The 288,358-nt window shown below is 45.7% G+C and overlaps 1 protein-coding gene and 1 long non-coding RNA gene across 3 annotated transcripts; one reads left to right on the top strand and one right to left on the bottom strand.

Moving 5' to 3' along the window:
* Positions 1 to 98,421: 98,421 nt before the first annotated feature.
* MTHFD1L (methylenetetrahydrofolate dehydrogenase (NADP+ dependent) 1 like) lies at positions 98,422 to 284,156 on the bottom strand. Of its 2 annotated transcripts, none has more exons than XM_042987318.1 (28): positions 283,930 to 284,156; positions 277,562 to 277,646; positions 276,134 to 276,184; positions 275,990 to 276,043; positions 272,924 to 273,048; positions 270,969 to 271,069; positions 268,870 to 269,006; positions 254,599 to 254,710; positions 246,857 to 246,948; positions 244,994 to 245,091; positions 242,216 to 242,389; positions 233,915 to 234,051; positions 232,175 to 232,221; positions 229,040 to 229,147; positions 228,097 to 228,171; positions 227,187 to 227,289; positions 223,812 to 223,888; positions 218,936 to 219,076; positions 215,524 to 215,592; positions 208,930 to 209,041; positions 176,944 to 177,083; positions 170,005 to 170,046; positions 169,103 to 169,203; positions 168,376 to 168,553; positions 152,971 to 153,078; positions 150,385 to 150,537; positions 106,075 to 106,195; positions 98,422 to 98,719 (listed from the first exon to the last, which is right to left on the bottom strand). In XM_042987318.1, the coding sequence occupies exons 1-27, from the start codon at positions 284,154 to 284,156 to the stop codon at positions 106,106 to 106,108; spliced, it is 2,937 nt and encodes a 978-aa protein (XP_042843252.1). In that variant the 3' UTR covers positions 98,422 to 98,719; positions 106,075 to 106,105. The 2 variants fall into 2 exon arrangements, with proteins under 2 accessions (XP_042843252.1, XP_042843253.1); XM_042987319.1 differs by lacking the exon at positions 283,930 to 284,156 and adding an exon at positions 280,941 to 280,948.
* LOC122238781 lies at positions 282,841 to 285,784 on the top strand. Its single transcript, XR_006217948.1, has 3 exons — positions 282,841 to 282,942; positions 285,240 to 285,361; positions 285,542 to 285,784. It is a non-coding gene; the product is annotated as an uncharacterized LOC122238781 (long non-coding RNA).
* The last annotated feature ends 2,574 nt before the right edge of the window (positions 285,785 to 288,358 follow it).

Genomic DNA, 288,358 nt, shown 5'->3' with positions numbered 1-288,358 from the left:
TTTTAATTTAAAAAAAAAAAAAAAAAATATATATATATATATATATATCTGTATTCTCAGATGGGCTAAAATTAAGATCCTAGATACCTGTTTTATTCAATTTCCAGTCTCCTCAACTTTCCAGCATGCTTGAAATAACCTTTAAAATGAAAACTAAACCAAATCAGATGTCAACAGTGTTAAGAGGTTGGTATTTTGTTTTGCTTCTAAGCTTTTTAACTCTGAAACAATCAGACTTGGTAAAATAGGGACACAATAGATTTCCTGACTCTGCCCTTCGTGTCAATACACCCTTTTAACTCCTTGGTTTCATTTTGCCAGTAAAGGAGTGGATCCACCTGTAATCATCTTGGCCAACATCATTTCCAAGTTCCCCTGCTTTTCAAGGGCCTCAGAGGAACCAGATCAAACAAGAAATGTAGCAAGAGGAGCAGTCACAGTGAAATCAGCTAAGAGGAACCATCTTTCACTCAAGAAGAGTTTCTGCAAAGGTCGATGCCTTTTCTGCTTCCCTCATCACTAATGTTTAGCAAAACACAAATTGGAAGCTAGCAAAATCACGTCAGATACCAGAAAAGAAAGATAAAAGAAATCAGATAAAGAATGGGAGGGGACACTAAGGTGTTTTAAAATGTTAATTTCCCAGAGTGGGGACACCTGGGTGGCTTAGTCGGTTAAGCGTCAGACTTTGGCTCAGGTCATGATCTCGCAGTTCATGAGTTTGAGCCCCATGTCAGGTTTTGTGCCGACAGCTCAAAGCTGGAGCCTGCTTTGGATTCTCTGTCTCCCTCTCTCTCTGCCCCTCCCCTGCTCAAGCTCTGTCTCTCTCTCAAAACATAAATAAACATTAAATGTTTTTTTAAAACCGTTAATTTTGCAGAGTAAATTTAACTTCAACAAAATTGAGCATGGTTTATATTTTCTGGACTAAAAAAAAAAATTCGTGTCCTCTTTGGCCTTTTTAAAATTTATTTACATTTATTTATTTTAAGAGACTGAAAGTGCAATGGGGGAGGGGCAGAGAGGGAGAGGGAGAGAGAGCATTCCAAGCAGGTTCCTCATGTCAGCACGAAGCCCAGTGTGGGGCTGTGAGATCATGACCTGAGCCGAAGTTGGACCCTTAACCAGCTAAGCCACCCAGGTGCCCCATGGCCCATTTTAATAACAAATGTTAAATATTTGCTTATCTATAAACATTTGCAACATCCAAGTCAATGTAGCAAGGCATTCTCCAAGATTAACAAATTGATAATCATTTATAATCATATTTTTTTAAAAAGCTTTGAAAATGATAAACCTCTCAGCTAGCACCTATTGGCCACCAGTATTAGAAGCTGACTTTCAAGGGGGCACCTGGCTGGCTCAGTCAGAAGAGCATGTGAGTCTTGATCTCAGGGGCCTGAGTTCAAGCCCCACAGTGGGTGTGGAAATTACTCAAATAAATAACAACTTAAAAAAATGAAAGGATTAAGAAGCTGATTTTTGAGCCGAGTAAGACATAGACAGTGGTGGCAGAACGAGACTTAACCTCAAAAATGCCCACATGCGATGAGTTTTTCATTTTCCACATTTCATTGTATTCAGATAAAACGGTTTCTAGACACTTTGGAGATATGCAGAGGGAAAAATCCATCTCGGCCTCTCCTCAAAATAACAGTGTGCCTAATTTTGGTGGCTGAGAAAAGGGGTAAGAAGATTTTTTAGAGATCTGAACTGTTTAAAATAGGTATTTTTTGCCAGTCTGTGAAGGACACTGAGCTTTCTCCATTCCTGAAAAGAAATGGCTCAGGGCACCAATACACTGTTTGTCTCTGGCTCCAGGGTTTCTCTGATGTCCATGAGACGGGCTTGGTGGGAAGAAACTAGCAATGGAGTGGAAGAATGATTGCATTTATTATTGAATAATTTTCTCTTCACCGACACAATTTCTATGAGCACAAGTTGCAAATGCAACTTCCTTTCGGGGCATCATCTTCATCCCCAAACTCAAAACTGCATAGATAATTAGATGGGAATCTCTTCTCTCCCACCCAAGCCACAGGTGGGATTCATGAAAGTGTTTGGAGCCGGTAAAACATGTTGGCCTTGGCCTTCGTTTGAGTTTTTCTTTCCTAAAGCTGCCCACCTCCAGTCTGTCTCCTGTCACTGCCTCTTTATAAATATAGTGCTCTGGTTCAAACATTTGCTGTGGAAACTGCTGCTCCGATTTGAAGTCCCTTATCCCCACCCATCCTTCCCATCCTACCCCACCCACCCACTTCTGGCTCCCCCTGTCTTATATTACCAGCCTTCTGCATGCCCAGCCCAGGGAATCCCAGCATAGAGGACAGGTTCTGCAGGGGACACTCCCCTAGGGCTTCCTTGCTCTTCTGGCACCTCATAGACTCTGGAGATTAGGCCATAAAAGACCTTGGCTTCCATCTTGGATGTACACGGAGAAAAGCAGGCCGCCATCTTGTAAGCCGACCGGTGCAGAGGTGTGTGTATTGAGGGACTGAAGCCATCTGCCAAGAGCCAGCTAGGAACTGGAGCCTCCCACCCACCCTGAGAGTAGGCTGAGAAGTGGATTCTTGAGCTCCAGATGAGTCTACGGATGACGCCAACCCTGCTGACAGCTTTGAAGGCAACCTTACCAGAGACCCTGAGCCAGAACCCCTCAGCTGAGCCATTTCCGGATTCCTGATCTTCAGAAAATGTGTGAAATAATAAACGTCTGTTGTTTTAAGGTATTTAAAAAGGCCCCGTGTTCGTGTTTCAAGGACAAAGAAACTACCTTGGAATTTGCAAGCCCAAGAATGTTCAGGAATTTATAAAAGAAGGTGGTAGGTAGATTCTTACAGCCAGGGGTCTTTAGACCTGAGTGGAGGCCTTGGTATCTGTCATGTCAGTTTAGTGACCGCTGTGCTCTGCAAGGCTGCTGCACTGTTTTGTTTCTGACAAGATCTGGATGGAGCTCTCAGAGGCAGATGTATGACGAGGAAATGAGCTCACTGCGTGGCAGGCAGAGCAGCAGGGCGGTTTCACAACAAAAATGTGGCTGCAGAGAGGACCTGACGGCAAGAGGCAGGATCAACTGTGATAATTCCACGTGCAAATAAAAACTCAGGAGGTGCTCAATTCAAACCAATTTAAATGGGGCTGTAGGTACAATGGCCTTTCCCTGACACTCAGGAGCTGTGTGAGAGGCTCCGGAATTTAGAAGACTTAGAAGACAGAAGCTAAAACAATACCTATTTTCAGACCTAAGAGTGGAGATGCAAATATATGTAAATTGAAATACTGAATTTTAATGCGGAAGTGTCTTAGGATCTGGAGGAGTTTCCCCGGAGGTGTCTGAGCCATTTGGAACAGCAACCAAGGAAAGTAAAAGGTGGGAGGGGTGCTGTCACCAGGGGCCCCCCAGCAGAAGTCTATTCCGTGGGAATGGAACTGCCCAGCACGAGAGGTGCGGTAACAAAAATCAATATTTGCAAAAGACACGATAGGTTGGCTTGAAGATGAGATGAGCAGGTCTGTCATATCTATATGGAAATTTCCAAACTTCTAATAATTTGAGGAGCCAAAGTTTTAGAACCTCAGGGGTCCCATCTTTGCACTGGAAGAAGTGCTTTACGATGTATCTGGCTTTTAAATGTGAGATTTCTATCATATTTCAGCTCTAATTTAACCAAACGAAGACTCAAGAATAAGACCATTTTGGGCACTATGAACTTTAATAAAAGGTGGCGCTCTCTTTTTATTGTCAGAACAAAATGAAATAGGAGATCTCTTATGTTTTGGTTTTTTTTTTTTTATTTAAAACTGAATTAAGTAACATATAGTGTGCTGATGATTTCAGGAGCAGAATTTAGTGATTCATCACTTACATGTAACACCCAGTACTCCTCTCAAGAAGTGTCCTCCTTAATACCCATCCCCCATTTAGCCCATCCTCCCACCCAACACCCCTCCAGCAACCCTCGGTTTGTTCTCTGTATTTAAGAGTCTCTTATGGGGTACCTGGGTGGCTCAGTCGGTTAAGCGTCCGGCTTCAGCTCAGGTCATGATCTTACGGTCCGTGAGTTCGAGCCCCGCGTCGGGCTCTGGGCAGATGGCTCAGAGCCTGGGGCCTGCTTCCGATTCTGTGTCTCCCTCTCTCTCTGCCCCTCCCCCGTTCATGCTCTGTCTCTCTCTGTCTCAAACATAAATAAAAAACGTTAAAAAAATAAATAAATAAACACTAAAAACACAAAATAAAATAAGAAATAACCAGAATAGCAGAATAATCTGCCTCCGTCCAGCCAGTTTGGTGTCATTGTACTGGCGACCTCCGCTGGCATCGTGGACCATGAAGCCAGACGCAAATACACAAGGAGGGAAAATGCTGGGATTCTTTCTCTAGGGATGGAATACATGTGTGCAAATAAAATGCCTCACTGCAAAAGAAATAAATACATAAAAGTAGAAATAAACAACCGGAGCTCAGTGCCCTCGGTGACGCCTTTCTTTCACAATCAAGTTTGTCGGGAGAATAGTCTCCACAGCGCGCTGATCTTCACCTTGCCCTCCATCATCCCTCAACACGCTACCATCTGGCATCTGTCACCCCCACTGTGGCAAGTTGCTATCTGCTCATACTGGTCACCACCAGCAGAGAGCACATGTCGGCCTCTGTCTTTGTGCCCATCTACACTTTGGCACTGGGGACCACGCCCCTCGGAAAATCTCTTCTTCTGAGGCTCCTCAACTTTAACTCTTTCTCCGGCCACTGCCCCTTCTATCCATCCATTTTTCACTGCTGTAGACCCTTATCATTTAGATCCTTCCTTCCATCCTTCCTTCCTTCCTTCCTTCCTTCCTCCCTCCCTCCCTTCCTTCCTTCTTTCCTTTCTGTTTTGAGAGAGAAAGACAGAGCTCAAACAGAGGAAGGACAGAGAAAGAGGGAGACACAGAATCGGAAGCAGGCTCCAGGCTCTGAGCCGTCAGCACAGGGCCGGATGCGGGGCTCGAATTCATGGACCTCGAGATCATGACCTGAGCTGAAGTTGGACACTCAACCGACTGAGCCACCCAGGTGGCCTTGGGTCCTTCTTATTCTTCCTTGGTTAATTATCCTGATATCTTCAGCACAGATATACACAGTAGGACCTGCGTATGCTTGTGCAAGTTAACTTTAATCTACTTTCTAGGAGTGTTTCATTGGCCTTAAAGAGACCCTGATTATAATATTATTCAGTCCTGAAAAAGAATGAAACTCATAATACCTGCTACAGGAAACTTGAAGACATTATGCTGGGTGAAATAAGCGAGACATAAAAAGACAGACTTATATGAGGTACCTCAAATAGTCACATTCATTGAGACAGGAAGTCGAATTGTGGTTGCCACAGGCTAGGGGAAGAAGGGATGGGGAGTTAGAGTTTAATGGGGACAGAGTTTCAGTTTGGGAAGGTGAAAAAAATTCTGAAAATAGCTAGTGCTGTTGGTTGCACAACGTTGTGAAGTTCTTAATGGTTTGCAATGGTTTTAAAATGGTTGAAATGTGTGTCTAGGTAGCATTTCTCCATGTGGGGACTGTTCATATGTAGTGTTTGTATATTCTGCACTAATTTCTTTTTGAGAGAGAGAGAGAACCAAAACCAAAAGCAGGCCCCATGCCCGGGGCAGAGCCGAAAGCAGGGCTCGATCTTACGATTGTGAGATCATGACCTGAGCCGCAATCGAGAGACAGACACTTAACAGACTGAGCCGACCAGGCGCCACAGCCGTAATTTATTAAAGTGAAAAAAAAAACAAAGACCCTAATCAGAAGGTCATCCCCAGAAGGCACTTCAAATACCTCATTTAATGTGCCCAGAAGATTTATTGATCAGAATAAGAGATATTAAAGATAATTTTTAACTGGTAAACAAGGTGAACGAGACAGGCAGCCAATAAAAGGGGCTGTTCACCGGCTTTGCCTGGATGAGTGGGTGTGAGAACTGGGTGACTCTATAGTCTAACACCTTCAGAGAGGCTCCTTAGGTCAAAAATTCTAGAAGTCTCGAAATGTGTTGTTACCTCACTAACGGCTGCCCTCCTGCAGAAGAACATTGTGGATTGGTTCCTTCCTGAGGGGTGTCTGGGTCCCCACGGGGCATGTCATAGGACTGCTTTCCTACTTGCTTGCTCCTAAGTGTTTGTGCCTCTTCTAGAACTCTGGTGAAGCTGCTTTCATTCAATATACAACCTGAAATGAACTTGGGGTGGGGGAGACCAATAGCCCTTGGCTGCCTCCAGTCCTTGGAAGCACTGAATTTCTCCAGTAATCTTCCTAAGATGCAATCTGGGCATGTCATTTTCTCACTCCAGATTCTTCAGGGGCCCCCTTCACTGACACCTCCCCCCATTCACTCGCAGAGTGAGCTCTCAATGCCTAATGTGGCACACAGACGTTCCCAGATGTGACCCGGCCTTCTTTTGCCTTCTCTTCCCCACCCTGCTCTCCACCCCATCTTGCCAAACTCTGACCCCAGCATACCAACCCTTGAACCTGCCCTTGTCTTTCCCACCTTCATACTTCTGCACATGTGCCTTTTATTCTGCCCCCAAAGCTCTTCCTTCCCGTACACTCTGGCCTTTGCTTCAGGGAACAGGGAACTGGCCTTTGCTTCAGGGAACAGCACCAAGTCCTGGCCTAGAATGATGCATCTGTGTCTGGAATTTGACCTTTTTTTTTTTAATGATTTTTTTTTAAGTTTATTTATTTATTTTGAGAGGGAGAATGATGTGGGGCGGGGCAGAGAGAGGGAAAGAGAGAGAATCCCAGGCCAGGCTCTGCACCGTCGGCAGAGAGCCCGATGCGGGGTTGAACTCCCCAACTGCAAGATCGTGACCTGAGCTGAAACGGAGTCAGAGGCTCAACCGACTGAGTCACGCACGCACTGCTGGAATTTGATCTTTTTTCACGATATTTTCAGCAGCTATGAAATCATTGCCTTTGCATAGAGAGGAGGATGAAGTAGACACAACAGGGAGAAACAGAGACTGCTCAGCCTTGGAGAGAAAGAGAGACCGAGGGGACAGGACTTTCTTCTTTAACTGGCCGAGTCCTGGCTCCCTTTGTTTCTGAGAAGCAACGCAGCAGTCTGTCCTTGGGATCTGGGAGTGAGTTTGCAATCTCCTTTGTAGCTAGTTGAGTCTTGAGCAGGCTACCCAGTCTGTAGAATGAACTCCTGGGGGAGGGGGTGATGGTGAGTACTCTGTGGCCTCCCAGGGGGGCTGCCTGGTCTCTGCTTTGGGAAGAACTGAGTTAGGAATCTGACGTTTTAAAGTAAAATTAGGTAATATGACTTTAAGTTTTGTTCAATTGATCAAGAAAGGATATATATATTTAATGTTCATTTATTTTGGGAGACAGAGAAAGCAAGCAAGGCAGGGGCAGAGAGAGAGAGAGAGAGAGAGAGAGAGAGAGAGAGAGAGACTGAGAATCCCAAGCAGGCTCCACACCGTCAGCTCAGAGCCCAGGGTGGGGCTCAAACTCGTAAACTGTGAGATCATGACTTGAGCCAAAATCAAGAGTCAGACAGTTAACCGACTGAGCCACCCGGGGGCCCCAAGAAAGGATTGTAAAAGCTGAAATAAACTGTTAACAATTTCTTCAAGAGGTGCACATGTAACCTCAAAAGGAAAGTCACCTAAAACAAGAACCGAAACGAGGGATTTTTTCCCAGGGACATATTAACCTGGAACGGCACACAAAAAGTCACGTTCATATGACATCTCCTTAGGCAAGTTCTGGAAAAGCGTTTTCTTCTAGATTCTTCATTTGCTGCTGCCCTGACTTGCTTTTCTTAGGACTTTGGCTAACACTGGAAATGTGAGTAAGCTACACTTCGGGTTTGTAATTCAATAACAGCAGAAAGATCCAGAATAGAATCTTGAAGAAGCCAATGCCGATATTCTTATAGGGCTTGTGTTTGTAGCCGATTTCCAATGAGAAACCAAGGACGTTGGCTATGAAGCTGCACATGAAAAAAAAAAAAAACACAACAAAAAACCTGCACATGGGAACAAGACGTGTCTTATCTGATGAGTATCTCCCAACTGTGCTGAGTCGGCACATCCTTACCTGATCTTCTGGAAACACTACCTGTGGCCTGCCAGCTGATTTGCCAACGATACAGAGAGGCACAGAGAGCGCAGAGCGTCGGCTCCGGTCTCTGGAGAGCCTGTGATCAGTTTGCAAGACTAGCTGGGATCCTTGGGAAAGGAGGGTGGGGTGGGCGCCAGGCCGGGAAAATCTCTTCGACAGGATACAGGGGATGGGCAAAAAAAATAAATAAATAAACCTGAACTCAGTCTCAATTACAGTGGAGCGTGGGCCACCAGGAAGCAGCTTCAAACAGAAAGCAACTACCTCCTGCGCCCAGGCCCCGAAGGCTTCTCTGACGGAGCCCCCGCGGTGCAGCTATACTTAGCCCTGGTTTTCCCCAGCCCAATCTGTAGTAGAAGTTCAAGGATTCTTCATCCTATAGTAAAGGACCGTGCCTTCCCCCTTTATTTCTGATTTCTACCTTTTGCTCTGCAGTCTGTTAGTGTATGCTCCGGACGTAATGAAATGTGGCTAATTCATGCCAGCAGAAGCTTTGCTAAGTTTGCAAGCGTTGCAATTAACGGGAAGACCTACCGGAGGTGAAGTAGAGGTCAGAGTGGGGTTTTTTTGTTGTTGCTGCTTTTGTTTTGTTTCAGGAAGTCCAAACTCCTTTTCTTACCGATTCTCCTGGTCAGCTGTAAGGGAGTTTTGTTTTGTTTTTGTTTTGCAAGCCTCTCGAATTCAAACCGGATAAAGCTTTACTTCTTTCAAGTGCATGCCATCGCCGGGACTCACGGTGTCGTTTCAATGACTATAAATAAATCCTTCCTTTAAATTAGTATAATTTCGAAACCAGAATGTTCTGAAACCGACAGGAATGTTTATCCTCAGGTAGATTATAGCTCTAACAACTTTGTTCGTGCTTTGATTTGCAGAAGGAATTCTCTCTTCATCGGTAACACCGGGGCTGGGTGTTGTCGTCATGAAATGGGTGATGTGACTTCGTGAGATTTTCCACGGCCCTCCCTCTCGGGTTTGGATAAAGTCTCTCTGGGACTGGTCGGGGGGCAAAGAGAGGAACTGTAAGTATGAGAGAGGGGAGAGCCGCAGGCCCCGGGGGTCAGTATGCAGTGGTGTAGACCTTGCGGGCAGAGAGATAAGGAGGGTCACACCGTGGCCAAGAGCTTGGGTCCGGCAAACCCAGCTCTCCCACCACGTGACCTTGGAGGAATTGCTACGTGCCTCTTGGTCTTTGTTTTCTGTTTTCTCACGTGGGAAGTGGGGATATAAAACCCAATGCACACAGCACTGTTAACAGGATTCCACGAGATAAAAGACACATGGGGCAATGCCCAAGAGATCAACATTAGCCGCTGGTACTGTGGCAACACTGGCTCCCGAGCTTGCTCCCTCTGGAAGGCTGGGCGAGGCTGCAAGCTGGGCTCCTCCTCTGGAAGAGGGGTTTCATACCTATTCCACAGGATCGGGGTAGGAAGCAAGGGACCGCAGGTCATACCTGGGCAGTGCTGGAAACACAGCAGGTGGCCACAGTCTATCTCAGTGCCGCCTTCCTACCTCTTTGCGAATTCAGAATGAGATGGAAGTCAGCCCGCCGCCTGTTTAGACTGATTCCACACAGGGAGCCATTGTATTTGGAACCCCATAGAGGGACTGACCACAGGATCATTTAGAACACCATTTTGTATTCTCTTTCAAGGTGTTTTTGGTCATGTTTGTGAGGTTAGAACATCGTGGATTCATTTACCCCTCCAACTGCAACAGCCTTACTCCCAGGCCCTGTGTTAAACCCCAGGAAGTATAGGGGCAGCCAGCTGGCTCAGTCGGGAGAGGGTGCAACTCTTGATCTCGGGGTTGTGAGTTCGAGCCCCAAGTGAGGTGTAGAGATTACTAAAATCAATCAATCAATCAATCAATCAATTAAAAAAAAAAACACTGAGGATCGCCTGGGTGGCTCAGTTGGTTGAGTGCCGGACCTCAGCTCAGGTCATGTTCTCACCGTTAGTGGGTTTAATCCCCGCGTCGGGCTCTGTGCTGACAGCTCAGAGCCTGGAGCCTGCTTCAGATTCTGTGTCTCCCTCTCTCTCTGCCTCTGCCCTGCTCTCTCTCTCTCTGTCTCAAAAATAAATAAATATTAAAAACAATAAAACATAAAAAGATCATGACCCGAGCCAAAGTCTGATGCTTAACCAACTGAGCCACCCAGGCGTCCCTGTATTTATTTTTAATTTTTAAATTATTGTCTCCCAAATTGACCTTTTTGGGTATGTGTAGTGCCATGAATTTCAACACATGTACAGTTCTGTGTAGCTATCAGGATACAGGACAGTTCTATCACACCCCTCAGAAATTCATTCTCTGCCCTTTCGTGGTCGCACCTTTCCCCCACGCAAGCCAGTGGCGACTCCTGGTCTGTTCTCCTGACTGCAGGTTTGTGGGGTTTTTTGAGAATGTCATATAAATGGAATCATAAGTTATGTAAGCTTTTGAGGCTGGCTTCTCTTATTGAGCCCAATTGCTGTGAGACTTCTCCAAGTGTTGTTTGTATCCGTACTTTTTCCTGTTTGTTACCGGGTCATCGTATGGGCATACCACAATTTCCTTGCCCGCCCCATTGAAGGACATTTTATTGAAGGGCTTTTTTAATTTTTTTTTTTTAACGTTTATTTATTTTTGAGACAGAGAGAGACAGAGCATGAACGGGGGAGGGTCAGAGAGAGAGGGAGACACAGAATCTGAAACAGGCTCCAGGCCCTGAGCGGTCAGCACAGAGCCCGATGCGGGGCTCGAACTCACGGACTGTGAGATCGTGACCTGAGCCGAAGTCGGCCGCCTAACCGACTGAGCCACCCAGGCGCCCCAATTGAAGGGCTTTTTTAGCTGCCAGAAGAAGAAATGGGAAGGGAGCTGACCGGGGAGGAGACCAGTTGGATATCTACTTCAGGAAACCTAAGACAGGGGTCATGAGGCCAGAATTAAAGGAGACAGGGAAATTTCCAGGAGGGAGAAATGGACACGATATGCATGCTTAGTTAGATATGAGCTGGAGGCAGAAAGAAGTCTGGGGTGAAGCCCGGGTTTCTGGTTTGGAAAACAAATGGGACTACAAAATACAGAATTCAGGAAGGAGAGCATGACCTCACTGTGGAAGGCCTTCGCGGAAGGATGACAGTCTGTGAGGCACCTGGTACTTAGCAGAGGCTCAAGAGAGGACCAGTGCCTGGGAACCGAGGTGTCCCACGCTCAGGGCGGATGCCACAAGCACAAAGACGAAAGACACAGTCGAAGGCTCTGAAGAGTCAGGTGTGTAAGCAGGTCATTTTAGCATCACCAGAAATGCCAAACTGAAGTGGAGGCATGGCATTTCCAGAGTTTGCAGGAAGGACCCTGAACTCAGCCTGCCAGCCAGAGATGGCTTCCTGGGGGAGGACATACTTTGATGTCAGATCTTTCCTTTATGGAAAACACTGTCCTCCAGATGGAACCACTTACAATGTGAATATTACCCAGGAGGATAAACAGTTTTGCTCTTTGGCATCAGTAGATGCTAGTCTGCATTAGATAACCGGTTCATCTAAAGCTACGAATGAGGCTGGAAAAGTCTGAGGGGAGGACAGCGTGAAAAGCCACTCTGTGGGAGTAGGCGTTGCTGAGTTATCTAACTCGGGAAAGCTGACTCAGCAACTAGAATCATCTGAGAGCTTTTAAAAATGTTTTTAATGTTTATTATTTATTTTTGGGGTGGGGGGAAGACAGAGTGCAAGTGGGGGAGGGAAAGAGAGAGAGAGGGAGACACAGAATCCAAAGCAGGCTCCAGACTCTGAGCTGTCAGCACAGAGCCGGACCTCGAACCCACGAACGGTGAGATCACGACCTGAGCCGCTTAACCGACTGAACGGTTAAAAAGCTTTTTAAACAATTCAGATAACTGAGCCTTACCACAGACCTAAAACCACAGAGTCTCTGGCTGTGACCAATGAAAACAAAACAGAAAAGAACTCCTGGACGATTCTAATGTGAAGTCAGGTAAGACCCTAGAGTATCCAGATGGCTCGGCAATGGAGCCCAGGAACACTGAAAGAGACTTACCTTGATTTTTGCTACAGACACAGTGTAAATCGTCATCCTCAGAAATGCCAGCCATTGGTCGTAGGGAAATCAAGTCCAGTCATAGGAATGGCTCAGTTCAGCTCATCCTTATTCTGGAAAAAGCAACTCCAAGCACAGGCCACACTCACTAGATGTTAGTTTATAGTCAAATAACCCTACCATGTCCAATAAAAAACATAAATGCATGAGGCTGTTAAAACACCGATAATAGCTATACTGTTTTTGAGTTCTTACTATGTCCCAATTTTGCATATACTCAAAATTTTTTTCGTCTTTCTAACAACGCGGAGAGGTAATTGTGAAATAAGCCCATTGTTCCTTGTTCAAGGTTGTACATCTCCCAGGGGCTGACCAGTCAGATTTCAAATTTCATTCTTTCCATTATATCAAATAAACAACCTTGAAAGATCTGTAATGAGGACACGAGTGACCGTTCAGCAAAAGGCCAAGGGAACCCGCAAGAAAAAGCAACATGACAATGAAGTGTGTAACAAATCGGGCAAGGGAGATAATGAAAAATAAACAAAAGAAGGAAGAGCAGACGAATAGAATTTAGGGCAAAGCATCTATTAGCAAAAGACACTGAGGGACTCTTTTGTGAAAAATAACGAAATAGGCCCAGCATTTCCTGACCCGTGTTTTATGTGTGCTCAAGGCTGGTGTTTGTAGTTATTCCTGAACAGTCTTGACCCTACCCTACTTCCCGAGTTGGTTTTTGTTTTTACCTCAGGAAAACAGGTTTAAGGACCGTTTCGGTCGCATCCAGCTGTCCTACTTGTCCATCAAATCCAGGCTTTGTTGCTCTCACAGCCTCTCTGCCTGCGTGTGCAGCTTCGACTCTGTCTCGAATTGTTCTAGAGTCTGAGGGCTGACAGCTGAATCCGAGTCCCAGAGACACAGACCTTGACCTTAATAGCACACTGACCTAAAAAATACACCAATTAATACACATAGGAAGAGATGGACAAAAGTGAAGCACAAAAGAGAACAAAGGATCCGCAAAGGGGGAGTGGACGGACTGAGCTGAGCAGGCTGACCAGAGAAATCTGGATTCACGGTAACTTTGATACAGGCTGGGAAGTGTCATGGTAACAAAAGTTCACAGCCACTTCCTCGTCTTCCTCCTCTTCCTTCTTTCCTCCTCCTTCCCCCCCCCCACCACTTCCTCCCCTTCTTCCCCCTCCTCTGCTTCCTCCTCCTCCTCCTTCTCTTTCTTTTTCTTCTTCTCCTCCTCCTTCTCCTTCTTCTTTCCTCAACTAGGGCCAAAATAATCTGGAATTTATTTAGATACAAGAACTTTCAGGGGCTCCTGGGTGGCTCAGTCGGTTGAGCGTCCGACTTCGGCTCAGGTCAGGATCTTGCAGTTTGTGAGTTCGAGCCCCGCGTCGGGCTCTGTGCTGACAGCTGGGGGCCTGGAGCCTGCTTCGGGTTCTGTGTCTCCCTCTCTCTCTGCCCCTCCCCCACTCACACTCTGTCTCTCTCTCCTTCAAAAATAAGGAAACATTAAAAAAATTAGATACAAGAACTTTCAGGGAGTAAAGTGTATTTAATAAAGGAAAGGATTATAAACAAGGCTATACAAGTCGCGCTTCCTGGATAATGTTGAGACATAATTATTATTCTCAAGCACCAACTATATGCATGGGAGTATACTGGGCACTTCAAATAAATTCCTTACTTCATTTAATTTTTTTTTTGAAACTTCCTTTTTAAAAAAAAACCAAGAACAAAACATTTATTTTGAGAAAGAGAGTGAGCATGCATGAGCAGGGGAGAGGCAGAGAGAGAGAGAGAATCCCAAGCAAGATCCCCAGTCAGTGCAGAGTCCGATGTGGGGCTTGATCCCACGAACCGTGAGATCATGACCTGAGCTGAAACCAAGAGTTGTACGCTTAACTGACTGAGCCACTCAGACACTCTAGATCTTTTTAGAAACTTCCAAGGTGAATATTATTACCCACATTTTACGGGAAAGTAAACAGAGGCTTGGTGGTGTTTCCAGGGAGACAAGTAGTGAATGGCATGGCTGGGTTTAGACAGAGTTATCTTTGACCCTAAAATAGTCTTGCTTACCGTAACAGCAGGACCTATGGTCTTGAATTGGTTCACACTATGGGATGACCAAATCAGCAAACGGGGGCCCAACCCTGCCTTATCTTAGGGACAAGAGGGAGGAGAAGAGACAGGAGGAAAGAGAGGGACTGAGAGTGATCTCACAGGGAGCAATTCTCCAGGTCCTTCCCCCAGCACGAAGCTAAGGGAAACCTTCACCTTTTTCCTTCAGGATGAATCCTTTCAGATTTGAATAAGTGATGTTAGCACTGCAGTTGTGCTTTACGAGTACTGTCTGGGGCACTGTTTTCTGCATTTGCATCCTTTCTGAGAGAGAAAATAGTGAGGCTCAGAGAAAGAGGCCAGGGGCCTTGTTTTAGGTCCCGAGGAAAGCAGAGAGCAGGGGGAACAAAGCCCCCACCCAGTTTCCAAATGCAAGAGAAAACAGTATCAGCCCAGATAGCAAATGAGTATTCTTTCCTCCATAAAGATTGTGAGAAAACTGGCCTATGTTCTAATGTCTCCTTTCAATTCCCTAGGGTAATTCTTTTTTTTTTTTTTTTTAATGTTTATTTAGTTTTGAGAGAGAGAGAGAGCGAGAGAGAGCAGGGGAGGGGCAGAGAGAGAAGGAGACACAGAATCTGAAGCAGGCTCCAGGCTCTGAGCCGTCAGCACAGAGCCCTACACAGGCCTCAAGACCACAAACCGCGAGATCATGACCTGAGCCTAAATCACGGGTCAGATGCTCAACTGACTGAGCCGCCCAGGCGCCCCTCAATTCCTTAGGGTAATTCTAAAGGGTGTCTTTTAAGAAATTCTTGAATCCACATGGAGAACTAAAGGACACCGGTAAGTATAAAATACAGTATAACTTTATTTTTTGTTTGTAACACTTTTTTTCCCTCCTGTCTGATTTAAAGGAGAACTGTACCAGCAATAATTAGAAACGTCTGTTGATGGGTACACAATATATAAAAATATAAGTTTTAGGGGGGTATATACACAGGTTTTATTTCCCTTAATATGGAAACAAACTACAACAAAATGACAATGAAAATAATGCACTTACAATGGATCCTTGAATGCCTACTCTATGCCATTATGTTACATGCATTAATTTAAATGCTTTTCTTATTATTCCCAATTAGTTAAGAAAATGAGACTTAAAAATGTGAATTAAAGTTTCTCAAGATAACACAGCCTTATTTTTTCTTCACTTAGGATTCAAAGATCAATTTGATTTCCAAGACCGTTCATTTATTAAATAACACTACACAATATGGTAGAAAATTATTTTCGGCAAGAAAGTGGAAGTGTAAAATTTATCAAGAAAAAAATACAAGAGTACCCCTGTTAACCTAACAAATTAAAAAATCTATTGGAAATAGCATAATTTGTAATCTCATTTGATCATGCAGGGTAATCAAGAACGAAAGAAACATCACCTTTTCCTTCATTTGTGAGCAGCCCTATCCTTAGCGGAAAACCCCAGACCAAAGGCAAGGGAGGAATAGACTCGTACTAGGCTGAAGGAAGGAAAAGGGTGTAAAATTCCAAGCCCTCACTTACCCCAGCCTTCCTTTCATTTTTAAATTGATTAAAAAACAACAACAACATAAGGGGTACCTGGGTGGCTCAGTCAGTTGAGCATCTGACCCATGATTTAGGCTCAGGTCATGATCTCACGGTTCCTGGTCTTGAGCCCTGTGTCAGGCTCTGTGCTGACACTATGGAGCCCGCTTGGGATTCTCTCTCTCCCTCCCTCTCTGACCCTCTCTCTGCCTCTCTCACTCACTCTCTCTCTCTCAAAATAAATAAATAAACACTTAAAAATAAAAGAAAACAAAAATAAAATAAAATAAAATAAAGTTAAAAAACCCACAAGATAAAATTTAACATCTTGACCATTTTTAAGTGGGCAGTTCAGTAATATCAAGTATATTCACATTGTTGTAAAACAGAGCTCAACAAATTTTCTTTTTCCTTTTTCTTTTTTTTTTTAATGTTTTACTTTTTATTTTTTTGAGAGAGAGACAGACAGAGTGTGAGCAGGGGAGGGGCAGAGGGAGAGGGAGACACAGAATCCGAAGCAGGCTCCAGGCTCTGAGCTGTCAGCACAGAGCCCGATGTGCGGCTCGATCTCACGAATGGTGACATCGTGTCCCGAGCCAAAGTTGGCCACCTAACAGACTGAGCCACTTGCGCACCCCACCACAAATTTTTCACGTTGCAAATCTGGAACTCCATGCACATCAAATAAGAACCTCTTCCCCCTCTCCCCGCCGTTCCCCCAGCCCTTGCAAACCATTATTCTGCTTTTCTATTTCTATGAATTTGAGTACTTTGCATACCGCATAAACGGAATCATACATATTTGTCTTTTTGTGTGACTGGCTTCTTTCATTTAATACAATATCCTCAAGGGTCATCCACGTTGTAGCATGTGATGGGATTTCCTACATTTTGAGGGCTGAATAACATTTCACTGTATGTGTGAGGCACGGTCTGTTTGTCCATTTGTCCATCAGTGGATACTTGTGCTGCTTGTACTTCTTGGCCATTGTGCATAGTGCTGCTATGAACGTGTGTGTGCAAACATCTCTTCGAGATTCTGCTTTTAATTCTTTTGAATATATATCCAGAAGTGGGATTGCTGGAGCCTATGGTGCTTTTATTTTTAATTTATTGAGAAACTTCCATACCATTTACCATACCAGCTGTTATCATTTTATAATCCCGCCAACAGTGCGTAAAGTGTTCCAATTTCTCCACATCCTTGCCGACACTTGTTTTTTTGTTTTTGTTTTTGTTTTGTTTTGTTTTCCTGGATAGTAGCCATCCGAATAGTTGTGAGGTGATACTTCATTGTGATTTTGATTTGCATTTCTCTGATGATTTCTAATGATGAGCATCTTTTCATATACTTTTGGTTATTTGTATACACTGTCTTTGGAAAAATGTCTATTCAAGCCCTTCACCCATTTCTTTTTTAAATTAGGTTATTTGAGGGGCGCCTGGGTGGCTCAGTCGGTTGGGCATCCGACTTCAGCTCAGGTCACGATCTCGCGGTCAGTGAGTTCGAGCCCCGCATCGGGCTCTGGGCTGATGGCTCAGAGCCTGGAGCCTGCTTCCGATTCTGTGTATCCCTCTCTCTCTGCCCCTCCCCCGTTCATGCTCTGTCTCTCTGTCTCAAAAATAAACGTTAAAAAAAAATTAAAAAAAAAATTAGGTTATTTGATTTTTTATTGTTGAGTTGTCGGAATCCTTTTTTTTTTTTTTTTTAAAGTAAGCTCTTTGCCCAACATGGGGCTTGAACTCATGACCTGGAGATCAAGAGTCACATGCTCTACCAACTGACCCAGCCAGGCGCCCCCTAGGAATCCTTTATACATTCTGGATATTAATCTCTTATCAGATATACGTTTACAAGTACAGTCGTCCTTTGAACAACGCTAGGCTTGGGCCCACCACTCTCCCCATGCAGTTGAAAACCTGCATATAACTTTTGACTCCCTCGAAACTTAACTACTAATAGGGAGAACCGCGAGGGATCACTCGTTACTGTGGCATGCAATTCACTGAAGAGACAAACTGCTCTCAGCGAGATGATTAGCATCACACTGCATTTTAAGCAGATACTTGCAAGGCTCCAGCTCGGTGGCTACCAAATTATTACAAAACGATAGTCCAGGATGTACTAAGGTTCATGTTATGCGGTTATGATTTTTTTTTTTTAACGTTTATTTATTTTTGAGACAGAGAGACACAGAGCATGAACAGGGGAGGGTCAGAGAGAGAGGGAGACACAGAATCTGAAACAGGCTCCAGGCTCCGAGCAGTCAGCACAGAGCCCGACGCGGGGCTCGAACTCACGGACTGGGAGACCACGACCTGAGCCGAAGTCGGACGCTCAACCGACTGAGCCACCCAGGCGCCCCTAAGCGGTTATGATTTAATACTGCATCTTTATGCTTGTTTTCGTTTCTCTCGACTGCTGATGTACAGTCTGTAAATGCTTGTGTGCATACATCCTGATAAATTTTAACTTTTTGTAAGAGATTTGTGTACACTTTACGGTAGCAAATGATAAAATCCACATTATTTTATGCATTTATGACATGTCTAACTTCTAATTTTTTGTGATTTTTTTTTTTTTTAGTATTTCACAAGGTTTGTCTTCGAGTTTTTTCAAATTGTCCCCAATCTCCAAAAACTTTCCAATATATTTATCGAAAGGAACCTCACACGTACGTGAGCCTATGCAGTTCCTACCCGTTTAAGAGCCAACTGTGTCTTCTCCCATGCCGTAGATGGCTTTTTTGCTCTGTTAAATGTGGCCTTAGATGCACAAGTTTTTAACTTTGATGTAGTCCCACTTTTCCAGTCTTCCTTTGAAAGCTGATGTTCCAGCCCATGTACCCCCTGTGCCACATACCTTCATCCAGTGACTCCCAAACTTGAATATGCATTAGAGTCTCCTGGAGGGCTTGTTACACCATAGATTGCTGAGTCCCGCCACAGAGTTTTTGGTTCAGTAGATCTGGGAAGGGGCTCCACGACCGGCATGTCTAGAAAGTTCTCAGGTAATGCAGTGGCCGATGGTCTGGGCACCACACCTTGAGAACTGCTGCTGGGGTCACTCAGTCTCTCTGTGTCTTTAAAAATTATTTCCAGGGGCGCCTGGGTGGCGCAGTCGGTTAAGCGTCCGACTTCAGCCAGGTCACGATCTCGCGGTCCGTGAGTTCGAGCCCCGCGTCGGGCTCTGGGCTGATGGCTCGGAGCCTGGAGCCTGTTTCCGATTCTGTGTCTCCCTCTCTCTCTGCCCCTCCCCCGTTCATGCTCTGTCTCTCTCTGTCCCAAAAATAAATAAAAAATAAAAATAAAAATAAAAAAAAATAAAAATTATTTCCATGCCTCCATGCTTTTGCTGTTTGTTCCCTGCCTGGAATGGCCTTTATGCACACACCTCCTCAGTGAACTTTCACTGAACCCTCAAGTTGGAAGGAATCTTTCTCCTTCGGAGTTTCTACGTCACTTTGTATTTATTTTGTCCCTTCACACCTTTTACTTTCGGTGATATTTATACACCAGTCACATCCTCTACTGGGATAATAGACTTGTTGATGTGAGTTCTTCAGTTCAATGTCTCTTTACATGGCCCTACAGCATCTAGCACGATATTTCACCAGCACATGGCATGGATATTGGTTAAATGAGTGAAAAATTAAGGAAATGCCCATTGAATGAAAGGACAGCAGCATTAAGGAAAGAAAAACGACATGAAAGCTATGGGAGAGGAGACAACATAAATGGAGCGCAGTGGGGGTGGCGGAATTTTTTCCAAGAGGGAATTTTGTTTTGCCAACTACATGAAAAGCAAGAATAGATCAGGTCTATCCCAGCTGTTCTGTTTGTCTGTTTTCTTGCAGCTGTGCTAAATTTTTTTTTTTTTTAGGCTAAAATTGCTAATCACCATTGCCAGTAGGGCCTTTGTGATTAAAAGAACGAAAAGAAAGAAAAAGATTAATGACTTTAATTCCCAAACATTTAGGGAAATGAAAGTGTGGAGGGGGGCAATGTCCTGGCATCTTGACTGGAACTCTATAGACTGTTGTGTTTTCATCTCGTGAAAGATCAAGACACCTCTCCCCAGGGAGGATTAGACAGGGGCCGTAGAGTGTAAAACAGAAGTATTGAAGAAACCGTAATGAACTCTAGAATTAGCTCTCTGTGAACAAAATTCTAAACCAATGTTTATAAAACGAACCTGACATATCATTCTTTTTTTTGGTAAGATTTTATTTTTAAGTAATTTCTACACCCCGCGTGGGGCTCAAACCCACAACCCTGAGATCGAGAGTCTCATGCTCTATGGGCTGAACGAGCCAGAAACCCCATGACATCTCATTCTTTGTTTTTTTTTTTTAACTTTTTTTTTTTTAATGTTTATTCTATTTTTGAGAGAGAGAGAGACAGAGCACGAGCAGGGGAGGGGCAGAGAGAGAAGAAGACACAGAACCCAGAGCAGGTTCCAGGCTCCAAGCCATCAGCACAGAGCCCGACATGGGGCTTGAACCCACAGACTGTGAGATCATGACCTGAGCCAAAGTCGGACGCTTCACTGACTGAGCCACCCAGGCGCCCCAGCATATCATTCTTTATTACATTTATGACCCCACCTCTCTGGCAGGTTGGACCAGGCATGATTTCTAACTTTTGCTTCTTTGTTTATTAGGATAGCCTTCATTGCAAACTACCAGTGTGTAATAGGGTGTTTCTCTGCCATCCGCTGCCTGGGGTTGACAGAGCTTTGCCCGTGCACTTCTGAAAAGGCCCTTGAGCTTAGGAATGCAGTCCACTGCAAGCACCACAAGCCAAGGAAAAAAGCAAACCACAGAGAGCCCTGGGGTTTCGGCTGGAACACACGTCCTGAGCACCCTCTGGAAGTTTCTGTGATTTTTGTCCCCAGTGGCAGCATTTTATTTTGGGTCAGGGATACTACCCTGGGATCATTCTATGCAGCTGTTAACCGTTTTCATTTTTGTTTGCTTGCTGTTTGGACACTTCGGCAGATTCTATTGTGATCTCCAGTCATTCCTGTCCCAGGTGCACTACCAGAACATTCTAACCACAGGACGTGTGTTGCTCTTTAACAGTACATAGGAAATTAAGAGAACCTTGAGAGCTGGCCTGAAAAACTTATTAAGCTCTCCTAAATCTTCCTCTTTTAAAATCATTTCTCCATGGTGTGGTTGTGCCTAGGAGGACTAGAAATCAACGTCTCAGTCAGGAGCCCAAGATTCTGTGAAATTAAACATGCCCAGAAATTAATTTTTTTTTAACGTTTATTTATTTTTGAGACAGAGAGAGACAGAGCATGAACGGGGGAGGGGCAGTGAGAGAGGGAGACACAGAATCGGAAGCAGGCTCCAGGCTCTGAGCTGTCAGCACAGAGCCGGACGCGGGGCTCGAACTCACAAACTGCGCGATCATGACCTGAGACAAAGCCGGACGCTCAACCGACTGAGCCACCCAGGCGCCCCTAATACACTATTTTAAAAGCAAGCAAAATAAAAATGACACAAAATGTTGCTAGTTACAACTCTCTAAGAAATCATGCATACCTGTTAATACAATTGAAAGGCAATATGCAAGTAAGAATATAGTTGTTCGATATTGAACGAGTTAGGACTCTGTTACAGGGAAGGAAAACTGAAATTTTAAAGGAATCTTGGCCAAGACTGGAATTTATTTGCCCCAGATCCCAAGCAACTATTAAGCGATGGAGCTGTAGCAGAGCAAGAATCCAGCTGGCCCATTGGCACAACTACAACTGGGCGATTTAACATCTTCCTGAGTCTTGCCATCTCTAGACCTTGCCCTTGGCCCCAGTCCTATTCACTACAATTGGCTTTGTCTACACGAAGAACACATGGCCTTCCCAAATCACACTTTCCAACTTTTACTATGTTGCCTCTGTGTATCTCGTCTCCTCTTCTCAGGACATAGTCTTATTGGATTAGGGCCCAACATAATGGCCTCATCTTAACTTAATCGCCTCTTTAAAGGCCGCATCTCCAATAGCTGCATTCTGAGGGTTAGGGCTTCAACACAGGAGTTTTAGGGGGACGCAATTTGGCCCATAGCACATGATTTACGACAGTGCTTCCACCCTTGACTGATGTTTACCTTATTTCCTGGATTTTGGATTGGCTTAGATGTTTGGCATTTAACTCTTTGCTTCTGCTGACTTTGAAATTGCTGTTTTCATCCACAAAGAGCATTTAATCTAAAGATATGCACCTTGTGTCAGATTGTTGGACTCTATTTTATATGATCCTGTTGGGTCCCTTATTAATTTACTAAACAAATATTTATTGAACAGCCAGCAGGTACTAAATATTAATATCTAGTGTACATGTGAAGAAATATGATATCCTTGGGAATATCAAGGTGAATCAGCCATGGATCCTGTCTGAGGCTTTTATTCTAGTAGAGACAAAAAGTCGAAAAGCATCAGTAAATATAATAAAAGAAATAAAGGTTTAAGGCAAAGTGTACTTTAGGAGATGTATGGATAAATATTATAGAAATTCAGAGGAGGAAAAAATAGCTTAAGGCTGGAAAGACTGGAGAAAGCTTCCGGGAAGAGGTAGTGTTTGAGCTGAGATCTGAGCCGTGGGTGGTACTTGAACTTATGAAGGACAAGGCTTTTCAGGAACAGAGATTGGCATGGGTGCTGCACCTGTCAGAGAGACCTGGGAGGCCGGGATCTTCCAAGAGGAAGCGCTAAATGAGGGCCCAGACATCTCCACACAGGAGGAGGGGAAAAGAGGTCGGCCCCGTGATGTATCAACCTCAGGCGAATTATTCAGTCAGAAGGTAGAGTTTATTTTCCTTTCAGGTAATATTACCCTGATTCCTCAGTTCATGTTCATTCCTCCATCTATGGCAATCTGACTTCTAGAGTCAACAGAAACCTAATTAGCAAATCCAGTGGTCCCTGTTCCGTTTGCTGCCCACCTGCCTTTCTATGGCATTCTACTTTCCTGCTTGAAACTTTTTCCTCCCCTGGCTGTTTGACACCCCTTCCTCCCAGCCCTCCCCTCCCCTCCTCCCGGTCTCCTCCCAAATTTGCATTTCCTAGCTTTTTAACCATCATGTAAACATTGGCCTTTCCAAATGGCCACTTTTATTTTTTAACTATTGCTTTTTGGCTGATGTCTTTTTTTTTTTTTTTTTTAAGTTAAATTGCTCTTCTAGTATTTTCAGTCTCCACCTGGATGTTCCATGGGCTTCTTAAACTCAGGAAACCAGATTCATTTTCTTTTTTTAGATCTACACTCACTTCCTACAAGATTTCAACAGTCTTATGGCTTTCAATGTCCTTCATGTGCTGGAATCCCAAGTGGTTTCTTGAGTTTGGACTGCTTCCCTGAACTCCAGACTCATGCTTGTCTTCTCAGGCTTCATATGTCCCCAACTGTACTTTGTATTCTCCCTTAAGCCCGCTGCCTTCACTGTCCCCATGTCGCTGTCGCTCTTAATGACCGCTCTGTCTTTTCGATCGCTCAGATCAACAGCCTTTGGGCTGTTGCATTCTTCCCTCTTGGCATCCTGAATCTGGTCTGACCACAAGAACTGTCCACTCTACTTTCTGCATAGGGTCAGAACATGACTACACCTCCCCACCCCAGAGCTGCAAACCTAGTCCATACTATATGATCTCTTGCTTGAATGATTGCAGTAGATTCCAAACTGGTCTCTGGTTCCACCCTGGGCCCCTTTCGTCCTCTTCTCAACAAAGCAGCCATGCTGAAACTTCTGTTGGACGGAGTGAACTCCTCCACTTGAATGATCCTAATGCTCTCATATCACTCAGAGTACAACCAAGTCTTTCCTGTGGCCTCAGTATGACAGGATTTTGTTACCCCTGAAACCTTGATACTGCCCCTGGCCCCACCTTGCCCATCCTGCAGCCTCTGGCCCCACACTCTATCTCGAATACATTGGACATGCTTCTTCTGACTTGGGCCTTTGTACTTCCTCTTCCTATAGCCATCCCAAGGCTCACTTCCTTCAGGTTTTTGTGCAAGAGGGTCTTCAGTGGGACCTTCCAGAACCACACTATCTCAGATTCTAACTCAGCTCCCTACACTTTATATTTTCCTTCCATGCTTTATTTTTTCTTCTTAGTGCTTGTTAATGTCTAAACATAAGATACATTTTACTTATTTGTTTACTGTCTGTCTCCTCACTGAGACCCAATAGAATAGAGAATTTTGTCTCCCTTTTTAGAGTTGTATTTCAATGCCCAGAACAAAGCCTGGGACCCAATAGACACTTTCCAAACATTTGCTGAATGCCGACAACACTTACATATAGTATTTATTTGTTCCCTCAGTCAAGTACCAAATCATGTACTATTCTTGTATCATCACATTGGGGCTTCTTTCAACATATGAATTTTGGAGGAACACAAACATTCAGTCCATAACATGGGTTGAATTGTGTCCTGCTCCTCCCACCCCCAAAAGACATGTTGAGGTTCTAACCCCCAGTGCTTCAGAATGTGACCTTATTTGGAAGAAGGGCCATTGCAAATGTAATTAATTAAGAAGAGGTTACACTGAAGTAGAGTGGGGCTCTAATCCAACATGACTTGTGTCCTTGTGAGAAGACAGCCGTGTGAAGCTGAAGGCAGAGACTGTAGTGAGGTATCTACAAGCCAAGGAGTTGCCGGAAACCACCAGCAACTGGAAAAGGCAAGGAAGTATTTATTTTTAGAGCCTTTGGAGGAAGCATGACTCTGACAACACTCTGATTTTGGATTCCTAGCTTCTAGAACTATCAGAGGATAAATTCATGTTCTTTGAAGCCATGATGAAAACCAGAGGAAAGCCACAGAGCAAATGACAAAGAAAGGATGACCATTACAAAGTGGTCTGTAGAGTGCATTTTTTAACATTTCACGATTAAAGCAGACAAATCACTTCTTACGTGAATTTTTCAACTGAAGTATAACATGTATGCAGAAAAGGACACACCAGATCAAAATATAGGACCGACGGAACCCCCCTTGTAGCTTTTCCCTGTTCTTTCTCCCAACAAAGACAATCGCTGTTCTGACTGCTCTCAGTGGAACAGAGCTCTGGCTGGTTTTGAGCTTATAGACATAGATGAAACCACACAGTCTGTGTTCACCACACTGCATACCACGCCCATGCTGTGAGAAATGCCACCAGATGGCATATTGGGGCTGCCACCACCCTTTGTTCTCACCACCCCACAGTCCCATTGTATGCCCAGACCACTTTATTTACCTATCCTGTGAATGTCCACATGGGATATTTCCACCTGGGGCTCTTAACAGATAATACTGCCGTGAACATTACTGTATACGTTTTCTGGTGCACACACACACACACACACACACACATTTCTATTGGATGTCGTATTCGCTTTTGATCACCACTGCAACAAATTACCACACCGCCCTCACTTAACACACGTTTGTTATCTCTCAGCTCTGTAGGTCAGAAATTCGCAAAGGCTCTCAGCAGGCCTTACCTTGCCTGTTCGGGTTTTTAGCCAAGTTCAGTTGCTTGCTTCTGTAGGACTGAGGGCCCATATTCTTGCTGATTCAGCATTCCTTGGCTTATGATCTTGTCTCTATCTTCAAAATTGGCAAAGACAGTTTTCAGTCCTCCTGTCCCATGTCTCTGGCTGTCCTTTCACTGTTGTTTCTATCTCTGACCACATTGGGAAAGGTTCTGGGTTTTTAAGGATTGATGTGATGAGGTTGAGCCCACTGATAATTCAGGATAATTCTCCCCATCTCAAGGTCTGTAACTTTAATCACATCTGAAATTTACCTTTAACCATGTAAGGTAGGAAAGTCATAGGTTCCCCAAATTAGGAGGTAGACAGCTTTAGGGAAGGGGGATGGTCTTTATTCTGCCTACCGTATACCTGGTATATACCTGGGAGTGTTTACTCCCACAGAAGAGGTGCATAAATTCAACCATAGCAGATATTGTCAATAGTTTTTCAAAAGGTACCACTTTACACCCCCTCTGGCAGTCTGTGAGAATCTGCTTGCTCTACATCCTTGCTGGTTCTCCATATTGGTAGCTCTCATCAATGTTAGCCATCAATGTTAGCCAAATACTACCTATTTGGGCAGGTAGTAACAAATAAATGGGGGTTTAATCTGCATTTTCTTGGTGATTAATCATGAACATATTTTCATGTGCTTCCTGGTCATTTGTATAACCTCTTTTGTGAAATGCCTGTTCAAGTCTTTTGCCCATTTCAAAAACTGCGTTGAAAGCAAACCATTTTTTGAACTGTGAAAACATTCATCAGGGTGGGATTTGCCATCTGCACATGCTCAGATACCTAGAAAGTAAATAGATAACTCCAATGCATTTAGAATGCCAGCAAAGGAAGAAAATGAGCTCACCTTTGCAGTTCTTTTCTTATCTTTCTTCCTTTCAATAAAGCTTAACAACTAATGAAATCAAGAACAGTAGCTCACATTTGTATAGTGCTTTAGGATTTACAAAGTGCTTTCACATCCATTTTCTCATTCTCCTTTTGTTGGAAGGAGCAATAATATGTTGCTTGCTAGTCCTGTTTTCATACCGTATATTACTTTCCACAAATGCAAAAATCAAGGCAAGACGCATATATTCAAATCATTGTAGTTGGGCTAGTCAATAGCATGATATGTGAATTTTATAATTATCCTTCTTTGCTCACAATTATCTCAAATTTGCTAATGAATATAATCAATGCTTGTAGAATGCCTAGCAATCCCTCCATGCTGTTATGCTGAAAGGGCACTTCTGGGAGTTGCTGTTAAATCAGGAAGAGAGCATAAATCTACAGAAGCCTGGTGATTGGAAATGGATCTGTGGCAGAGAGGAGCCAACCTCCACTGCGGCGAGCGGCAGAAAGATACAAATCAAGCAGACATGTTTTCAAGAAGCAGACCACAAACAACCTTTGTACATTACGCACTTTTTTTCATTCCTTCCACACTAGACACTAATTACTTTAGCCTTCTTTGGTACTTTAATAAAGAATTGTGCTTCTTGCTTGATAGCACGTCTTCCCTTGACCTAAATGTGTGTGTCTGGGGATGGGAGTCAGGGAGGACTAGTATCTGTGTGTAGCTGTGAAATGAGAGAAACTGTTAAGAAAAGCAATAAACATGCATTAAAATTCTCAGGCTAAAACGTACCTTGCTTTTTTTTTTTTTTTCTTTTTTTTGCTTCTTGACATTTTTTTTTTTTTCAACGTTTTTTATTTATTTTTGGGACAGAGAGAGACAGAGCATGAACGGGGGAGGGGCAGAGAGAGAGGGAGACACAGAATCGGAAACAGGCTCCAGGCTCTGAGCCATCAGCCCAGAGCCCGACGCGGGGCTCAAACTCACGGACCGCGAGATCGTGACCTGGCTGAAGTCGGACGCTTAACCGACTGCGCCACCCAGGCGCCCCAGCTTCTTGACATTTTGAATACCACCATGCTATCAAAGTATATGACCTCTTTTCCCATCAAGGTTACAACCTTAAAAGATGAGACAGGCCAATGCAAGACAGAAATGAAAAACATAAAGGTAATGAGTTTTTTGTTTGTTTTTTTTTTTTAATACGGCCACCTAAACAGCAGGATCGTATCTCATGAGAAGTGACTTGTCCTCTTCTAGTTTAGTAAAAGCCAGCAACGATCGAGAGTTTGACCTGCAAACGTGATGCTACAGCCGCTGTGCGACGTTTATCCCTTCTTCCTCGGTCACCGCCTACCCCAACAGACCTTATTGCCTGTGTCACGTCTTTATTTTTCATACTCGTGTCACTATCATGTTACTGCATGCACGTCATGGTACCACTCCACGGTGCGCTTTCCTTTTCCTGTTCACTCACTGCGTGGAATGCATTTGGGTATCTGCACCTCACCCACGCGCTCCCCGGTGCAGCTTCCACGCTTCCTGCAGGCTGACTGCCCTCCTGATTCAAGGAAGGACGTGTGGCTGTGGCCAAAGCTCATCAACATAGTCCCGCTCCTGGCCAGGGAGGGGGACGTGCCTTAATGTTGCAAAGGGGTTTGCTGGAGCTCTTCACGACGAAGCGGCTCCATTCTCTTGAGACAAGGAAGCCTGTGGGCCGGGGAGTGGAGGCACGAGCCGACTTTGCAGAGGGCAGATGAGAGATTGGAAGACGCTTAGCCTTCCGCGACATCACGGGAAACTGCAATGAACCAACAGTCCTGACGCTTAACTTACAACATAGCTCCTTTATTATTTTTTAATGTTTACTTTTGAGACAGAGAGTTCACAAGTGCATGTGTGTGCAAGTGGGGGAGGGGCAGAGAGCACAGGAGGGAGAGACAGCCTCCACCTGTCAGCACAGAGCCCGATGCGGGTGAGATCACGACCTGAGCTGAAATCAAGAGTCGGATGTTTGACTGAGCCATCCAGGTGCCCCACAACACATCTCCTTTAGGGCATAAAGCTGTTTCAACTGGCTTTTCTGTTATTTACAACTGAGTGTATCAGAACAGGTATGTTGCTTTTAAAGTGTATTTATTTTGAGAGAAAGAGCGGGGCAGGGGCAGAGGGAGAGGGAGACAGACAGGGAGAGGGAGAATCCCAAGCAGGCTCTGCAGTGTCAGCGCAGGGCCCGATGCGGGGCTAGAACTCACAAACTGAGAGATCATGACCCGAGCAAAGTTGGATGCTTAACTGACTGAGCCACCCAGGTGCTCCTGATATGTTGTTTTAAAAATATTGTGTATTCATAGAAAATTTGAGGTGTCCTAAGCTCAGTAGATCAGGAGACAATCACCAATGAAAATATAGTTTGTTACAACTCCCAAGGGGGGGGGGGGGATGCCACACCAGGGGGTCCACATGCGGAAGCTCCTGGGTTGGTTAAGAGCGGCAGGGGAGGGAGAAACTTGGGGCAGGAGCTTTTATTGTGGTTTCTGTGGGAGGAACGGGGAGGCGCGGCACGAATGTTTAGGATTGACGTTTTATTATTCACGATCTTCATGGAATAAAGCATTCTGAATTGCCAAACTCTCCATAGAGTTATTGATTACTTGGGCATGGTTACCGTTATTTTACTAAAGAAGTCTCTGGGATCCTTTGCTTTCTCCTGTGTTCATTCAACAACGTGTTCTGAGCACTTAGTATGTCCTGGGTGCTGAAGACATAGCGAGGACCCTGAGAAAGTCCCTCTGTCTTAGAGTTTATATTCTGGAGGCAGTGAGGTAGACTATAAATAGAAATTAAACAATTACATAAGACAACTCGGCACCATAGGATGTGATCAGATCATCGGCACCATAGGATGAGGCCAGGGGAGGGTCTCGAGTTTTGATTGGGGATCCATTTCTTTCTCCTCCTCTCATTGCCCCTCCTCCTTGGATACATTCTGAAGGTATCTTATTTCATGCTTCGGGCTCTAAGGGCTTCTGCATCAAAGCGCAGGTGGCTTTCCCCCCTCCATTTTCATCCCACTGCCCCAGATGGTGACGGTCTTTCCACCTTATGTGTATTGTCAGAGCAAAGGCAACTCACCAACACCACAGAGGCTCGCTCTCCCTCTTTCTGCTTTCTTTTTTGAGAGAAACGTGAGATTTTGGGTCACGATCCCACGGTTCTTGAGTTCGAGCTCCACATCGGGCTCTGCGTTGCCCGTGCAGAGCTTGCTTGGGATTCCCTGTCTTGCCCTTCCTCTCTGCCCCTCCCCTGCTCACACTCACTCTCTCTCTCTCAAAGTAAAGAAATAAACTTAAAAAAAAAAAAGAAGAAGAAGAAGGAGGAAAGACACCGGGCATGCATGTAAACTAGAGGGCCGGCATGTGAAAAGGCAGCAGGAACACGGCCGGCTAAGGAGAGAGACTGTAGAGGAAGCCAATGTTGCCAGCACCTTAATCTTGGATTTCTAGCCTCCAGAACGGTGAGAAAATAAATTTCTGTTGTTCCATCGACGTTATTATGACAGCCCTAGCAAACTGATACAGTGAAGAAGAAGGGGCCCCCGCCAGCACATGTCTTGCTGATACGAATTTTCTCTCGCATCCAGCCTATTCTGTCCCACTCATTCCAGACTTTGTGTCTTTGCTTTGCCCCTTCTGTGCCCTGACATCCGAACCATATTCTTCCCAGCATCCGTTTCCTTTCTACCGCCAACAGCATCTTGCTTTTGCTTTAAGCAGCCAACATTCTTGCCACCTCAATCCATGCAGTTGGGAGGGAGTCATGCTATATAAGCTCTCCGCCCCTTCCCCGCCCCCCACCCCCCGAAGTCTGCAGAAGCTGAGTCAACAAGGAGTCAGGTAGATCCGGGACTTCTGTGCAGCCCTAAGGAAGGAGATATTCTCCATCTGAGCTGCTTGGCTGACAGCTTGTCAATCCACAGCTGCCAGATGCGACTACTTGCCTTCTGGAAATGCAGTGAATTCAGAAAACAGCACTGAGACCACATCCTAATGACATCATTTGGTCTCAGTCCAGCCTTCCCTGAGCTTAATCCTCACCTTCTTAATTACATGATCCAACCACTAATGCCTCCCTGCCCACTTTTTTTTTTTTTTTTTTTTTTTTTTTTTTAAAAGCAGGGTTAGATTGAGTTTTTATAACTTGTAGCTGAAAAAGTCACGACTAGGGGCGCCTCGGTGACTCAGTTGGTTAAGCGTCCGACTTCGGCTCGGGTCATGATCTCACGGTTCATGGGTTCAATCCCTGCTTGGGATTCTGTGTCCCCCTTTCTCTCTGCTCCTCCCCTGCTTGCACTCTGTCCCTCTCTCTCTTAAAAATAAACATTAAAAAAAAAAAAAAAAGAGTCACGACTATAAGTATTGCTACTCTGGCTTTCTTTTGACAGCCATTTGCTTGATAGACGCTTTCACTCTCAATCTGCAGGTGTCTTGAGGTCTAAAATGGGTCTCTTGGGGCACCTGGGTGGCTCAGTCGGTTAAGTGTCCGACTTCAGCTCAGGTCACGATCTCGAGGTCTGTGAGTTCGAGCCCTGAGTCGGGCTCTGGGCTGATGGCTCAGAGCCTGGAACCTGCTTCCGATTCTGTGTCTCCCTCTCTCTCTGCCCCTCCCCCGTTCATGCTCTGTCTCTCTCTGTCTCAAAAATAAATAAAACGTTAAAAAAAAATTAAAAAAAAATAAATAAAATGGGTCTCTTACAGGCAGCATATAGATGGGTCTTGCTTTTTATCTATTCTGTCATCCTGTGTCTTTTAACTGGAGCATTTAGTCCCATTTACCTTCCAAGTAACTATTGATAGGTACTTATCAATACCTATATTTATTTATTTATTTGCCATTTGATTTATTGCCATTTATTTACTTGTTTTATTGCCATTTGATTACTTGTTTTGTGAATGTTTCTCAAGATCTTCTCTGAACCTTTCCTTGACTTTCTTTCTGGTGTCGCTGATTTTCTTTAGTGATATATTTGGATTTCTACCTCTTTATTCTTTGCATATTTATTAGTGGTTTTGAAATGTGGTTACCAATAATTTTGTATATAACCTCTTCTGCATGTAGCAGTCCATATAAGGTTGACAGCCATTTAAGTTTGAACCCCCTCTTTATCCTTCTCCTTCTCACGTCTTAGATATATGTTATTACGTTTTATAGCCTTTTTTTTTTTTTTTTTTTTTTTGGTGAGTTCCTTGACTGACTTTTTACTACCTTATGATCCAGCAGTCCAACTACTGGGTATTTACCCAAAGAATGCAAGAACCCATTGTATTCCCAGTGGGTTCAATGTATCCCATGTATTCAAAGGGATACATGCACCCATGTGTTTATAGCGGGATTATTTACAGCAGCCAAACTAGGCAGCAGCCCAAATGTCCATTGATTGATGAATGGAGAGAGAAGTGATATTATATATATATATATATATATATATATATATATATATATATAATTCAGCCATAAAAAGGAATGAAATCTTGCCATTTGCAGTGACATGGATGGAGCTAGGGAGTATAAGGCTAAGTGAAATTAATCAGTGAAAGACAAATACTCGATGATTTCATTCATATGTGGCATTTAAGGAACAAAACAAATGAGCAAAGGGGAAAAAAATAAGAGAGAGAGAGAGAGAGAGAGAAATCAAGAAACAGACTCTTAATTATAGGGAACAAACTGATGGTTTCCAGAGGGGAGGGGGAGAGGGAGGGGGAGGGGTGAACGGGTGATGGGGATTAAGGAGGGCACTTGTGATAAGCACAAGGTGATGTATGGAGGGTTGAATCATTGTATTGTACACCTGAAACTAATATAACCCTGTATGTTAACTAACCGGAATTAAAATAAACACTTAAAAAAAAAAAGGGAGAATCCCAATTTACAGACTAAATTGAATTCATTCCTTAAGGCCCACCTCCTACTTCACCTCCTTCATCACTCTTTAATCATTTCCTCCAGCACACAGACTCTCTCTTCTCTGAATTTTCAAGGAATTTAAAGTCTGTGAGTTGACTAGCCTTGTTTATATTTCTCTTTTCTTTTCTTCACCCCTCAGACCCTCCCGGGCACCCCCACCCCCCCACCATACTGCATTACAATGGGCCAACTAAAATCTCTACGTGCTTTCTCTGGTTCTCTCGCTGGTTTATCTCATTGGGTTCCTCCAGGCACCTTGGGAGAGGTTAAGTGAAAGTCGCACAGTAGGGTTTGGGGGGAAAGAAGGGGTAAGAGGGCTGTGCCCTTCTGAGAGTTAAGATTAACTTTGCCTGCAACGACAAAACCCCAAAATAGCAATGGCTTAAATTAAACAGACATTCATTTCTCTTTCACATAAAAGAATGGCGGTCTAGAGCCCAGGCTGTGCCACAGAGTCAGAGCTCGGGGCTCCCTTCATGTTGTAGTCTCCCGGGAGTGACTTCAGCTCTTGATCCCGCCTCACGATTCCAGGAGTTTGCCAAGGTGGCAACAGGCAGGAGAGCGGAGGGGATGAAGTATGGCATTGTTCTTTTCCCTTAAGAATCCCCACCAGGAGTTGCGTTTGTCATTTCTGCTTTCATCCCGTTGGACAGAGTCTAGTCACACTAAGCTACAAGAGAGGCTGGGAAACGTAGTCTATATTCCAGGCTGTGGTCCCAGCAAAGAAGAGGTGGGGGAGGTGGGGGCAGGTTGTCTTACTAAGGATGGGGAAAGAGACAGGGAGGTTACTGAGAGTCTGTCACTGTCCTCTGAGTCCTTTTCTGCTCTCTGGTTGCTCAACCCAACATCATTCTTAGGTTGTCGCCTATTGTATCATATTTGGGTTCTCTCTCCCCAGACAGACTGCGAAGGCCTGGTGGGCAAAGGCTATATTCGGTTTTTCAGCTTTCTCAGCTCCTTGGATGGTGCTTTTTACATTCTATCTTCATGATTATAAATCTATATTTGGTGAGGAGAGGAGGACTTGTAGCAGGAAACCAAAAGCAAGGTGTCGTACAGTTTAATTATTCCCCAAAGATCACCCAGCATGAAGCCAGGCCCACACTCTTGCTCAGGCTTTGAAATCAGACAGTTCAGGGGCTCCCGGGTGGCTCAGTCGGTTACGCGCCTGACTCTTGGTCTCAGCTCAGGTCATGATCTCACAGTTTCAGAGTTTGAGCCCTGAGTCAGGCTCTGTGCTGATGATGCGAAGCCTGCCTGGGATTCTCTCTCCCGCCGTCTCACTCTCCCTCTCCCTCAAAAATAAAAAATAAATAAACTTAAAAAAAAAAAATCAGACAGTTCAGTTCTAGAATCCTGGCTTTACTTCCTTTGAGCTGATGGTCATGGGAAAGCAAGTAAAGGTCTCTGAGCCCTATTTTGCTTATTTATGAAAATAGGATTAATTACTTTCTTTCAGCGTTGTTTCCGCAGCCAATGTGTGTAAATGCCCAGCACATTATGGGATTCATTTATTGTTTCCTTTAATCTGCGGTAAGTGATAACGGACCGGGAGCTGGTCTGTAGTTGGATGCTATCCAGCTTTGCATGCATCTAAATCAGCAGACCAGGATTTTTCTAGGCCATGCGAACTGTGTCTTCTGTTTCCCTGCCTTCTGCATTTAAGACTTAATCTTTGTCCTTCAAGGGCAAAACAAAGGGTGATCCAACATATAATCACGACGTTAATATAAGAAGTATCTAGGTGTGCACACATGACTAAGTAGCATCTATTGGAAGATGTCTTCTGCCCTGACTTGCAAACAGCAACTGTAACTGAATTATGCAGAAAAGTTGCAGGCACAGTCCTTTCTCCTTTGTATCCCCCTCTACTGCAACAACAAATCATTGCCCCGGGCAACTTTCAGCAAATCATTTAGAAGGCTCCTGAAGCTTGAATATAGGATGCTCTTGGTCCCCAAACGTCAGAATTATAATAGGATTAACCCTCAGAAAATTTTCTGCTTCTCCTATGCACGTCTCTAAATGAGCCAACAGATTAACTTTGTGCTTAAATCATATCAAGTCCGATTTCTGAGGTTTGCACCGGCAAGAGTCTAACACACAGAGATTATAAAGGATCCCCCCCCCCCGCCCCGCTTCCCCTTGTCAAGAAAACAGACTGAGAGAGAACCCAGTGACCAACAGGTAGCTCATTGAAGACTGCCCTTTTCATAAACAGACTACAGACTTCTTTTGTGCTGAATTCATATGAGGGTGCTGATGCTTACACCGGGAAGAATCTACATCAAAGACTTAGAAATCATCTTTACCTTTTCTTCTCCTTTTGTCAAGCATTTCTCTTCTGTATCAAACACGATCCTGTACAATTTGGGGCACATACATATTAAATATTCATAGGCACTATTGTGCATCTTCAGTTCGATACAGACCAGGTCTACCTATTTGTTTAAAGGCTTATTGGAAAGGTTAAAGTGGTTTCTTATGCATCTATATTGCCATTTCAATTTTGCGAACTCATGGATATGCCTATTTCTATGTTTTTTGCTATGCCTGGACACTGCCCAGTATATGGCAGGTACTAAATCCCTTACCCAAAGCCCTGGGGTATTTCAGAATACTTTGGACTTTAAAACGGTGACACAGAGTATAAACCTCCCCAGTGGGGCCTCAGGAAGTTCCCTGTTGCCATGCGGTGATCTATTTGCATATGATATGAATATTAACACTAATTAAGACTGAATAGGCTCATGTCATTTTAGGTCAAGCTTTGTTACCAAATGAACTTTAAAAAAATTTTTTTTAATGTTTTATTTATTCCTGAGAGAGAGAGAGAGAGAGAAACAGAGCATGAGCGAGGGAGGGGCAGAGCGAGAGAGGGACACAGAATTCGAAGCAGGCTCCAGGCTCTGAGCTGTCAGTACAGAGCCCGACGTGGGGCTCGAACTCACAAGCCATGAGATCATGACCTGAGCCGAAGTGGGACGCTCAACTGACTGAACCACCTACTGACATAATGGAAGATATAAAGCGCCTTGTTAGTTTTTAACGATAGTTTTCTGCAGTTGGAGGGATTATGGATGAGCTTAGTTGTTTTCTCTGCGTTTTTCTGTGTTTTTAAAGTTTCTGCTTTAAACATCTCATTTTCTTTTTACGATAAAAGGCTTTTTGGGGTGGCTGCCTGGCTCAGTCGGTGGAAGATTCAACTCTTGATCTTGGGGTCGTGAGCTCAAGCCCCACGAGATGACTTAAAAATAAAATCTCTACAAAATAAAATAACATACAATACAAGGGTATTGGGTAATCCAAGGTCTCATCTTTCACTCACTGTCTTTTTCGTCCCTTCCTTTCTAGAAGTTATGTGTCTTTGTCTCCCTGGTCTGATTTTGTTTGCTGGGCTTACAAAAGAGTGTCGAGTAATAATATGGTAGGAACCATTCTTGTCTTATTCCTGACTTCAATAGGAAAGAATGCATTTATAGAATTAAAAATGATATGAATATTAGTTTTTAAAGCTTTCATAATTTTGATTTGATTTGATCTGATTCCATATAGGAATTTAAATGGGGTGGACAAAGGATCTTTCCACGTGAAAGGATCCAAACACAAGTATGAAACAAACTACTTTATGGTTATAATCTTCCCCGCTTCTTTTCCAGGGGATGGGCAACTGTACCTGGAGGCAGGAAATCAATAATCATCCAAACACTGATTGAAGTTTGATTTAACCCTACCTGGAAGAATTAGTTTTATAAAATAAGTTTAAGAAATTATAACCTGCTGGGTTACCTGGGTGGCTCAGTCGGGTGAGCATTATACTTCAGCTCAGGTCATGATCTCATGGTTTGTGAGTTCAAGTCTTGCATTGGGCTCTCTGCTGTCATCAGGGGAACCTGCTTCGGATCCTCTCTTTCCCTCTCTCTCTGGCCCTCCTCTGCTCACACTCTCTCTCTCAAAAATAAAATAAACATTAAAAAAATTATAACCTGAAGGTAACATGGAAATATTTATCAAGGAGGAATGGGAAATAAAAAGTAAGTTGACAAATATAGGTGCAATAAAATACTCCAGAATGATCATCGGGAAACTAAAAAACAAAACAAACAAACAAAACCCGATTTCAGAAAAAGTTCTAGATGGAGTCAAGGAAGAGTAAACAAACAACAATAAAAACAGGAAAACTTCACAAAACTCCAAGGCAAATATCTCCTGTGTTAATGATTAAGGAACAGAATATATCAAAACTGTGTTAGGAAAGTGTAAGGTATATTTACGATCGGGTCAAAGTTTGTAAGAACAGATTGCAAGGAAAGACAGAAAATGAGAAAGAAAAATGCACTTTGTTGTCCTCCCTCCACCCCCACCCCCCCCCAAAAAAAGAATGAACTCTGTCTCTGTGTGGACCATGCTTGTTGCCTGGCGGTGAGAAAGCTCTAGAACAGGAATGGCCTCCTGTGTTTCTGATTTGAGTCCTGGCTCCTGCCCTTCCTTCACCCCCCTCACTCACCACTGGGACTTATCCTGGGGTCCTCATAGCTTCTTGCAATCCAGAAGGAGCCAGAAATATTAACAAAGAATCCATTTCCCCCTCCCCCCACCCCCACCCCCAACAATGCGCCCTTGGGTCACTAGATTGCTTTTGATTCCAGGATGGTTTGTGTAAACAAAGCTAAATTCTGTAGAATTAGGCAGATCATAGCATTTTAAAAAGAAAGCAAAATTCTATTTTGAGGGCAACATTGCTGAAACAATGCTGAGATCAGCTCTTTTCGGATCACAAGATACTTTTATATGTTAAAGGAGAGACTGTCTTGTTTCCTGTATAGCAGTTTATAGGAAATTTCAGCTATTAAAAAGTTGTTGCGATCCTATTGTCTTACTCGTTTTCTGCAAATAATTTTTCTAGTTCTATTTCCATGCTGTCATGATAACTTCTCTTCTAGTGTTTAAAGTGTTAAGTTTTGGCGTATCCGAAATATACAAATGACCATGGTATTGTGACATGCTCTCAGATGACTTGTTTGACCTGGAAACTTCAGGATTCAGGTTTTAGCTCTTTCCAGAAGCAGCGCAATTTTAGGAGAGGAAGTGCTGCTCTGACTCCAAAAGATTGGGGACTAAGACCTACAAGCAAATGCGTGAAGCATTTACGCCCAACCACCCCTACGGCCAACTCAGTGCTTCACTGTCACTGCAGGGGGAGAGGAAGAGAAATGGCCTGCCTCCCTGGCTTCTCCCCTGCTCACCAGCACCTGTGAATGAATCTCCTTCTGCAGAAGCAGGAGCTGGAAGGCTGGGGGCTGAGGGCTGGGGGCTATTTTGGACGCTGAGCCTATCCTGGAAGCTGGAAGCGTGCCAGTCCCCACTGAGGGAAGAAGGAAGGATGCCAGGCCCCTCCTGAAGAATATCTATCTATGGATTGCTATGAGCATTAAGCCAAAAATAAATGGGACCACTTTTTAATGTTTATTTATTTTTGAGAGAGAGAGAGAGCCTGCAAGCAAGCAGGGAAGGGGCAGAGAGAAAGGGGGACACAGAATCCGAAGCAGGCTCCAGGCTCTGAGCCGTCAGCACAGAGCCCGACACGGGGCTCGAACTCACGAACCGCAAGATCATGACCTGAGCTGAAGTCAGACGCTCAACTGACTGAGCCACCCAGGCGCCCCTAGGGTTAATACTTGAATAGGGGAAACAGATATGTAAGTGCATGATTTTCTTACCTTATTTGAGTTACTAAACATCAATATAGTAGACTAACTTCCCAGTGAAAAGGTGGCAAAGGATATTAAGAGACAAGCCATACATACACACAGTGCACATGATCCTTAAGCACGAAACTATGCTTTACTTAATTCATAATATAACATACACAAAGAAGAACAAAAGTGACATTGCACTGCTTACCTATTTGATTGGCAAAGGTAAAAAATCTGGTAACTACTGTGTTGGCAAGGGGTTGGGGAAGAGACACTATCACATGCATAACTGGTGGGAATATGCATGAGTACAACATTTATGGAAAGCCATTTGATGGCACTCGTCAAAATCTACAATCAAAGGGACAGGGGTGCCTGGGTGGCTCAGTCAGTCAAACGTCCCACTTCGGCTCAAGTCATCATCTCGCAGTTCGTGAGTTCTAGCCCCGCGTCAGGCTCTGTGCTGACAGCTCAGAGCCTGGAACCTGCTCCAGGCTGTGTCTCCCTCTCTCTCTGCTCCTACCCAGCTCATGCTCTTGTCTCTCTCTCCCTCAAAAATAAGTAAACATTTAAAAAAGTTAAAAAAAAAAAAAAGAATCAAAGGGACAAAAAAGAGCCAATGGAAAGAGCTCCAAAGCTGGAACAATCTGAGCAACAAAGTAAATAAAATCGTGTTGGATTATAAGCTGGGGGATAAACTAAATATCCGTGAGTCCATTCTGATATAGTCTAATGGCCAGCATCTTAAGTGTGGGTTGCATACAATGACTCGATTCCAGAGAGTACGGAGAGGGGTGGGGGATAACTTCAGCGAGAAGAAACCTGCCACCTACTGTCACAGCTAGGTGATCATGGTCAGCACCAACAGTGATAAGTTATGCTGACAGTGTATTCACTTGACATGGGGTGCAAGACATGACATTCTAACCTCTTTTTCCCCCAGACACATCATCCCAGTGTAACCAGGAGAAAAACGGCAGACCAACCCCAATAGAGGGATTTCCTACAAAATACCTGAGCAGTACTCCGTATATTTGTAAGAAGGGGCTAACGAGAAAGGGTGGAAATTGCTGACGAGTGACAAGTGATAGGATCAAGGGATAACAATGAGTCCCGGCGCTGGGCCACTCTACATTTCCAGTGACAGTGATCCGCGTGCTTCTTTTTCTTCCAAGTAGCCTGTGGTAGGAGTAGAGACAACAGGACGGATTGATCCCGGATTTGGGCCGTGAGTGGGGTAGAAGGACCGAGGGGTCTGGGAGTAGAGGGCAAGGAGGGCCAAAGGGAAAGGGTAGCCGGGAAGGGAAGGCAACGAGCCCAGAAGGAGCCGCGTGCTGCGGGCAAGGGAGCGGCCACGGGGTTGGCCTGGATTTGGTGGAAGGGTGTGGGTAGGAAATTCCGGTTCTGGTCAAAGTGTGGGGCTCCTCAAGTGTGAGATTTGAGGGCCACGCCTTAAAAAACTTGGTACATTGGCACAATGATAAGGTCATGTGGCACCTGGGTGGCTCAGTCGGTTGAGCGTCCGACTTCGGCTCGGGTCATGATCTTGCGGTTCGTGAGTTCAAGCTCTGCGTTAGGCTCTGTGCTGCTGATGTAGAACCTGCCTGGGATTCTCTCTCTCTCTCTCTCTCTCTCTCTCTCTCTGTGCCCCTCCCCTGCTCTCTCTCTCTCAACACAGATAAATACAAGAAAAAGAAAAAAGTGAGAGGTGCTGCTATCCATGAAAAGGGTCGTCGGACCATTAACGACCAAACGAAATATGTGACTCTTTTTTTTACCAGTGACTCCAACCAACCAACTAAGAATGACCGTCTGGGGACACAGGGGAAAGCAGAAATGGACTGTGATTTGGATCACATTAAGGAATGACTTAAATTTTTTTAGGAGTGACACTGATATTCCAGGTATGTAGAAAATGCCGATGTTTTCAGAGATGCTCCCTGAAGCATGAGGGACTGGAATGACACGATGTCTGGGATTTGCTTAAGAGAGAGCAAGATACAGCAGATAGATGAACGCTTATCAATATAAATCTTGCTCAGGGTTGAGTCTCACCCGAGACTGTCACACGCTCTCTACTGCTGAGCATAGCATATTTTTGCAAACAGCTGAACCAAGGCTCGGGTCGAGAATACAGTTAGAGTCGTCCCACCTGCAATCCCGGGTGGGTGGGCAGGACCCCGGGTGCCGCCACCGCCGTGGGCAGGTGGGCTGGGTGGCCGGGGAGCTGGGTGGGCTGCCCTTCATTCCAAGGCATAGCCAGGGTGGTCTGCAGTCGCAGCCTGGAGCTGAGGAGGGGAGCCGACCCCCGTAGGACTCATTTTCTGCTCTTTATTCAATGGCTGGGAAACCTCGAGGCCCTTTCCTTTGGCGTCACACCCAGCTCTCCAGCCCGCGGAGGACGCCAGCCCACAGGGGACGGGCTGAGTGGCAGGAAATAGCAGCCCCCTCTCCACTGAGTATTTGTGGCTACTTAGCAGTCCCTGCTACTCCAGGATAGGAGGGTGATAAACAGTGATTACGGGTAAAGTTTGTGGTGTTTGTCTTTCCCGAGATCAAAACTCTATCTCCCCTCTGTGAACATAAGCCATCAAAAGTCGATCTGTCTTTAATTTTCCCTGGGTGGTCCCGGGCTGACGTCTTGCCCTTTCGTCTCACCCCGGGAACTAGGGACCCGATCTTGTGTTCCATCTGCTTCTAAGATAGCTCGCCTCCCCGCTGCCGGCCTGGCCTGGGATTCTGCGTCCTGAAATGTCGTCGTCTATCGTTACAAGGAACAAGAGATCCTTACATTTCGTTGTGAGCATCCCGGGCGATGAGTGTGCGTCCTGGCCACATTTGTGCACAACTGGTCTGCAGTCACGAGAAAGCTGCAGAGAGCGTGGGCCGGGCTAGCCTGTGACCCCGCTCTGCCCCCACTTCTAAAGTCTCCCCCAGATCGGAGACACTGTTCTGCCACTTGAAACAGAGTAAACCCCACCTTGATTTTGACGGCTGGTGAGCTGGCTGGGGTTCTCAGTGAGCATTTTGTGCCTGTCCCACGGAGGCTTTTCCCGGCGGTGGAATTGGGGGGCGCCGGGGGGGGGGGCAGGGGTCAACACAAAAAAATTGTGATAACAGCTCCCAGGAACCAGAGTTCACAGTGATTAGAAAGCACCCTTGCATGCTTGAATTCTTGGGGGCGGCCGCTCCCCTTTCTTCAGCAATGAGCACAGGTGACTGACCATTCCGACCCCTCTGGGGGACTGTGTTTCTCTTGGCATCTGCTAGGTGGGGCTACCCCAGAAATGCAGAAATTGCACAGGGCCGCGGGCGCACTGACCGGTCATGGGTCACAGGGCACAAGGGGGCCAGGGGAAGGAGCGCAGGAAGTTCAAGTGTCCCTCCTCCCTGCCTATCTCACCCTGCACCCATCCTCCCTCCTCCCCAGGAATGTATTTCTGCGTTTTACTTACCTTCTGGAACTCTGGAGCTCCGGGACCATGGTGTTTGAGACCAAGCACTCATCTGAAACCTCCTACCATTATCCTTCTCATTGCCCTGGAAGTCTGAAATCTGTTCCTATCAAAAATCCTGGGAGCGCCTGGCTGGGTAGAGAGTGGGACTCTTGATCTTGAGGTTGTGAGTTTGAGCCCCCCTGCTGGGTGTAGAGATTACTTGTAAAAATCAATAAATAAAATCCTAAAAAAAAAAAAAAAAATCCCAAGAAGGCTGGCTTCAAAGTAGAAAACACAGCTAGTAGGCAGAATCAGTAGGATGTGGGCATCTTGAATTCATTAAGCCTACGGCTTTAGAGAGTGCATTTAAAATGTATATACTAAAGTGAATATAAACTTCATGATTTATTTTGCCCAAGATGAAGAAAAGGATGAGAGGAAATTAAAGCTGTGCCCTGGCACATTCACGGTGGGGGAGCCTGAGTCAACACTGCGGACACACTGGGATCCCGGCAGTCTGCACAGTGCCCCCCACCTGGGGACAGCCCTTCCTGGAGAGCCTGCTGGTTTCTCCCTAGGCTGACAGTTGCATTTTACAAGGTTCCCACTCATTGTCCACTGAGAATCTGTTACCACGAAGCCACCTGATGGCTCGGAGCAACATGGTTTACATTTTTCAGGTCTATGGATGGATGAAATTATACATCAAAAGGTGGGACTGTGGCTCACCTTTCCCTGGGCATTTATCACTCCTGCCGGAGCCTTCCTGGAGATGGGTTCAGAGATAAACGCATTCAGACACGACCATGAAATTGGAGGCTGAGCCAGGGAGCTTGAAAAGCTCCTCGGAAGCAACCTGGCGTTTCAGGGGAGGCAGAAATCCGTGAACTTACCGACCGAGCTCTGATGAGATGCACGGCGATCCCAGGTCTCCCTGGTATATTCTCCCACTCTTCGAAGTCCTGAAAGTCGCCTGTGGTCCCTGAAAATGTCAGGAAAAACTGAATAAAATAACTTGTACCTGCTGCCTTTATGGATAAAAGAAATCAACACAGACAGCTACAACACTTACGATGGCTCCTGGCACATAAATAAATGTTATATACTATTTGTTTCAAAAATCCGGTTTCCTAAACAATGTGATCTCATCTATCCACCTATTGAACATCAGCTATCGAGAGACTTTGGGTTTGAATCTCGGCCTTGCAACTTGGTAGTGCCATGTCAGGCAAGTTTAACATCTTTCTTTGCCTCAGTTTCTTCCTCTGTACAATATAAATAAGAATGGTCCCTGGGGCGCCTGTGTGGCTCGGTCGGTTAAGCGTCCGACTTCGGCTCAGGTCACGATCTCACGGGCCGTGAGTTCGAGCCCCGCGTCAGGCTCTGTGCTGACAGCTCAGAGCCTGGAGCCTGTTTCAGATTCTGTGTCTCCCTCTCTCTCTGCCCCTCCCCTGTTCATGCTCTGTCTCTCTCCGTCTCAAAAATAAATAAACGTTTAAAAAAAAAATTAAAAAAAAAATAAGAATGGTCCCTTGTAAAACTCTTCTGAGGATTACTTGAGTGACATGCGAAACGTCGAGAGCAAAGTCAGCACACAGTAAGTGCTCCGTAAGTGTTAGCTGTTACAATTATCAGATCTGAAAAGACATCCACTAAAATTAACAGCGGCATTTCTGAGCGGTCGAGTCGCGGATGTGTCTATTTAATTTTATGTTATGAAAGTTTAAGCTTCCTCTAGGGCAGGGGCACGTCTTCCTGGTCATCATAATCTTTGCGTGCCTAATCCCGTGCCTGGCTGGTAGTGGCTGCTCAGTAAATATTAAACTCAGCTGTTAGGATTGCTCTCGGTGAGCACCTCTCCCAAATATCCATTGTTACTGTCTCATGTTTTCACAACTATTAAGTTTCTGGAACAGAACAGGTAAAGTGAGATGAAATCAACAAAGCTTCGTAAATACCAATCAACACAAATGTATGTCTTACAAAATGGCGTGCCTTTTTTGAGACTCCTCGAGGGCTTCGATGGTAGATTCTGGATTTGCCCTCTCAAGTGAGGCCCCTCTGTAAGCCGGCGCTATGTGGTTTGCCATAAAAATAACAAACTACTAGTTAATCATCTGCATATGTAGTCCATGTAGCGGTGGTCCCCTGGGAATGGCGAGTAAATGAGATTTTATGGAAGTCAGACCTCTGGATAGGCAGTGAAATTGGCAGTTAGAAAAAACAAAACAAAACAAAACACAAACCACAAAAAGCAGGATTACAGGAAAGCATATATAATATGATTCCGTGTGCATGTAAAATTACACTTATAAATCTGTATGTGCATGTATGTATATAATATCTTAAATAAAATGTAAGTGGTGGTTATCTCTGGGTAGTGGAATCTGGGGTGATTTTTTTTCTCCCTTTATACTTTTTCTACACAGAGAAATATGTGCACACACACATACCCTACGTGAGAAAACAAACACACAAAAATAACCACATACTTCCAATTAAGTACTCATCACAGGGAACTTCTCTGTTCAACAGACTTTAAAACGTGTCTATAAAGACATCAACTCTGATGTCTAGAGGGGCTGCCAGATTTAGCAAATAAAAATACAAGATACCTACCCCCCCCCCCCCCTTGGAAGATACCCAGTTAACTCAAAGTCTGATAAACAATGATAAGTATATATCATGAAACATTTGGGATCTTGCCTCTTATCTTCTATAGAAAAGTAGAAAAAAGTAGCAACACTCCTACCATTATTTATATTTCTTTTCATTCTTTTTTCTATAAGTAGGTTTCGTTTCACATGGTCAAAAATCATACTGTGTGTGTACAAGTTTCATTCATTGACCAAGTTTTTATTGTGTCTCTGCTATGGAACAGTCACTGGGCTAAGAATTGAGAATACCTCAGGGGTAACACACCGTCAACTTTGCCTCCATTAACATAAAATCATTTTTTTAATTATGTATTCTTTGTATAAAACAACGTCAATGCATAATCTGACATTGAGGTGGCCAATTCCACTTTACGTAGCCAATCTTCTGTTGTGGGTCAATTTATTCATTCATTTACATACTGACTCTTTATTATTGTAAATAATACTGCCCTGAATGTCTTTGTGTATCAAGCTTTTCCCAAATTTCAGCATTGTTTTATTTTTAAGATAGACATCGAAGAATACTATTTTAATTTTAGGATAGATGGAATCTCATATTTATTGGTCTAAATAGGTTAACTGGCTAGAGTGACAAAAATGTTTGTCTATAACACTTGACTAACACATTTGATCATCTTTCCATATATGAGCTTACTAATGTTATTTGCTGGATTATCCATTTTTAGGGGTGGGGTCTTAGTGATTTTTCTTATATACTTTATGATCTTATATAAAAAGCCTTTTGGGGCACCTGGGAGGTTTAGTCAGTTAAGTGTTGGACTCTTTTTTTTTTTAATTTAATGTTTATTTTTTTTTGAGAGAGAGAGAGAGAGACAGAATGTAAGCTGGGGAAGGAGCAGAGAGAGAGGAGACACAGAATCCGAAGCAGGATCTATGCCCTGAGCTGTCAGCACAGAGCCCGATGTGGGGCTTGAACCCACGAACCGTGAGATCATGACTCAAGCCAAAGTCAGATGCCTAACCGACTGAACCACCCAGGTGCCCCTAGAATATGTTTTTAAACGTTAGAGTTATTCCCCTAACTCTAAACTCTTCTTTCTGAAAAAAAAAAAAAAAAAAAAAAAAAATTCTGTAAAACTTGCATTGGGATTTGAGTGGAAATAGCATGAAAGCTATAAATTACTTTGTTAACAATGGACATTTCTCCACTTATCCAATTCTGCTGCTATATGTGTTAACAAAAGTCATATTTACCTCATTGTACATTTCTCATGAAGGCTATGCCTGGGTTTTCTCGTATCTTTCAAGACTGACTCCCACCAGATTCACCCTGATTCAGCCAGATTAGCTCCACTTTTTATATTTATTTTATTTACTGTCTTGAAGTAATCTTTCAGCTGAATAAGAGGTTGAAAAACGTGATTTGAAAAATCACTGGAGGGGCGCCTGGGGGGCTCAGTTGGTTGAGCGTCCAACTTCGGCTCAGGTCATGATCTCGAGGCTTGTGAGTTCGAGCCTCGCGTCGGGCTCTGTGCTGACGGCTCGGAGCCTGGAGCCTGCTTCGGTTTCTGTGTCTCCCTCTCTCTCTGCCCCTCCCCTGCTCATGCTCTGTCGCCTTCTCTGTCTCAAAAATAAACACTCAAAAGAAAAAGATCGCTTCCACTGCGGAAAGTCTGGATTCCATGATCTCTTAAACACCTGGTGCTTTCTTGCCTTTGCCTGTTGCTAGCACTGTGCTTTCCTACCTGCAGTGGCCTCCTCTCCAGATCTGAGCTGGGACATTCCTGACAACCCCAACCCACGTCTCCCATTCTCCTCCTTTGCACCCGGGGCGCTCTGGGACTGCTGGGCTCTGCTCCTTCGAACTTAGCTATGTATTCTCTGTCCACCCAAGTCTTGACGTTTCAATTAGATTATAAATACCTTAAGAACAAGAACCATAAGTTTCTAACTATTACAACAACACCATGTTTTTTTTTTTTTTAAGATTTAATTTTTTTAAGTAATCTCTACACCCAACATGGGGCTCGAACTCACAACCCTGAGATCAAAGGCCGCATGCTCTTCTGACTGAGCCAGTCAGACACCCCAACAACACAGTGTTTTATACATAGTATGTATTCTCTAAATACTTATTAAACAAATAAATGGCAAGCACAGAATTAGAACTGTGTTTGTTTCCTTGCTTATTTTGATCCTATGAAAATGCAATAAAAGCATTTGTTAGTTTCCTGGTGTAACTAAACTTTATATCTGAATACAAATGAAATGCTGAAGATCTGATTTGTTTCCTCATTCATTAGCATTCACTAGCCGTGTGGATAGAATGGGTGCCCGTGCATAATGAGCTCCCCATCACCGCTGGCATTCAAGTAGCACTGAGTGACTGCTTGTGACGGATGTGGTGGAGTCGATTCATGTCGGGATCCCTTCCAATCCTGAGATTCACTCATTCATCAGATACTCCGTGGCTGAGGATATAAAGACGTGGTCCCTGATCTCAAGAAACAGCCTAGATGGGAAATAGTCACATGTGGAAACAACAGAGACGTACTGCGATGTGCGGAAGATGTGTGAGAGGTATAGAGGGAACAAAGTATTTCAAAGGAGCTTGCAGTGGGGACAGAAGTCCAGAAAGGCCTCTGGAAGGGGGAAGCGGCTGAGTCTTGGAGCTTGAACGACTGTGGCCCGAGCAGATGTAGGTGGAGGGAACAGTGAGCTCGGGGAGTGAGCAGATTGAGCCGAGGCGTGGAGGTGTGGGGCCAACGAACTCGGAGAGGTTCACCATGGCTGGGGTGAGAGCCAGGTCCTGCGGGGCCTAGACTTCTGCGAAAGCAGTTGATTCAGAGCACAGGCCAGCGAGGCCGCAGTCCACATCCGTGGTTCAGAAGAAACCAGTCCCGCCGACACCTTGACCATGAACTTTTAGCCTCCAGAACGGTGAGGAAATAAATTCCTCTTGTTTAATTCATCCACTGTGTGGTGCTTTGTTATGCAGCCCTAGAAAATTAATGCCACCTCTAAAGGAAGCTCAAGGAAATCAACCAACATACCGGTTTTACTTTGGAAATAGGTAAACAAAATAAAAAAAATAAACTAAAGCTTTAAACACCTTCAATAATCTGCTCCCTGATTTTTTCCGAAGATCTCCTGTATTCCTGACAGGCCCATTTATGATTAGCATGAACCGTTTAAACCAGGGGCATCTGGGTGGATCAGTCGACGGAGCGTCTGACTTCGGCTCAGGTCATGATCCCACGGTCCGTGAGTTTGAGCCCCACGTCGGGCTCTGTGCTGACAGCTCAGAGCCCGGAGCCTGCTTCAGATTCTGTGTCTGCCTCTCTCTGCCCCTCCCCTACTCGCATTCTGTCTCTCTCTCAAAAAATAAATAAACATTAAAAAAATTAAAGTTTAGGGGTGCCTGGGTGGCTCAGTCGGTTGAGCGTCCAGCTTCAGCTCAGGTCACGATCTCACGGTCCGTGGGTTCGAGCCCCGCGTCGGGCTCTGTGCTGACCGCTCAGAGCCTGGAGCCTGTTTCAGATTCTGTGTCTCCCTCTCTCTCTGACCCTCCCCTGTTCATGCTCTGTCTGTCTCTGTCTCAAAAATAAATAAACATTAAAAAAAAATATTTTTTTTTTTTTAAATTAAAGTTTACCAAAATGTCCAGATTTATCTTGTGTAAATACAATTAACTGATTTTGAACTAAAAGGCATGGATTTCAAGATTTGCTCACAGGACAATAAAACAGTGTTCTCGCCTTAGATTTGTGTGAAAATCTACTTGTGATCACACTCACACAGTCTCTAAACACTAGAAAAGGAGTGAGAAATTGCCCCCTTGGTGTGAGGGCTGGCAGCGATGGAGGCCAAAGTGGATTTTTTTTTTTTTTTGGCCAAAAAATAGGTTTTTCTCTTGTTAAGACAACACAGCACAAACTAAGAAGGATTTGTGTTTGGGGGTAAAGCAAGACATTCTGAATAAACGTTTCCTAAAGAAGACCTTCATATTCCGGTGCTGGGGGCAACCGGGAGTCCTTGACATTCCTTGACTTGTACATGCCTGGCTCCACTCACTGCCCCCTCGTCACACAGCGTCTCCTCCCTCTGTCTTTGTGCGTCTTCTCCTCTTCTGGTGAAAACACCAGCTACATCTGATTAAGGGCTCTCTTATTTCAACATGACCTCATCTTAACTATTTACATCTACAGTGACCCTATTTGCAAAGAATGTCAAACGCTGACTTCGGACTTCAACGCATCTTTGGGAGAGACACGCGCGGTTCAACTCGTATCAGAGACCATCTCATCCCACCGATTCTTTTTCTAGCTGTTTGTTTCTAAGGAAAGTTAGGATCTCAGAGGTTGAGCTGGAGAGTCAGTGTGTATGAAATTGTACCTTATTACCCTTGGTTTCAAGGGAGTAGAAACCTATCTGCCTCTAGATTCGGCTGTGAGGAATTCTTGGATTATGGTGTCAAAAGAAGAATGAATCGATCAGACTGTGAGAGGGGTGCTCCAGCTTGGCCGCAGAAGCTACTGGAACAAGAGCAGGTCAAGGTTTCTCTGATTCTCTTCTTTGGGCTGTTGGAAGGAGGTCTCTGTTGAATGGATGGTAATGTGACTATTGTCTGTTCCCAAGTTTAACCCTTAAGCTTTCTGGTGGTAGGGCCAGACCCCCTGCAGGAGAGAGCTAGCAGTTCATGGGGATGGGGTGCTAGGCCATGGGCAATACCTTTTGGCAGTGGGGGGTGCCTGGGTGGCTCCGTCGATTAAGGGTCTGACTTCGACTCAGGTCATGATCTCACTGTTCGTGTGTTCGAGCCCTGCATCCGGCTCTGTGCTGATGGTTCAGAGCCTGGAAGCTGCTTCGGATTCTCTCTCTCTCTCTCTCTCTCTCTCTCTGCTCCTCCCCTGCTCACACTCTGTCTCTCTCACTCAAAAATAAACATTAAAAAAAATTTTTTTTTTTTAATTTTTTTTTTTTTTCCAACGTTTTTTATTTATTTTTGGGACAGAGAGAGACAGAGCATGAACGGGGGAGGGGCAGAGAGAGAGGGAGACACAGAGTCGGAAACAGGCTCCAGGCTCCGAGCCATCAGCCCAGAGCCTGACGCGGGGCTCGAACTCACGGACCGCGAGATCGTGACCTGGCTGAAGTCGGACGCTTAACCGACTGCGCCACCCAGGCGCCCCAAAAAAAAAAAAAAAATTTTTTTTAAAGTTTTGGCCAGTGGGATGGACTCCCGAAAAAACAAGGCAGATACTGTGGCACCACGTAGACGAAGACAGACAGTAGAGCAGGGAACCGAACTGACCATATTACAGATGCCCACCGTAAAAAGGTAATTCAAGAGAGGAAAATCCAATTTTTATGTAAATTACCCAGATGGATTCCAGTGCTTGTTCATGTTCGCCCGAGAAATTACTCCCTTCTCTATTTTATGTCATTTAGTACATCAGATTTATATCTGTGCTCCAGTGCAGGGATCCGTGACATTTACTAAATCCGAATTCAAACAATAGTTTCAGATTCATCTGAAAATTGATTAGGTCAGATATTTTGCATACATGGTTCTTGTCCTTTTGGGGTGTCCAGGATTTATTTGTAAAAACAGACTTTCAAGTCAATTAGTAAGATTCACTGGAGCTTAAAAGTGGTCATGTTCATATTTTAGCAAAGGTATCTTTCCCTTCATTTCTTTTAAGGCATTTGTGCAACTATTCAAACGTTGATTCACTCCCGGATGATAGGGTGCACATTCAATGTAGTTTGCTATTTCTACATTATCACTACTAATTACTTGCCTAAATCAATCATAGAAAGGAAATGAATGCGATTTTTGCCTCTCTGCTAAACTACAGAGGACAGAGTGATTGTGGAAGCTTGATTTTTTTGTGCCCAAACATTAAATTCTCAGGGTCATGAGGACCAGACTACTGAACGTCAGATCCAATCTCTGGCTGCCAAGTGACATTTTCGTCTGGATTCAAGTGGGCACCTCACACCCACTTCTGTGAAAGCAACTTAACCCCTGCCTTCTCCAGGACTCCCTCTCTGGATGGCGTTTCCATCTTCCTTGATGATCAGTTCTCAGGCCCAGACAGCTCCCTTTTTTCCCTCATCCCTGCCTTCTGTGAATTATCCAAGTATTATCCACGGTGCTACCTATACCGTGGTTCTCAAACTTTGCTGAGTGTGCGAATCACCTGAGGGAAGTGTCAGTGAACTCAGATTTGAGGTCCCATTCCTGGAGATTCTGAATCAGTAGGTCCAGCAGTGGCCCAGGGATGTGTATTTAAAGCAACCCCTATCCTTTCACCATGTGGATTGATGCCTCCCAGACTTCAGGAGCCACTGCCCTGAATACCGCCATTCCCACAGCCCCCACTGCCTCCAGCCCCACCCCTACATCCAGTATCTCCATTTGGCAAATCAGCTCCAACAACATATGCATTTAAATGCCTATTTTTCCCAGGCCCTGTGCCCATATCAGTGGAAGGACAAAGATGAATAAAGCATAGGCGTCCTCTCAGGACAACTCCTTAGCGAAGGAGGTCATCCGGGAACCTGAATTCTATTCCTGAGATCAGTGCTATGTTTAGGAGAAGAGGAAGAACCCTCAGGTCCTCAAAGAGGGAGAAGAAGGAGTGTTTAACTCAACCTTAGAGAGCTTCCTGGAGGAAGGGATGCTGAATTTATGATGAAGATGAGTTTGTCAGACAGTGAAGGGCTGGAGGGAGAGAACATTCCAGACAGCTTTAAGCAGGGGAAGAATATAACTAGATAGGAGCTTTAGATTCAGCTCTAGACTTATCTTTTAGCGTCACACATTGGACCCCCTGTTAGGTTGTTTGAAAGTTCTTGGGGGTTCCCCACTCTTCAACATCAACTTCTAGTAATTAACTCCTCTGTCTTGTATTCAAGGCCCTTCGTGACTCGGACCATCTCTCTTTTATCCTTACCTATCACCTCTCCTCCTTTATTTTTTCAAGTTTATTTATTTATTTTGAGAGAGCGCAGGGGAAGGGCAGAGAGGGAGGGAGGGACAAAGGATCACAAGCAGGCTTTATTTTTTATTTTATTTTATTTATTTTTATTTATTTATTTTTTTAAACGTTTATTCATCTTTGGGACAGAGAGAGACCGAGCATGAACGGGGGAGGGGCAGAGAGAGAGGGAGACACAGAATCGGAAGCAGGCTCCAGGCTCTGAGCCATCAGCCCAGAGCCTGACGCGGGGCTCGAACCCACGGACCACGAGATCGTGACCTGAGCTGAAGTCGGACGCTTAACCGACTGAGCCACCCAGGCGCCCCACAAGCAGGCTTTATATTGCCAGTGCAGAGCCTGATGTAGGACTCGAACTCGCAAACCGTGAGATTGTGACCTGAGCTGAAACCAAGAGTCAGACACTTAACTGACTGAGCCACCCAGGTGCCCCGATTGGCTCTTCTTTTAAAAATCTGTGTTCTCCCTTCTCTAAGAGCGTTCCCATCCACCATCCTGCAGTTCTCTCCCTGCCCTGCTTTTATTGCCTTGCCCACTCCCATTTTTCAACATTGATTTCCTCACCTGATTCATTTCAAGAGACGGGATGTACAGATGGGTGATGGCCAGAGTAGCTATAAGACTAGAACTCCGGTCCAAAACTTGTAGTAACCTGCCCAGAGAATCAGTCCTGGATCTACCATAAACAGCCAAGGAAACCGGCTGGCTGTAAGCCAGACTTGTAGGAAATCAAACCGCTATCTCTAGTAAAAATCGAGGAAGCTGGATAATACCTTCTGTCACAAAAAGCCCCAAATGGCCAGGACTTGATTAATATCTGAAAGCTTTCTTCATGGTTACCCTGCTTCCAACCTGGGACCCACCGCGAAAGGCCAATACGCGCGATTCCCGGACCACATAGGATGCCCCACTTTGGTCAGCTGCCCGCAGCTTCCCCATCCCAACAACAGCCTTCGCCAGCCCCCGGAAGCTTTGCCACCTCCCTGTCTGCCTTTGAGTCTTCGCCAAAGGCCAGCGACAGTAGTTGATTCCCTTGTTACAGCAACCTCTGAACAAACAGGCTTTGCCCATGCTCATGTGGTTGGTCTCTATTTATTCGCACAATTTGTAAGACTGTTGAAAATAAAACAGTTGTAGCCTTGGTCCCTCTTTTTGGGATCGTCCAAGAAACATTCACTTATTTCTTTCCTTTGTGAAAGCAATTCCCTAATCTGTATAGGAAGTGACTAATCTTGGGGGGGGTGACCGGGTGGCTCCGTCCGTTAAGCACGGGACTCTCTTTTTTTTTTTTTAATTTTTTTTCAACGTTTTTTTTTTTTTTTTTTTTTTTTTTATTTTTGGGACAGAGAGAGACAGAGCATGAACGGGGGAGGGTCAGAGAGAGAGGGAGACACAGAATCGGAAGCAGGTTCCAGGTTCTGAGCCATCAGCCCAGAGCCTGACGCGGGGCTCGAACTCACGGACCGCGAGATCGTGACCTGGCTGAAGTCGGACGCTTAACCGACTACGCCACCCAGGCGCCCCAAGCACGGGACTCTTGATCTCAGGGTCGTGAGGTCAAGCCCGGTGTTGGGCTACATGCTGCGCATGGAGCCTACTCGAAAAAAAATAGTAAAAAATTTTTTACTAGAGGGCCTGCTCGAAAAAAAGAATCACCACACTAACTTAAAAAGAAATGGTCAGATGCCCCGTGTCACTATGGGAATCTTCTAGCCCAGCTTGCTTGGTTTTATGCACACCCTGCTATAATAAATCTTGGTTGATTAGTGGATCACTCTATTGATATTACTTTGGAGTTACTTAGCTCAGGGTGACCATTTTACTTTACTCAAACCACTTTGCTCATTTACCTGAAAGGCTTGGACAACGTGGTGTTTCTGCAGCTAGTCCCTCTAGGTGGTCAGGCAGCCTCTTAGGCCAGCCTCCCACGGGCTTAGCCTGTCATTTCCTTCTGCCCCTTTTAACCCTTAAATATTTGACCCCCTGAAGTCCTGAATCTCAATTTTCTAAGACTTCCAGAAACCCTGAATAAGCAGTAGGAGTTTGAAAATTCTGTTAACCTGGTAGGACACTGTTGTTTACAGTGAATTATCTTATCCTAAAGCAATGTTCTCGAAAGCTTCAGGGGCATTGCCACTGATACGGAAGAGCGTGCAGATCTGTGAGCCTATCAACCACATCTGGCCTGGTTTCCCGCACTCTTCTCGTGCCGGGATCCCGTGCCCTAGGAACTCTGGACTACCCGCCCCCCCCATCCGTGCCACCCGCCTGCTTGCCTTCGTTCTCCTGGTTTGTCCTGCTCACGATGCCCTTCTACCCACCTCACCTGGGTAGTGGCCACATCTCTCATTTTTCAAGCCCAGCGTCAGCAGGTAGGAAGAGCACTTTGCAGGGAGTCATTCTGTGCGTTATTACTTCCCGGCTACGGGATGCTGGGCACATCACTTCCCTTTTCTGAGTCTATTTTATCATCTGTGAACCAGCTTTGAAAATAATTACCAAATAGGTCTGAGGACTTAAAAAGAAAAATGTTTATTAAAACATTCTCAGCTTAATGTTCTCTTTTTTGACATGGGTGGTTACACAGGCATTTGCCTGTGATCATTCATTGACCTGCCTATTTCCATATGTGCACTTCCCTGTGTGTTGACGTCAATGAAAAAGTTAGAAACAACTAACTAGTCCAACTTAGTAGGGTCTTAGAAATATTATAAACATTGGTTGTCTTTCCCCCTTTTCTTTTCTTCCTGCGGGGCGGATGACCAGAGTTAGGTTGAATGACCAAGGCATGCATGACGAATCAAGATTCACAAGAGCGTAGATGAGTTATGTTGAAGGACTGGGGGCAATAGATAAAATGTATTAGGGGCCAGCATGCAGAAGGTCCAGAAGGAAACAGTGCAGTAACGAGCGGGAGATGTGCACCCAGGGGATCATTACGAAGAAGAAGCTGAGATTTCAGCTGACCGCAAACTTGATTTTACTCAACAGTCTAGCTTGGCCGCGAAGCTCTGTGGCTGTCTGCAAAACAAACAAGCAAACAAAACCAAACCCAAACAGAACAAAACAGAAATCTCAACACAACTTTGGATTTCAATGCATGTGTAAGACTCAGATCTCAGCAGGTAAATGGACCCACCAGATTGCTGAGTCTGATAGGCCACACCCATATTGTATGCATTCGGTTACCTCTTCTTAGGATGGGCCTAGATCAGTGACCGGGTCCAGAGTTCAGTGGTTAGGATCTTAAGAAGGGCTTAAAGCCATGTCATAGGAAGATCTGAAGAATTGAACCTTAAGGAAATATTTGGAGGGTGACTGGGAGGGCTTCATATATAGCGAAGGATTTTATCAAAACTTAGAATTATTCTATGTAGTTAGTTTCACAAGGGAAAACGGGACTCAGTAGGTGAAAGTCTAGCTTTTGGATCATATTAAGGAAGGAGGTAGCTCATGACTGCCGTGACTTGAAAATAGAATGGATCACCTGTCCGTCATCGGCAGTATTTAAGCAGAGGCTCTATGGTTGTGCATTATAACCATTGTAGGTTATATTTCTATTTTGGGTGAGATGATAAATTATATACCTTCTGTTACGAGTTGAATTGTGTCCCCCCTAAAAGATATGTTGAAGTCCTAACTCTGGGTACTTGTGAATATGACCTTATTTAGAAATGGGGTCTATGGGGGCAATTGGATGGCTCAGTCAATTGAGTGTCCGACTCTTGGTTTCGGCTCAGGTCATGATCTCACAGTTTTGTGAGCTTCAGCCCAGTGTCCGGCTCTGCCCTGGCAGTGAGGAGCCTGCTTGGGATTCTCTCTCTCTCTCTCTCTCTCTGCCCCTCCCCTGCTCACGTTCTCTCTGTTTCTCTCAAAATAAGTAAATAAACTAAACTAAAAAAAAAAAGACATGAGGTCTGTTGAAGATGTAACCAAATTAGGATGGTCATTAGGGTGAAACATCATGCAGTGGTTGCAATGACTGTTGTCCTTGTAAGAAGAGACCAGAGACAAAACATGGAGAACGTCATCGGAAGACACAGATGATGGAGGGAAGCTGCTTGTGCACCACCAGAGGCAGAGATTGGAGGGAAGCGTCCCCAAGCCAAGGAATGCCAAGGATGGCAGGAGAGCAATGGCAGGAGACATCCAGAAGCTGGGGAGAGAGCATGGCTCTGGCAGTACCTTATTCTTAATCTTCTGGACTTCACAACAGGAAGATTAAAAAAAATTTTTTTTTTAATGTTTATTTATTCCTGAGAGAAACAGAGCATGAGCGGGCGAGGGGCAGAGAGCGAGAGGGAGACACAGAATCCGAAGCAGGCTCCAGGCTCCGAGCTGTCAGCACAGAGCCCGACGCGGGGCGCGAACTCACGGACCGCGAGATCATGACCTGAGCCCAAGCCGGACGCTTTACCGGCTGAGCCACCCAGGCGCCTCAATTCTGTGGTTTTAAGTCACCCAGTCTGTGGTCCCTGTGACAGCAGCCTTAGGGAGTTTAGTACACCTTGAAAATCCATTCAAAGCCTCTGAATCCTTGCTGATCAGATAGCGACAATCCAGGCAGGCTGGCCTTCCAGGCCTTATGTCTGCACGTACGGATATCCGTGGCTCTCCGTAACTCCTCTCCCCAACCCCCCCAGTGACAGCCTTATCCCCTGAGCCTCTTGTCCTCGGTGCTTCCCCCAGCAATGCCCATGGCTGCTGAAGCCCTGGGAGATCCTAGGCCACATTTTTCCTTCCCCCTCCAGCCCTGCTTTCAGGCCTGGGCGAGCCCAGGGCTCAGAATTTGGAAGCTCTGTGAGGCCAGGGTCACCATCAGGGCTCTTTCTTGCTGACAGTAGGAATCACTAGGCTTTGGGAGCTCCAGCCCAGAATAGATGGGAAAAGACACTAAGAGTTGCAAATAACTCACCTGCAAATGAACCTTTGGAAGACGGTCATTTGTGAGTTCACGGACAGCCTATGTTTGACACTCAGGCCCCGTTTATAGATAAGGTTGTAACGTTGCAGCAGATTGAAACATTCAGCAGTCCAGAAACACGCTGAAAGAGCTCATAAAGCAACTCATTTTTCCTCCCACTGAAACTCAGGAATGTCCTTTGAGGACTTTTGCTGAGACACGTGAATGATTTGCTTTTTAAAACCCTGTAAATCAGGAACCTCCATGTGATTCTCACACAAGTCCAGCTGGTCACGTGCAAAGCTTGTCTGGGTGCCTGATTCTCCTCGCGGTGGAGCGAACAGGGCTTGTGTAGGCTGAGACCCCGACCCACAAAGGGAGGGTATGTTGGAGTCCTCCCCCAGGACAGCACGTGCAACTTGGTCCTCCCTCTTATTTCAAGAGACAGCGAGGGCTGGAGTCCTTGAATCCATTCGAGCTCCTGTGTCCTTGATCTAAGTGTATGTTCCCCTGTGCTGGTCTCCCTGCCCCCCAGCCTTGGCCCAACTTACCACTTTGCATACTGGGCTTCCGCATCAGGCTGCATTTTAGTATTTTACTTATTGGTTTTTCAACATTTACGTATTTATTTTGACAGCGAGAGAGTGGGAGAGGAGCAGAGGGAGGCAAAGAGAGAATCCCAAGCAGGTTTCTAGCTGCCAGGGCAGAGCCCGATGCGGGGCTGGACCTCACGAGCCAGGAGATCGTGACTTGAGCCAAAATCAAAGAGTCAGATGCTTAACTGACTGAGCCACTCAGGTGCCCCCAAGATTGCATTTTAAAAGGAAGCCCATTGCTAACCTATGTATATGTGGGTGTACCAATTTGAAAATGACTCCTCATGGTCTGGAAGAACATTGCGATGGGTTGAATGGTGGTTCCCCAAAACTATGCTCTTGCCTTAAGCCCTGGAACTTGTAATGTGACCTTATTTGGAAAAAGGGTCTTGGCAGATGTAATTAACAATCTCCAGTTGAGGGGTGCCTGGGTGGCTCAGTCGGTTAAACCTCTGACTCTTGGTTGCAGCTCGGGTCCGGAGCTCACTCACGGTTCCGGAGTTCGAGCCCCACGTGGGGCTCTGCACTGACACAGCAAAGCCTGTTTGGGATTCTCTTTCTCTCCCTTTCTCTCTGCCTCTCCCGCATGCACACTCTCTCTCTCTCTCAAAATAAATGAAGAAAAACTTAAAAAGCATTTGAAAGAAGGAATCTTGAGCTGAAATCATCCTGGATTATTTATCCGGGTAGGCCCTAAATCCAATAACAAGTGTCCTTATAAGAGACAAAAGAGAAGACGCAGACACAGAGAGACAAGGAGAAAGCCACGTGAAGACAGAGGCAGAGATGTGTTATGCAGCCAGAAGCCAAAGAATGCCTGATCCCCAGAAGCTGGAAAAGACAAGGAATGGATTCTGTTCCAGAGCTTTCAGAGGGATCAGCCCTGCTGAGCCTGTGATTTCAGACTTCTGGCCTCCAGAACTGAGATAATAAACTTCTGCTTTAAGCCACCAAGTGTATGGTAATTTGTTACAGTGGCCACAGGAACCTAGTGGAACCATCATGAGGCATTTAGTGTAGCTGAGGGAAAGGACTGGTGAATCCTGTCCATTACCAAGCCTTGGACCTGTACATCTTCTGGGCACACGAATCTTTGCACCATGTTAAATAAATATTATAATTCAACTTCTGGGAGTCTATCCTGAAATACCTAAGAAAACATGGAAAAATTTAACTCTAAATATGTTCATCACAGTGCTATTTGGAGTAAAGTTGGAAACAATTTGAATGTCTCACCACAGGGGATCAATTAAATAAATTATGGGGCAGCCATTTAGAGAATCCTATACAGCCATTAAAATAACATTACAGAAATGTAACTATGCATGTGGAAGTATGTTGCCAGTTTACTTGTATAAAAATACATTTGGTACGTGATCTTGTTTAAAAAATACATAAGTATATAAATTATGTATAAATATGTAGAAAAATCTAGAATGGAATGTCAACAGTGGCTTTTTTAAGAGAGCAGGTGTTTTAGGTTCTTTTGGTTCTCTGGGTTGTCTGTAATTAACATGTAATTTATAATAATAATGCAAAGCATTTGTAATACTACTAATAATTATTATTATAATAAAAGCAATGAAAGGCATTTATTTCGTTTGGAGGAAGAAAAAATCCTGAAACTTGTCATCAGCTACACAGTGGGAGGTATTATCTTCCTGTGTGGAGGATTTAGGAAAATGGGCATGAGAAGGGGTCAATCCAGCACCAGGAGATCCCTCACTCCTGGGAGCTCAGAATGATGCTGGGTCAAGAGCAAGCGAGTAAGCAGGGGATGATAAACTAGACAACTGCAGGACTTGTCAGAACCTTCTGCATGTTAACACCATGGCAAACCTCCAAGACAAGCATGGGGTTACATGTTCCCACCCACCTTATTTGATCACGGAGCCAGGAACATGTGATAGTAATCCTGCCTCTGAGAGACACAGATGGGGAAATTTTGGAATACGCTTTGACAAAAAGCAGTTCAATTAAGTGAAGAGCAAAACTACCCAGATCCGAAACGGGGGAGAACGTTTCCAGTTTATATATTGCTGAGAAACACTAGCTGCTCCCCGTGAGCCATAAATCGAACACCAGCAGCATTGTCCTAAAACAGTATTAAAAGTCTGGCAAATGAGAACAAGGAGCACGGAGCAGGTTGGCTATTCTCCCGGCTATTTGGCTTCTGCATTAAAAAAAAAATTTTTTTTAATGCTTTATTTATTTTTGAGGGCAAGAGGGATGGAACACGAGCGGGGGAGGGGCAGAGAGCGAGAGAGGGAGACACAGAATCCGAAACAGGCTCCAGGCTCTGAGCTGTCACCACAGAGCCCTGCGCGGGGCTCGAACTCACAGATGGCGAGATCAGAACATGACCTGTGGGCTCTGCATTTGAGAAGCCACGCAGAAACGTGAGAGAGGGTCCTGAGAATTGCAGCAACCACCAAAATATAAGAGGCAATCATATTACATAAGAAGGAGAGCCAAAATGAATGCACATCATGTGTGCCCAAGAGTCAGGGTACAGAAAAGCAAGCTGTCAGCAAACATCTTCCCGGGGCCGATGGGCGGGGAGAAAGCCCGCGCTCGCCAGAGTCCGGGAGGCGAGGGCTCAGCTCAGCACCCAGGAGGTGCTGTTCCCAGAGTGCCCTTTCCAGACTCTGCCTTCACGTCAGGGGGACTTATCTGGCCTTCTTTCTCCTGCCCAACCTGACTACAGTACTAAACTGGACCCTTCTTTTTTCTTTCCTCTTTTCCCCCTTAATTCTTTTCTTCTGCCCTCAGAAGGCTCCCTTAGGACCGCAGAGGCCCCAGCTCTGATCGCAGCCCCGCCCAGGCGGGCAGGGGGCGGGGCCCCAGCTCTGATCGCAGCCCCGCCCAGGCGGCAGGGGCGGGGCCCCAGCTCTGTTCGCGGCTCCGCCCAGGCGGGCAGGGGGCGGGGTGTGGCTCCCCAGCCCGTGCAGGATGCAGTTTCCCCGTCTCCCCTCACCCCTCCCCGCCCCCGACAGAAAGGAATGTGAGAGGACATCCTGCGTTGGGACAACACTCCTGGATTTTCACTTCCTGCCCCTCGAGCGAACACCCTCTGTTCCCCGCGGAGTCCTGGCTGCCGTCGCCTTTCTCCTTCCTGTTGTTCTGTCCTCTGCTAGTTCTTTGCTTTCTCTCCGTGCAAGACATTTGGAAGGAGGGGCAGCCCCATGTGCCTTTGGGAAGCTGGTGTTTAGATTTTTGTGGCTCTTAGGTTATGCTCTCTCCCACCCGCAGGGAGCGGATGGCCTTCGGCAGCCCCAGTCCCAGAGCAAGGCTGCTCCCCCCACCCCCACCCTCCCGGGCGCTCGCTGGGCCTAAATTCTGTGTGCAGGGAAATTACCTGACAGCCTGTTAACCCTGCAGTTTTCCCCGCTCCTCACCCAGACACCGACCAAGAGGGTCTCATTGAGGGTGAATCTGCATCTCGCGCGCGCGCGCGCGCACACACACACACACACACACGGACACGCGCGCGCGCGCACACACACAAAACCCAAGTGATCTGTGATGCAGAACCACCACTGCCCGATGGCAGGTGGTCAGGCACCTGCAGGCACAGCTGGACACGCCCGCCCCCCCACCCCCCCACCTCCACTGCCCCCCTCATACCTGCTCACACCTAGATCTGTTTATTTGATCATCTCAGTACTTCTCAGTCGCGTCCTCTGCATTCCAATGCAACTGGGTGGATAAAGTCCACATCCTTAGTCTCTGGTATGTAACCAGGATGTCCCTGTAATGGATTATCCACGTTGGGACACTTTAGTGAGTGAAGGGGACACCTTTAATAATTATGTCGAGAAATAGGCATGACCCCGCCAGCTGGATGTACGCTCTCTCTGGATGTAGGTTCTCTTGGGCTGGCCTCTCCTTACCTCTGACTCCTTCTGAAGACGTTCCTTCTGGAACCCCAGCACCCACCCCAACTAGAGACCCCGGGCTCCCTGTAGGACTCGAAATTCCATAATGTGCTGTGCTCTCTTTCTCTTTTTTAAAGAAATGTTTATTTTGAGAGAGCCCGAGAGCATGTGCACACGTGGGTGTGGGCAGAGGAGGGGCAGAGAGAGAGGGAGAGAGAGAATCCTAAGCAGGCTCCATGCTGTCAGCGCAGAACCCGACTCGGGGACTCGATCTCATGAGTCACGAGATCATGACCATTCCTCTGCCATCTTCACACAGCTCACGCCCTTCCTTCTGGCGTCAACTTAGATATCACTTCCTGGTGAAAACTGCCTTGAGCACTCTCCCACCCCACATGGGGTTAGGTCATCCCACTAGGGCTCCACATACCCCACTGTGGCAGTATTTTTTTGGAATCATCTGTTGACTGGTGTATTTTTTTCCCCAGGAGCCTGAAAGAAGGGTCCCTGGGCAGGGACCATATTTTTTTTTCGACTACATTTAGAGCCTGACTTGTCTAGTAAGAGGCCGGCACAATCCCTCAACAAAAGTTTGTCTCAAAAACAATGTACGAAATACTGTTAACTGGTCCCCAGGGTTCATTCATCAAATCCTAACTGAGCATGCACGAGCTGGTGAGCGTTGGGCACGGAGATAAAGAGGAGCCTGTCCTCCCCCAGCTGCCTTTCTAGTGGGAACCATTCTTCTCAAAGAACCTGCACTTCAAGGAGCATGTTCCTGCAGCACTGGAGCGACTTTAGGTATTTAATTTATTATTATTATTTTTTAATGCTTTCATTTTTACTTTTGCGAGAGAGAGAGAGAGAGAGAGAGAAACAGAGTGTGAGCAGGAGAGGGGCAGAGAGAGAGGGAGACACCGAATCCGAAGCAGGATCCAGTCTCTGAGCTGTCAGCACAGAGCCCTACGGTGGGGTTCGAACCCATGAACCCCGAGGTCATGACCCAAGCCGAAGTAGGACGCTTACCTGACCGAGCCACCCAGCTGCCCCATGACTTCAGGCCTTTCGAGTGTTAAGCCTTTTTTCATGTTGGTGAAACAAAAAGAACACAACAAAAAAGACAAGACTTGGACAAGAGCCATATGACACAGCAGCTAATCGAGGCGCCTCTGCGGCCTGACTGCCAGTATGTCTCCTCCCTGCCTCATTCTGGACAAGTTACTTAAACTCTCTGTGCTTCAGTTTCTGCATCGGTGATATGGGGATGAATAACTGTGCCTGGTACATAGTAGGTGCTCACTAAATACGATTGCCAATAGATAGTTTGGTCCAAGGGCTGCATCCCTAACGGGAGACCCTCAGGGCAGGGTCACAAGCGTGTGGAGGAGACAGGCAGGTTCATCAGGAGCCCCTGCAGCACAGCGGGTATAGGCCAATCTCCCATCTCTGTTCAGCTGTTGTAGACAAACGTCTGGAGGGTTAGGGCCAGCTGGAAACAGCTTTAGGTTTGGACAACAGCCACTCCCAAGTTCTGTCCCAACCAGAGCAATCTTGGCAATCAGCTTGGGACAAAATAAAGAGAAATACAGCAAGAGAGCCTGGGCATCGCGGGGAGAATAATGTAGGCAACACAGAGCACCCTCTTCATTTGAGACTTTCCGGAGATTAAAGGGAGCTGGTTTAAAGTTTTCTTTTGGGGGCCCCTGAGGTTACTTGCCAATCACTGTCGATCAGTAGTTACTAGCTGAGTGGCAACGCTGCGTGCACGCTTTTTTCACGCTGAGAGCGAGAGTAATTTTGACAGTTGAAGCTCTGTTTAGTGGATAAGCAAAGTAGAGAATAGTCCGAGTTGAATCTGCCCCAGTACCCCGACACCCCAAATTGTTGACTGGATTTCATTCAAATGAAATCTCTTCTTTTGGGGAGCACTTTCCAGCTGGCGAGGCCCATTCACTGCGTGCCAAGGGCAGGGCTGCTGGTCAAAGCAGGTGGGGGACCCTGAGCATCTGCAGAGCGTGCGTCTCACTGAAAACAAGAAACTATTTCTTTATTTTGAGAGCGAGAGAGCGCGCACGAGCACGAGTGGGGGAGGGGCAGACAGAGAGAGAGGGAGGGAGGGAAAGAATCCCAAGCAGGCTCCGCGTTGTCAGCACAGAGCCTGACTTGGGGCTCCATCCCACCAACTGTGAGATCGAGATCTGAGCAGAAATTAAGAGTCGGATGTTTGACCGTCTGAACCACCCAGGCGTCCCTACCTGTCACTTTTAAAAGCCCTTTGGTGTGGGAGCGTCGCTTACCCCAGGCTCCTCTCGACTCTCCTCCCCAGGGCTGGACCAGACGGTCTTCAAGGGTGTGCATCAGTCGGATTCGTCTCCTCGGGTAATTTGTGTGCTGCCTCTGCCGGGCCCTTTCTGAGGCTTTGGGGGGACACCTCTGAACAAGGAGGAGGCTCTCCCAGCCCTCTTGTCGCTGCCGAATGGGGGCAGGGAGACATGAGACTTTAGTACAACCACACAGGTATTGCCCTGAGCCACTGGTCCTCCCGGTACCACCCTCCTCTGAGGGATGGCTGGCGGGGCCAGCGCCTAGGAGAGGAGCTGCCTGAGGAAGAGGCTGGTGAGAAAACCATGGGGATTCTGTCCTGGAGGTTCTGAGACCCTGAGGGCTGTGTGCGCACGCGCGCGCGTGTGTGTGTGTGTGTGTGTGTCCGGGGCTGTATAAACCTCTTCCTGCCCTTGGCTGGTGATACTCACTGTTTACCCTTCAGTCCAGAAGTTACTTGTGGAAGACTTTTGTGCCCATCCAGGTCTGGGTGGTCTGCACTGCCTGGTGGCCTCTTGATCCCCTGTGCTTGGCCCATCGCAGGCCTGAGCCCTTGGTGCACCGCTGCTTCCTGACTACCTGCTGGCATCCTGAGACCCACGCGGCAGGATAAGGAGCGCCTGCCATGTTCACCACTGTGTCCCTAGCTTAGCACAGGCTGGCAGATGACAGTCACTCATTAAATATCAGTTCCATGAGGGGCACCTGGGTGGCTTAGTCGGTTAAGGAGCCAACTTGGGCTCAGGTCATGATCTCAGGGTTCAAGAGTTTGAGTCCCGCATCGGGCTCTGTGCTGATGGCTCGGAGCCTGGATCCTGCTTTGGATTCTGTGTCTCTCTCTCTCTGCCCCTGCCCTGCTGGTGCTCGCTCACGCTCACTCTCTCTCTCTCTCTCAAAAATAAATAAAAACATTAAGAAAATATCAGTTCCATGAAAAGAAAAAGGAAAGGAGGGGAGAGGGAGCGAGAAGGGGGAAGGGAGTAGGGGCCTCGAGGACTAAAGACAAAGACTAATGAAACTTGGGACTCTTTTATTTTGCCCACAAGCACCAAGCTAGTGTTGACCAACCCTGGCTATCTAAAGAAAGTGTATTGGGTTGGAAGACTGAGGCTCTTATCCCAATTTCCCCATCAATCTTCCATTTGACTTTGGGCAATTTGAAATTAAAAAAATTTTTTTTAATGTTTATTTTTGAGAGAGACAGAGAGACAGAGAGAGACAAAGAATGAGTGGGGGAGGAGCAGAGAAAGAGAGAGACATAGAATTCAAAGCAGGCTCCAAGCTCTGAGCCATCAGCACAGAGCCCCATGCAGGGCTCAAACTCCCAAACCGCAAGATCATGACCTGAGCCGAAGTCGGACACTTACCCGACTGAGCCACCCAGGCACCCCTGACTTTGGGAAATTTAGTATAATTCCTGGAACTTCATATTTTTTAGCATTCAAGTGAGGACAATAGTGGGAATTCAAAGATGTGTGTTGAAGTTCAAGTAAGATGTGGGCGACATAGCTATAAAAATTCAGTGTGTGTTATAAACTGCAAAAAAATGCATATAAGTATGGAATAAAGGAGTTTAAAAGTTTTTTTTTAATGTTTATTTTTGAGAGAGAGGGAGAGAGAGATAGTGGGGGAGGGGCAGAGAGAGACACACATACACACACACACACACAGAATCAGAAGCAGGCTCCAGGCTGTGAGCCATCAGCACAGAGCCTGATGTAGGGCTCAAATCCACGAACCGTGAGATCATGACCTGAGCCAAAGTCGGACGCTTAACTGAGCCACCCAGGCGCCTCAGAATAAAGGAGTTTTATAAAAAACTTCACAAGTCAAACTGGTGGCTGAGGGGTAGAAGTTCCACCTGCCCTGTAAAGGGTCTGGCCAAATGCCCTTTTTCTTGCCTTTAGGATTTCCTGTATGGGTTACATACAGACCTAGTGTCTGATGTAACCAAGGCATTAAGACTCCAGCTTGCTCTGTGGGAAGGGAGTGTATGGAAAGGGGAGGCACCATGTTTCCCTTGAGGAGGTGCCATCTTTGCTTTGACCTCTCAGCCAAAGACATGGGAAAAGCCATCTTACTGGACTGCCCTGAAAGCCTCACTTTCAGCATCGTGATATAGGAACAATTTCACAAAACGAAAAATATAAACACAGATCATAGGCTATCAATGACACATACAAAATCGGAACCAGAAGACCTTGATACCAATGGTGAAATGATATTCGGTCCCCACCCTCCCGTCTTTTCCCCTAAACCTTTCCCTCTCTGCCAAATCTCATTCCCACCTCATCCCATTCCCTGTAGGTGACTAACCTCTCTTCCCACTTCATAGAAAAAAACAGAAGCCCCCAAAGCAGGGCCTTCACAGCTTGCTGTCTCCCACTACCTGCCCCACCATGTAGTGACCTGTCTCCACAGTCACCTCCCTCCGCCCCCACATCAAGGGAGAAGGAGTTGTCTTTCTCTGTACGATCCCAATTCTTCCACCTCTGTTTGGACTCTTATCCTGTTTCCTGCAGAATCCCATTCCATGAAAGAGAACCTTTCCTCGGTGTTGAACCTCTTCTCTACTTGATGTTTCCATTCAGACTACCAAGCGGATCCCCCCGAGCACTCTAAGTATTGCTCTGTTTTCCTCTTTCCCTTGGGAGCTACGCTTTTGGAAAAAGTAATTGACTCTCGTGTTTTCTGTTTCTTGGCCTTCCATGTCTTCTGTTTCCCAGGATTCTGTGTTTCCACTTGTTCTCACTCTACACACCCTACAGTGGGGATCTCTCCTTCCACATGATAGTTGCCACCCGTACTGGGTTGAGTAGTTGTGCCACCAAATTAATTCCTTCCCGGAATCTCAGAGAGTGACCTTATTTGGAAATAGGGTTACTGTTGCTATTAGTTAAGGTAAGATCATATTGGAGTAAGTGGCGTTCTAATTTTTAAAGAATGTTTATTTATTTATTTTAAGAGAGAGTGCGATCAGGGCAGGGGCAGAGGAGAGGGAAAGAGAATCCCAAGCAGGCTCCACGCTGTCAGCACAGAGCCTGATGGGGGACTTGATCCCATGAACCGTGAGATCACGACCTGAGCCGAAATCAAGAGTTGGATGCTTAACTGACCGAGCCACCCAGGTGCCCTGGTTGATGCTCTTATAAAAGGGGGGAAAAGACACCGACACAGACACAGGGAGGACACCATGTGCGAGTGCAGCGGCGATTGGAGTTACGTGGCCTTAAGCGTAGGACCACCATGGACACCATCAGAGGTTAGAGGACACAAGGGAGATTTCTCCCTTAGAGCCCTCAGAGACGGCATGGACTGCCACACCTTGATTTCAGACTTTTAGCCTCCAGAAATCAATGTATCAGTAGTTCTAGGATTTCTCTGAAGGTTCTAGGGGAGGCTCCTTCTTTGCCTCTTCCTAGCTCTGGTGGTTGCTGGCCATCCTCGGGGTTACAGGTGCATCATTCGAATCCAGTCTTTGCCTTCCTCATCACGTGATGTTTTCTCTGGGCGTCTGTATCTAAATGTTCTGCTTGTAAGAACACCAGTCAGATTGATTTAGAGACCACCCTAATGCAGCATGACCTCATCTTAACTCGATTGCATCTGCAAAGACCCTATTTCCAAATAAGGTCACATACATAGGTTCCAGGTGGACATGAATTTTTTTGGAGGAAACGATTTAACTCGGCTCGGTGACTTTGGCCGGCAAATTCCTTTGTATCTTTTGAATTTTGCATGCTGCATGTATTACTAACCACTCACGAGGTACCTGATGCCTATTTGATGAGTATATTTTGACCTTATTTAACTGTAGGAGATTCAAAATCCCTCAAGCAAAGCACAGCGTCGAGAACCAGCTGTTCAGCCCCAACGTTGCCTTCCCATCTCTTTGGGCCATGAGTGCAGTCATTCCTAAGGCCGTGAACTCCTAAGGGCCAGGCCAACTCTGTTTCTCCACCAGTGTATCTACAGTATCTGGTTCTCAGTCGATGTTTGTTAAAGAATGGGTACATGGATGGCAAGGGATGAATATTTTTCAAAGATTTTAATGCCCTTTGAAAATCATTTTGAGCACTGACATATTTAGGCATAAAGAATGGCGAATGAAAAAGGTAATAACTTGCAGGTACATATGATTCTAACATCCGTGAAGCTCTTTTGTACGTGATTTAATCTGATTCTCACGCACCCTTGAGAGAGAAGCCGAGCCCAAGTTTTTGGCTCAAGTTCATGGGGCTAGTGATTGGCTGGTTAGAACTCAGATGTCCTCACTCCTGTAGGGCTTTGAGTCCCTGTCTGCTTTCAGCAAACAGGTTTTGATGAAACCTAGTCCTTCGTCCAGTTTATTGTGAAAGAAATTTCAGTGAGGAAGAAAAGGCCATGTTTCTCTTTGAAAATGACAAAAGGTTATACTTGAAAGCAAGAAAGTAAAATTCTAGTTTGATATGAGGAAGCCAAATGAAAGGTTTTTTTCCCCTCTAAGCCAAAAGCTAAAATTGGAATATGTAAATATTAAACATTTAATATTTAAAGCACTTGCTTAAGAAAACTGGCCCTGAGATGCTCAGATGATTCCTAATTATTATTTAACAGATATTAAACGGTTCTATTTTTCTATTTCTTACTCGTGACTCACTACCATCATTGGTAACATTTTCTATGCATCTCTAGACACAAATAAACATTTTCATCTACAGCATCTGTGGACTGCTTTTGTGCAGCTTGAGTGCTAATGGTCATTTACATCGATAAGGGTTGTAACGAAAACAAAGAATATGCGACAGAGACAGTAGGTGGCTTATAAAACATACATTTACAGGAAAAGTTTGCCGAGCCCTGGTCAATATTTGTATTTGTATATGTGTATAAAATCATTGCACCAGACATTATAGCATTTGTATGTATGTATGTATGTATGTATTATGTATGTTTCTACATCTATCTATCTATCTATCCCCTTCCTTATCCCACAAAGGGTTCTATCAAAGCAAATAAACTCCCAAAGCCTCTGTGACTCTTCTGCAAAATTAGCCCCTTCCGTCATGCAATCATGGTATCCACGGCTTAAAGGTTGATAGAGCACAGAATTGAACGCTCTGCCGTGTTCAATGAAAGATGAGACATGATAAGAGGTACAGAGGATGAAAACCACTATGAAAGAGCAGCCTCGGCTAGAAAGATGATTTGCAATTTGCATTGAACTTGATATTTTCCAAGTGTATTTTAATTCCCTTCCGTCAATTTTCCAATACCTCTTTGATGATCTGTGTTAACTGTAGAAAAATCAATGAAGAAAAAATGATCTAAGTGGATGTTAAGCTGTGACGTCAGCCTGAAATTTGTTTTCTGGTGCCATATTGACACAGATTAAAAAAAATTTTTTTTTAAATGTTTATTTATTTTTGTGAGAGAGAGAGAGAGCGTGCCAGCAGGGAAGGGGCAGAGAGAGAGGGAGACACAGAATCCAAAGCGGGCTCCAGGCTCTGAGTTGTCAGCACAGAGCCCGAGGTGGGGCTGAAACGCATGAACTGTGAGATCATGACCCCAGCCGAGGTCGGACACTTAACCCGCGGAGCCACTCAGGCGCCCCGATTGCATTGTGCTCTAAAAGCTGTCACTGTCATGACGTCTTCCTCCGAGATTTGAAAGTGGTTTTGAGCTGCCGGCGTCCCTCGGTGAAAGTGGACATCCAAAGACCGGAACAGAGGTCAGGACTAGGGACAGGACAAAAATTTGCCAGGGATCTGGGCCTTCCACACTCCCCTTACCCAAAGACTCACACAGAGGATGGTTCATGTGAGGGGAGTGGGGGTGTGTGAAGGGGGGCGGGGTGGGAGAAAGGGGAGGGGCAAGAGCGTGGCAGCCGGGGTTAGGGGAATAAAAACACCAGCGGCGTTTTCCTAGACATCAGTACTCAGGGTGTTCATTAGCCAAATAGACAAATCCTCCCTCACTTATATATTCAACCCTCCCCAGTGACAACCGCAGGTCTTTCCTCCTCTGGCTCCCAGGGTCGGCGTGACTTATTGGACAGTGTGCGTTTTGCCCCTTTGATGTGTCTCCTCCCCACCCTCTTAATTATTGGACTGCTGGCTGGCTGCAAACAAGTTTTTCTTTGCCAGAAGGGAAAAATGGGAAAAGGTCGAAGGGTGAGAACCAAATCAATTACTCGCCTCAAGTCAATTCTTTTAACTAGGTAAGTAGTCCCCCCGCCCCCCGTCCTCCAGTTTCTGAAAGAATTCAAGGGATTCATAGAAAGAAGTTTGCTCTGAGGGTCCTTTTGTGTTACGTTGCTGGGGCTACCTTAATAAATTATCATAACCTGGGCAGCATCAGGAACAGAAATTTGTGGTCTCACAGTTATGGAGGCTAGAAGTTCAAGATCAAGATGGGGGCGGCCTTGATTCCTTCTTAGGGCTGAGGAAGAATCCGCTCCAGGCCTCTCTCCTTGGCTCGGACGCGGCCGTCTCCTCCCTGTGTCTCTTCACATAGTCATCCCTCTATGCATGTCTGTCTCCAAACAGCCCCTCTTGTAAGGACCCCAGTCATATCGGAGGAGAGCCCACCCTCATGTTCTCACTTGATGACCTCTGTAAAGGTTCTCTCTCTGAAAAAGGTCACATTCTGAGGTACTGGGGGTTAGCACTTCAACCCAGGAATGTGGGGGGACACGGATCTACCCATGACATGCTCCCACACCCCACTATTCACGCCCGGTGTTTACTCTTCCAGCCTTCTGCCAATGTCCCCTTTGCCCCCTGCATGTCCCTGGCTCTGCCTCTCTCTACCTCCGTCCCCAGGGAGGGACTGATACAAAGTGCCACGTGCACTCTGACAGTCGTTCTCAGATTTCCTCTCAGTCTCCGTTTTCACCACCATCTCCCCGGTGTGGACAGCCCATTTGGCACCCGAACCTATCACTTCTTTGACTTCCTCTTCACCAAGGTGATCTTCACCTTCGTTTCTCTTCAGCTCTGTAATCTGCTCCCTGGATACTGCGTAGGCCTTGGCAACCACATGAAGTTATTACTCGCCTCTGAAATCTTGAAGACCAACATCCCACTCTCCAACACCGCACTCAGCTCTCTCTCTCACACGCCCACTGAACCTGCTCTTGGGGCTGATGAGCCCCTCCCTCCACCCGTTTCCCAGCTCCGTTCTAGATCCTTCTTCTCCAGCATTCCATACATCTATGCTGTCCAACCCAGTCACCACTAGCCACATGTACTTATTTAAATTTAAAGAAAACTTAAAAATTCAGTTCCTTGGTCATCCTAACCACACTTCAAGGGCACAATAGGCTTGGGGAGGAGCCAAGATGGCCGAACAGCATGGAAGTTTTTTGTGTGTCTCGCGCCCATGAAAGACGGCCAGACCAACACTAAACCATCCTGCACACCAAGTGCACGATAGGCTCCTGTGGGCTACTGGCCACTGCATTCAACGGTGTAAATTACAAAGCGTTCCCATTATAGCAGAAATTTCTACGGACAGTACCACTCTAGACCTCTCGGTCATCCCTTGAACTAATTTTCCATGCACTGACATCCTGTTGAATAAATGAATAAACCCTCAGGATTTTCACGTCTTTGTCTTTCCCTTGCATCTCAACCAACAGATGCACCGCTGTGACTCAGTCCTACCAGCTACCTGTTCTTGTTCTGCACCTGCCCGATGTGCGTAGCTGGAAAATTTATTCAGCTATCACTTCATGCTCCTCGTCTATAAAATGGGGATAATAATCGTTCTCATAAGATTATTGGCAAGATTGAATGAGACAGTGCCAAAAGGTGATCATTCTACCAAAAGGTGCAGGTCGTAGCAGCTCAATACCTTTTAGTTTCATTATTATTTTTTAATTCCAAACGTCAGCTGGACTCTCACATTGTCACCCGCCTCCCTATCTCTCTCAATAAGTACATTCCCACCCCTTTCTACTCCTAAAGAGAAGAGGCATTCGATTGATTTTTCTTTCCAAGTTTCTATTTATTTGTTTGTTTATTTGCTTGTTTATTTATTTCCTGGGGGGAGAGTCAGAGGGAGAGAGAGAATCCCAAGCAGGCTCCACACTCAGCTCAGAGCCCAGTGCGGGGCTAGATCTCACGACCATGAGATCATGACCTGAGCCGAAATTAAGAGTTGGTCACTTGACTGAGCCACCCAGGTGCCCCAGGAAGAGGCATTTTCTTCCCCGACAAAAACATTTTATTATATTCTCCTACATCAGTGGGAGAGACTTTTCTCTGCAATAAGGAATTCTTTGTAGCATAAGGCAGATCTGCTTTAAGGTGGTGATGTTTAGTCTCTAAGACTGGTGATCAAGAAAAAGCAAGATATAATTTCTGTAAGCGTATCTTGGTAAGGTGCAGGATCAGTTTCCTGCAGTTCCTACAATACATCACCACAAATGTGGTAGCTTAAAACAACAGCTATTTATTCTTAGTTCTAGAGGTATTGGTAGGAAGGTATCCTTCCAAAGGTCCTGCTTCTGGTGGGTCCAGGCGTTCTTTGGCCGTGGCTTCTGTGTTCACGTGGCTCCTCCTCTGTGTGCGTCTCTGTGTCTTTTCCCCTTCTGTCTCTTAAAAGGACACTCATCGTTGGATTTGGGGTCTCTTGTCTAATTTGCACTGGGATTTTTATTTATGGAGACGGAGTGATGACATAGTTTGGTCAATGCCGTGGAAAGAATAACTTATTACTTACATTTCCCAAGAGAAAGGGCATCTCACGCCACTCAGGCCACATGGGGGAGATGGGTAGCACCAGGTTTGGCCAGAAGGCAGAAGCAGGAGGGGAAATCCTAGAGCTGAGCCTTTATTGGAGTTTCCGTGGGAAAGCCAAGGCAGGCAGAGTAAATGTTTTAGGATTGGCTAATTTGAAAATTTTTTTTTTTTTAACGTTTATTTATTTTTGAGACAGAGAGAGATAGAGCATGAACGGGGGAGGGTCACAGAGAGAGGGAGACACAGAATCTGAAACAGACTCCAGGCTCTGAGCTGTCGGCACAGAGCCTGACGCGGGGCTCGAACTCACGGACCGCGAGATTGTGACCTGAGCTGAAATCGGACGCTTAACCGACCAAGCCACCCAGGCGCCCCTAGGATTGGCTAATTTGAATGATTCTGGCAGGCTGTGGGCTCTAGGATGGTCTCTGGACACCTGGCACCTCGCCCAGGATGATTTAAAAAAATTTTTTTTATGTTTATTCACTTTTGAAAGACAGAGAGAGAGAGCACAAGCAGGGGTCAGGCAGAGAGAGAGAGGGGGCACAGAATCCAAAGCAGGCTTCAGGCTCTGAGCTGTCAGCACAGAGCCCGACGCGGGGCTCAAACTCACAAACCACAAGATCATGACCTGAGCCCAAGTCGGATGCTCAACCAACTGAGCCACCCAGGTGCCCGGGCCCAGGATGATTTAGGGCAGGGGAAAGGTGGGCTGGTGTGTGAGTTGGGGCTGGAGATTCAGGATTGGTTTGCATATGAAAGGTATAATCCTGGGCGAGTTGTGATTCTCTTGAGTTGGCTTGCCCTGGGGGTGGGGGTCTCTCCCCTGCTCCTTAAGGCCCCCAAAGGCCAGCACTTCAAGAATACAGCAGATAAGAAAACACAGTTAATATAATTGGCCCTGTGATGAATGGATGCCAAATAGACAAATACATCTGGTTAATCCAAGATGATCTCATGCCAAAATCCTTAACTTAATTACATTGCAAAGACCCCCCCCCCCTTTTCCAAATAAAGTCACATTCACAGGTTCTGGATGCACAGATCTTTTTAGTGAGTATGTGTTGGGGGGCATTCTTCTACCCCTGACCGCTGCCCTACTAACCAAATGCCTCTCAGAGACCCATTCCCATTTTCCTGGGTCACCTCCTTGTCATTTCTTGACTGGACTATCATCAAACTTGCCTTCTGGCCCCATCGGCTCTCCTTCAGTCCATCCCCTGGGCACCCGGGCAGCATCGAAATGATCTTTTTAAGATGTAAACCTGATCCCGTCACTCCCCTGCTTAAGAAGCCTGCTTCTAAAGAGTGGGGCTGTGTCAGCTGTAGCATTCTGAGCGTTGCAGAAAATATATTGTAAAGGAAACATTTCCAGGCTTTCAAACTCCAGAGAATTTGCTCCAATTTGTAGATCAGAGCAATTTAAACGCATTCATCTGTGTGATGGCTGTGCATAACTTCCCACTCCGACGCCTGAATGAATGAATTAATATCCCGCACTCCATCTTCTATCCAGCTGCTTTATCTAATTGGATGCAGATTAAACATGTATACTTAGTAAAGTGAGTTTGGAAACTCCGTAATCCCTCAGAGGAAACAAATTTCCAAATGTTCAGTGTGGCCAACCGGTTCCCTTAGACCCTAGCATGAGATAATTTGCTTAAGTTTTGCCACACTTCATCGTCAATTGAGAACACAGAACTCCCCTGGACACGAGCTAGCACAGGATGAAGACACGGACAGCCCAGGTCCAAACCCAATTCACTCGAGACCATGCAAACCTGCCTTACTTCAGCAAATGCAAAAAAATCAAGTTAAAGTGAGCGATGTTTTTTTTAGATAACTGTATCTCAGCCCTCCTTATAAAATGTTAATCCTCAAGGATGCACTTGGGGTCACCTGCTGGACCCCTTATAGTTCCAAAATCACTCCACAGACCAAACTTCCAATGATTCACGAGCCTTCCCTATTGGAGAGCAAATCATATTTTAAAAAATACAGTTGTGTCTCCAAAACCCAGACAGTAAGATCTCAGACGTAAATCAGAAGGTCTCAAAAGAAAACAAGAAAAAAGAAAAAAGACTCAGAGGTATCAGCAGGGTCTCACTGGACCTGTTGAAGGCAGCCCGGCCAGATACCCTGGCATGTGCCACTCTGGGGGACAGGATTGAGCTCTTCATAGTGTGTCACTGTAGCTCACTTTGGTTCTGATTTATGGAGTCTGTTGAGATGGCAAGTGATAGAAATTTAGCTCAAGTGGGTGTCATGTAAAAGAGTGTTTCTGTTGGGTCCAAGCTGAAGGAATGATTTCGTCAGTTGAATCCAGCGGCTTAAACAAACGTCATCAGGATGCGTCCCATTCTCCTTCTTCCGCTCTCCTTTCCGTTGGCTTCATTCTCCAGATGCCAATGTCTAGGAGGCACCCGGGGGCTCCAGGCTCACTTCCTACCAACTCAGCAACATCAGGGGAAACACTTGTACTTTTCCCCTCTACAATCTCCCTCCCCCTAAAGTCCTCGGAGCCTTAATTTAGGTCCTATTTCCAATCCCGGTGACTGGCACACACACCTGGGTCACTAGCTCGTATCTGGAGCCGGTGAGGAGATTCACTAGACGGGTATCACCCAAGATCTTCCCAAAGGAAAAGGAGAAATAGGGGACTGGATGCTGGACTGGCAAATGAAAATCTTTCTTCCACACGCCAGGAAGTGAGTTGGCGGTCTGTAGAGGAAGGTAATGGGAGCACGTTCCATCTCTGTAGCTTCATGCCCTGGAGCTTCCAGGGAAAGAACGCATTCATTCGTATGTACCAAGATATGTATACGTTGATCTCTTTATTAGAAGACATAGCTTCTGAACTTTGTCGCTCTTCACATGCTGATGCATAGGAGGTTCTGGAGAGACCACATAATGACGTCCAGGCTATTTGTGATGAGTCTGTACTCAAGCTTCAGGGACTGACTTGCTTCTCACGCACATTAGCGTGAGCCTGATGGTCAGTGTGCTATGAAGGTCAGTTGCTTCTGAAGACCAGTGAACTCCTCCTCTTGCCTCAGTGCTGTGGACCTGGGCTTGATTGGAATCCCCCTCCCGATAGTCTGGTCCATGACGGGTTGGCAAAGTAAATTGCCACTTCCAGATTTGTTCTCTCGGCCCTAGAAAAGAGAAGTCACTGAACACTGACTTATTGAGTACTATTTGTGTTTTGAAAGCTCGGAAATGTGTTCTCTGGGTTACATATTTGGCCTAAAACACCCCGTGAGCTACCACACACAGACCACTCCCCTCACCCCGCATGCTGCCCATGGTAGAGTCCCACTGTTTACAAAGATCTGTTCCCTGTTTACAAAGATCTGTTATTCAGAACTGAGTCATTTACACGGTCCTGTCTTCATCTTCATAGGCTCGTTGGAGAAAGCTTTTTTAATATAATTTTTTAATCTAATAATAATTTATTTTTAATAATTACATCCAAGTTAACACGTGTAACAATGACTTCAGGAGTAGATTCTTTAATGCCCCTTATCCATTTAGCCCATCTCCCCTCCCATGACCTCTCCAGAAACCTTCTGTTTTTCTCCATATTTAAGAGTCTCTTATGTTTTCTTCTCCTCCCTGTTTTTATATTATTTTTGCTTCTCTTCCCTTATGTTCATCTGCTTTGTATCTTAAAGTCCTCATATGAGGACTCATATGTAGGACTCATAAGTCATATGATATTTGTCTTTCTCTGACTAATTTTGCTTAGCATAATACCCTCTAGTTCCATCCACGTAGTTGCAAATGGCAAGACTTTATTCTTTTTGATTGCCAAGTAATACTCCATTGTATATATATATACCACATGTTCTTTGTCCATTCATCTACTGATGGGCATTTGGGCTCTTTCCATACCTTGGGTATTGTTAACAGTGCTGCTATAAACATTGGGGTGCATGTGCCCCTTCAAAACAGCACACCTGTATCTCTTGGATAAATGCCTAGTAGTGCAATTGCTGGGTCGTAGCGTAGTTCTATTTTTACTTTTTTGAGGAACCTCCATACTGTTTTCCAGAGTGGCTGCATCAGCTTGCATTCCCACCAGCGGTGCAAAAGAGATCCTTTTTCTCCACATCCTCGCCAACATCTGTTGTTGCCTGAGTTGTTAATGTTCGCCATTCTGACAGGTGTGAGGTAGTATCTCGCTGTGGTTTTGCTTTGTATTTCCCTGATGATGAGTGAGGTTGAGCATTTTTTCACGTGTCGGTTGGCCATCTGGATGTCTTCTTTGGAGAAGTGTCTATTCATGTCTTTTGCCCATTTCTCCACTGGATTATTTGTTATTTGGGTGTTGAGTTTGATAAGTTCTCTATAGATTTTGGATACTAACCCTTTATCATTCGCAAATATCTTCTCCCATTTCGTCGGTTGCCTTTTGGTTTTGCTGATTGTTTCCTTCTCTGTGCAGAAGCCTTTTATTTTAATGAGGTCCCAATAGTTCATTTTTGCTTTGTTTCCCTTGCCTCCGGAGACGTGTTGAGTAAGAAGCTGCTGCGGCCAAAGTTGGAGAAATCTAAGATAGGATATTTGAATTGAAAGTTAGTTACCTCCAGGAGATCCATCGTCTTTCCCATTAGTTGATTGACACCTTTCCTACAATTTCTTCTTCTTCTTCTTCTTCTTCTTCTTCTCCTTCTCCTTCTTCTTCCTCTTCTAATGTTTATTTGTTTTTGAGAGAGAGAGAGAGAGAGAATGAGTGGGGGAATGGAAGAGAGAGGGAGACACAGAATCCAAAGCAGGCTCCAGGCTCCAAGCTGTCAGCACAGAGCCCGACACGGGGCTTGAACTCACGAACTGCAAGATCATGACCTGAGCTGAAGTTGGACGCTTAACCAACTGAGTCACCCAGGCGCCCCACTTTTCCTATAATTTCTTAAAGATGGTCAACCAGCTCTGTTTCAGCACTTCTTGAGAGGAAAGTCACTATTCAGAGATTCTCCGGCCCTCTTCATTGGGAACACCTTGTATCATGACAAAGTTCTCTCCCATATTGATCTCAAGTTGATCCTTTCCTAACACCCGGCTCTTCTAACCTCAAATCCCGTTGTTAGGAACCTTTTGTTTCTCTTTTTAGTAATAGACCAGAGTTGGCACTTCAAATGGTTTCTTGGGTGTCTCTTTACTAGTTAAAGGCTCATCATCTTTCTTTCAGATCGGTAACAAGGCACGTTTCTGGAATGTGTATATGGTTTCCATATAAACAGTCCCCAAACTCATGGATCAACCTGACAAAGTCTAGACTCAGGAGTTTGTTTCAAAAAGAAAAACAGGTCAGCTATGATAGAAAGAATCGCAAGCCTATAAATTGTGCTGAGGTGTGTTTACATAACGACATAAGAGTTTAAATAACGCACTCTAAGAGTAAACTTAACTACAAGTTATAGCTGTAAAAGCAGCTTCAGCAGGGTCAGCTGAAAGGACAGGTTCCACTTGCCTCGAGCGAGCACACAATACAGATTTCTAAGCAGATGGCCAGCGCGTCAGGATCCTGCATCCAGGGGGTGAGTTTCATCATCCGTTCTCATCTGGAGAAACTGAAGTTCAAAGAGATGAGGCACTGCCTCAAGTCACACAGAGCCCTCATTTCGGGGGCCAAAAATCCCTGTGACCACTCTGACCTAATCCAGGTGACAATTTACAGCTGATTCATATGACCTTGTTGACTCGGGCCAGTACCCTAAAGCTATTTCCCATCTCAGGAGACAGCAAGCTCAAGCCTATACGGCTGTGAACTTTCATCAGATTTCTTAGAGATGTCTGCAACAGGCCCCCGTCCCCTCCCTACCCCACCAATCCCTAGAACTCCTAAATCACCGTTCAAGCATCAGTCAAGTTTCTTAGAGAACCAGGGATATAATTTGTTCAGTGATTTTGGCTTAGGCCAAGAGTTAAGCAAAGTCAGAAAAGAAGGACAGATGGACCAAAGTAATATATTCAAGTAACATGTTACAAACAAGACCAAGAGGCTATAGGAGGAACTTTGTGGGATTTGTAAACAAATATCAATGCTTTATACAATTTGATAGCCACGCGTTAAGTAAATGCAATTGTTTGAATTTTATTTATTTATTTTGAGAGAGAGAAAGAGAAACAGCACAAGGAGGGGGGGGGGTACAGAGAGAGAGAGAGACTCCCAAGCAGATCCCTCATTGTCAGCGTGGAGCTCGACGTGGGGCTCAAACTCATGAACCATGAGATCTTCACCTGAGCTGAAACCAAGAGTTGGACGCTTAACCGACCGAGCCGCCAGGCGCCCCAAGTAAAAGTAATTTTCAGGCAGATTACTCCATGCTGTATGTGCGTGATCACAGAAACAAAACCAGGTATTAAATATATATCTTTAGGATCTGTAATCTATTAATATTAGATGCTGGAACTATGTAGGGTTCTCGCTGAATTTATGATTAGACAGGAGCAAAAACGGACAGATGGTATAGGCTGGCAGCTCAGAGATGTGGATAAATATCGTTGTCACTTGACAGATTTCACCTGGAACACCTTAATTACCTCCCAGGGGTCCCCCTTCCTGTCTCTCCTTTCTGTAATCCATCCCCTCCAGGGCCGTGAGGGCTATTCTTCTTGAAAGTACTTTATGGGGCGGCTGGGTGGCTCAGTTGGTTAAGCATCGGACTTCGGCTCAGTTCGTGATCTCATGGCTTGTGAGTTGGAGCCCCACTTCGGGCTCGCTGCTTTCAGTGCAGAACCTGCCTCAGATCCTCTGTCTCCCTCTCTCTCTGCCCTTCTCCCCTCCCCCAAATAAATAAATAAATAAGATATATATATGAAAAAAAATATATATGAAAATACTTTTATGCCTCCTCAGTGCCCCTCAAATAAAGACCACATTTTTCTTTTTTTTTTTTTTTAATGTTTTATTTATTTTTGAGACAGACAGAAACAGAGCATGAGCAGGGGAGGGGCAGAGAGAGAAGGATCTGGACACAGAATCTGAAGCAGGCTCCAGGCTCTGAGCTGTCAGCACAGAGCTCGACATGGGGCTAGAACTCACAAACCACGAGATCGTGACTCGAGCCGAAGTCGGATGCTCAACCGACCGAGCCACCCAGGTGCTCCTAAAGACCACATTTTGAATATGTCATTTAACACTCTGAAATCTGGCCCTAATGCATCTTTCTAATCCTCCTTCCCACTAGGTGACCAGACACCAAATATTCCTGCTTTATTTGTTAGGATTCACCTTAGACTCTCGTGTTCATGAAGTCTTTGTATCATGGAGCACGTACCTACAGAAATCAGCTTTAAAGCGGAATTCTGGAAGGGCAAGGAAGTGGAGGTCTGGTGGAAATAAAGCCGGTGACCTCCAGGCTAGGTCATATCACAAGGACACGGCATCTGTCCAGCTCTCTCTCTTGGGAATGCTTGCCCTTGAATCCCAGCTACCATATTGTGAGGAAGCCCAGGTCTCATGGAGAGGCCACGGTGGGGGTCCCAACCAATAGTCCCAGTTAGGCCCTCATCAATTGTCACACATGTGAGACACATGTGATGACAGTCAGCATCAATTGTCACACATGTGAGTGAATAAGTCCTCAGATGATTCCAGCTCCTACCCTGCAAGCCTTCCAGTTGAGGCCCAGTCCTTATGGAGCAGAGATCAAAGGGTGCATCCTCTGTGACCTACATTTCTGACCCACAGAAATCAGGAGAGATAATAAATGATAATTGTTGCTTTAAGTCACTAGGATTGGGGGTAATTTGTTATGCGGCCATAGCTAACTGATATAGTGCTACTTACCTGATTTTACCCACACCAGGGAACAGATTTTGGTTGTTGGTTAGTTACTAGCCAGTGCAGAGGTCTGTATACAAAGATATCCCCAAAGGCTTTTAAATAATAACCTTTATAGGAAAAAAGAGGATATTTGAATACCAACTAAGAAATGAGGGCTGTGTGCGTGTGTGTGTATGTGTGTACTATCTTAAGCATTAATAAATCTAATAGGATAGAAATGCTCGTCACGGGAGGGGCGCCTCAGTGACTCAGTCTGACTCTTCTTTTTTCTTTTTTATTAAGTTTATGTATTTATCTGGAGAGAGAGAGTGGAGAAGGTGCAGAGAGAGAGGGAGAGAAAATCCCAAGCAGTGTCTACACTGTCAGTGCAGAGTCTGATGTGGGGCTTGAACTCACAAACCATGAGATCAAGACGTGAGCTGACATCAGACGCTTTAACCGAGCCACCCAGGCGACCCAAGCGTCTGACTGTTGATTTCGGCTCAGGTCATGATCCCAAGGTCGTGGGATCCAGTCCCGCGTTGGGGTCCGCCCTGAGCGTGGAGCCTGCTTAAGATTCTCTCTCCCTCCTTCTGTCCCTCTCCCCCGTTTGCACTGTCTCTCGCTCTCTTGAATTAAAAAAAAAAAAAAAAAAAAAAAAGACAAGAAAAAGAATGCTGGTCACTGGGGTCCTGGTCGCAGCCAACAGTTCCTCTGCACTGAGCCCTGGTGAGCATAGCCATCGAGGTATTGACGAGAAAGGCTCAATCGGGGGTAGATTCCTCTTATTGGCACTTGAGCTACCCCTCTGTTGTGTCCTGTGGGATTCTTTCTCCCGGCTATTTGGTGCAGCATTGCTTGCTTCTTAAGGATCTTGGTATTGTTTTCAGATCCGTTTCCATGTCTGCAAGGATGATTGCTCAACCTGGCCTCAAGTTGCCAAGCTTTGTTGATTTGAATGACGATCTGCTCCATCAGAGGCCTGACTTCTTCTTCACGTGGACACTGTGTCATTGCCCGGACGCTCCAACATTTGTTTTAGATTTTATTTCGGTCATCTAGTTCCCCGGTTGATTTTCAATGACTTGAGTCAACCAATTGAATGGTGCATGGTTTTCCACATCCCGCGGTCAGCCGATGGCTCGGTGTATTCTCGCTGCCTCTTCTTGCTTTTCTTCCTGCTTCTCTGGCGGGGGGTGGCCACTGGGCAATGCACGCGCCTGCCCACTGCGCTTCTTGCTAAGAGCCCTAATTATCGCTGTGGGTCAGGGTGACAGAAAAGATCATGGTTAAAACAGAACGTGTGAGGGGTCGGCGCATGGCTGGGAGTTAGCGAATGTCTGCTTTTAGAGCCTGGACGCTCAGATCAACTGTTGAATGCATTAGGGGTGGGACTAGGGGCTGACATAATCTAAAAATAACGCCTGTTTCCTCATACCTATGATAATCACGCCGAAATAGGGTTATGTCCAACTTGGGGGGATTCCGATTAGCTCTGGGCAAAATAATGAGACCTACTGTGAAGGCCTGACTTTGCAAGAGCCAGCAGGCTGACCGGCTTGTCCGCCCGTGCCCTGCAGCCTGACGTGCCCGATACATCATCACCGAGTGACAAAGCACCAGAGAAAGGGCTCCTGGCTGGACGTAGGTCTTATTTTCCAGGCTAATAGGTTTTCCAGGGAGAAAGCTCCCTGGACTGAGCCTGGGCTCGGGGGGTCTCACGGAACCGTGACCAAATCCTGCTCCTCCCCCTCATCGTTTGTTTCTGGACGAGTCACCCAACCTCCTAAGCCTCAGTTTGCTCCCTCTCAGATGAGGATAATCATACCTGCCTCGGAGGATTTAGTGAGGACGGAATGAGGTCATGCTGATAAAATGTGCCTGCTGCACACACGCCCTCAGTAAATGGTCTCTGGCATTAATCCTCGACTGCTAGAGCTGGAAGAGTCCATACCAGACAATTCTTTTCAACCTTCTCATTTTACAAGCGAGGCCACTGAAGACCAGAAAGAGGAGACGACGTGCTCAAGGTCACAGAACGAGTTACAGTAGAGTTTGGTAATCCCAACCGGAGCTTCCCGAAACCCCAGCGATAAAGTGGGGAAGAGTGAGGAGACAAAATTTGTATCAGGTGGGTGAAAAGTGTTGCAGGTGTCTCATAACAAACGTACTTTAAGAAACTGCTTTAAATGTGGCAAAACACACTCGGCATGAAATTTACCGTTTTTACAAAAAAAAAAAATTTTTTTTTTAACGTCCATTCATTTTTGAGAGAAACGGAGCATGAGCTGGGGAGGGGCAGAGAGAGAGAGAGAGGGAGACACAGAATCGGAAGCAGGTTCCAGGCTCTGAGCTGTTAGCCCAGAGCCTGACCTGAGACTCGAACCCACGAACTGTGAGAACATGACTTGAGGGGCGCCTGGGGGGCTCGGTCGGTTAAGCATCCGACTTCGGCTCAGGTCATGATCTCACTGTCCGTGAGTTCGAGCCCCACGTCCGGCTCTGTGCTGACTGCTCAGAGCCTGGAGCCTGTTTCAGATTCTGTGTCTCCCTCTCTCTCTGCCCCTCCTCCATTCATGCTCTGTCTCTCTCTGTCTCAAAAATAAATAAACGTTAAAAAAAATTAAAAAAAAAACAACAAACAAACAAACAAAAAAACATGACTTGAGCCAAAGCCGGACACTTAACCGACTGAGCCACCCAGGCCCCCCCTGATTAGTGTGCTTTTGAATCGGAAAAAAAGATTTTGAATGGGGAACACAAATTTCTAGGGTGTCCTCACCTATAGTTAGGACGTAAAGTCTCAAGCTGTCCTCCTTACCTTCGACTAGGAGTGGAGCATTGCATTATTCTTGGTAGACTTTAATCAGGAACACTGTTCGTTTCGGGGCGGGGGGTGCTGCTTTCTGCTCTCCATCCCTGGGTGTGCGCTTGCTCTGCCCTGGGCCGGCTGGACAGGATCCCCTCCCTCTCCCCCCAGGTCTCTAGGACTCATTTATGCAGTGTGAACTTGCACTTCCAGCCACTGGCCTCCCCTCTGTCCAGGACTTTCCAGTCCCCGGCGGTCCCTCACTGCTGTCACAGCAGCAAGGGAAGCAAGGAACGCGGTCCTCTTACAGGAGAGGGCTGAATCCTGTATCACATGCACAAAGAACAGCCTGGAACCGGGTCTGGTGATGAGGCAGCTACTGTGCCCCGACCCGAGCGCACGCTCTCTCCCTGTGCTGTTTTCACACCAGGCCAAGCACCTGATGTCAAGTCGGATGTGAATCCAGATGCACTCAGCGGCCACATCAAACGCCTCCCTGGGTGTCTGGGGTCTGGAGTGGCCTGGTTGTTGAGAGCCTGGAGAGTTAAGGGAATCAGAAGATTAAAGGGTCTAAACTGGTCACGCACCGCAGGACGTGACCCCAAATGCTGGTGACAAGAGTGACCAGAACAACACTAACGAGACACATCAGGCCCACTGCCCGCCGCTGCCGTGCTTCGCAGCTGCTGGGGACCAGAGGCTCCTCTGGACCAGGCCGAGGGACCTCTGAGAATGCCGCAGTCCCCACCCTACCCCCCACCCCTGACACACACACAGGGGCACATCCTGCTTCCCTAGGGAGCCACCAGCAGGCTTGGTCCTGCCATGGGCAATGTTCAGGAAAGCTTCATGCCCCTTCTCTACTCCCCGGTCTGAGCTTCCTCAGCCTGTGGACCATTCTCTACCGTTCTTTTCTCTGGGGTGGTTAGTGCTTCTTCGTCATTTCCCCTTTACATTTCGATTGTTCACTAGGGGCACCTGGGTGGCTCAGTCAGTCAAGCATCTGACGCGGGCTCGGGGCATGATCTCACAGTTCGTGAGTTCGAGCCCCGTGTCGGGCTCTGTGCTGACGGCTCAGAGTCCGGAGCCTGCTTCCGATTCTGTGTCTCCCTCTCTCTCTGCCCCTCCCCTGCTCACGCTCTGTCTCTCTCAAAAATAAATATTAAAAAAAAATTCAATTGCTCATTAAACACTACTGAATTCTGTCATGATAATATTAAGAACAATAGCTTTTAAAAAAATGTTTATGTACTTTTGAGAGAGAGAGAGAGAGAGACAGAGACAGAGACAGAGAGAGAACAAGCTGGGGAGGGGCAGAGAGAGAGGGAGACACAGAATCGGAAGCAGGCTCCAGGCTGTGAGCTGTCAGCACAGACCCCGATGCAGGACTCGAACCCACGAACCTTGAGATCATGACCCGAATCGAAGTCGGGCACCCAACCATCTGAGCCACCCAGATGCCCCAATAAGAACAGAAGCTTAATTGGGGGCATTCACATGTGCCAGCACTTACAACACAATTTATCTTCGCCGTAACTCCGTAAAATAATTGTTATCATCACATGATGTGGAAACTGAGGCATTTCGAGGGTCAGCGTCTTGCCCAGTCCACAGGCAGGGAGCAGAGAGCCAGATACGAGGCCGGGCAGCCATGCCTGGGCCGTACTCTGGACATAGAGAAGGGCGTTTCCAGGCAGTCTGCAGTCTGCTGGGCAGGTCGGCTAAGTTCTAAAGACATTCAGAATTGGAGCCGTGTGTTGAAATAACGTCTTTACGAGGACTTTATTATTTATTTCAATAAATTTTCTTTTTTTTTTTTCCATTATTTTTTTTAAAAGTTTATTTGAGAGAGAAAGAGCACGAGCGGGGCAGGGACAGAGAGAGAGAGAGAGAGAGAGAGAGAGAGAGAGAATCCCAAGCAGGCTCCATGCTGTCAGCGAGGAACCCCAGGCAGGGCTCGAACCCAGGAACCGTGGCATCGTGACCTGAGCCAAAACCTTAACAGACTGAGCCATCCAGGACGCCCACGATGACCTTAAATAAGAGCCAGTAAGAAGTCTAATTGCTCTAGTAGCTAAAAATTGCCATACTAATGAAAAGTATTTTTTACTTTTCGCTGATAAAAAACCGATTTCCTTTTTCAATTTGTGCTAAAATGCACATAACAATTGCTATTTTAACCATCTTGTTTTTATTTATTTTATTTTTAAATTTTGATTTATAAGGTTTGAAGCTATCTTAACCATTTAAAGGATAGAATTCAGTGGCATTAATGACAACCGTAACCTCGTGTAACCATCAGCACTATCTAATTCCGTGGGTTTTCATACCCAAACAGAAGCTCTGTACCCATTAAGCCACAGCCCCCAGCCTGTTCACCTCCAATTCACTTTTCGTCTCTAGGAATCTGCCTCATCTAGATATTTTCATAAAGGTGGGATCATAACAATGATCCTATTACGTAATATCCTGCCCTATCACGTCTGGCTTGTTTCCCTCCGCGAGATGTTTTCACAGGCCATCCACGTTGTCGCACGTGTCCCAACTGCGTCCATTGTGTGGATAGACCACATCTTGTTGTTCTAGCATCTGTTGATGGAGACACTTGGGTTGCTTCCCCCTTTTGGCTCTTGTGAGCGACACTGCTATGAACACGGGTGAACAAGTTTCTGTTTGAGTCTCTGTTTTCAATTCTTTGGGCATATGCCTCAGAGTAGAATCACTGGGTCATAGGGTAATTCTATACTTAACTTCTTGAGGAATTCCTTTTTGCTATGGAAATAAATAGGTTTGAAAAAGGGGGTGAAAGTGCAATTTCACGGAGTCAGTCTCGTTGCTATGACGAACAACCAAACTGGGGCACCTGGGTGGCTCTGTCGGTTAAGCGTCCAACTTTGGCTCAGGTCGTGCTCTCATGGTTTTGTTAGTTCGAGTCCCTCGTCAGGCTCTGTGCTGACAGTGTGGAGCCTGGTTGGAATTCTCTCTCTCTCTCTGCCCCTCTCCCCTCAAAACAAACAAACAAACAAACAAACAAAACCAAACAATCCCATGTGTGGTTTGGAATGGTGAGGATATTCTTGATGATGTGTTTTTTTGGTTTTTAAATTTTAAAAATTATTTTTATTATTGTTTTTAAAGTAGGTTTCACTCCCGATGTGGGGCTTGAACTTACGATCTTGAGATCAAGAATTGCAAGCTTTCCCGAATGAGCCACCCAGGGGCCCCTTGATGATGAATTTTTAATTTGATGATGCAAAGATAAGAAATAGTTGGATTGTTATGAGAACTGTGTTAAAAATTCAGCCTTATTAGACTGAACCTGTGGGGTTAAAAAAAATTTTTTTTTAAACATTTATTTATTATTGAGAGAGAGAGAGAGAGAGAGACAGAGCATGAGCAGGGGAGGGGCAGAGAGAGGGAGACACAGAATCTGAAGCAGGCTCCAGGCTCCGAGCTGTCAGCACAGAGCCCGATGTGGGGCTCGAACCCACAGACTGCAAAGTCATGACCTGAGCTGAAGTTGGACACTTAACCGACTGAGCCACCCAGGCGCCCCTGTGTGGTTTTATTCTAAGAATCAGAATCTCTCCATTCTTGAGGTGATATTTGAAACAGGGTGGGGAACACTGGCCCTGTCTGCCATCAGCAGTTCTGTACAAAGACCCTGGGCCCCAGGCAAGGGGTCTTTCAGCTTTTTTATTTTTATTTTGAGAGAGAGAGAGAATCCCAAACAGGCTCCACACCGTCAGTACAGGGCCTCGCACTGGGTCTCCATCTCATGAACCTGTGAGATCACGACCTGAGCTGAAATCAGGAGTCAGATGCTCAACTGACTGAGCCACCCAGGCACTCCAAGGGGGCCTTAAGATGGGGAGACCAGGGACCCGGGAGGGGAGGGCACAGGTCCAGGCAGGTGGAGTCTGAAGGAAAGGGCACCTCTAGGGCAGTCACTGGGATGGAGGGTGGTGGGGAACAGGGGCACCGGCCTCTTGGGTTACCACGAGGCTGCAAGGGAATCAGAGACAGTTCAGAGCGGCAAGTGACCTGGAGTTTGAGAAAGCAGAGATGTCATGAAAGCCCTAGGTCCCACTGCTGAAGGCACCTCACAGCAGTCTTGGCAAAACCAGGAGGGCTGACGGCTCCTCGAATTTCTGTTTCCTCTGAATTATCTGTCAAAACTTTGTTCTGGTTGTTCGGTTTCGAGCTCTTTTTCTGCCTGTGATGACTCAGTGTGTGGGTGGGTGGGGACAGGTCTCTGGGGGGCCAGGGAGGACGCAGCTGTAACTTTGGAAATGCCCTCCTGGGTGTTTTGATGACTATCTGCCCTGAATTTCCCGCAGCAGGTCATGTTAAAACTGAAATGTCCTCAGCAAAATGGTAAAAAAGCAACACTGGATTAAAATCACTCCTAGAGCACACTAGTGAGTACATTTTCTCTCCAGTCCGTTTCTACGGGTACCTTGAGAGGAAGAAGAAGAGATTGTTCTAGAGTGGCTGCCTCAGGGGAGGGCTCTGTGTCATCAGTTTGCCTCAGAGCCCAGGTCTGGCCCCCACAAGGTCCTCCACTGTGGGCATCACGTCTAAAAGGTGAGGCCTCTGTGGAGACAGATGGGATTCTTTCCTCAAGAGTTAGCTCCATGTTGGGAGTTTTCTGCCCACCGAGTCCCTGGCCTGTGTCTGCACTCATGGCACCTGTGGTGGGGATCCCAGAGCAGGTGGGCAATTTCCAGGGCTTTCTGGTCTTGGTTCCTCCCTCTAACTCCTTTTTCCCGCCATTCAGACTCTAGCACATTACTGGATTCTGCTTGTCAGACTTGCAAGCCTCAACCAGGATACGGTATTTAAGCAGATGAAGGATATTTTTAAGGAAAATATCTTCTTTCTTTAACTTCATAAGTTATTTACTTTACATGACTGTTGACCCCTGGCCCATGTGAGGTGAGCGTATCCATCCTTCACTGCCATTTTCCACCAGGGCAAGCCACTTTCCCAGTGGCCCCTGACTCAGAAGTTCTCTCTTTCTCCTGTGTCCCAGCCGCCATCTTGGGCAATTGTAACGTCACGTTGATAACGAATTGGTTACTTCATTCATTCCGTGATGAAATTATCGGGCAGCTACTTCTCTTGGCTACTAACCAGCGTTAAGATAAAATACAAAATGGAAACCAGACCCGGAAATTCCCTGACAAAACCAGTTAAGCCATGGAAGCGAAAGCTAATTTTGCTTCTCCTGCAACGCAGGTGACATTAGGTTGGGTCGCTTCTTGTAAACACCTCGAAAAATCACAAGTCAAACTTAAACTGTTTTCCAAAACTGGCACGAAAGAACCCTTTTCACCAGTACGCATCATTAGGGAAAACTCCAGTGCTATAACCATTGCAAAAACTCAACAGCCTCTGAATTTTCACTGTATAGACTGTCCTACGAACACACACCACTGAGATACATCCCACTGTTGGCTTGAAAGTTCCCAGTTCCCGAACTGTTTTTATACGCACAATACGCTCTCGCTAATTACTATGTTTTTTTGCTCTGGTGGTTTTCATTTTGCTATTTCTGGATTAGTGACAGCAGGAATAGGAATAATGTTACTATGAGTAATAAGGATAAGAAATCATCCATTCGTCGTGCGTTACATTCTGGCTGTGTCTGTCTAAAGCCGGGGGAACAGAGGATAAGTACTGTGCATAGGATAAGTACTCAACACTGGAAAATGTTTCTTAAGTTGAATCGAATACTCCATAAAATATGCCATTCACCTTTCAGATACGGTTATTCAGAGATGATTCCATCAGACCACAGACTTTTAAATAAGATTATCCTAGGGGGCGCCTGAATGGCTCAGTCGGTTAATTAGCCAAACTCTTGGTTTTGGCTCAGGTCATGATCTCAGGGTTCATGGGTTCGAGCCCCGCACCAGGCTCTGCGTTGACAGTGCTAAGCCTGCTTGGGATTCTCTCTCTCTCTCCCTCTGTGTCAAAATAAATAAATAAACTTGGGGCGCCTGGGTGGCTCAGTTGAGCATCCGACTTCGGCTCAGGTCATGATCTCACAGTTCGTGAGTTCAAGCCCCCCCATCGGGCTCTGTGCTGACAGCTCAGAGCCTGGAACCTGCTTCGGATTCTGTGTCTCCCTCTCTCTCTCTGCCCCTCCCCCCACTTGCACTCTCTCTCTCTCTCAAAAAGAAACAAACATTAAAAATAAATAAATAAATAAATAAACTTAAAAAACAAAGATTATCCTAAAATGATCTGGGTGGAAATATTACCCATTATAACACCGATTTCTGTTCGGATCCCATAACTCAGGTCCAGGATCAGTGTCAGATCAGGGCCTGCGTTTTCCAAGTGGAGTCTGTGCAGAACTGGTAGGTTTGCACAAACTATGACTCACTGTACAACCATCCTCCGTGTGGGGGCCTTGGTGACATGGCGGGAAGAGGGTTTGCCCCTCACAGGACGTTTGCCCGCTTTGGTCGCACTGACGTTACGGTCCCGGTGTGGGGAGGTTGTCGGCCTTGTAAGATAGGGTGCAAGCTCAGGGTTAAAGTTACTTCCTCTTTACACACGTTGGAGACGATCTCTCTGGTCGTTACATAAATAGACCCCTGCCTGGACGCACGCAGTCCCCGCTTCTGTTGTTATTTGGGTTGCCGTGCGGCTTCTTGTAGACGGTTCCTTATCCTTCCCGGTAGGGACTAGTTCACTCTTGGTCCTCACCCAGCCGCTGACCGCTTGGTCTGGGAGCTGCCCGCCGCCCTCAGGTGTCTGCACGGATGAGGGACATCTGCCCAAGTTTCTGCTCTCACATCACAGTCTGCTACGAACTGAACTTTCCGCGCTTAATTTTTCCTTAGAACTATCAATATCACCAGCCAATTTTGGGTATACATGTCGGGCTGTGTGCCAGCTTCATTAGGCTCGGATGGAGTCTCTTTCTGTTGATTACCTTTGTGTGTTTATTTGTATTTTACTTATTCTAATTTTTTTTTTAACATTGATTTATTTTTGAGAGAGAGAGAGACACGCACACAGAGTGCGAGCAGGGGAGGGGCAGAGAGGGGGGAGACACGGAATCTGAAGCAGGCTCCAGGCTCTGAGCTGTCAGCACAGAGCCCGACGCGGGGCTCGAACTCATGGACTGTGAGATCACGACCTAAGCCGAAGTCGGATGCTCAACTGAGCCACCCAGGCGCTCCTCACTTTTTTTTTGGTAAATGTTTATTTTTGACAGAGAGGGATAATGCAAGCGGGGGAGGGGCAGACAGAGAAGGGGACAGAGGATCTGAAGCGGGCTCTGTGCCGACAGCAGTGAGCCCGATGTGGGGCTTGAACTCGCGAACCGTGAGCTCATGACCTGAGCCGAAGTTGGACGTTCAACTCACTGAGCGCCCCTGGCGCCCCACCACATTCTTTCACTCTTAACATCTGTGTGTTCTCACCAGCTGCTTTGAACCCTCTCCATTTTTAAAAAATGGGGGAATTCCAAACCACTTAACAGCATATTCTTGCTCCCGACTTGCCACTGGCTACAGGAGAAAGTTCCTTAAGAACGTTTGCCCGCCGAGCTCACTCTGCAGCGGAGCGGGGCCGTCCTGGGGTGCATGGCAGCAGGCGGCGTGGTGTTTCCACGTGCGGCATCTCGTGGATCCAGGAGGACCTCGAGCATCTCTGACGCTGCACACTTTCTTCTTCTCATCTTGGCCACGGCTCCATTTATGGCTTTTGCCTCTCTGAGTTCAGATCTGTCAGAAACTGGAACCCACCGCACATCGGTCTTTCTCTGCCAGTGTAACTCCTCTCCACTCCCTCCTTCTCCTGCCAAATCCCATCCCTCCCCGGCTTCAGTCACCTCCCATCCCTGTGGCTGTTCCCCGTGAGGTCCCAACTCGCTCATCCCTTTAGAACTAGGGCCTCCCACCTTCCTTGGCTTCCCTCCGCCCTAATTACTCAGCCCTGCAGTGGATTTCTTTCTGTTCATCTGCGGTTTGTTGTAGAGGTTTCTCTTTCTGTCACTTCGTTTATGCATGTTTACAGTCGGTTCAATGATCTGTTCTAATGGTGAGGAGGGTGGCGTGAACAATTTCAAAATAATTTACGTTTGCCTTGGGAGTGCATTTCTGCACTCACCTGTGAGTCTGGGGGTGTCTGACATTCTGGGAATTCACATGTCACACTTGGTGATGAACCTAAGGTCTAAACTGCCTTGGGAGGAACGGGGGAGTTAGGCAGCATGTTTTTCCTCTGGCCCCTGAAATCGTCTTTGGCTCTCAAGTCCGTGGTGAAGTTGAAAAGCATCACTTCTCATATAGTTGGCTTGCTGTGGACCCAGGAGAGCCTTTCCAGTCCCTCCAGGGTGTCTGTCTCAGCTGTTTGTCTGGTACGCACTGTCTCTCTCAAGAGCGGGGGGAGGTAATCAAGAGGCTGACTTGGAGGAAAATTGTCAGGGCTCGTGTAATTATCTGGGGGAAGAAACATTCCTTGATTGTATGACTTTGCCAAATGAACATTAAGTATATCTGCTCATCAGTGCACACGCAAATTTAAGTGGTCTGATTGTTTTGAAAAATCGTCCTTGCTCTCCTTGTTGTAAAATACGTAAGCAACACGATACATGATTGAAAATATTAACTGGATTTAAAAAAAAAATTTTTTTAACATTTATTTTTGAGACAGAGAGAGAGCATGAACAGGGGAGGGTCAGAGAAAGAGGGAGACACAGAATCTGAAACAGGCTCCAGGCTCTGAGCTGTCAGCACAGAGCCGGACGCGGGGCTCGAACTCACGGAACGCGAGATCATGACCTGAGCCGAAGTCGGCCGCTTAACCGACTGAGCCACCCAGGCACCCCTAACTGGCTTTAAACTGGCAGGGTCCTTTCACGTAGAGGTGCCCACACAGGGCTGAGTGAACATTGGACGTTCAGGGTGGTGTGGTGGGCAAAGGTCTGAGGCCCTAACCACACCATGAGAAATATTTAAAGTTCGCTGATTTGTTATGTAAACACTGTAACCTCAAACTCGGTCTCGGCAATGACATCCCTGTCCTCGGTATCTGCCCTGCCCAAACGGAGGGGACGTGGGCTGTTTTCAGAACAAACCTACCAGCAGTCTCCTAATCTCGGGGTGAAATATGGTTTGATAAAGTTTCTGAAAGTTTTAATCTGCAAAGGATTTCAGGAGACTAAACTACAAACCTAGGGTGCTAAAGAGAAGGGGAGCCGACCACTAAGTGTCATTTCATGCAAATGAACTCAAAGCATGCGTAGACACCAGGGGCGCACGGGTAAAAAGCCGTCATTGCCCCAGGGCCAGCCCAAGCGTTTACAGGTGTTCCTGCCAGGCTGGCCTCTCCCTCTAGGATCCTTGCAATGGCTTCTGGGATCATTCCACCAGCTCCCCTCCCCCAGCTTGACCATCCTCTCCGACCTCCTGAGCTTAGCGTGAGCCTTGCCTGGGGTCAACCCATCCTGGACTATTAGACAAGATTCTGGGATGGTAGCACTGAACTTGACCGACCCCACGCAACTTCTTTGTTGTCCACTGAGCCATTCTCAGAGTCTGTGGTTGCCAAAATAGCATAAAGATTACATTTGGGAGCCTTGGGGGAGTAGAGAGGCCAGAGTAAGGCAGGGGAGAAATGCGTAAAAAAATATTTAATTCCTTGGCTCTGAAGAAGTATCAGGAATTGAGGGGGTCGGAATGGTGATGTCTCACACACAGCAGGGGCCACAGAGGGCCAGGGGATTGATGGCTATAAATGTTCACTCATTCTCTCAACAAGTATTTGTTTCGCACCGTCTAGTTGTTAAACATTGGCCTAGGCACCACTGTGATACAAAAGTGGATTTGGGGTTAAATTTTAAACTTTATTACGCGGGAGAATAACTTAGGGAACTTGTCAAAAATATGGATTCCCAGGATTCCAGAGAGCCCAATTTCTTAGGTGTACATGGAGATGGGAAGATGCATTTTTAACAAGCATCTCAGGTAATTCTGACGCAGATAGTCCTGGGATCGGTTCAAAAACAAAACAAAACAAAACAAATGTAAAACTAACCTAAATGCATGGGAGTCTGCTAATTGCCCAGAGAGGATTTCTATGTTCAACCAGCTCTTACGTAGTTAGCTTACCTTGAACACACCGGGTGTGGCCAGGCACAGTTCTACTCTGTGAAAAATTAAAGCCGAAACAGCACACCCATTGCCTCAGACTCTGGAAAGCAATGCTAGGTTGGGAGACCACACTTGGGACATGGGACAGGGTTTAGGCAGCACAAAGGAAGGAGCATTAGATTACCTAGGATGAGTTCCCACCATGGTAAGGCTGAGATCACAGGAAGAATTTCATTCTTTTTAATTTCTTTTTAAAAAAGTTTTTTTTAACATTTATTTATTTTTGAGACAGAGACAGAGCATGAACGGGGAAGGGTCAGAGAGAGAGGGAGACACAGAATCCGATGCAGGCTCCAGGCTCTGAGCTGTCAGCCCAGAGCCCGACACGGGGCTCGAACTCACGGACCGCGAGATCGTGACCTGAGCCGAAGTCGGACGCTTAACCCACTGAGCCACCCAGGCGCCCCTCATTCTTTTTAATTTCATGCTGATGGCTCAACCACATGGTCCCACTTTGTCAAGTTTTTTCCCCATTCTTTTTGGTTCACGACCTCCACCTTCTGTCCTAGAATCAACCATTTTCCTGAGGTCTGAAGGCAGGCCCAGGAGTAGTCATTAAGAATGGTTCTTTGGAGGGGATCCGGGGTGGCTCAGTCGGTTGGGCCTCTGACTCTTGATTTCGGTTCAGGTCATGATCTCACGGTCATAGGATCAAGCCCCGCATCGGGCTCTGTACTGGCTGTGGAGCCTGCTTGGGATTCTCTCTCTTCCTCTCCCTCTGTCCCTCCCTTGCTTGCTCTCTTTCTCTCTTTGGATACTCTCTTGAATCTATGGTTATTTTAATGCATGTTTAGAACATGATGCATCAGTAGGTAACATCACACAAATAGCTGCCAATTAGGGGGACGCTGGCTATTTAGCTCTGTCCCATCTCCAGTGACCAGTGGCATCTGCCCAGGCTTGTGGACACTGGCTTATGCTCGGGAAATTTATGGGCTTTAGCAGAAAGGTTGCCTGTCTCTTGATGGATAAGGGCTTGAAGTCAAATCAAATCTAACTGACCAATAGCTAAATCTGAAAATGAAGGCCACCCTTTAAGAGTGGTTCTAAGTGTGATGTAGGGTCTGAGGGCAACCCACCAGAGACATGATGTAGGCCATGAAGCCTACCCCGTGATTTCTGAAACTTTTCACCTTTTTGTATCTCAGTCTTGTCTCATGACATAGACCAAAACCTTTGCTTATGAAATCCTCGACTGGCAGTCTGACACCAATTCTCCTCTGCCACCCGGGTGGGTTTCCTATGACTCAGTTCAATTCAGTTTTGATGCTCACTACATGGAGTTAGTGGGGACCTACAGGTTAAAGGGCAGGGTCCCCAGCCAGGTGGGCTGACACATGCTCAGTGAGTGGATGGGTGAATTCACTCCAAAAATAGTTATTGACCAAGTGCACTATTCTGTGGAGAATGCTCCAACATGTTCCCTTCTGTCATGGAACTCGGATGTTGAGTTCCTTTCCTTTCCTTCCTTCCTTCCTTCCCCTTCCTTCCTTCCTTCCTTCCTTCCCTCCTTCCTTCCCCTTCCTTCCTTCCTTCCCTCCTTCCTTCCCCTTCCTTCCTTCCTTCCCTCCTTCCTTCCCCTTCCGTCCTTCCTTCCTTCCTTCCCTCCTTCCTTCCCCTTCCTTCCTTCCTTCCTTCCTTCCTTCCCTCCTTCCCCTTCCTTCCTTCCTTCCTTCCCTCCTTCCCCTTCCTTCCTTCCTTCCTTCCTTCCTTCCTTCCTTCCTTCCCTCCTTCACCTTCCTTCCTTCCTTCCTTCCTTCCCCTTCCTTCTTTCCTTCCTTCCTCTTCCTTCCTTCCTTCTCTCTTTCTTCTTTTTTTCTCTTTCTTTCTTTTCTTTTTTCTTCCTTCCTCCCTTCCTTTCATGTTTATTTATTTTGAGAGAGTGCAGGGGGCGGGGAGGGGCAGAGAGAAAGGGGGGAACAGAGAGTCTGAAGTATGCTCTGCACTGACAGCAGAGAGCCTGATGCAAGGCTCAAACTCATGACCTGTGAGATCATGCTCTGAAGTCGGACGCTTAACTGCCTGAGCCACCCAGGCACCACTATTTTTTTTTTTTAAGTACATTTTATTTATTTTGAAGGAGGGGAGCAGAGAGATAGAGAAGGAGAGAATTCCAAGCAGCCTCCATGCTGTCAGTGGGGAGCCTGACGTAGGGGTCGGTCTCACAAACTGGGAGATCATGACCTGAGCCAAAATCAAGAGTTGGAATGCTTAGCCGACTGAGCCACCCAGGCGCCCCAATTTCCTTTTCTTACATTGACGCAGCATTCTATGGTTTTCAGAGGTTTCTACATTGTCTGAGTTAGGCTTCTTGTATATTGCCTGCACCACTCCCCGAATAAGAGACTTAAGATTCAGACCAGGGGCCCTGGCTGGAGCAGGGACTCTTAGGAACGACCTGACATGTCAACACCTAAGAGCAGTGCAATGCTGCCTCAGAAGCCGGATTTAGGCTGTTAGAATTTCATCATGACCTTTTTCACGCCACGGATCCCTTTAACAGTGTGCAGTCTATATACCGCTTCTCAGAATAATGTTGTTAAATGCCTTGGGTTTAAGGCAAGCCAATGATAGTGAAATACAATTATTAAAATATTGAGGGGCGCCTGGGTGGCTCAGTCGGTTGAGCGTCCGACTTCGGCTCAGGTCACGATCTCGCGGTCCGTGAGTTCGAGCCCCGCATCGGGCTCTGTGCTGATGGCTCAGAGCCTGGAGCCTGTTTCGGATTCTGTGTCTCCCTCTCTCTGCCCCTCCCCTGTTCATGCTCTGTCTCTCCCTGTCTCAAAAATAAATAAAAACGTTACAAAAAAATTAAAATATTGAAAGGTAATCAAATTGGATGGTAGCAATATATGTGGCTCTTTCTTTACACATGAAATAACGAGGTAGTGGCTGATCTAATAGCTATTTCAGAGGTCGTGATGAGCAAAATGCTACTCTGAATATCTGCAGACACTGGAATGTAGTATTAAAATGTCCGTGATTTCTTTTTTTTTTTTTATATTTTTAAAGTCTTATTTATTTATTTTGAGAGACACAGAGACAGTGTGAGCGGGGGAGGGGCAGAGAGAGAGGGAGAGAGAGAATCTCAAGCAGGCTCCGGGCTGTCAGCGGAGCCCAATGCGGGGCTCGAACTCACGAAACCATGAGATCATGACCTGAGCCGCAACTGAGCGTCAGACGCTTAACCCACTAAGGCACCCAGGTGCCCCTAAAATATCCGTGATTTCTATTGGTGGCAGACACAGGCACTATTTTACTACTGTTAGTTTGTTGCCAACGTTCATAATTGAAGGAAATTCGACACTAAGTTTAGAGGTTAGTAAAAGCAAAAATGTAATTTTTCCCCCCATCCCAGTTCATGGGCTCTTGAATTCCATTCTCCTTTGTTTGAAATGTCGCTATAGAAGAGCGTTTTTGGGGGAAAGTTCTGTTTACTAACCAACTGTTCTACCACGGGAGTCAACATCTGCAATGGATATGTATTATAGGTTTGTAAAAAATGCTATAAAAATTATACTTATTAGTTAACTTGTATCCTCATGTATGTATACATTTATATAAAAGCAATGGACAAATATGTGTATGTGGATTTTTCTGGAATAAATAAGGTAAGCTTCAGACACCCTCTTATTTATGGGTATGTGTAAATTGTTTTATTTTTTAAAATATTTCTTAATGTTTATTTGTTTTGAAAGAGAGAGAGAGAGAGAGGGAGGGGTGGAGAGGGAGACAGAGGATCTGAAGCGGGCTCTGGGCCGATAGCAGAGAGCCCGATGTGGGGCTTGAACCCATGAACAGTGAGATTGTGAACTGAGCTGAAGTTGGATGCCTAACTGGCTGAGCCATCCAGATGCCCCAATCATCTTATTTTTAAAATGTCTATTTTTTGAAAGAGAGAGAGAGGGAGAGAGAGAATCCCACGCAGGCTCCATGGCGGTCAGCACAGAGCTCAACGTGGGGTTTGGACTCATGAACCGTGAGATCATGAGTTGACCCCGAAGCCAAGAGTAGGACGCTTAACTAGCTGAGCTACCCAGGGCGCCCCAGGTATGGGTAAATTATTCAAACAAAACAAAGCAAAACAAAACCCTGGCTAATGTCAGACCTGAGGATTCTTTTAAAATATCTACTGTGAAGAATACTCAAGTATTGTTTTAACGGGGTCGGCACATCCCAGTTAAACAAAATAACCCCAGAAAGAGAAGAATAAAAAGGACCCAAATGAATGGACTGGCTTACGGCTGCTTTCTGGAGGCCACGTTCATCTCTCCCTTGTCAGTTGATCCCGATGGTGCGTCTCCCCAGGAGCTTTCAGAAGCTTCTTCTCACCTGGGTCTTAACCTCTGCAGGTAATGCTACCACAGGACTGCGAGCAGAGAGGGAGCCCGGCCACTAGTCTGTGTGCCATGGCGGGTCACCGGGGCCCCCACCGATCTGTCAGTGGTTTCTGACATTTCACTTCCAGAGGCGGAGAGAAATCATCCGCACTTGAGAAGATTTTGCACTTGAACCGGCCAGGCCATGTGAAAGGCGGTATGCTCTTTTTCCTTGGGCCTTGGCCTCCCAAGAGATGGTAGATGAGTAGGTCTTCCCTGAAGGAACACCTTCTCCCGTCTGGGAACAGCCTCAAGTCATTACGAGTTGATAAGCCCATTAATTAACCAGCTGAAGCCCTTTCAAGTCGGTGGAGACGGCTTATCGCTCGGCAGGGGTGAGTGAGAGAAAACAAATCCACCAGAACTCGAGTGATGGTATCTAGAGGAGGTAAATGTGGCCACACGATGGTAAAAGTTTGGGGTGATTACAGGCCCTTCAACGATGAGCACTGAAAAGCTCTCCCATGTCTGTTTGGGATGCTTTTCTTTTTTTCTTTTTGGTGAACTGGCGAACTGCCTGGTGAAAGCAGGTAAAGAAAGAAGTCTAAAGCCCCTGGAATATAGGTTTCTAGAAATGTATTTTTTCTTTTGTTAATTTTTTAATGCTTATTTATTTTTGAGAGGGAGAGAGACAGAGTGCAAACAGGGGAGGGGCAGAGAGAGAGGGAGACACAGAATCCAAAGCGGGCTCCAGGCTCCGGGCTGTCAGCCCAGAGCCCGACGCGGGGCTTGGACCCACGAGTTGTGAGATCATGACCCGAGCTGAAGTTGGACGCTGAACTGACTGAGCCACCCAGGCGCCCCGAAATACTTTCAAAAACAGAAAATGAAACTAAATAGCAGAGGAAAATTATAAAGTCAAATAACAGAAGGCAACTGCTTAAAAATGAACTCCTGAGCCAGACCGATCATTGAGTGCATCGCAGAGAGAACAGGTTTCCTGTGAACCCTTAAGACCTTCAAAGGGCAGTATATGGAAAACACTGGTTCATTGTATATGTGGAGAGGTATACTTGCAAATAAAGGACGGGGGTGGGGGGAGAGGGACACACACCCTTCAGAAACACCAAGCAAAACCATTCTTGAGACAGTCTTTGTGTGGGGAGGCTTTTTGGTTGTTTCAGCCATGTTTTGGAACAAATTAAATTGTGCATAAAGACACATTATACGCAGGGCAACTAACGAGCAGGGTCACTGGAGGGTGCAGTACTAGAATGTGCAGGAAAGATCCGATGGCAAGGACTCTGCAGGATGCGCCGGGGGGACATTTAAGATATTTATGGTGACTCTTTTACTTAAACTGCTTAGAAGACAATCACTTCTTGTTTGTTCCTGAATCCTTGGTTTTGTCTTAACTTTTATATAACTTTATGTTATTGTAGGAGAAAATGGAAACAGAAAAGGGTCAGTAACTCCCGGGAAGGGGGTACAGCCCATACACCATTCTTTACTATGAATTATGGGTTGGACAAATGGAAAAACATCTGCCCAACACCTGACCTCAAGAGCCAACTTTGCTTTGCCCTATGGGCTTTCGCAAGCTTAGTGGCTGCTGAGATTGATTTGTGGGTGGACGGAACGAGCATGAACCCATTATTTTTTGGGTAAGTGATGTAAACTTCACTGGCACTGAAAAACAGTTCTGTGTATAAAATGCACTGCGGTCTAAAGGCTATTTATTTATTACAACCCTCCAACGGTCTGAAGATTTCACAATGGATCAGATATTTCTGTGCGCGCGTGCAATTTCTTTCTCATTCTGTTTCTAAAAGCCCTCGTTGTATTCACAGTTTTCCAGAAAATCTGTCAGGTCACAACCCCAATGTGAACAGTTACCTCTAGAGACCAGAGAGTTCTATCTAGCGTTGGAAACTTGCTGTTTGGTTTTCTAGATGCATGTTTATTTTCAGTTCAAAGACAAAATAGAAAACTCCAGAGTGGAAAATGGTACCTTTTAGTTCACACTCTTTTAATCCCTCAGTCCCCATAAAATAAACATTCTACAGTGTAAGCAGTGGGAAATAATGTAAACTCTGCAGAAACGGAAAATAAATTACTTTCTTTCGAACTTGGTGGAGGTCCTTTTACCGGACACCATACTCTGTTGCAAACAGAATTCTTGAACGGAGAATATGTCTTTGGTCTATTTCCCCATTTCTCCCGCATTGTGTAACCGGCATATTTCAAATTCACTTTCTTCTCCAACGGCAGCAAGAAGGCGAAAGACGGGTTTGTGTTTCGGGAGCCTGGAAAACAAAGCCATGTTTCAGTGATTTAAGAAGAGCTTTTTCCCCCCTGTGATGTCAAACTGTTAATATAGTTCTAAAAAGCCAGAGTCCAAAAGAAAATTCACCCGCAGATAAATGATTCCCTTCACAAGACAGGGCTGGGAATCACTGTTTGGAATCGTCTTACTTAAGAGCGGTGGAGAATCCGATTCCGCACCGCTCTGTGACCCAGTCAGCACGGTCACTGTAGGCAGCATTCTGAACCTCCTGAAAAGATTAGGCGGAAATTCTAAAATTCTGAATTTGGGCTTTACGGTCTCCGGGATCCTGCCGAGTGAGACCGCTCAGGATTTTAGATCAGGAATCCTGTCGCCTTGGATTTCAGTTTGTCTTTTATAGTAGGCACAGAAAGGAAGGTCTGAAAAATGCATTTAGGGCAAGAATGGAAGGGAGGAGATCTTATTGATGTTAAAGCTTTGTTGTTTCCTCTGAAAGGATATTAAGACTCCTGGACACTGTTGGAGCCTGAAATCTTTTAGAAGGAGCAGTCATCAAACTACATTTTAGAAAAGACAAACGAACCAAACCCCGAAGGTTCAGAAAGTCTCTGTTCATCATTGCGGAAGAAGTGTAAATGCAAGTATTTGGCCTTTAATCTGAATTTATACGTGGAAGAATTTGTCTGCTGGGCCAGAACATAGTGAGTTGGCCTCCCACAGATGGGTGGGGGCTCTAGAGCCAGAAAGGCTGCTTGCTTAGCCTCAGAACAGAAGACAGTGACGAAGGCAGGGGACCAGGAATGCAGACCACTCTCCTCGCATCGGATTCAAGTCAGGGAAGTAAACAGAAAACAGGAGCACCCCGAGCACAATAATCCTCAACCAAAAGAAAATATTTTCGAAGCTGGGAAGGGAGGTTTGCCCGGGGCAGGACCTCACCCCTCCATTCAGGGAGGCGGCCAGCCTCACTTTGGGGGCTCTCGTGATCCTGGACCTGAGCCTCAGTGACACACATGGCGGAAAGGAGGGTAAGGGGAATGACGGTGGGCTTGGTGCACTGGAAACGGCCCAAGGAGGGCAAGTCTGAAGACCTTCCAAACCCAGAGTGGGTGGTTGAAGACCAGCTGATTAGACACCTTAAATTTGTACGTAATGGTTTTGTGTTTATAGGGGCGTGGCGTATGTGGTTCCACATTAAAAAACAAAACAAAACAAACAAACAAAAAACACCTCTGCGTGTTGGCAGAAGTATAGAAAGTCTGAATACAGATTTTATAAATTGGAAATGCAACCACTCTAGTGAGGATTTAAAAAGAGGAGTCAGCTGTTTATTATTATCCAGTTATTCAGGAAAAAAAAAAATTCAGAATTTTATGAGGACAGAATATATGAAATAGTCTATCTTGGTATGGAATGGATAAGAAATCAAAGAGAGCCCAAAAAGTTCCTTCAAATTCTTTTTTAACATGTTTATTTATTTTTGAGAGACAGAGAGAGACCAAGTGTGAGCGGGAGAGGGGCAGAGAGAGAGGGAGACACAGAATCCGATGCAGGATCCGGGCTCTGAGCTGTCAGCACACAGCCGGACGCGAGGCTCGAACCCATGAACCGTGAGATCACGACCTGAGCCGAAGTTGGACATTTAACTGACTGAGCCACCCAGGCGCACCGCCCCCCCCCCCAAAGTTTCCTTAAAAGGGAGTTAAGAACTTCCCCAAAATTTTTAAAATGTTTATTTATTTTTCTTTCTTTTTTTTTAAATTTTTTTTTTTGACGTTTATTTTTGAGACAGAGAGAGACAGAGCATGAACAGGGGAGGGTCAGAGAGAGAGGGAGACACAGAATCTGAAACGGGCTCCAGGCTCTGAGCTGTCAGCACAGAGCCCGACGTGGGGCTCGAACTCATGGACCGTGAGATCATGACCTGAGCTGAAGTCAGATGCTAGCTGGCTGAGCCACCTTGGCGCCCCCGTCACCACCTTTCGATGTCAATGAGATGATACAGATGGCATCTTTAGATTCAGTCCCCTCCATCTTTTATTTAAGTGGCCTGAGCTTCCCATTGTGCCCTCCAAGGATGGCTCAGGGCGAGGTACTCGCTGACCTTCATCTTGGAGCATAAACGGTAATCAACAGTGTTTGAGTTGCTTCTTGAAAAGACAGTTTTAAGACCAAAATCACAGAGCCCAGGTGCTCCCCGAGGGAACCCTGAAGCCTCTGGTTTGCAAAACAGACCCTGACCACAGAAGGGCAGCAACCATACTCAAGACTATCGTATGACCATTAACTATCACTGAACATTTAAGCTCTACAGGCAGTTGGGGGAAGAACCGAGCACCTTTCTCTGCACGTGCAGTTCAAGAAAAAGCTTTCTGGGCAAATAACTAACATTTATAGCAGGACTAGAGTCGACCTGATTTCAGCTCAGGGTCATGATCTCGCAGTTCGTGCGTTCGAGCCCCGCATCAGGCTCTATGCTTATAGCACGGAGGCTGCTTCGGATCCTCTGTCTCCCTCTCTCTGCCCTTCCCCACTCCCTCTTTCTCAAAAATAGATAAATGTTAAAAAAACAAAACAAAACAAAACACCTGAAATCCAATCACCTTCAAACAAAAGACTGAGCAGTAATATGGCAGGATCGGTGTTCCTGGCACAAACAACTGATTTTCATTCTTTCTATTTGGTGCCACCCAGAAGAATGAATCATGCCCTTCTTCTGACAACAGTGAAAGCATCACAGGGGAGCCTTGGAAGGGAGCAAGAGCTCAGATTCTGGTGACTTCTTGGCTCTCTGTTCATATGAGATCTTACATGAGTTCCTCGACGGGGAGGTAAGCAGGAGAGGAGAGGAAGCGGAAGGACAGAAACAGTTGTTAACAGAGCACCATCTTCCGTGTGCTACACGACTACAACGCGTGCTGCAAAAACTCACGGGTGTGTTACTCCGAGGCTGACAGCACGGGGCTCTCTGGAGTCTGACCGCTCCAGGAGCAAAGCGACCATCAGACGTTCCCGCTTTTGGCGGGCAAATCTGTCTACGCCGACTGTCACCCAAACGTCAACATTTTGATTCCTTGCACCTTTAATCGCCACAGACCTGACTGCGAGGAGGTGGCCCCTGACTGCGTATTGTGAGGACATGGGAAACAGAGGGTCCGTTTGCGGGACCATCACCCCGGGAGTTCCCGGGAAGGGATGTTTGCTTTGTACAGCGCTTTCTCCCGCGACACTGGATCCATTTTCAAAGGTGCAAAGCAGGGTCAAGTGATGGGTTCTGAACCACCACCCACCGAGCTGGGAACGGGATCCGGCAGTTCACAAAGCAGAAAGGAGCCTTGGATAAGCGAGGGGGAAAACAACATTCTATGAGAGAGTTCAGCGAGAGATAGCCCTATTATACTCTGGCGAAAAAGAATCTGGACAAAGTCATAGCTTTTAATACCCGAAGAATTATCTTTTGTTATACGGAAATGATCCCCAAATTATAGGTCTGTTCAAATAACTGGTTATGATCTTCTAGGGCGGGCCAAGGTTCATTTATCCTGTGACTGACACGCAAAGGGCATCCTTTGGTTTGGGCATAAAGGATGGGGTGAGACAGGGGAAGCTGGTCCCGGGGGAGTCTCGGCATGCGTGCTTACTGGCGGGGCACCTCGACCGTGCTGCTGACTCTCCCGGGCCAGCGCTTCCACAGCTCTGAAACAGAACCGCCCATCTCGCTGCACTGACCCCAGCATGACATGTGCCAGGGGGTGGCAAGGGGTGGGAAGGTGACTCCCGTGCCAGCTTTGGAAGGAGAGGCAGGGCCAAGCAATGGAAAGATGGCTCTGCAGTCCTGGGGCTCGGGACCACGCCTCAGCTACCTCCTCGGGAAGGATCTACCCCTGTGGGACAGCACCTGCCTCCAAGGGATGCTGTGACCACCCAGGTGAGGTGCTCGGCACGGTGCCTGGCTCACTGGGGTAACTTCCACAGGCCGGCGTCCTGACCTCTAACCCTCGCTCAACATTGAAAAAAAATCTGGGGGTGCCCGGGTGGCTCAGTCGGTTAAGCGCCCGACCCTTGGTTTTGGCTCAGGTCATGATGTCACAGTTTGTGAGCTCGAGCCCCGCGTCGGGCTCCATGCTGGCAGTGTGGAGCCTGCTTGGGACTCTCTCTCTCCCTCTCTCTCACTGCCCTTCCCCTGTGCTCTCTCTCTGTGTCAAAATAAGTAAGTAAACTTAAAAAAAAAGTCTGGAGGAACACTTGTTAGGGAACACAGACCAAAGGATTTAAGTGTACGTGACGTGTCCCTTGGCATTAGCAGGGTCTTAACCTATAATTAAGGTATAACTGGGTTTTAATTACCTACTTGAGGAACAAATGAAAACGGACCACGAGGCTGGAAAAATACAACCCGAGAGAGATGAAAGGGTGAAAACACACTTGTTCTGGAGAAGAATGATAAATGGCAGAAATGCAGCAGAATGGGTTCTTGACGTGAAACGGGAGATTAGTCAGGACGGGTTAATTTTCAGTGGAAGAGGAAGGATACTGTTATTTTCCCAAGAACTAGCTGGGAAACCCAAGACATTCTCATACACACACACACACACACACATACACACACACACACACACACACACACACACACTTTATACCCAAAGACCAAAATGACACCATTATCAAGGCTTCTTTGTGAAATTAGTCTCCTTGGTTTATTTTGTGGGGGTTTCTTCTTCCGAATGGACACAGATTTGAAATGTGGTTGTGGTTCAAACTAAACATAGCCCCCACTCCTCAGTGAAAAACAACAGCATATGCCTCACACACCCCAAACCCAATAATTCCACACGTTGTATTAATGTCATTTCATATTGGCGTGGTCCCTTACCTTTCTCATCATAGTCTCTAGCGTATTAGTAACAAAGACTTACAAAAAAGGAAAACAATCTCCCCATGTTGACGACTGGTAGTGAAACCAACAAAAGTGAGAATTCAGGTCAAGTAGGCTTGTCTAATAGGCCCACAGTCTGGGTGGCTCAGTGGGTTAAGCTTCTGACTCTTCGTCCCAGCTCAGGTCGTGATCTCGTGGTTCGTGGGTCTGAGCCCCACATTGGGTTCTGCACTGACAGCACAGAGCCTGCTTGGGATTCTCTCTCTCTCTGCCCCTACCCTGCTTACTCTCTCTCTATCTTAAAATAAATGAATAAAAATTAAGAAAAAGAAAAAAAGGAAGGGATGCTGGGCTAAGGAACAGGAGCGAGTGTGGAGACGGAACTGGGAGTGTTGGGAAAAGGAATGTGTTCCGAGAATATGGTGAGGTTTGATACACAGATGAGAAAAGCAGCTTCACAAGCCTTTACGACTGGTGACTGAGAGTTTTCCCAGGGGCAGGATTAGGAGGGTGGTCATTTCTCTTCCGGAAGGGAAGCCAGGAAAGAAGCCAGCAGGTGTGACTGCAGTACTGAGGGGCAGACATGAGTAAGACCAAGGGACCCCCACTGTGGGCTGCCTATGGGGGCCCCAAGTCAAGACCAGCCCTCTTAAACTGTGTGGACCATGAACTAGCGAGGGTCTCCTTTCTGCTGCCCTGTCCTTCCTATGACGCACAGGGCCCTCTGCGTTAGACTGGTCTCATCTTCATGTACCTTTTCAGTGGTACGAGAGCCCAATCCATCTGTTGTGCCACGGTCGAGTGTTATGCGTTGAACTGTCCCCAAAAAGATATGCTGAAGTCCTGACCCCCAGGACCGCAGACAGTGACCTTACTTGGAAATAAGGTCTTTGCAGAGGTAGTCACTTTAAGATAGGGTCTGGAGGGTGGGCCCTGATTCAATGTGACTGGTGTCCCTATAAGGACACCCCCATACAAAGACAGAGACACCCAGAGAATGCTACAGCCATGGAGGCAGAGATTGAAACGATGTGGGTCCAGCTGGGAAACATTCAGGATGACTGGCACCACCACAAGCCAGGAAGAGGCCAGGAAGGATTCTACCAGAGTCGCAGAGGGGACACGACTTGGCTGACACCTTGACTTTGGATTTCTAGCCTCTGAAACTGAGAGAACAAACATTTGTTATTTTGAGCCGTTCAGTTGTGATACTGTTATGGCAGCCGCAGGGAATGAATGCACCCAGATCCGTCTATCACGTAATTCTAACTCCGCACAAGAGGTATGTGGTAGGAAGGTAGACTTATAAAATGCCCAAAGACACAGCAGTCCCCCTCATCTGCGGCTTCGCTTTCCATGGGTCTAGCTGTCCGCAGTCAATGTGGTCTGGGAGCAGATGATCCTCCCGGCACGGTGTCAGAAGGTCAACAGCAGCCGAAAGCTATGTCACGATGTCTACGTCACCCCCTTCATCTCATCGTGTAGCCCTGTTATCATCTCCCATCAGCACATGAAGAGGGGGGGAGTGCAGTACAATAAGGTATTTAGAGAGCGGGAGAGAGAAAGACCACATTCATAGAACTCTGATGACAGCATCTTGTTATAATTGTCCTACTTTACTGGTACTTATTATTGTTAATCTCTTACTGTGCCTAATTTGTCAATTACACTTCATCATGTGCGTGTACGTATAGGAAAAAACACAGCACACGCAAGTATTTAGTGCTATCTGTGGTTTGAGGCATACGCTGAGGGGCGGTGAGGGTTTGTGTGTCTTAGAATGAATCCACATGGACAGGGAGGGACACTATATTCGCTTTTTTTTTAAATTTTGTTCATTTTTGAGAGACAGAGAGAGACACAGCATGAGCAAGGAAGGGGCAGAGAGAAGGAGACACAGAATCGGAAACAGGTTGCAGGCTCCAAACTGTCAGCATAGAGCCCGATGCGGGGCTCGAACTCACGAACTGCCAGATCATGACCCGAGTTGAAGTTGGACGCTCCCTTTTGGGATGAGCACTGGGTGTTGTATGGAAACCAATTTGACAATAAATTTCATATATTAAAAAAAAAAATAAAAAAATAAATTTTTGCAAATGACAAAAAAAAAAAAAAAAAAAAAAAAAAAGAAGTTGGATGCTCAACCGACTGAGCCACCCAGGCGCCCCGACACTATATTAGTTTTAATTCTGGAGACAGAATAATGAGTTCACAGGGTTCCTTTTTTTTAATGGCAAGAGATGCCTTCAACCAATCTATATTCAGAAGCGACATGATTTGACTTTCACTGGACTGGAGCCCATCTCACTGCATATCCACATCGAGGAGTGACCCAAGTCACGGGCTCTTATTCAGTAGGAATTCATAGTAACCAAGTCAGGAAATTACTTATCAGCCCATGTTTTGTAGTAAATATTAGAAAAACAAGACAAAATAAAACTAAAACATATTTGGGGCAAGAAAGAAAGAAAGACATGGGAGAAAGCCCAGGAGCCTACCTGCACTGGGTCCTGTGGAAGTCTGGTTCATTTAGAACAAGCCTTTAACTTGCTCTGTTTCTGTGTCAAGATCTATATCGTAGAAGCAGGGCCGGGTCGGCAGTCCTGGCATGGTGCTCATCTAGAGGAGAAAATGGAATATTGTATGTTAGCAAATGCCGCGAAACGATCACTCTGAACAGTGTACATCTAATGACATAAATTAACTACATAATTCAATTCAGCCTCCTGTATTAGGTCACCTGTATCTCTTTAAATTCGCCATCTGCTATTTCATCCTTGGTTTAGGAAATGAAACAGAAAAGGCAGATGTCAACTTCCTGAACGTGGGGGCCACTTACCTCCCCCCACGGCCCCACAGCACATTGTAGCTCCAAGATTCTCAAATCACATCTTTAATTAAGTCCCCCACCACCCTTAGAGGGAGGTACTAATTTCAGCCTCAATTTATTGATGGGACAGGGGACATTCAGGCACAAGCCATGTGCTCAAGGACATGGACAAGGACGAGCAAGTTAGTGGTGGAGACAGGACTGGAACCAGGCCCGTGCTCCTTGCTGCTTTGTGTCCAGATCAGTCTATCAGAGTGCGTCTGAGTCCACTTGCACCGGAAACCCTTGGTATCCTGGGGGAAAGTGCTGTGATTGCTGGCGACTCACGCACTAAAACATGGTCAAGGACCTAGAGGGTGAGGCTCCGGGATGATCTGCTCCTTAATGATTGCCGTATTTCCTGCCGGACTTTATTACTGTCCTTTTCATAAAAAGGATGCTCAGAAACCAATGTTGCATGCGATCGTTTGGAGCAAAGACACCGGGACCCCACTTGGCTTCACTCTTCTGAGGACTAAGGGCTGTGTCTTGCAAAGCTCCTGCCTGCTCTGGCCGGAGAACATTCCAGTGAGATGACGTGTGACACGGCCAGGACTGCGTCCAGGGTTCGCCCACTTCTTCCCACCGGCGACAGAGCTCAGCTCTCTCACTTGCCTCGTCCCTTCTGCAACGACTCAGGATGTCCCCCTCCGCCAAGCGCCGCCCCCACCCCCGACCCCTGCCCACGATGCTGGCCGACTCCTGCGGCTCATACTGGGGTCCGTGGCCCAGCAGTGTGGGCATCACCGGGAACTTGTTTGACGTCTCAAATCTCAACCCCGCTCGGGCCTGCTGAATCGGAATCTGCAACGTCACCAACTCCCAGGCGATTCGTGTGCACGTTACCATTTGCGAAGGGGGCCGGCTTAGACAATGTGGCCGAGGAGGAAGGGGACGGGAGAGTCTGATTCACCGCTGGCCATGCTACTTCACCCTCCTCTGGAGCAGCAGGCGGGGAGGACATCCGTGCCCCCACGGGCCTCACTAACCACCTGCTCCCTGAGAGTGTGGTGAGGGGGCCACGGGACCTGCTCTTCGTGTGGCCGGACGCATCAACACAGAGATGTCTGCTGGCTAGCTCCTGTCTTGCCAATTGTGCAGGATTTTACTTTAGGCATATCATGGGCTAAGAAGGCTTCTGAGGGGGCACCCGGGTGGCTTCGTCTGTTGAGTGTCTGATGTTGGCTGAGGTTATGATCTCACAGTTTGTGGGTGAGTTCGAGCCCTGCGCTGGGCTCACTGCTGTCAGCCTGTCAGGGCAGAACCCGCTTCAGATCCTCTGTCCCCCTCTCTCTACCCCTCCCCTGGTTGCGCTCTACTGAAAAAAAAAAAAAAAAAAAAAAAAAAAAGGCTTCTGAGCCTTCCTGGAATATTGCTACCGTTTGTAACATGGCTTTGAGAAAACGTGCTCTGGGTTTCAAACAATTAACTACAAATAAAGTTCCGGCACCCAGCTTGGAGGTGGGGACTTCCTGAATTTTAAACCTTTACTTCTGTGGATGCCTCCTTATCCTTGCAAACGTTCTGCTCCCAGCAGAGCAGTAACATTTTTCTCTGGTTATCACAGTGGCTGTGCATATCTGAGGAAGCCCGGAAAGAAATCCATGCTTCCTGTTGTAGCAACCGGGACACCAAGCACAAAGGCCACTGGTGGCAACTGTTCCTGTTTTTTTCCAGCTGCCTGTGGACAGCTCACGCCGGTCCTCTACAGGAGTGTTCCTGCCTACCCACACTATGCCACGGGCATTTTCAGATGCCTTTAGAATGTGTGTGGCGGCATGGATTTGGAAAAAGGGACCAGCGTCTTTTAGAGGTTAAGAAATGAATGATCAGGGGCGCCTGGGTGGCTCAGAGGTCGAGCATCTGACTTCGGCTCAAGTCACGATCTCCCGGTTCGTGGGTTCGAGCCCCGCGTCGGGCTCAGTGCTGACAGCTCAGAGCCTGGAGCCTGCTTCGGATTCTGTGCCTCCCTCTCTCTCTGCCCCTCCTCCGCTGGCGGTGTGTCTCTCTCTCTCAAAAATAAATAAACCTTAAAAGAAAACGAATCATCATATTCAGCCACAGCGATGCTGCCCCATCCCTTAAATTAACTCTGTAGATGGAAGGCACATTTGGCAGTAAGAACGTTACCCAGACTTTGTTGCGTCTGGGGCTGCAACGCTATTCACCGCAGGGCAGAGTTCAGTCTGAGGCAGGCCAAAATCCACACGAGGTGAGAAACCCAGGAAGATGCCTGTGTAGCTAGGCCCACATGGCCAAAGCCAAAGTGTCAGCTTCGTGTGCAGACGGTGACACAATAACACAACGGCTGCCTCTTCACGCTCTTTTTACAGACATGAAAATTCAACTTGTCGTCATTTACTTTTTTTTTTTTTTTTTTTTTTTTTTTTTAGAAAAGTGAGCTTTTTTCTTTTTAAACATTTATTTATTTTGGGGACAGCGTAAGCAGGGAAGGGGCAGAGAGAGGGGGACAGAGGATCCAAAGTGGGCTCCCTTGACAGGCTGACAGCAGTGAGCCTGATGTGGGGCCCAAACTCACGGACCATGAGATCATGACCTGAGCCAAATCAGATGCTCAACCGACTGAGCCCCCTCATGATGAACTTTTTGAAATTATTATTTAAAAAAAAAAAAAATTTTTTTTTAACGTTTATTTTTGAGACAGAGAGAGACAGAGCATGAATGGAGGAGGGGCAGAGAGAGAGACACAGAATCTGAAACAGGCCCTGGGCTCTGAGCTGTCAGCACAGAGCCCGACGCGGGGCTCGAACTCACAGACTGTGAGATCATGACCCGAGCTGAAGTCGGACGCTCAACCGACTGAGCCACCCAGGTGCCCCTGAAATTATTTTTTTAATGCTTATTTATTTTGAGACAGAAAGCACGTGTGTGAGCGGGGGAGGGGCAGAGAGAGAGACAGAGAGAGAGAGAGAGAGAGAGAGAGAGAGAGAGAGAGAGAATCCCAAGCAGGTCAGCTCAGAGCCTGACCATGTGGGGCTCGATCTCATGAACCGTGAGATCATGACCTGAGCAGAAATTGAGCCGTATGCTTAACCAACTGAGCCACCCAGGCGCCCCCATCATTAAGTTTTTTTCAGCGGATGCGACACCAACGCTGACAAAGGCCGAGTGTGATTTCTGTGGTTCCTGGAGCTGGTCTCCTGGCTGCGGTTAATCATACCATGCAGCTTTTTGGTCACTCTGATTCTTTCAGAACAAAACTGGGAACTAAAAGTTGTCAAAATATTAAATGCTGGGAAGTGTGAATCTGTTTCCTTCATTTTCAGCCTATTTCTCTCAAATGGGGGGGAACTAAGTTCAATCAGAAGCCTCCCATGCTCCTTTCCAATTATGCAATCGTCACTTCCAAGAATCAGGGCTACTTATTTGGGACCAGAGGACAAGAAAGCACATAGGGTCTGAAGAGCCAAGGGACTCCCTGCCCTGTGGACAAAGAGCCATCCCTAAAGTTCTCCTGCTGAGCAGACACAATATGGAATTATGTTAACAAGACCTAAAACATTCACATAAAATTCTCTCCCAATAAAAAACTTTGTTATCAAAGGATTGTGGCCCCCAGACAAGGGTCACTACTGCGCTATGGGAAAGAAAGAATTTGGACAGCCCTTGGGAGTTGACCTCTGGCCCCACGTCTGGGGTCGGAGGTGATCTGTGTTGACTTTATTTGTGTGTCCTCTAAGAAGGCCCCCTGCTTAAAATAACGAGGGAGCCACTAAATTGTACTTACTTGTCACGCTGCATTAATGGATTCTTTTGCAAAGGCTGAAAAACATGGGCTTTTGCCCTTCCTGACCCTAATTTTAACTGCAACAAATCTTCAAAATCTATACTGATTTCGGGTGAAGCTTATTTTGGGGAAATGATGAGTTCTATGAATAGCCTTTATAAACATACATTAAACCGAGTTAAAGAGAAAATATTCAACTACTAAAAGTAGTCCTTGTAAGTTAAAGAATATTCTCGGCATGAGCAGAAAAATTATTAAGAATTCTATTTTGTAAAGTGATAGAATCGTAACTTCTACTTAACCAAAATGTCATTGTAGTTAATTTTGTTGTGTTGGGGAAATTTTTCTGGCTTCTTAAATCTTCTACTTTTTCATACTAAATAAATTATCCAGTTTTATTTTGGTTCGGAAACAAAAATAAGCATTTTTACTTGTATCTGTTTGTTCTTGTAGTTTGTGACCTGAGGTAGAATCCTTTCTACACACTTCTTCTCTCCAAGAGATCACCGAACACAGTTGATTTTCTTTCTTATGAAATAATAACTCAAAAATGTAAATTCTTTATTAAGCCAAAGTATTTTCTGAGTGGTAACTTTACTGTCCTTTGCCTCTCAGTCTTTGGCTAAGATCAAGTGGAAATACAGTCCCTGGCCATATAACGCCTCAATAAATACTTTTAATTTTTTGTCTTTTTGAAGTAGGCTCCACACCCAACGTGCCGCCCATCGCGGGGCTTGAACTCACGACCCTGAGCTGAAAGCAAGAGGTGGATGCTTAACCCACTGAGCTACGTAGGCGCCCCAACAAATACTTTTTAGAATAGAGGAGTAAAAATGGAGGATAATTAAGAGAATTCGGAAACAACCAAAAAGAAGCCTTCTTGAGGATCGGGCTTTTTCTGTTTCTTCTTTGGATGTGAAAAAAGCTACTGGAGGATAATGCGTGAGGAAAGGTGGCCACATATAATGTCCAGTGACTGAAAGAGAGGGAGATGAAAAATCATTACGATGAAAACAGGTAAGGCTGCTACACCGGGGTTTCCACTGGCCTCACTTAGAGGAGAGAGATGTCCCGGGATTTTTTTCTGGGCAGTTAGGTAATATCCACCTGCAGAGCTTGTGACCCCATTCCAAAATATCTGTTTATTAGCTAGGGACACTCTGAGAGTGTGGGGGTATGTCCTGTTAGAGTTAGAGTGCACTTATCTCTCCTGGTGGCCTCTGGGATCCTGTTCCCACGTGAAGGGACACAGTGATGTTTCATTCACCTCGGGAACCTTTGTGGAGCATTCCCTGTTGGGGACGCCACGGTGACCAGGACCTGGTCCCCACTTTAAGAGGGACAGACCAATAGAGCAGACCACTGGGATATTTGGACCAAGTCACTCCACTCTGTAGTTAAAACACAAAATCTTTTTCCTTCTATGATTTTTATGTAAAAAGAATGTATGCCAGGGGCACCTGGGTGGCGCAGTCGGTTAAGCGTCCGACTTCAGCCAGGTCACGATCTCGCGGTCCGTGAGTTCGAGCCCCGCGTCAGGCTCTGGGCTGATGGCTCGGAGCCTGGAGCCTGTTTCCGATTCTGTGTCTCCCTCTCTCTCTGCCCCTCCCCCGTTCATGCTCTGTCTCTCTCTGTCCCAAAAATAAATAAAAAAACATTGAAAAAAAAATTAAAGAAAAAAAAAAAGAATGTATGCCATAAATTCTTAACTTATGACTTATTAAGATATAAGCCACGTTCAATTACTATAAACACTACCACGTTGCACTCGCACACTGTGCCCAGTGTTACACGGCTCAGATTACTCTGATTTAGGTCGGGGCCTTGAATGAAAGAATGGGCAAGCACTGTTATTCTTCTTACCTTTTGTAAGGGAAGACTCGAATTTTCTTCCAGTGCGAGGAAGCTAGTCCCTAACTGTCTTCCCAGATTTTTAAAGATCTCCTTAAAAAAATGTTTTTAACACAAAAAAGTGAAAACCGCTAGGCGTAACAGGCAAAGTCCTCTCCTCATCCGCTTCCCAGAGGGGAGCCCTGTAAATAGTGTCCTGTGCCAACTCCTGGGTGAGTTTCTCTTCCTATTTAAGCGACGTAGCTGTATAATGTATATGTATATCATTTTGTATAGAAATTGGGTAATTCTACATGTATAATCCTGAAATCTGATTTTCAGGGAGATTAACGCTTCAAACGGGGGTAGTTTTTACACAAGGGAATGCTCTCTGGAGTGCGTGAGGCAAGAAGAGTGTCCTCACACATTCTGTGTGCAAAGTCCCTGGGGCTGCTCTTTGGAAAAGGAGAGATTGGGGGAGTTTATTTAGAAAAAAACAAAGATAAATGTGAAGCAGGAGGGTCTGACCAGACATACACAAAGGCAAGAAGAAATTCTGCAACTTGTTTGCAGTGCTTTGAGCGTAAGCTAAAGATTTCAAATGTTATAAAGGACTAACAGTTTTGAATGGAAAGATGTTGAGAAGTCTCCTGGCACCCCATTATTTTTTTCCTTTATTCTGATTGTAAGGGTGGTATCACTTAGTTTCCTCCCTCCCTCCCTTCCTTCCTCTCCGTCTTTCTCTCTCTTCTTCTTCTTCTTTTTTTTTTTTTTTTAGGTTTATTTATTGAGGCAGAGAGAAAGGGAGAGAGAATCCCAAACAGGCTCTACACTCAGCGGAGAGCCTGATATGGGGCTCGATCTCACGGCCCAGGAGATCATGACCTGAGCTGAAACCGAGAGTTGGAAGCTTAACCGACTGAGCCACCAGTCACCCCAACGCCCTAGTCACCCCTTCGGCTGTGGTCACCAGGAGCGCCCTCCCTGCCCTCGTGCTGGCTGGCTCAGTAAGACAATATCCTTCCAGTTCCCGTGCCTGGAAGCTCGGAGGTGGCACACTGAAGGCCGGGCTGGGTCCTACAGCCCAATGGTTTCTCTCTGTTGTCCTCTGGGTGTTGGCTTCATCCTCAGGCTTCCTGCTCTGTGTGGGCAGCTCTGGCCCAAAGGCACATACCCCATGACACCCAGCGCAGTACTATGCTAAGCACTTTCCAGGCACTGCATGTAGCTCATTTACTTCCTACAGCCCTGCGGGGACGGGCTACCGCCATTATCCCCATCTTGCACACTGGGAAAAGGACACATGGAAATGCACCATGATGTGCCACAAATCACACAGCTCAGACCTGCTGGAGCTGGAATTCAAATGCAGTGAGTCCCGGCCCTGACCGCGGAGCCCCACGCTTCCCTTACTCGATCATGGCGTTGAGTCCACGGCCCTTCAGTGGCAACATGTGCACTTGGGCCGCAGCGGGGGAGGAGAATCTCACCAGGACCGGAGCCGCAGAGAGCGATGTTGTGAACCCTTTTCGTGGTAGAAACCGCTGCATCCTTATGCCAGCTACCGAGGTCTCAGCCACGGCATTCGGGTAACGAAATTTACATGAATTTGTCAAGTAAACTCAGTTACTTTACAACTTCAGCCTGGATTCCTTTTAAACCGTGTAACGTTTATTTAAGGACACGTGACACAGCTTATGCTGGGGGTAGGAGCTTTCCAAATTACATCTTAAACATCTAGTCACAGCACTTAGCAGTGAGTAAATCATACCTGATGACTGCCGAAAAAATTTCCAAAATGATACACAAACAATAACACCCAGAGTTTTTTCTGAAAAATAATAGGCTTGCAGCTTTTTAACGATCAGCTGTGAGACATGGATTATTGGGTCCCCTCTGAAAGTGTAAATACCATTATCCACTGAAATAACCGAAGAGCCACATCAATTTTTACCTAAAAAATTCAGGGAAAACATCCCATAACTATGTTTGGAACTTGCTCTGATAATTCATTTCAGCGGGTTGCCAAAATCTAAGATAGACAATTTGAAATCAATGCTACTGTTTTTGTCCCTTTTGAAAAAAAACATTATTTTTGGGTGAGCGCAAGCATTGTGGAGGGGAAGGGCAGAGAGAGAGAGGGACAGAGAATCCAAAGCGGGCTCCACGCTGACAGGCTGACAGCATTGAGCCCGATGTGGGGCTCGACCTCAGGAACCATGAGATCATGACCTGAGCCGCAGTCGGACGCTCAACCGACGGAGCCACCCAGGTGCCCCTCGATGCCACTGTGGATCAGTGAGTTGGCTTCTCTGTCACGTACAGGCTTGGTTTTCATTCCTTGCCAAAAATGATACACAAAGGCCACACCTCCAGAGAGAGGTATTAAATTGTTTGCATTCTGTTCACATTTCCATGAGACAGCTCTGGACATTCCTGCCTTTCCTCATTCCACCACAAAGGCCACATCTGAGCCTGATGAGACAGGTTGAGGTGGAAGAGGCTTTTATTTTTTTTTTAAATTAAAGTTCTATTTTATTTATTTTTAGAGAGAGAGAGAGACAGACAGACAGACAGACAGATGGAGGGAGACAGAATCCCAAGCAGGCTCCTTCCTGTCAACTGTGAACCCTACCTGGGGCTCGATCTCACAAATGGTGAAATCATGACCTGAGCCGAAATCAAGAATTGGACGCTTAGCCGACTGAGCCACCCAGGCGCCCCTAAGAGGCTCTCTTCTTCCCCCTTACAGGTGCAGCAGTGGGCTCCAGGCTGTGGTGTGCCCTTCCCTGGGGCCCATTAGGAAGGGGGTCCCCAGTGCAGAGGCGCTCGGGGGTAATCAAAGTCTTGCGAGTAGCAGTAACCCAATCAAGGCTGAGGTGTGGTGGGAAGGGCTCCACCCCGAACGACGGGTGTGCAGGGGGCGGGCGTTCCTGGGTAAGTTACTTCCCCAAGCCCTTGGTTCTTATTCTGGAAATGCAGTCTGAGTATCAAACTATCTGCGGGATAGGGCCTATTTCAAAACTCAAATGAAATAAAGAAAGGACCCTAGTCTAGTGGTGAATACACAATAGAGGCTACTGTCACTTTATTACAGAAAATACAACCCTCATTATCTCCTGAAGTGAGTGTAACTTATGTATGCGAGACACAGAAAAAGGAAGTTTGAAAACAATTCCTATTTCTGACGAATTACGGATTTCTTTGATAAGACAAAAATGTTCAGTAGTTTCGTGAGCTGTTCCCCTAACTTTTCTGGCCTTACAAACAATCTTAAAAGCCATACTTCCTGGCCTTTTTACTTATGGTAATCAAATCTGAAGCTATCCCCAACTAGACCTAAGATACTCAAGCAAACAGGGGCCCCCCTCCGCTTGAGGACAAATCTTATTTTAAAGGAGAAGCCTCCAGGAGTGTGACGATGGCCCGAAAGCTGCTGTGCCCCTACCCTGAGCCGAGTCAGTCGGAAATGAAGGCCCCTGTGTCTGTGCAGGGCAGAGAAGAGGCTGCGAGGGTGGAGGCACATTCAGTCATCTGCCAGTGGAGAGACAACATCAGCTCTGGCACAACAAACCAATTTAATAATGCTTCACCGTTTGGGAACCTGATATTAAGTAATCAAATTCTGGTTTCTGAGAAGCTCATCTGCACATCGAGGGGGGGTGTTCTGGGCATGGGTTTTATCCCAAGGTCCTAATGGCAATTGAATCATTATTCTGTAAGGCACTGAAAGCAGAGAGAAGATGCAGGGGAGAACAGGAAGGAGGAAGGCAGGCGTGGGGGAGGGCCCGGGCTGCCCCAGCATTTAGAATTTCCTTTTTGTCTTCGCCCTGCACAGCCCCGCAGACCCCTGCGTGAAGGATAAAAAGCTGCTGCGTCAGGAAAACACAAGGCAGAGGGAGAGTGTATTCATTTCTTTGATGTCCCCTTTATGCTTCTCTTGGGACCGAGGCAGAGGGGTGGTCCGGGGAGCCTGCGGGAGGAGGGGAGGGCTGGGAGCTGCCGCCTCTAATGCTCCCCGAGGGACACTCGGTTGGCCAAGTCTTGGGGAGGAAACTGATTCGGGAAAGAATTCAGCACTACCCTGCCACCTAATTTGACTTGTAAATCCTAGAGGTCTACTTTGCTCTGCAACATTTTTTGTTGTTTTAAGGTGATTTAGAGCAGAAGCCGGCAGAACACTCAGGACCGCAGGCTGGGTCTTCATAAGGCAGGTGATGGACGGAATTGAGCCCCATCCCTCGTTCCTGTGGTAAAGCCCTAGGCTCCAGCGAGACAGGGCTTCGATTAAGTGAGGTCCTAAGGGTGGGGCCCTGACCCAACAGGACTGGTGTCCTGGTAAGAAGAGGAAGAGACACCAGAGACCATGCACACCTAGGGAAGGCCCTGTGAGGACAAGGCTGCCGGAAAGCCAGAGGAGGGGCCTCGGGAGAAACCAACCCTTCGGACGCCGTGGTCGTGGACTTCTGGCCTCCAGAACCACGAGGAAATACCTCCTGTTGTTCAAACCCCTCAGTCTGCGGTACTTCGTTGTGGTCCCCATGTGGGTGGTTCCTTGCCTCTACACGCTTTCCTCGACAGCAACAGGACGCGTTTTTCTTCTGTAACTTTCCCCAGTTCCTGGACTGAAAGAGTCCTAACGGCGCTACTTGCAAAGGCCTCCCTAAACTGAACATTTTTGCCTCATCGCGAGGCCGGACAATAATTACAGGACTGCGTGCGGGGGCAGCCGGGGCGCCTGGGCTTTGCCAACCCAGCCGCCCCTCCTGGATTTCTCTCCACCTTCTTCACCCGTCTCCCTCCCCCCCCCCCCCCCCCCCCCCGTGCCTCTAACACTTGGGGGGCACAGCAGCTGCCCAGACCTGCTTCCTCTGATGCAGTGGAAGAAATACAAACCCGTGGGCCACTGACCCTACATCATTCACAACTCGTGCCCCTTCCCCTTCCGTTTCTCACAAACACACAGGATACGTTAAAAATAAGGAGAAACACCGAGAGAGCGAGCTGACAGATTCTCTTAAGTTTAATTTTGATCAAAGAATATCACGTACGTGGCTCGAAAGGTCACACTGTTCCTCAAGGCATACTGTAAGAAGTGACAGGCCCCCCTCTGCCGCTGCCCGCCCGCTGCATTCCTACGCGAAGCCTCTACCTACTCGAAGCCTCTACCGACTCCCCACTGCTCTGGATTTGCCAACTTCGGTTACTATCGATTGGCTTTCTTAATACCGAAGATGAGGCTTTAATCTTTTACATCCCACCACTCATGCTCCCCTCCCCTCCCCTCCTCTTTCCATCCCTCAAACGTACAACTATCATTACCTTTGGGTACATCAGGATTTATTGGACTATAAACGTTACTCGGAGTGAGGCCGTCATCCGGATTCTGAACACGCTTGCGTCCGGCCACAGCTCCCGCTTCTCCCGGCGCCAGTAACTGCCCTGAATCTTCATGAGCTCAGCTGGCTGCGTGCTTATCATTCAACCAATACCCAGGGACAGGCCTCCAGGTCAGCCTTCCTGGGGCCAAGTGTGAGGGGAGCCTCCCTCGCTTGAGGGTGCCCTTCAGCCTGCAGGCCAGCGTCCGGTGGGATCTCTCTTTGCCGTGATCCTGGGGATTCCCTTCTGGTACTTTCTACCGTCTCAGTTTCCACTCGCCGTACCCACACTGTGGTAGGTACGCCCTGTGGCGGCTTCCAATAACCGCTTCTCCTTGAGAGTTGAGACCTGCGACTTGCCCTTAACCAAGAGAATACGGCAAAGGTAAGGGGGTGGGGCTCAGTCGTTTCCCCCCTGCCAGCTTTCAATAAGTACCGTGTTAGGAACGGGCTAAGAAGGCCACAAAAACCACATGTAGCCTTCAGCGGATGGCCAACAAAAAGCTGGGCTCTCGGTCCCACAAATGCAAGGAACTCAGATGAAGAAGAACCCGAGGGTCATATGAGAACCACGGTCCCAGCTAAAGCTGGGACTGTGGCCTGAAGGACACTTAGCTAAGCTGTGCCTGGACTCCTGATCCGCGCCAACTGTGACATACAAATGTGTACTGTTTTAAGCTGCTCAATCTGTGGGGATGTGTTACAGCTAGGAAAATAGAAAATCAATACAGGGATCTTCCTCTTTTAAACAGTTTTTCTCTTGTTTTTCCATTTGCTGCAACTTTATGTTAAAAACTGCATTATTTAGTAGCTTGGCATACGATGAACCTACACACGTTCAAGGGTCAAGGTTATGGTGTGCGATTGCAAAACAAGCTTCTACATTTATTTATTTTTGAGAGACAGAGCACAAGCAGGGGAGGGGAAGAGAGAGAAGGAGGCAGAGTCCAAAGCAGGCTCCAGGCTCTGAGCTGTCAGCACAGAGCCTGACGCGGGGCTCGAACTCACAAACCGTGAGATCATGACCTGAGCCAAAGTCAGATGCTTAACTGACTGAGCCACCCAGGTGCCCTACCAACTTATTTTCTAAAGGGGTCATGTGCTATCGTGCATTCTTTCCAGTAGCATGAGACTTCCAGTTGTCCCATATCCTCACCAACATCCGGCACGGTCAGTTTTTTTTAATCCTAGATATTCTAATAGCTATGTAGTGGTATCTCCCTGTGGCTTTAACATGCGTTTCCCTAGTTTTCATATGCTTATTACCCATATATTTTCCTGGGCGAAGTGTACATTCAAATCTTTTATTCACTGTTTGATTTCTCATTATAGGGTTTTGAGAGTTCTTTCCATAATCTGGATACAAGTCCTTACCAGATAGATGATTTGCAAATGTTCTCTCCCTCTCTGTGGCCTATTAAGTTTAGAAATATTTGGTTTTTTTCCTAGATGCCTTTCAGTGTTGATTTCTAATTTAATTTCATTGTAGTTAGAGAACCTATTTAGTATGATTTGAATCTGTTAGAGTTTATTGAGATTTAATTTATGGCCCGGAATATGGTCTATCTTGGCAAATATTGTGTAAATGTTTGAAAAGAATGTGTATTCTGTTGTTAGACAGAGTGTCCTATTAATGTCGGTTGGGTCAAGTTGGACTGTAGTACTGTCCAAGTCTTCTACATCCTTATTAATTTTCTGTTTATTTGTTCTGAGGGGGTTTTAAAATCTCTGCATTTGTGGCTTTTTCTGTTTTCCCTTACAGCTTTGCTCCACGTATGTTGAAGCTTTGTTATTAGATACATAAACACATAGGATTATTATGTCCTATTAATGAAATGGCCCCTTTACAGTTATGAAACAACTCTTATCATCCTTGGTGATATTCTTTGGGCTAGTTCTGTTTTGGTACCACTGTAGTTTTCTTTTGATTGGTATTGGTATTTTTCCAGCCTTTTTCTTTTAAACTACGTATGTCTTTATATTTAAAGTGGGTTTCTTGTTATGTATTTGAGACTTGCATTTCTAGTCAGTCTGACACTATCATTTAGACCATTTATATTTAATGTGATTATTGATATAGTCGGATTTAAATCTACTATCTTGCTATTCTTTTTCTCTTTGTCTATCTGTTCTTTGTTTCTTGTGTCCTCTTTTTCTGCCTTCTTTGGACTGGGTTTTTTTTTTTTTGAGAGAGAGAGTAACAAAATTATTTTGAGAGAGAGTGTATGTGCGCACATGTGAGTGAATGAGGGGCAGAGAGAGAGAGAGAGAGAGAGAGAGAGAAGCTCAGACAGGTTCTGTAATGACAGCAAGGGCTGTGCCGTCATCACAGAGCCTGCTGTGGGGCTCAGTGTCATCACCGTGAGCTCACGACCTGAGCCAAAATCGAGTCGGATGCTTAACCGACTGAGCCACCCACGCACCTCCCCTTTCGTCCTAACGTTTACATGCCCGCGCCTGGACTGAGTATTTTTAATGATTTCATTTTCTTTCTTGGTTGGTTGAGGAACTACAACTCTTTGCTGTATCATTTTAGTGGCTTCCTCAGCGTTCATGTGCACACATTTAGTTTTTCAGAATCTACCATCGAGGGATGTTACGCCACGTCACATACAGACCTTGCGATATTGTTCTCGTATGTTCCGCTTCTATATATTTAAAAAACTCCACGTTTCTATTATTTTTGCTTTACACAGTCATTTATCTTTCAAAGAGACTTAAATGCTAAGAACAGAAGTCTTTACGTTTACCCATGTGGTTACTATTTCTGGCGGCGTTCTGCGCTTTGAGTAAATCCAGGTTTCTGTCGGGTATAATTTTCATTCTGCCAGAAGGACTTCTTTTAATATCTCTTACCCTTCAGGTTGGCTGACGCTCAATTCCTTCAGCTTTTACTTGTCTAATAAAGGCCCTTATTTCACTGTAGTATTTGAAAGGCATTTGAACTGGGTAAAGAAACCTAGGTTGAGAATTTGCTTTCAGTACTTTAAAGACGTCGCCCCTCTGTCTTCTGGTCTGCGTGGTTTCTGATGAGAAACCGGCTGTCGATTTATCTCTGTTCCTCGGTCCGTAATGTGTCTTGTATCCTCTGCTTATTTTTTATGATTTCTTTTTATCATTGGCTGTAAGCAATTTTTTTTACATTGAAAATATTCTTTATTGAGGGGTAACTGATATATCACATTATATTAGTTTCAGGCGTACAACAGAACGGTTTCAATTTGTATATATTGAGAAATGATCACCACACTAAGTCCAGTTAAAGATCTCTCACCACACAGTTACAAAGTATTTTTTTTTCTTTGTGATGAGAACTTTTAAGATCCACTCTCTGAGCAATTTTTAAATATGCAATACAGTATTAATTACAGTCACCATGTTGTACATTACATCCGGTGACTTATTACCATATGGAAATTTGCACCTTTTGACCCCTTCATCCATTTAAGGAATTTGATTAAGATGCACCTTGAGAGGCGCCTGGGTGGCTCAGTGGGTTAAGCATCCGACTTCAGTTCAGGCCATGATCTCACAGTTTGTGAGTTTGAGCCCTGAGTCAGGCTCTATGCTGACAGTGTAGAGCCTGTTTTGGATCCTCTCTCTCTCTCTCTCAAAAATAAAATAAGTAAACATTAAAAAAAAAAAAAAAAAAAAGACGTGCCTTGATGTAATTTTCTTCATGCTTCTTGTACTTGGGATTTGCTTAACATCTCAAATCTGTGGGTTTATAGCTTCTGTCAAATTAGGAAGATTTTCCCCATTATTTCTTTAAAAAAGTGTTTTTTAACATTTATTTTTGAGAAAGACAGAGAGAAAAAGAGAGCGAGACAGTGAGCAGGGGAAGGGCAGAGAGAGAGAGAGAGGGAGACACAGAATCCGAAGCAGGCTCCAGGCTCTGAGTTGTCAGCACAGAGCCCGACGCGGGGCTCGAACCCACGAACCGGGAGATCATGACCTGAGCTGAAGTTGGACGCTTAACCGACTGAGCCACACAGGTGCCTCTGCCCATTACTTCTTAATGATGCTCTTTTCATTTTTTAAGCCTTTTTTGTTTCATTTTCGATAGTCTGTATTGTTATATCTTCAAGTTAACTAACCTTTTCTCCTGTAATATCCAATGAGTTACTTTTTCATCTCAAACGTATTTACAGTTTTCATCACTAGAAGTTTGATTTGTCATTTTTATGTCTTCTGTCTCCACTTAACATGTAAGTCTTTCCATTGCTCTCTTGAACATATAGATTATCATAACTGTTTTAATGTCCCTGTCTACTAATTCTATTATCTGTGTCATTTAAAGGTTAATTTTGGGGGCGCCTGGGTGGCGCAGTCGGTTAAGCGTCCGACTTCAGCCAGGTCACGATCTCACGGTCCGTGAGTTCGAGCCCCGCGTCAGCCTCTGGGCTGATGGCTCAGAGCCTGGAGCCTGTTTCCGATTCTGTGTCTCCCTCTCTCTCTGTCCCTCCCCCGTTCATGCTCTGTCTCTCTCTGTCCCAAAAATAAATAAACGTTGAAAAAAAAAAATTTAAAAAAAAAAAAAAAAAAAAAAAAAAGGTTAATTTTGATTGACTTTTCTCATTATAGGTTATATTTTCCCGCCTGCCTGTGTGCCTGGTAATTTTGGACTCCATGTCAGATATTTCATCTTCCTGGGGACTGGACATTTTTGCATTTTGGTACTCTGTTCTGGGATACATTTAGTTACTTAGAAACAATTTGATCTTCTAGGATTTTGTTTTATAGTGTTGTTGGGGAGGACTGGAACTGTATCTAGTCTAGGATGAATTTTTCCCTTCGTGAGGCAAGATCTTTCTTACTATTCTAACCAGTGTCCCCTGATTATGAGGCTGGTGCCTCTTCCTGACCCTCTGTGGGAGCCACGCACTGGTCCCTCCAATTCTTTTGGGTGATCCTGTCTCTGCCTTCAGGTAGCTTCTCTACACACATGCACCGATCGCTTGAAAACCCAAGGAGGCCCCTCTGTGGCCCTTCGGAGCTCTCTCTTTCGCTCTGTACGGCCCCTTCTTCTCTAGTATCTGCTCTGCAAGCTCTAGATGCCTTGCTTTCCCTGGACCCCATGTCTTCAACTCAGGCGGACAGCTGAACTCTTCTGGGTTTGCTGTGGTTTCACGGCACCATGGAACCTTTCCTCCAGGCAGCAGTGGAGGCCACTTGTAGGCCTCACCTTGTTAGTTTCCCATTTCTCAGGGATCAATTATCTTTTGCTGCCTGATATCTGAAGTCTTGCGTGTTATCTTCTCAAATACTTTGTCTAGTTTTTTACTTGTTTCAAATGGGAGGGTAAATCTGGTCCCTCTTATTCTGTCTTTACTAGAATGCAATTTACTTTGAAGAATGTTATAGGTCGCTGGATGAGCTATTATGTTATAAATGTGAATATGAATTTTATAGGCTGATGGAGGTTTTCAAGGTTACCATTATGCTACTCACTCTACCTACAAGGTAAGGTTATTGGAAACATGGTGTTTTACGTATAGTGACAGAAAATATGTAGCCCAAGAATGAAATTAAAGGTCCAACGGTACAATACAGGGGCTAAAAACTAATTTCACTTTCTTAAACCCAGAGTCAAGATTCCACCCACTGATTAACATGTGAAATACATATAGGAACTTGTGTGTGTGTGTGTGCGTGTGTATGTGTGTGTGTAAAACGTTGGCAATCTTTAGAAGGGAGCATGAGAAATCTTATAATGTAGATTAATACATGTACTTTTTAAAAAGAAAATTATAAAAACAGGAATAAAGCAACACACATTTATGTTTCAGCTTATAAACTGAAAACCAATATGAAAAAAAAAAGAGGATTCTCTAGTTACTGCCTAGTTATCTCCTTTTCTCATTCAGAACAAGTCCGTTTCCTTCGAACTGTTCTTTTTTTGGTAAGTCAGCTCCTTGCACGTTGCTCTGCTACCGACAAAGCAGCAAGAGCCATTTGAAGTTCAGTGTGCCTGTCAGCCGCCCTCTCGGTGACCTTGGTGAATGAGAGCTTCTCACGATGGGACATTCTCAAATAAATATGTGGCTCAGGCATCCGACAAGCCTCTGAGTAATTCTCTAGCCTGTTGAAGTACAGTGATACCATCAGCCCATTAGCTATTTTCCCACAGAAACCAAGCCAATAGAATCTGAATTTTTCATATACTTATATATAAATAACAAATTGTCAATGTAGATGCACTTTCTGCCAGCAGTTTGATAGGCAGCACCTGTCTCCCAGCTTAGTTTGCTGTCCCATTTCCACGACAATCCTACTTCTCCTTCCTCCTCCTTCTATCCCCGCCCCAACCATCACGCCTATTGTAATGTAAGTTTCTGTAGGCGAAGAGTAAATCTGGTGCTTACGTGAAAATTTAATTTCAAGCACTTACATCTAGTGGCGGATGAGGCAAGACTGCAAACATTTGTTTCATATGTGGTTATGTTTAAGAGCTGAGGCAAGTGAGTGAAGCAGGGTTCTGATTTCTCTAAATTCACTGGGACTGGTGGGTGGGTGGGGGTGGGGGGAGTTGCTGGCTTCCAGAACAGCTGTTTCCCTTCCCTGTAGTCAGTGGGGATTTCCGTGGGGGAAAGGGCAAGGACTGGCTCTCTGCCTCAGGTCCTTTGCATTTCATTCTCACCAGGACTTGGGGGACGTTGGGAAAGTGAAAACAGTTCCCAATGGGAAAGAGGCTAGGGGGTCCGGAGACAGTTTTATATATTTATTACCTAAACATAAAATTGCATGGACCTCTCTTCTTATAAATCACAGGTTGAAAAACAATGGCCCACATGCCAAATCTAGCAGGCCACCTATTTTTGTAAATAAAGTTTTATTGGAATACAGCACCACTCATTTGTTTATATATGGCCTATGGCTGCTTCTGCACTATGGCAGGGTTGAATACTTAGGACAGAGGCTGTGCAGTCTAAAGTCCTTACCATCTGGCCCTTGACAATATTTGTTGACCTCCATTTTAAAAGAGGACTTGAGAAGAATGTGGGTATTCTACAACCTTCCCCAACGACACCAAAAACATTTTGTAACTAGCAAAGTGCGCGTATCAACTGAATGAGAGAGGCTGGTGATAGCAGTGGAATCCTGATAACTGGAATCACAATAAACCCATTTTTCAAAAGGGCATTGACCTGGTATATTCTCCATGTTTTGGGGGACTGCTAGGGGAGAATCATTCTCAGGTTAAGAGAGATTTAAATATAAATGGTAGTATGCTAATTTATAGTGTTCTTTCTTTTTAAAAAAAAATTTTTTTTAATGTTTATTTTTGACAGAGAGAGAGACAGACAGAGACAGAGACAGAGCATGAACGGGGGAGGGTCAGAGAGAGGGAGACACAGAATCTGAAACAGGCTCTAGGCTCCGAGCTGTCAGCACAGAGCCCGACGCGGGGCTCGAGCTCACAGACCGCGAGATCATGACCCGAGCCAAAGTGGGACCCTCAACCGACTGAGCCACCCAGGCACCCCTAGAGTATTCTTTTTTCTTAGAAACGACTTCATAGATTGTATTTCATACAGTTAAAGTTTGAAGAATACAAATTCATAGATTCTAATTCGTAAAACCTAATTTGTGGCTTCTAGATAAAAGTTTTACTTGGAATCTGACTATAATTGGGAAAGCACCTCAGTTCTTGGGAGATGTGACATCTTCTTGTACCCAAGGGTATGACTTTCTGGTCCACTTGGGCCAGAGGTGGTGAGTCTATCTGTCCATACGTCATTCAAGGGCTGAAAGAATGACGCTCTTGCTAAGAATCAACAGAACCAGGTCCTGTCAGTGCAAGTGGGGCACTTAATGTTTGAGAGGTGTTCTTCTAGGTACCGAAATAGAAGACAAAGCTTCTGTGGCACGTTCAGGTATCAGTGGGACTTGTTGAGGGATCTATGATCTCAGAAGTCTGAAATGGCAGTTGGAACGATTATTTGCAACTGTCCTTTCAGATGTGGCCCCCTTTGTCATGTAGGGTAGTCTGGCAAGTGGCCCCAAAGGCCTTGACTGGCTCTGAGACGAGGAGGGTCACCAGAGGGACCTTAGGAGGGAAGTGATCCCTGGGCAGGCAGTGAAATAGAACCAAGGACACATGGGGCTTACTCAGGAAACAGTGGGACCTGCTGGAAGAAGGGCAGTCGGTACAGGGCAGTGGTTTAGCTAACAATGGAAAGGGCACTTTCCTAAAGGAGAAATCAAAGTTACAAATCCAGGGTAAGGGACTGCAACAGGAAAACAATATAATGGTGGATCTGATCAAGGGTGAGGAGTAGTAAAGGGCAAAAGCCCAGAGTAAGGCAGAATCTATTCTATGGGTTTTGTATTTAACGTTTGCCACGAATGGCCAACATCTAAAAGTCCTCTGGCCTATCGTGCCAGCAAGAGAGCAACTCGGTCGTTCTTCACCCTATCATATACTCCTCCTGGCTGTACAACCGGGAGGGCCAGGGGAGCCCCGTGGGGGGTACAAAAGAAAAGGACCTAAGTAAGACCAGTGTGATCTCCATGTACCTGGGTTTGGACCTTATGACTGCAGTCATTTTGGAAGGAAGCCACAGTGAAAATATCAAAGGGCAGAGGTGGCTGAACTTAAAATATGAAGTTAGTACTCAATGTACCCCATACCCCCCCCCCCCCAGCTCCCGCCACAAGCCCCCTGCCACCAGCCCCGCCTTTCCCGGCATCCCCGTCTGAATTCCTCGTCTTTCACCAAGACCATCCCAAATTATGATTGATGCAAGGACTGCAATAAAACGATACCATAGTTTTAGTCCTTTCCAAAAATTTAATGAAATCAGGCACACTGGCACAAGTCCACAGGAAAGGAATCAAAGCTGCATACCATGATCACTGCTTCAAAGAAACCGAGCCGAGTTCAAAAGAAATAAGGCTGTGGACAAGTATTGATGTCATTCTTAAGGATACTGATGGTCCAAACCATGAATGTATCACTGTTGACAATGCTAAGTGTGGGGGGAAAGTGGTTACTTTCTGGCCTACGGAAGACCGTCCTTGAAGTTCTAGCGTTCCTGTTCTGTCCAGTTTCACTGTCTTAACGTTGTAAGTAAATGATTTTTAAGTTAAAAAATTTACGCAATTCCCAAGAAGCTTAAGAAATTTCGAGTTAACTTTTGAAAGAAATAACTTGGGCTGTATACTCAGAGTATTGACAGAGTCTCCTGGGATTAGCGAATGGAAACATTAAAAGCCTGAAAAAGTCCTGAAAAAGAACAAAGGTCAGAGAGTGGGCTGGGAAGCATATGGACGTTGTAACTGAATCCTCAGTTCAAGAAACTGATCTGCAGCAGCTACTTGGAGCCATGAGGAAATGCCTCAGGATTTGAAAGCCCCGGTAGCGTTACTAACCACATCCAAGAATAAAAGTGAAAAACGATACTGGAAAATCCTGAGGTGTCTCCATCTTCATCCAAGATAAGATCTTGGCTCAAGTTCCCCTTAATGGGTCACTAGGCACAAGGCATCGGCGCCCCGCAAAGTCACAATGTGGCTTTTTAACTTCGGCGGGTTCAGGCGGTCGGTCATGCCTCTGCTGCCACAGACAGGGGGACAGCATAAACTTTCTTTTGTCATCTTGTGATCTGATCAAAAACACGGCACTGCTATGAGATCTGCATTCTAGCTGTTATCCTGGTTTGTTTACCCAGAAGCCTCCTCCGCTGCCAGTGGAGTGAATCAGGACTGTGTTATCTGGTTAGCATCAATCACCTCTTTTATGCAGCCATGCCTGAGAGTAAACTTGTTTTTCAATGCTACGTGGAAGTCCCTTAGAACCTCACCAAAAATTGCAAACGTGCCATCAGAAATAACCATCCACTGTTCCCAGGCACTGGAGCCCACGTGCAATCCATGGGACACAGAGTTCACGTGGCTGGGGTCTGTGCAACAGCAGAAAGAAAGGAATTAATGGGGACGCCAAGCTGCCAGACTGCCACGAGGTTCCAATTCCTGGAGAAGAAGTGAGACCACATGGTGGGCCTGGGTCACTGGGTTTGAGAGATTTCCCTCCCCAAGTACCTGCAGATATGTGCTGCCATATACAGTCACTTACGTAACTCAAGTTTAACATGCGATCTTATTTCCAGTGTTAGCAGGGGATAAGCTGTCACATATTCTTTAGGAACCTAAAAAAATTGTGATTTTATTTTTTTTAATGTTTATTTATTTTTAAGACAGAGAGAGACAGAGCATGAGCAGAGGTGGGGGGAGAGAGAGAGAGAGGGAGACCCAGAATCCGAAGCAGGCTCCAGGCTCTGAGCTGTCAGCACAGAGCCCGACGCGGGGCTCGAACTCACAAACCGCGAGATCATGACCTGAGCTGACGTCAGACACTCAACCGACTGAGCCACCCAGGTGCCCCCCAAAAATTGTGATTAAAAAAAAAGGATTCGTGTGTGATATGTGTAAGTGCTCAAACTAATAGAAGTTGACTTTATAATCATGAAATTGCTACGCTTTTAACACTCAAATGTACTACGGAGACCTACATACACTGCTGTAACATGTGTATACATATGCATATGTAATGCGGAGCAGGAAGGGAAGGAGAGGAACAGAGGCAGGAATTCTGTGGGAATAAGATGAGAAACCTTAAGTTTGAGAGGACACACCTTAGGGGGCTGGGGGTCCTCAATCATCCCAACAAAGATGCACTCTGGCAGCTGACTTTTTGGAAGGGCCAGCAACAGACTAAGGATCGACCCACTTTTTCTGTGGTTCTTTTTAAGGCAAATCATTATTAAAAAAAAAAAAAAAAACGCTATCCAACCTTTATGAGTATGGGGACTTCTTTTTGAAGTAGAAAATGAGTTCCTATGGGCAGAATCCATTGAGTGTCGGGCTTTTAAAGGACTTTGTATTTCATATCCGTCAACCTCTGCCTATAACTAAACAGATAAGGGGCGCCTGGGTGGCTCAGCTGGTTAAGCATCTGACTCTGGCTCAGGTCATGACCTCATGGTTCATGGGTTCGAGCCCCGCACTGGGCTCTGTGCTGACGGCTCGGAGCCTGGAGCCTGCTTCGGATTCTGTGTCTCCCTCTGTCTCTGCCCCTCCCCCGCTCATGCTCTGTCTCTCTCTGTCTCTCAAAAATGAATAAATGTTTACAAAAATTAACAGACAATAACAGATAATAAACAGATCATAGTTTTCGACTACGGGAGGTGCTTGATTCACCTGCTCCACGGACTAGACACAGCCTTTGGGGTTTTTGCCTGACAAGCACTCTTATCCTGGTTTTCCTGTAACCACAGAGGCTACCTCACATGGTGTAGGTGGGTCTGCCTCTGCCTTGCCCGCAGTGATGGGGTCAGGGCTGGGACATGAGGCAAACGGGGCCTGTCAGGGGATTCCTGAACCCTGAGATGCAGTTGGTAGGACAGAGAAGATTCCTCTTCCTCCGAGACAGTGAGTTTTAAGCGTGAAGTAGGTCACTCCGTGATAGGCAGGGCATCCGTCCGAGGGAGGCCAGGCTGAGAAACGGAGAGCAAAAGCCAGAACCCTGACCTCAGCTGTGCCTAGAGCCAGACAACGCTAGAAGTTTTTGTCATTTGGGTCAGTTTCTTCCCCCCTTTTGCCTAAGTTTGAGTTGAGCTGCTCTCATTTGCAACTAACACAGAGTTCTGAGAGGGAGTGCCAGCCCTCACTGGCTAGGGGTGACTCTGTCGTATGCCCCTGCGCTTGCCCTGGAGATGGAAGGTGCTGGAAGGAGGTGGGAAGGCAATCAGAAGCTGCCAGGGGCCCGGGTCCCCTGCAGGCTCATTCGCTTGCCTGAAAATCTCTTTCTTTGGCTGACCTGTCCTTGGTGTTCGCCGGGAGTGGCATTTCAGACGCTCCTATTAAGTCACATCAAAGGTACAAAACTGTAAACAAATGTGCAGGAGGTCATTTAAGAATGTTAACACACTCCTCAGGATTAGCAAACATTTGCTATCTTCAAAAGTTATAAGCTATGATTTGGTTTAATATTTTACTTTTTTGTTGTTGTTGTTGTTGGAGAGTGGTGAGTATTAAACCAATTTTCATTCAATTGAAAAAAAATATCAACCCCCTTTTTCCAAGTTAAAAACAATTTAACACTTCAAGGGAATTTATCAGGAATTTAAGAAATGGCATAAAGAGAAACATTTTAGATTTATGAAAACAAAGCAAATTTTTTGGAGGTGAAGTCTGTAAGTGAAAAGTGTTTTTTAACAAAGACAACTCCTCAAATTGACGATTTTTGCCAAAAATTAACCTTCTTTTCATTCTTTCATTTTCCAAGACTTTAAAACAGTATATTTTTAAGACAAACAATTTGATTATGTATTTTGAGAAACTCTTGATCTGTGAGTTCATCCAGGAGTGGTCTGGTCCCAGTGGAAAGATTCATGACAAAGACATACTGATAATTGTTTAAACTCCTCAAAATGTCACAACTCCTTGCAGCAACTGTAATATTATGCTGTGCTTTATTCAAATTATTGCCCTCTTGGACAACAACAACAACAACAACAAACCCGGAACACATTCAGATCTTTGGTTTTAAAGGTATCTTTTCAAATACTTCATTAATTTTCAATTTGAGGCCAGATAATATAATATGACGGCTGCTGTGACTTCCCCCTTCCCATTCTTGACTTGGGGTGTTTAATCCTACTTGCTCCAATGTCTAACTACATTTGCATAAGCTTGCAACAGTATTAAATGGAAGGCTTCATGAATTTGTCAATATTATTTTTGGCTTGCTTCATGGAAAGCAAACATGCGATGCTCAAAGCACAAAAGTTTGAACAGGGAAATAAGCAAATTGCTCTTACATCTGCATAAGACATATTTGTTGGTAAAATATAAAAGAAAAGAGAGATGGGCGTTTAACTGGATTACTCATCTTACAAAATATTCAGCCTTCTTCCTAGGCTATGCTGCACAGTGTCAGCTAATCGTGTTGGAGAGCTGAAGGAACAAAGACTGTTTTGATGACAAATGAGACAGCAAATGAAGCTCAGATAGGAATAAAGACTCGAGAGGGAAGTATTTTGATTGTTTTTTCGGATCTATGTTGAGATACTACAGGTGACTGCAGCCTGGTTTCGAATCGACACTCTACCATTAAGTCTGATTTTGTATGTACTTTATGATATCCCTGGAGACAACCTAGAGTCATGCGACGTTGCCGGTTAATAACCACACAAAAAGTAGCAGACACAGGTAAATGCATCCAATCTAGCCCTAAGAAGGCCAGGGTGGACATCAGAGAAGGTGAAGGTTTTAGGCCGCAAGGTTACTTCCGAGAACCAAAGCCAAGTGACGTGCGTTGAAGTCAACGGATATCTCGCAGAACAACAGTCTCCACTGCTTTCTCGTTCTGCTCTATCCAAGTTTTAGGCCACCCAAGAATGAAATCCAAAACTGAATAAATATGCAGCAGCCTCATTTTACAGTCTTCAAGTTCCACCTTATCCTTTATCGGGGCTTCAGGCAAATCATTAACTTGTTTTCAGTTTGACTTATCTTCATTTCCCATATCCAGGGGGTCGCCCTGCTCACTCTTGCCCCCAACATACTCCTGACCTGTGTATCACGCTTATTTATCTCGCTGCTGGCCCAGGATATTAAGTATGGCTAACAGAGTGCCTGGAAACATAAATGTTTATTGAACAGACACGAGAGTAGAGAGGAGAAATAGGTCTTAGTAATTTATTGATAACCCAGGTTGACTGGACATGAGTCACTGGCCCAGAGGCTGCTTGGGTCTATGTTGAGAAATTCCTTCCAGGTGGAGGCCTGGAGGTGACCAACTTGACTTTTCAGGTTCCAAGAATCAGGCTTGCGTGAAGCAAACTTACAAAGGGTCTGCTTTAGAATCGAAATGCCATTTTGTTTATTTATGGACAACGTATGACTCTGCATTTTGAGAGACGGTGTGGTATGACGGGAAGAGCATCGCGGAAAGACAGACGTGAAACAGAAGACCGTGCACCCACGGCACGTTGAGGGGCCTCCGTTTTCTCGTTTATGTATTGGGACAACTGGACCTGTAGCATGATGATTTGCAGAAACACAACGCTGGGCTTTCTCGCTCTCTGACCTTGGTTTTAATAACTATTTTGAAGTGCTAATGACTCCAGAATCTTGAATTCAGGGCACAGATTTCTTTATTGTACCCTAGATCCGATGCCCAGTTGTCCAGTGAACGTCTTCACTTGAACTAACAACAAATGCTTCACTCAACGTGTTCGAAGCTCAATTCGTTATCGTGCAGAAAACCGTTGACACGGCAGGCCCGGGAACGCCACCTTTAGGCCTGCTTACAAGGCTGGGGTCTGGAACTCGGGATCTGGGGAGGGTCCCTGCCATCCTCTGACTCCTCACGGTGGCTCGCGACACGGTTTACCCCGAGCACCTGCTTTCTTTTTTTGGAGTCTGGAATTCGGTACGTGCCAGGCAGAGGGTACCTATGCGGCTGGCCCCCAGAAAAAAACCCCAGGCGCCGAGTGTCTAATGAGCTTCCCTGGCAGACCGCATGTCACACGTGCTGTCACAGCTCGATGCTGGAGGGATTAAACACGTCCAGTGTGACTCCACTGGAAGAGGACTCTTGGAAGCTCGTGGCTGGAGTCCTCGGGACTTGACTACATGTGCCTTTTCCCTCTGCGAACTGTGTTTGTGTCCCTTGTCATAAACCACAGCCCTGAGCGGGACTGTTTGCAGAGTCTGTGACTCTGGTGTTTCATGGAGCCTGAGGGTGGTCTTGGGCTCTCCCAACACAGTTATCTTCCTTGTAAAGCTCTTTGCTCCTCTAAGTAAAAGACGGGGGGGGGGGGGGGGGGGAGGAAGGGGTCAGAAGCGTGAGCCCTTCTTGAATCTCTCCTCCCGTCTCCTGTTCATACAGCCCAGGTCACTCGACCCACCGGCTGCCTCCTCTCATCGCCCTAGACCTCAGCCTAGACGCGTGTATTTGCCTTTGTGACAACTATCACCTCCCTACTAGGCCTTCGCGCCTCTAATCTCTCTTCTCTCTATTCCACCCTCCGGACTGCTGCCTGAGTGATCTTTCTAAAATGTGAACACAATCATGATATTTATTGCTCTGCTTCAAATCCCCAGGCCCTGCAGAATAAAGCGCTGACTCCGAACCTTCCCCCAGGGCCTCCCATGACTTGGGTGTTGCCTTCCTGCCCAGTGTCATTGCTCACACTCTTCTGAATCTTGCTGCTTGCACACGTGATCACTGTTAACATAGAACGTTAGCAATGCTTTCTCATGCCCTGACGCTTAATGCTTGCTGCCTTCCTGTCCCCTGTCGCCTGGCTGATTTGTTCTCATCCATCACAATCGGGCTGAGGCAACTCCACGCTCAGCCTGACCTCCCAGGTCAGCCAGCCAGCCCTCGGTGCTACCTGCGCTCAGAGGGAAAGAGCTCTCAGCTTTTCAAGGGTCTCTATATTATTCCTCAGTGCCCCCTACTCTAAATTCCAGGTGGTCCTATACGTTCTGCTGCCCGTATCCCGCCCAGGGCAATGAATTTAATTCTCCACTATGTAAATATTAACTGAGCTCTTTTGATCAGATTTTTCTGAACTGCTTCCCACAAACTCAGCACTGTTTATCTTAGAGGTGTCCGCTGACTGACCTTGGCCTGCTCTGCCCTTCACTTAAATCCTAGTATCGTTCTCCAAGTCTCTACTGTTCCCTCCCTACATTACATGAAGGATTTGAGTCTGGAACCAAGCAAAGCCACAATCCACTGGAAGCAATGATTTCCTCATAAATAAAACGGATGATCCCCTGGTGCATTATGTAATACACCGAGGAAGAGCCTTCTCTTCCCATCTCGTGGCTGATCTATATGTGCCCGCAGGACAGAGAGCACAGCTGGTCTCCAGTGTGAGGGTCCTACATGTAGTGGCAAGGACACTCGAGGAGCCGCCCTGGGACATGCCAATCTCCATGTAGTTTGATCAGCAGGAAATCCTCACCACCTCTAATCATTTCCAGGAAAGAAAACTATTTAACAAAATGGTAAGAGGAAAGCTTCAATCTTAGGGCAGTACCTGCTAGGTTTTACAACATTTCTCCTAAATGGCTGGGGTTGTCCTTTCTCATACAAAAGACCATTCTTAAATTTTTCATTCTGACTTTATAAAACACCAATCCAGATCCAGTTGAGAAATACAGAGGCTTCAAACTACCAGGACCAGGGGGCATCACCCCACCTAAGAGGTACAGGGGTTTGCTCTGTGGCAGAGGCAAAGCTTCTAGTACAAATGTCCCAATTCAGCGTACTGACTACTGCACCATTCTGCCTCGCACTGATTAGCTGTCTTTTGCTTTCAAAATAAAAGTTCCTTGGGACTCCTGGGTGGCTTAGTTGGTTAAGCCTCTGACTCTGGATTTCGGCTCAGGTCGTGATCTCACGGTTCGTGAGTTTGAGCCCATGTTGGGCTCTACGCGGACACCGTGGAATCTGCTTGGGATTCTCTCTCTGCCCCTCTCCCACTCATGCTCTCTCTCTCTCTCTCTCAAAAGAAATAAACATTAAAAAATAAAAAACAAAAACAAAAACAAAAAAGTTCCTTTAGAAGTATTGTGTGGGAATGCCAACTGGTGCAGCCGCTCTGGAAAACAGTATGGCGGTTCCTCAAAAAATTAAAAACAGAGCTACCCTACAACCCAGCAATTGCACTACTAGGTGTTTATCCAAGGGATACAGGAGTGCTAATTCGAAGGGTCACACGCACCCCGGTGTCTATATAGCAGCACTATCGATAATAGTCAAAGTATGGAAAGAGCTCAAATGTCCATCGACTGAGGAACGGATAAAGAAGATGTGACATATATGTACAACGGAACATTACTCAGCAATCAAAGAGAACGAAACCTTGCCATTTGCAACAACGTGGATGGAACTAGAGGGAATGATGCTAAGTGAAATAAGTCAGAGAAAGACAAATACCCTATGACTTCACTCGTATGTGGAATTTACGATATAAAACAGATGAACATAAGGGAAGGGGAGCAAAAATAATATAAAAATAGAGAGGGGGACAAACCATAAGAGACTCATAAATACAGAGAACAAACTGAGGGTTGCCCGAGGGGTGCTGGGTCGGGGATGGGCTAAAGGGGTGACGGGTATTAAGGAGGACACTTGTTGGGATGAGCACTGGGTGTCATGTGTAAGACATGAACCACTAAATTCTATTCCTGAAATCATTACACTATACATGAACTAACTTGGATTTAAAGGAAACAAACAAAAAAAAGGATTGTAAAATGTATAATATTGGTAAACTGCTGTCCAATAAGCCGAAACAGTAAAAAAAAAACACACCCTTGGTGCACACCTGTAGGTGGCCCTCCACACAACTGGCCTGGCCACACCCACACGGCCATGCAGGGGGCGTCAGGAATCCGGGGAAAGGAGGGGACCAGCGCTTTCTGCGGGCATAGGGTCGGGGGTGTGCGCGAATCACGCCCTTTCCCTCTCGGGGGACAAATGACACCCCAGCCCTCCGCCCACCAACCATAATTTTCACGACACAGCTCTATCATGGGGGTCGAATGGGCTTCTGCAGGCTAACTGCCATCTATCCTATTGAAAAATTTGCAAAGGTGAAACAGATTAATGACTTTTGATGGCTGTCAGCCTGTAGGTCAACCTTAAAAGCGAGCAAGCGAAACACAATTCCGCAAAGCATCCCGAAGGCGCTTCGCGTAAGCTCACAAGTGCAGCCCCTGCCACCATACCAGCGCCCGAAACAGGTGGGACAGACGCCTACACTCAGTGCTCCCATACTTCCTGTTCCTCCACGAACCCCAACATGGCTCTGACCCTCCCAGAGCGTCAAGCTGCAGCAGACACACATCTTTCTAAACTCTCTTTGTGAAGCTACTTACATTTCATCAACGTGGTAAATCAGCTTAAGCTCTTACTAGGTGCCGAAATGATAACAAGAAATTGAAACCCTCAGTCTATAAGCCACGGGTTGTTGCTGAGTGGCAAAGGAGAGTGAGGATTTTGTGTTCTGCTTTCCTCAAAGAGATAAGACTATTTCCTGGAGTGTTTTAATTGAGAAAGATAAGGTAGGAATACATGTGTCTATGTATGTGTCTATTTTAAGTCTAGATCCCTTTGGTCTTAGAACACGCTGGCGGGCGGTCATTATTTACGTTTGCCTCCTAATCTGTATGTCTGTTCCGGAAGACAGAGGTTTTCAGCAAAGGACTTGAAGAAGTTTAGCTTTTAGTAGAACTGAAAGATTAGATCGACAGAAGTCAGGATCGTGGAAGACAGAGACTGAATAAAAGTCAAGATCTAGTTAGGCAGTGGGTGTGTGGTCCGGGCATCGTACGATTATTGGAGCTGAGCTGTTTATTGGTTTTAGAGCTTCTTGTGAACCGAAGCAAAAAGGGGAAAACACACAGGCCTAGGATGTGCCTTGAAAATGTATTTTCATTCTCTGAGGGCAGCCGCACAGAAAACGAAGTGAGGAACTTCAAAATGTTATCGTTACTTAGAAATGCATTCAATAACGGGAAGTGCGAAGTCTGGCGTTTGGGACTCGGGCGAACAGGATGTGGTTCCTGCCCTCCCAGGACTCATCACAGAACCACGCTTGCTACCTTCTAGGGGAAGACAAGCTTGCAGGTCCCCTAGCTTGGAGCTGTGAGCGCTACACCAAAAATCACCGTGTGAAAGTGTAAAAGGAGCGCACAGAAGTTACTGAGCCCAGAGGACCCTCTCCTGTGAGCTCCCTGGAAGGCGCCCCAGGTAAGAGGACGGTGTCCCGCAGTGGCAAGTTGCTCTGTACAGCACCAGTGTCCCTCGAAAGAGTGCACCGTTCCAGAGGAACAGACAGACCGCAGCGTCTTCCAAAAGTCCTCCAGAAATACCATTTCCCAAGCACGCCTCTGATAAAAAGCCAGGCAGCTGATAGCTCAAGCTTCTCATCTCTGGCAAAGGCAGGGGGTGAATCTCTTCTACCGTGCCGTGTTCCCATGCCTGGCAGATCGATCATGTGGCTGGCAGGGTTCCATCAAGGAGCCAAACCCAGTCTCTCACCTAAAGAGATGACCAATCCATCCCAAAGAGACGGAGGCCAGGCCTCACCTTTGAGAACAGTTCTGGACCTGACACAAACACATTAACTAATGGGTGACAGAAACACTAAGAGAAGAAGTGGCAATTGTTATTCCGGCTGATATTCAAAGAGACTCAAAGTGACGGTTTTAACTAGAAAAGCCACAGGAAAATCTCAACATACCGCAATTAAAAGTTTACCTTTTTTTAAAGATTTTTTTTTTTAATGATTATTTATTTCTGAGAGAGAAAGAGAGAGACACAGAGCATGAGTGGGGGAGGAGCAGAGAGAGAGGGAGACACAGAATCTGAAGCAGGCTCCAGGCTCTGAGCTGTCAGCACAGAGCCCGACGCGGGGCTCACCAACCACCAGATAATGACCTGAGCTGAAACCAAGAGTCAGATGCTTAACTGACGGAGCGACGCAGGTGCCCCCTGACTCACACAGTTTTAAAGACTGTATGGAATTAACGAATATCAAGCAGTATGGTTTGGGACACCATCTGCTCCCATAATGGGATTGGTTTTGGAGCAAATCACTTGTAGCCACTCCTTCTAATTAGATGGTTACCAGAACCAAGGTCATTGGCAGTAACTCCTGGGATGCGAAAATAAGACCGTACGATCAGTACAGAGATGGCATAACATTTCTGAGGAGGCATTGCCGGGGTTGAATGGCGGCTCTGACAGTTACTAGCTCTTTGATTAGGGCAAGTTACTAAACCTCTCTGTGCCTTGGTTTCCCTGTGTGTAAAACAAAGCCGGTGATGTTGCCCACCTGGAAAGGGCACAGTGAGTGTTAAGTGAATCAATACATACAAATTTCTCAGAATGCGGCCTGGCATCAGTAAGTGCTCAGTGAATGTTTGCTCTGATTGCATTTTTTTATTATCCTTATAATTTATGTAAGCATCCCTTTCTTTCTAGCTGCTTTTCTATGCATTTTTACATCGTTGACATTATGCGCTACGAACCTCATGTATTTTCCCACTAAACAAATCAATTATTTCTCCACGTCGTTAAACACTATAAACATACAAACACTGTCTAGGTTTAGGGACAATCATTCTGGTCCTGAAACTATCCAGACGTTAGTACCTTTAACCTTCCGCTCAATGAATCTTTTTAAAATTACGCATTCCGGGGGCGCCTGGGTGGCTTAGTCGGTTAAGCGTCTGACTTTGGCTCAGGTCGTGATCGCACAGTTCATGGGTTCGAGCCTCGCGTGGGGCTCTCTGCTGACAGCTCGGAGCCTGGAGCCTGCTTCGGATTCTGTGTCTCCCCCTCTCTCTGTTCCTCCTCTGCTCTTACTGTCTGTCTCTCTCTCTCAAAAATAAATAAAGATTAAAAAAAATTAAAAAAAAATAAAATTACACATTCCGCTTAGGAGAAAAGGGTGGATTGTCTGGGGGCTAGGAGAGGTCTGCTCACGTGTGCCATAGACAAGGTACGGGAAAAAAAAAAGAGAGAGAGTTACACTGAGGACCTGTGAAAATTTACTGAACTATTGTAGGCAGAATTTTTGAGTTTAAAGTTGTGATATGTGGAAAGCAGCGTCTGCATGTTGATAGTGCGGGGAACAGGACGGGGTGTCACAGAAAGGTGCAAAGTAGGCTGGTGCACTTGAGAAGAACTGGACATTCTGTCACTGTCCCCAGCTTGACTCTTCTGTGATCACGAAGAAGTGCCAGGGCAGGATTTATGGGCATATGTTCTTTTAGTGCTGGTCGGTGGGGGGGGCTCCCCATCATGGTTTCCACATACTATATTAACTATTTGCTGTCCAAATAAGAGAAGAATCTGTCTGAAGTTGTAATCAGTAAATGTCACGTCTTCTTCCCGAACCTTCTGGTCTTGTCCCAGTGAGGTGGTGACACCGGTCTTTTTCTTTTTTTTTCCCCCCTGTCTGAACTACTTCCTCCTCCAAAGAAAGATATAAGGTTCCGATTTATGCCTCGAATGAAAACCAAGGGGGCTTCAGAGAAGCGGAATAGATGTCCTGTTGGTATCCCGTTGTTAGGTGGTTTGGGGTCTCTCCTGTCTCTTCCTGCCAAAATGATTCCATTTCCAAAATGGAGCACATTCCATTCTTTATGACAAACTTATCAAGATTAAGATGACCTTCGGCTGTCAAAACAGCTTGAAGAAAGTCACTTACGGTTATTATAAAGAATATAGAACTTACAGCCCTCTCTTCAATGATCTTTACCCATGTGAAAAGTATAAGTAAATAGGTTTTAATCAGCATGAAAGACTACAAAGAAGGAATCTGCCAAACTCGTTAGGGAAGAAAGGCCAACGCCATAATGGATCTGGGAGCTGGACCCACCATCGTCAAGTTGACGTTTCGTAGACCAGTCCTTGTAACACGTATTTGCGGTAGACGACTAGAAACTGTCCCTTAGACGAGCAAGCAGCAGTCAGGATTTTTCACTGCTCGAAGAGAATCTTTCACGTATCATTGTGATTTCATAGGTTTGATGACAAGTTAACTCTTTGCCATTTGGGAGGAGCCTCAGCCAGGCCATAAAAAAGTGAGGAAAGCTAATGGAAACTCGGTGGTGGTCCCAGTGGACTTATAATAACTGTCACAGGGCAGCAAACAAGATAAAAGTGGAGGCTTGTAACGGATCGGAAATACCTGTGCAAGTCAGGCAAATAACGCCCGGCGCCTCAGAGAACGGATTCCTTCCTTCATTTGCAGGATGATTCGCTTTACTTGTGTAGTGTCGTTTGAAGCAACTCTAAAAGCCTTTGACTCGTGGCAAATGACACCTCGCTCAGAAACCAAACTCCCAGCTAAGGCCCTTTGTGGTCGGGGGGCTCCTGCCCCTGCTCTGTCTGGAAGGCTTCACCCTGGCCCTCGACCTCCACAAACACCACTCTTTTTCAGGACATCTCAAGGGCACTGCCGGGTTCTCTCTATTGCTGCCCCTTCTGACAGGAGATGTGAGTCCTTACTGTCCCCTTTGCACCTTGGTGCCCCCAGCACTTGGCTGACACACGACTTTGTCTGCTTTCCCCTAGCATCCAGCATCTGGGACAGGGATTGGGGGTTTCGGGTCTTTGCAGCCTCAGTGCACAGTGCAAATTAGACACATGACAATGTTTTAAATCAGAACGAAATTAACGACTGTATATCGTTCCAACCTCAAAAATTCTCCAAGTGTTAGCCCTGGACTCTCTCTTGAACTCTGGAAGCCAATTTCTTTTTCTTCCTTCCTTCCTTTCTTTTTCTTCTTTCTTCCTTCCTTCCTCCCTTTTTCTTTCTTTCTTTCTTCCTTCCTTTCTTCTCTTTCTTTCTTTCTCTCTTTCTTCCTTCCTTCCCTCCCTCCCTCCCTCCCTTCCTCTTCCTTCCTTCCTTCCTTCCTTCCTTCCTTCCTTCCTTCCTTCCTCTTTCTTTCTTTCTTTCTTCCTCCTTTCTTTCTTCCTTTCTTTCCTTCCTTCCTTCCTTCCTTCATTTCCTTCTTTCTCTCTCTCTTTCTTTCTTTCTCTTATGTTTATTTATTGAGAGAGAGAGAGCGCCAGTGAGGGGCAGAGAGAGAGGGATAGAGAGAATCCCAAGCAGGCTCCACCCTGTCAGGGCACAGCCGGATGCGGGGCTTGAACTCGCGAACCATGAGATCACGGCCTGAGCTGAAATCAAGAGTTGAATGCTTAACTGAGTGAGTCACCCAGGCGCTGCCTCTGGGAACTAATTTCTAACTGTCTCACAGACGACTTGACAGGAAGTTCAACGGGCACCTTAGACAACATGTAATTCCATGTTCATTGCAAAGCCAGCTTGCTGTCTCTTTTCTTTCCAGGTTCGTCCTTCTAGGTCCCAGGAGGCACCTTACACCCCTTCCTCACATTCCATCCCTTGTCGGCTCCTCTGACTTCCACGGGTCTCCCAGCACACACACTTTCCTCTCCCCTCCTGTGGTCACTCCCCTGTCACGGGCCCATGACACTCACTCGGGCCTTGGCACAGGCCCCTCAAGGTCTCCTGGCCTCAGTCTCTCTCTCTTCTTCAGGAGATCGCTGCCAGCGTGGTTCTCTACCCACAAAACGTCAAATGCCTTTGGGCACCCCAGCATGTCATTCAAAGTCTTGATCTCTAACCCATCCTCCTCCTAAGTGGCCTTCGCTTTCTTTGGAGTTCCGTGGCACTTTATCATTTACGCCTTTCTTTTGGCAAGTAAATGCACACACTGTTGGCTGTAATTTTTAAAATGCTGATGCCTTGTTTATCCAAACGGTCTCCTCCCCCTAGGGGTGGCATCACGTTTTAGGCTTTGTTATGTGTGCCAGGGCTTAGCACACCCGGCATCATGAAAACACACGCGTTGACCTACGCAAAGAAAAATATCACGATGTGTAAAATCTAAGTTATTCCTGGGTGGAGATCTCGTACGCTTTAATATTCAGAATACTAGAACTTTCTTTTGCCATTTCCCACCAGCCATGCTCAGAGGGCTGATATGGAGAGTAATGAGTCATCTATACAAAACATTGGGAAGAGCGTCTGACCTACGGTTAAAGCCATCATGATGATGGTGAGGAGGAGGAGGACGCAGAGGGGAAGAAGGAGCACCCTCAAGGAGGACCGGATACGTCCACGCAAAATGCGGATAAACTGTTTCCACGCAAACGGCCATACCGCCAAGCAATACCATCTGGAGGGATCCTTGAGCTGCACGTCCGTATGTAAGCACATTAATAAAAATATATTTGGGCTGGTTTATACTACTGCTGGTCAGTAAGTGGTTCAAGAAGAGAGGCTAGGGCAGCGATTGGGAAAGGTGGAGTAATGAGCAGAGGGGGCTGGTGGGCACTAGAGCCTGGGGTATGAGCTCCTTACAAGACTGCTTCTCCCAACTGGAACTTAAGTCTGGGAGTCTACCGATGGTGAGTTCACATGGGCAGAGCCTTCCTTAAAAATTCCCTTGCTCTCTGTGGCGTTGGCAGGCGACCAACACACTTGGGCAGCTCCGAACGTACGTTCTCTGCTGGACTTCCAGTTGTGGAAAGGTCAAGGGAACTGGAGACATGGTTCTTAGAGGGGGGCCTGGAGGGACAGGAGATATTGGGCAAGGCGACGTGGGACGAGCACAGACACCCGAAGGAATGAACTGCAATGCATCTCAGCTGGGTGGCACCGAGTGAGAGACAGAGGAACCAGAGGTGAGCAGGTGGCACGGGGGCACCATCTCCCCAGAGCCAGTCGTGGGGGCGGGTCTGGAGGTTTGGAAAGTCGGTTTTCAGAGCAGAAACACAGACGGGTTTGGGAATTGGATGATGGATTTTGAAAGGTGCAAGAAAGCATGGTAGGTAACTTACATGGGTCCTACACTCTCTAGAGCTTTCTTGGGGTTGGAATGAGTCTCAAACAGAAGACGGACGTCCGTGATCGCTGCAGCAACTTACGTTTCCAGCCCCAGGTCTCCTCCTTACCAGAACGCGGTGCCTTTATTACGCATACCTAATGCAGGCATACCAGCAAATTCTTATAGGGGGTTGGCAATGAGTCTGTGAATTTTCTTTATGGGTCTTCTAGGGACTTTATAGTTACATTTGTTCCCTGATTAAATTAGATTTGTGATTCTCACTGGTATAAAATGTTTTGAGTTTTCAGTGATATGAAGGAAAGGCTAAAAGATGACCATTCTTTCTTTCAAAAGCGATAAACAGAAAATATTTAATGGAGACACATAATAGGTAAATTATGTTTTTTAACACTTAATCTGATATTCATGGGTGGATAAATTAAGGTCAGGCCTGCAACTTGCCATGACTTCAGATATTATCAATTTATATTTTCCTTGAAAACTATAACTATAGGTTTAATTTTTTTCATGTTTTATCTATTTTTGAGAGAGAGATAGAGCACGAGCAGAGAAGGGGCAGAGAGAGAAGGAGACAGAATCCGAAGCAGGCTCCAGGCTCCGAGCCATCAGCACAGAGCCCGACGCGGGGCTCTAACTCACAAACTGTGAGATCATGACCCGAGCGGAAGTTGGACGCTTAACCGACTGAGCCATCCACGTGCCCCATAACTGTAGGTTTAAAGTGTGCCAAATGTCCGATAAATTTAGCCCTCTTTCCATTTATCCATTCCCTCCACACCCTAAAAAATGACTCTGAGGAGCACTGGGCCCTTTAGTTTGGAAAGCTGGAATCTGGTTTGTATGAATTTAATTTCCCATGCAGAGATGGCTGAGCTGCTTCTGATTATAAGCCTCTTACTAAACACTGTGATAGTCAAGTATAACAAATGCAACAAAGAGGCACAGTAAAGAAAAGCTCCATGAGGGCCAGATGATTGTACGGGTGTCTTTCGGAAGTTCTGAACTGGGGTGGGCCTCGACCGTCAGTTTCTGCCCTGAATCCAAACTAAAAACAGGGAGAAAGCAAGCAGGCTGGAGACGGAAGTGGAGGAGGAAGGGGCCAGTCTTTCACCAGTCCCTAGAGAAAACACAAGATAAATATGCCGACTGTAGGGCTGGACACTAAGTGCTACAAACACCTCTTCTAGGTTTGTACAAAGTAAGAAAGAACCAACATGTGGGGATTAATAACAGGTTAAAAATTTAACTCGATGACAGAGATCTCTGATACCGTTATCCCTTGGCTTATTATCCAGCCAAAGCTGATTGCAGTTAAAGTGATTTTATATTTATGCTAAAAATAAATTAGCGTCACACTAGGGGAGAAAAGACCCTCTAAGCAAATGGACGAGACCTAGATAACCTCATGCGCTAGAGAAGCAAACGTCATTTTCATGAGTCACAAAGCTTGTCAATGTGATAAACGGTTTCTGGAAATCGAGAACGCTGCCGGCCACCTTCCTTTCCCCTAAAACATGTCACCCTGGAAGACAAGGACGACAGACACATGTTTGGCTGGCCTTTGGACCCTGGGGAGGAAGGTGTGGTCACAAAGCAACCAGCCAGCCCGCGGGGATGCTGCAGGGACGTCACTGTAAGAGGAAGCCAGTGGCTGCCTGTGCTGGAGGAAGGCATGTTCGGGAGAAGGCAGGAAATTCTGATGTAGAGATAAGGCAGGGCAGTGAGAAGGGGACCCGCGCCGGGTGGGGAGAGGAAACGAATCAGATCCCCAGGGAAGGAGAGAAAGGGCATGGCACAAAGAGAAGGAGGCCAGATGGGGAGGGAGACCCGTGAGCAGGGCAGGAGTCTGGTTTATTTCAGGTGTTGGGGTAACCAGGGCTGAGGAGGAGGGGGAGATAGGAAGGCTGTGTGCTGAGACTTAAAAGAAATAAGCTTGGAATTCTTTATTTGTGGGGGCTAGGGTAGGAGGGTGGAAAAGCAGAGAGGGAGGGGAGGGAGTGAAACGAGGGGGTGATTTTGTAGCTTCTGAGGGTCCGAGCGATGCGCTGGGGCTGAGGGATGCGTGATGTCACGCGACAGTGAGCCCCTAACTACATGACTGCTTACCCACTGCATTTAAAGTGCAGCCTGGGGAGTGAATGTTTAATTTTTTCACCATGTAACTGGCCATAAATCTCTGGAAAATGTGAGGAGCGATGCATTTGATTTGAACCTACAAAGGCTGAATTAATTCACCTTCATGCTTAACCGAGTGAAGCCAGTTTATAACCATGCATCCCTAAGTGGGGCCGGCGCACAGAGGGGAGAACGTATCCCCACCGCGCTTGAGAATAACTTCATCGCTGACCTGAATCGGATCCAGTGGAAACTAAACATTCAGTACATACTTTTAGAGTAGAGGGAGTAGAACGGAAAACAAAGTGAGCTTAGCCGAAACGTGAGAAAGAACAAAACGGGGCCGAGGCTCAGCTGGGTGGGGCCACGGTCTACTTTCCCACCCCCTGCACCCCCCAGGCCAGTAAGTCTCCACCCAGCATGAGTTGTGGATGACATCACTCACTTCCCAAATACACGGCGGCGGTTTCCTGCTCTCCACAGCCCAGCCAGGCGATGTGGTCAGCGGCGCACCTGGGCACAGATGTGGCCGGGTCGGGTCAGGTCAGAGTGGAAATGAAGGCCACACCAGTGCACGATCATGTGCTCGCTCGGTAAACTGCGTGCTTTAGCGCTGATCTTTTGGTCCCTCTTTCTTGGACAGACTTGCACACTGCGATGGGTCCGGGCCAGGCCAGTCGCGGCAGGAGCAAAAAACGCACGAACACGTGGGCAGTGCCCGTGATCAATACTCTGCTCTGGAAAGAGCCCAGGGACCAAAGCGAAGGGAGGAGGAAGGGACAGGGGAGCTTTGACTTGCTGCCTTTCCTAGTCCCCCCCATCTCATCAGTTTGTGGGGTGAAAGCACTTAGCTTTTTTTCTGTTCAGTTCCAAGTATCCACTCTGCCTCCCGAAACGCCCTCCCTGGCAGTGACCAGCATATCAACGCCCTATGACGTCTTAATCCCTTCCGCGTGAACCGTGAGTCTGCTTATCTCCAAAATTCTAGCCCACGTTCTTGCCCCGAAGAGTCATCTTGTCGTAATTTTATGTCCCACGTTGGTCGATAGAGAAGACTTCCCTGTCAGGGGGACCTCAGCACGGGAGGACTTCTACGTTCTTTGGGAGTCTCAGTGCGATATCGAAGGAGAAGAGTGGGACACACCGAACGCTGACATCAAATGGACTTGGGGTGGAATTCACAGAGCCGGACGTTTCTCCACGCCAACTGTTTGACAACTCGATCTCGCATTTCCTTAGCAGAATCTGGGGCTGGCAAACGTTAGACAGAACCAGACGCACCACACTCAGGAGTGCATTTCTTACGACGACACCCTAGCCCTTCTGTCCCGCCTTCAGGGTCTCACCTTTACAGGTGTTAAAACACTGCAAGGCAGCTGGGATGGGCAGACGACGAGACCCGGCAGGTGCCACCTGCTGCGCACAGAGTACTACTGACTCCCCGGCAACTGAATGGCCCTAGTTAAACATTTTTTCCCAAGGACTTTTAGTTTATCACTTGCCTATTCATTGCATTTTCATGGTATAGAAGGGACACATGCTCAATGCAGATACTGAAATAAGCAGAAAAGTACAGAAGAAAAAGCTGCTTCTACTACTGCAGCCCAATGTTAACATTTTGGTGTCTTCCCAGTTTTTTTTCCAAGTGGAGTGTAATTTACTTCCCAGTAATATCATGGCATATACTTTGCTTACGTGCTAATAATTTTATGTCATGCAATTTATGCCAAATGATTAAAGAGCCCCTGTAAACTGTAGAAACCTAAAGGCAATATCAAAACAATGTGACCAGAAGAGAAAGACCACCTACTGAATTTCTTTTGGCACAAGATTGTTTTGGAGAAATTTAATAAGCTATTAGGTTGATTGAACACGATAAACCGTAAGCTTTGGAAGAATTTCGGAAATATAACGTAACAGGGTAATCCATGGAATCCAGGGTAGGAAAATCTTGAAAACAATTTGCTCTTTTCTTCCCACATCAAGAACCTGTATTTGCTAAACAATGTCTTAGAAGGAGATGCACTAAGTAGTGATAATCTGGTCAGGAATCTTGTACCGTTTGTAGCTTTCAAGAATACGCCTGAAATAACATATAACTATGTCATTAAGGAGAAGCAAGAATATATATGGTGTTTAGTGGGAATGGAGACTGAGATTTTGCGAAGGAAAAAGTAGCTACAGCAAGATGAGAAACACTGAGAGTGCAGGGAAGAGTGGTAGCTGAGCCGAATGTCCCTAAGCTAGTAATCCTTGCCTCGGGTGCTTCTATACAAACAGACGGGGAAGTGAAAGCCACTCACGAAGCGGCTACAGAAGTTACTGATATTTCTAATTATTATTGTATTGTGTCATAACTAAATAGAACATGATGAAATGAAGTAATTAAGTGGGAAAAAAACCCTCTGGCCTATAAGTAAAGACAGGGGGTTAAACAGTCAATATCCACAAAGCTAAATCTGGAGGGGGGAACACTGAATTCCCCAGACATGTCACCACGTGATCGCTCAAGGTCATCAGGGCTGGAGACATTTATTGTTTGAGGACAGACTTGTCTATACTCACATTCGCCACTTTGGAACCTACTACATAGCTGGGGGCTGTTTCTCCTTTGTCATAAAGCCTACAGCTTCCTGTACTTGGATGCTTTCTTTTACCACGGTATAGCAGAAGGCCCATTAGGGAAGGACTTGGTCTTATTCGTCTCCACGTGGTTTTATGAATGAATGAATGAATGAACACTGCAGAAAAACTGAGAAGCTTTCTGATGTCGAGGTCTCAGTTTGGCCTTTCTTTCTGGAGTGGATAGATGGATATGTATTTCAAAAGTACTCAGGGGGCACCTGGGTGGCTCAAGTCGGTTAAGCGTCTCACTTTGGCTCAGGTCACGATCCCATGGTTTGTGAGTTCAAGCCCACACTGGGCTCTGTGCTGACAGCCCGGAGCCTGGAGCCTGCTTCAGATTCTGTATCTCTGTCTCTCTCTGTCCCTCCCCCACTCGTGCTCTGTCCCTCTCTCAAAGATCAACATTGAAAATAATTTAAAAAAAAAAAGAAGAACTCAAATAAGCACATGTTTCGTGATCAAGAGTAAGAGTGACTCAGGATGCTAGGATTTTCCCACCTGCAGGAACCAGCCCCTCCGGTGTCCCCATTCCCTTTCCCTCAGTCATCTCAGCAGGAAATTACTACACTGTGTCTCCCACACGGGTGATGAATGTTCGAAGCATTTCAAAAGACCGTAGCAGGGCCCAGAATGGGGTCAAGTAAAAGTAAATACCAGCCCTTATTAGGCGATCCTGGCCTCCAACGGTGCACTTGCCCTGATACACGCGCAACTTCCCGCTGTCATAGAAAGCGGACGCTAAGGCCACCAACTACACGTGACCGTTTCCTGACCTCCAGGAACTTCTTTAGTCAGGCACTGCTTCCTTCCTGCGTCCTCACACTTGACTGTTTCACTGACGGCTCCTGGCCTGGCCCTGCGGTTGGGGGCACCACAGGGCAGCCCGGGGCTCTCTCCAGGACACTGCGGGCCTGCGGCCGCCCCCCAAACGCCATTCCTCACATTCATTTTCCTACTAGTCATTCGTCAGTGTTCCCGCATGAGTGGCGGCTCCAGAACTCTGATTTCCCAGAACTGCTCTCAACATGTGGGTCTGGTGGTATTAGCTGGGATGGGAGAAGATCCACAGCGTCTATTTGTTTAGTGTCCACAAGATTTTAAATTATGACTTCTGATGACTGTTAAATGCTCAGAACTATTAAGGTTATTAACTAATTTAAAAAAAATTTTTTTTAATGTTTATTTATTTTTGACAGAGAGAGACAGAGTGGGAGTAGGAGAGGGACAGAGAGTCAGGGAGATACAGAATCTGAAACAGGCTCCAGGCTCTGAGCTGTCAGCCCAAAGCCCTACACGGGGCTCGAACTCGGGAACAGTGAGATCATGACCTGAGCTGAAGTCGGACGCTCTTAACCGACTGAGCCACCCAGGTGCCCTTGATTGATTGCTAATTTTTATACCAAACCATTTTCTTTGTCATTCACTTCTGTCTATTCCTACCAGCTGTAAGCTGTCTGAAATGGAAAGCTGCTTTGTTTTGGGATTCCCGGAGCACTGAGCACCATGCCTTCTGTATACTGGTTGAATGAATGAATGAATGAATGAATGAATGAATTTGCTGGGCCAGTTACTGCGGGGTTTTGAATCTGTACAGGGCCAGACAGGGCCGATTCTGAGGGAGGTTGGCTTTCTCCTCGGTGAGGCCCACGGGCACACCCCTCCTCTCTCCGGGCTGTGCTCTTGTTCCTGAGCAAAGGCCTTCACTGACCCAAGCTCAGCAGACTTTGAGCACTTGAGGAGCTGCTGTCACGAGGCCACTCTAAGGGGCATAAAGCAAACTCTTCTCACTCTCCATTTTTGTTCCTTACGTACATCTCCATTGAGGCATAAGTAAGTTATACTCGATAAAATTCATCCTTTTCAGGTGGTACAGGTCTATGAGTTCTGACAAACCAATATAGTCATGGAACCGCCACCACAATCAAAGTAGTCAAAATATAGAGTATTTCCATCGCCCCGGAAGGCTCCCCTGTTGTAGTCACTCCCCTTCTCCGCCCCACCTCCCCTCGGGAGATGTCATCCAGTAGCCATAGGATGTGAACCCTTCTCCCTGTACCGATGCCATTGCTACCCCTCCCCCAGCCCGCCACCGCCCTGACTTCCAGGGACTCCCTGGTCTCCCCCCAGACTCCTGGGGTGGCCCTGTAAATGTGGACGTTTAGAAAAAATTTATATGTTTATTTATTTATTCTTGAGAGAGAGAGGAGCAGACAGAGGGGGAGAGAGAGAATCCCACGCGGGGCTCCATCCCGCGACCGCGAGATCACGACCTCAACCGGGATCAAGAGTCAGATCCTCAACCGACTGAGCCACCCAGGTGTCCCTAAACGTGCTTGGAGTGTCGTCCTTCACCCTCTTCTCAGGTCTCTCGTGCTTATCCGTGCTTCTCCCCTGGTTCAAGCTCTGCCTTCATCTACATTCTGACAACTCTCAAGGCCTTGCTTCCTGCTCCTCTGAGTGTTATGTCTGCATTTCTAACAGATCCACAGGCCACTTTACGTGTCCCGTTAACGCCCGCGCTTCTCCACATCTACGCCACACTCATCTAGGCCCGGCCAATCTGCCTTCCCCGTGTGCCTTCTGTGACCACGGCACCGCCATCCACAGTCGGGCGGCAAGTGCCCCTCCCCCGGCCCCACAGGTAGGTGGCCGCCCTTCAAATCTGTCTTGCATTCTCCTCTTCTCTCTGCCTTAGTTTGAACGACTGCAGTGCCATTTACCTCTGGCTCTCAGCCCTCTAACCATGCTCCTTCTGCTGCCGGGGCTATTTTTCTAAAATAAAAATCAGATCACATTTTTCCTCTTATAAAAAGAAAACGAACAAACAAACTCAGAAACCGCCCTGTAGTGACTCCCCAGGGCGCCGAGGAGAAAAGCCCAAGTTCCCACCGACGACAGTTGAGCTCTGTAACAGCTTGGCCCGACCGGTCTTGCTCTCCCTGAGCCATTTCTCAGACTCCCCGGCCCATCCAACCCCAGCCACGCTGGACCACGCTGGGTCTGTCATGTGTTTTTGTGCCCGTGAGTTGAAATTCACTGTTTCCCCAGTTCAGAGCTCTTACGAAGAATTCTCGACTCTCTTCTTCCACATACCGTGTTCCCTCATCCACCTCGGGCCAAAGCGGCTGTCGCCGCCCCTGTGCTGAGGGCATTCAGCATGCCAACGCCACCCTTTCTAGATGCCTCTGTGCTATGCAAACCTGTGCCCCTCAGAGTATCGCCATGCCTCACAAGCAATGAGAATGCAAGAAATGCTTATTGAAAACATCTTGCCCAATATTAGATGAAACATGTGAATGTCAAGGGAAAAATTCTGCACTTTTTAATCTACTTTTGGCCCGTTCATTGCTTGTTTACATAATAACAACAGAGCCATGTGTTGGATTGAAACACTGGATTTTTGCCAGCCTTTAGAGGTGCTGGGCGGGTCCTGTCTGGCAGGAGCAGTCTCCTCCATTATCTGACTAGAATCAAATCTTATCATTTGAGTACGATAATGTGAAAAAGGTCCGGAGGCACCGTACTAACCCATTCCACCATTTAAATATCAGACTGAATTCCACCAACTTGTTCGCTTCCATGTTCTATGAGGGGAATCCGTTTTATGACTCAAGGGATCCTGAACACACGATTTAAAAAACACAAGAAAGAAAAACCCAAACCACGACAGAAGAGGTGTTTTATATGGTGGAAGAGAATGTCTAGAAAAACAGCAAACACTATTAATTCCCAGCAGCCGATTTGCAAAGCGTTGGCAGAACAGAAGGATTTAAGGCATCAGGACAACACAGCCTGGGGAAGGTTTCCGGAGAATGTTACTCACCGTTCCGACCAGAGGGTAGATGAACCCAGCGCCTATGCTGGCGCGGACGTCACTAATGGGCAAAATGAAATCTCTGGGTACGCCTTTCTTGTCAGGTTGGTGAGACAGAGAAAGGTGAGTCTTTGCCATGCAGATGGGCAGATTTCCAAACCCCTGGAAGAAAGGAAAGGAAAGGTGTTCATTGAGCACAGATGTCAGTTTCTTGTATGTGTCCGACTTGCACTCCACACGATCCCCGAGGCTCAGGTCCAGGCACACGGCAGGTGCTGGTCACTACTCGTTCACTGGGCAAGAAGATGGGAAGAAAATTCATTTCCACGTGATCATCGCGTGGCTGAAAGTACCTGCTGTTTATTTCGGAGAACTCTCCGTAAGGAAGGCAGCATTATGTGTGTGTTTGGGGGAAAGTGTGGCTATTTTCAGGCAAAGGAGAAGCAAAGGCCCTGTCAGAAACTATTTCCAAGGATATTAATATCCGGGACTCAGAAAGGTAAAAATGGAGAAAGGCTCCGTAATGAGGCTTTCAGTCGTGTTCACTCATTCTTGGAGGCTGTCGGGAAGCAAAGGGTCCCTTTGTGTTGGTTTATGAATCATGGTTATTTGATCTGCGATCACATTATATGAACTAAGATGAGGTCACTATTTAAGACTCTTATTTTTGAGGACCAAAGGCGACGCCTGACCCAGAGTTCCAAAGGTGAAAGGGCAGGAAGTCACATGTGGGGTCTCACAAAAAGGACAGTGTCCTTGCAGCCTGGTTCTGATTAAAGGGTACATAGTGTCTCTTCAGAGACTTTGCTAATTGATGGCCACCACATACTGGACACATAACTTTTAAGGAATATTTCTTCAGTCAGTTGGTAGGGATAAAAGGAATATAGTCTTCAGAGGTAACACATGCAGAATTTCTTATGATTCAACTTAAAACTATTTGGAAGATTTTTCAATATTTTCAATTGGAGGGTGGGGCTGGTCTGTTTTCAAATGCTAGAATAGTCTCATACACTGATCAGAAATCTGCTGGGGGACAATCACAATTGCTCTATAGAAATGGGGGCCAGAATTTTGGGTTTCAGAGATCATTCAACGAATGAAATAATTTGAACTGAGGTAGGCTTGCCCTGTAGTATTTTGCCACTCCAGATATTTAAAAAAACAAAAAACCAACAGGGTATAAACTAGTAGCATATGACTTCATATAAACAAGAAGTTTTAATGCCGAAAACAAACACTAGAATAAATAATGATCCTTAAACATTATTTTAAACTCACGTAAAAAAAAAAAAAAAAGATGAATGACAATGACCTTACTTTACTCATTTCATTGCACACGAGTGAAATTTCACTGCAGAACAATGCCAGTATGTACAGCAATTTGTGGGAACCATTTATTTATTTATTTATTTATTTTAACGCTTATTTATTTTTGAGACAGAGAGAGACAGAGCATGAACGGGGGAGGGGCAGAGAGAGAGGGAGACACAGAACCGGAAACAGGCTCCAGGCTCCGAGCCATCAGCCCAGAGCCCGACGCGGGGCTCGAACCCACAGACTGCGAGATTGTGACCTGAGCCGAAGTCAGACGCTTAACCGACTGAGCCACCCAGGCGCCCCGAACCATTTATTTTTTAAAAGCACAAGCTGAGGGCATACGTGGAAAATTCTAAGGAAACATGAGTTGCTAATTATCTTACCAAACCTGGGAGAGTACTCTGGCCGGCATCGGTAGTTTTTATCAAAAAATCAAAATATGAAGAAAAAAAAAAAGTCAAAATATGATTTACAAATAGGATTTAGGGGTCGGGAATTTTAAAAAAGAGATCAATGATACTCATAATGAAGTCATTTCTCCAGCCAGCTCTGGAAGTGCTTTGACTTCTATCACATCACAGCAAAGTGGAGGGAGCATTCGAGGCATACGGTCGTTTTGGTCGAGGTGGCTGACCGTGCCGCAGCAGAGTCCATGAATGATGGTCATCGTAGGACTGGGCTCAGGCTGCTGACTCGCAGCCACCTTCACAGACGTTTGCTGACTTGCCTTTGTCACTCCCTAGAAGATGACAGAGCCTTCGACTCTGGTGGGCAATCTCGGCCCCAAGCCAATGAACCACTTGCAGAAAAAATGAACACCAAGAACCCCCATCTTATAAGGTGCACTACATACACGTTGCCTCACCTGGCACCGTGCTAACATTCCTAAGGGAGTAAGAGCCCTGCAAGGAAGAGGAAGCACCAGAAATCACCCAAATCCGACTCCACAGCCGCACATCCAAGTTTCAATGCTCCTGGCTGAGCGGGAGGGATGAACCATCCCATCACAGACACCACATCACACATACGATGCATATCGGACAATTTGTAACCACAAAAGTCAACGATGTATCCTTCAGAGGATATACACCTTTGCTATAATGTTCTATTTGTAATCAACAAACTACCCAGGGATATCAGTTCAATCTCTGTGGACTAAGTAGATTGGGCTGAGTTCAGCTGGGGAGACAAATAACAGTCTTGAAGTCAAAGTGAGCATTTTACGAGCCACAGGTGGACTTTTTTTTTTTCCCCCCTTAAAAGTGTAACTCTTACCTGTTGTGTGTAACGATCTATTTTGGATTGTGCCTCAGGAGACAGTTCAATATCTTTGGCTCCATATACAGCCTGCGCGATGGTTCTTATCTTTTCTACAATTGGAAGCTGGAGAAACACAAAGGACGACAAAATTGTTAACGTTAATCTGGGGAAAGAATTGAGGGAAAGCTCGGGGAGTTTCTGTGCAATTGCTTAAAATTCCCTACCAGATTCCCTCCTCAGCACCCGTGGCATTTGAAACAAACACTCTTTTCTCCTTCTATCACCCTTAAAGTATGAAGAAGTATCAAGAAGCTTTAGAGGTTCAGCCAACTCAAAGGCTGCTTATCTAATCATTTTTACCCACTGCATTGTTTTAAAAGATGTACTTCATACTATGGTTTTAATGGTCTTATGTGTCAGAACAGGAGTCTCCTAACTAAATACTCAAGTGCATCTCAGCTCGGGGTTATATAACAGAGAACACAGCAATACTAGAAAACGAGTACTTTTTTTGTGAGTAGGAGTGGGCTGATATTTTGATATAAATGTCGATGTGCTGACTTTATTGGGAAATCGGGGTTGAATCTAGTGTCACTTCAGCGAATTATGAGAAATCATGGAGACTGGGAAAGAATCCAAGAAGGCTGGATACAGGCACAGAAGTGTGTGTGGTGGAGAAGAACAATCCTCCATAATGCTGGAGGGGAAACGTGGATGCAGACTGCTGGCAAAATCCTGAACGTGATCTTCAGAAAGAACCGTGGTTCACCGGAAAGGAGTATGTCGCAGATGAAGTGATTCTTACTTAGGCAAATCATTTGACAAAGTCATTCATAATTTTACTGTGGGTGGAAGGTACAGAGGCATAATGCAGTCAGTGGATTTACCGTTTGGTGCACAGCTGCTGGACCGAGTGCCCATTGGTGGAATGAATGTCACCAAGGGGCAGAAGTACGTCTGTACATTCGTACGAATTACTACTGATCCACACAGGAAGGAGAATTATCCCATAGGAGAAAATGAAAGCTGGGTCTACCCCCCACCCCCATCTGACAGAACCCCAAACTGCTTTTGAATGTGTTTTTCATTACTAGAGTTTTTATTACTGTAGACTGGTTCTGTAGCCTGGAACTTAAATATTGGACGTTGCAACAAATAATAAATGAAGGTGTGAGTCATTATAACGTTTCCCTGAAGGACGTAAAAGATGGTTTGAGTCAATGGAGAGAAGTACTCTGTTCACAGACGAGAATACTGTACAGATGTCAGTTCTCTCAAACTTCACCTATTAGTTCAGTGCAATTCCAATAAAAATCCCAAGAGCGCTTTGGGATGCTTGGCCAACCAATTCTCAAATTCCTAAGAGTAATGGCACAGATAGGTAAGATAACTTCAAAGGTAAGTAAAACCATAAGAACAAAGATAGGGACTTGCCTTTCCAGATCAATCAGACTACAAAACTATGGTAATGAATTCCATATGGTATTGGCATAAGACTACATGAATCAATCAATGGAAGATAAGAAAGAACCCAGAAGGATACCGCAGCAGGTGTGGGACCGTATATAGTAGAAATGACACAAAACAGAGAAAGGGCTGACCATTCAACTGACGTTCAGCTAGAGAGTAATAAAATTAGATTCCTACCTCGCAAGTGGCACTTACATAAATCCAATATAGAACAAAGGCATAACTTTTGAAATTAAAACTCTAAATATTGGAAGAAAACATTGGGAGCTCTCTTTATGATCTTGAGGTAGGGAAGGATTTCTTAAATATGGTAAGAACAGAATATGCCTTAAAAGAAATGATTTATAGATCTGACATCAAAATTAAAAACTTCTTGTGTACAAAAAGACATTATAAATAAGGATAAAGGATAAGGAACAGTCTGGGAGAAGACAGATATAAGCAAATATTTAGGAGTCAAAAGATTAGTTACTGGAATGAATTAAAAAAACCTCCCACAAGTCAAGAAAAAGACAAATAATTAATACTGGGCCAAAGGAGTGACTAATAACCATATAAAGAATGGCCACTCTCATTAGTAATCAAGGAAACAAATGAAAAGGATAAAAATCTAACTCACACTCATTAGCTTGGCAAGAATGAAAAGTATGAGAATATCAAGGATAGGTGAGGATGTGGGGGGGAATGATCCTTCTAAGTACCCCTGCCTTGGTTGAGATGCTAATGGTCTAGCCCATTGTGAAGCTTCCTAATTGGTCTCTTCACTTCCAACATGCCCTCTACTCTACCATGGTCTAAAAGGTCCTTTTGAAAAGGTACCCAACTACGACAAACCCAAAAATCTTCCGCTTTTCACGGCCTACTGAAGAAAAAATCTGGTTGTGATATTTAAATACCTGCACAATATGTGCTCTGAAGCATAAGGTTAAGCCCCCATATCTTAAAATTTCCCCATGTCTTCTTGCTTCTGGGCCCTGCACATAAAGCTTCTTCGTCTGTAATCCCGCAAGATCAATCTCCGAGCTCTCTAAGGTCTCTCTCAAAGGCCAGCTTCTCTACAAAGCTTTTACTGATCCTTCTGAAGCACAGGTAGGCATTCTTTTCTCTTCTGTTCAGATGGCCCTGTAATGCGCTTACACGGATGCTTTACAGGACTGGGGCTTCACCCGGGAATGGCAGTAAGGGGGCTGCCGGCAGGGCTCAGGCTATTTTTGGGTACACTGATGGACGTCAAATGGTAATGGTCCTAGGATCAAACTGGGACCCTGAAGTCTACCACATGGCCAGGGGCCTGTACTCCAGGGGCTGTCACCGGAGAAATCAGAGAATAATCTGCACCTCCAGAAGGGAGTACTCCAAAAAGAAAGGATCATTATTTTCCAGGAAGGCAGAACGTGCAGCAAAGACAGAAAGGAGAAAGAAGTAAATTCTTAGCCCGATGTTTAAGGAGAAGCTGTAATCCTCGGGACTGCCTCACTCAGTGGTGACCTGCCTGCTCCAGGAGAGATCAGTGTAAGCGAGGTATGGTGCCAGGAATGTTGTAGGAAGAATTACAGAGATAACCTACAGGGCAGCTTCTACTGTAAAAGATTCCACATTCCTATTAGGTGAAAAGAAGGAACAGCCTATTGAACTTCTCTGAGGTCAGGGACCACCTCTTGTTCACCTACAGGCGGGGTATTGACACAGCCCCTGGAGTACAGAGTAGGCCCTCAATATATAGTTGAGCAAAGGAACAAATCTTTCTTTTCTTTTTTTTAAACAGTTTTATTTATTATTGAGAGACAGAGCATGAGGCCCTAGGGGTGGGGCAGAGAGAGGGGGGAGACGCAGAATCCGAAGCAGGCTCCAGGCTCTGAGCTGTCAGCACAGAGCCCGCCGCGGGGCTCGAACCCACACACCGCGAGATCACGACCTGAGCCGAAGTCAGACGCTTAACTGAACTGAGCCACCCAGGTACCCCGGGAACAGATATTTCTGAATCTCCTGTTGACCAAGCAAGGATTCCATGTGGTACAATGTCAATGTCAGATTTTAAGAAAGTGAAGGTGCTGATGTGCTGGAGACAATAACGAGAAAGGACTTTTTGCTGAACCTTAGACCTTCCTCATCAGCAGGATACGTGGACGGGCACTGAAGTGCTTGCTTTCGACGCTGCACTTAAGCTAATACGGTCTCCTCTGCTGGTCAATAACTGCTTTGCAAAGAGCAAACCTTTTTAAGAAACAGAAGCTAATCGGATGCTGGAAAATATTTCCAGCATCCACAGAGAGCAAGCAAATGCCCATGCTTTGTCAGGGGAACTCAGGTCTCAGGATACTGTGCTCCCCAAATAGTATGATAGTGGGTGGTCCTGGGCAACAGGCAGTGTCCCCAGGAGAGCTACAAAATGACAACAAAAAAGGATATTGCCATTTATAACATAATCCAACGACTGCAACGCGCTATTTACTGAACTCTGGGTTACAATATGACTTTTCTGTTACGACAATACTTAAAGAGCTCACACGTGAAGCAGGTAAGAGTAAAAGGATGATTAGTGAAGGAATTAGCGAGTGGGTATTTAACTAATGTATTATGGTTTTTTTCCCCCTTTATTTTTAGAGACAGAGCAAGAATCTGAAGGAGGCTCCGCGCTCACCACAGACCCGGATGCGACGTGGGGCTTGATCCCACGACCCTGGGATCACGATCTGAACCGAAATCAAGAGTCGGATGCTCCGAGGGGCCCCCGTACTGCATGTTTTTAAACCTGACAGTATTTCATTTCAAGAAATATATGTATTTAATTTTTAATTGTAGTAAAATATACAGTAATAGAAAATTGACCATCTTAACCATTTTGAGGTATATAGTTCCATACGAAGTACCTCCATGCGGTTGTAAAACCAATCTCCAGAACTCTTTTCATTTGGCAAAACAAAAGCCGTGTACCCGTTCAACACTAACTCCCCCTTCTTCCCTCCCCTCGGCTCGTGGCAACTGCTTTTCCTCTACGAATTTGGCTACCCCAGCTACCTCACACAGGTGGAACCAGAGAACATTCGGCCTCTTGCACCTGGGGTATTTCAATTAGCATGACGCTCAAGGTTCGTCCATGTCGCAGCATGTGTCTGAATTTCCTTCCCTTTGAAGGCTGTGTTATGTTTCACTGTAAGTGCATTTTTTTCTTCTCTGGGCACCCACTGATGGACACTCGGCTCTTTCCTACCTTTCCACTGCTGTGAATAATGCTGTGAGGACCGCGCGTGTACAAATACCTCTTTGGAGATTCAGCTTTCAATTCTTCGGGACATTCAGAAATACGCATTTTTGGCTGACGACTAAACCACCTTCCTTTCCAATGCTCATTTGATAGTATTTTGAGAATTTCAGGCAGGTGCCAGGCTGACTAGGTAAGCCGTGTAGTTGTTTTTTGTCTAATTCCTGTAGGAAAATTGCAACATGCTGGGAAAGTGTAGGAAAGCAGGCAAGGGCCAGCAGTAGGAGTCCAGCTGGGCGCCTTGTCTCCCCTCTTTACCCTCAGATGCCAGACCCCCAGGCTTCCCAACATGCCTTGCCTGCCTCTTGCCCTTCCGCACTTTCGCCGCCCCGGCCCCAGGCTTGCTATGCCCGGGGAAGATGAGCGTGTTCCCCTGACCGCTCTGACACGTGCAGTGCTGTCCAACGTGAGCCTAAGAGAATGTCACATCCACACCCTGGCGCGTGACCCGCAGCCCCATGCTAAATAAATCAAGCGCGTCAGCTGACCTAGCCACAAATCCCAAGACCAAAATCCTCTCTGGACTGCGACTACAATTTTTCTTTGGCACTCACGTGGACAAGCGAATAAATAAAAAGATTATCTTAGTCAATGTATCTTTTGGGTTTTATATAAAAACTAAAAACTGCCCTGATAAGGTAGTTCCCATCGCATACAACCTATGTTAGGTCAGTAGGCAAGGGACATCCTGCTGTTGCTCGGCTCAATTTGGGGGAGAAGTACAATCTTTTAAGAAAAAACAACAAAAAAGAGAGCCAAGCTGTCACGTGATCTTGATCTGAACTTGATATTCACCTACACTGCTTGGTTTTAAACGCGTTTTCAATAAAACAAATAAAATGGTAAATTATGAAAGCTTACGAATTAACCACCCCTGGCTTTCCCTGACTCTGTAAATATTTACTAATTTATCTGTTCACCACATCATTCTCCTCCTATCCCTAATGTCTAGGAGAGTGGCTTGCACGCAGTAGGGATTCCACAAACATCTGTTGAATAAATAAATAGCCACCGAGGGCGAGTACTTTCAAGATGTCACGGTATACAGAGAACTTTGGGGACCTCCTGAATAAAGCGCGTCTGGTGGGGTGGGGACAATGACACAACGCACAAATACGACACACTAGTGCCCTGGAGGACAAAATTCTTAATTGTGGTTAATTTAAATTTAAATAGCCACCTGGAATCGGTCACTATGGGCCTGGGCAGCACAGCTCTGGAGAACAACTCTGACCAATTGTTGTATCGTTGTACAGCCTTCCGCCCACAGTACGTGCACCGTAAAATTAGCTGAGGAACAGCACAAAGGTAAGTTGGAGGATGTGGTGACTTCTTCCTGCGTTATATTCATTTTGTATATACGGTGATCCAGGCTCAAAGAAGCTGAGTTAGTCAAAGTTAGACAGCACATCTTTTTTTGCTACGGTCTGGGAAACCTGCTAGAATTATTGTATTATTTATTTATTTATTTATTTATTTATTTATTTATTTATTTTTTAAAAATGTTTATTTATTTATTTTTGAGAGAGAGAGAGAAAGAGCAAGTGGGGGAGGAGCAGAGAGAGAGAGACAGAGAGAGAGAGAATCCCAGGCAGGCTCCTTACAGCCAGCACAGAGCCCGACGTGAGGCTTGATCTCACAAACCATGAGATCATGACCTGAGCCCAGATCAAGAGTAGGCAACTTAACCAACTGAGCCACCCAGGCACCCCAAGAATTATTATATTATTTAAGACCTTCTTGGTGGAATAAAACTGATCTACAAATTCCAGAAAAGCAGTTACACAAAGCTTTAAAATATTTTTTCGTGAGGAGGAAATGGCCAACATGGACAAAGTGAAATAAAACAAAACTTAAAACAGAGGTTAAAAAAGAAGCTCCCAATATCAATGAAGTATACAGGTATTATAATACAGGGGCATCTCAATATACCTGGAGGTCAAGTTCTAAAGTCAGCAGCTCTGACAGTCTTAGGAGACCCATGAAAACACTAAGCCAATACTCTACTATCAATACGATAGAATTTCTTTTTTAACTTTTTAAATGTTTTTATTTATTTTGGAGAGACAGAGAGAGACAGGACATGAGTCGGGGAGGGGCAGAGAGGGAGGGAGACACAGAATCCAAAGGAGGCTCCAGGCTCCAAGCTGTCAGCACAGAGTCCGATGTGGGGCTCGAACTCATGAACTGTGAGATCCTGACCTGAGCTGAAGTCAGACACTTAACCGACTGAGCTACCCAGGCGCCCCTACCTTTCTAGTACTTCAAATAAAAGTATATGAAACCATCGACGTTAACTTATCCTGGGCACACACAAGGTGTAAGGGGTTCATTGCAATATACCTTTAGTGTCTTGGGATCAGTGCTCTTACTGAGAAAAACAGACACTTGTATCTTTGACACAAAGCTTGTCCCTGGCTGTCAACCAGCACATCTGAGCTCCTAAACGCGTACGTGCTGACTAACGGGAGCCAGCTCACTGAGCAGGTGTCCCTGCTGGCTCGCTGGCCCTGAGCGACAGGTTAACCCAGAAGACTCCAGAGGAATCTCACTGTCCTAAGGCAAACGAGATGTGCGGTGGATATAGCTGGGGTCTGGGAATGGAAAAAAAGCTCATCGCCGAAAGATTTCTATTTGCCTACGTCAAATGATGACAATAAAAATTCACAGGGGTGAGCTTTTGTACGCTCAAGCAGAACATAAGAGCAACGTCAAGGAAAGGAACATATAGGAAGGGGTGATTTTAATGATCTCCTCCCACCCGCATGAAGAAGCGCTAACGTGGCCTGAGCACGTGGCTTTGCCTACTAACATGTATTTTTATGCCGTATGTGTTGATCCCCTTTCCACAAACTTGGCTTGTAAACCTCAATGTATTATAAGAGTAATACGAATGGGTGAAGGTGTGGTTTAAGTGCTATTTTCACACTCAAGGAGCCCTTGTTTTTGTGTTTTGTTTTTTTTTTTTTACAAGAGTCTCTTTTTCTTGATTGTTCAGCAGCGTTCATAATTTCCCTCATGGAGATCTATCGGATCCTTTGGAAATGTGCTTCCGAAGAAAAAACTCTGGGTGTAAGAGTCTCACTGAAGAGCATAATAAACTACAGCTGACCCTTGAACAATGGGAGATGTGGGGCACCAACCACCCCCACATAGTCAAAAATCCAAGAATACTTGACTCTACCCCCCAAATGTAACTAACAGCTTACTGTTGACCAGAAGCCTTGCTCATAAGGTAAATAGTTGATTACCACATAGATTGTATGTTGTATGTACTAGTCTTACAATAAAGGAAGCTGGAGAAAAGAATCGGTTATTAAGAAAACCAAAACAAAGAGAAAATACATTTACAGGACGGTAGCGTATTTACTGAAAACAATCCGCGTACGTGGGTCTGTGCAGTTCAATCTTGTGTTGGTTCAAAGGTCAACTGTACTTTTACCAAAGGAAACAGAAATCATTTTTTCACAAAAAATCATCACTAAGACAAGTCTCCAAACTCTCAGATACTGGAGTGACTGAAAGCCTGTGCTGTTTTAAGTGTTTTTTTCCTAAAATGCTGAAGTTGTAGGTTTCTCTTTTATTTATTTAAAAAAGTTTTTTTAAATGTTTATTTTTGAGAGAGAGAGAGAGAGAGCACACAAATGAGGGATGAGTAGAGAGAGAGAGAGAGAGGGAGACACAGATCTGAAGCAGGCTCTAGGCTCCGAGCTGTCAGCACAGGGCCCGACACGGGGCTCGAACCCACGAACCATGAGATCATGACCTGAGCTGAAGTCAGACGCTCAACCGACTGAGCCACACAGGCGTCCTGGTAGGTTTCTTTTTTAAAGTGGTATGTTGTATTTGGTCCCTTTAATGATAAGATCTGTGATAATATTAAAGAATATTCCTTAAGTGCTTGCGTTTTAGGCTGAGAAACGGGTACTGTCCCTACACAATGGTTGCCCGTCACCTACATTACAGTCGGAATGTCCAGGCAGTGGATGAAGAAGTGGCAGAAGGTGGCTGGCTAACAGGGTGGGACGCTGATGGTTCATTTTACCCTCAGTCTTTCTTGATGGGCTCGCAATTTCAGGTCAAATAACGCGTTTCTGGAAACTTCTATCATAGTGACATTCCACTTTTCAGGTTAGAAGAAAGCACTTAAATGAAATTACAGGAATCCTTGCAACATGCACACGAGAAACAGTTATAGACCACTCTTTCTTTCTCATCAGATGCTATTTCTGGCACCAAGGAAACAGAGCTGGGACATGCTTTGCCAGAATCACGCAGGACTCAGTCGGATGCGATGAGGAGGCTGGGCGGGTTCTAACAAGAGGCTCTGATCTGACGAGACCTGCCAAAGACAGCTGGGGGAGACGGCCGAGGAGGTGAGCGATATACTGCAGGCCAAGGGACTTGACAGAAAACACAGAAGCCAGCGCTGAAACAGAATCTAAGTTTGACAGAGATTTGAGATGTGCCCGCAGAAGGGTGTGGTTCGGTCAAGGGGAGGCAACGGGGGAATTTGCAGCTGAATGGTGGAAAGGAGGCCGGGGGAAAAGAGGCTGATGATGGGCTTGGAGAAGTCTGGTTGAAAGACCCAGCTCGGTCATAACAGAAAGCAGAACATGAGAGCATAGGATTTCTGAATGAGATACTGCGCTGCATGGAAAATGTAAGGGGCTGCTTTCTACAGAACACTCCAAACGTTCCATTGCTCAGCAGGGGGGAGAGAGCTGAAAGGGTCGGTGGTAGCAGGAAGGGACCAAGGGCGAGTCTGGAAAAGGGAAGAAGGAGCCAGAGCACGTCACAGGGGGAGACGATGCTACAAGGACAAGGGCAGTAACAACAAACCACATCCCTTCTCCTCGCGGTGTGTATGTGTATGTGTGTGTGTGTGTGTGTGTGTGTGTGTTTGCAATTGCTATGAAATATAAAAGATGCACAGAGATGTGCATAAAGGTAATTTTACGTCTTAAAATTCTATTAATTAATTATAACTACACATAGAATGTGACATGCACTTAAGGCCCCAGAACTGTACATTTAAAAATGGTTAAAAGGGGAAATTTCATACGACGTATATTTTTTTTCTACCAATTTAAAAACTATATACACATGTATGTGTGTTTATACTTATCTTTATGTATTTCAAACTTGAGGCTCACAAACCACCCTAACAACTGACACATGTTCAAATTTGAATCATTAAGGAATAGAAAATGATTCCTCAATAACCAAATTAACTACCCCCCCACCCACCCGGCCGCCCCGCCTTAAACGGACCAGCAGGAGAGCAAACCCTCCTGGACAAACAGAAAGTGTAGTAGTTCAGAAATCGGGGATGCTGGCTGCCTGGGCTGAGTCTTCCCGGTCTGTTTTGATCTCCCTCCATCCAGCCCCCGCTGCGATCAAGAGACTGGCTTCGCACAAAGCACAGGAAAGACCCTTTAATAAAAACAAACACTATCCTCTCTTGCCGTCAAGGCCGCACCTCGAAATGTTTGCAAGGTCAAAGGAAGGATACGAAGACGGTTTTCAACCTTAACTCCTGAGTTAACACACAACACTGAGAGTCTGATTTGCAAGCTGAGTTTTGGTGCCTCACAGCATTTGCAAAAGCGTCTGCCTTTTTTTTTTTTTTCCTATCACTAAGGGCTCCCAGTTCTAATGCAGAAAGAATGCTAACCATCTTCCTTTAATTTGGTGATGCCTTTCATGCCGGGTGCCACTGGACACTTGGCCTCTAATTCTTGGTTTCAACCCACTTGAACAGGAAAACCAATCCTGGAGCCTGACAACGTTACCTGAGTTACAAGACAGTTCTTGAAGGTCAACTCAGGAAGCCCTCCCCACCCCCTGAAGTGAACACGAGAGAGGGACAGCTAACATCGATTGCCAGCCTCCCACCTTCCCACACACATTTTACTCTGCGACGTTTCATTTTGTCCTCACAGCCAAGCGGTGAAGTTGGTGTCAATATCAGACGCTATTTTATAGATAAAGAAGCTGAGGCTCGGAGAGAGGAGTTAACTTGCTCAAATTTTATCGACCGTAGGAGGCCCAGGCAAGATTTAAACTCAATTCTGCATGACCCCAAAGCTTTCTCCTTTGGACTATAATGCTTCTCCTTCTGTCAAGCGTCCATCCGTTATGGCACAAGTCCGTCACCTTCTCGGAGCGTCTGCTTCTGCATGTAAAATGCAGAGTTGGGGGACGCCTGGGTGGCTCATTTGGCTAAGCTTCCGACTCTTGGTTTTGGCTCAGGTCATGAATTCATGGTTCATGAGTTCAAGCCCCGCATTGGGCTCTGTGCTGACAGCCCTCTGTCAAGCTTGCTGTCCCTCCCCCACTTGCTCTCTTTCTCAAAAACAAAACAACACAAAACAAACAAAAAAAAAAACCCAAACATTTTAAAAATGCAGAGTTGGTCCCACACCCCCCCCCCCCCCGGCACTGGCTGAGATGTACTCGAATGATGTATGGAATAGGGCTCTGATAGCTAACAAAGTGTAAATACAGACTCATTTTTCTTTCTGCTATACTATTTTCCTGTGTGCTTGCAGGTATGGAGATATCGTATCGGTCAACTGTAAAGACAGAACTGTCAAAAGTCATGATACAAGAGGGAAAGTTCCAGAAAGATGACTTCTGGGGGACATAACGTGGACCGTGATTATCCCAAAGGGTTGTAAGATGTGATTACCCCAAGGGCTTTTGAGATGATTCCTACTCCCCACACAAAAGCGATCATGTCCTGTGCTCCTACTCTATGTCAAATGCCTCCGAACGATCTCAGGTGACTTTCTTTTTTTTTTTTTTTTTTTAAATTTTTAATGTTTTATTTTTGAGACAGAGAGAGAGCATGAACGGGGGAGAGGCAGAGAGAGAGGGAGACACAGAATCGGAAGCAGGCTCCAGGCTCTGAGCCATCAGCCCAGAGCCCGACGCGGGGCTCGAACTCACGGAGCGTGAGATCGTGACCTGAGCTGAAGTCGGACACTTAACTGACTGAGCCACCCAGGCGCCCAGATGACTTTCTTTTTTAATGCTAGATTGGGGCGGAGGTGGAGCAGGAAACAAGACGCCATCGACCCCGTGAGGAATGCATTCTTGGTGGACGGCAAAAGGCACACAGAAGCCTGGTTTGCGCTGAGAGGCAAAGGCAGTAGGAGGCTGATTTATCCAAAAGGATTTCATCACTTCTGTTTTCCTGTAGGGCAATCCCACACCTATTAAGCTGCCAAGCACTAACGGGTTAGTCGTTGGGGGGTGGAAAAGAAAGGGAATGAAGAGTTTCAAGAGAACCATTACTTAGTCTGTGTAGGTTCACCAGCACGATACGTGAGAATTGAGGACGAGGTGAGAAAAGTTTGAGCTGCGTTAACGACTGAACCACGGAATTCCGATTTCTAGACAAGACTGTAAATGGTCTTCGATGATCTAGAATCATCTTGCCAGTGAGGGGAATGCAGCTAGCTATTAGGGAGGCAGGAGTGAGCCAGAAGCAGCAATCACTCTTGACGTTATACAGCAATCCGCAGAGATGCTGGCTATCTAATAAATAATTATGCAATCCAAATCTAATTTCTGGGTTCTAAGAAAAGGGAGAAGAGTGTGTTGGCAAAGGAGGCAAGAATCCTATCAAACGCAGGACTTTAGTCCATGTTATTATAAATTTTCCCCCTATTTACAGGGAGGCAGACATTTTAACAGCATTATCTCCCTGAAGAATGGGATTCAGGAAAAAAAAAAAAAAAGAAAGTATCGGAAAGGAAAGGGGTTCGTCTTTGGGTTAGTGCGTGTATGCGAGACTGGAACGCAGAAACGTTTTTTCTCTTTGCCCACCTTCTTTTCACTTGGGATGGCTTCCTTGAACACAGTCCTACTTGGTGAAATCGTTCTTTCAAAAACTGCCTTTGGCGCTCAGAGCGGGGACGTTCCAGATCAGATGGCAATGGTCTGAGGCTCCTAGAGCAGGCCAGGGAGAGTGGGGTCCCTGACAGTGGTTTGCGTAAGAGGGCCCAGGGCCGTGCAAGGTGTGACGGACAAGCCGGCGGGCTCACCCGGGCAGCGGGGCACAGGAAGGAGCACAGGGCACATGGGCCGGCCCCCACTGAGTTGGCTTGAACTCCCTCAGCGGGCCCACTGCACGGCCGCATCTAGCTTCGCTTCGCATCTCCAGGGTGAGAGAACTCACGTCTTGAAGTTCCACCCGTTTTCTTCATGTGGAATGGGGGTGTCCTCCCTCTACCGATCTCCGCCACCTCTGTAACCCAGAGCAGGCTTGGCTCTCACTCACAGCATGGCCTTCGAACTGACAAACCTTCCGTGGGCTAACCTTCCCAATTCATTCCTGAAATCCTTCCGTTCGGGTACACTTACGGAGTGGCCACAACGTCCACGGATCCTGTGTCTGTCACTGCCATTCTTCTTCTGCAGGCGGGCCACTCCTTCAAGGAGTAGTTCCCCACCCTCACCTCTACTTTTTTTTTTTACATTTATTTATTTTTGATAGAGAGAGACAAAGCACAAGCTGGGGAGGGGCAGAGACAGAAGGAGACACAGAATCCGAAGCAGGCTTCAGGCTCCGAGCTGTCAGCACAGAGCCCGATGCGGGGCTCCAACCCACAAACCGTGAGATCATGACCTGAGCCGAAGTCGGATGCCTAACCGACTGAGCCACCCAGGTGCCCCTCACCCCTACTTTTGAACACAGTACTGCGTTCTGAAGGACAGAGCAGGACGGTTACCTCCATCATTCTTGATACTCTCCCAGCTCTGCCTCTTTCGGGACAGGAGACACTGGGTACTTATTTAATTTCCTTGTACTTTAGTTTCCGTATGTATAAAATGGGGGGATATCACCAATTCCCATCCAACAGGGATGTCGAGACTAAAGCAGTTACATGCACAAGGGGCCCAGATGCCGGGCACAGAAAAAGCCTTCCTTCCTCTTACTAGCAGGAGACTTGGCAGTAAGGTGAACATCGTGCCCTCGTAGGACATAACTCTGGCCATAGAGACAGTGCTGCTATGCCCTCTCTTCACTTATGCTGTGAGTTTGTGCATCTGAACTGGACAGAGATGTTACTGCTTGTGATGCCTGAGGGATCGAGAGAGTGAGCGAGGGACTGAAGGAATGGGAGGAGAAGCATCCAGCATAAAGGCTGAGCACTCTGGCAACCCTGGGCTACCAACCAGGACAGATCGATAGCCGGAGCCGAAGCCACAGCGTCCGGGATAGGGATGTGCAGGTGGGTGCCGAGATGAACTGAGAAGAGTGAGATCCCAGGAAGTTCAGATTTTCTGGCTGGAGGCTAATTATCCAGCTGCTTAAAAATATAGGAGACGATCCGGCAACTCCAGCGCTGGGTGTATACCCCAAAGCATTGAAAGCAGAGTCTTAAAGAGATTATTTTTATACACATATTCATAGCAGCATGGTTTATAAGAGCTAAGTAGTGCAACTGGCGAAAATGGCCACCGACAGACGAATGAATGGACTAAATGCGACATGTACGACATGCGATGGAAGGAAGGAAATCCTGACATGTGACGTGTGTGGAACATGGATGAATCCTGACGTTATTCTGAGCAAACGATACCAACCAAATGTCTGCATCCTCCCCATCCCCACCATTCATTCATATGAAGTCTAATCCCCAAAGTGATAAGTGTTAGGACACGGGGACACTGGGGTTGACTATGTTGATGGAATTAGGAAGTGGGGTTTTGGGGGCAATGAGGTCACGAGACTGGAGCCCTCATGACTCCAGAGAGATCCCACTTCTCTTCCACTACGTGAGGATACAGGGAGAAGACGGCCGTGTATGACACAGGAAGCTGGCCCTCACCGGACACCGGCCCGAGCCTTGATCTTGGACGTCCCAGCAATAAACTTGTGTTGTTCATCAGCCACCCAGTCTGTGGCAGTCCTTCCAGAAGCTTGAAAGGACAGAGACGGTGAATAAGCCCGTCACGAAAAAGACAAGACCTGGATGGTTTCATATGAAAGATATGCAGACCGGTCAGACCCAGAGACAGAAAGTAGGAGGGTGGTTAGCAGGGGTAGAGGGGGTGCGGCAATGGGGAGCTGGGGTTTCCTGGGTGCAGAGTTTACGTGCTGCAAGATGAAAAGAGCCCTGGAGACGGATGGTGTTTGCACAGCAATGTGCGTGTACTCAACACCACTGAACGGTACACGCCAACATGCTAAGAGACAGTAAATGTTATGTGCGTTATCCAACAACTAAAAATATTTTCATCTGCCAGCACACACATGGCTCCAAGAAACCACAATGAGGGACGAGAGCGATCGCAGAAATGGATGAGGAAAATACACGATTTCACAAGCCTTCAGAAGTTGCTCAGGAGAGGGGCGCCTGGGCGGCTCAGCCGGTTAAGCATCCGACTTCGGCTCAGGTCATGATCTCGGGGTTCGTGAGTTCAAATTCTGCGGCGGGCTCTGTGCTGACAGCTCGGAGCCTGGAGCCTGCTTCGGATTCGGTGTCTCCCTCTCTCTCTGCCCCTCTTCTAGTCTCTCTCTCTCTCTCTCTCAAAAATAAAGATTAAAAAAAAAAAGAAGAAGCTGCTCAGGAGAGCCAGCCCTGAACGTGTTCGGTGTCGAACCCTGTTCCCCAAAGCACCAGCCTGACCCACAGTGGAGGTGCCAGAGGCGGCACCTTCGCCGAGCTTACCTGGAGGTCGTAGAGGAATCGGAAACGGCTTCCTTGACCTGCAGCTTCTCTCACAGCCCGAGCCAGGTCTACCGACCCTTTCCCGCCGACCGACCAGTGATAGCAGGGGACCGCATCAAAGGCACCGGCCCGCTTCGCCAGCTCACACACCAAGTCAATCTCCGCGCGGGTGTCGGTCCTGGTGATGAAAACGTTTGTGGTTTTGCATCTGTATTCATTTAGGGATGTTTTTAAAGAAAGACTAACCGTTTATACAGAACTTTGCTCTCTAACACTGAATATATTTTCAACATCAAAAGTGGTTACGTTGTGTTTAAATAAATCAGACTTAAAGAAAAGCGCTGGGGGAAAAAAAAAGAAACCTCTCTAACAGGACTCAAATATTTCAAGTTGCTAAGGGTTTTATTGAGAAAATTCCATAACGTAACCCTTTGATCATCCACGGTCTTTCGGACAGAAATGCTGGGTGGAATTTAAAAAAAAAAAAAAAGAAGAAGCCAAGGAAATGTTAACTCACTATATAGATTTCATTTCCTATAAACATTTGAGAAACTTCTGTTAAAATGAAACCAACCCAAACCAAGCCCACCAAACAGAAGGAGCAGAGTATTTCTAGATAGTTCTTGACAAAGCAGAGAAAGACCACAAACACCCCTCAAGACACAAACAGACTTCACAGGGTGGCCCACAAGACGAGCACGTTTAAAGCAGGGGGGACTTCACTTACTTGAAGACATTCAGAGCCACGACAACGGGGACCCCAAAGAGCTGAGCAATCTGAATCTGCTTCTGAAGGTTACAGCAGCCGTCTGCCACCAGCTGGATGTTCTGGAAGAAGACCAGACCCCCATGTACGCCTCCCACCAAAGCTGCCAAACCAAACTGGCGAGAGTCCACCCTGGCAGGTTTCGCTCCCATCTTGCTCCCTTGACTGTCCTAGGAGCTATTAAATAAGACCATAAAACAGTTTCTCCCCCAAGAAAAAGGTGGCTACAGAGAGAGGAGGCTCATTTCCAAAATAATTTCTGAAATCATTCTGGGCCCAATGGCGTATCTGGGTCTGGAGCCGGGCGGCTATTTCTTCTGCTGACTGGTGGCCAGGGCAAAAGCAATGCACCCTGCAGGTTGGTAGACAAGAGGGCACAAGGCCCCGGGAGGGTGAGGAGTGCTGTCTGGCCGTTGCCGGCTCGAATCCCTGGTGCCACCTGTAGGAGCTAAGAGGTACTGTTGCCAGTGAATCAAAGTCTAATTCACCCAAGAGTCAAGTGACTCAAGCAAGTGATAAAACCAAATGCATACGCTCCACAAGTCAGTTTTTTCCACACCGAAAGAATACATGGGTATAAGCTTCAGATTTGTTTCTGTGCTGGAGACTGAGCTCTGGCTATGATGGCTGCCCAGAGGGTAGGGAACAGTGTATACGTGAAGCCTGCATCCATCACATCTTAAGAATGAAGAGTTAACTCAACGGATTTTATCCTTTGCCCCCACCCATCTTCTCCCGGATTATTAGAAAAGCAGTTTTCCAAGAGGCCACTGGTGGAGGGCTCATTCACTGATTGAGATTCAGCTGCTGGCCCATGGGTTCGAATGGTTCTTCACATAAGCCTTCAAAACACCTGCTCTTACCTCCTCTGTATATTCTTTCTTAAGCGGGACACCAGCAGTTACCTGAGACAAGAAAAGGCAAAAATTAAGAAAAAATCCATTGAAATGCTTAGTGTTGATACTTGTTGCATTTAAGAGTAGCCGCATAGGTTGAATTTCTAGTAGCTTTATGGAAAATGCATCTGAATAAGCCATACTGGATTGCAGCACTGGTTCCTGTAGGGGCTTAAGGACCTCCCTTCTCCCACCATCCCTCTGGCCTGCACACAGCACCCACCTCAATCCTGGGCACACGGTTACCACCGGGTAGACAAGAAAGCCTACTTCTTTGCCGTCTCCTGTACCCACTTCCGTTGAATCCAAATATATCCAAAAGGGTATGGTTAAAGCAGCAGGGAATTCTTAGGTTAGAGCAAATGCCTTTTACTCAACGGTGCCCAGCAGGCCGGGCACATTTGAAAAGCCCAAATACACTGAAAAACCTTGAGCGTATTTAAAAAGGGTAAGTGGCTTGGCAACGAACAACTTGCCATTGTATTTACAAATGTGGGGGCTTGTTTTTCTTATCTTCTTTTACAGAAAAGGCCGTTAATTGGCATTGCACTAAACACTGAAGTGAGGAAAGTTTATTTATTGTCACTGGGAATCTGACCACTTTATACTGTCCCTTTTTTTGTTAAAAAAAAAAAAAAAAGCTTACTCTGGTAGAGATTCAAAAGAGAAACAAATCATGGTCCCTTTTTTGGAAAGGTGCATTTTTATTAAAAGCACACTGACGCTTGGGCTTCAACCACACTGATCAAACCAGGGTATCTGGGAGTGGGACCCAGAATCAGTAATATTTAAAAATTCCTCAGCTGGGGGTACTTGGGTGGCTCAGTTGGTTAAGCGTCCGACTCCTGATTTTGGCTCAGGTCATGGTCTTATGAGTCAGATTGAGCCCCACCCCCCACTTGGGATTTTCTCTTCCTTGCTCTCTGCCCCTCCCCCACTCATTCTCTCTCTCAATAAAAAACATATTAAAAGTAAATAAATAAAAATAAAAAGTCCTTAGCTGATTCTTTTTTAAAGTTTATTTATTTTCAGAGAGAGAGAGAGAGAGAGAGAGAGAGAGAGAGAGAGACAGGGAGAGATTGCAAGGAGGGAAGGGGCTGAGAGAGGCAGAGAGAGAGAGAAAATCCCAAGCAGGCTCTGCACCGTCAGCACAGAGCCCGATTCGGGGCTCAAACTCACAAACTGCGAGATCATGACCTGAGCTGAAATCAAGAGTCAGATGCTTAACCGACTGAGCCACACAGGTGCCTCTCAGCTGATTCTAATTTGAGCCAATAGTGAGAACTTTCTTACTGGTGCCCATTATCCTAGCATAAAATGGAACTTATAATTTGAGTAAAACCTGACTTATACAAAGTGTACCATCTTTCCCAATAAATTCTAAATAATGTTGAAGTGACTGCCATCACTTCATCACTTTTCTCTCTCTCTCTCTCTCTTTTTTTTTTTTCTTTTGGCCTAGTTTCTCACGACAACATATAGGGTGGCCAGGGCAGGTTAAAGACGAGGAAACTGAAGTTAAGAGAAGACAAGGTGTCTTGCCCAAGATTACATAGCAAGCAAGAGGTAGAACGGGGACTTGAATACAACAGGGTTCTGAAAACCCAATTTAGTACCTTTCCACATTGTTTCTGCCTAGAGCCTGCTTCTAGAACGTATTTTGATTCACTGAGGGCGGATGACTTACTCCCCTCTCATGGAAGACGCCTTGAGAATATTAAAAGTCCTTTGAAAACAAGTTACCTCTGTGACAGATTGTTTTCTGTTGGTGTGTGGGAACCTAATAAAGGATTTTCAGATGGGTTTTCCAGCAGTAGCAAGGAATAAAACACGGAGGGAATCTTTCAACGGGAACAACTAAAATGCTAGATTAAAAAAAAAGAATGTGAAGTATTGTTGAGCCTCCGGACATAAAAAGTTCTGTGGAATCAATTATTAAGCACAGGAAGAATGGGATGTACACACATGTCAAAAAGTAGAGAGGATAGGAGCACCTGGGTGGCTAAGTCAGTTAAGCTTCCAACTTTGGCTCAGGTTACGATCTCACGGACTGTGGGTTTCAGCCCTGCGTCGGGCTCTGTGCTGTCAGCTCAGAGCCTGGAGTTTGCCTCAGATTCTGTTTCCCTCTCTCTTTCTCTCCCCCACTCATACACACACACACACACACACACACACACACACACACTCTCTCTCTCTCTCTCTTTCTCTCAAAAATAAACATTGAAGAAAAATTAAAAAAAAAGTACAGAGGATTAACAAAACAACAGACTAACAAAATTGATGGCACTCTGGTAAGACTTTTTTTTTTTTTAAAAAAAGGAATGAAAATATATTATAACTACACAGCTGGAGACAGAATTAATAATATACCATGACCAACTTTATACCAACACACTTGAAAACAGAGGGGAATTCACACACGTATAATGTTTACTAGAACTCCCTTAAGAGAAGTCTAAGATGTTGTAGTCATTTAAAAAATTAAATCTGTAGTTAAAAATCTACCCCTCACCGATAAGCCACAAGCCTGTACATTGTTACCGGTGAATTCTCGCCATCTTTGTGTAAACAGATTATTCTAATGTTATAGGATCCCTTATACAGTACATAAAACAGAAGGAATCCTACTCAATTTAGTTTACATGGCTGACATCTCACTCAAAAATATGGATGCAAAGATCCTACTTAAAATATTGGGAAACTGATACGCAAAATTCAGTTGTTCATGAGAAAGATAATATATTCCCAAGTTAGATTTATTCTAGGAAAGTAGGTTCACTTCATGTTTGAAAGTGAAGCAATATAATTTGTAATATTAATAGATCAAAGCGAAAAGCCGTATCACCTCAAAGGGCGAAGAGAATTATTGAACATTTCTTTTTTTTTTTTTTTTTAATTTTTTTTTTCAACGTTTTTTATTTATTTTTGGGACAGAGAGAGACAGAGCATGAACGGGGGAGGGGCAGAGAGAGAGGGAGACACAGAATCGGAAACAGGCTCCAGGCTCCGAGCCATCAGCCCAGAGCCTGACGCGGGGCTCGAACTCACGGACCGCGAGATCGTGACCTGGCTGAAGTCGGACGCTTAACCGACTGCGCCACCCAGGCACCCCTGAACATTTCTTTAGAATAAAAACTTGGCAAACTAGGAACAGAAGTCAATTTCCTTAGTTTGATAAGAATAATATACTACCAATCTATAGAAACATCACAGTTAATGATGACATATTAAACGTGTTCTATTTCAGATGAGGAATAAGAAAAGGATGCCACTCCTATTTAATACTGCGTTGCAACCACAAAGACCTGCTTAGTGTGATAAGAAAAAAAGGATAAAGATTAGAAAGGAAGAAACAGAACTGTCATTATTTTCAGTTATGCGCGCCCACACAGAACTCTAAAGCATCTACAGGTAAACAAGGCCAACTAGTAAGACAATTTTAAAGTCACAGAGACGGCTGGACAGCATGGTGACCACAGTTAAGAATACTGTATTGCATGCTTGAAAGTGGCTGGAGCTTAAGAGCCCTCTGTGCAAGAAACTTTTTGTACCTGTGCATGGCGACAGCTGTTAACTAGACTTGTGATCCTTTTGTGACGCATGCACACGTCCAATCGTTCTGTTTTACGCCTATAATGAATATACGGTTACATGTCCATTGTACCTTACTTTTAAAAAAAGAGGATTTAGAAAGGGCGCTGGATGTAAAAGCAACATAAAAGAATCTGGGAGGGGTGTGTTAAACGAAAATATAAAGTACACAGTAACAAATGCACAAAAAGAAAGAGAAGCCCTTTGTGGAATAAACTGTAAATTGTTATTAAAAGACACTTAAAAAGACCTAAACCAACAGAAGTAGCTTGGATGGGAACTTGTCAGATATCGCTAATCTCCTGATATAACTGATGCTATTCTGATGAAAATCCTAAAAAGATTCTTGATGCAGCTTTATGAGCTAATTCTAAAATACATCTGGAAGTGAAAAGGACCGATCCCAGGCCAGGTATGCATGAAGAGATAGAACAGCCTGGAGGAGTTTGCCACAATGGCCATCTGTGCAGCACAGGCACAATTATAGGTAAATAGACCAGCAGAACGGAGGAGACATCCCAGAAAAAGACCTACACCTGTATGGAGAACCAATTTATCACAAAGTAGGCTTGAATGATAAGAAAGGAAGGACTGTTTAAATAAACAGTACTAGGCCAACTGGTTATTCATACAAAAAAAAAAAGGGAAATTGGATCTGGTGATTGCACCGTATATGAAAATCAGCAGCAACGGACGTGTTGGTTCATTTCAGGCGTCAGCTTGAGGCACAGGGTGTTCAGATACTTGGTCGAACGTTATCCTGAGTGTTCCTGTGGGGTGTTTTGGACTCTGAGTAAAGCAGATGCCCCCGAACCCCCAACAAGGCATCGTGCCACGTGGGTAGGCTGTATCTCATCAGCTAAAAGCCCTAATAGAACAAAAAGATTCCGTGGGAGAAAAATTCTCCAGCAGACTGCCTTCAGAATACGTCTGGACCTGCGACACCAGCCCTCCTGAGTCTGCAGCCTGTTGAATCACCATGTAGATTTTGGATTGCCAGCCTCCATAGATGTGTGAGCCAGTTCCTTACAATCAATCTCTCTTTATGTAAATACACGTTGTATTACTTCTTAATACAATATGTTTAAAGAATTCATTGCAAAGGGATATCTAGGTCCGTAAGCATAAAAACATTATACTAAAAATACTATACGGTGAATTGCACCAGAATGGTCAGCACTTTGGAAGACAGGATATGAATTTTAAATAATTGGGGCTAAAACGGGCAAGTTCGAGGGTCACAGGATTTTCCACTGCACAAATTATGGAAAAAAAACAAGCTGAATAAACATAAGAGGCCGCCATGGTTATTTGTATAATGATATCCAAAGGAAGTAGAAATTATAATGGCTCAAAAACATTACCACAGAGTTGTTTCAAATAAGAAGGAAAGACACTGACATGGATAATAGAGAGTATAGGATTAAGGAAATGAAAGCTCATTTATTATTCAGTTGTTGAAAACATTTCCTGGATGCAGATTATGCCAGGCATTAGGGATACGTAAATTAGTGAGACATAGTCCCTAATCTCAAGGGATTCACAGTTGAGAAGGGAGATGCATATATAGACTTTCATAAAACAACATGATGCAGAAGGCTCTTCTGGAGCCTCAGGAGGGGGATATGAAGCTTCGCCAGGCTTCCCGAGCCTTTTCTTTAATCATCATCCACCCGGATCTGTGCCTACTAGGCTTGAGCCCTGTTACCCTCACCGGCATGGAGCCATGATGGGAGCAGAAGAGGTACAAAAAGATTAAGGTTAGGGGACAATGCCACCACTGTAAAACAAGCACATACATTAAGATGAACTGAAACAGGATGATACGTCGCGTACACAATTTTTACAGGACAGATACGAGAGTGTGGAAAAACCCTAGACTAAAACTCAAGAGACCTTGAGTCTGATCAGTCCCCTAACTAGAAGGATGATACCAAGCAAATCACTGAATCCTTCTGGCACCTCAGTAACTTCATCTTTACAAACACTGAACCAGACTTAGACAATCCTGAAGCCCTTTCCAGCCTTAAAGCCCTTTGATTTTATGATGTCCAGGGTGCAAAACAGGGAGGGAGCATTTCAAATGTACATTATAGGAGGTAGAAGTTGTTTTTTGAAAATGGAAATTGGTATACAGATTCAGAATCTAAAGTGAAGGAGTCACTGTAGTGATTAATGGTGTTTTGAGCCAAATGAGAATTCCTTAGCATCTACTGCTTAATGACACATGTTGTGCCAATCTCGCATTTGAATTAATGACGGAGCTTTGGGCTAAAATGGACTGCGTAAGTGTTTGGTGTTACCAGTGGATTTGGGATTCCTGTTTACCCTTCATTAATGTTCAGCTCTGCCTGGTGGACAGAGAAGGGAGTTTGGATCTAAGACTCAGGCTTCAGACCTGGCTCTCTGCAGATAGATAATGTCAGCCTCTCTTGGGACAAAGACTTGCTAAAATGGTCACACAATGCGCATCACAGATGTGTTTCACGATGGCAAACCTGTCATTTGTTCTTGCCATATAATAATGATTACGTGACCTCTGTATACACGGGATTACCAATTAAGAAATCAGCTTTGGTACTTTGTCTGATATAACCACAGTATGAATGATGAAGACGCCTTGACTTAGTTTACTTGAAAGGTAATTACTCAGTATAACATTTCATATTCTCCCTTTGAAAAAAAAAACATGAAAAAAAGAAAAACATTACGTTTTTATTACGGAAAAGAAAAAAATTTTCTTTTGTGTGTGAATTCTGCATATAAGATAGGTTAAGGTCAAAAGTCTGTGAAAATGTGGAAACAGGGTGTGTTTTGCAAACAAAGCTCTTGTAGCAATAATCCAGTGCCATAACAGAGCGGTAAAGTGAAATCAGAATAAACAGAAACAGAAGGAAAACAGTTCCAGATGAAATCTGATGAGACCCTGCATCAGTGAACCAAAAAACTATCTGTACGAACACTGAAAAACCACCCGCAAAAGCAATTATTTCTCATCCTTATGTTCCCTGCTCAGAACAAGAGCCTGTATCGTCTCGTTACACCCTGGGGTTATAAAATGTTGACCTGAGTTTCAGATATAAACCTTAGGACCAAAAAGCGGTTACATTATGCTCCTTTCCAAACTACGGCTCAGCAACGTCTTTGGGAGCATCATCCTTTACTCGAACTTATGAAACGATCAGGGCCCCATAACAGTGATTTGGCGTTTAAGGAAACGGCGGTTATGAAGCAGGTTTGAAGGTTTCAGGCGCGAGAGTCCGCCTCATCTTCGTTTTGGAATGCGTTTCACTACGAAGGAAGTGGGGGACTTACGCTCGGGCCGCCTCCGTGCATCTTCAGAGCCCGCACGGTGGCCACCAACACCACCACGTTGGGCACCAAGCCGGACGCTCGACACTTGATGTTGAAAAATTTCTCCATCCCAATATCAGCACCAAAGCCGGCTTCAGTTACTGTGGAGAATCAAGGTGGAGACTTGTTATCATTGTCTCACAACAAGAGCAGGTTTTAGTTTTCAGCAATTGTTGGCCGTGACTCAGGCTCAAAGGACAGTTTAAACCCCAACACGTCCAGCGGCATTGTTTCTTGTTCATACGCAGCGGTAGGCTGATTTTCTCCTAGTCACAGAAGACGTTCCCCCCTTCCCTACCTTCTCTAAAGAGACGGCTCTCTACTCAGCTTTAAACCGCAGTGCCTTAAGGATTCACCGCCAGGGTCAAAAGTCTTTTTCCACTATGCACACTCACAGCAACGTGTTTCTGACCACAGATGGGATTGCCAGCTTTTTAATCGGGTTCCAAATTGTATCAAGGGACATTGCTAGCATGATTAGCATTAGAAGATCCTTTCTTGCTTTTTAAAAAAAAAATTTTTTTTAATGTTTATTTTTGAGAGAGGGGCAGAGTATGAGTGTGGGAGGGGCAGAGAGAGAGAGAGAGGGAACCAGCAGAGTCCAAAGAAGGCTCTAGGCTCTGACCCGTCAGCACAGAGCCCGACGCAGGGCTGAAACCCACAAACCATGAGATCATGACCTGAGTCCAAATCGGACGCTTAACCAGCTGAGTCACCCAGGCGTCCCCCTTTCTTACTTTTTATAACACGCATAGAATTACTTATTTAGTGCCACCATTGTTCCATGTTTGTTGTGTCATTTTTGTTGCTTGATGAAATTCAAGTTAGCAGAGTGGGTTAAGATGAATCATCAGGCTTGATAAAATAGCATCTTTAGTCCATAACCACAGGGGACCCCCCTCGGCCCCCAAATTGCTAGAGAAGTTACCGCGGAGGTAGCTGGGAGAGTGCCTGACACTGCTTTCCCAGGTGATACTCCTGACTGCCGAGCGGTCAACGGTACACAGCATCGTTTCCACACGCAAAGGACAGCTGTACGAGGGGCAAGGGCACCAGCACCACCAGGGGCTTATCAGACACACAGAATCCCACACCTAGTGAATCACGATAAGCATTTTACCAAGATCCCCAGGTGAGATGAATGCCCATGAAGATTTGAGAAGCACACACTAGGAAAAGAATAATATCAATGTATGGATTATACACGACATATTGACAGCACAAGCAAGGCCGTCATTTATGGCAGAGATGGGAACCGGCAGGAAAAAAAACTTACCAAGATACAATCACACCATTTGAAATGTGCATCGCTGAAGATCTCTGTCTCGAGCATTCACTAAACGCACACGTTTTAACAAGAATCAAGGAAACAAAATCGTGACGTGTCACGTAGAATTTCAAATTCTTTTTAAAAAAAAAAATTTTTTTTTTTAATGTTTATTTATTTTTGAGACAGAGAGAGACACAGCATGAATGGGGGAGGGGCACAGAGAGAGGGAGACACAGAATCGGAAGCAGGTTCCAGGCTCTGAGCCATCAGCCCAGAGCCCGACGTGGGGCTCGAACTTGCAGACCGCGAGATCGTGACCTGAGCTGAAGTCGGACGCTTAACCGACTGAGCCACCCAGGCGCCCCTAGAATTTCAAATCCTAAAGACATCAACCCATCGTTCTAATTCTTTGTGGCTTCCTTTAAGTGCTTCATATTCCTGTATAGATTTTATAGAATAAGGAGACTTTTGTAGTTTGCTCCTTTAAAATGTTCAGACGTTTCTCGCAATACTACAAACGTTCAGAATTTATGATCCTACGTGGCAGCTTTTAATTTTGTTAGGTTGATGTATGAAGATTTACAAAACTGTTCCCCCTGTTATTAGACATGTGGGTTGCTTCCAATATAAATAATGATGGAAAATATCTGTGCATATGAGATTTAACCTCTTTCACATTATATTCTTGGAAGAAATTCCCGAGGGGTGAGAGCACGGTGCCAGAGGATATAAAAAATTTTTATGACTGTTGATATGCTTTTGACAAACTGAAAAACATTTCTTTAAAAATATTCAATTTGGAGTGAACGTAGCTAGAAAGTCAGTTTTTCCCTTTTTGTGTTTTCTTTGAATAAGCAATGTAGCAGAACAAGTTAAAGAAGTGAAAGGCATTCCTCTTTACACACTGTTTGGGGCAATTCTAGTGATCTGATTAGTGGGGGTCTAAACAGAGGAGGTCGCGGACAGTAACAGTCCCAATCTCAGTGGTATCCCGGGTGAAACCAGTGGTGATGGTAGCATGGGAGTGGCAGAGAGGACTCCAGAAGAGGGATGTTCAGTTCATTTTGTCAGAGGTCATGACAGAGTGGGCTCCCAGGAGGGGAAAGGTGACCATACTATTGTTGGTCTCAGACAGACCGTATCCAGAATCCCTCCCAACTGTGCATATGAGCCGTCAATTACACAGTGACCGTCAAAAAAGGAACGCTGGTCAGTGAGTTAACCGATTGGAGTCTCAATGTCTTCATTTGGCCTGTTGGGGGGATCAAGTGAGATGGCAATGCAAAGTACTCAGTGACTGCTTTTCGGGGCACGGCGGGGGCTCACAAAAATGGTCTGCTTCATTATCACCAACAGCCCAATTCTCCCACTTGCTAGAAGTCATATTCAATTCTTAAGCATTTGTCGGATTCCTGCTATGTCCAGGCATTATGCTCCGGGTAGTGGCCCAGGAATAGGGTCCCCAACCCTGGTCCAGCCCTCCAGGGACCTGGGTGGAGAGACTCCCCACTATTGGACAGGAGAGAAGGGGGACCCGATGCATGGGGAAGGATGGAAGTTGTGTGGCGGGTTTGGAAAATGGTGTCCACGGAATCAGGCTTTCAGGGACAAGAGGATTTCTCCAGGCAGAGAAATAAGGAGCTGGGGGTGGGGGAAGGAGAGGGAGAGGGGAGTGAAGGGGTTCACAGGTAAAGGAGAAAGCAAGAGCAGAAATCATCCTGTCGAGACGAAGGGAAATGATCCACGACGACCACAGAAGTCCGTTACCTCACCCAACACGACCTGTTCTCCGGTGTGATCAGGACGAGGAGGAGGGACGCAAGTGACAGAGTTTCGTGCGCGTGTTTTTGTTACAATGCTGTGATATCTGAAAAAGTGCTTAATGTTGCCCTGCAGTTGGAGGTAGATCATTGCGTGCAGTGTTTGATCCAGCGGTCTCTCAGTCTTTCCAACTGGACGCCCATTTCCACTCGTAGCTCCCCTATGAGACTGAGCTCCACGAGGACAGGGGCCAAGTCTGTCTGAGAGACCGACACTGCTGGACATACACTGGGCACCGGATGACTGTGTACGTCTCTAAGACAAATTAAAGGGAGTGGGTTCAGATGCTGTGTCTCCCCCTCTCTCTGCCCCTCCCCTGCTTGCGCTCTCTCTCGTAAGTAAATAAACATTAAAAAAAAAAAAAAAAGGCGAGCAGCAGGATTGCAAGGTTTTAAGACCCTTGGTCACAAATATAACAGCACGGTTCATTTATAATAATTTAACCCCCCTAAGAAGCCGCGAGCTTAAGTTCCCTTCAAAAACCATCGCCTCCTTAAACTTCACAATGTAGACGCCACGCTCGTCCCACCTTCGTCAGATCTCCGGTGCCTAAAGGAAAACATCCAAGTTCCTCGTCACAGAGCCCAGGCCACCCCGAGCCTCAAGCTCACACCTCCGTCCACCTTTATTCTGCCTGCAATTGTGTGCTCATGTCCTAATATCGAGCTTCCCGCAGAGCCCGCACATCCGATGTTTGTCATCTCCGCCCCTCCTCCGGAGGCTCCTCTCTCCCCGCTCTCTTCTTTCCTTCACTGCCCAAGCCTCAGCTCGGATGCTCCAGAAGCTTGCCGCGATCCTCCCAGGGAGAGGAGGCTGCCCCTTCCAGCCCTCTGGTTTGCTCCTTCACGGGGCCCACGTCCATCCCTGCATGCAGTGTCTTAACGGGACTCGTGCGTCATCTCCCACTTGGAAGGCACGGACCGTGTCTTACTCATTTTTGGATGTCCACTACCTGTCACGGTACCTGCTGCACACGAATGAATGAACAAAGGTGAGAAAAAACTACGAGTCGGATTCAGAGCCAGTGGGGATCAAGTAAAGGCCATCGTTCAGTGGAGACAGGTAGACACGAAAAATAAAATTAGACAATTAAAAATGTTCTTATGCCTCCCTGTCATGCTTCCCTTTTTGCTTTATAGTAGCAGAAGTTTTCATGCGAGGTGTAAATGTCCTATCTGACAAAGACAGGACCGTCGCAAATGTCGACACAGGTTAGCTAAGCTTAATTTCGTATTTTATGAGGCAAATTGAAAAAAAAAAAAAGGTAACAAAAAGACCTGCAATGAGGGAAGGAAACAGGATGCAGTAATAAAAGTCCAGGGGCCGTGGCTTCCAAATGCAAGGGAAATATGGAGGCAAATAATGTGCAGAAAACAGAAGAACGTGCCAGATTCTCATGCTTGGGAGCCTGTTCTGAAATACTGCATGGAATCATTTCTGTTATTTGTTTTCAAATATCAGGCTGCTAAGGAAAACAGTATGGAAAAAGTGTGCTATGCACAATTACCGATCGCCAAAATAAGGACGACTTAGTAATGTTTCATCAACAGGTATCAGCTTGGAAGTGCACAGTGTGGAGTGCTGTGTATCTGTGTCTTGTGTCTCAGTGGGTCTTGCCATGAGCAGGGGACAAGCCACTCTCGCTGGCAGGTTCTATTTCCTAGACACTTCCTGAGAATTATCTACAGAGCACCTGTAAGTTAAGTTTTCCTAGTGATCTCAAATAAGCGATTTGGTCACTTACCACATTTGCTGCTTTTGATAAATTGCAAAAGAGATACACTGAAGAATGACTTATGGTTGATTTTAATATCGACCTGTTCTTGAGTCATGAAGCAAACACACTAATGATTTAGCATTCCTGAAAAGCACGTAATGTAATCTTCTGAAAGCTGCATATTTAAAAAGGCTCCCAAGAAAATGTTTGCACATGCCACAACAATTATTTGTCTTGGCAATCTCTTTTTTTTGGGGGGGAGGGGCGGGGGATGGTCACAGATGTTCAACTTATGACATGAAGGAAAACAGGAAACTGACTGATACTCTTACTGTGTAAGCACAGAAGCTGTTAGATAGTGATTTTATAGCATGGCTTGACTCAACTTTATAACCCATAATCTGCCCAGAAAGGAAGTGTTGGTGGGTCTGGGCTTGGAAGGGACTAGCTATTTGGACAAAAACGGTTAGTACTTTCACAGGGAACAGAGCTCAGGGTTCAATGGGAGAGTAAAAACCAATACTGGACAACCAGGCGGCTGGCTTCCCACGCTGCCCTGCGAGGGCACCCGACTCACATTGTACAAACTAAGCAGAAACGACGACAACAAAACCCTTCTGGCAGGCACGTATCGTATCTATGAAATTCGTGAATGAGGCAGAGAGAGGATTTTCGTATGTCAATATATTCCATCGTAGGTCCGATCTGCAGTGCACAATGCATAGAAGAAAACCTTAATCACAATTAGGACTGAGATAAGCAAGCACCAATCAGCTAACTTACTTAAAAAAAAAAAAAAAAAAAAAGGTATTTATGTCATCACCTCCTCCTAGGTGGGACCTAAAACTTACGGATTCATAAAATTCTAGAGCTAGGAGGGAACTAACCTCCGCTGGGCCGTATGTGCCTGGCAAGTTACGTTCCTGTGGGAAGAGCCCACTGTGGTGTCCCAGGTCCCTCTGATCCACAGCTCAGAGCTCTCCTTTCTGCACTACGCGCCCTCTGCTACTTGGCATTCTATTAAAAAACACTTTGGATTAAACACATCCATCTCAGAATTAAGGAAAAACCTCCCTTTTTCCCATTCAACAATTACTGAACCTCTATTCCTTTGTGTGGCTCTTAAGCAGTCATGTATGTACACGTCTTCATTTAGTGAGGAAACATTTTTAACGTGACAAAGATTGGGAATATTAACTAATTACCTAATTAAAAAGGTGTATCGCTCCAACCTTTTCCTTTTTTACTTTTTCTTCCTTGAATTCCTTTTGGTATTTTAAAAACTTTTATTTATTTATTTATTTATTTATTTATTTATTTATTTATTTATGCAATAAGCTTGAATTCAATTTTTTTCCCATTTTTTTTACTGTTTATTCATTTTTGAGATAGAGACATGGCATGAGTCAGTGAGGGGCAGAGAGACAGAGAGGGAGACACAGAATCTAAAGCAGGCTCCAGGCTTCCGAGCTGTCAGCACAGAGCCCGACATGGGGCTCGAACTCACAGACTGCGAGATCATGACCTGAGCTGAAGTCAGACGCTTAACCGACTGAGCCACCCAGGCGCCCCTTGAATTAGATTCTGTTTTGCATTTACTTCTGAATGATCTCATGCTTTGGTACGTTTTCTGAACCCACTTCTGTGGAATCACAAACTCGACTGGTAGATCAGTGGTTCTCTAATGGGGGTGGACTCTACCCCCCCCCCCAACCCCCCCGCCATGGGACTTTTGGGAAAGTCTGCAGCATCTTGTAGACAGAGGCCAGGGATGCCTCCAAATATCCTACAAAGCACAGGATAGTCCCTCACCTTCTCAGCCTCCAAAAAAACCCAAAGGTGGAATTATCCACCAAAATAACAACAGAGTTTGATAGTGCTACGGTTCAATCATGACAATGGCACCTTACACTTTCTAGATACTCTTCCTGAGCACGTTACAAATGCATTAGATGCCAGAATAAAAGATTATACAAAATTACTACACCAATAATACCCTTACATGCCATAAATTCCTGAAACAAGATAACCACAGTACGAACTCTATGTGTTTGCTACAACGTGGCAGTTTCTGGAGATGAAAAGTACAGCACCTCATTGGGTGACTGCTGTACGAACCTCATAAGAAGGGAGGGATGGACAGAAAAAAAATAAGTTTGTAGCAATGGTCAGTCTTACTGCTGAAGACCAACATCTATGATGGGGAAAGCTATTCTAATTAAAGACTGGGCACCAGGAGAGCCCAGAGCTAGTTCCTAAGTACCGCCTACGTGCCAGGCGATGTTCTAGACGTCCTCTGTCTCGTTTTGTTCTTCAACACCTAGGAGGGACCTTTACCTGCCACATCCGGCCTGTGAGGCTATGGATCAACAGTTCTTCCCAAGCTCACACAGCTCTACAGGATGGAGCTTGGGTTGAAAGCGAGGCCCAGTGACTGCAGTCTAGGCCGGTGTCCCCGCCCCTGCCACCTTGTCAATGAGCCAACTCACGATGCAGCATGGAAAATGGCGCTGCCACCAAGAATCTTGACACCTCGCACTTCAATATTTTGGTACGTGAAACGCCCTTATCTTCATCAATTCTTTTCCTGAGCTCTGACAGGGGCGTCCCGACTTGTTTTCTAAGTGCGGTAAGAATTTCTGCTGTGACAACAGAAAGCGTGTAATGGCGAGTCTTCACCATTATGATATGCGTTTCTTTCTTTTTTCAGTGGAATTCATCGGTTTGTTTTCTCTCTTGGGGCAAATGATCTAGGAATTACGAATCACAATCCTCTCTTAGTTTTTGGTCCGTGTGCCAACAGTGCGAAGTCCTGGGGAGCAGCAGGGTGGGAGCAAGGAAAGAGCTCTGAGGGAGACGAAGCTCCCTGGACCAGTTTCACTGCCTTCGGTACCCAATGCAGCACGGGCTACAGGCAGAGAACACGTGTTCGGGCATCGGGCCTCCCGAGAACCAAATGCTCACTTTCCACTGGGGGAGCCAGACCTCTAGACTTGACTTCCCAGCCTCCTCCAGCCAGGCATCTCATTTTTGCTTGTACCTTGGGGAAACTCGTCCTTGGACTCTGAGACAGAGTTCAACTGAGGCACCAAGATCATTTCTCCCTAGGTATCTGGCTACTTGATGCGCCTGATGTCACAAGAATTGCTAATGGAATTTCCATCTGCGTTGTAACGCAAGGAATATGCGGGACTAGACTTCACTCTGAAGCACTGTGACTACAATTCCCCAACAGGGACAAAAGAATAGAAACTAGACTCTTCAAGCTGCCTCTTTCTGCCCTTGGTAAACACACCCATCCAGCTACAGCTATCTGCAGATAAACTCGGGGAAGACTCCATTCAAAGTCACAGAAGCACAAGAATTCTGAACTTGAGCTCGAGGCAGGCTAGCCTTTGAGCAGTTTGATTCTTTTTCCCCAGTGACTAGGAGGAGACTAAGGAAACCAGGATGGATCATTAATGAGAAGAGAAGTTCAGCATTATTACTACTGCTGGAAAAAAAAAAATTAAACTTGATGTCAAATATATTAATTTTGAGGATCTAGCTCATCTTAAGTCTCTGAAATTTTACCAAAACAATCAAATCTTTTCTGTTCCTTTGGATTTGTCTATTTAATCTATGTTCCTCCTTGGTTTTATTAAATGTCTCAAGGTCAAATTTCCCTAAGAGTATGTAGAACCAACTGGGCACATATTAGGGAATTTTTGTCGTAGTAGAAAGCATGAGAAAGTTACTGAGGATGTATCTGGGGAAAGGGAAGAAAAATAATAAGCAAAATATAAAAAGGACACAGATCCACTTGAACCATATGTTTTCAGTAACGACAGAAAACTCTGGAAGTACCAGTAATGCTGTTTAGATGCACTTTAGTGTCAGGGACCCAGAATTTCCTTCCTCTGGAGTTAATTAGTAATAGACCCTGGTTCACATTGTTTGAAAATATCATTAATCATCCTGTTTTGTAAAATAATTCTGACCCAAGTGAAACTTCATTTTGGAAAAAAAAAAAATGTTAAAGACGCAAATTAAATTATACATGTTATTTTTACCTCCCTTATAAAACTCCCAAACTGAATTAAATTCACGAATCTATTATCCAAATAGCTCCCGTCTTCTTGCAGCGATCACGAGCATTTCTACAATGTCACTGCCATGACCGGGGTTTTAACCCTTCCGTTTTTAGCAAAACGGTGGTGTCCCAAAAGTTCTGGCTAGAGGCCTGGAATTTTGGATGATCGCATGGAGGCAGAACTGTTCTCTTGCAGCTCCCAAGAACTGGACACAAGGAAAAGAACTCGAAGGAGAAACAAGCTTGCAAATGCTTTAACTTACGCTAAAATAATCGACAGATGAAATAGAACATTTTTTTGCTGAGCATTTTATGAAAACAAACCCAAAGAGTCAAAAAGTAAAGATGTCAAAAGGTAAATATATTTTATCTGAAAGGTTCCCGGCTTGGGGGGGAGGGGGGGAACCATAAAAAAAAAACCTACAATAGCTTTTTCTGCAAGGAAAAGAAACCCAGCAAGTGAAACTCAGATTACTGAGTCTGAGAACAAATTGAATATGCCAACATTCCTAGTATGACGCTTCTAACAGAAAAAACGAAGACAGACAGAAGGAAAGCATTTTACACTTGGAAGCTGGAAGATACTACAATGCACGTAACAAGCAGGCAGAGACCCATCAGCGTCTCAGAAAAGCAGCGTCCTGGGTTGCAACCAGAATTTGAAAAAGAAAAAGAAAAAGAAACAATATAAGGACTATTAGGATACATCCCACGCAATGAGAGTAAGGAGTGTTGTTCCAGAAGACGTGATTCTGGTTTTGTGTACCTGCACACTTGTGTACACGTGCATTTGTGATAAAAAAAAAAAAAAAGGTACTTCAGGCCTCGGGTTTGAGTCAAAACTGCCACGAGTCACTGGCCCAGACTCTATGCAGATTTCTCATCTAGGAAGGGAAGAGGAAGAAATGCAGGTTTTACTGGTTTCTCACAAGAGCAACGATTTGGGCTTGGCTCTCTTCTGCTCAGGGCTGTACAAACAGAACAGCGAGCTCCCAAGGAACAATGACCCCAATCTCACTTTTATCAGTCATTACATTTGTGTTTAGGGTCAGAGGTGCAATGTTCCTCTCACTGATCCTGAGGCTGTATTTTTCGGTGTGGAGGCAGGAATGGTCTGCATTATCCTGCCTTCTACGTTTTCTTCAGTATGCGTGGCCCGGACAGGAGAGTAAAGTCCCCTGCCTGTCTGATGGGATTGGATCCTGAAAGGACTGGATTTTTTTTTTTAAAGTTTATTTATTTTGGGGGAGAGAGAGAGACAGAGAGAGAGCGAGCAGGGGAGGGGCAGAGAGACAGAATCCCAAGCAGGCTCCACACTGTCAGCACAGAGCCCGATGCGGGGCTCGAACTCACAAACCGTGAGATCATGCCCCGATCTGAATTCAGGAGTCAGACACTCAGCTGATTTAGCCACCCAGGTGTCCCCAAAGGATTGGATTTTAAAATAAGAGGGGCACCTGGGTGGCTCAGGCAGTTAAGCGTCCAACTCTTGATTTCAGCTCAGGTCATGATCTCGTGGTTCGTGGGTTTGAGCCCCACATCGGGCTCTGCTCTGATGGTGCTGAGCCTGCTTGGGATTCTCTTTTCCTCTCTCTGCCCCTCCCCTGTTTGTGCTCTCTCTCTCTCTCAAAATAAACAGATAAACTTAAAAAAAAAATTGAGAACACACTGAAAAGACCAATAATGCATATTTACATTTGTAAAAAACTCAAAGTAAAGAAAATAACCTTGAAAAGGAGGGATGAGCATATTTTTTCTTTGGCTTATTTTCAACATGACCTTTTTATGCTTAAAAAATGAATATAAGGGGGCGCCTGGGTGGCTCAGTCAGTTAAGCGTCCGACTTCGGCTCAGGTCACGATCTCACAGTCTGTGAGTTCGAGCCCCGTGTCGGGCTCTGGGCTGATGGGTCAGAGCCTGGAGCCTGCTTCGGATTCTGTGTCTCCCTCTCTCTCTGCCCCTCCCCCATTCATGCTCTCTCTCTGTCTCAAAAATAAATAAAAATGTTAAAAAAAAAAAAATGAATATAGGGGCACCTGAGTGGCTCAGTCAGTTAAGCATCTGACTTTTGATTTGCGCTTAGGTCATGGTCTCACCGTCGTGAGTTCGAGCCCTGCATCGGGCTCTGCACTTAGAGCAAGGTGCCTGCTTGGGATCCTATCGGTCTCCCTCTCTCTGCCCCTCCCTCACTCACACGCTCAAAAAAAAAAATGTTAAAAAAATTTTTAAATGACTACATTATTATTAGTTTGGAACTGGAAATTTGGTGTGGAAATTTCTGGAAAATTTGATGCGAAAAACAAATCAGCAGCAACAAATCAGGCAATTGTAACCATATTCACTGTAATCTCTGTTCCTGGCTATCGCTCTGCTGTTGAGAGGAAAGACACCCTTGAGAAGTCCAGGGAAAAAGTAACAAATAATCAGGAGTAAGTCTAATGTTCCCACCACCTGCCTCTACCCTATCCCTAAGCCCAGCAGGAGCTGAAGCGACAGCTTGGTATGCGTGTCATTTCGTATAAATGAGCCACAAACCCTCAACTGGTCACCTCTCTCTCCTCTGCTTCTCTTGTATGTTCCCAGCCCGGCCTTTTATCTAAAAGTGCGTCCCATTTAGGAAAAACTGCTGATTAAGATATGATTGCTCGCGGGCACCTGGGTGGCTCAGGGCGTAATCTCGTGGTTTGTGAGTTCGAGCCCCTACATCGGGCTCGCTGTTGTCAGCCTGTCAGCACAGACCCTGCTTTGGATCCTCTGTCCCCCCACCCCGCCCTCTCCCTGACCCTCCTCCGCTCACACTCTCTCTCAAAAAGAAAAAAAAAACATTAAAAAAAAGACAATAAAATAAGATTATTTGTTTTATACAGGGGAATGCTAAGTGTATATATACGTTCATTATCATGTTTATTATGCTGGCGAAAGAGAAACATTAAAACGAGGCTTCGTTACTTGCACAAATTATGCTGCTTGCACATTTGTGAGATGGGCCCGAAGGGCAGACAGGGGCTGCTCCCGCCAAGGACAGGGATCCCCATTTATACGCCTCTATCTCTAACATAATGGGTGTCACACTCTCTAGACACTTTTGTGTCCTGCTCTTCTGGGTGAACCTCATCCGGAGCATTTCCCGAAGACTTTTCACATCTTCCAAACAATATCTCATTTTATAGTATTCCATTATAAGAGCGAGTCGCGATTTATAAAGCCACTCTTCCTTTTGGTCCTGTTTTAAGTTCTCCTTCAAAAAGGATCTGCGATGAACTTAAGAATGAAGGTGAGCCAGTCCGTTTGGCCGACTGAGAAGATGATCCCGGGCAGGTTTTTGGAGGGAAGTCAAAAGTCTGCTCTCCTCAACCTTGCCTGGCTACCCGGCAGGTGCTGTCACAAAGGAAATGGAGATGGTGACGTGCATGACTCGGCATTAACTCAACCGTGTGCCTGACAAGCCTCTTGAGCTGTGTCACGCTGCCAGGGGGTCATCAACTCGCCTTTGTGTTCGAAGGAGACCATGTAGAGTCAGAAAATGTCTTGGTTTCTGTTGTAGCTAAGTATGGCTACGGGACCAAGGTGATTAACTACCGGAAGTGGTGGGTGTAACTTCCAGGAAGGCTCCTCAAAAGGGGGTGGGCCTTTCTTCCCTCTTTCTGCTGGCTGGGATACAGATGTGATGGCTGGGGCTTCGGCAACCATTGTGGACTATTAGGCAGCAGAGAGTCCCTGACGATGGAGGAGCTGTCATTCCAGCCCAGGTTGCCTACCCCGGATTTCTTTTATGTGACAGAGAAATAAACTTGTATTTGCTTTGGGTCCCTTCCTTTCACTGTTGCTGTTATCTGTGGGTGAACCTAATCTTAACTGATGTGTTTGTGAAAACAGAGCCTATTCAGAAATACTAAAGCATTTTTCATTTCAGTCTGCACTTGATTTCATTCAACAGTATGCAGTGTTTTCTTTCTGTGTACAACAGTAATTCTGGGACTGAACTCAAGGTTCCATATCTAACTTAGAAAAGATGTGAGACTTGCTTAACGTTTTGCTGATGAAAGAGCTGAAATTTTAGAGGTTGAGATGTGCCCATAAATGCCCCAAAGCTATGTGATGCAAAGCAATTGGAAGAGGTCTGATCACAAGTTCCAGGCACAGAATTAAGGCTGAAAAGCAGGAAACAGCAGTACGTCAGTGTGCAACAGCACAGGATACACGTGTAGGACTCCAAAGGTTTTCTGCTCATCGGACTTCAAGAACGGTTCTCGCTCTCAATTCCACCTCCTTTGTGTGTGTTACGTGCTAAACAAGGAAATGCTTTTTGGAGGCAAAAAAACCCTGTTTTTATAGTTGTTTTGAAAATGTTTAGAAGTTACATCATTAAATTATTGCCTGACCCTTAAAAAGTAATAACAGTCCACAGTCAACCAAAGCATTCGTGCAATTTTATAAAACAAACCAACAAAACAACAACAACAAAAAGGACTAAACAAGATGGGGGCGGGGGGGGGGGAATCAAGAGAAGGTGCTCGGATTGCTGGTGTTTGACATTCAGAATGTTCTTGTGCCTCGACGCTTGAAAACATGGAACAATTTTTTAAGAACCTCATTCACTGGAGCCTAACTGAACAGAGAAAGGCTCAGCGGGTGCACCTGGCCCGACACCGTCAGCTCTCGTCCCTCCATCCATCACTTCTGCTGGACAGCGAGGCAAAGCCCTGACCCTCTAAACGTGACTATTAACATCCAGATTTAGCTCTAAGAAAAGCTAAATACTTGACCACATTCTAACGATGACTGCCAATCTGAGGCTCTGGTCGCAGCCTGTCTCCTAAATTACAGACCCGCATTTCCTCCCTGTCCCCGGCCCCCCGGCTCCCCCCTCCCCGGCATGCAACGCATAAGTAACAGACATTAACATTTGACCACAATTGCCTATTTTCCTCTTACAAAAGCGGTAAACAGCACAGAGAGAGCTGGGGTCGCCCATGCCCGGTCCCCAGTTGGGCTCCCTGCCCCCCGCCGCCAGAAAGGGAAATTCTTACCAACTTGGTGCTTCTCCAGGTCGTGTGTTCGTACTTGTACGTACATACAAAGGCATAAACAACATACAGTGCCGGTTTTGTGTTTTAAGAATGTGTTACATTGAATTTACAATCCCACAACCTGCTTTTTCACTCAACGTTGTATTTCTGGGATCTTGTGTTGTGCAAATAGCCAGAGGTTAAGTCTTCTGGGTTTTGCAGCACCCACATCTTTACCCGCTGACAGAGTCCCTTCCTAGGCAGGGAGCCCCCCTGGACAGGACTGTGGCCCTTCCCCCTCCCTCACTATTCCACTTCAGGAAGGTGGAATGGCTTCCGAGAGGGGCAGGGGGGAGGGGGTAAGAGAAACACTACCTTCGTGGGGAGTCCCAGCAGCAATAACTGTGCATCATTCCGGAAGCCTTCATAGATTAGAAACTGTACTAACTCTTCTCCATCACTTGAAAGGATGTTGAAAACATACCTGCAATCTGTCTTCTCTGCCATGTCTCTGGGCTACCGGACCACTGGTGGTTCCTTAAGCACATACCGGCCTGTCTGCTCTCTCTGTCCTGCTTTATTTTACATCCTAACCATTCTTCACGGCTTGTCTCAAATGCCATCTTCTCAGGCTTCTTCCTGGAACTACTATTTAGAAATTGTCAGTTTACCTCCGCTATTAATTGAAAACATAATACTTCAGACTGGCTCTTAATCCCCTCCAAAATGACTTCATCTCACCATGAGATTCACCCCTCTGCGTCTCCTACTCCAGCTACACCGTCCCCAGAACCCACCAACACTTTCCCACCTATGTCCATTTGCTGTTCTGCCTAGGACTCCTTTCTCCCTAACTCTGCAGGTCAAATTCCCTCAGATGTTTCAAGTCAACTTTTCCTGTCTTAAAAATTACACAAGTCACATACCCTAATTACAAAAGTTTCAAGAACACCAGAAAAATAAAGTATAAAGTAAAAATCGCAAAGACCCCATTTCCCATTGAGAAATAAAAGCTATCATTTGACATACATTATTAAAAAGTAGGGGCGCCTGGGTGGCTCAGTCGGTTAGGCGGCCGACTTCGGCTCAGGTCATGATTTCACGGTCCGTGAGTTTGAGCCCCGCGTCGGGCTCCGTGCTGACAGCTCAGAGCCTGGAGCCTGTTTCCGATTCTGTGTCTCCCTCTCTCTGACCCTCCCCCGTTCATGCTTTGTCTCTCTCTGTCTCAAAAATAAATGTTTAAAAAAAAAAGTAATCCTGCACCCCACCTGGGGCTTGAACTCATGAGCCCAAGATCAAGAGTCATATGCTCTGCTGACTAAGCCAGCTATGTACCCCTGATTTATACCTTCTGTACCTTTTCATTTCATATACAGTACATTTATTTCAAAATTTTCAAAAATGAGAATTAAAAAATTGTTTTGTAACTCCATTTTTTTTTACTGTATATATCGTGAACATCTTTTCATGTTTCATATAAATCGATTCTTCTTAATAGCCTTGATGTTATATCAATAATACTAAACTAGTTTTGCTTTTTTTCTTGAAGTTTTAATTTTCACATTAAAACATTCGTCTATGTTCATTCCTAATATATTGTGTTAAGGGACTATGAGGTTTGTGCTTTTAACTTAACAGCTGGGGTGCCTGGGTGGCTCAGGCGGTTGAGTGCCTGACTCTTGATTTTGGCTCAGATCATGATCCAGGGTCGTGGGATTGAGCCCCACATCAGGATCCATGCTGAGTGTGGAGCCTGCTTAAAGTTCTCTCTCTCTTTCTCCCTCTGCCCCCTCTCCTGCTTGTGCTCTCTCTCTCTCTCAAACAAATAAATAAATAGAATTAATAGCCAACTGTCCAAACATCATTTAACCAATGATCCATCCACTAGTCAATGTGAAGGTCATGTGTGTCAAACTATTAATTTCTACATATAATGGAATAAGTCTATGTAGGGACACGTCAGAGGGTTTTTCAGTATCAGTTCTTTGCCAATCCCTCTTTATTACTGTGGCAGAATTACCTTGTTTTGATATCAAGAGTTAGGTTAAGTCATCCATCACTATTCTTTTAAATTTTTTTGTCTCTCCGCATGAATTTATTTTTACAGAGTCTAGACTATGTTATTAATTTAGCCATGAGGTTCAATGTCCTGTGTAGCTTCACCTGGTAATGATATACTACAGCAGAGTATAATATTGGATAGCTTAGGATAGCATGGCATGGTATAGCACCCTAATTTTATATGTTGGTTCGACACAGCAGAATTTTTATTGTTTAACATGGCTTACTGCCATCCAAGAACACGGGGAGACCTCCCATCGACACAGGCCTTGTGCTGTGTCTTTCAATAAAACTTCGTAATTCTTTTTTCTCCGTGCTCATTTCTTGTTACATTTATTCCCAAGTACTTTATTGTTTTGGGGACACATAGAAGTAGGATATTCCCATTACAGTGTCTAACTTTTTATTGCTGATCTGAAGGGAAATTATGGACTTGTACATATTTATATTGTATCAAACTATTCAACCAAAACTCTGTCTAAAAGAAATACTTTAAATTTCCTAGTGATATAATCATACTGCATATAAATCAAATATTAGTCTCCTCTTTTTCAATTTTTTAATTTTGTTACTGTTCTTGTTTCATTACGCTGGCTAGGACTTCCAGAATAAAGACAAATCACAGTGGTGATTGGCATTCTTGTCTTGTTTCTTTAAGACTTTAATGTTTAATATGACGCTGATTGTTAGTTTCTGTTTTATAATTCTATTTAAATTCTTCTTTTACATGAAGTCTTATTCCATTGAGATGCCTTTTTCATCCTCAAAGTTACTTCTTTACTCTGCCTTATTTTGAACATGATACTCAAGCACTTTGTAAGCAACCATAACTCTCTTAAACCTTGGGTAGTTTTTCAATTGGCATTTCTTATATCAAAGTATTAATGCATCAAACAACATTTATGGTTGAAGCTGGTAAGAGAGGAGGGTTTTAGAAAACAGTAGTAATCAATGTTTCTTTCCCTGCTCCTCAAAAGATGTGAAAATTAGGTCCACAAAAGACTCAAACGTTCCTTACCCAATTACCAGTTTCTTAATATTCCTACTAGAAAATCTATTGTTTTCTTTGAAGAAGAACAGTATAATCTTGTAATTATACTAAACACTGCTCCAAGTTTAAGACAACCTCACGGAAGTACAATTTTCTAAACTATAATTTATATATTAGGTAAGGGTAATTTTACTCTCAGCCAAAATAGGGTAAAATAATACTCCTATAATGGAGATTTACAAGTTATTACACACTGGATCTTAATAAACTCCTTAAAATAGTCTATGCATTTTGTGAACTTCAGACCTCCAGCTTTAATCTCTGGATCACATTTTAAAATCATTTCATGTTAATTTACATGCCACTAATCTCTGCAAAACATGTTTTGACAAGAGCCTATTTTAACTCCACATTTCATGATGGTAAGCCGGATTACATGACGAGCACGTTATTTAGAATATACATAAATCTTAACTAGGGATGGGCTAGAGAGCTCATTGAAAATAAATTTGCATTTTGTAAATGGAAACAGTCAAGGTCAGGTTAGACATTCCGAAAGTTCAAAACTTCTTTCAAAACTTTCCCCAGGGGTGTCTGGGTGGCTCAGTTGGTTAAGCGTCCAACTCTTGATTTCGGCTCAGGTCATGATCTCACAGGTTCATGAGTTTGAGCCCCGCATCGGGCTCTGCGCTGTCAGAGCCTTGGTATTCTGTCTCCCTCTCTCTGTCCCTCCCCCGCTTGCTCTCTCTACCTCTATCAAAATAAATAAAAATCAACTTAAAAAAATATTTCTTCTAATCAACACGTATTGAAATTCATATTGTGTAATATAAAATACTTTTATGTCAAAATTAACATAGTATTGTTTTTTTGAAATTATACGTATAAGTTTGTAGTACATATAAGTCAGTCAAATTTGTTATAAAAAGAGGGAAGGGCGTGTTGAGTTTAAGAATGCATTAGGGCACAACACCTGCTCAGTCACAGAGCTGGTAAGGACAGAGCTGGAATTTGAACCAGGGCTGTCCCTAGAATCCTTGTCTGTAATTCTTATACTCTGAGATGAGAAAGTCATGGACTGGTCCCTTCCCTGCCTCTAGGGAGTTCTCTGAATTGGGAAATTTACGTGCTATTTACGGAGAAACTGAGGATACAGCCTGCTGCGAACAGAAGGGACACTCCAGCAAAGACACACACAGGAGAGGGCCACCGGGAGGAGAGTCAGGAGAGGCTGATGTTCAGAAAGAGCTTTAAGGAAGAGAGGAGTGCTGTGCGATGTGGCTAACAGCCGAGCAGGATGAAGGGTAAGAACTGACCATCAGAGCATGAGCGAGAACGGACCCCCAAATAAAACAGTGAAAGAAGCAGAATTCTGCAGAAAGACAGCCACGGTCTAGATAAGCCACAGTGAGTGGCAGTGCAGCGATGGCAGGGAGGGGTGGGGACGTGCACAGCAGAGAGAGAAGAAACAGTTTGGAGAATGGCTCTTTCCAGAATCGTGGTGGACCTCTGGACTCTGCAAGGTCTCAAGAGCTAAAAACTAAGAGTAACTCGTCTTCGTAGGATTACAACCGGTCTTAACAAAACGTTTTTAATGTTTATTTTTGAGGGGGGGGGGGCACGTGCGAGGCAGAGGAGGGGCAGAGAGAGGGAGACAGAAGATTCGAAGCGGGCTCTGCACTGATAGCACAGAGCCCGACGCGGGGCTCGAACCTACGAACCGCGAGATCATGACCTGAGCTGAAGTCGGATGCTTAACCGACTGAGCCACCCAGGCGCCCTGGATTACAACCATCCTTTAAAAGGAGATGCCCACGCAGAAGTAGGGAAATATTAAAGCAAAAAGTGAATTATCTTTGCACGGGCATACTGGACATAATTTGAATTTTCTTCCTCTCTCATGAAAAGTTTCTGATTCTTCTATAATGATTAGAGTATTACTTTAACAAACAAAAGTTACACATATGTGGGAGGTCCTCAACGCATTTAAATTTTCCCTAGGTGAAACTCTTGCACTGGGAAATGAATGCAAGGGTATTGGACCTATGTAGATTCTTCAAGCTGGCTAAAAGCAGCATCTACTAAATGGTTTAGCTACTCTATTTTTCCAAATCGCAAAATGATTTGCATCCTGCCTCTCTCCCCTTGGCAGTGATGGTCTTTCCCAAATAAGAAGCCCAATCCCTCATGTTTTGATTAGCATCCCTTTTGGCACCAAGACTAGATTTGAGATGATAAATATGCCAGTCGAATTTCAGACCATATGTTTTTAATTTTAATGTTTAATGCCACTGCAAAGTCGCTCCGCATTGTTTCTCAACAATGTGAGTTTAAGTATCTTTGGCTCTTTTGCGATCCAGAGTCGCACAAGGCTGAGGCAAGACAGGGAGATGTGCTGGGATGCTATCGTGCACTGTGGATCTGCTGGGCGCCCGGCTTTCTTCCTGGTAACCACAAAAAACTTCAAACAAGGCCTTCTAGAAGGAAGGTATCTGAAGCAATCCAGTCCCCTTAGATCTCTCAGATGCCCTCTGGATGGTCCCGACGCCTCTGTATGAGAAGGGACAAGCAGTAGGGTTTCCCATTGCCAGAACTCAAATCCCTCTGTGGGTTTCATATGAGGTTTTTTTTTTTTTTTTAAAATGTTTATTTATTTTTGAGAGAGAAAGAGAAAGAGAGAGAGCACGCAAGCGGGGGAGAGGCAGAGAGAGAGAGAGGGAGAGCCAGCATCCAAAGCAGGTTCCAGGCTCGGAGCCGTCCGCAGAGAGCCTGATGCGTGATTTGAACTCCCAGACCGTGAGATCATGACCTGAGCCAAAGTTGGCTGCTTAACCGACTGAGCCACCCCAGCGGCTATTTTTCACTTGAAAACGAATTAGTATTTGTGAAGAATTATCTTAAACGTAAAGATCCGTAGCACCCCAAGGTGCTAATAATAGCCGGCATCCACTGTTGAGTGTGCATCTAAGTCTGTACTTTTTCCAGCATTACGGAACCTCATCCACAGAGCAAGCCTCGCGGTAGGTATTGTAGAAACTGTGATTTAGGGAGGTTAGGTGAACTACCCAAAGACATGTCCAGCACACGGCGGAGGACATTTAAACGTAGGCAGCTGATGAGTGTTTTGGTTTGCTTTGGATATTCGTTGAAAAGATATATGTGCCCCTAAGTTTATTGTAGCCTTGTTTTTTAAAAAAAATTTTTTTTTTAACGTTTATTTATTTTTGAGACAGAGAGAGACAGAGCATGAACGGGGGAGGGGCAGAGAGAGAGGGAGACACAGAATCCAAAACAGGCTCCAGACTCTGAGCTGTCAGCACAGAGCCCGACATGGGGCTCAAACTCACGGACCGCGAGATCGTGACCTGAGCCGAAGTCGGCCGCTCAGGCGACTGAGCCACCCAGGCGCCCCTGTATCCTTGTTTTCAATAGCCAAGATAACGGAAGCAACTCTAGCGTCCATCGATGGATGAATGGGTAAAGAGATGTGGGGTGCGCGCGCACGTGCGCGCGCGCACACACACACACACACACACACACACACACTGGAATACTACTCAGCCATAAAAAGGAATAAACCTTGCCATTTGCCATGCCAAGGATGGAGCTAGAGAGTATAATGCTAAGTGAAATAAGTCAGAGAAAGACAAATACCATATGATTCCACTCATACGTGAAATTTAACAAACAAAATGAACAACAACAACAAAACCCAGACTATTAAATATAGAGAGCTGATGGTGGCCACAGGGGAGGTGGGGGGGGGGGATGGGTGAAACAGGGGAAGGGGATTAAGAGCACACTTCTCACAAGGAGCACTGAACGACGTATCGAACCGTTGAAGCATTATATCGTACCCCTGAAACTAATATAACGCTGCATGTCAATTACACTTGAAAATAAAAAGAAACATACAAACAAACCCAGGCAGCTGGAGCCTACAATTGAGTACGTTTGGCTGCTCTGAGGAAAGTCATCTCCATTATCTTGATTTTTCAGTGTATATAGCAGGAAACGACCTACAAATGGTTACCGCCCAAAATAGGAACCCAAAAATGTTAGGGCAACTGAATAGTACTCAAACTGAATTCCACCAACGCTTTGAAAGATCAGGTTGTAAAATGTGGTGAGTGTTAACCAACAAATGCTAAGTTTAAAAAAAAAATTATGAAAGAGTTGACACACACAGAAGAAGATACGTAAGTTGGCAGCAATAATGAAAAAGTCTGAACATCCAGGACAGTGGGCACTTCGTGGGAAGGCAGAGAAATGGGGCCATGACTTTTCATACTTTACTATCCCAAAGGCACCACAGAGAAAAACAAATAGAAACCAGGCTTCTCATTAAAAACTCCTCAATTACTTTAGCGTAAGAAAGGGATGAATGTTTTGCAATCATTTCATACTCATTTGTTTTGGATTTTTCTTCTGCAACGCAATTCTAGAAAATTGGTTATCACCTCATACTCCTTTTTCTGCTGAGCGAGAGCATTAAAGATCTAAAATTTCTGTTATCTTCACGAGTAAAGGGTTCTTTCTTCCTTATCTCAAAAATTTTGGGATTTGATTTACATTTAAAGAACATATCAGCAATACAAATAGTAATCAAATAGAGAACCTGAAAGCATTGCACGTGAAGATAGTTTTATTCAAAGTATCTTGTAAGACAGAAAAGTAAATAGACCGGAAAATTTAACCCTTTCTTTTCAAAGGTCCGCGGGACCTTTTATGATAAATGTTCGGAATTGGACAACACAGGGTCAGCACAGGTCACGTCTCCAAAAACCAGGTCCTGCTGCCAAGGGAAGTTCAGCATCAGCAGGTCAACGGTCAAGGACAGACAACATGTGGATCCCCTTCTTGCAAAAAGTGCTGGTCTTCAAGGCTGATGAGCAGTGCCAGAGAAACCATCTGTTAAGGCTGCTCTTCTCTGAGGAGGCAGAAGGGGGAGGGAACCCTCACGCTGCCAGAATAAGTGGATTAAAAAGCATCGCCAGGGGCGCCTGGGTGGCTCAGTCGGTTAAGCGTCTGACTTTGGCTCAGGTCATGATCTCGCGATTCATGAGTTCGAGCCCCGCGTCAGGCTCTGGGCTGACAGCTCAGAGCCTGGAGCCTGCTCCAGATTCAGCCTGCTATGATTTGTTCTACTGCTTCAGATTCTGTGTCTCCCTCTCTCTCTGCCCCTCCCCTGCTCATGTTCTGTCTCTCTCTCTCTCTCTCTCTCTCAAAAATAAATGTTAAAAAAAAAAAAAAAAAAAAAAGCAGCTCTAGATTCAAGTCCCAGCACCTGCACTGGCCTTGGTCACCTCAGGGCATGGGATGAGGGGAGCTGAACTTCTAACTGATTTAAATCTATTGAGCTGACAGCCACCTCTGGAAGAATCACCAAGGAAGAAAAACTTTCACAAATGGTGAACTCAAGAAACGGGACAGCATAAACATAAACTGCGAGACAGTTAGAGACCTAAATGTAAGTGGCAACATTTTATAAGCCAATACAGATTTATAGAGTATCTTTATGACTCCAAAAGCAGGAATCGTGAAGAGAAAGGATGGAAAAAGAAAAGGTACAATGAACACATTTAAAAGATAAGCCACACGTGGGAGAAGATATTTGTAACGCATAATGGCCAAGTGTTCATGTTCAGAAAATATAACCCCTAACATCTTACTCCTAGGAACAGACCCTCCACGACTTTTACGCTTATTTTCAGAGACCTAAATGATAATGTTCCCGGTAGCATTATTTGTACCAAATACCAAGGGTACCAAAAGGAATCTCAGTGCCCCTGAAGGAAGAACGCACAAATTTATGTGCTATATTCATGCCACGGAAGACTGCCCTGTGGGGCGGAGGAGGCTTACTTGATCACAGTTACTTCGATAAATGCGGAAATGTAAGGTTGAACAAAAATAGCACGCCTCCTGCTTTTGAGTGGCCTACGACGTTTTCATTCTCTTTACTTTTTTAAAAAACATTTTTTGAATGTTGGGGGAAATAAAAAGGAGGAAAAATACTTCACCGCATGTGAAAATTACATGAAATTCACATGTCAGAGCCCATGAATAAATCAATCTATTGGAAACCGGCTTCCTTTATTCGTGTAGGTCTTCTCTACGGCTGCTTTTGCAGTTGACTATTTGCAGAGAGGCTATGACTCACAAAGCCTAAATTATCGGTCTTGCCCTTCACAGCAAAAGTTTGCTGAACGCTATTGCAGCACAATGCAGATAGTAAGATTTATTAGTGTATAAAATGCTACAATCGCATGCTGTATATCCGTGGTTCTCAAATTTATGTGCTGAGGTATCCTGAGGCACCACACTGAACTCAGAGGACCCGTGGGTTATTTTCACTTTTGGAAGGAAACTCGGTCACACTCGACATCTGTTGAACCCTACAAGTTCTACTACTTTGAGGTACTTCGCGGTCTCAATTTTAACGCTCCATGGTCCTTTCAATGACATCATATATTTGTGGAGCCAAATTTTTGGCAGTTGCTGCAGCAAGAGCAGGAATGGTGTGAAAACCAATGCGGAACAGGAAATGAGCTCTGAAGTGTGGACCAATCTCAAGGAATGAGAAGTTCAGTGCTCAACAAGGACCCACATCTTATTAATAAGCTACAGTGGCTATTTTATTTGTTAAAAATGTGTATTGATTGGGGCGCCTGGGTGGCTCAGTCGGTTAAGCGTCCGACTTCGGCTCAGGTCACGATCTCACGATTTGTGAGTTCGAGCTCCGCGTTGGGCTCTGTGCTGACAGCTCGGAGCCTGGAGCCTGCTTCGGGTTCTGTGTGTCCTTCTTTCTCTGCCCCTCCCGAACTTGTGCTCTATGTCTCTCAAAAAATAAATAAATGTAAAAAAAAAAAAAAATTAAAAAAAAAAAAAGTATTTACTTATTTTGAGAGAGAGAGAGAATGAACAGGAGAGGAGCAGAGAAACAGGAGGGAGAGAATCCCAAGCAGGCTCCGTGCTGACAGTGTAGATCCTGATGTAGGGCTCGAACTCACAAACCGTGAGATCATGACCTAAGCTGAAATTAATTAAGTCAGACGCTTAACCGACTGAGCTACCCAGGCGCCCCTATGGTGGCTATTTTTTTTTTAATGTTTATTTTTGAGACAGAGAGAGTCAGAGCATGAACAGGGGAGGGGCAGAGAGAGAGGGAGACACAGAATCCGAAGCAGGCTCCAGGCTCCGAGCCATCAGCACAGAGCCCGATGCGGGGCTCGAACCCACGGACCGTGAGATCATGACCTGAGCCGAAGTAGGACGCCCAACCGACCAAGCCACCCAGGCGCCCCATATGGTGGCTATTTTAAAATGAAATAATATTTTTCTTTCAATGTACATGTATCGTTTTTTTTTTTTTTTTTTCCAGACAGCTACTAAGTTGTCAGGACATAAACATCCAGGAAGTTGCTCGGACCTAACTACTTAATAAATGGAAGCATTAAGTATTTCTCTTGGCCCAACATGCCTTAGGAAATAGTTGCTGCGACACAACATGAACAGAGAAGGTCCGAGAATCTCTCTTGTAGATGTTTTGTGGATACATACTTAAGTAATAAAAGCATAAACTCTTCCCGGAAATGATAATCCCTAACTTAGGATAGTGGCTTCCTCTAGAAAAGTGCAAAAGGGAATGAGACTAGGGAGGGACTCACAGGGACCTCAACTCTGTGTCTAATGTTTTATTAAAAAAAAAAAAAAGGGGTGCCTGGGTGGCCCAGTCGGTTGAGCGACCGACTTCAGCTCAGGTCATGATCTCATGGTTTGTGGGTTCGAGCCCCGCGTTGGACTCTGTGCTGACAGCTCGGAGCCTGGAGCCTGCTTCGGATTCTCTGTCTCCCTCTCTCTCTGCCCCTCCCCCACTCATGCTCTGTCTCTGTCTCAGAAATAAATAAACATTAAAAAAAAATTTAAAAAAAGCAAAAAAACACTAAAGCACTCACAGCAATATGTTGTGGTTCTGACACAGATGAGTGAGTGATGGGAACACAGGCATTTATTATACTAATGAGCCTATACTCCTGGATACTGTATACTCAGAATATTTCATTTTTCCCCCTCACTTATTTTTTTGAGGGCAGAGGAATGGCTGGTGAAAGAAGGGAGGGCGTCTTTACACAAAAGCATGGGAAGAGGAAGGTGGGCTGGAATAAAGAGCGGCAATGGGAGCGAGGGCGAAAGAAATTAGGTCTCAAGGTACATCAGAGAAACCCGAACTTCCGCGACCACGAAAACCGCCTTCTCTTACTGGGCTTCCTGAACACAGCGGTTAAAGAACAGCACTGGTGATTAGGAGTTTCCCGAAGGTTAGCACGTGACCAATATACCTCTGCACTTCCCGTCCTTGCTTTAATTATGGATACAATCACTAGAGGAAAAAAAAAAAAAGTGGGAGGTATCCTAACAAAAGTAGAGCCTGGGCTGAGATCTGTGTTTCTAAATAATGTAAACAGAGTGAGGTCGGGGACAATTCCAGCTTAGAAAGCTGGAAGGCTACTTGACATCAGATTTTTTTAAAGGCTGGGTGAAATTCTCAGAATGTTTAGTTTGGTCTGGTCCTCTTCTCTCCAAAATGAAAGGATACTTAAAATTTGATGGCAATGAAAACGGAAACAGACAATACGCTGGTGACTGGGGGGCAACTGCCAGCGGAGGTTCCCGAAGCCCAGGGAGTAAGATCTAAACGGTTTGCAAAAGGGGCACTGGACAAGGAAGAGGACCGTTAAGAAGATGCAACTCAGTAAAGACAGAGGAGAAAATCACTGCAGACAGAGTCAAGTGATGATGTGCATAGGCTTTGGTGCAAGGGGGGCCCTGAGGTTGTACCCTCCATCACTGACTGGGTGAATGTCAGAGGACACAGTTTGTAATCTCTCTAGGCTTCAGTTGTGTCATCTGTAGAACAACGATACCAGCACCCACCCCACCGAATGGTCTCAGGCCTCAGAGGGAATGCATATGGCGACCGGGCTGGGATACAGGTCTGGAGCTCGGGAACCCGCTCAGAGAATGGCAGTGTTTGTAACGAACATATTAATGAGGCCTTGTTTCCCAATCTTCCTCGGTTTGTCTTGGAATGACCATGGTTATTTATTCTGAACTCTAAGTCCTCATCGTGAAATGTTCAGGGCAAAGCTCAGTGGATGATTCAATTGGGCATTGGTCTAATGTGCCCTTTTGCTGTACTATCTTCTCGTGCTTATGTACCCAGGCGGCGTGTGGAGAACCCGCTGTGGGTTTGTGTTCAGGTGACAAGAAGACACACAGTCAATTTAGGCAACATCTTGACCAGCACTTTGGAAGAGGGCACTGAACGTCAAATGTGGGTGGAACTTCAAAAGCCACCAAATCTTCGTATAGATCATTATTAAGCAAGTATGGTGAAATGGCGCATGGCATCCATTGGGCCACGAGAAGAAGGCCCTGAGTCTTTATCTTTTTTGGGTCGTGGACACCTTTGAAAATGTAATGAGAATCAGGGAGCCCTTCTGTTGAAAAAAAAAAAAAAATACAGGGGTGCCTGGATGGCTCAGACGGTTAAGTGGCCAACTCTTGCCTTCGGCTCGGGTCATGACCTCAAGGTTCATGAGATCGAGCCCCGCGTTGGGCTCTGCGCTGACCGTGTGGAGCCTGCTTGGGATTCTCTCTCTCTACCCCTCCCCCACTCTCTCTCTCTCAAAATAAATAAACTTAAAAAAAACACACCATATATTTATGTATATAACTCTGTATTTAATTATGGGAGGGATGGCTGGTAACCACCAGTTAAGAACTCCTGGCTATAAAGACGTACAAGCGTATGCTGAATTCCAGAGTGAAGGAAAGGTATTCACTCGAAATGGGAATCAAAACCAAATTAAGAAAACAGAAAGCAAATTTAAAAAACCAAGGATCCTGTGTAAGTTTGAAATCCTTACAAATAGTTTAAAAATGAGATGATTTATTAAAGCCTAGAAACTCAATGTTGTTTTCTTTTTCTTTCTTCTTCTTTTTAAAAATATAACCCATGATTAGGGTTTGATGCCGAAGAAATGTTTGCTTTCATAGCAACGAATGGAGGTTAAGTGGACTCCCATGAGGACTACTGGCTAAAGGAGAAATAGAGATAGCGATCACAGGGACCACAGCACGCTCCCCCAAATTCTCATGGACTATTCCGGTCAAGTCTGAGAAATTTGCGCAATTATGTTTGACTGGTGAAAAGCGTGGGTTTGAACTGGGTAGGTTCACTTATACACAGATTTTCTTTTCGATACCTACAGTATTATAAAAATATTTTCTTTCCCTTATGATTTTCCTAATATATATTTTTTTAACATTTGTTTTTGAGAGACAGAGTGAGACAGAGCATGAGTGGGGGAGGGGGGGGAAGGGGTTGGGGGGAACACAGAATCTGAAGCAGGCTCTAGGCTCTGAGCTGTCAGCACAAAGCCTGATGCGGGGCTTGAACTCACGGACCGCAAGATCGTGACCTGAGCCGAAGTTGGCCGCCCAACTGACTGAGCCACCCAGGCGCCCCTCCCTTATGGTTTTCTTAATACTATTTTATCTAGCTGGCTCCACTGTAAGGTTACAGTGTATGATACACACAATACACAAAATATGTGTTCGTTGACTGTGTTTGGGCTCTTGTCAACTGTAGGCTATTAGTAGTTAAGTTCTGGGGAGTCCAAAGTTACATGCGGATTTTCAACTACGCAGGATGGAGGTCGGTGCCCTAACCCCCAACTTGTTCGAGAGCCAACTGTAATCAAATAAACTTCACTCGATTTTAAGTCTAAATGGAATATTGATTCCATTATCTTGGAATAATTATTGCAGAGTAGACAAAATAATTCCCTTCCTGTGTGTGTTGGGACACAGAAATATCTTAGACTAAACGTACTTCATGAAACCTGCAGTGTGGGGAAAATTGTAAGAGATGCCCGTCATCTCTGAAGGTTCTTCATTCATCAGTATGATACCTAATCTCATACGTGCATTGTACTTCCATCGAGATTCTCTTTATGGGCTTATCTCTCACACCACATTGTAAATTATTGCAGGCCAAGATACATGTCCTACATATCTGATTCCAAGCTTCTACCATACGTTACTTGACATATAGCAGGAGCTCAATGAACGTGTACTCAAGTAAATTATTCCAAAGGACTTAAATAAATCTTCGGTTACTTCTTCTCCAGGGTATTACATAGAACTGAAAATGCCAGATCATTTGCCCACTTTCAGTCTGACCCAGAAATTCTGTCAGATTGCTCTTTCTCTGTGAATTACCCTTTCAAACCCTTTGCCCATTTCTCTACTGGATTACTTGCTTTAAAAAAATCAATCTATAATCCTTGGTGGTTTATATATACTCCAATTGTTAGTCATTTGTCTATTACCTCTGCAAATGTTTTTTCATACTCGCTCTCTTGTTTTTTAAATCCCCTATCTTTTATCAGACACAATTTATTTTTATTAAAAAAATTTTAATGTTTATTTACGTTTGAGACAGAGAGAGAGAGAGAGAGAGAGAGCACGTGCGCACGAGCGAGCGGGGGAGGGGTACAGAGAGAGGGAAACGCAGAATCCAAAGCAGGCTCCAGGCTCTGAGCTGTCAGCACAGAACCCGACGTGGGGCTCGAACTCACAGACCGTGACGTCATGACCTGAGCTGAAGTTGGACACTTAACTGACTGAGCCACCCAGGTGCCCCCACAATTTATTTTTAAATATAATCCAAATTATCAATCTTCTTCTAGGTTTGGGCTTCTTACACAATAAGAGAGACAGACTTCTATAAACAATGACTCTTCTAAGGGTGTACATTTTCCCACAGGCTTCAGATAAACCTAGGTCTCCTGCATTTATCTTCCTTGAGACGATGTTAAAATGGGGCTCTTTTGGCTTCCCTTTTGTCTGAAGCCCCCAAACAGTGTCAGTTTTTCTCGCACTAAAGGCTGATACTAAACCTAGCAACATTTGCAAAGACATTGTTTGGAAACAGATTCTGCATCCTTTAGCCCAACAGCTCCCTTGAAGTTTCAAAGTTAGAAGCCACGAAAGGATTTCTTCAAAGAAAATGACCAGTGTGCAGAGTCCCATTGCCCACCCCCCCGGTGGAAAGGGTGCAGAGCTAGAGAGTGAGGCTTTAGAAGCAGGACTGGAAAGGCTCACTGAGGCAGAGACCCACAGTGGTCGACTGGGGATGAGTAAGCCTGCAGGCTGAAAGGAAACAGCCCCTGGCAAAAGAACAGAGACTCAAGTGAGACGTGTGTAACTGTACTCCCACCAACGGGAAGAACACGGGTTGAAGGTCTATGATGCCTGGAGATCAGGTATTGAGTTAGCAGCGGGACTGTCTAAAAAGGATATTGCCCGGAGGGTTTCTGCCAAGAGTGTGGGTCCTCTGCTGGAAGAGACCGGGTGGGTACCACTGAATGTCAAAGCTTCAACCCTGGAGGGGCCAGAGGCAGACTAAGGGACTAAGGACAAGATGATGGGGGACAGAGAAGAAGCCGCCTTTCCCTTCCCGTTATCGGTCAAAGGCAGGTCCAACGTAAGAGAGGAGACGCTTACATACGGATGAAAGTTGGAGTTTTCTTATTTTTGTGCGAGACGGCACACACGCTTTTTAAAATTAAAATGAGACTATTCTTATGGCAGAAAGTGATCAGAGGAATTAAAAAATTTTTTTTTAGAATTTCAGTTTTGCAAGATGAAGAGTCCTTGAGATGGATGGTGATGATGGTTCTGTAATAACACGGAAGCATTTGACTACTGAGTGGTACACTTAGTCATGGCTAAGACGATCAATTCTATGTTAGATGGATTCTCCCACAGTTAAAAATAAACTCACTAACCAAAGGGAAAGAAGAAACAAAAGAAAAAAAGGGAAAGTTAACCTTGATTAGTCACGTATCGGCGACGGAGAGGATGATAATGATAAGTGGTTTAGAATTGCTCTCACCCCTTGTCAGGCGCTGTGCGAGGGCTTAGCGTGCACAGTCTCACTTAAACCTGATTTCAAAGCTGTGAAGCGAGTCTTATGTAAAGCCCTATTCTACAGATAAGGAAACTGAGGCTAAGAAGGGTTAAGTTACCTGAAGTGACCCAACTTGGAAAGAGCCAGATACCGACTCTCGAGCTGGTCCCCTAAACCATCTGGCAGGGGACAGATTTCCGGCACTGGCTTCTCCCCCCGCTTACAGCCCCTTAAGACTAGAAGAGGTCACAGAAATCATCAGCGAAATCACTGACACTTCCCTGGTCCTCCATGGTTTACACAGCAATTCCTCATTTGATAGTACTCATTAAATTACTGCAAGGTATTCTATTACCAAAAGAGGAAGTTGAACCCTGGAGAAGTTAGGTAACTACCAGTTAGGGTCATGATCCCCCAGCTTCGATCTCAGGGTCACGGCTGCCCATCCACACGCAATTCCTCGTCCGGTCCAGTTTCTCACTTTTCACGTGAGAATGTCTCCCAGGGACACGCCCAGAGAGGCTAATGGTGTGTCCAAGGTCACACGGGAAGCTAGTAAGTTTTGCACGCCCCCTCAGCATACACCTTTAAAGATGCTTTGCCACGGAAACGCGTATTCTAGAAATACATGAGGACAAAGTAAAGATCGGTACAGAGAGCTCTGTCGGCACAAAACAGAGTGCTTTCTTCTAGAAGCTCTTTTATTTGTGGAGTGGATGCGTCAGGACCACCACTTCACAGAAGCACCCCGCTTTTCAGTGCCTGCCCTGTGCAGACTCCTTGTCCATTAGCTCTGCAATTATGCTGTGATCGATCGAGCAAATCCATTTCGACGGCATGTCTAGCCAGTCTTATAGTGGATTTGGTACCCCAGCAGCCAAGTACAGACCCGGAGGAATGAACCACATAAATTCTCATTTGATCCGGACTGTATACCTACAGGGAGTTCTTAAAAACAGTCTCAACAACCCTGAATGAACTTTATAATGGCTGGGCAGAAGAGTGCAGGGCTCAGAACCTTTTCTAGTGAAAGAACTCACTTCTCTGAGGTCGATAGGAGGCTCGTGATTAGCGCGAAAGCCGCGACCGTGAGACTTGACGATTACAGGCACCAACGTGGCGAGTGGAAATCACCCGTTGGCGCGTGAAGATCTGCCGGTGCGGTCTGTCTGATGCCAGATTCTGGCGTTTAGACCAAGACTCCTTGTTACCTGTTTGTCTTTTGTTGCCGTAACCTCGCGGGGGGCATCGGGGCCAGCAGTAGAATGGGCACATTCTACAGTAGAATGTAGTCTATGGCAGTCGCCCCCCCTTTCCGTCTGGAATGGCCAATGGAAACCAAAGAGAAGCAGACACCGCCAAGGGGAGCTTGGCAGCAGCAGACAGTGTGAAGTCCTACCAGTGAAATCTTCCAAGTCCATGGGCGGCAGGCTCCCCTCCGTCAGACACAAACTAATCCTCCGATCTGAGGAAGAGCAAACTGATTTCTACTGCTAATGACGGCGGACGTTTGGTACTTCTGTTACTCACACACAGATGACGACTCCGCACCTACGCTCCACGAAGGCCGGGCCGGGTCTGCTTCGCTCGTCATGTGTTTCCAGGCTCCGAGTGGCATGCCTTGCACATGCTAGGTTCGCGATAAATATTTGCTGAATGGATCAATCATCTCACTTGGTTCTCATAATAACTCTACGAGGTTTGAAACCATGTTGCAATCACCGCTTTACAGAGGAGAAAACTGAGGCTCAGAGGGTCGCTAAAAATGTGTCCCAGATCGCTCTGCCAGCGAGTGTCAGGCCGCTTATTCAAACCCATACGGACTTGACGTGAGAAGCTACGGTTCCATCACCACATCTAGTATAGACCAGACCACAGGGCTTTTCCAATATTGAGACCCTCTGTGAAAGGTGGGTCTGAGACAGTATGTTTCAGGTCAGAGTGGGTGTCGCTGTTTTTCTGCCACCGACTTTTAGACCTCTTCCATATTCTACAACAACTAAATTTACAAAGAAATGACTTACCCACAAATCCTTCTTCACCAACCAGTTTCAACGCGATTTTGTCAGCCAGCACTGAAGAGTTGCCATGGGCGATGTTAGCAAAGGGGCCAGCGTGCACAAACACAGGTGTTCCCTACGGAAGTTGAAGGACAAATTAAAACCCCCAAAGACAAAGGGAGGAATGAACCAAGGCGGTGAGTCACCGAAGCCATTCTGCTTTTATCAATACTGCACAGTCAGTGTACAAATTCTCGGGGTGCCTGGGTGGCTCAGTCGGTTAAGCGTCCGACTTCAGCTCAGGTCATGAGCTCGCGGTTTGTGAGTTCGAGCCCCGCGTCGGGCTCTGTGCTGACCGCTCAGAGCCTGGAGCCTGTTTCGGATTCTGTGTCTCCCTCTCTCTCTCTGACCCTCCCCCGTTCACGTTCTGTCTCTCTCTGTCTCAAAAATAAATAAACGTTAAAAAGAAATTAAAAAAACCCCAAATTCTCTCAAAGAAAATGAAAACACCCCGACTCTCCCAAAGGGCCAAATTCCTGGTGTATTCTCCAAGAGTGGTCATCCGACATTTAATGCTGAACTAGGAGAAAAGCTGTAAGAATTGATTATTTCCTACTATAACTTTGAGAAAGCACTCAGCTGACTCACTGACAGTGAAGTAAACCATTTACCTCCCTTCACAGTATTTGGCATTACAGTTTTTAAAGGAACAGAATTAGACCCTGATGGTCTAAGAGGCTTATTTAGGTGTATTTTTTCCTTCCAAAAGAAGTCAATCACTTCTAGAAAAATCGAAAGAAAGCAAAAAAAATCAATACAATTAATGAGCTGTGTGGAATGGCAGGACAACCATGTAACGTTGAAGTTCACTAGAGCCTAATTTTATATTTACACAATAAATTTGCTCTTCTGATTTGTAAAAATTCTAAGTCTTTCTCATTGTTTAACTGGCTTCCATGTTAAAAACCCGGTAACTATTCAGATAATAAAAGCAAAGAAAATTGTCCCTCTTGGTCAAATGCTAGAGCAATTCTTACTAAACAGGCAAAAGAAAACCCCACAACAATATAAGGGAATTATCAAAACCTTTAGATTTAAGTCGGTAAAGAAAATCTGCCAATATATTCACTTTAAATGCCATTTCTACACTTGTCCTTCATCAGGGAGAGCAGACTGTGGCCCTATCTAAAGGAATTTATCCACATGCAATCAAATGCTCAGGTTTTATTTCGAGCCCAGCCAGGGCCACTGGGGTCTGTATACACGAAGCCATGGCCCCACCTGTGAAAATACAGGCTGCCCCTTTACTGACAGGAGGGAAGACAGGGAGTGATGTGGCGTGGGGGGGTGGGGGGTGGGAGGCTGGGAGCCATGGAAAATTCCCACGAACCATGATGGGCTGCTGGCGGAACATATTTCAAAGATGAGAAAGCTGAACAAAAGCAGGAAGAAAGGCAGTGAAAGAAAAGTCATCTCTGAGAATGAAAAAGAGAAGAGTTTATCAAAGCCACTCTGTGAGTTCTCTATTTACTTTCCTTCCCGAAGTCCTCAGGAGGGACAATGACACGGTCCTCGTGAGGTCATACAAATGTCTGTAAAAATAAAGCTGGGAATCTGAAATCCAAACATAGGTGCCGACAGATATATTTATGTGTGTGTTTAGTGTCCAGACCTCTCTGTGTACTTATCTGTAATTTCTCACTTCTGTACAGATGAACCTTTTATTTATTTATTTATTTTCTTCAGTATTTATTCATTTTTGAGAGGGAGAGATAGAGCGCAAGTGGGGGAGGGGCAGAGAGAGGGGGAGACACAGAATCCAAAGCAGGGTCCCGGCTCTGAGCTCTTAGTACAGAGCCTGATGCACGGCTCAAACCCATGACCTTCAAGATCATGACCTGAGCCGAAGTCTGATGTTTAACCTACTGAGCCACCCAGGTGCCCCACAGATAAACCTTTTAAATGCTCTGAAGAAAACACTAAGTCTCCATCACCATCTCCCCTTGCTGTCCTGGAATATGGCTGCCTGTGTTAAGGTAGCAGAGCCGGGGAAAGTGTAGTGGGGACGTTACAGGCTCCATCCCTGGGAAGGCAGATGCCTTCACTTGTCTACACACAGCAGCACTCAGTGGGTCCACTGGTCTGAGAAGCATCAAACACTGGTCTGGTGGTGGTAGCGGTGACAGGGTATGACTGGTTCAGCATCAACACTTCACTATTCCTGAGATAACCACTGTAAGGACTAGATCGGCAGTGTTTTAATTTAAAACTAAAGGCCACACAGCAGGTTAATTACTAAAGCAGCATTAGAGCCTTGGTTTTGAAATTCCTATAGCATGGAGTCTGAATGGAAAACTTTATAGATCATTGTTAGACATTCAAATCCAGAGATGCTCACACACTCACCTAATATTTGTGGCTATGATACAGTATAGTGAGTTGAATACTTAGTCTAAGGAGCTCTGTGACTGGTCCAAAGATATAGAAATACCTACCATGAATTCAATACTTTATTTCATATGCAGAACACAGAGGAAAATAATGCAGGACCCGTCTTGGTTTCTCATGATGACAAGGCTATGGATATCCTCCTTAATGGACTTTTCCAATTTTTCCAAAGATTAATACCTCAATTAATCATTTGCTTACCAGAGCCCTCAGAGAGCTTTGTATAAAAGAGCCTCCTCAGGGTTGTGAGTGCAAGCCCCCATGTTTAGTATAGAGATTACTTAAAAACAAAACAAACAAAAAAACCCCCCCAAATCTGAATATTCTCCAAACAAGGTGCCGCATACGGCAGTGTGCCTTGAAAAAAGAAAGGAAAAAGAGCTTTCTGCTGTGCTGGAAATATTCAGTATCCGCACCATCCAACATAATAGCCACTGTCCACATGTGGTTACAGGGCACTTAAAATGTAGCTAGCAAAAAATCTTTTTAATTTTTTTTTAATGTTTAGTATTTATTTTTGAGAAAGAGAGACAGAGCACAAACAGGGGAGGGGCAGAGAGAAAGGGAGATACAGAATCCAAAGCAGGCTCCAGGCTCCGAGCCATCAGCACAGAGCCCGACGCGGGGCTCGAACCCACGAACTGAGAGATCACGACCTGAGCCGAAGCCGCATGCTTAACCAACTGAGTCACCCAGGTGCCCCCCCAATTTTTTAAAAATAACTATATAAATAGAAAGGTAGCTCATACGACTGCAGAACCAAATTTGAAATTGTATTCAATTTAAAGTAATTGAGGTAAAAATAACCACATGTGGCCAAAGGCTACCATACTGGACAGCACATGGATACATATATGGCTCACCCAGGGTTAAAATGTTAAGACATTTCCATTTCTCTGTCTTCTTAAAATATTCCACAGGGAAGTTCTTACTCTGGCCATACATGAGAATCACCTGGGATACCCAGGCGCTACCTCCCTGACATTCTGGCTCACTTGGTCTGGGTGGAGCCTAGCATTAGTATCTCTAAATCTTTCCAGGAGATTCTAACGTGCAGCCAGGACGGAGAACTACGGGTCTCCTGGCAACCAGTAGTAAGGTAACCCTTGATAACCTGCTAGGGGACCAACAGTCAAGGGTATTCAAACGTGAGCACTAAAGCACCATCCATATACTGAACAATGGTTTTTACGTTACAGGCTGACTTACATTCCTAGTGCCACTCGTTAGCCAGGTTCATTGGGAATGGTTAGGACCCACATAGCAGAGTTCATAAATGCAGGTATTTTAACCGAATGCTGTTTTGTTATTTTTTTTAAACAATGCCCATTGTCTGTTAACGTAATGACAAATGGCCTGGTCTTAAGTGAAAAATGGACACAAAATGTGAGTACAAGAATCATTTGGGAGCAGCCCGGCCCACTGACTCATTCCCTAATGGAAACTAGACTTTTAGAATGGGTTATTATCTTATAAAGTGCAGGTAATTTTTAATTTGAGAAAGATAATTATTTAAAACAATAATCTGATGATCCCAAATAATGATGATAACAGTATGTTCATTTTTGAGGGGGAAGTGTTACGAGGAAGCAGGGTCACGTCTCTAAGCTTTTTTCTTATTCACTCAGTTGTTTATTACACAGATCTGTATTTTTAGGAGCGACGTAGTAAAAATTAGTCAGCAGTCGTTTAATTATTCAACAAATGTTTGCCGAGCGCCTAATACACGCAAGGCACTTTCTAGGAGCCACAATCCGGTGATGAACCACGTGGAAAAGGTCCTGCTCTCATCCTGGTGGATGAACAAAGAAGTAGGGACTCTTACGCTGATACTCCCTGACGTGCAGAGAATGACAGGACAGTGACAGGACACAGGGACTGGGGCTGGGTTGGACGCAGTGTCCCGGGAAGGCCTCTCCAGGATGCTGATATGTAAAGGGCATATGATTTCACTCCTATGTGGAATTTAAGAAACATGACAGAGAACGTAGGGGAAGGGGAAAAAAAGAGATAAAAACAGAGAGAGAGGGAGGCAAACCAGAAGAGACTCTTAAATACAGAGAACAAACTGAGGGGTGCTGGATGGGAGGGGGCATGCGCTAAATGGGTGACGGGCATTAAGAAGGGCACTCTTTGGGATGAGCGCTGGGTGTAAGAGACAAATCACTGGATTCTACTCCTGAATCCAAGACTACACCGTATGTTAACGAAGTTGAATTAAAATAAAACCTCGGAAAGAAAAATAAATACAATAAAGGACATGAGTCCTAAAGTACAGGAGGGAACCAGACATGGGAAATCGGGTGTCTGCAAGGGATGTCCCGGGCAGGGAGAGGGAGGATGGGGGAAGAGGCAGGCAAGGGCCAGACCCTGCGAGGTTTCCAGCCAGAGGGAGGACCAGGGTAAACCACCCAAGGCTCTTAGGCAGGAGAGCAACAGAGCCCGATTCAGTTTCCGAGCTCTCGGGTGGCAGAGCAGAGAAAGCATTCTGGAAGGGAGAGCGGAGGCAGTGAGGCTAGCTGGGCGGGAGGGCACGCTGGAGGCCGGGCACACACACGGAAGAAGCCTCTGCAGGGATGGAGACAGGCTCCAGGAGGATTCCTAGGACTTTGGCTGGAACCGTGGCCAGGCTGAAACTCAAAGACCCTATTTGATAACTAAGTTTGATACGCAACGGCTCTTGGCAGGCACACCTACGACTCTGAAATTCTGAGGTCAGGAGATTCTGAACGCGAGTCTGGGGGGTCATCACGTGGCTGATGGTGGGGGAAGGGAGGGCTCACACTCGCCAACATTCAGAAGCTGAGCTGAGGACAGGCCAGCAAAGGGAACGGAGGGGAGGCCAGCAGGAGGTCCAGGGACACAAGGCACCACAGAAGTCAGAAGAACCAAGTGTTCCAGAAGGAAGAAACATTACCTGCGTCAGACCTCGCGAAGAGGCCACATGGACGGGGACAGAGAAACGAACACTTGGTCGCATGGAGCTCACGCTGCGGGAGGCAGAGGCCCCACGGAAAGGTGCTCGCGCTCTCCCCTCCCCGCGCCCTCAACTGCGCACCTTCCTGCTCGGTCTGGTTCCACCATTTCTGTCCTGGTGTCCTGCGTCTGGATTCCTGCTCTCGGCGGGTGCCCCTCCGACTGCACAGCACGTTCCTGCCCAAAGGCTTTGCACTAACTGTCACCCTCCGCCCGCAAAGCTGCTCCTCACACACAGCTCGGTCTCTTGCTTTGCTCCCATCTCTGGTCACCAGACACCAGCCAGACACACACACACACACACACCCCCCACATCGCTCTCTGCTCCCTCAACCCCTCTGACTTTTCTTCTTCAGTCTTTGCCGGCGGCTGACATGCTACATATCGACACACTTCTCTGCCATCTGTCTCCCCCACTGAAGCACAAGCTCCGAGAGGGCAGGGACTTGGTTGTCCTGAGCCACTGCTCCAAGGCCTGCCTGTGTCGCGTGTTAGATGAATACCGAACCTTCATAATGACCCCATTAAGTTAGTCTTCGGTACCATCATCCCTTCACACGGGAGAGAACAGAGGCGTGGCCAAGGTCACGGTTAGCGAACAGCAGAGGGTACGCTCAAGCCGAGCGTTCTATCAGCTGAATGAACGAATAAATGGGTGGATATTGTTTGTCTTGCCCCTTCCTTCTCTTCTGGTTGCCTCCGCCTCCCTTGAGTGACCAGAAAACCAGACTGGAATACGGGTATTTTGATGAGAAAATTTAAGTTCGATGAAGACAAGGGCAGGGCAAATCTTACAAAAGCTTGCCTGGGGAGCATTTCTTGGCATACGCTGCGTGTTTTTGCTTGGGGGGGAAAACCCCCCCAAACCCCAAACCTAATGGATTATGAAAAGCTAAGTCCAAAAAAGGCAAAAGAGAAAACATCACGTAAACGTGGCTACATAACTTACTGAGGTGTTAGATACGGCGTTTTAAAGTCTCCACTCCAGTCAATTAGTACTGCATTACCTAAGGAAAGAATCTGTAAATACACTTTTAAGTTTGTTTTTTTTTTTTTTTGGAGGACCAAGGACTTTCTCGGATGCTCCCTGCGGGCTCACGTTGGCTGGAAACGCTCACGCTGTGTGGGGGGTGCACAAGCGATCCGATGAATGCGAACGCTGTCAACAATTTCTATAAAAAGAAAATCACTTACTTCTAGGGTCTGCATCAGATTTGGTTTTATTGCATCTTTCATCAAAACCGTCAATGCGCCTGTGACCCCCTAAAGGAGAGAGGAAAAAAAACCTGCTTTAAGTGACTGACAAAAGATCATCCGTGCAAAGGTGAATCTCACGGCCATTTCTCACCAGCCCGCCTCGGAGGTGGGCATTCCCACAGGCTGCTCTCAGCTCAGAGCTATGGGTACCACGGCTCTGGCGGCCGTATCCTTCTCTCCCCCACCTGAATGCATGTCAACCATTCTGAGATGTGAAGTGATAGAGAAATAGCAGTCCCTGCTTTTTTTTTTTTTTTTTAAAAAAAAACACCTTCCTTGATGGTGTTTAAGAGGCTTGCCATACAGCAGATCTTTCAGTCTGCCTAAAAGTGTCTTCTGGCAAAACACACATTATTTTTTCATTATCAGAGATTATACTCTTGCCTGAAGAAATCAGACAAAGTATGACAATAAGGCTATTTACTGAGTGGGAATGGAGAAGGATAAAGGGGAATGTCCGAAAGCACCCATTTTTCTCAAACCAACCAACGAACACTTGGTTTCCCAGTGTTTCATCCCGCAGAGCCAGAGGCACTCAGAAAACTACATTTGGAAGGCTTCTCCTTTTCCATCTCTCATGCTGCCTGTCTGCCCGGAACAGAGTTGATGCCGCCTGTGTATAAAATGTGGCTACCGCCCCCTCCCAGTCCTACAAAGCTCTGGGTGAGGCCCCTACTGTATACCCTTCCCCATTCCTGGAAAAGACGGGAGAAGGGAGAAACAGAGAAGAAATCTGAGAACAACCGGAAAAAGTGTGCCAAAGAAGGCCACAGAGGGAGCTTTAGAGAAACAAAACAAAACAAAACAAAACAAAACAAAACAAAACAAAACCCTTCCACCTCTTCTACAGACACTGGGCAAATGCCTTCAAAACACTCGTCCGTGATTGTAAGGCTACGATAGGAGTAAATGCACGGCAATGTCGCCCCTGAAAGATAAAAATGCCACGAAACATATCTCAATGTATCAGGTGGCAGAATCTAGCCGATCTTCCTCTTTTCAAAATACGTGAGTCAATTACATTCTCCCTCCGCGTGGGTGATGCCTCTTATCTTGTTGCGCCCAACACACTGACTGTCATCGAGCCCAAGCAAAGAGAGCAGCTCTGGTGCGGTCATGGCCACTCTGGTCCGTTTGCTGAGTCCAGGGGGACAGAGTGTGGACACATTCCTCCAGAGGATGGCAGAAGCGATCGTCTTATGAGAAACTTCCAGAAGCCATTTATTCCAATTCTCATGGCAATACATAAATCCTTTTGACCAAGAGCAAAGTATATAAAAAGTTATAAAACGGGTGCCTGGGTGGCTCACTCGGTTAGGCGTCCAACTTGGGCTCAGGTCATGATCTCACGGTCTGTGAGTTCGAGCCCTGCGTCGGGCTCTGTGCTGACAGCTCAGCCTGGAGCCTGCTTCAGATCCTGTGTCTCCCTCTCTCTCTCTCTGTGCCCCTCCCCCCGCTCATGCTCTGTCTCTGTCTCTCAAAAATGAATAAACGTTAAAAAAATGTGTTTAAAAAAAGCTATAAAATAGTGAAATGAAAAGATAGATGCTCTAAAAATCCTTCCTTAATTTTTTATGAAAGACTAACTATTGGTAGTTCCAGGTTGATGAAACACAATTGGAAGAAATAGGTGCTTTTTATGAACAAGGAAAGCAAAAGATGACCCCAAAGAGTCAACTTTGGGTTTATTTCCAGATCTGAGACTTGTATCACACACATACAAAATAAATCTAGGGAAACAATATTTCCAGATTAAGTTCCAAACTATTCTTGATACATATTTATTAATACCCAGTATTAAGAACATACAAAGAAATATATTGATACAGAAACCATAATATGTTTAGCTTACACAGTTGACAAGATATTGATAATTAAAAAAAAAAAAGATTATTTATTTATTTATTTATTTAGAGAGAAAGAGTGCAAGTGGGAGGGGAAGAGAGAGAGAGAGAGAGAGAGAGAGAGAGAGAGAGAGAGAGAATCCCAAGCAGGCTTCACGCTGACAGCACAAAGCCTGATAAGGGGCTCGATCTCACACGAGATCATGACTTGAGCCAAAATCAACAGTCGGATGCTTGGCCGACTGAGCCACCCAGGCTCAGTTTCAAAAATACCATACCTTTACAGCAACCTGGATTTGGGTTTTCTCATTAAGCTTTATTCTAAGCATCCCAGGGACTGCTGATAAAAACACATTTAATTTAATTGACATATTTAATATTTGATTGACAAGACCTATGTGATGAGTCAGTCAGGTTCTCAGAAGCAGCCAAAAAGTAACTTTTGGCAAAGGATTCCAATTACATCCTAAGCCCCTGGAATTAATAAAATACTAATTTGCCTTTTTCCTCCCACAACTGGTTTCCAACTGCCAGGGAACATCGAGCTGCCATCATGGTATGTGACCCGGATGTGGGAAAGTCAGCTGAAGTTTGGAGCGTGGAACAGCTTTCCAAACGCCTGTGTCATACCCTATGCACTTCGAAACAGGTCCAAGCACATGAAACAACTATGCCATCAATGGGGTTTAAGTTCACAGAAAAGGTGGTGATTCCGAAGAGGAAGAGAGATGAGCACGCCAAATTAGAGGAAGCCCAGCAAGAGACAGTGATGGGCCAGGACACCATGAAAGCTCAAAGAGCATCACTGAACTCAAAAGGGAGCGAGATGGGGAAGACTGATTAAGGCAAGATCCGGTGTTATGATGTAACGCCCAAATGTAAGGCACAGGGTTAAGAAGCCAGGGCCAATTTTCACTTCACCTTTCTTTTTGGTTTTTTTAAATGTTTATTTATTTTGAGAGAAAGAAAGAACGAGTGGGGGAGGGTCAGAGAAAGAATCCTAAGCACGCTTCACGCTCAGCACATGGAGCCTGAGGCGGGGCTCGATCTCATGACTGTGTGATCGTGACCTGAGATGCCATCAAGAGCTGGATGCTTAACTCACTGAGCCACCCAGGCGTCCCTGGCTTCCCTTTCGTGAAGGGGGAGCCACTTACTTCTTAGGTCTTTTGAAAGGCGATTTGTCCTCAATTTAAAGCTGGCACAGATCACCCTTTGTAAAAAAAGCCGAGAGCTAACAGGAGGCCGCCCCACCCCAGCCAGGGAGCAGAGATCAGGACAGGCAACGATCAGGAAAGGCTTAGGAGATAAATTTCATGTGCTTTGGCTGCAGAGAGGTACAAACACATTGCCGCATGACAAACAGGTTGGTGAGGGACAAATGTGTCTGCAGAAATCATCTGAATTTCCTTGACACACGCTGGTAAGAGGAAAACCCTCATTCTCCTGAACCTACCACAGGGACACGGCGAGCTCTCCTGAGTTCCTGAGAAGGACACACTCACCAAATCTTCTGCTGTCACGGGTTGCCCATTTTTGTCACTGGCCACCACCATTCTTCCCAGCCGCTCCTTCATGTCCGTGAGGCTGTCGGTCAAGGCCAGCACTGCCATGATCTCGCTGGCCACTGCGATGTCAAATTGTGCCTGAAAAGCAGAAGTACTGCTCACTGACCATGTCATCTGGATGGCCATTTGTACAAGGAGCCATATTTCAGTAAGTAGGCTCCCGCAGGCCTGGGGTCTATCCTCCATGGGCCCATCTTCCTGGGGGTCTATCCTCCATGGGCCCATCTTCCTAGGGGTCTATCCTCCATGGGCCCATCTTCCTGGGGGTCTATCCTCCATGGGCCCATCTTCCTGGGGGTCTATCCTCCATGGGCCCATCTTCCTGGGGGTCTATCCTCAATGGGCCCATCTTCCTAGGGGTCTATGCTCCATGGGCCCATCTTCCTGGGGGTCTGTCCTCAACGGGCCCATCTTCCTGGGGGTCTATCCTCCATGGGCCCATCTTCCTGGGGGTCTATCCTCCATGGGCCCATCTTCCTGGGGGTCTATCCTCCATGGGCCCATCTTCCTGGGGGTCTATCCTCCATGGGCCCATCTTCCTGGGGGTCTATCCTCCATGGCCCATCTTCCTGGGGGTCTATCCTCAACGGGCCCATCTTCCTGGGGGTCTATCCTCAACGGGCCCATCTTCCTGGGGGTCTATCCTCAACGGGCCCATCTTCCTGGGGGTCTATCCTCCATGGGCCCATCTTCCTGGGGGTCTATCCTCCATGGGCCCATCCTCCTGGGGGTCTATCCTCAATGGGCCCATCTTCCTGGGGGTCTATCCTCCATGGGCCCATCTTCCTGGGGGTCTATCCTCCATGGGCCCATCTTCCTGGGGGTCTATCCTCAATGGGCCCATCTTCCTAGGGGTCTATCCTCCATGGGCCCATCTTCCTGGGGGTCTGTCCTCAACGGGCCCATCTTCCTGGGGGTCTATCCTCAACGGGCCCATCTTCCTGGGGGTCTATCCTCAATGGGCCAATATTTCTGGGGGTCTATCCTCAAAGGGCCCATCTTCCATTCACAAGTAATTGGAGTGTCTAGAAACATGTACAGTCTTGTGCTTGGTGCTCCCTAGGGTGGGCTCCCTACTGTGGCCACAACTGTTCTTTGATTTGTTCTGCTGAGTAGGACTCAGCCTGGCTAGGCCCCTGCTGTTCCCGCCCATGGCACCGTGTGGTCTGCTTTTGTAGCATGTCTCAGATTTGTAATCAATGATTAACGTGACTGTCTGTCTGATGGCTGTCTCTCCACTTCGGGAAGTAGTGCCATGAAGGCAAGAACCCTGGGGAGGCTTTACTCCTGGGTCTGCAGCATGGAGGACTGGGTGCGAAACCCAGTGGGCAGTCAATACATATTTGCTAAATAAATACCTGCCGACCGCCTCCACTGTCATTCATTGGTGTGTCAAGGGGGTGGCATTTGTCCAGCAAAGAGCTGAGGGGCAGACAGCGCAAGATGGTTCTGAGGCCAGTTTTCCAGAGTTAGAGCTTCACACAGCAGTGTGGACACCAAGTCAAAAGGTGACACAATCAATTTTCAGCTGCCCACAAGGGCTTGGCCACATCAGACCTTGAAGCACCCAGCAACGAACGCTGGACAGGAGCTAGTTTCTGTGAAATGTTCCTGGGCTTTCCTAGTCCCTCTTCTGGATCTCACTCCAGGCTGGACATAGGCCAACAGGAACTAAAAGAGAAACAAGGAACGCGCCTTCCTCCTCTTTATAGTCCAACCTACTGGACAAAAATCACTTCATTAGACTCCGCCTGAATTTTCTTCTTCCTGAGGGGCCATGTGAGCCAGACAAATTCAAGCTTACACAAGGAGAAAATGGCTGTGCCCTGGCAGGGTCACCCTATGAGACATGTTATTGTCCACTTCCTTCACTGACAAGAAAGGAAATGAAGGGAAATAAGGAACTTTCTGGATACTTCCAGGTTGAGATTTCATTAGTCACTGAGGTACTGAAAAAATAGTACCTGAAAGTCAAACACAAATATGTTCAATTATCACTTTTTTTTTTTTTTTAATGTTTATTTATTTTTGAGACAGAGAGAGACAGAGCATGAACGGGAGAGGGTCAGAGAGAGAGGGAGACACAGAATCGGAAACAGGCTCCAGGCTCTGAGCTGTCAGCAGAGAGCCCGACGCAGGGCTCGAACGCACAGACCGCGAGATCATGACCCGAGCCGAAGTCGGACGCCCAACCGACTGAGCCACCCAGGCGTCCCAATTATCACATTTTCAATATAACCCAATCCAAACTATATATAATCCAATATAACCCAACCCAATCAGTGACTTTTCACTGTATCATACTCAGGATTCTCTATACCACCATTCCATTATAAACAGTGCATATAAAACACGCCTGAAAATTCTGAGGCTTTCTTTATAAACCATAAGACTAGAGATACTCTTATAACATTAACTATGTAATAATAAGTAGAATTTATAACATATAAGCTCTTCGTTTGTAATCATTATAATTTTAAGGTTTTGCGCCTTGAAGAACGTTAAAAATGAACTAAAAGAGAAACAAAGAACATGCCTTCCTCCTCAAAATTCAGCCACTGGAATTGGGTCAATTTAAATATTCTCTTTTTGAGATGAGTCGGTGGCTCAGTCAGTGAAGCAACCAACTTTGGCTCAGGTCACGATCTCATGGTTCGCGGGTTCCAGCACCGTGTCGGGCTCTGTGCTGACAGCTCAGAGCCTGGAGCCCGCTTCGGATTCTGTGTCTTCCTCTTTCTCTCCCCCTCCCTGCTCGCTGTCTCCCTTTCTCTCAAAAATAAAGAAACATTAAAAAATTTTTAAAATAAATATAAAAAATAAATACTTTTAAAAAAAAAGTTTATTTTGAGAGAGAGAGTGAAAGCACAAGTAGGGGAGGGCAAGAGAGAGAGAGAGAGAGAGAGAGAGAGAGAGAAGAGAGAGAATCCCAAGCAGTCTCTGCGCTGTCAGGGCACAGCCTGATGCGGGTCTCAAACTCACCAACTGTGAGATCATGACCTGGGCCAAAGTGCGACGCTTAACTGCCTGAGCCACCTAGACACCCCAATTTAAATACTATTCTTATTCATTGTATCGGCTGAATGCAGTACCTATGCTCATTTCCGTTTTGCAAATAAAGTATTTCAAAATTATATGAAGAGATTTTTATTGTTTTTCACAAATTCAAACAAAGAACAATATGCAATATTGGAAGTAGTTGAATCAACACGGCTTTTCCGGAAGGTAACGTGGATAGAAATGTGTATCATCATGGGAAATCTGCTTCTTCTTGGACTCTCCAGTTACAGATCTGGGAGTCTGTCCTAAGGACGTCATCAGACAAGGCACACAAATATGTGTGTATGTTCCTACAGCTTATGACAGCCTGACATCGTAAACACCCTACGTGGCCATTAACAGGGAACTGGCTGAACTGATTACACTACGTCCACAAGGTGAGATATCACACAGCCATTCCAAAATGATAATATAGATCTACCTTTATTAACATAAAAATATATCAATAGAAACTTATGGCTTAAAAAAACCCAGTTAAAGCTCTTAAATGTAATCCCTTTTGATTTAAAAATATGTATGCATAAAGCAATGAGATATAACCTTGAGCAAGTAACTGGACATTATATGCCTGCTTTTCCCATTTGCAAACCAGAGAGATGCGTAAACGTGTGTAACGAGCTAAAGATACAAGGCGTTCAAACCACAGCCATGGTTAACCTCCCATCTCTCCAGTACTGGTTATAGTACAGAAGTACACAGAGGAAACGTGAGAGGACTTCCTTACTGCGCCCCTCATTCTCAACCCTCTTTACAGAAGTAATTCATGTCAGAGGTCGGTGTAATCTTGCTAGCTTCCGTTCTTTATGTGTATATACATACATGAACATGAATGAATGAATGTCTTCCTATCTTTCAGAAGCTTCCTGAAATTATATGGCACTGGTTCTGGTTTTCCAGCATGTTGGAAATCGGTTCATGTGTGTGGGTTCCAGGATGCAGAAGAGTCTGGGGGGTGGAGGGGGGAAGGTGCACGGGCTTAGCCGGTCTTGATTCAATCCGCATATTAGCTATTTAATTCAAAATATTTCAAACGGCCCAAAAGACTATTAAGTATGACAGCTGAATACTGCAGTAAAAGTGATTATTTTTTCCCTAATAAAAATCTGACAATGTAAAGGCCATAAATCTAACACCATCTTAAAATATAAAGTTTATTATATGTAAAAAAACAAAACCCCACACAAAAAACGAAAAAGGCTTGCCGGGCCTGAGAAATTGCAGAACGATTTCGTGTTCCCCAAGCATCCCTCTCCACACTGGAGATCTAATAAAATGAAGATAAACATCGTAATTCACCTTCAACACCTTCTGCACTTGGGCAGTAAGACACTGTCCTCAAAAACACTTCAGGCTATGAAACCAAATAACGAAGGTGTTTATCCTTTGGTTTCCGAAACTTGAGTCATGTGTTTGGGATTTTCTTTTCGTCAGTTGTTATGCGGATGTCGCATTAATTTGGCAGATTTGCCGCAAAATATGTAAAAATTTATTTTCAAGGGACACCCTGAGTGGCTCTTCCCGGGATGATAAACAACTACAATGACACAGAAAAAGGCTGGTAAGAAAATACCGGGGGCCTTTCCATCTCCTGATTCTCTCCGGGTCCTGCTGAGGAAGCAACGCCTTGAAAGGATGAGAACCCCCCAGGCCACAGCAGGCGGCGGACCGAGAAGAGAAAAGCAGAGAACCAGCTTCTGGGTCAGTGTAAGCCAACCTAGGAAGAACAGAGCCGGTCCCGCGGGGAAACGCCACGTACCTGCCGGGAATACCCCTTCTCTGTGTGCGCCTGCCCGATCGTCATTTTTCGTAGAAATCGGTCATTTGTGTCCAATACTGAAAAAGAAAAAAAAGCATATTCAATCAACAAGGAGGGACTGGCTGCCCCGTGTGTGTCTGGAGCTATTGTGAGTGCCAAGGGAGCAGCGGGGAGCAAGAGACAGCTTGACCTCCCGGTGGGTAGACACAGGGAAGGATCGGGTAAACCAGAAAATACCGGCCGGCGGTAAGCGCCTTCAGAAGAAAACAGAGATGGCGTGATAGAGTGTGTCAGGGGGTTGGTGAGGGTGGGGTGCCAGTTTTCGACCAGCCAGTAAAGGAAAAGCATTTCTGAAGTGGCCACATTTTACACCGAAACCGACATCACCAGAAGCGGCCAGTTAAGTCTCTGAAAGGGTTAAGCGCTGACCCACCCTGTGACCCAGCAACTGCACTCCTAGGGATACAAGCAACCGAACCCGAAGCAGGGACCTGAACACATATTTGCGCACCCACGCGCACCGCAGCACGTTAAGAAACGTGAAGATTAAAAACCGACACACAAGACAGAGACCAGAAAGGAATCCTGAGGATTCCTGGCCTCTAAATAATATAGAACTAAAGGTGGAATGAGAAACCCATTTATTCACTCCAGGAATATTTACTCGGCCAGTTTTGTGCCAGGTGCCGTCCCGGGATGCAAAGATGAACAAGACATCAATCTCTGATCGGGGGATCGGGGGCTTTTACGGGCACAGGGGAGAAGAGGAGGGTACGAGCGAGTGTGGGTCCGAAGGGTCCCTTTAGCACTACCGTAATAGGTCTTGAAGAACATCCAGAGGGTGCCTAACTTACTTATAATATAATTCTAGCACCACCAACAGTTGGCTCCCGTTCTGGGCGGTACAAGGCGCAGGGCCACTATTTTGCCTTCGGCAGAACAACTGTCACGATTCCCTGCGAGGCTGTTGGGACAGCGTCGGGAACCAACAAGCTGATGTTGCTTCACTGTGGATAACTGAGGCGTGCAGGACCTTGGTCTAATGGCCAGGAGATGGACGAACCAACGAGACAGGGAGAAGGGAAGATTGTAGGCCCCAGGTGAGGTTGGCGTGGGGGACGATGATCAGAGAGGCAAGGGCTCCCGCTGCTCTAGGAACCACAAAGTGGCTCGATGCTTACTGCTGCTTCTGTTGATGTTAATTGTTTCTGGAATAGCCTGTTGGCTCTGGTCCGGTCCTGTTGCCAGGCAATGAGGCCTATAAGCCTCTGATGTGAGGCACAGGATCAAAGACCTACCACTTACACTTCTTACAATGAGCGCAAAGGGAAGGGCTGGCCATGAAATCTGCGACGTTCATATAGTCTGCAAAGAGTGTTCAGCCCCGTGTGGTCCCTGAGTGTCCCTCTCTAGTTCTCAAATCATATGAGGACCTAAGCTCATCACCAGGGTTGTGCTATTTCTAGGTCAAATCCTATATTGCCTTATAAAAAAACAAAACAAAACAAAACAAAACAAAACAAAACAAAACGCTATATAAAATGTCCCCAAGTCATTTGATAAAGAGTTCCATTTTTTTTATATTAATTCATGAGAATAAGAGTCAAACTACTCAGCAAATGTCATTCTAAACTCCTTCAACCCAGGTGGCTTACCTATATCGATAATATTTTCTTCACTTTAGTGCCAGGAACAATAATATAATTCTAGTATTTATCTGGAATAATTTTTTAAAGTCGTCACTTCCATTATTAAAAAAAAAGTTAGCAGGCTTCCCAATAAAATGTTGATAATATTCATATCCATTATTAAAACTGCTGTTGGTCTGTTAAATAATAAATTACGGTTCATCTACAAAGGAATATCCTAGGTCCATTTAAAATTACCATTACAACAAAGAGCTAACTGAATGGAACATGCTACTTACGATACAAATGAAGCTGGTGGGAGGGGGCACCCGGGTGGCTCAGGTGGTTAAGTGTCCGACTCTCGGTTTTGGCCCAGGTCATGATCTCACGATTCATGAGATCGAGCCCCAAGCGGGGCTCCATCCTGACAGCACGGACACTACTTGGGATTCTCTTTCGCCCTCTCTCTCCGCCCCTCTGCCCCACCCCCACCGCACGCATGCATGCACATTCTCTCTCTCAAAATAAATAAGTAAACTCAAATAAATAAGACAATAGGATCTAAAACCTACACACCTAAGTTAGAGTTATACACAAAATCCAGATGCACAAAAAACCTGAACAGTATTGTTATTAGCATGGCAAGATGTTTCTTTCTTTCTAGACATCTCCGAAATCTTGATCATGTTATTGGTTTTATTAATAAAAATTTTTTTGAATTTCCGAAACGATGTTACTCTCCTTTAGTTTGGGCGACAAAGACACAGAAAGCTACATCACACAACCATTCCGTATGGATTACTTTTGGGTGGTGCTGTAGGGTTTGCAAACCACTCTCATTTTGCAGTGGAGCCGCGCAAGGCAGACGCCGGTATCATTACTCCATTTTACAGAGAAGAAAACCGAGGAAGTCATTTGCTAATGGTTGCACGGCTCATAAATGGTGAAGCCAAGACTCAGCTTCTGGTCTTTTTCTCTCCACCTCACGGTTTGTGGGAAAACACGACACTGTTAATGAACTGGCTGAATGGATTCCCAGAAGAGAAGCTTTGGGAAGGGTCTAGGCAAGGAGATGGGTTGGGGATGGCCGGCCAAGGACAGGCAGAAGGAAGAGGCTGTCTCGAAAGCAGACAGGGAGCAAAAGCGTATGGGGCCACACTGTGATGGTGCTTCAGGCCAAGCGGCGTGATGGCAATTGTACCCACACAGGATTTTATCACACACCACGGGGGCTTCTGAGTCAGGAAGGGACAGAACGTCTCTACACTATGAGCCTACTGAACTGGGAGAAAGAAGCTGACGCAAGCACGTTTATTAAAAGGCGCTTGCGATCGATCAGGCATCTGATAAAAATGTTCTGGAAGTGGGAAGGAATGAGGAAAGTGAGCGGGCAGGTCTGAGAAGAACACACAGCAGGACCGGGAATACGGACCAACTCACCCTTCCGAGACACCTTGGGGATCATCACCCGGTACTACCACAGAGGAGAAAAACGCGGAAATTTTCCTTGGCCATGTGTTAGGGGGAGCGGATGGGGTAGAGCCAGTCATGAAGGAGCATGACGCTTCCTCCTGAACAGAAGGCGAGGGTGACGATGGGGAAATAAGAGGGCTTGGGACAAACAGAGGGATCCCAGAACACGAGCTGGGAGGACAAGGGGAAGGAAAGGAAACCACGTGCTCGTGGAAGTGGGTTACGAGCTTCAGCTGGAGCAGACCTCATCCCCGACCCCACAAACGGCACGAACCTCGCTGCCACGTGATGGTGGAGGGCTCGATGTTGAGACGGGCGAATTTACTCATTTCCTCCTCCGTCAGCGTACTTGGATCAGTCTTATTTATTCCCAGTTTCTAATGATGAAGACGAAAAACGACGTGATCAATTTTGGAAGGAATAGAAGGCAAAACGTAGGGGCACCTGGGTGGCTCAGTCAATTAAGTGTCCAGCTCTAGATTTCAGCTCAGGGCGTGATCTCAAGGGAGCTGTCAGCATAGAGCCTGACGTGGGGCTTGGACTCACTGCGAGATCATGGCCTGAGCCGAAGTCGGATGCTTAACCGACTGAGTCACCCAGGCACCCCAAGGGGGTGAATTTTTAAAATCGATTATTACCAACCAGTGCCTGTAACTTATACCACAAGTTAGCTTTTAGTCTCTGAATAGAGCAAGGGGGAATCCATGGGATTCCCAGGACAGCAGCAAATAGCACCAGGAAATAAATGATAAGACGGATAAGAGTTAAGATTACTTCCACTCGCACGACCGTAGCATCTTGCTACAACAAAAACTGATAGAGATACATTTACAGAAGCCAGAACTTATTTCCTAGAAATCCAAGAATATAAGAGAAGGACTCTTGGAAATTTGATCTGTCAGTTGACTACGGTGCTCCACACCTACAAAGCAGTCCTCCCGGTTTACGGCCGAAGGAACAGAGACCTTCAAAGGGGAACTAATCTGTCCGCTTGCCCTTTGGTGTAGCCGTGTCTCAGGCTTCTCCTTCTATTCTCTCTCTGTTATATTGCTCTGTCTCTAGAGTTTAACGTCCCAAAGAGTGTCTGAAAACCCAAATCAAGTTCAAAATTGCTGGCTTGGACAATTTTTCTGATTTGTTTCTAGGACATTTTCTTGTTGAAGAGCCACCAACTGGAAACTTACTTTCAGCCGAGCAAGTTGAATGCTTGAAAACTCTCGAACACCATTCACTAAAGGAACGAGTCGATTATACAGCGCCTAAAAACACAAAACAAAAATAAAGCCCCACAAAAGTGTAAGGGCCAGCTAGGAACTTGGATAATTCACAGGATATGACAAAGCTCATTACATTTATAACCAAATTGTTTAGATTAGAGACCCTATTAAAATTCTTGGCTGATATAAACAATGTAGCCTTAACTTCTATCATTTCAATAAATCTGACTAGATCTGAAATCATGCACATTGCAAAAATGTTGCATAAATATATATTTCTTGATCTCTACAGCCTTACAACCAGCAAATTAATATTTATCTGTACTTGGCTTCAAAAACGCACAAGGGAGTTACTTTAATTGGGAGGAAGTCAAGATCCTTGTAAACATGCCAGAAAGTCCCACGTTTATCCACGGTCCACGCCCATGAGGAAGTAGCACCTAGTGCTCTATCCCTGTCAGGTGTGTGTTTACCTCAGCTGCATGCACCTGAACTCCAACAAGGAGGTCTAATCTCATTCACAGTACATCTAGAATGGCTGCATGTAACATTACAGTCAAAAAGCTATCTTTCCAATCGCCTTAGTACAGACTGGAGATTGACCTTTGGACAGAAGGAAGAGAACTGGTCTACCGATTACCTTCAAAACCGAAGTCCCATCTCAAAGAATATTTGCCTTAAAATTACAACTAACATAATTCACCCAACGGCTTGGCAGTGGTCATAAACTCATTTGAGAATCTGACCCAAGTAGGGATCCTCTCCCCAAGAAATAAGGATATACAGAACTCACAAAATTGTTAATACAATTTCAGTTTATCGGCCCCACAAAGTTTTCCCATGAACTCCTCAAGAATCCAGAAATCCCAGGACAAGAGGCCCAAAAAGGCCAACGAGAAAACTTCCTCACCTTGTCTGTTTGAGTGTTTTCATGCAAAATCCTTGTGTCAATAGCGGCGGCCAGCAGGTTATTGGCGGCAGTGATGGCGTGGATGTCCCCGGTCAAGTGAAGGTTGAACTATAAAAGAAATGAAAACCTCTTTCTACTTGTCTCAAACAGCCGGGGCAGTATTCAAGGACTTCCCGAACAAATAAAATATTGCACGAATTACACAGCCTTATAATGAGCTAAGTCTGTAAAACAACTTAAATAAAAAAGCTGTGAGATCATAACCCGAGCCGAAGTCGGATGCTTTTCGGACTGAGCCACCCAGGTGCCCTCTAAGGCACTTTGTATTTTTACCTCCCTTCCAGGAAAGTGTTACCAACATCTGCCTCCCAGTAATGTATAAAAGCGTGTTTCAATCCCTCACTGGTAAAATTTAGTATTATTACTATTTATTTTTTATTTTTATTTTTTTAATTTTTTTTTTTAACGTTTTATTTATTTTTGAGACAGAGAGAGACAGAGCATGAACGGGGGAGGGGCAGAGAGAGAGAGGGAGACACAGAATCGGAAGCAGGCTCCAGGCTCTGAGCCATCAGCCCAGAGCCCGACGCGGGGCTCGAACTCACGGACCGCGAGATCGTGACCTGAGCTGAAGTCGGCTGCTCAACCGACTGAGCCACCCAGGCGCCCCAGTATTATGACTATTTAAAAAAAAAAATCCAGCTGTCAATTTGACAAGTAAAATAATTGCTAGTAGTTTTAATGTAGACCAATTTGATTATTAGTGAAAATAAACAATCAACGATTAGTCAACAGCTCTTTGCTGATGTTTGCATTGAATCCTTTCCCCATGTTACCGTTGGCTCATGTTTGTCTTTCCTGATGCCTGTTCGGTATCCACTGGGGTGTCCCCAGGCCCCAGACAGGCCTCTCTTCTTTTTCTGACCACCACCCCCTTCACCACCACAGTTGCAGCCTCGCGGCCATGATTGCCCCCGTGATCCGCTTCAATCAATGACTCAAGAGTTGCTCAGCTCACGCTCCCTGATGTCCCCCCTTTTCTCACGCCCCACATCGAATTCTGCAAACTCAGCAAACACGGCTTACATCGTTGCCATGCTTTTCCCATCCTCACTGCCACCTCCCTGGCCCACGCCACCGCCTCTCCCCCGGGCTTCCTTACTGCACCCCTCGCATCCACTCTGAACTCCTAGCAGTGTGTTCTCCGCACAGAGTCCAGAGCGATTTTCATAAAACTCAATTTACATCATGTTATTACTGTGTCAAAATCCCCTCAATGGCGGACCGCGATATTCAAACAAGATCTAGCCCATGAAATTCAAAGCCTGAAAGAGCTGGCCCCGTGCCCATTTCTGTATTTCACTTCCTCTATCCCCACCGGCCCGGTGACAACACGCTGGTGGCCTCCGGTTCCCCGAAGGCCCCTCCCCGCCCCCATACTGTCCCCCAAGCAGGTCCCACTCTCCCCCCCATTCTGCACAACCCTGGCTCCCTCTCACCCTTCAAGACTCAGTATTTTCACTTTCCATTCTTCAACCCATCTGGAATTTATTCAAACATTTTCCCATGATTATTTCTTAAGTTTCTGTCGGTACGAGTTGTCTATTCATGCACTCAGTCAACAAACACGGTCTGAGGGTCGGGCATTGTGCTCAGAGCTGGGGATAGAGAGATGAAGGAGATACGGAAGGTCTTCGAATTCAAGGAACAAACTGCCTGATTGTTTTTGGCCTATTGAACGATCATAAGGCAGCTGAAACCATCATATGCCTTAAGTTCGCCCCAAGTCTGAGCCACGCAGCTGATGCCATATGACAGCAGGACACCGATGCCCTTTGAGTATTTGCACAGGAATTCCTGAGCCATTCCCCTGGGCATGTTCCTTGTACGCTGTCCCCAACCTGGCCTCTTGGTTCTGGTTCTTCCTTGTGAATGTCACTCATCCCCCTTCAGATGTGAGGCTTGGGGCTATTTTTTCCAGCACTGTTCTCTTACACTATTCTCTCTCAGCCCACCCCCACTACTTGAAGAGTGTCCATATTCTTCTCCCTTTAGCTTTCCTGACCCTCAGGCCTCCATAGGCAAACACCCTTCCGAATTCGTTCATCGAAATCAACGAACATTTCCTAGCGAGCCCCCAGTGCTGAGCGCTGTGCTCAGCGCTGGGGTCCGTGCCCTCTAAATCAGCACAGCCAACCAACCGGATGAGGGAAACAGCATGAAGGGATGTGAGGGGGGAGACGGAACCTAGAGATGGACAGGCTGGGCAGGGAGGGCAGAACAGGAAAGGAAGAACGCTCGAGGCTTGGGATCAAGAGTCTGCAGGGAGTCTGGTGGGGTGGGTGAGAGGGAGGCCAGCCTGTGGGGACATGAGACAGCAAGGCTGGAAGGGACAGCAGGACCAGCACACGGGGACCTGCCATGCCACACCGCACAGGCGTGATGGAGTAAGAACTGAAATACACTGAACAGGAAAGCAGTTGGCTCAGACTTGGGTTTTAGAAGATTTCTCAGGACCAGAACTAAGAGGCCAATGCAGAGAGTAGAAGTGATGAGACCCAGTCACAGTCAGATTCAGGGGACGAGGGGGTGGTTATGCGGGGGCAGGGGTTCTTGGAGAAATAAGAATGGTCACCTTTGACCTTCTGTGCCCATTTTTCTTTGGAACTATTTGATTTTCGAGTCTCCCTCTGCCCAAGTGAGGAGTCCAAGTCCTCCTGAATTGGGCACGATAACTGATGATCGATGGGGATAGGTCTCCACCCTCTTATGCAGAATGGAGCCACGTGGGTTTGGGATTCAGAATTTTTGGAAATGTGGAAAGAGTGCGATATACCTATAATGTTTTACTAAAACATCCAAAGCAGGGTCTAAGTCCGTATCCATTAATCAAAACCAGTATTTCTTGCAGCAAAATATGTGAATATTTACATCAAGTGGCATAGACATAAACAGCCCATAACACTCAACGTCAGGTTTTGCCACTGTAAGTGATGCAAACGTTTTTGGTTTTCAGAATCTTTAGGCCTTTGGACTGAGGATAAAGGACTGTGGGCCTGTGTTGATGGGGCACAGAAAAAAGGCTGCAGGAAGGAGAAACAGTGACACATGACACGTGCTTCGCCGAGATCTTACCTCCTCCATGGGGATGACCTGGGCATATCCGCCGCCCGCGGCCCCTCCTGAACAACAGAACAGACGCCGTTTGAAATCATTCAGCAAGTATAGCTACACAGGATGAACAGAGCCCTGGGGACACAGCTCCCCAAACCCGGCAGGAAGGCACGCACCCCCAAGATGAAACAGCAGGTAGTAAAGAAAACATCGACTGTCCATCAAAGCAGAACAAAAGGGGAAAAAGTTCCCACTTCACCCAACAATACAATTTAAGGACTTGAGTTTCCTGGTTAAAAAAAAAAAAAAAAAAAAGGTAAAAACAATACAGCAAATCTCATTACAGCCAACATGAGATTATTTTATTCATCTGTTACTAGATCTATGTGGCTCTGTGTCATTTCACCTGCACATGCTTTGAATATCAAAAAAACCGCTCAAAAAAATCCACCTGGTGAACTCAGACCAATGCATTGTAAGATGCGGCCAAGAGATTTTAGATAATAGTACATAAAATTTGTCAGGCTGACTATCCCTCAAGGGAGTAACGTCACTACATTAAAAAGACTTCTCTTTCATAAAACAATAGTGATACCTTCTGTGTCCAGATCATCTTAGGGTGTACCCTGTTCTTTTTTTTTTTTTTTTATTTTTTATTTTTGGGACAGAGAGAGACAGAGCATGAACGGGGGAGGGGCAGAGAGAGAGGGAGACACAGAATCGGAAACAGGCTCCAGGCTCTGAGCCATCAGCCCAGAGCCTGACGCGGGGCTCGAACTCACGGACCGCGAGATCGTGACCTGGTTGAAGTCGGACGCTTAACCGACTGCGCCACCCAGGCGCCCCAGGGTGTACCCTGTTCTTTATCTGCTATGTCATTTGGTCCTCACGACAACTCCGTAAACCTAGCACTCTAGAACTTTTGCACTTTCACAGATGTGGCCCAGAGACGTTACGACTGGCTGAAGGTCACACAGCAGCAAGAGACACAGCCACGAAGAAAACCGCAGCCTTCCTGCTACAAGTTTAGTGCTCGTTCCACCACAGAATGTATGACATTCTCTGAGTTATCAGTACTTAATGAGTTCGGAGTTATTAACATCTGTGACAGTGAGATAAATAGAATACCGCTAAAATCCACAAAGTGCCAAGAACGAATAGTAATTGCGGCAATAAATGCTATTGTAACGCGAGCTGAAGGATGACCTCATGATAAATCAGTGTGAGTGTGAAGGCTCCAGATGTCGGCCCAGCACAGCCAGACAGAAATTGCACCACAGCTCTGTCCACAGCTGGTCAGTTTCCAGAGCTCTGCAGGCCCCCCAGCAACTCTCGCGAGATGAGGCAACGAGGGTCCAACTGAAAGGGTGTCTAACTGGCTGGAAAGACCTTTCTCTGTGGCAGGGGTGGATGATACAACAGCAATACGAATAAGAAGGTATTGATCAGGCGCAAGGCTTCCGCCCAAGGCTGGAGTCCTGAGCAAGGGCCCAGCAGCTGCTCCACGGAGCCAGGGCGATGGGCTTCTTGCGGGGCTCTGCCGAAACCCCCGCCGCAGCCCCCTCTGCAGGAGGACCGCCTCGGGAGGACCATCGCATACTGAGCGTGCAGGTGGGGTGTGCGTTGGGATGAAACGTCGGGATGAGACGTACCGGTCCCTCTGACAAGCTTTAATGCCACACCTGTTGCTAATGTTCTTTCAAAACTTTGCTCTGCCCCCAATTTTGCTCTGCAAAATATACCGGTTGTTAAATCAAGTACCTTTCACGCCAAAAGTTGGTCCTTGAGAAGGCTGTCTGAGACACGCAAAGGAGTTGATGTTGAGGTGTGCCGTCAAAGCCTGTACAAGCCCAACTGTAACTGTACTTTTCCCTTCCCCGAGAGGGGTGGGTGTGATCCTGGTTTGGAAAAAGAAAGAGAGAGAGAGAAAAAAATTTAGTAATATTTCCTAGACCTATGCAAAATCAACCTAAGGTACTAGAACCAAATCAGAGCAGACAGGCAGAGAACACGCCATTCCCAAATTCACTTAAAAATTCAATTTCCAGGGACTTTTACGGTCTACCCACATCACAGAGGCCATGTTTAAGCTAAAGCCAAGAAACAGACACACCTTTACCAAGAGACCAAAAAAGAAAAGTTATTCGGCAGTGATAACATTAGCAGCCTCAAGAAATGGCATAGAATTGTCCATCAAATGGTTTAAATAATTAAGCTGATGTTGTCTCTTCTTAATGGGTGATGTGGCATTCATTCGTCTAGGGCCATTTACTGGGGTCACAGTACAGGCACAAGGCCTGCTCGATGGTCCATGGCCAGACTCTGAGCATTGGAAGGCATCCCATCGTACCCTCTCATCCATCTTCTTCCAGATCTCAGGGCCCAGGGCTTGTCCCCACCATGTTGCAACACAGTGAGGGAGCCTCATTACCTCTGGGGTAGCCCATTCATTTCCGGATAGCTTTTTACGGTTAGTTTTTTGTCCTAAAGAAGAGATGTCTGCGTTCCTATAGCTCCTATCTCTTGGAGTCAGACACACTGAGCTTAATCCCTTCTCCTACAACAGCCCCTCAAGCATTGGGAAAGAATGAGTCCAACACTCCCCAGCACACAAAGGAGACCCCAAGTGCTCTGGAGGACCTCGTTGACCACCACACTCTATAAAAGCAAACATCACACATTAATTACGACCATCATGGCGTTAACTAAGAAGACAGGCGTGCATTACATTCCCAAATAAGGACCCATAAAACTGTTCCTTAGCACACTCTGACCATTGTTACAAGATTTAAAAACTGTCATGTTGGCTTGCGACATGGTCTCCGATGAGTTAGATGGTGCAGTCAGGGTCGTCCAGGATTCTCAACCACAACAAAACCGACAATAAGAGTTTTCTGACCTATAAAACCTAGTGATGTGACCACAAAGAAATAGAAATAAAGCCCTTAGATATATCATCGTCCCCAACTGCCTCAGACCGCCACAGTGATACAATCAATCATTCTTTCAGCAAATGTTTATTAAGTACTATGTGCCAGACCACTAGATCCTGGGGACACAATGATTGACCAAGTTGGACTCCATCACTGCTCTCCCAGGGCTTACAACCGATGGAAGATATGGACAGACTGACCGGCAATTACAATTAAAGTGATAAACACATATGAAAGAAACAGGGCAATCAGACTGTGTTATGAGAGCACAAGGCAGGAGGATCTGATTACGTTTGGAGCATCAGGGAAGTCTTCATATGAGAAGTGACACCTAAGCTAAGACCCGGCAAATGAATAAACGTTAGCCAGATAAAGATGGAGGGTGGGCTTGGGGTCGTTAACATATGAGGTTCTATAAAGGGCGCCTGGCTGATGCAGTCGGTTGAGTGTCTGACTTCGGCTCAAGTCATGACCTCACAGTTCGTGAGTTCGAGCCCCACGTCGGGCTCTGTGCTGACAGCTCACAGCCTGGAGCCTGCTTCGGATTCTATCTCCCTTTCTCTCTGCCCCTCCCCCATTCATGCTCTGTCTCTGTCTCAAAAATAAATAAACATTAAAAAAATATTTAAATATGTGAGGTTCTGTGCTTTTACATTTATTAGGTTAATTTCTGTCCTTGATAAGGAAACTGAGGCACGAAGAGGTTCAGTAACTTGCCCAAGGCCAAACAGCAAGCAGTAAAGCCGGAAATCAAAACCCGCCACCTGACTTCGCCAAGTCATTTCTCCAGACAGAAACTGTAACTGTTGTTCACCACTAATTAGCAACTGAAAGCATGGAAGTGGGAAAGATCACAGTGAGAGGGAACACAGTACAAAGAGGGATAGGATGGAATCTTCTAGAACGTGTTCTCTGAAGGGATGGTCAGAAGAAAGCAAAAGGAAACAAAAGGAGCAGTAGGGAGAAATCTTGAGGATGAGGCAGGGCTGAGACAGGGGCGTCTCCGAAGGGAACCGGGGAAGTGCCCACGGAATCACAGGCCACGGAGACGCCCGACTCTGGGTGAGGGCTGAGAAGCCATCACCCCACGAAGCAACAGGGTCGCTGGCAGGGTGCACCGCCCCACACATGCTTGGTGACGTACGCCTCCCTCCACTCCTCAAGCCGCACGACGCCTGGTCAACATGAAGGCCCAGGTACGTGAAAGTGTTTCCACTTTGAGTCAGCTTCCTATTGATGAGTACAAGAAAAAGAGTGGTTGGAAAGCCACAGGCTTCCACGGTCTTCGGACGGCCTGTAAAAAAAAGTATCAAACACAGGGTGGATTAAGTACGGTCCTCGTCGTCCACTGTTTGCAAAGGAATAGGTGGTCTACTTCGCTGTGTCACGTGAAGCATCACATTTTCGTCCCCCGGGATGTGCTAATATAGCTGTCGGAGACAGCCCGACGCAGACACGCCCAGAGATGACCTCCTCCAAACTTCGGCCGACCATCCAAGTCTTAATTAGAAACACAGGACGGCTTAGCATTCTGCCAACTGATACAATTCAGGAAAATCAAAAAGCAGGAAGTATTTATTGGGAGCAATAAAAGGAGAGCCACAATAAACATTTTATTCCACCTCATTCCTACGTTGGATCTCAAACTTGGGTTGAACGGCTGTCCCAGTGTCCTTAGCTCTGACTCCAAAATTATCCAGTTGACTCAGAAGACAGTGAGCGCCAACTTAACCTAATTGCTGTTCTCCGGAAGAGCTTAGAGTTTATGGAGAGGGAACAATGCCTTTCGCTCATGCTCTTCCTCAACATCTCCCTGTAGCTCTATCCGCCCCCCTCTGTTTCCCACAGCATTTATTATGTATGTATCGCATCACTTTTCTGAGGGTCTTATAACAAGCTTCCTGACACGGCTGTCCTGCCTACCAGCCCACAAGCTTGCTGAGGCGAAGGACTATACCCATTCTCATTGCGTTTCTGTCACCTGTCCAGGCACAGTCGAGCAAAAAACGCTTGACGAAGCAAGGACATCTTTTCTTTAAAAAAAAAAAAAAAAAAAATTTTTTTTTAATGTTTATTATTTTTGAGAGAGAGACAGAGACAGAGAGCAAGCAGGGGAGGGGCAGAGAGAGAGGGAGACACAGAATCGGAAGCAGGATCCAGGCTCTGAGCCATCAGCCCAGAGCCCGACGCGGGGCTCGAACTCACAGACCGCGAGATCGTGACCTGAGCCGAAGACAGCCGCTCAACCAACTGAGCCACCCAGGCGCCCCAGCATGCACATCTTTTCTAAGACAAATATGTTTACTGTCAACTACAGTTAACGATTTATCAAAGCACTCCGTGACTTCGGATGTGTGAACACATCCTATGAGAAGTTTACCATTTGCTCCAAGGTCAAAGAGATTGCTTATGCAGAGAGGAGTGGCAAAACAGTGTGCAGTTCTCAAACTCTGGCATCGTGAACAGAATCACGTCATGAGCCATGGGTCTAACCTTGAACTCCAAAACTACATGCTCAAGCAGCATATGAATATATATCACTCATCCCGGGCATCTTCGTGACTGGGAAGTCGTTACAGGCTTTTTATTCCTGGCAACAAACTCTGTAGTCCACTGGGTTGTGTTTCCTATCACACCTGACTGACGGGAGTGAGCAGTTCAAAAAGGCCCAGTCGGTAGCGATCTCTTGTAAATACCTTTGTTTTATTCTGCAAGTTGTGCAAATAGCAGAAAAACTCACAGATGTTTAAATAGTGACCCAAGGTAGAAAACCAAAATCTTAGAAAAGCCAGGAAAGGTTATTTAACACTGACCAAAAGAATGGCTTGGAACATTAAAAAGAAAAAAGAAAAAACCAAACAGAAACAACAGATCAGATACTCGGCACTCTACAGAAAAGAAATAAAGTGATGTGAATGATTTTAATTGTTCTTTAATGTGAAACTCGGTCTGTTCACAGACCAATTTGGGCTTCTTTTTTAACTGCTCTTTCTGCCTGAGCAATTTAGAGAAGTTCTCAAAACTTCTGCGCAGAAATCGGGACAGGGCCAACGGAGACATATCTTGCACACACATTCAATGCCCTACAGCTGCACTCCAAGGCAAGTTCTCAAACAAATTCCTTTTCATTAGTGTAACTGGGAAAATATGGAAAACTCAAGAGCCCCTAAGATTCTTTTGGCGTATTTCCCCGAACGATTCCCAATACTTTTCATTTTGTCAGGCAAAGCAAATAAAGTGATGTGTAGGTGTAAATACCATGAGATGTGCAGCTGATGAAATACAGATGATTCTGACGGAGTAAGAGATCCTCAAGTTAGAAGAACAGCTTTTAAAATGAAGTAATCTGTTCTTCATTTGGGTTATTAACAGAAGATTTTCTTTTAATCCTGTTGTTTTATATTTTAATTCTAGCGTTGACACGCTTAAATCACATTTATACATAAATTCAAAAGTACAACAACAAATGTATTATTTAGGTTTCTTGAAAAACGACTTGGGTACCTGCATTCTTCTAAAGCACGGGAAAAGACTCATGTTACAGTATTCGGAAATAAAAGTAGGACACAAAATGGTATTTATAGCATGATCTCAATGTGTAAAAAGGATAGATACAGAGAGAAAATCCTGGAAGGAAATATAAAAAATTTTAACACCTCTCAGTAATGAGAGACTTCGTTTTCTCCTTTTTGTTTTTCATGATGTTAAATTTTTATATTGTAAGCCAGTATTATTTCCAGAATAGAGAAATCCTTCAGAAAAAGTAAATAACTCATTTATTGGAGAGGTCCTCTTTTAAGATTTTATTTTTAAGTAATTTCTATACCCACGGGGGCTTAAATTCACAACCCCAAGGCCAAGAGTTGCAGGCTCTACTGACTGAGCCAGCCAGGTACCTGGGAGGGGTCCTTTATATTTCTAAAGATATAGCAATAAACAGCATGTTTGATAATCGTCACTTTCCATTAACTGACGTGACCAAAAGCAAAACTAGGGAGGCGACTGTATTTCAAATGAACTTTTCATTTTACATTGTAAGTAAAATGATTGCCTGGTATTTTACAACCGGTCTCAAAGATCCAGCTATTAAAAGGTGCGAAAACAGAAGCAGTTTACACACTTAAAAAATATGCCATCTGCTGTGTGGGTGGGGGGACACAGTGTGGTATACAGATTTTCCAAAAACCTTCAGGCTTTCCTTATGGATGCAGGTATGTCTCAAAATCCTACCCTCACAGCATTTCCGCCCCCTCAGTGGAGTTGAAAGGAACACAATTTAGTTTTTGTTGATTCACAGATTGTTGTTTTGTAAGGAACATAGAGCCACTGTTTCAGGAAAAGAGCTGTTTATCTCTTGGGGTTAAATCTGTACTTGAGAATTCAGGTTTAATTTCACTTCTATCTACACTATGACAACCTGGCTCAATCTGGCTCTTCAGCTCAGATGCACGTACAAATGCTGGCAAAGAGACAGCGTCGGGACAAGAACCAATGTTCTACGTGCCTGGACCAATGCACAGCTTTAACCCTAGGGAGCGGCGCTAACCAGCACTCTCTAGCATGTGGCTGGAGGCGGGCCTAGACCCTGTGACTTCAAGAAGGCAATCTGATAACAATACCATGAGGGCTTTTGTTTTTGAAGTTCAATTCTGTGCTCCCAGCAAAGGGCGGAGCCGCGTGTAGACTGGTGTTTTTATTTCTAGAATCGCCAAGCCCCCAAGAGAGTAAATCGCAGCCACTCCATATGACAAATTACGGCTTGATTCTTCCTTGATAAACTGAGAGCCCATCCTCCTCACTTTTCCTTAAATCCTCCCACCTGAAGCAGGAGAGAAAACTATCAAACCCACCTACCAAGATCACTTAGAGACTAGAAAGAGGGAAGCAAATTTATGGATAAAATACGAAATCTGCTTTTGAAGCTCTGAATGCCCAAGAGTTGATTTATATCTGTAAATAAACTTGCATCTAGCACATTCCAGAAGAGCAACACTGACCCCATGTGTGCTCCAAACCCTGGGACCCAAGAACTCCCAAACAGCCCCCCCAAGTCAGCTGAAAGGTCCCCCTTTTACGGATCTGGCCCAGAGCGCGTAGGTGAGGCCAACCTTTCCTCTCAGCACGGAGCACCCGTGCAGCCCCGTTACAGAGGCATCAGAGGTGGGGTCCTAGGTTGGGAAGGACCCTGGCAGGATTGGGAGTCCGATGGTAGTGAACCTGGAAGCCTGTGGGAGGTTTAAGCCCCAGGCAAATGAGATGCTGCAGCCACTGAGTGACTCTGACAGCCCTAGATGGAGACAAGCGATTACAAAGGAGCTGGAGAGGGAGGAGAGAGAAGGGCGGAGGGAAAGAAATATGAAGAAATGATTTGACCACTAAAGAGGTGACATTATGGATGACTGTAGTTTAATCTTTACTTGTAGGTTTATAATTTTTTAATATATTTTGAGAGAGAGAGAGCGCACACGTGCGCACACGAGTGGGCAGGGAAGGGGCAGAGAGAGAGAGAGAGAGAGAGAGAGAGGGAGAGAGAGAATCGCAAGCAGTATCTGCACTGTTGGTGCAGAGCCTGATACGGGGCCTGAACCCACAAACCGTGAGATCACGACCCGAGCCAAAGTCAAGAGTCGGGCACTTAACCGACTGAGCCGCCCAGGTGCCCCTCTTTATTTGCAGTTTTAAAATACTCAGTTTAAAGCCCCTAGGGATTTTTCCTAAGGAGAGCACCGGACAAATGCACAAATATGCATGCCCAAGGCTGTTCCTTTTAGCACTGTTCACAATGGCCAAAAATGGGAGGCAATGTAAGTGCCCATCAACAGAGAGCCGGTTAAATAAATTGTGGAACGTCTCTACGGCATTTTCAAATCATTTTTTGGCCTCGATTTACTTGAAGAATAAGAAACATGCTCAAGTGTCAGCCACCGAGCCACCCCGGGCTGCACAGTGTTGGGAAGATGCGTGAAATGGAATCCTCCCTCATCCCAGGCATTTTCACTGCCCCTCCCCGCCGTGGAATGTTCTGCACTCATGCAAAATGGTAATAGCTCTGTACCGTCTTGCATGGAGTGAGCTAGGCACGCAACATGTCGCTGACGAATCAGGCTGCTTACAGGACAGCACGTGTCAGCTGATGTCGTTTATGAGAGACTGTGGGACAAGATGGTCTCACATGTTAACAGCCCTTTCCTCTGGCTGATGGGATTTGGGATGCGATAGTTTCTTGTTTATACTTTTTGGTATTTTGGAAAAGTTTAACGAGCATGCGTGACTTGTAATAACCAGAAAAAGGAATAAGCTGCTTACGTTAATAATAAAATATGTAAAAATGAAGTTCACCAAGAGTGAAGTCCGGTTGTCGGAAATGTCTCTGCCTGTTAATAAACAGGTTTTTGTGCCTTAAGGCTTGGCCTATATATCATTAATAAGTCACTGCAATGAAATTTCAAGACAACAAAGGAATTTATATGGTCTCTTGATGTTCCCTCAGGTCACATTGAAAAAATATTTGAAATCCCTTGTTTTCTATCATTTTTCAGCTAGTGAGTGTATTTCTTTTTTTAAAAAGAGGGAAAATAAACACCCCTTTACATAAAACTATGCATTTGTCTTTTATAAAATGACCAACACAAATGAAAATGGCCCTATATTAATTTTGCAATGCAGGAAAAGAGAACTAATGAACTTTTATAATACAAATACATAAATAGTAAGGATATTAACAAGAAAATAATAGCTTGCACAATTATCTGTACATTTTCCATTAAAATGTTATTTCTGAGTAGAACATAAAGACCCCTACGCAGTTCAAGATACTTTACCTTTAAATCTTATTTTGACTTTTATCATGAAAAATCCAAGGATGATCAAAACACAATATGAGGAACAAAAAACAAAAGGCTGGATTAGAAACGCATTACACTTTCTATTTTGTGGAGCAGACTGAATTGTTTTGCACTGAAAATGAAAACTTACCTCATGTCAAATGAAGGAATGCCAAGTGAAATGGACAAAAATGTCAAGTTTGAGAAGAGGACGGATTTGAGGGGGTGTGATGACAGATACAAATAGGGAAGAGAGTTTTAGAAACATGCCGTCTTGGTAAAATAGATTTTAAAAGTAGCCTTACCCAGCTACTAAAACGTATTTTCCATCTGCTTGATCCTTTAACCTTTCCAGCAGGGACAAACGTACTTTGGCTTTGCTTCTGCCATAGATTTCAATTTCATCTGCAAGCAATCCTATCTCCTTGGCAAGGACATCCACGGCTTTTGGAGTCTGTGCTCTTGAAATCTCAAGATCACTAGCGGGGGAAAACACAGAAAAGGCGAGAGTCTCCTCAGGTTAGGTGGTCACCACTGGAGGGAAAACAGCCATACGCCACGCCAAGGATTCGATCAAAGCGATTGCCTTGTGGTCCTCTCTCCCAAGCGGCATTAAACACAACTGCTAATAGCTAATGTGCGTGAGAAAATGTACATTTCCTTGGAGAAGCAACTTTTCAAAACTCACGAAGATCCTAGAATTCTGCCCAGGTACAAAGATAACCCCTGTACTCTGGGAATAAAGAAGTGTGAATTACAGTAAGTCCAAAGGCTTCCTTTATGCACGAATCCTTTGTACAGTGAAGTGCTTTCTGTGGACCATCATTGCGTTCATCACCCGTGAAGAGACGGGTTATTGCATAATGCTCTTGCTGGGCTCGCCCCACGTGTCTCTTGGCTGTTCAAAAACGTGGAAATGCTATTTTGTTTTATCTGGGTCCATACTTTCTCTCTCTTTTTCCTACTGCAAGTCCAAAATTGTATTTCAAAGTATTTTATTAATTGCATAACTGTCAGTAAAAGGACCTGGTGCTTGAAACTCAACTTCAGACACAGGACATTTTAGGACCTCCGAGTGTCACTGGGCAAATAATTTACCCTATTCTACCAGCAGGATGAGAGCACGGCTGTTCACCTTACTGGAATGCTAGAAGATGAGCACGTGCTGGACTTCTCAGAGTCTTTTGGGGTTCCCGAGCTCAGCGATTTGTTTTAATGGGGGTTCGGGCCATCTGTCTGCCAGGCTGACCATCTGTTTGAGAGTCAGACGTGGCTGGCAAAAGACAGGCTTGGGAGACCATGCCTGAGACTCAGTGGGTCATAAGGGTTGACACTTAGAAGACAGCAGCGCCCTCACTCACCCTGGAGCTCTTCTTCTGGAGGCACAGCCGTGTCCCCTGGCAGGCAGCCCCCTGCTCTGACTTTTCTTTCCCTTGCTCCCGCTAACGATGGACTCTAAGCCCTCACATTACTCTATATTCCCCTCCACGACCCCATGGAAGACTGACGTCGGTGCAAGAGGTAAACAGTAAACCCACGTCCAATCTAGACCTCTCTGAAGTGCACTACAGCAGCTCAGAGAGGGACAGGGGGCCTCCGCCCACATACACGCTGAGCTCTGTGCTTCCAGACAAGTGCCCCTGCCCCTGCATTTCCCTTTCCAGCCTCCCCCCCGCCCCCACTTCTTTTTGCCTTCCTGTCTACCCCTTTTTTTTCTTTTTTTCTCCTCCCCAAATCTCCGAAACTGAAGAGCCCGCTCTTGGAAAACCTCCAGTTTTCTCCTCGCTAGCTAAAGAACGACAGTGACATCGTTCTGATTTGAGGGTAATATACAAATTACGCAGCCTGCCTTTCTTTCCCCTTTAGAAGGGACCTTTAGAAGCCAAATTTGGTTCAGCGATTAAAACACTTCTTCCCCTGAGTGGAATTTATTTCGATTTATGCCAAGACTCTGGCACACATTTTGGCAGTCTACCTGAATTGTGTTTAGCTCTCTGCAACTAGAATGTATTCACTTACTCTTAAAAATTAGGGTCCTTTAACAACACAAGTAACTTCAAAAAATAAAATATTTCATGAAATAGATTGCACCGCTACAGGGGTGGCATTACAGAGAGTAACGTTCCCTGGAATTTATGTATCGACGAACATAGAAAGCGACTAGGATGTTCAGTCTATTTCAGGGGTGAAAACACAGCCCGATGCGTATAAAAGAATCATCAGCGTTCAGCTGTGGTCCAAGGACACAGATCAAATCTACAAACCAAGTGGTCATCAAATGAAAACGGAGCCGACTCCCGAAGGTTCTATCTACTGACGTGTTGTTTTCCAGTGGCCCCGTGCACACCCTGGATGAAGAGGGTGGGGCCTGTTCACCGCGGCGGGAGCAGCGGGGGACCCGCGATGAGGCCGGGAAATGCACCTCCCTGGCTCTGCTATCTAATGAATTATTCCTGCGGTACAGTATGTATTTCTAAATTTATGCAGGGAATATATAGCTTATGCTTCATTAAACGCTACGCGGAAGGAAACATCCATCTGGAGTATCACACAATACCCTATCAGCTGGTAGATATCGCTGTGTGCTGAGGAAAGCTGAACTCGCTTCCCACATAGAATGGTGTTTCGTTTGGTTGGTCATTTACCCTCAGAGCAGATACCTACGTGGCCCTGAAGACCAAGCTGACAGATGAGCTGGGCATTCCTGACACTGAAAAGCATATTCCAAATATTGTGTTACCGTATCTGGTCAAATCTAAGGCACCAGTACGTTACAGACCACTAAGAAGAAAAAAGAATGCCATTTAAGACAGGACACATTACCCACACAGTAAGGGGCATCCTGACTTCAGACATGAAGAAATGTACATCCTAGAGTTGACAGAATACGGGAAACATGTTCATTATTATTATTTAATTTTTAGGACTTAAGCAACAGAAAAAACAGGGCAGCACTGTAATTAGAGAAAATTATCCACTGTCAAAGCCATAACAACACCTCGAGCCCCCAGCCCGGTGGAGAACTTTGGCTATCTGAGGCACTTTGGTGACCAGAGATCGGTACAATGAAATCCCACGAATACCTCGGGACAGGGGAGAGAGGCTGGAGTTTCAGGCAGTGAAGTCTCCACCTTGCGTGCTGCTGTTCCCGTAGCCATCTCCTTCCACTGCTGACCATGTTCTTCATGGGACAGAAAGGAAAGCATGTTATAAAAGTAAAGGCTGCCAGGCTACGACTCTAAACTATGAAACTACTGTTCAGGGGTGTCATGTCATAAGAAGGACCACAAAGTTGCACAATAACCCACGTGAATATCAGGAACAAGTTTATTCACACGTAGTTAGGGTTGCAGGTTTTTTCAAAAAAGGAAAAGGTGAGCTACGTGTACTTTTAAAATAGGTTAAGGGGTGCCTGGGCGGCTCAGTCGGTTAAGCATCCGACTTCGGCTCAGGTCATGATGTCATAGCTTGTGAGTTTGAGCCCCGCATCGGGCTCTGTGCTGACAGCTGGGAGCCTGGAGCCTGCTTCCGATTCTGTATCTCCCTCTCTCTCTGCCCCTCCCCCACTCATGCTTTGTCTTTCTCAAAAATAAATGAAACATTAAAAAATTAAAAAAAAAAGAAAATAGGTTAAGTATTCACTAAAGACACCAAGTATTTGAATACATTAGAGAGTGGGTTCTCCACCTCAGAAAAGAAAAATGAGGGAAATAGGAGAATGCATGGCTGATCAGCTTGGATGCCCAGCTTCCAAAATCTGCAACACCATGTCAAGTATAATCCTTTCAGAGTTGACATAATCGAACAAGAACGCTGAATTGTTAAATGGTGATACACACAGAGACAGAGAAATAAAATCTAACTTAGGTCGAAAATCAACACATAATCCTTATAAGACAGTATTGTATCCCATTTGAAAGTAAAGTTTTATTTTTGGAGGGCGCCTGGGTGGCTCAGTCGGTTAAGCATCCAACTTCAGCTCAGGTCATGGTCTCAGGGTTTGTGGGTTCGAGCCCCGCACTGAGAGTGCAAAGCCTGCCTGGGATTCTCTCTCTGTCTCTCTCTGCCCCTCCCCTACTCTCTCTCTCAAAATAAACTTTAAAAAATATTGTTCTTTTTTCTTTTTTAAAGGGAGGTTAGTTTATATTTTAGTGAGCTCTATTTTTAGTTTTTTAAATTTATTTTTAGTGAGTTCAAGCCCCAAGTTGGGCTTGAACTCAGCACCTGAAGATCACGAGTCACATGCTCTACCAACTGAGCTAGCTAGGAGCCTTCTAGAAAGAGGAAAGAAAAAGGGAAAAGTGGTGCTTGACTCTGATGGAGAGGTCATACCACCTCCTGCGGCTTCCTCCTTGCCTTCCCCTGTGGCTCACCCATCCTGGTGGATGTTAGCTGCCACCTCATGAGCTGCTCTCTTGAGAAGTCTGCCTGGTGAGGGACTGATGCATCTTGCCAAGAAGCCAGTGAGAAATTAGATACCACACGCCAACAGCCACGCGAGTGAGCCATCTTGGAAGCAGAGCCTCCGGCCCCGGTCAAGCCTTCGGATGACCTCCTGATTTCCACTGCACAGGAGACCCTGAGCGAGAACCACGAGGCCCAGCCGCTCCCAAATCTGACCCACAAACCCTAGGAGTCAATAAACGTTTCTTGTTTCAAGCTGCTAAATTTGGGGGATAATGTATTCCACAGCAATAGATCACTAACAATAGACCCTGAGTTGAGTCTCCGTCCCACATGTGTCACGTCACCAGGGGCAAGTTTTTCCAAGCTTCCATTTCCTCATCCATCAAACGGGAATGACACTCTCTCACAGGATTATGGTAAGAATTAAATGTCATTATGTGTGCAAGGTGTTTAACGCTGTGTCTGCTCAACAGAAAACACTTGCAGGATGTTCACAACTGCTAATCAAAACTCCAAACCCACAGCCGTGCCAAACAAACCTGAATCCGCAGAGCCGCAGCAAGGAGACTCACATCATCCTCCGCAATGAGACCATTAAAATGAACCCCAAGAGAACCACATCCAAGCCTCCCTATAAAAAATTTTGAGGAGAAAAAAAAAAAAGACATTCAGGATATTGTCGTTTACAACCAATTGCTTCTAGTAAAAAGCCAGCACGTTGAGCGCTATTCTCATATTCAACCCAGGAACTTATTACGATGTCTTGGCATAGCCCCAGGTAGGTCACCAGTCCCTGGCGCAGCCTGGGGGCCCTTGACTGGGCCACACAGAGTTAGGCTGGACGAAAATCTTGCTTCTGCCTCCAGCCAGCAACTGTGACGCTGGGCCTGGTAATTAATGTGGGTAGTCGCAACCCCACAGAACTCAGAATCGAATGTGAAAGGGTATGTCCAAGTGCCGGGCAGATAAGAAAAGCAATTTCCTTCAGGTATACGAGGTATAAAAAGGGGGACTAAAATAAATAGCATAATCGCAACCAAAGTGCTGTGTGAAAGATCAGGCTTCCTTTGAGAGCTTTAGGAATCCCTGTCGTGAAAGCGAAATATTTTCCACAGAAACTGAGAAAATGTATTTTCGGATATTAATTTTAGGGGTTACCTGGTTTCCAGAAGAGAGGGGTATTTGTACCAATTTTGCTTTCCCTTCTTTAGCCGGCACTTATAAAGGTTACGAGAAGTTAAGCACATATGTAAAATACTTCAGTCTGTATCCTCCCTTAGAGAAAAGAAACATTTCTAATAGCAACTTGGTTGAATTAAGAACCGATTTTCCTCTATTTTGGACCACTCTACTTTTCAATTATCCATTTTGCTGACAGTACTTTGCAAGAGCACAAAACACTTAAGACTAAGCGTTTTGTGATGATCTACAGTCAAATGTATTAAGGGTGTTGGAAAATCCCATCCCTGCGGTATTGTTTAGAGTTTAGTAACACTTCACAGTTTTATAAATTGTATTTAGGCAAAAGCCAAGAGTCTAGAGAATGAGATTTGTTGCTTTGTTGGAACCACTAGAGATCTGATCTAAAGATCCTGTCCAACCATTATGGAAAAGAAAGATATTTCCCGCATTTTTAGCTCTATCTTTAAATGACAAGGAAAAAAGAAAAAAAAAAAAAAAAACAACCTACACTCCAGGAGCTGATATCAATTTATTAATGCAAATTCCCAGAACAGAATCACAAATACCCACACAAGTGAGGAATATTTCACCTACGGTGTTACACAGTGAATAATTCTGCCCATAATCTTAGGCGCTGCCTTGCATAAAATAGAAGGTGGCTGAAATCAAAGAAGATTTTAAAGCACAACACAAGACGTACCTACACATATATTTTAAACTTTGGGAGGGTTTACAGGAACCGATAGTTTTCTGTCTGAACAAAGTTACCTGAATTGCAATAATGCTTTTAGTATCATAACTGTTTTCTTTTCCTTCTACTAAATTCCACCCTGTAAAATTATGTTTCATGTTTCCTTTGTGGGAAAATGTAAAATGGTGACCTCAAGGTGACCGGATCAGAAGTTAGTGTCACTTTCTTCTGTGCACTCTTCTATATTTCACAAACTATCACCAACACTGTATTGCTCCTATAGTTCGAATCAATGTAATCTTAAAACTTAGTTAAACGTTCTGAATCCAGAGAATTCGAAGCAATGAATATGGTAACTCAGTGAATCAGGAACACATTATCAACAAATTTTGTGGCTAAGGAGAACTGAGAAAAGAAATCATTACCTCATCCCTCTGCCTGTGTAGACGCAGGGCTCCACCCAGAGGCTGTCTACACTCCGCCTGCCAAGGCTGTCTGCACTCAGCCCGCGAATCCAGCGGGGGTCCCAAGGGTCCCGTCCCAAACCAAATGGGTCTTTTCACTTCCCACTAAATACTCCCCATAGCTCATGGTTCTTCCAAGGACAGGTCAATGAATCACATTAAAAGATGGCCTTTCATTTATAATTTTTTCTTGCTAACCAAACTTTCTACAACATGAAAATTTAAGGCTAATGTGTCATAATGCTTTCCCTGGAAATCAGAACAGAACTTTCCGTGACAGGAGCTGCCCTGAGACCACCCTGGGAATTCTGCCAGAATAAATGAAAATGGGAGGGACAAGGCAAATTCTTCCTTGGTCTCCGTGCCCTCTCTGCTATATGGAAACATTTCAGTTTTTCTGCAGTCTGGCCCACGGCACCCTTCTTATCACAAAAGCACTATATGAACCCATAGACTGAAATCTCAAATATTTTCTCATCCTCTGGGAAAACGAGTAACTCAAAAAAACTTCATGTGAAGTTTTGGAAATAGGAAAAGCTAAAGAAAATTACATATTAGTGCAGATAACACTTTCAAAATCTCTGGTGATAGTTTTAAGTTCAATATATTAATCATATTGGATAACAGTAAAATGCGATAAATGAGCTCTTAATATAATTTTTGTATCAATGTTCTCAAGAGACGAACTCACAGTTTACAACATCTGAATTCCAGGGGCGCCTGGGTGGCTCGGCCAGTGAAGTGTCCAAATCTCGATTTCAGCTCAGGTCATGATCTCACAGTGAGATTGTACCCCGTATCAAGCTTTGTGCTGAGCTTGGAGCCTGCTTAAGATCCTCTCTTTGCCCTCTGTCCCTTCCTGCTCTCGTGTGCATACGCGCGCGCTCTCTCTCTCTCTCTCTCTCTCAAAAAAAAAAAAAAAAGCCCAAAACAAAAAACATCTGAATTCACTACCAAATAACAATGTTTTACTATTTTAACAGAATATATGAATCTTCAAAAAAAATGGAGTATTATTAAGATATGCATATCAAGGGGTGCCTGGGTGGCTCAGTCGGTTAAACATCCGACTTCCGCTCAGGTCATGATCTTGCGGTCTGTGAGTTCAAGCCCCGTGTCAGGCTCTTTGCTGACAGCTCAGAGCCTGGAGCCTGTTTCAGATTCTGTGTCTCCCTTTCTCTCTGACCCTCCCCCATTCATGCTGTCTCTCCCTGTCTCAAAAATAAATAAACGTTAAAAAAAAAATTTAAAAAAAATGATACGCATATCAACTGATAGAAACAACCCTTTTGATATCACTGAAACCAAAGCAGGAAGGAATTAACAGAGAGTTGAATATTCTAATCAGCTTGAGACTTTTTCAAAAGTAAGAACATTAAATGTGTCATACTGAGAAGCAGTTAAAATTTGAAATGAAAACCTAGCAAAAACATATAGGTCCAACTCTTCCAGAATATCCCGGGAAAAAATTTAAGGGAAACCGGTAATAGATTATCATGGATTTTAGAATAATTGGAGTTCAAAATTCATAAGCGAATATCTTTACTTGCAATGAGATAATGATTAAATTACAAGTATGGCTCACTTCTCTAAAGCTACTGCCTTGCATTCTCAGAATCTCACTGGGAAGAATCCTTCCTTGGGCTTGATTTTCAAATACAGACTTACATTTTGCGAATAAGAAGTCTGAAAGCTATTTTGTGTGCTACAGGTATGAGGACAATGAAGTGGAGGGAGGTGGGAGGGGGGCCACTTATTGGCAGCTCCCAAGAAAGAGGTGCTGTGAGGTGAGAGCTCGTTTATTCCTCTCAACAGCCTTGCTCCCATCTTACTCACAAGGAAACTGAAGATCAGAGAGCTTCAGTTATTTGCCCAAAGTCACACGGCTTGTAAATACAAGGCAGTTGAGAGAAAATCAAAACAAAAATTTAAAAAAACGCTTCTTCTCTTTGAGTGAGATCAATCTGACCCAGATCCCATGCTTTTCTCCTTACGTTAATTACACTGTGTCCCTTCGGGGCCATAAGAGAGGTGGCTCGAGGTCCTCCAGGACCAGGTCCCCCAGGTCATTAGCATGAACTTGAGATGCAGCCCGGGGCTCCACCACCAGTCCACACCAAATACACTTACGTTCACTTAAAATGATGCTGGCAAGGGCGCCTGGGTGGCTCAGGTCATCGTCTCACAAGTTTGTGAGTCGGAGCCCCGCCTCGGGTGAACACGAGCCCTGCTTTGGGTAAGCCCTGCTTCTCTCCCTCCCTCTCTTGGTCCCTGGCTCAACTTGCACCCTCTCTCCCTCAAAATAAATAGATGGATGGATGGATGGATGGATGGACGGACGGATAGATAGACAGACAGATAGAATGATGCTGTCAAGTACTCTGACCCACATTGCTGTTTGGATTCTGTTCTCCGGGCACGAGACAGAAGACCAGCTTCTCTTTTGTCCCCTTTGGCACATCAGGGAATAATCTTAACATCAGGGTATGAAATGGTCTTGCTTAGGATGAATTCTGCTCTTCAGGAAGCAGAACATTACAGCATCACAGCTTCTTTGATTTGAAATTTAATAATAACAAACGATTCTTACAGCTAGAAAACTGGATATAAACATGTACCTCTTGTAAATCTAAAATTTAGACTCACGCCACAGAAGAGTGAACAGATCGAACAAGTTGGGTGTAACTGTTTTCCAAGCACTGCGTCTGGGATGTCAGCCATCACAAAAATTTCTCCTGGGATTAGGTACTCAATACAATGCCTCTACAGAGTTACCTCATTATAAATCACCATATCCCATCTATTTTTATGGAGGGGTGGGGGGGAGAACCCTGTACCATTAAGACGAGGATGAAAATTTCATCATAAAACCCTGCTTGCACCCAATCGCCAGTTTATTAAGAATTCTTTTGCTCTTAAAAGTGAATAAAAGCACCTCTCCTTTTAACACTGCTTTCAAAGGTCTCTTTAAGGTGACAGGGTTATGCAAAAAAGAGAGAAGAGCCTTTCTTCAATCTATGCATAGATTAAATTTTCATACTAATCAAAGTTGCTAAAGTTAAAATGGACTACCAGGAAATAGAATGCTATTATAAATAGTACTGACTGTAAAATGTTCATCTATTTAATCAGGAGAACATTTTTCCTCTTTGTCTTTGCCCTGCCAGCCCTGTTTTTGAATGGGAGGCTAGTTCAAGGAGATGTCTCTGTGTCTGCAACTAACTGAAAACTGCAATCAGAGTACAATTCTGGGACCAGGTTTATTCATTCATTCAACACTCATTTACTGAGCATATACTTGACTCAAAAATCAGGAAGAAAACTGCTAGTACTGGACCAGATACATTTAAAATGAACTGCAGTCTGCATCCAGAATCATTCAGTCAAAATATAATGACTTGGTCTTTTTTTTTCCCCCCAAGGAGGATGGTTATGTTGAAATCTAATGTTTTTACGAATGCCTTTAAAAAAGTAAAGGTCCCCAAAAGAAACATATTAAAAAATACGGCACAATTTCACTAAAAAAAAAAAAAAGATATATATATATATATATATATATATATATATATATACACACACACATATGTATATACATATATGTATGTGTGTGTATATATATATATATATATATATACATACATACATATATATAGTCACCTTCATATAATCATAGAGCTCAAAGGGATTCCAAGAACATTGAAGTAGACTCTATCTCCAGCCAAGATTATACCAAAATTGTCCTAAACATGTAAACTCTAACTAAAAAAAACCCAAAAAACAACAAGGAATTGTAACAGCCAAGCATTCATTTGAAAGAACATCAAGTCAGGGGCACCTGGGAGGCTCAGTTGGTTGAGCGTCCAACTCCAGCTCAGGTCATCATCTCCCAGTTTGGGGGTTCAAGCCCCGCATTGCGCTCTGTGCTGACAGTAAGAACCTGCTTGGGATTCTCGCTCTTTTCCTCCCTCTCTGCCCCTTCCCCACTCATGCTTTCTCTCTCTCTCAAAATAAACTTTAAAAAAATAAATAAATAAAAGAACAGCAAGTCCAAACTGACTTTCCTAATCTAAATTCTGAGCAGAGGAGCAAATCTGCTGTGCCCATCATTTATAGGTCAGGCATTGTTTTTTTTTTCAGGCGGGGAAAGAAATTTGTGGCCTGAAACTACATGTATTTCAAAGGAGTTACTTAGTGCAAGCCTTCTGTTTGCGAAAAAGATCGATTAATCCTACATCCACATTATATTATGCCTCTAATTGCTTCATTCATCTGCGTGCTCTTCATCTAAGAGCCAAGCACATGGGCATTCTGGGAAATTCCTGAACTTCGTCCCTTGCACACTCCAACCCACCCCATCCCCCTTCAGCCCCAAAGAGCTTTTAATCTGACTGGTTAATTCTTGGGGGGGGGGGGACACTTCCTAGAGGGGTGGGTCCATTATTTTTCTTTTTGAAGAAACAGTTATATGAATTTCAGTAACACTTTGAGGATCACGTTGTTTTCCTTCTATTACGTTGCAGTCAAATTAAAGTTAGTGCATTTTTTGTGGAAAAGTGTAAAATGGTATCTCAAGGTGTCTGGACCACAAGTTGTGTGTGTGTGTATATATATATATATATATATATATATATATACATATATATATATATGTATATACATACATACATATACATATATGTATATACATATATACATATACATACATACATATACATGTATATATATATATGTGGGGTGGTCTAGGTTTCAAGGTCTAGAACTCCCGTGTGGTCGGGGCAGAAAGAAGGTAGAGGCCTCCACCCACTTTGGCTCCAATTCTGACCATCTTTGGGGGAAAAATGCTGTGCTCCAGGCCTGCTCACCATAGACCTCGCCAACGCTGAAATCTGCACACACGTGTTACTCAGGGACTTGAAAAAGTGGATGAGGTATGGTGCAAAACTTTCTTAGCCTCAGAGGGTCCTTCTGTGAATGAGAAAAAGGTATCCCTCTGGGCTTGCTCGTACCAGCCGTTCGGCTGGATGACCTGGTGTGGACACAGCTTGAGATCCTCTGAAGGTGGGTCTGGTGTGGTCCAAGGCATTCCTGGATCCTGTGGTGAAATATACCCTAAGACCACCTCTGTTTCTTTTTTATTTTAATGTTTTATTTATTTTTGAAAACAAGAGAGAGAGAGGGAGGGATAGAGAGACAGAGAGAGAGAGAGAGAGAGAGAGAGAGAGAGAGAGAGAGAGAGAAGTGGAGACACGATCCAAAGTAGGCTCCGGGCCCCAAGCTGTCAGCACAGAGCCTGATGTGGGGCTCGAACCCACAGACCGCAAGATCATGACCTGAGCCGAAGTCAGACGCTGAGCCATCCGGATGCCCCGGACCACCAGTTTCTGATGGTGACTTTCACACTGCTCTGAGGTGCCTCTGGGGCTCCCAGGAAGTGCCTGAGGGGTCACCACAAGGGGAAATCAGGGAGACACAAGCACTGGTCTCCATTCTCATCCCTCCCAGCAACTGTTTTCAGCTGCTTTTACCTGTTGAAGTTCGTGTAAGATTTCTTTGGGAGAACGGATTCCACTTCGTTGTCAAAGATTAAAAACCACTATTTCTAGTTTATTTCACACGCATACACACGATCTACTTCAGGTCACTACCGCCTGGACTGCTCAGATGTAGAGGCCAGCAGGGGCATGTCTCTCCAGGGGCACGGGGGAGGGGGGCAGCTACTGCCCTTGGCCTCTCGGCTTCTCTTTGCCCGAAAACACAGTTTCAGTATCACGTAACCCAAAAGGCAGGCACATCAACAGTCGAAGTTTCCTCTCCTGTGTACGGATGTTGACGGTGACCAACCTTTCAGGGAACGTCCTCTCCTCTGAATAAGGTTACACGTTTCTCTCACACTCTTCCCTGTCTTCATCCGCGGCCCAACACCAAGGTTAAGACATTGACCCACCTGATAGGAAGTCGTGGGAACAGTTGAGAACTGTAGTTCCTGGTTGTATCCAAGAAAGGGGAATGTCTTCTGGCTTGGGAGAGCCTACGACCGCGATATCAGCCTCGTGAAGCTGGAGAGAAACAGAAAAAACACCGCGCGCGTTTTAACCTGTGGCAGAGACACAGGACTGGCGACGTGTGTCAATGGACTTCAACGCGATAGGGAACTGACACGCATCCGGAGGTCAGCGCCATGCCAGTTAACAGGGACAGAATCGCTTCACTAAGGTACGAACGCAGCACAGATCGGCACAGGGCGTGACCATCATATCCTACAAAGCAAAGGGGGTAGAAGTTCTTCCGGGCAGTCAGTTCGGCGTGAACGCTGTGCGCAAGGTCATCGTCCACATTTTCAGCACTCACTGCAATACCGAGAAAAATGACGGGGCCGAGAAAACCATTCAATGGAAGCAGAGACTGAAAGGTGCACAGGGTGGGTGGTGTCCTGACTCACGCAGCTCAGGGGGAAGACGGTGGGGGGGGGCAGAGGGGGTGCGTAGGGAAGCCTCTTGGAAGATCTGGCCAGTTCGGGGGGCCTGCTGGCCTGTACAACTGCACACTCAAAATTAGACCCATATGGAACTTTTACTGGATCTATGGGAGGGTTGTCAAGAGCTCAAGAAAGAATCTCATTTTCCTTGAGGCTCTGCTTAGTCTCCTGTCAAACTGCTCTTTTCTTTCTTTCTTTCCTTTTTTTTTTTTTTTTTGAGAGAAAGGAAAGGAATTCGACTATTACTACAAAACAGATTCATCCTATCTGTCCCGTCCGATTTTGATAACACGGTGCTGGAGTGACTTGTCTGGTAGGAAGGGGACACCTAGAAACAAGGGAAGCGACTGGCTCTGACCTCAACCAAAGAATGACCCCGTCCCCAACTAAACCGACGATCGCAAACTGGATTCCTAAGGAGGGCACAAGGCCAGGGACAAATCTGAGACCCTGGTGGGGGAAAAGAACTATGGCTACACGTGTCAGCGATGTGGGTTGGTGTTACACCCATTTAAGAGACAAGGAAACGGAGGTTCTGAGGGTGTGAGCACCTCTCTGGTATGTCCTGTTTCCCGCAGAGGAGCCAGTCTTGGACACTCAATGGGGGAGAAAGAGGACGCTGCAGCCCTCTGCTCTCCCATGCCGCTTTCCTTCCTTCATTGCTTTTTCCACAGACTTCTGTGCCCTGCAAAGGACTGCAGACTCTTTAGAATCAGCCAGAGGAGGTCGAGATGAAACACAGAAACTGCCCCGTTGCCACTCCCACCACCCAAAGTCCCCGGAAATGAACATGCTTCCATGCGCCCTCATCCATTCTCAGCATGGACAGGCTGATTGCTGAAGGGCTCGGGGAACCACCCAGCCAACAGCTCAGCCTAAAAGTCTGCAACACAGTTTGGGCAAGAGGCTGCCTCGGCTAACGTCTCTTAGAAATCTCGGGACAAGAGACGGCAGCGAGGGGAGGAAAATTCATGACAGTCCTACTTGGTCTGTGAAGGAAAAAGCCAGGATCTAGAACAGCGCCAAGCTCCCTTGACAGAGGAGGGACACGGTAACAACTTAAATGGCATGTCTTTTCAAAGAGCCGATAAAGCCAACCTTTAAAAGTGACATCCCGGGAACATCGGAGCAATCTGACCGTGCCAACTGGGGAAAGGGGGTTAACAGTCACACAGGGCTCACTGCTCTTCAGTACGAACTTCATTGAGGTCCAGGAAGAAGCCTGCACTGAAATCGTGTCCAAGTAAAATGACCAAATTAATCACATTAAAAAGAAGAGAAGTCCCTACTAAAACAGCCATCATTTTCTTATGCTGCGGGGATACAACACTGTGAAACGGAACGAACTCTAGTGTGTTAATGTCACATGTTCTCCATAGATAGATCTGAATGAAAAGCAGCTAGATTCTTGGCTGATGTTATATTCAGGGGCAAAAAGTGTTCTTATGGAAAAGGGATTTTACTTGAATAAAAAAAATGCATTTCTTCACGTTCTTCTATCACTGCAGATACTCAACCACAGTAAAGCCCCCAGAGAAACTCAAATGCTTCATGCCTGTTGGAAATGACCAGCAGATAAGAAACGCCATTTTGCTACATTTCCATGCACAATAGCAGCAAAAACAGAACATGTTAAAACTTCTATAAAAAGGAAGTTAATATATACGGGCTGAAACGTTCGTTTTGGAAAAAGCCAAGGATCACGAGTCCCCTAAGAACACTTAGTTTCCTCCACGTGGTATCTTTGATACAACCTGTTCTTTTCATTACCTATAAATCTCACGAATCTCATGCCGACCCCTCCACTCCGTATTTAAATACAACTCCAAAGTGCGCTGTGCTAATAAGTAATAAGTTACTCCCACAGAGAAAAGACAAAAATCTCCACCATTAGTAATGATCACATTGGAGATGTTAATTCTTTTCTGGAAAGGAAAACTGCTAGATGCTTAAATCAATACATAACCCACTGAGGACCAGCAAAGATTTTAATGAGCTAAAGAATTCAAGGAGAATTATCGTCTCGCTGGCTGTTTCCACTTTCCTCCTCCCAAATGGGAAAGACCCTGGCCAAAGCCTGGCTTGCAACTCTGCCTCTTAACAAAATATTGCTTTCTCTGCTGAGGTTTGACGTAGAAGCGGCTTACAGAGTACTGCCCACTCCCCAGGCGGAAGACCAAATGTTAAAACAATAGTAAGACGCAGATATGCTGACGTTTAATGTGGAGTATGTGGGAGTAACGTAGAGTCGAGATATCACGAAAATTCTTTTTCTCTACGTCATTGATTTTTAAGAGCGGGGGGCAAGCATCAGAAAATGGAGAGAGGAGGACAGAGGACAGATATGATCTGCAAGGTTATAAGGGACATCATGATTTTGTATGTAGCAAAAAAAAAAAAATGCATTTTAAAATTCAAACTATAGAAAATACAGCCCCACCCTGTTGGCTAGAAGACAGAATTTATCTTCCACTATTGATGTGTTCTGAGGGCACATGTGGGAATCTGAGGTATGAGCTATGTATATATACGGAAAGCTGGGATGCTTAAAAAAAAAAAAAAGGTGGATAGGTTTTGATGAATCGTGATTACCTGAGACCCACAAAACCTGTTTCTATATTCTTCAAGTTATCAACACAGTTCAGAAAACAAAGTTCAAAAAAATAAAAATTAAAAAAAAAAAATCAATAGGTCCTTTCTCCAGCAAAGATGTGCTTCTGAAGTTACAATTGCTTAAGAGAATGAAGAAGGTCCAAGATTCCTTAGCGAAAATACTCACTCACTAGCCATCTCTCAAGTGCTGCTTGGGGCAGACACTGACTGAGGTCACTGAGGACCCGAAAATAAAAATCCTGCCTACAAGATTTTACAACTAGGATCTACAAGATGGAGGGGAACAGGGCAAACCACTGGGATACGAAAAAGAAACAATTAAACATTTCATTTCTACTTATGTCGTCCACACAGGCATGGGCATCCCTGATCCGTCTTTGCACACGAGCTGGGCAGGTATCACACACAATACAGAGAGGGGTCTTGAGGGAAGGGTGGCTTGAACTTGTTCTTCCACTTTCGATGAACTGGGACACATTGTGGTCTGTGTGACCCTGGTTAGGTGGCTTTAGAGAGCAAATGTCCCACAGCACATTCTTTCCGGTGCTTTGTAATGAGAAGTGTCCGTGAAATTTCATGTGGCACAGAGACTCCTTGACTATCTCATGGCAAAGTCCTAAAAAGACTTAGTGTTTTGTTTTGTTTTGTTTTGAGAGAAAGAGAGAGAGAGGTGCAAAGGAGAGGAAGAGAGAGAGAGAATCCCAGGCAGCCAAGCAGGCTCAACACACTGTGGGAGCCCTACGTGGGGGCTTGATCCCACGACCCTGGGATCATGACCTGAGGTGAAATCAAAAGTCAGATGCTCAACTGACTGAGCCACCCAGGCACCTGAGGTCTCTTAAAAAATTTTTCTTTAATGTTTGTTTATTTTTGAGAGAGAGAGAGAGAGAGAGAGAGAGAGAAACGCATACAGGAGGAGAGGGACAGAGAGAGAGGGAAACACAGAATCCGAAGCAGGCTCCAGGCTCTGAGCTGTCAGCACAGAGCCCGACGCGGGGCTCGAACCCACGAACCGTGAGATCATGCCCTGAGCTGAAGTTGGATTCCCAACCAACTGAACCACCCAGGCGCCCCCCGAGGTATTTTTTTTTTTTTTTAATGAGATGTCACTTTCTTCCTATAAATGTCAAATTCCCAACGTTGCTGACCTTCTCTTGCTACTGACAAGGAGTTGTCAGACTGGGCTACTTTGGTTGTGCTCACACCATCGGATGTGTTTTAGGGAGATTATGCTGGATGCTGGGTTGAGAATGGGCCGGAGGGAGTGGGAGGGAGACATGCGAGAGGAGACATTCGGTAGGAAGCTGGACGCATGGACTCGGAACTCAGGATGGTCAGGGAGGAGGGGAGGTAGGCCGGGATTCATCAGCATCAGATACGGGTAAACCCAGAAGTGTGGGGATCTGGGAGAAACAGGGAGGGTGGGAAGGAAAGGGGCCTTGAGTACATTCCTGGGAGTGTTCATCTTCAATGGTGAGAGAAACGATGGTGACTGGGTGTGGCCCAGAAGGTAGGAAGAATGGGGGAGTCATGTAGGCGCAGGGGAAAGGGCATGGTCGACAGGTCTGAATGATGCCCAGTGGCCAAACAAACTAAAAGCAAAAAAATCCATTTTTGGCAATTAGGAATCCATCAGTGACATTCCTATAGACATGGGCAGGAGCCTGGTAAACTCCTGCCTTTTGGGTCAAGTGTATTCCCTGCATATGGAGACTTCGTTAAGGCCGAGTGTTTCATGAGCACAGTCCCCGTTTATTCATAAACTACTTTGACTTGGAACGTCTAACTCTTTATTTCAATGAACTGAGCATCTACCGTAGGATTCCGGCTTTGTACCTATGGGTCAATGTCCACATTTTCCCCAAATATTAAGCACAATGTCAGATAGAAACATTACAGTAACTGTAAGGACTCTAAAATAAGAATGTCAAACCATTTTCATTCAGATATTGTAAGACTTTGGTAAGATAAGAGAATTTCCAGCAAGAGGTATTCTCCCCACCTCCTTTCACAGACGCCCAAGTGATCTCGTCCTGGAAGAATTCTCCTTTTGGAAACTGGGTATGTGTCTTTCTTCCACTCTCCTCTGATCAGAACAGATCATTGGCTTTTAAAATCAAGCCCTCTCGTATGCTTATTTCATAAATCTGAATGACTACAAGCTAAACGCACGGCCCGGGATTATGATTATAACACGTATCTACCAACTTTTCCCCCCACGGGATGATGAATGATCTTCCTTTTTCTATTGGCTTCTAGGTTCCCCTCTTACTTCACCACTCCACATACTTCATGCTCAATGTATGAGAAGAGAACCTAGGAGATTCAGTTGTGTCCAGAATGACAGAGAAGACAGTAACTCCCTCTTCAAGTGCACGGGACGCGCACACGGGTTGTAACACACGGTAAGAGGAAAGCACAACCTCATAGCTAGCGATGGGTGAGCTTTGAATGACTTATCGAAAATAGTTCCCTTCCTCGTATTCTGGCAATAAAGTTAAAAAGGATGGCTAGGAGACACAGAGAGAGAGCTGCGTGTTTGTAGGTGGGGTGAGAGAAAGGCTCAGAACCGTGCGGCACGAAGATGAGCGAATGCCCAAGTTACAGTTCCCAGAGTGACACTAAACCGGCCAGGCTTCCCAGAGGCAGGACGGCCCTGACGTACGCTTACGTCGTCAACCCCATACCTAAATAGCTACGGCCTGTTCAGGCTGATGCCAGTGGCTATGGCCGTGGGAGATTTGCCTTTGCATCTCCTGACACGTTTGTACTTTCCGCTTCGGAACCCCGGATGACACATCAGCAAGGTTTGCGTTCCACCTCCTCCAAGTAACTCTTCAGGCCTCGGTCACCACCTCTGAAAAGTGAAGGAGTCGCCCTCGACGGGAGGGGACCGAGGTGCAGCGGGAACACGGCTCGGCGGAGCTACGAGGCCTCGACTCGAGGGCAGACCCCGCTCCCCCTCGGTGCACAGGCTCCCACGCTGCGTTTTCAGGTATAACGTGAACGAGATCATGCGGGAAAAGGCTTTGAGAACTAGATCTTTACCCAAACGTAAGGCGCTTTATTTATTAGAGGGGGGTTAGGTTTAAAAGGTACCGACGAAAGTATCCTAATTCCTTAAATTACATTTTGGTTCCTCACGTAGCATCTACGCTGGGGGAGAAGGGGGACGAGGCGGAGCTTGGGTCTGGCAAGGGGCAGAAGGGCCAACAGGGATGACACTGGGTGGACTGGAGGTGCGGTCACTGGCCTGTTGTCCACGGGACACAGCGTGGAGCCCTCCATCTGTGCCGTATCCAGTGCGTGCTATGTATGACTAAGGCTCCCTGTACGTGACTCCCTGCGTGCCCCTCAGTTCCTCCGGATTCTCTCACAAATCCTTTCCTCAATCCTGCCGAATATAATCAGCCTGATTTGGGGACTCTCAAACAAAGGTCCCCCTCACCTCTTGTTTGGGTGGCAACGATCAGGGAGTAGCAAGGGTGAGAATGGGAGCTGACGTCGAAAGGCCTTTTCAGTCCACGAACATGGAGAAATCTGCCAAAGAGCGCTCAGGGGCCTGCGTGACTCGGGTCGCTTAGTCACATGTTCCTGAATAGCCTTGGTATTTGCTCGGCGCAAGAGGTGTGGTGCCCTGAGATTGGGGACAGAAGCCCGTATCGGGTGGGGGAGAAGAGGGACGCATGTGGATGTGCAGTCCTGCGTGCCCACCCATGTGACCAGGGCGCCCACAGCGTCCCTGGAGGGCAGGTGACAAGCCCAGTGCCTCAGGGCCAGAATGGCACTCGGTCTCCCTCTGCTTCCTCTCCTAAATGATGTCTGTGGAGGGGTGCCTGGGAGGCTCAGTCGGTTAAGTCTCCGACTCTGGCTCAGGTCACGGTCTCGCGGTTCGTGAGTTCAAGCCCCACGTGGGGCTCTGTGCTGACAGCTCAGAGCCTGGAGCCTGCTTCCGATTCTGTGTCTCCCTCTCTCTCTCTACTCCTTCCCCACTCACGCTCTGTCTCTCTCTCTCTCTCAAAAATGAATAAACATGAAAAAAAAATTTTTTAAAGGATGTCTATGGGATTCTAAACTGTTGGAATAAAACAATAGTGAACTCATGGCCAGTCTAATGTCTTGGGCCTTGGTCTCCCTGAAGTTCCCCATCTGAGCTGTCAGATACTTTTAAGTGTAAAAGATTAAACGTTAAAGGGACTTTTAAAGACTGGGTTTTGTGATTATCTGGAATAAGAGACCACTCGGGACAGCGGCTCAAAATTCAGGCTGGGGGCGCCTGGGTGGCTCGGTCAGTTAAGCGTCTGACTTCAGCCCAGGCCACGATCTCACAGCTTGTGGGTTCGAGCCCACGCCGACAGTGCAGAGCCTGCTTGGGATTCTCTCTCTCTCCCTCCGCCCCGCCACTCACACTTTCTCTCTCTCCAAATAAATAAACTTAAAAAAAAAAAAATTAAGCTGTAGTGCCACCTCCCCCATTACAAAAAGTCTCAGCTTCCTCAGCCGTGATGTGGGGGGCATGGGGGTCCCACAGGCAAGGCAACTGCAGAATCATGGCAACAGCAAAGCCCTGCCCCTGGCTCACGGCACTCACGAACTCAACAGGCGTGAGCTGTCGTTACCGCCGTTTACCCCAGGTCCAGCTCAAGTGCAGCCTCTCCTGTGAATGTTACAAGCAGCTATTATCCTCACCAGACACCCTGAAGGCCAGGAGACAGTGGGGTGATGTGCAGAAAGCACGGGAAATAAAAAATCTGGGAACTGAGAGTTCTGCACCCAGCGACAAGGTAGTGCAACGAGGGAGAACAGGCAGGTGCGTGCTAGCAAAAGCTGGAGTACTTGATCGCTAGACAAGTCCTGCAAGACACGCTAGACTGAGTCCTCCAGGTAGAAATGATGGGATCCTTGACATTAACTCCAAGCCCTAGGAAGAAACAAGGATCTCCGGAAAAACCAGTATTGCTGTACTTTTGGTTCGTAACGATTATGTTTGATTTCCTGCAGGGCTTAAAAGCCGAATGCGTTAAAAATTAAGATACATTTTAAAAACCCAACCACGTAACTCGCTAATCTCATCCAGTTTAAAAGCTAGGGTTTTCTTCCAATCTTTGGAAAAAAGGGTTTTTGGTTTGGTTTTGTTTTTTTTTTTTTTAAGATTTCATATGTACAATACAGGGTTATTCAGAATTTTCCAATCCACTTTTAAAAGCCTTTTATGAGCCATGCCACGCAGTGAATGTAAACTGGAAACGACTTTGTGATCATTTAGCTTTGCTCAAAGAAATGACACACTTTGATCCTTCAAATGGGGAAACCTTGTATTTTTCCCTTCTTGTGTCAGTACTCGTTTTGAGGGTCTCCGTGCGCAGGAGGAGGAGAAACGAGATCCTCTGAGAAAAACAAAATAAAAACGGTTCTCTTATTTCTGGGTTCTTTCTTATACACACAGCTGGGATCGACCCGATTTGTCACAGCTGGAGGCCATTTCACCCCCGTCCTCCAGCTGTGTCTGACCACAAATTCAGGAGGCTCTCCCACTAGCAGTGTGAGTTAAGGGGGTGTGCACACACAGCCCCAGAGGGCCTGTCAACGTCGCTTCCCTGGAGAGGGGTACCACTCCAACTCATAAATACTAAATGCCGAACATCGTCTCACTTCAAATTGCTTTTGGCATCAGGGTGAACTCATCAGGGTGAGGAAGAGATAAGCCCGTTCTCGCTGGGTGGGGGGCTCTGTCCAGTCCCCACATCGGGGAGTCATTCCACTCCAGGGGCTTGGGAAGCTGAGTGTGGCGTCTAAGTCTGGGCAGAGGAAGGAGGGCGATTCCTTAGCCCTACCCAAAGACATCATGCCCAGTGCTTTGGCTTACTGACGTCTGATGCTCCATAGCACGCGGCTCATTTGGACAAATGCCCAGACATTCTTCCCCTCTCCCACACGCAAATGCATAACGTTGCAAAGCCCAGAAGGGACGCTTGAAACAAAGTGGGAAACTCATTCTTATTTTTCAGTGATGCGCTCTGGTGGGCACCAGCGATAAAGCTACAAAACACAGCAGCCGACTCCATTTTCCACAAAACTCTCAAAAGGCAAATCTCAATGCTTCACGTTCAGGCTCCACAGAGATCTTACGCGTCGGCAGAATCCATTTCTATTTCGGTAACTCTGCGTAACCATGCCTCGACATTGTAGGAAGGAACAGTATTCCTGTAAGAAGTAATTAATAAACGAGGAACCCCCACCAAAGATAACTTGAGGCAGAGTGGCTTCCGAGTAACACAGAATTCACGGGAAGGAAGAGGTCCACAGCCATGGAGCAAAGGCTGTTACCTAACTCAAAGTTGAGACTATTCCCAGTGAGGACTGGGGGTGAGCCCGGATAGGTCAAGACACTGTCTCTTAGTCTGGCTGTGGTTTCATCCCCTCCACCTTCATTTTTTTTTTCCCTAATGTTTACTTTTTGAGAGAGAGAGAGAGAGACAGAGAGTGAGCAGGGGAAGGCAAAGAGAGAGGGAGACACAGAATCCAGCTCTGAGCCATCAGCACAGAGCCCGACGCGGGGCTCGAACTCACGAGCCTTCGAGCTGTGAGATCACGACCTGAGGCGAAGTCGGCCGCCCAACCGACTGAGCCCCCCAGGCGCCCCTCATCCCCTCCACCTTCAAATGTTGCCGGGAGGCTCCACAGAGCTACTCCCTCCTGCCAGCCATACGCTGGAAGCACATCTACTGGGCTTCCAATGAGGGACCTAGATGCCACTATTTTATTAGCTTATCTCCTTATGACTTAACTGACCCAGCGGCCTTTCCACATTGTGAAACTTGCCAGTGTGTTTCCTGACTCACCTTTAACAGTAGCCAAACCATTAATGTGGATGTTCATAGGTGCCAAGTTCTGTCCTAAGCCAACGCATATGACCGAATTTCCCCAGCGGGTAGGGGAAATTATAATTCCCATTCTACACATGAAGACACAAGGCTCAGAAAAGTTAAGCAACAACTAAGGCGTGAACCCACAGCTGTTTGTCACCAAAGCCTATGTCCTACTGCTTACCCAGAACACAAATGTGTCTGATTCTAAACCCTCAAAGGTAGTCCCTGCTGGTCACGGTAGGATTGGTTGTAGGTAATCCCCACCTTGAAAGGCTACGGAGTATAGGAGGGGGGAGACAGGACTCTAATGTTTCACGGTTACCTCCTGATCCCCAAACCTCTCAGGATGGAAAGCCCCAACCAGACAGCCAACGGGGGTGGGGGGTGAGGGGGAGTGTCTCGTTCCGTGTCAGGTACCAACAAGCCTAGAAGAAATGCTTTGCAAAGATGACTTCCTTCCACCGAATGGCCATAATCCTTTGCTTCCCCTTTTCTTTCTGCAAACTTGTCATTGCTGATAAGGAGAATCCAAAAGCACTGTAATCTTACATTGGACCAGTTATTCGCTCCTAATAAAATTAGAAAACAAAGATCCCAATCTGTTGTTACATCTTCAACGTTTTTCACAGTGAAGGTTTTCTAAGGCGCAGCGAGGGTGGACACATCCTGTCCCGGGCAGGTGCCCCCAGGATGCCAACCCGTGCCAGGATGCCCTCGGTACCTCATAAGCTGCTACCACTGTGGTCTGCTGACGTCTGCTGACCCTCAGCAACAAGGCCCAGCAATGGCCTGTGTTTTAGAAATAAAATATAGGAAGAGGGGAAAGTCAAATGTCGGGCAGAAGCATGGAGGCATATCAGCGGGGAGGTGACTGGTATTGAAGTGCTGGCTGCTGGCATGAAAAATGGAAAGGTAAAGGCTCTACCTCCTGGCGGGACAGGAAGTAAGTACGCCAGGTAGAGGGGGGCCAAATTCCAGAGACCAAATGCATTTCGCAGACAAAGAGTATGAGGAGCCCTGAAAATTCCTTCCCATATTTTTGGCTACAAAGATGAAGCAATCGGGCGCCTGGGTGGCTCAGTCAGTTAAGCGGCCGACTTCGGCTCAGGTCATGATCTCGCAGTGAGTTCGAGCCCCGCGTCGGGCTCTGTGTAGAGCCTGGAGACTGCATTGGATTCTGTGTCTCCCTCTCTCTCTGCCTGTCTCTCTCTCTCTCAAAAATAAACCTTAAAAAAAAAAAACAAAAAACAGATGAAGTAATAAAGAGAAAGTCTACAGTTTCTATGATCCACGGTGGTGCGGTTACAAATACCGAGGCCTCAGGAAACAGAATGTGTGTGCAATGTGAACTTTGAAGAGAACCTTCGTGGATATCTGAAAACAGGAAAGTTACCCAATTTCTAGAATCTCTAGAGAGTAAAGCCACTTAGTCGTTCTCAAAGTTAAAATGAGATTTATCCCAAAGAAGAGTCAAGGTGATTTATTTCCATAATAAAAAAAAGTACTTTGAAAGATGTCTTTGTTTTACAAAAATACAGATACAACTAGCAAAGTCTCTGTGACAGCTGTGAAAACATTCAGCTGCCAGTGAAGGTATTTTTCTCTTTTTCACCACAGCTGTTCAGTTCAGAGCAGGGTTTGTTTTCCTCTTTTCACTAAGCTTCCAGATCAAAATTCTAGGCTCTGCGGTGCACAACCTTGCCCTTGAATTTTCTTGAATAGGCTGCCACCGTGTGGTGACCACTAAAAAGGCACGTGGGTTTGCGCTCAACGCCAAGACGTTTCCGAGCTGTCTTAAAATATATTAGATCCACCTGCCGCTCAAATATACCCTTCTAGGTGGAGACACCTGCCTTCCCTGGGCAGCACCACAACCTGCTCCTTTCTGTTCTCCTGCGGCAACATGAGGAACATGTGTTTTTGATGTTGTTCCGCGGTACTTTATTGTACCTAATACACTTAAAAAAAAAAAAAAGTTTATTTTTGAGAGAGAGAGAGAGAGAGAGAGTGGGGTAGGGGTGGAGAGGGAGGGAGAGAGAGAATCCCAAGCAGGCTCTGATCTGTCGGCACAGAGCCTGACGTGGGGCTCGATCTCACGAACTGTGAGATCGTGACGAACTGTGAGATCATGACTTGAACTGAAACCAAGAGTTGGACGCTTGACCGACTAAGCCATTCAGGCGCCCCTGTACTTAATACGCTTTTAATGTAACTTCATTTTGCTTGAAATTTGTTACATTCAGGGTCATATTTTGAAATTATGAACTTTATTAACCGTTTCAGCCATGAAAATGTAAAAGAATGGTCTAAGGCGGGCGCCTGGGTGTCTCAGTCGGTTTAGCATCCCACTCTTGATTCCAAGCGCAGGTCATGATCTCATAGTTTGGGAGATGGAGCCCCACATGGGGCTCTGCGCTGACAGCATGGAGCCTGCTTGGGATTCTCTCTCCCTCTCTGTCTTTGTTCCTCCCCTGCTTGAGCACAGGTGCGCTCTCTCAAAATAGATTTTTTTTTTTCAACGTTTTTTTTTTGTTTTTTTGTTTTTTTATTTTTGGGACAGAGAGAGACAGAGCATGAACGGGGGAGGGACAGAGAGAGAGGGAGACACAGAATCGGAAACAGGCTCCAGGCTCCGAGCCATCAGCCCAGAGCCCGACGCGGGGCTCGAACTCACGGACTGCGAGATCGTGACCTGGCTGAAGTCGGACGCTTAACTGACTGCGCCACCCAGGTGCCCCTCAAAATAGATATTTTTTAAAGAAATTCATTTTTTAACTATGGGTGTGCTGGGTAGAAATGTAATTGGTTTTTTGCATGTTGATCTCATACCCAGAAACCCAGGTGGACTCTTTTTCATTCTCATGTTTTCTCATAGATTCTTCTGGGCTTTTTATGTAGGTAATCCTACCACCTAGGATCTAGCACAGTCTGGTGTCTTCCTTTCCAATCATTATAAATTTTTCCTTTCTTCATATCAAGGCACTGTCTAGTAATTCCCACATAGTGCCGAGGAGGAGTGCTGAGAACAGGCACCCTTATATCTTTCCTATTTCTAAAGGAACGTTTCTAATATCACCATTAAATCTATTTGCTCTAACTTTTCAGGTATTTTATGGAGTTAAAGAATTCCTTTAACTTCCTAGACTAAAAGGTTTTTTTAGGAAAAAAATCATAATGGAGACTAGATTTTACCAAATGACTTTTCTGTATCTACTATGGCGACAGTATAGTTTTTAATCTGATGATATGGTAAATTATGTTCATAGATTTTAATGGATTTTTCTGATATTAAACTACGCTTGCAATCCTATGAGAACCCACACCTGGTGTTGGATTCAGTTGCTAACATTTTGATGATGATTCTTTTAACCATGTTCACAGATGAAATTGGCCCATAATTGTCCTTTAGCATCCTGTCCTTGTTTGGGCACTCATAAAATGGGTTAGGAAGTGTTCTTTTTTTACTCTATGTAAAAAAGATTATGATCTGTTCTTTGATGGCAGTCGAACTCATTTGTAACACTACCGATTGCCTGTTTTGTTTACATGTTTGGTGGGCAGACTGATTCAATGTCTTTAACATGTAAGTCTAACTGATTTAACTTAAATTCATTTTGTAAGCTACATTTTCAAAAAAAAATTTTTTAATGTTTATTTATTTTTGAGAGAGAGAGAGAGAGAGACAGAGCGTGAGCGGCGGAGGGGTAGAGAGAGAGGGAGACACAGAATCCAAAGCAAGGCTCCAGGCCCTGAGCTGTCAGCACAGAGCCTGACGCGGGGCCCGAACTCATGAATGACGAGATCATGACCCAAGCTGAAGTCGGACGCTTAACCGACTGAGCCACCCAGGTGCCCCTGTAAGCTACATTTTTTACAAGTTCTCATTTCATGCAAATTTTCAAATTTACCAGTATAAAATTGTTCATAGCTTCCTTTTTAGAAAATCATTTATCTTCTGCGGTTATGTCCCTTTGTTTTCTAACATTGCTGGTGTTCTCTTTTTGTTTCCGTTATTTTGGCTAGTGGTGTTTCCATTTTACTAGACTCTTCCGAGGACTGACTTTTGGCTCAGCTGGTAACCTCTCACATACATTGCTTTTCTATTTCATTAACTTCTGCTCTTCATTGCTTTCATCCTTGGAGATTTTCTGTTCTTTCTCTAGTTTCTTATGCTAAATGCTATGCCATACATTTCTAGTTCTTCCCCTTTCCTGGTAGAAGCATTTAAAATTCTGTTTCCCACGCGAAAGATGCTTACCTTGCTTTGAAGCTGAGGTGTTTTCCACTGGGAGCTCATTGTCATGGAGCCTCTTCTCTGGAACAGGCATTGCAGGGCGGCTTCCAAAGACCCATGGGCTCCTATTACCAAGACCTTTTTTCCATCCAAGTTGACACCTGCCCACCAAATGGAAATCCAGTATTATGATCAAAACTTCAGAGTCCTCCTCCCACACAGCTTTAGTGGAAGGAAAAAGAACCTTTTAAAACTTGGCCATCTCCGTCAAGCTGCAGCCTACAATGCCTATCAGTCATAATTTACTCTTTGTGAATTTTATGGTAGAGTGACAGAGAATCATCATCCTGATAAGCCACAGGGTGGAAAAACAGGGTCTACATGGGTTACCTCAGCTTAATGGCTACTTGTCTTAAAGGTATATATCAAAAGTTAATCTTCTAATAGAACTTTGGTGTATACTTTGGAGGGTTTTTTTTTTTTTTTTAATTGAAGTATAGTTGACACACAGTGTTATATTAGTTTTAGGTAAACAACATAGTGACGTGACTATATGTCATTCTATGCTCACCATTAAGTGTAGCGGCCATCTGTCACAATACACCGGTATTTCAATACCACTGACTATATTCCTATGCTGTTCCTTTTATGCCTGTGACTTATTCATTACATAACTAGAAGCCTGTTCCTCCCACTCCCTTTCACCCATTTTGGCCCCTCCTACCCATGGCAGCTACCAGTTTGTTCTGTGTCTATGGGTCTGCTGCTTTTTTTTGTTTTGTTTTTTTTAAATACCACAAATAAGTGAAGTCATACGATATTTGTCTTTCTCTGACTTACTTCATTTAGCATAATACCCTCTAGGTCCATCCATGTTATCACAAATGGCAAAATCTCATTCTTGTTTACAGCTGAGTAATATTCCGTTGCATATGTGTACCGTATCTTCTCTACGCACTCATCTATCAGTGAATATTTAGAGTGCCTCCGTATCTTGGCTACTGTCAATAATGTTGCAATAAATATAGGGGTGCATGTATCTTTTTGCATTAGCGTTTTCACTTTCTTTGGGTAAATACCCATAGAGAATTACTAGATCGTGTGGTATTTCTCTTAATTTTTTTGAGGAACCGCCATATTGTTTTCGACAGTGGCTATACCAATTTGTATTCCCACCAATAGTGCACGAGGGTTCCTTTTTCTCCACATCCTCACCAATACTTGTTATTTCTTTTGTTTTTGAGTCTAGCCATTTTGATTGGTGTGAGGTGATATCTCATTGTGGTTTTTATTAGCATTTCCCTGATGATCCAGGATACTGAGCACTTTTTCATGTGTCTGTTGGCCATCTGTATGTCTTCTTTGGAAAAATGTCTACTCCAACATTTTTAATGTTTTAATCAATTATTATTGTTGGGTATTGAGTTGTATAAGTTCTTTATATATTTGGGATAGTAAATATTTTGGAATTTTTGTTTGATTGTTGCATGTTTGGATGTGGAGAAGGGACATCTTCCTCTTTTTTACTCAAGCTGGAATCAAGAAAAATTTAGTTAAATTTTTATATAATCAGCTAGAGAGTCCTCAAGTATATGAAATCTGATAACCAAGAGAAAGAAATTATTCGTCTCTACATTACTGACATAGAAAAGCAAGGTCAAGGGGAGAACGATGGAAATTGAATACTGATTACTGAAAAGAGATATTGCTCCCTGATGAATCCCAATCACGGTTTCCATACCCTGAACTATACCTGACAGCTTCCTCGTTTAAATATGAGACAAAAGTCTTATTTAAGTCTATACACTGACAGATTTGAGAAGCTGACACTTGGGACAGTTTTCATTGTGGTTACTCTGACTGTTCCATGAGAGAAGCTGAACACCTGTTTACAAGTAGGCCGCCCATCTTGACCTGTTTCTCTTTAAAACTGTAATACAGTTAATCTTGTTAGAAAAATCTGTCACGCTCACTTATAGCTCCCAAAAGATGAGAAAAAAGGGCTGACATTGAACATCACTTCCATGTTTCAATTAAAATCTTGCGGAAACAAATGCTTATTAAAAAATCAAGTCAGTACCAATACGTAGGAAATAGTGGCATTTCTGAAGGAGCAACCATACCTGACTTTTCAAGAAGTTCAACTACAGCTCTGGCCACAGGTGAGACGTAACACTCGTGGGCGTCCCCGCGGACCAGCCTCCCCAGGTTTACGTCTGTTACTCTGAATTTGAAAATAAGGGAAGTTGGAAGTCAAAACTTGGTCAAAACTTACTGATCTGTAACTCACATGTATTAATCCCAAATAACATCCGAGTCAACGTTTCACAGACAGGCTATATTAAATCATTAAGTCGAAATAAAGAGTGGGCAGGAATAAAGACCACTGGCTTCTTAGCGCAGTCCCTCAGGAAACTCTGAAGTGGTCCCTGTGGGTCGGGGACGACCTTGGGAATTCTGGTTCTGCCTGGATCGCAGGACCACAGCATAAGGCCATGCAGGGCCTCGCTGTGCACAACTCCAGGGAGCTCTGTCCAATGTACTACGTGGAATGTGCTCTAAAGTGTGCATACCAGGGTCATAGAGTAGAGCCCACTTTCCCCCTGAAGAAATGTATACTTCAATCAGTATTAAAATCCAGGACCAATCCCAGAACTCTGGGGTAACGTAGCAAGACTTGGATTCACAATCCCCATTTAGCATCGGTATTTATCTCCTTGAGAAGTCAAGGGGAAAAATGAGTGACCAGGTACCTTCAATGGCTTTTGTGCTCTTCCTCATTCAAATCCAGGACTAGCTAGTCCGTAACTATCGAGCTGAAACCAACGGTCTCAATAAAGGCTAGTGACGAAAGAGACATTTAGAAAAGTTCCCATAATTCTCTTCTTTTTAATGAAAGATTTGAAATGACACTTTGATATCTTTAGGTCCTGGATGTATTCGAATTGATTAGGGCTTCTTCTCCCTTCTAGTTAGTCTAATACATGGTCAGAGATTTTCAGGACGGCTTTGCAACCTGTGTTTGGGTCTATCCTCAGACTGAGGGCCCACAGAGGCCGGAGTAACGGAAAAGGCCTGGGTGTGTCGGCGAGGCGGGAGCCTCTTAAGACAGCTGGATTGGGAATCTAACTTTTCATTTGCTTACAACTTTGTAACACTGAATATATTATGTTCTTTTTGGCCAGGGTACAAAACACTTCCTATTTCCACATAGGTAAATGAGCTTTTCATTCCCCAAGACTCAGTCCCGATGACCCACATGAATGGGCAGTATTCCTTGTCTCCTGAAGCTGATGTCACGCCAGGACATGAGTTAAAGACAAATATTAGTGCACCACCTACTTGTAGTTTTCCTCTCTAATTTCAAGTAAAACCCTGTGTTCTGAATAAAAGTGCTTGTGTTGCTTTTCTCAAATGACCTGCTTGTGTTGCTTTTCTCAAATGACCTGGGGCTGAGAATGTGGTCCTGCTGGTGACTCAGGACGCTGGGTTGTTTCTTTGGTCTGGCAGAATTATCAAGGAAAAGCTCATTAGAAGACAAGGCTGGCCAAGGACTTTGTAAGTCAGGCAGGAAATTACCAAATGAATATGATGGTGTTAAGGACATTATTTCCAGAATGGCACCCAAGCACTACAAAAGGACATGTGCATTTTCTAAAATCTGTAACTTTTTTTTTTTTAATGTTTATTTATTTTTGAGAGAGAGAGAGAGAGAGAGAGACAGAGTGTGAGTAGGGGAGGGACAGAGAGAGAGGGAGACACAGAATCAGAAGCAGGCTCCAGGCTCTGAGCTGTCGGCACAGAGCCCGATGCGAGGCTCAAACCCACGAACCGCGAGATCATAACCTGAGCTGAAGTCAGACACTTAACTGACTGAGCCACCCAGGTGTCCCGAAAATGTGTAACTTTCTCATACGGAATTTAGAAAGCCCTCAAATCCCTGAAATAGTTAAAGGATTTCTTGCACCTCTTAATTACTGACATAGTTGAAACCGTGGAACTAAAAGAAAAAGAAAAATCTCAGTAGAAAAACTCGCTTAGCAGTAAGAGTTGATTGCTTTCTTTTCTATTTTCTCACCCGTCCACATCCTTTTCTGGTTTCAAGGCATTGAGCACTTTGTTGCTAAATGAGTTCTCGGAGATCTGAAGGGCAAGGCCATGTACTCGGGTGTCTTCATTAATCTTCAAGATTTCATCTATAATCTACAGAGGGAAAAAAAACCCCTAAAATCAATTTTACGAAAATAAGAGCCAACAAAAGAACCGATTCATAAAAATGCATCTGTTGTAGTTCCTTTTGCAGTCCTTGTTGAAGACTTAATGTAAAGCAGAATGAATCACATCTAATTTCTCTTTCTACCATGTTTATCAAAGCTCAAAGGAACCATGCCTGCATTTTAGTGACTTCTCAGTCTCCCTTATTGTGCTACTTCCTGCCAGAACAGAACAAAATAAAACCAAACCAAAGCTCCACAGTTCACGACATTTAGATAGGCAAAAGATAATTCCCTGTCCACAACTATACTTAAGCCAAACACACTGCCAACCTTCAGGGAGACCAGGAAGCATGAGTTTCAGGCATTCCAAACTGGCCCGGACAAGCCTGTACTTCAAACACAACGTGTTCAACAAAAGCTTCCCTACTGTCACACCCAGGAAGCTATCACTGAGGCCCTCAGGTTCTCTGGACCTGAATGGCACACAGAAAGCATTTCCAAAGCCTTATGGTCAATGCATTCTAAGCAGAGAAATCTCCCTTTTATAGGAAGCTCACTATTTACAAAAAAGACCAAAGTACAGTTTGGGAAGGTGATGTAAAAGCTAACGAGTGGCTAGATAGGTCTTTTAATAAGCAACGCTCTGTCCTCTTTGTTTATTTTATGCCAGGAGAGAACATACTGATGCATTTCATTTCACAATATTATTTGTTCCTAAGAAAAAGAGATACCAGCCCATTGATAGGGGTCTCACTGCGAGGAGTATTGGTTTACCGCTTCCGTTTCACTGTCTAGCAAAAAGTCACTGTGGTATGTACACCTGGTAAGAGAGGACAAAGCTATTTGATCTACAAAAACGAGAAGGAAAATTCTGTTTCATTTACTCACTTATCTTTCATTCATTCAACAGGATGTTGAATGTTTTGAGCACCTACAACTGTACCAGTTCTAAGACCGGAAACACAGTTGGGAACAAAACACCTGTCCTCACGGAGCTTATAGTCTCACGGGGAAGACAGGGGCAGAACCAAAAACTAGTACCATCTCTGGAAGTGGTAAATGACGTGAAGAAAAGTAAAGCAGATAAGGTAAGGGGCCAACGGAGAGATGGCGGGCTGGGGGTGTGGCCAGAGGGAGTGACGTGGATGGGCAGCCCAGAATGAAGTGGGCGGTCTATTGTTACCTGTAACTCGAAGGTGGCAGAAGCAACAACGAGATCTTAACTCACAAATTAAGACCCTTACTCTTTTCCAACGTAACGCCACCACCACGCAAATTCACATTCACATTTTTGACAAGGAAAAATCTTTGTCAAAAAATAAGTGAAGGAGTTACACACACACACACACACACACACACACACACACACACGAAATCAAGGGCTATCAACACCAGTGGCAAGGAACCTGAAAAAATACAGACAATGGGTGTCTCTCAAAGGGACAACAAATTTCTCGGCATTTGTTAACACTGGTATGACACGTGTCAGTATTTCTAATATATTATAATGGTAAGTATGGCAGAAACCATCTGCCCCAGATATGGTTTCCTTTCTCCCTTAGTAATAAACTTGACGTTTAGCTGTTCTAATAAATGGTCTAAGGCCATCTGGTGTAAAGACTACCTTTCCCAGCCTTCCTTGCTTCGTGGCCAAGCAATTAGGTTCATGTCAATGGCAAAGAAGCAGAACTGTGACTTTTAGGAACCGTCCCTGAAGGGAAGAGACGGAGGGCCTGCCTGTCTTTGCTCCTTATCCTTCCTCTTCCTTGCTGGTGACAATAAGTTGTTGAACTGAGCCTTGTGATCAGAGAAAACAGGGAAGGTTAAGAAACACCCCCAACCTCTGTGTACTGCAAAGAACCAAATACAGAGCCTACAAATTCCCATTCATGTCTCATAAATGATTAGGTGAACTACGTGCCCCCCCACAGCTCAATCTGAACAAAATGCTTGTTAATCAAACTTGGGGAAATTTCCCGCCTTCCCCCAGGCTGCTAACCGTTGGCCCACCCTCAGCTGGATTAGCAGACAACCCCTTTTGAGAAAAGGCTGGCTACAGGGTAAAACATTCTCTGACTCATTATCCCTATTGCAACAATCCTTTTGAATTACGTGCCTCCTTACTAAGTCTGGATTTATTGGACCCTGGCTAGAACGTGGATGTGATATGGAGAGCTGAATCCAACATCTTGGATCCACAAACAATACAGCAGCAAGAGCGAAGGAGCCTAAGTTTCTGGTGCCCTCGTGATGTCACCTTAGCATCCTGCTTCTCAACCTGACTTACGTATGAGAAAAATAAACTTCTGTGTTACTTCACATTCTGTTATTTGAAGTTTTCCAGCACTGGCGGTCAAACCCAAGCTTCCCTGCCATAGCTGGGCTGAAGAAAAGCTAGCCAAGGAAGGACCAAACACGAGCATGGTCTAGTTTCCTCACCGCTACTTATGGGGGTGGCTGCTTCTCCCAGGCTTGAGATGACACTTGCAAAGGCTGTTACTCCCAGAACGTTCGCCTGGAAAGGACGCTGAAGATGATTTCATCCTATTCCTTTAGTTTATCGATAAGCCAGCTGTGACCCAGAGAAGCCAAAGGAATGGCCAAGGGCAAACAACCAGTCAGGACAGGGAAAAACCTGAACTAGTCCTCTAGCCGCTGACACCCAGACCATTTCCACTGGCCGCTACTGCGGCAGCCGAAGAAACGCAACCAAAGTCACCGAGTCATAGACCACGTCTTCCACAGAAACATCTACTAAAGGACAACAGGCGAACGAGCATTTACGCTAGAGGGAAAAGCAATCTTCCCTCTCAAGGTTCAGCCCCGAGAATAGGCTGATCTGTTCAAGCACCACTGAGAGATGTCAACAGGTTTGGTAGATCTGAAGAGGAAAGCGACCGGAGCGTTCGGGTGCCCGTGGTACTTACCTCATCTTCGCTGCTATCTGGAGGAAGGCAGATGTGAGTGATGTTCAGACCAGCCTGCAAAGGGAACACGAGGTTATTCTGCCACGGTAAGAGGATGTGCTATCAAAAAATTATGACGAATTTGTGGAATTCAACAATCCTCACCTCCTCTGCCAGATTCTGGTTTATCTCCTGCATCAAGTTATCATCACCTGCCTTAGGAAAGGGAGCAAGAATGACAACGTAATGACAACAAAAATGTCTTGAAAAAGCACAAGACGTAACGCAGAGACTAATTTTGTGACTATGTTGCCTAATTAATTAGAAAGAGAAGGAAATACAGAATCCTATAGCTCACAAAAGAAGACCAAAAGCTGGTATTTATTCACATATGTATTTTACAACTTTCAAATTATGTTACTTTTAAAAAATAATAGCCCTCCTGGGGCACCTGGGTGGCTCAGTCGGTTCAACATCCGACTTCAGCTCAGGTCATGATCTCGCGGTTTGTGAGTTCGAGCCCCGCACTGGGCTCTGTGCTGATGGCTCAGAGCCTGGAGCCTGCTTCGGATTCTGTGTCTCCCTCTCTCTCTGCCTCTCCCCCGCTCGTGCTCTGTCTCTCTCTCAAAAATGAACAAACATTAAAAAGATAAAAATAATAGCCCTGCTAAGGCACATGGAGCCACACAGCCAGCACCTCTTTCTAAATGAGGACACCAAAGACAGGGATTGAGAGGACTGCCCGTAGCCGGAAAGCGATCAGCAAGCACAGTCCCAGGAGGCCCAGGCCTCAGTCACTTTTCTTTCTACCCTTCTCGCCTGCCTCTCTTTGTAGGGCATGTGGAGGCAGACCACACAGAATGCGAGTGACTCGAGCACAGCTCCGGAGTGTTGAAAATCACAGCGCTCGCGGCCCTAGACGCTGACGTTCTGACACATTAAGTGCGTGCCAGAAACGACGGTGGAGGCCCAACTGCTGTGCTGTGTTAGCTTACGGGCTTGGCTCTCCTCATCACTTCCCTGCACCTGTCACCCCACGGGGGTGCCAAGAAGGATGGCACACAGTGCCAACCGTAGTCGGGAACGAAGGGGCCGCAGCCAGGAGATGTACATGAATGCAAAGTCCTTCTGGCACGCGCTGACGTCTGGCCCTTCAAACGTACGGCAGGCTTCGCCGGATTTAGTAAGATTACTACACGCCATGCCCCGTCACGCATCTGTCTGCCACAGAAACAAAGGGGAATGTTTCCCCTTCGTTTTCAAATCATATCTGATAAGCGTTTATGAGCACACACGGACGACAATATATCTATAGAATACAACTTATGTGTGTGCCTAGCTCCTAACCTCTGAAAGCTCCCCGAGAAAGACTCACAAAAGACACACTCAAGCAGAGCGGTAAGCAGCCAGTAACCAGGTAGAAACAAAATGACCAAAGGAAGAGGGAAATGACAGCGTTTCCAGCCGTGCCCTCTCTTCCCGCCCAAATGGGACTTATGTGACCGGAAAATGGCCCTGGTCTTCTCTACACAATTATCTTCTACATTGAAAGGCATCCTAAACCAGTACGACTGAACCACACTCCCAGCTTACCTGTATAATAGCCAGCACCGGCTTAAAGGCAGGGTTTTTTTCTTGCAATAAACTCAGAACCTCTTTCGAATTCTGAAGGACTTCTCTACATTGAGAAAGAGAGACAGCACGCAGTCACGTCTTTGTTAATGGCTAGAAAGGACGGATACGACACACTTTCCTCGAAAGTTCGTTACTGTAAGTGGAAATAGACAACATAAGGGTGCGCTCCACCCGCGGGAAGTGTGGCCAGGCGGGGCAGGGTAACAATGTTGAAGCGCGCACGAAACAAACCGGGACCATCTGAGTTTAAAGACGCGCAGACGCGTGCCACGTAAAATGTTAGCAATTATTTTCTAGGGGTGACTTTTTCTCTGGTGTTTTCCAAGTTTACTGTAATACAAATTTCGCGTTTTTTTTTTTTTTTTAAATAATCCCCTTCCTCCACCCACATCCATCCCCAGGGGTTCCCCCCACCCCTGGGGACCTCAAACATCGGTGGGGGAAGGTAGCAGAGACTGGGGAAGAGGCTTGCGGTCAGAAAAGTGGTGCGTCAGGATAAATCCCGGGTCCCAGAATTTCAAGAAATGTGAAGGGAGTGGGTGGGGAAGAGAACAGAGGGGAAGGAGGAAGGGAGGGGTAAGAAAAGGGAAGTGGGGGGGGGAGGAGGGAGGGGAGCACCAACAGTAGGGACCCATCAGAATTTGATATTCTCCCAAGGCCTCTTAGGGAGAGAGTGTCTCCAGTCCTCTGGGCTCCCGCCATCCAAGTCTGCATTTGGACTTCCTAAAAGTCCCAGTAGGTGACTCCTGGGCCCAGAGAAAGGGCTGCGCGCGGGACAGACCTCGATAATGTGGTGCAAGTCACATACTCCCTCTGCGGTCTCCGGGATGAGCGATTTCACCACCACTGCTGTGAAATGGTCCTCACTTGCGTGTGAAGTTGGCTTTTTCCCTCTGACAGTAACAGACAAAAGGCTCAGCCAAAGCAGTACCCAAGCCCCTTATTAAGACCATCTTGGGGCACCTGGGTGGCTCAGTCGGTTTTGAACGTCCGACTCTTGGTTTCAGCTCAGGTGAGGATCTCACGGTTCGTGGGTTTGAGCCCCGCATCCGGGCTCCGTGCTGGTGGTGCAGAGCCTGCCTGGGTTTCTCTCTCTCTCTGCTTCTCCCCCGCCTGTGCTCTCTCAAAATAAATATTACCAAAAAAAAAAGACCATCTTTAAGTTTTGTTTTCTGTCTCTGACAGGGTCTTACATGCACCTGACAGCTTCCAAAAAACGCAGGGGGAAGTTCCGGCCAGACTCCAGCTGCACCGAATGGCCGAGGCACTGCAAAAAGGCATCCGTCCGCTTCCTCCAGTTTTCAGAAGAAACTAATGTGCCTACTGGCGGGAACTGCTCTCAGGACTGCTAATTGGGGCCACGTTGGGTCCCTACTCCTGCCTGGTTCCTAAAGGCACTGGAAAGGGGGTCCCCAGTGGTTTTGGCAGTGTGCGCGAGGATCATCTGGGAAGCTTGGTAAAAAGAAAGGTTTCTGTGTCTCATCCCGGAAAGTTGGAAAGTCGGATTCAAAAAGGGCTGGGGGTGAGGCCCAGGAATGTGCATCTTCAACAAGGGTCCTGGGGCGGGGGGTGGGGTGGGGTGGGGGGTGGGGGGGGTGGCGCTCTAAGGTAGTTAAAGGGGAAACAGCCACACGTCGGGATGCAGGCCTCCCATGACCCATCGCGACGTTTACTGTGTCTCTGACAAACTCCAGGAACCTCATGTGTGGAGACCTTTGTTCGCCTAATCGTATGGTCTCTTTCTGTGACTCAAAGCTACCCTGGAGCACTAAAAAACACACATTCCGACGGCAACGGTTTTCCCGGTTCAGAGCCTTGACCATCCCTCGGTAAGTGAGGGCATCAAACACCTGGAGAAGCACACACCTGTCACCACCTAAGCTCACATGGCTAATTCTCCCCGTCTTGTTGCAGGTAACATTTCATTCTTTGAGGTTACTCCTTATTTGTACGGTGACAAAGTGAGCACGAAAGGAGTCACCAGGCTCAAAAAACCTAAAAAGCAGCATACATGTTTCTGATCAGAGATTCTCTCACACCTGTGAGGAAAGCTGCCTTGTCAACTTCCAGCTGGAAGGAATGTGTGACTGTCCAGCCCGGCTGGCTGCCCTGCCTAACTGCAATTCAGAACTTTGTGGCTGAAGAAGGTGGTAATCATCTGTAATAATGTAAATAAGTAGATTAAAGTATCCACTTCTCAAAGGACTTCAATTTCCTCCATTTTGACCTTCAACTTTCTAATTGACTAAATTCTTCATTCCAGCTTACCTCTTAACTCAGACAAAAGCATCCCTTGAAGGGATTCAAAACTACCCCCTCAAGCAATAAGGACTGCCCTGAGCCAGCAAGACCCCACCCAGCCCGACCCCCAGGCAACGACCTGATCTTTACTGCCCACCTGCGACCCACATCTCCCTTATATAAAACTAGAAGCATTTTCAGTATCTTCAGACTTTAGAGACCATCTTTGGGACACAAGTCCGCTGTCTTCTGGGTGCTGGCCTCGCTGAGATAAATTCCTTTCTTGTCCCACCACCACTTGTCTCTCAGCCTTTGGATTTTGTCAGCGGCGAGGGGCCGAACCTATTGTTTGGGCCCCTCGGAGCCACGTGCTCTTGCCCCCGGGTGCTCCGGTTCCATCACCAGTGACTCCAATGACACGCTGGTCTCCCTTTGGCCGTGAAATAATGTGTGCACCAGGGTGCAGAATAATGACCTCTTTTCTCAGCCTCCCCTGCAGCCAGCTGTGGCCACACCCGAGTCTCCCAGGCAGCAGCTGCTAACATGATTGAAAACGATCAATTTCAGTACATCCCTAAATGCAGAGCCAATTGATTGATTTCAAAGGCGAAAGAGGTGACCAGCGCACAAAGAAGAGTTAAACATTTCCAAAACAGCCGTCAGTATTCTGAGAAGTAGCCCAGGTTGAAAGCACCACTGAGCAGTTTAATCGATCCACGCACTGGTAATTTAGCGGATACATTCACTATAATAGTGGTATTGCTACAACTGATGATGGCTCGGATTACTGGGTACTTCCTATGAATATTTCCTCCCATTTTCCCTTTTTACAGAACTCTTGAGTGAGGGCTGCTTGTGGCCAGCCAGCCACACTAGAGGGCACACTTCCCAGTTTCGCCTGCAGCTCGATGGGGTCCTGTCCCTCACAACTGGCCAACAGGCTGGGAGCACTGGCCAGAAGGAGGCGAGGAATGTGCAGCTAAGAGGTACACCAGCAGCTTGGCCCCCTTTCCCTCTTGCTGGCTGGGAGACGGGAGCAGCCACCTTCCACCCAGAGCTGGAGCAGTGAGCAGAAGCCCTCGGGTCATCATCCTACCTTCCCTGGTCGGCCTCCCTCTGCACACTGAGGCCCACAACATTTGGGGGTATCTTCAGTAAAGCAGACCAACTAGCCTGTTGCCTCTGGGTGCACAAGCCTGACCTGGGAGCTTTCATCGTATTTGCTGTGTAAGATAGAGAATGAAAGACATCCCATTGTTTGAGAAACCACTGGAAGAAAAAAAACGCTGCCAGTTAAAAACTACGGTACAATCTTTTCTTAACAGTGTTTACTTTGTAAATATTAAAAGAGCTTTTAAGACTTCTTTAGACATAGATATGTTTTATTTACCATAACCGACTCATATGAACATAAACAGTAAAACTGGCAAACAAACTGAAATATACCTAAAACTTCTTCGCATTCAGGATCTGACTCGTCTGAGTGACTTTTTTTGACTCAAGAGTCCTTGACGGCAATTTCATTTTGCTTTTTTATTTCCTCCCCCCACACAGTATCACCCTCTGTGTCGTCAAGGGTGTCAGTGATGCAGCATTTTGTGAAAAACCGTAGCATTTTTGCCCCTGAAATTTTCACTTAATTTCTGACACCCATTCTGCAAGTTTTAATGCTACGGCTTTCTTGATTCTACCAGATGTCAATGGTCAGTTGTCAGACAACAACCAGAAATCATTTTATTTCCTAAAATGGCCCTTCCATGACTTGTGGATGGAAATATCGGGGATTATGCTTTCGAGGGAGCTTATTCGTTAACTCTTCTGGTATATGTCCCTGAAGTAAATAAAAAAAAAAAAAATAACATACATAGATTCCCAGAAGTCTATTCTAGGTGACTTCTAGCTAGGCCCACCTCCCTCCTTTCCTCCCAGCCCTCAGGGAATCTCTTGGAGGAAAGTTTTGTTAGCAGATGCACCTAGGTCAACTAAGTTGCAACAATACGCATGGCCCAAATCCCCACAGGTACAGGCAAAGACAACTATGCGATGACTGTCATCTGGCCAACAGCAACTGTCAGACACAATCCACTGAAAGACCAGTTTTGGGGATATTAAAAATATGTCTCTTTGGGGCGCCTGGGTGGCTCAGTCGGTTGAGCGTCCGACTTTGGCTCAGGTCATGATCTCGCGGTCCGTGAGTTCGAGCCCCACGTCGGGCTCTGTGCTGACTGCTCAGCGCCTGAAGCCTGTTTCAGATTCTGTGTCTCCCTCTCTCTCTGACCCTCCCCCGTTCATGGTCTGTCTCTCTCTGTCTCAAAAACAAATAAACGTTAAAAAAAATTAAAAAAAAAATCCTGACAGCCAATATCTGTGGAGGTCTTGATAGGACAATTCCTGGACTGTGCATTTTGTATGTGTTCTCTCGTGCAATCCCTTCCGTAACCCTTTGAGGTAGACTACCATTCTCCCCACTGTAGTTCCTTCCCTACCAGGATCCTGACCCAGCCCCCCTACTGACCACTCTGCTCATCTCCAAGTCAGGCAACGAAAAGAACAGTCATGAATGGAATCCATGAATGAACCCAAATTTTAAGTGATTCATTCACCCACCATATCACAAGTGTCCAACGTATAAATGGCACTCAGCAGTGACAACAAGAGACAAGGCTCCCGACCCCAGAGCTTTCATTCCAGGTAGGGAAGACAGACAATAAATGAACAAAATTTCAGGAGGCAAGTAAGAGCTACCCAGAAAATAAGAGGGTGATGGGGTGGTGGCTCCTGCCTCCCATACTGTCTTCAGACCCGAACGCACAAAGGTGAGCTCAGGGGTACACTGGTCACAATCTAATGACCCGAGGAAGCCTACGTAACTCCTATATTCAGAAAGAAGACAAGATAAACAAAAAGCTCCTTAGCGTCATCGGCCACATCATAAAGGGCTTTGGGAACAAAGGGGGTAAAGGCAATTACTTTTAGAAGGGGGGAGAGAAGGAAAAAGGAAGAGAATGCGAATGGAGGGCCGTGCAACAGCTTGCTCAGTGACACGGCATTCTGAAACCAGAATCCTCCTCTGGGGCGGGGAGGCACGCCACCTCCAGGTTTGTCCCGAGTGCTTCACTCTACAGGTTTAGGGCTCCAGTGAACACACTTCTCCAAGAGGGGCCCGTCAAGGCTCTTCCTCGGCTCTCTCCCACTCAGGGGACAAAGAGGGCTGACGACTGGGGCAGAAAAGCGGTGCGAGTTGGGGGGATGGACTTAAGCGGCGTCTCCGGTGGGGAGCAGCGAAAGGCTCCGCCCAGCGCTCCCGCGGTTCCCTTCTGGGTTGGCCGAGAACTTCCTACACACAGCTGCGCTGGGGACTCCTTGCCCGCCCGTGCAGCAATGCGGGGCACGAGCTGGCCCGACTGCTCCGCCGCATTCCGCATGGTGTCGGGTGGGCCCCGCTCCACGTTCACACGTCCAGGAAATTATTATGTAACTCAAGAGAGCACGCTTTCCCGCCCGCAGGAGGCTGCGGCGTTGCGGGACAGGGCAAGCCTCACCCCCGCAGGAAGGGGCCAGCTTTCCGCACGCAGGGCCGCCGCGCACAGCCAGGCGGCTGACGCGCCCAGGCCGCCTCTCGCCGGGGGCCCTACCTACTCCCGGCCCCGCCCCAGCCCCGCCCCTCCTCCCCTCCTGGCCCCGCCCCTCCCCCTCCCGGCTCCCGCCCTCCGTCGCGCCGCTCCTTCCTGCCCCGCCGCGCGGGGCGCCGCGACACCAGAGCCCGCCCCGGTGGCGCACGTGGAGCGGGGCACGCAGGCTAGCGGCGCCCGCCCCGCCAGGGATGCTCGCGCCGCCCGATGCCCTTCCCGGGCCCCCCACCTCCCGCCCGCCCGCCCTCTCCCCGCCGGCCGCCGGCGCCTCTAACGAGTCAGCACCAAGCACTCTCGGGCCCGCGCCCAGCGAAGCCCCCGCGGAGGCCCCCAGGACCACGCCGAACCCGGAGCGCTCCGGCCGCTCCAACTCCTGCGTCCCCCACTCCCCCCCACCCCCACCCCAGCTGCCGCCACCCGGCCCCGGGGCGGCGGCGAGCGCCGGACGCTCACCTGACGATCGAGTCCCGCGCCGAAGGCGCCCGGCTGCCCTGGCCGCGACTGTTCCCGGCCTGGGCGTCCTGCAGCCGCCGCTGCCCGAGCAGGCCCTCCCCGCCGCCACCTCCGCCGCCACGGCCGCTGCTGCTGGCGCGACCGGGCGCTTGGAGGCGGAGCGGCGGGCCCGGGGGCCGCGGCGGGCGGCGGAGCCCGCGCAGGAAGAGCGGCAGGCGCGCGCTCATGGCGCGGGGGCGCAGCGAGACCCGCGAGGCGGCGAGAGCGACGGGAGGCAGGACTCCCTCCACGCGGAGATGCGGCTGCGGCGCGCAGACGGGCGGCGGCGTGTAGCTCCTCCCGAGGGTGGCGGGGCGGGCGCCTGGCAGGGAACCGGCCGGCGGGTAACGGGCCAGTGGTAGGAAAGACCTGCACCTTCCTTCTCAACCGGAGCGGGAGCCCCTAGGGGGCACTGCACCTAGAGGCCGTGACGTTGGGAGGGCGGGAGCCTGCGGGACGCGGGGCTGGTCCTTCCAGTGGCCCGGTCCTCTAGGGCAGGCCCTCTGGCACTCAGTCCTGCTAGAAATCTGGCTAGAGGAAGGTGTGGCATCAGGGAGGGCTGTGGCGCATTCCAGAGATAGTACCTGCTCCCTGTGCCTAGGATGCTGATAACTCCCTGCCCTCAGGTGGGAGTTTGCTTCCTGGAAGGCCACTTGGCTGAGCCTCTAGTTTAGATACCAGGACATGGTCTACTAGGCTGGCGGTGTCCTAACAGTGAAGGATGTGTGGGGCTTGGGGTTCCAAAGCTGACCTGTAGCCTTGGGCAAGTTAACCCCTGTGAACCTGAGCTGCGTCCACAGTTAAAACAAGATGTTGATGCTTTGTTTATAATTTTATCAGGATTATAATTCCCAAGTAAAGTGGGAATAAAGCCAGTGCAAATTACAAACAGTAGCTACCACTGTACAAAGCGCTGGAGTGACATCTCACTTAATTCTGATAAATGTACAGATCTTTCTGGAGCCATGATGGGGTTACCTCCCGATAAACTGGACCTAAATGGAAACTCGGTGAATTGAAAATTCATCGATTACACCTAACCTACTGAACGTCACACGGTAGCCTAGCCTCCCTTAACCATGCTCAGAACACTGACTGTAACATGTAGTTCGGCAAAATCATCTAACACAAAGCCTATTTTATAATAAAGTGTTGAATAGCGCATGTAATTTATGAAAAAAGAAGGGCTACGGATTGATTGTCAGAGTATGGGTTGTTTACACTTGTGACCACGTGTCTGACGGGAGCCTCCTGTGACTGCCCCTCCCCAGAATCAGGAGAGTATCCTGCTGTTGTAAATCAATAGCCCAGGAGAAGATCAAAATCCCAAATTTGAAGTCTGGTTTCCACTGGATGCTTATTGCTTTTGTACCATCCTCAAGTCAAAAAAATCGTAAGTCAAGCGGTGGTTAAGTCAGGGACCATCTGTAGTGCGTTGAGTATTGGCCTGATTGACAACTTGGGGGAAGCGGGTCCAGAGGGGTCATTTGGTTCATTGACAGCACTGGAGGTTTGCCTGACCCCAATGATCATGTTCTTAATCTTATAATATTGTCTGTGTTTTTTATTGTAGGATGATTGCCTCATTTGGCACATTACGACTTTGTAGGGTACAGGAATACCTAACATTGCCACAGCCCTGTGATTTAGGTATTCCCACCATTTTACAAGGAGGAAACAAGATCACAGAAGTTGCACCTTGCACAAGCATATAAATATTGCAAGGGAAACTTGGGTGGTCCATTCACTTACTACCAGTGGTGATCTTGGGCAGGTCATAAAACTCTTGGAGGCTTGTCTCATTATAAATTGGTGACCCCCCCCCCCAAAAAAAATAAAATAAATAAATAAAAATAAACTGGTGACCCATTCATTTAGCATTCATTGGACACTACTGAACACGGACCACTGGTCACTAAGATGAAAATGACCTTGTCCATATTGAGTGTATGGGAAATCTGCATCTTCCTCTTAATGTTGCTGTGAATCTAAAACTGCTCTAAAAATAGTCTTAAAAAAAAAAACCCCAAAACCAAAAACAGCCTCTGCCCTAAAGAAGTTCCAATAGTAACTCTGCCACAGTGGTGACAATTAGCTTTTCCACCTAATGAGTGCTCATAATAGTGATACTTAAAACCACAGTGGCGGTGGGGCGCCTGGGTGGCTCAGTCGGTTAAGTGACCGACTTCGGCTCAGGTCATGATCTCACGGTTCGTGAGTTCGAGCCCCGTGTCGGGCTCTGTGCGGACAGCTCAGAGCCTGGAGCCTGTTTCAGATTCTGTGTCCCCCTCTCTCTGACCCTCCCCCGTTCATGCTCTGTCTCTCTCTGTCTCAAAAATAAATAAACGTTAAAAAAAAAAAACAAAAAAAACCCCACAGTGGCGGGATGCCTGCGTGGCTTGGTCGGTTAAGCGTCCGACTTTGGCTCAGGTCATGATCTCAAGACTAGTAAGTTCCAGCCCCACATTGGGCTCTGTGCTGAGCCTAGAGCCTGCTTCAGGTTCTGTGTCTCCCTCTCTCTCTACCCCTCCCCCAGTCGTGCTCTGTCTCTCTCTCAAAAATAAACAAACATTAAAAAAAAAAAAAAATCACAGTGGAGACCACATATGGTATGATCCCGATTATAGGAAATGTCCAGAATAGGCAAATCTGTAGAGACAGAAAAATATATTAGTGGTTGCTTACAGCTAGGCGTAGGGGAAATGGAGAGTTGACAGCTAATGGGTGTAGGCGATGAAAACGTTCTAAAATTAATTGTGATGTTGGCACAAATCTGTGAATGTGCTGAAAATCATTGAATTGTACCCTTGAAATGGGCGAATGGTATGGTTATGTGAGTTCCATGTCAATAAAGCTGTTACCAAAATAAATAAATAAATAAATAAATAAATAAATAAAAGGCTTTTGAGATAAGGTGGTGGGGTGCTGGGGTTTAACTGTTCTGGAGGAGAATCCAAAAAAGCACCAAGGGATCTGATGCTTGAGCTGAGTGGCCTTTAAGAAATACATATACTATTTATAATCTACAGAAAAGCATAAGATAAACAATAAAATCACTCTAACACTATCACCAAAACATCACTATTAATTTTGATCTCTTTATTTGAAATTATTTTATAAAATTACAGACATACGGTGAATATATATATATGTGTGTGTGTGTCTTCTTCACTTACTATATATCTGATTTAATGAAATTGGAAAGGAGAGCATTTGAAATCATGGCTTTTCATGGTTTTATATTATAACATAGCCTATTTTATGGGTAAACCATAATTGATTTTCTCTCTCCCTGTTGTTGGCTGTATTGTTTCTAATTTTAGATGTGACAATACTGTTGTGAATATCCTTTCATTCATTTGTCAGTAGCTCTGTACTGAGACCCTTCTGTGTGCTGGGGAGGAATGGGAAGAAGATTGATCAGGGGGCCACTGACCCCTCAGTCATCCTTTGCTGAAGCAGTTCTCAGAAGACTCATAACTAGTAACCATGTTCACTGAAAAACAGGGCAGAGAGCTGGAGGATAAACAGCACAACGTCCTCACATAAAGAAGCAACCCTCCCGATCATACTGAATTTCAAGGAGGTTATGGCGTTTTTATGAATTCCAGGGCTCCGCATGGCACAGTGGGTTCCAGAGACTTCCCAACGTTTAATGAGACACTCTGTACGGATGGAAAATTTGAATAGAAAAGACTAAGTTAAAGACTTCACACCTAAGCCAGCCTAATGAGAAGTCACAAAACTAACTTGTTACTGAACATCCCCAACATTGAAATGACTTAGACTATAGAGACTATGTAGACTGTACTACAAAGCCATTTTGGAGAACGCACTTAGGAGACGGTTCTCAGCCATCACCAGAAGCCTATGGCGATCCACACCTCTAAGGTGATCCCCTACATCATTAGATGACACATTCAAGTATAATAATGTTCTGTACCTAGAGACACGTGGCTTCTTTTTCGACTGAACTAATGTCATACACTCTAATCTTAAACAAGCTTAGGTGAAAATGAGGTCCTATTTTTAATATTAAAGTAATAATATATTTTTTGGATCAGAGAACTAGGAGTTATAATAAATGCTATTAAAGTAGTTAAGGGGCGCCTGGGTGGCTCAGTTGGTTGAGCGTCCGACTTCGGCTCAGGTCATGATCTCACGGTCCGTGAGTTCGAGCCCCGTGTTGGGCTCTGTGCGGACAGCTCAGAGCCTGGAGCCTGCTTTGGATTCTGTGTCTCCCTCTCTCTGCCCCTCCCCCACTCATTCTCTCTCTCTCTCTCTCTCTCTCTCTCTCTCTCTGTCAAAAATAAATAAACTTTAAAAATAAATAAATAAAGAAATAAAGTAGTTAAATCTCCCATTCTACTTTGGCTATGAAATAGTGGCA

Source organism: Panthera tigris, chromosome B2, assembly GCF_018350195.1.
Source record: "Panthera tigris isolate Pti1 chromosome B2, P.tigris_Pti1_mat1.1, whole genome shotgun sequence".
Classification (NCBI taxonomy): Eukaryota; Metazoa; Chordata; class Mammalia; order Carnivora; family Felidae; genus Panthera; species Panthera tigris.
The sequence above is the reverse complement of the archived record's forward strand: the minus strand, read 5'-3'. Positions and strand labels throughout refer to the sequence as shown.

Coding starts and splice junctions, on each gene's coding strand:
- MTHFD1L (XM_042987318.1), bottom strand. CDS start 284,156: ATGAGCGCGCGCCTGCCGCTCTTCCTGCGCGGGCTCCGCCGCCCGCCG. Junction 271,070..272,923: donor CCAGAAAAGGATGTGGACGG/GTGAGAAAATAG, acceptor TTTCAAATTCAG/AGTAACAGACGTAAACCTGG. Junction 229,148..232,174: donor AGGTCATCCCCATGGAGGAG/GTAAGATCTCGG, acceptor TTTCTTTTATAG/TTCAACCTTCACTTGACCGG.